Source organism: Antedon bifida, chromosome 1, assembly GCF_963402885.1.
Source record: "Antedon bifida chromosome 1, ecAntBifi1.1, whole genome shotgun sequence".
Taxonomy (NCBI): domain Eukaryota; kingdom Metazoa; phylum Echinodermata; class Crinoidea; order Comatulida; family Antedonidae; genus Antedon; species Antedon bifida.
Window position 1 is genome coordinate 9,703,394 of NC_136226.1, and position 205,771 is coordinate 9,909,164.

Genomic DNA, 205,771 nt, shown 5'->3' on the forward strand with positions numbered 1-205,771 from the left:
AAAAGTGTGATGTACCCAAATATGGTAGTGATATCATCGTGTCCATATATGGGCACATCACAGTTTTTGTCACATAAAGTTTGATAGTGTAGACAGAGCTTTACGTCAAACAACAAAGTAACAAAAAAAGAGAGTCGAGAGTGATGTTGTTTTCCCTTATATATTAGATCTAGACATTCTTAGGTTACATACACATCAGTGAGTTAAAACCATTACAAAAACAAAATCAATATAATATTAGCAATACTCTATAACTTGCTATAGCAAAATTAATAAAAAATAAACTAAATAATATCATATGTCGTGTCATTGAATACCTTATTAAATCCCAACACTGTGCTCTTTCATTAAATACGTACATTCTCAGCAAGAAAAGGGAAGGCATACAATCATTATAAAACAACATACATTGTATCTGCGTAAAAACAGAAGGTCAAAGGTTAATCAAAAGAATATCTTGATTGTAAAAAATCGCTTAAAAAAATCAAAATATATTTTTTTTGAATTACCAAAGTTGATCTTTAGCTCATAGAGATATATTTACAAATAATCGAATGTGCATTGTTTGTGTTTGAACAAATCAACTCTCATAACAAATCATAAATGATAAAAAGGTATGTGTATTTGAAGCGTTTTTTTTCTATAACGATATGTATTTTGTAATGTTGATAAAAATGCTCACATTAGCTTAACAATTTAATAACACCCACCATGCATTTGTATAGTTAAAAGACAAAACAAATAAATACATCTTATTTCTTATTTTAAACTAATATTTCGGAATACTGTAAAATCGCGACTTATATTTTGTCACTTACCATACTACAAGTTAAAAACCATTATCAACTATTTTAAAATGAAAAGGAGAAAACTGATTAAAATGTACAATATTATTAATCTAAAATTACGGTTGAAATGGTCAATGACGAATACGACTACGATTTAGCGCGACTCAACAATGTATTACTTTATATTATATTGTGCGCGTGTTACTGTATATAACCATACAAATACATTATTGTACTATAATACAATACATAGGTATGTATGAATCATGAGCGTATATAATAATCGATAACACACACATATATTATATAATATTACACATTATTTCTTTTTGAGTCTTAATTTTTATAATGCCAAAAGAACAATCCCAAAAATTGCACTCTTAGTTACGATGTAAATTTAAAGCTAGAGAGGGCGCCCTGGGCATTACTATAATTCATCCATGTAAAGTTACTAGAGGGCATACATTATTAACCCATTATTTTAAACATGAATACTACGAACATCTACATGGACCTATATTAGGTTATAACACCCTATCACAACAACAGGTAAAAATCAATCACTCGACAATTTATGAATATCTCCCTCTACAATTACTTTACTAAATGAATTACAATACATTCAAGTTTTAAATAGAAAAATACGAAAATCATCTACCAACAGGACATGTGTAATTTTTAGATTAATATTTTGATTGAATACAGCAGGAACATCATTAAAAAATATTTAAAAAAAAAAATATTTTATGAGGTGAATTTTTCCCAACCTAAAAAGTATACTGATGAAGTGAAAAACAAGAATACTTTTAAAAATGTCACTTCTTCAATGATATTTAAACCAAAGACCACAAGACCAGTATCTGCAACTACCTCGAGACCATGTGAGAACAAGTCTTTTGGGTTAAAGCGGTCTTAAAGGTCTAAAATAATGACCTTTTTTTCAAGCAACCTCACGGATTGTTTTTATGAAATATTTAGCCCCTACCCCTAATCTATAATACTGGATCCGCCCCTGACTGAGTATAGAGTACATTTTTCAAATAAGGTTGGGCAAAATTCACCGCATATATGATATTCCTGAAACAAAATTCCACCTATTAATATAAAGATATGTTTACATTGACGAATAATCAATAATGTCTTATGTTAACGACGTGAATTGTACATGACATTGTGTGGTTATGTAAAACATGACATCTTGTGACCATATCAATATTATATTTCCTAATAACATCTAATCACAAATCAAACATATATTTTACAAATTTTAATATGTAAATGTAAGTGCAAAAATGTGTTTATTTATGAATAAATTAATTCTAATTAATAATCTTGGTTAATTAAATAATTTGGTTATTGCTAACATGAAAGGAAAAATCATTATTGGAACAGCAAGAGTATTCTTTCTAGCACTATTTAGAAAATCTACAAAAATTAATAATTTAATAATAAACATAAATGCTTATAACATATTATTAATTATATAAATTAATAATTTAATGTTATGTGGATTTTATATATATTTTAAATCCTATTTAGAAACACACAGAATACAACTTACATGTTTGCCAAAAGTGTAAATGTTAAATCTTGTTTATAATTTAAGAATTTATTAAAAATGAATTTGCTGCAAGCAATAACAATTTAATTCACTCTGTCTACACTTTCAAACTTTATGTTACAAAAAAGTGATGTGCCCATATATGGATATGATGATGTCATATCACTACTATATTTGGGCATATCACACTTTGATAGTGTAGACAGAGCTTAAGATACATAATCAAATTTAATGTCAATGTTTTATTCACAGACAGTATAATTTTAGATTTGTTCAACAAAAACACTAAAATAACTACTTAATTTATAATCATATATTACTCTATAGAAAAACCATACCTCATTTATATAATTTATATAAATCTTTGATTTGGCATTTACCAGTTTTATCTATTGTTTACTGGATCTAGCATTCTTTTTAAAATTTGTACAACTGTATAGTCACACCCAGTGCGATGTTCACAAGGGTATGCAACAAAATGCATCTAGCCTCTTTTTTTAAATATATATATTTAGTATTTAGCCTCAATTTAAAATCTACTATTTAAGGTTAAAAATGTACAACTTTTTAACAACACAAAAGTGTAATGTATGTTTAAATATATAGAGGTAAGAGATGGTTGTAAATACATTTAACAATAACAACTTTTAAGAAAATAAAAACTGGGTAATCTTTATATTAAAACAGTGATGTGATATTAACTTAAAATTAACTTAGATGTATTAGTCGTATATTACATATAGAACAAAGCATATCTCACATTATGTGAGTTATTGTATTTTATACATTTTATACATAATTGTGTATAAAACATACAAGCTTGAAACCCCCCATATACAGTATATATATATATATAGTGACCTGTTTAATACACTTGTATATATTTATGAATATACTGTATATCCTTTTTAAAAATTGTAAAATGATATGCAAAATATTAAAACTGCCAAATTCATAATCCCACTTATGGTGTTAATTGCCTTAAAATATGTAAAAATAAACAGAAAATGTAAACAACGTTCGTATAACAACTATTTAAGAAACATAAAGTTTGTCCATAAGATATCTATACTAGAAAAATATATAAGATTTAGTAAGTAGCCAAAATATTAGATAATGTTTAATGCAAAAGAAACATTAGTCTAAAAGCAATACAAGCTGATAGGCCTCATCTATAAATTAATTTAGAAAAAATAAATATTTAAAAAAAAACCATAACCATAACCTGTCTAATAAAAATTTCCCAAAAACCTCTATTTTAAATTTTTTTACAACTAAGATATAAGAGTTTGTTTTATTATTAATAATCAGTTTGATAAGGATTTATATTTTATTTAACAATTTGGTAAAAGATGAAAAAAAAAACCAACTTTAATACAATATATCAAATGTCTTGCATCATTCAGTAATTTTTCTAAAAAAAATGTTGGTGATTCTAAAGAAATTCTATAATCACAGAAAAATAAGTAATTGTAACTTATTTCTCCATGATATATAACCAAGATACGATTTGACACTTGTAGGCTGGAGTATTCCATTGACTACAGAGATATTTGGTAATTCAAGGGGCTGATCCACACTAGGAAATAAAGCCATGTCCGCACGATAACAATAAACAACACTTTTAAATTCTATTTTCCCAAGGTTCTGTGCCTGTATTCAGTATTTACACTTAGGCCGAGAAAAAAAACTCTTAACATTTAAAAATTCTTTTAAGTGAGTACCACTTTTAAAAGAAATCCTTACATTATTGACTTATAGTGAAATACTTTAACAGAAATATCTCACTTAAGTGTGATTGGTAAATACAGCCACTGATCCTAAATATTATAACTTAAGTAAGTGTTAAAATACTGTTTTAAAATCATCTCATTTGTATAAATAACCAAGATAAAATAAAGAGAAAAAAAACCATATTGGATACATTATTAAGATATAAAAAACTACAGTAAAGGAAAAGCAAGCAAATAGACATACAAATGTTGAACACGAGTTTCAATGAATCTAGCTATTTAAAGGTTTTTATTTAAAATGTTGAGAAAGATAATAGACTGACGATAAACACCATACAAATAAACTTACAATAGAAACACCACTTAAGTGTTCTCGCCCAATTATACTATTCATCGTGAATGCCTATTGATTAAAATACATATACCTAATTTACATATTTAATTAACTCATTTTCTTCTAGTACACAATTTGGTCAAATGAAATCAACACCACCATATATTCATTTTTTTCTTTTTAATTTTCCCCACGTTATTCTAGTCGATTTTCACAGCATGGCATCTTCGGTAATATCGGCATTTGAACGGCCAAACGATAGAATTTTACGCAGGCCTTGGAAGCCCTTTTTGGGAGGTGGTCCAACCAGCATGGGTGAGCTGTTTTTGTGGGTAATAGCAATCTGGAAAATAAAACAATATTATCAATAAGGATATTGAGTTTTGATTGTAGTACGGTATACTGTTATATGAATCTGAAATCTGAAAATGATAATCATTCGACTACAGTTACTGCATTACTTACTTTAATTTACAGACTCTGACATGAAAGACAATTAAGTAAAATTCAATAAAATAATAATATAGTCAGTCAGAGTTTGAAGGCAGATGTCCTAAAAGATGATAACATCATGTGTTGGGCAAGCCATAACAAAAAAATAAATTTATAATGAATAGGACATTTAAAAAAGAATAAATAAATAAATTAAAAAAAAAAAACTGTATGGAAAAGACAAGTAAGAAAAGATATAATTTTTAATTTAAAAAAAAATATATTATAAGAGGCAGAGTCTAAAATGGTGGGTGGTAGATTATTCCACAGTGTGGGTTCGGAGTATCTTATACTGTGTTGGAATGAGTTGGTTTTACACATTTTGTTTTGAGATTAATGTGTGGTGGTGATGCAGAGACGAATTAATATATATGATTGTTATTTTTTACAATCATATAATTATGATTTATATTAAATATATTAATATGATTAAAGAGCAGACAAAATGAATTACTCCAGTAACTGCAGTAGATTAATTTTGACACTTGTTACTCCTCAACTTCAGTTAAGATTTTTGTGAAAAGCTTTGTGGTGTATGTTAACACATTTCTGTTTGTTAACACATTTCTACAAAAATTATTATTATTTCTACAAAATAGAAGCTTGTATGTGCATCTGAAGTTAAAATTGGAATAGATCAATCACCTTTTGATCAAAAGAAATATAAACACTAATTATGTTTTACATTGTTTAGAAAAGGAAGCAGTCTTTTAACACATTTTAACTGCCTCCACAGACAGAAAACAAATAAATTGTGTAAAAACAATGTTTTCTATACTAAATATAACAGCAATGATAAACGTTAATGTCATATACTGTTTATGTAAAGACAAATACATTATATTCAATGTGTCATTTTGTTAAATTAATAACTTTATCGTGACACAGAAAAATAAAATTTTTAACAAAGATGTCATAAACAAATACATTTCCTTTGTCAATATATCTTAATTTAAAAGAAAAATATGAACATGAAATGTAATTTCAACAATATATCTTTATAAAAATATATTTATCTTAAAACTCTGTCTTCTTTACTTCATTTGTCAAAGCCTTGTCAAAACTTTGAATATATTTTGTTCAATATCTTGATAACAAAGTCATTAAGCACTATTTTTACATTTCATTCATCAATTCTATTGATTATATTATAAATACATAGGAACAGCAACAAAATAAGATCTTTGACAACTGAAATTTGAATAAATACAACTGAAAAAATGAATGTAAAAATACATTTGAATCAACCAAAATGTCATCATTAGCTATTAATGTGTCTTGTGTATTTATTATTATTTTTCTTTTACTTTAAAGATGTATTGTCCCTTGAAACACAAAAAAATTAAATTGGCCATATCAAAGTAATATTAAAGTTATTCACTTTAAGTCGAAAATTCAAGCCAAAAGCAACAAGTTTACGTAATTAACAGGTAAATTAGTTTGATTACATTTCGTCTGGAAAATCTTCGCGAGCGAAAGTAAACAAAGATTTCAAACCACGAGTACGCATTATGCATATGCTAATTAGGATTGTTTACAACTGGTAAAGGTGAGAAGGTGTTCTCACACAGATCGTGATAGTTAATAACTATTATGATACTTCAAAATGAACCACTTTTTTCGAAATCTGTTATTTTTTATTTTTTTGGAATTAGTCATAGGGACAATACATCTTTAAGATTATTTTTCATTTTGTTAACTTTGTAGATATACTGTAGATGTATTGTGTTTTTACTTTTTTAAATTTTAATTATACTCTTGTAAACCTTTTCACAGAAAATCAGTACTACATTACTGAAAATGCAATCCGTCAAAATAAAGAGTAAATATTAATAATTGTATTGTATTACTATTTTGAGTTCCCTTTTCCATAACCTTTGATGACGTTCTGTACATTTAAGTTTATGGAATAAAAATTGATTTGATTTATCAATTTACTTGTACTTATTTATTACTTTATACTTGTTTAAAACAATTTATCTTTCTTTCTTAGTTTATTGTTATCTTTTATTATTAATGGCCAAATTGTAAATTAGGCTATATCATAATATTATTTCTATTATTATGTTAAAAAAAAATCATTGTACTATATAATAACCTTATGTTTAGGTTTATGGAATAAAAATTTATTTGATTTATCAATTTACTTGTACTTATTTATTACTTTATAATTGTTTAAAACAATTTATCTTTCTTAATTTATTGTTATCTTTTATTATTAATGGCCAAAAATTGTAAATTAGGCTATATCATAATATTATTTCTATTATTATTTTAAAAAAAATCATTGTACTATATAATATTACTATGGTCGTTATTATGTTTAATTGATTGATTAAATAAAGAACGAATTAAGAGAAAAAACAAATTATTCAAAAATGTAGTAGCATTAGAAGAAAAACTCATGACTAAACAAGATAACAAAAAAACTAATGTACTGCAATGATAATATTATCCCATTAATCTTGAAGTTTCCGATCAAAAGATAATAAACGATGGTAATAATGTTATTCATATCAAAGAATTTCAACAATGGTAAACGTATGTACAATGTAGAATAATCTAAAGCCATTAACTAACGTCATTTCACTGCCTGAGATATTCAACTTTATTTATCAATGTCCAACTATTAATTACTTTTTTCTCCACTTTGTTCCATTGCCTCAATTGTATATGGCTTTCTTAAAGTCCATGCTAAAATAAATCTTACTCATTTTTGAACGGCGCTCTATCTGTCACGAGTGAGCCACAGGGTGCGTAGACTTACGCCGACGACTTTATGTTTTAAGTCACATGATATTTTAGCCTAGTGCACATTGTACAGCTGTGAAGAGATTAAGATTGATGCCTTTTGCTATATTTGATCAAAAATTGAAATTTTATTTCTTTTGAAATTGTTATTGATGACTTTAAAGATTCTTTGTTTTAAAAATCAACTTAAACTTTATAATGATGAAAATAAACGACAGATAAATTATATTTTAAAAACGAGACTTGATTCACCAAAAATACTATTGCAATATAAACTAAAGTCAATAAATATTATAATATCAATTATGTTAATTGTAAGGAAATCATTTTTATAAATATGCATTTGTAAGTTTATAAAACAGAAAAGTTGACGTAGAAATTTTACAACAATTTAACTTGTTTCTAATCGTACCTATGTGTATACTTAAAGCCTTCACTAATTATCCCATACACAACTAATGTGCATTTTGCGTTAGCGTACTTGGGTGACGAGTTCTTCTCGTACGTGAAATTGTGCAAGCAATTAGGTTTACTTTGTCCAAAGGAATTAGTGCCTTAATGAGCAAGAAAGTGTGGCCTGGACACCAATCTATATGGTATTTACACGTTAAGTGTTAGAATATTATTGTGTTAGCAGACAATTTGCACATTAACATGTTTGATTGCAGTCTTACTGCGTCCAAGTCTAGCTCTAGGGATCTGCACGTTATTAAACTATAAATGTAGACAACACATCACGTCTATTTATCATCTGTTATTCTAACGCACATTTTACAATTTCTAACACAAAGGATAATTTATTGCCACAGGATTGGTTGGAAAAACATTTCAGGTTTTTTGAAAAAAAAAAATAAATAAATAAATAAAAGCTGCAACAGGCTAAAAGTAATAATGAAATTAAGTAATCAGAATCTAACAACTAACAAGAAATTAATATCTAACAAGAAACTGACTTCTAACAAACAAAGTAAACAACCTCAACTGATTGAATGGAATTGGTGTTCTTTCAGACTATACCCACCATGGGGCTATTCTGTGCATCTCATATGTTTCCAAACATGCACAGAATTACTTTACAACTCGACAGCTACACAGTCTCATGAAAACTAAAAGTCACTATAAGATATCTGAAAATCCAAATCAGGGTTGAGTTTCATTTTTCATGAATCGAAAAACTATCCAACAAACCTAAGATTGAACTAGAATTTAATTCGTCACTTTGACGAATTATAGGTGATCATTTTTATCATTTTACTGAAATTAATTTTTTTTAAACATGCACGTACGTTAACATACGATCGGAAAATGTTGATGTATGCCATCCTATTATATGCTTATAGTGCTGAGTTGTGCCTATATGCCATATACAATATGTACAGTATATACTGTATATCTATATACAGTGTAGCATAGGTGAAATTACGGGACACACATGTTCTAATTTTTTGGCATGATGACGTTATCAAACTAAACTTTAAGATGACAATTTCGAAAGATAATTAATTGAGCAAAAAAATATAAGATTTGGAAAAAAATTTGGCACGTAGAAGCGCTGTGCGCGCTCTTTGAATTGTGTATAACTTTGACGAAAAATATGAAAAAACTACTTTTTCACTTCAACTGGCCATATGTTAACGTCACAACATCCGATAGGCTTAATTTTTATTTGAATTAATATCTACATTTCGTCAGCTTTCATAATAAATTATAATCATCAAGGTAACCTTCAATTCTGAAGAGCTGTAAGATATTCAAATTTACTGCGAAGGTGAAATTACACGGCCTACGTTATTCAAGTTTTTACGCGTGATGACGTCATTAAAATGAAGATAGTGTCAACTCATGATAAAGAATATTAATTAAGCAAGCACATACTGAAAGTTGTGCGAAATTCGAGCACACATAACCAAGATGCGCTCTGTTGAATGTCATAATCTACACAAAAAGATAACAAATCCTAATTTTTTAATTCAAGTGGCCATTTGATGACGTCAAAACATTTTGTACGTAAAATGTGTACATGAATTCATATCTACAACTCAATGGCTTCCAGAATAAGTTAAAAAAATCGGGGGTCATCTTGCATTCTGAAGAATTATTTTCATTCTAAAAAAGACCTATTTTTCACCATTTTCAGAACTTTTGTAAAATTAATGTGCGCATTTTGTCATTTTTAACGTGCTCGTATAGCGTTATTTTAAGTCGGAACTGACTCAAATTTGGTGAATGTACTAAGGATGGTGAGTAGAATGAGATTTGTAAAAAAAATTCATATTTTTTACGCTTTTTAAGTATCGCGCGCGCAAAAACGCATTTTTGCGCAGTAATTTTTTGAAACACGCAAATGGCCTAATTCATGCTCTAAATTGATCAAAACCTAATTTTGAGCGTTTTAAATTTTTAACGCGCGATATCACGCGCATGAACCTACGTGCGCGTGCGTTTTTATTTGCTAATATTTTTACCCTTGATCTGAAGTTTACGTGTAGTGAATTTCATTAATATGTGATAATGAATTATGGAGATATGATTGATAATGTGATTTCGCAAAATGGCGTATAAATGTCGTCACGGATGAGTGACCACTCTGGAAAGCTTATTAGGATTAAGTTATATTATTTGAAAGATATTCTGAAATTTTTGTAATCATTGACATTAAACTTTTTGAGATAATTGTTACACAAAATAGTGTACAGAAACAATAAAAAGAAAAAAAAAAAAAAAAAAAAAATAATAATAAAGATTTTATACAATAACAATAGGTGATCATTTTATTCTAAATGATCACCTAATAAAAAGAGTATTCCAGGTACCCTTTGATGGAATAAAGGTGAAAGAGAAAATGTTATAGCAGAAGGAAAATGAACGAAACGAACCATCATTTTACTTGTTCCCCAAGAATGATGAGGTGTAACTTTAAATAAGAGCTTGTCTCAAAAATTGCATGCAGCAAATGTACAGAACTTGGTAAACTAAATGATGTACACAACTGCATAGCTATGCCCCAGATTAAATGAAGTTCATGGGTGTTCTGTGAAACAACAAGACAAGTGCTACATGCACTCCCTCTTGTGTTCCACGAGGCAACATACACTCAATCTCTCATCGTTCAATTTGCAATCGTCCATCATTTTGAGAATTCTAAATCTGGGCAAAAGTGCAAAACTGAAACATTTTAAGACAGGGATATGAAATGTAGAACTCAATACAAATTATTCATGCGTTTCTTTTTCTAGTAAGCAAGCGCTAACTTCCATCAGCCACATATTCTAACATCTCAATGGCAGACCTAGATGGGGGCTCATTCTCCTCATGTCCCCCCCCCCACCCCCTATCAAACGATACTGTACAATTATTAGATGTTCTGAAGTGTATATATTGTTTAGTTATTATTAGGTGATCATTTAGAATAAAATGATCACCTATTGTTATTGTATCAAATCTTTATTGTTATTATTGTTTCTGGGCACTATTTTGTGTAACAAATATCTAAAAAAGTTTAATGTCAATGATTACCAAAATTTCACAATGTCTTTCAAATACTTTAACTTAGTCCTAATAAGCTTTTCAGCGTGATCACTCATCCGTGACGTTATTTATACGCCATTTTGTGAAATCACATTATCAATCATATCTCCATAATTCATTATCACATATTAATGAAATTTATTACACGTAAACTTCAGGTCAAGGGTAAAAATATTAGCAAGTAAAAACGCACGCGCACGTAGGGTCATGCGCGTAAAATCGCGCGTTCAAAATTTAAAAAGCTCAAAATTAAGTTTTAATCAATTTAGAGCATGAATTAGGCCATTTGCGTGTTTCAAAAAATTACTGCGCAAAAATGCGTTTTTGAGCGCGCGATTCTTAAAAAGCATAAAAATACGATTTTTTGTAGAAATCGCATTCTACTCACCATCCTTAGTACATTCACCGAATTTGAGTTCGTTCCGACTTAAAATAACGCTATACGAGCATGTTAAAAATGACAAAATGCGCACATTAATTTCACAAAAGTTCTGAAAATGGTGAAAAATATGTCTTTTTTAAAATGAAAATAACTCTTCAGAATGGACGATGACCCCTAAATTTTTTAACTTATTCGGGAAGCCATTGAGTTGTAGATATAAATGTATATACACATTAGACGTACAAAATGGTATTACGTCATCACATGGCCACTTGAATTTAAAAATTAGGTTTTTTTCTCTTTTGTCATAGATTATCACATTCAACTGAGCGCATCTCGGTTATTTTGCGCCCGATTTTCGCTCAATTTTTTGTATATGATTGCTCATATAATTATCTTTCTCATGAGTTGTCAACATTTTCATTTTGATGACGTCATCACGCGTAAAACCTTGAATAACGTAGGTCGTGTAATTTCACCTACACCATACATTTGAATATCTTACAGCTCTTCCGAATTAAATGTGACCTTGATGATTATAATTTACTATGAAAGCTGATGAAATGTAGATTTGAATTCACATTCATACGGATGTTGTGATGTTATCATATGGCTAGTTGAAGTTAAAACGTTGTTTTTAAATTTCTTTAGTCGAAGTTATACAAATTTCAAAGAGCGCGCATTGCGCTTCTACGTGTCAAATTCTCTTCCAATCCTTATATTTATTTGCTCAATTAATTATCTTTCGAAATTGTCATCTTCAAGTTTATTTTGATAATTCCATCATACCAAAAAATTAGAACATGATGTGTGTCCCGTAATTTCACCTATGCTACACTGTATATAGATATACAGTATATACTGTACATATGGCATATAGACACAACTCAGCACTATAAGCGTATATAATAGGATGGCATACATCAACATTTTCCGATCGTATGTTAACGTACGTGCATGTTTAAAAAAAAATAATTTCAGTAAAATGATCACCTATAATTCGTCAAAGTGACGAATTAAATTCTAGTTAATGTTATTATTATTATTATATAAATACATTATAGTTTGAAACGAGAGAATGAGTCACCCCATTAAAGTCACCCCAACCGAGATTCGAACCCGGAACCTTCTGCTTGATATGCAGATGTCCTAACCATTAGACCACTGGGGCTGTAATGGTTTTGTTCAAATCCTATTGGATAGCGACTCTTTAACATTCTTGGCGTGGTACGTGGAAACAGCACTAGTCCCTCAATTGTACGCACACACACCAGAAATGAAATTGATATGCCCACATCTTTCAGTATATTAATTCACGAAGCGGGATCTCCAAAGAAATACTTTTTTTACATATATAAACACATCAGGCACAGAACATTAATTATTTCTGTTTTTATACCCACAAAATGTGAAATTTCTGAATATCTTACATGATGCTACCTAGTAAATTCATGTGTTGGAATTTGAAAAAAACAAAAAACAAAACACACACACTTTCACAATAAAAAATGAACTAAAATGTTATGTTATTAATGTTAATCTTATTAAATACACATTTTAAAAAATGGTGATTTCTAAAATCAACTTTCAAATAAATGTTGATTAAATGTTGCTGTACACATACCCATTGTAACCTTAAACTTCTTAAATTGCAAAAACAAGCAAAACCCTAAAATGTAGTTTGCAAAACACACATCGTGGTGTGTCAAGCCACAATGACAATGATTAATGCCTTATAAAAAAACTAAATATACCCTTTTTTCATGATGTATGCATTCATACATGTTGGTGATATATCCTACATTTTACATGTCTCCTCCTTCCGCAGGATATTTTTCATCATTTTCTGGTAAAGGGATCATTTCTCATGGATTATAGTTCAAAATAAAGGTTTCTAGCAAAAATTTAATATCATAACATGCAATATTAATAAAAGGATTAAACTTGATTCAATATTGTTGCTTAGTATTGTAGTTTATCAACACATAAATTCTTTAAAAAAAAAAAGTATTTCATACAAATCTATAACAGCAAGTAACGTGATAGGATGGATAAACTATATCATGTTAATTCTCATTTGAGGCTTAGGGAGTCGAGTAGTAAAATTCATGAGTTACAACCCTGGCAGTAGATCATTACTATTATTTATTCATTTTTAATTTTAACAGATAATCAACAGAACATCTAATACTTGACAAAAACTTTGAGGCATGTCACTGGATTTGAACCAAAGACCACAGTAGACATTTTAACCCACTGCTAATTATATTTAAAACGTTGTAATACAGTAATTGTGTTTTTCTTTTGTGCATAATATTAATCAGGCTTTAAGTAAAAAAACATTTTTCAAGTTGAACAACGTTTCACAACAAGAAACCTATAGATCAATAGAAAAAGGCAAATAAACTATTTCTGATGGTTGTATAACAAAATCTAACAGGAAAATAGATAAGGGGAAAAAAGAGGAAAAGGCTTAAACGTAACTGATCATCTTAATCTTCATAGCTATACATCTCAGTCTACAAGGATTATTTCAAAAGGACAATTTACAAATGAGTATACATCGTCTTTTAAAGGGGTGAAGGACGGGGGGTTTTAAATCGTAGTTTGTTGACATTCTCATTTCTCTGTTAAAGTTCACAGATGGTACAAAAGGTCGAAGAATAAATGAAAAACAAGCGAGGCAACATACTAGAGAGATTCGAGTAAAATTACTCGGGCAATCAGTCTGTAAATTAACTACTTTGAGACAGAAAGAGCGGCGATAGTAAAGACACATCCTTCAATTGTATTATTTGATTGAATAAATGAGTAAATGAGCTAGTATGTCTATTTTGCTTGTAAACTATTCGACTATAGTCTTTCAAATATATTACATAACAATGTAATGTAAATCTATCAAAAGACAGCGAAATGTCTTTAAAATTGATACATACTTTTTCCTAATGACTTCCAGATAGTAAATACTCCTGATGGACAATGTACAATAAAAAACCATTTTGATAAATTTGATACGTCAATATCTGACTAATCGGAGATAAATAATTGATTAAGTAATTGATCATTTTGAGTAGCACTAAATTAAAAGTATTCAATGCAAGAAGTTAGTGGCCATCGACATGAAAATTCTTTTTGTCCAATCAAAGCAGTAAAATAAGTATGGCAAATAAATAAAATTTGTAGCGGAAAGCAATCATAACAAATTAAAGAGACTAGTTTCCAAACTTTAAAGATGAAAAAACAAAAACATGAAAAATGAAGATTAATTAAATCAGACTTTTAATAATAAAGTTAATCACTTTAGTAGAAAAAAACGAAAACAAAAAAAAATGTTTTCCCTTATAAAATGACAAAATAAATGGTTAAATTCAACCAAAAATACATTGGCTGGCAGCCAATTTGACCATTTTTTGCTTTAAATTACAGTTTTTCAGGTAAATAATTTTTTTTTGATCCAATTTTTGGTAAAAGTGGATAACTATTATGTTACATTAAAATGGCATATTCAACAAAAATGTTAAGAATTATTTTTTCAGGGGGACAATAAATCTTTAAGTTAAAAGATAATAATGCTGGTTTAAATAGTAAATCTTTATGACTACTTTTTTAAATAGATAATTTTCAAGGCAAACTTAGAATGTAGAACCATTTGACCATTTCAATGTAAATTTTTTTTGTAATGCTTTTGTGACCCATAATGACTTCCAAAATTATTTATTACTAAATTAGTATATTATTTCCTAACAATTCATAATCAAGAACATCTTATCTAGAAAAAAAGTTTAATACAATTTGATGTAAACATTTTATAAAGGGGAAAACAATTTAATACAGTTAAATGTCAAAATGTTTTGGTGAACAAGCATTTAATAGATTTCAATAATAAGCTAAGATTACTTTTATTGCAACTTTTAAGTCAGTTGAATTATAAAATATCATATTAAAATATCAAAGTTTGCTTGAAAACAATAGAAGATTATATGGGAAATCTTAGTTTGGAGAAAATAATTGATTGAGATGTTAAGCTCTATCTACTCTATCAAACTTTATGTGACAAACAAATGTGCCCATTATATGGACATGATGATGTCATATCACTACTATATTTGAGAATATCACTACTATTTAGGCACATCACACTTTTTTGTCAAACTAGTTTGATAGTGTAGACAGAGCTTTATATGTTTAAAGAATTGGATTGAAGTGATGGATACAGGGGATAAAAAAAGAGGAAGAGGAAGAATCATAATTAGGAGATATGGAGTGATATCCGGTAAATTCAACAAAATTGACTTAGCAATAATGATGAAACTTGTGTTATTATGTTTTAATTCCTTAAGAATTAATTTTAAAAAGTTGAATATCCAACCAGGACACAAACAACATGACTTTCAACAATACTCTATAACTTGTAAATCCCTTAGATGTGCCATTTTTTTTGTGTCAACTAATTTATTTATGATCTAAATGACAGCGATTATTCTGATTAATTTTAAAAACCAAATTTATAAGCAAATTTGATTGAGTTGCATGGAAAACTATTAATAATCAAAATAATTTTAGCTCTTTTTAGTTTTCAGATCAGTGACTTTACCACAATGTTTGGAAAATTTATCATGTTTTGAATGATATAGATTTAATCATAGCTAACTAGTAGCACATTCATTTTTAATATTTTAAGTAAGAAAATATACAGTAATCCATTTACACTCAGTTATTAAATGGTGGGCATGCATGTTTTTCAACACCAAGAATTAAATGAACCGAAAACAAAGTTGTTTATTCATTATGTATACTACATGTAAATTAAACCAAATCAATTTTTTATATTCTATCAAACGCACTAAATAATATTAATACACAGTAATTAAGTTATCATCATTAAACACAAACGATTAAAACATATTAAATATTTAAAGCAGTAACTGGCTGTAACTTACTGTGCACGGTGGTTGAAGCCACGGTTCACCATCAATTTGCATAGGTAACCGTTTCCGTGTACGTATAGTGACTGTGGAGCATTGGGCAAGCCGTCGCCCAGAAGAACGAATCCCTGCTTTCACTTGCCCAACATGAAGTGAACTATCTAATCCTACAACCTCGATCTTCTTATCTCCAATTGCTATTGAAAATGAAAGTCAATTTATAGTATTCAAAATGTGGAAATAAAAATGTTAAAAGTTTATTAATATTCCTAGAACACAATTCTAAAATAATGATGATATCAAATTGAGATTTTACAATTTTTTTAGTACATATAAGACTGTTGATATATTTAAGATGAAATTCATTTAGTATTTATTTTGAAAATTTCACAATGTGTGAATAAGGGCTCAATTCAATTTGTTGTTCTTACATATTGTGTTGGGGTAACACTGAGTATGTGTTAAATGAGTTAAGTTTGTGTTTTTTTTCTTTCTCCCCCACTTTATTTGGTGGTATATAGGTCACGGTAATGACCGACGACATACGTAGGTCCTATGCCGTCAATTATCCCAAAATTACAAGCTCCCTATTGGGCACCTGCCTACATCGAGCCTAGTTGTAAACTTACATTGTTCAGCAGATAGCAGATCTACATTTGACTGTGTAGCTGCAACATTAGTGTGGCCCGAATCTTTCTGTTTCTGCGCCCTCTTTGCAATCCTGGCACGCTTCTTTGTGCTAGGGTTCTCGCCCCAAAGGTTCGATCCGCCATAGATGCTCGGGATATTCAAGATCGCAATTCCCTCAAGTGAAGGCCCGTTTGCGAGGTCTAGTGATACACCATCGCACTATTTGATAAAATAAAACCAAATGGTAAACAATTCAGTTAATTAATATGTGTAATTGAATGGAAAGTGTTGAAATATGGGAAAATTCTAAATACAAATTAATACAACTCCATTTTGGTCGCAGCTTTGAAATGTTCTAATATTTTTGCAATAAAAATGTCAAATGGTGACCTTGAAAATGAATGACAGTGCTCGTGAAAAACTGAAAGTAACGTAAAAGCACAAGTATCAAGTGGATTGTACGAAAAGCCTGCATTAAAAACATGATATCTTCAGAAATAACCGAGATCAAAAGTTTAGCATCCGATACATAGTAACGATCATGAAATTAAATCTATGAAACATTCAGACTTACACATTTGTTTAGGAAGCTTCTCGCGAAATGATTTCGGACTTGCAATTGCTCTTAGTGTAAGCATTAATTAATTTGTCCCTTTCAAATAAATTAAACGCACATCATTCAAATCACTGCTTACCTTAATTCCACAATCGAAAATATCACGGAATGCGCCATTTATCAAATGGCAATGATGCGAAATGAGAATTGTATTTGTCTTAGGATAATTTGCAGTACCACTCATGTTGACAAGAAGGACATTTGCCAATTTCTAGAGGACTAGAATTTTAATTTTAAAGACGAAATAAAGGTCGGACATTCAGGAATTATGCTTTGTGAATTACCTGTAAACATTAGCGCAGTGCAATGAATCTTTACGTTGCTTAAAAGATTAACTAGTGGACTGAATCCGAAATGTCCATGTAGTTTAAGTGGATTCAAGCAAACTAACGAGCAATTGACTGAAACTTTTAACGAAGAAATTGTAAGAGTAAGAGAAACATGTTTTGCCTTGACTAGGAGGTTAAGGAGATTAGCTCGTAAAGTGGGAATTCTCACAATCTAAAGATGTTGTAAAGCACATTGTTTTTGAAATGTTAAAACTAATAAAACTCATAAAACTCCTAAACACAGACGGATTATTTTTTAGATGACAGTATTTTACGCTAGAGTAAGCAGAACAAAAACAACAACAACGATCAATATAAAGCAATATGCATTTATAGTGGATTTAGTATGATAGAATTCAAGAGAACTTTTGTTTGCTGTGGTGTGAGGGGGAAGGGGAGGAAGGAACGGATAGGAATGAAGGGACAGGGAGGAATGGATAGGAAGGAATGGATAGGAAGGAATAGATAGGGAGGAAGGGACAGGGAGGAATGGATAGGAAGGAACAGATATGAAGGAAGGGAGAGGGAGGAATGGATAGCGAGGGAAGAAGGGATCAGGAGGGAGAAAGGGATGAAGTTGGGAGGAAGGGATGGACAGGGAGGGATGGATAGGGAGGGAAGAAGGGACGAGGAGGGAGAAAGGGATGAGGTTGGGAGGAAGGGATGGAGAGGAATGATGGAATGAAGAGGGAGGAAGGGAAGGGAAGGGAAGGGAAGAACGGATGGGGGAAGAAGAAAGGAATGGGGTAGAAAGAAGAAAAGAATGGGGTGGGAAGAAGGGATGGGGAGTGGAGGAAGGAAGGAAGGAAAGGTGCAGCTTTCAAAGGTGGATTTGTCATTTTCCTTCCCAGTTTTAGAAACAAATTGAAGTATTGTAGATTGGTAACAATTCTTACCATAATGTCAATATCTTCATGTAAATTTTTACAAGTTGATGAAAAGGTTTCTGAAGTTCCAAATTCAAAATACCAAAGTTTATTTTTCATTCGACTGTTAAACTTCTCTGGGTGGCGCTCTCTCATTTGATGGAATCTGTTTGCGATGGCCGCATCCTATTAAAGACAAATATTAATAATTTGTACATTTGATAGGATAATATTCAACATGGGTATTAAATCAAATAACCTGTTTTAATCTAAAGTTGAATGTTTTAGTAAGTTCAATGATTTCAGTTAATGCCTTCCACCTCAAACCAATACCGAAGTAGATATTAATTATGTATGTTGTAATCTTAATTATGCTGAGGTGATTATATAAATAATCTCAACAAATCCACTATTAATTCTCTCCTGTGACATAACTTACCACACCGATAGAGAAGTAGTTATTTATGATGTTGTAAGGTACGGGATCACCTTGTTCTTCTGTGTTAGTCGTACTGAATTCAATATGCCACCTGTCAAGGTATACCATTCTTGAATTCTCTAAATCCTTCATTGTTTTCGTTAGACTAGCTCCAACATAACCTATCAAGAAAAAAAAAAAAGAATATAATCAAACTTGCTTTTCAGTCATGTATCATGTATCTAAAACACTTAACTGAATAAAAGAAAAAAATAAGAAAAAAATGTTTTACTTTCTCTATAGGTTCTTTAGTATAACATGTGTTTAACTGACATTGCTATTTAAGATTATACATTGAAACGTATCTGCAATTCATTATGATCATTATTACGATTTCTTTAGGTACGCCTCAATACTTGTTATTAGTTGTAGTGTCTAATAAGGGTCAAAGGTCAATCATGTTTTTCTTAACTTAACCTTTTCAATGTTAAGTTCACATTTGTTGGTATTGAGGCACTTAGCTAAACAACAAAGTACACAGGACAATTAGTTAATGACTGTTTAATTCCTCCAATTTTAATGTGTTTGTTTCTATTCTAACTGTCAGTACACGTTTTAGTTTTACTGAACAGCTATAACATTTTCTTTTAAATTTTACGATTATAAATTTGAGGGTATTAATTAAAAACATTGAATAATTTTCAATGATACTTTGGTTTACTTTATCTTTCTTACAATTTGTACAATAAAAGAAAATGTGTGCATGATAGCAATTTTGTATTAAACATTTGGAAATAAAATATGTTTATAATTATTGATCAAGAGAAATTATAATGTATATATCATAATAGGAAATAATTATTTTACTTTTAATGACATTTATATACAGATATTTTTGAATAAATTAATTAAATTTCAGTATATCACTGGGGCGGTTTAGAATTCATGTTTTGTGCCTGTTGTGTTTATATATAAATATATAAATAGACATATCACATATTCAAAATCTTAAACAATATTTGAATTACTCTACACAAAACTGGAAAAATGTATTTTATTCAATGTCAGTTATACTAAACAAATGTTTTTAGGAAATATACACATGTAACAGACCAGTTTTAATTGATTATTAAAAGAAAGAGGTCAAACAAATCTCACCTCCACCCCAGTTTAAGCAGCGTGCTAAATCATTGCCTGTACCTAAGGGCAACACAGCCACTGGCGGACGATTCGGTAAGTTCAACTTATCTGTAAAAGAAATAATCATCATCGAAACAAGACCCTGAACCTGCCAAGCATTGGATACATTTGATTAAACTAAAGATCACATAGTGATTGTATTTATGTGTATATTACTTATATTATTTTATTTATCTCTATCTTATATGTGACAACAATTTCGGTATCACAGTACTGATTTTCAATGTCTTTATCTTCTAACTAAAAGCAGAATTAAGCTCTGTCTACACTATCAAACTTTATATGACAACAAAATGTGATTAGCCCATATATGGACACGATGATGTCATATCACAACCATATTTGGGCATATCACTACCATATTTGGGCACATCACACTTTTTTTTGTCAAACTAGTTTGATAGTGTAGACAGAGCTTAATACAACTAACAATTTTCCCAAACCTATACTCCCCGAAAACTTTTCCAAAACAAGAATTGATTCAAAATAATCCCAAATGATTTTGTACTACAGTATTTAAAACCTGCCTTCAGAAAATAAGATTTTTTTGTGTGTGTAAATTGTTAAAATATTTTACTTAATTGTCTTAATTGGGAGAACACTGAAATATGTTACTGTATGTAAAATATAGTATCATTACATTTAGTAATCACAAGTGGACTTTATCAATGTTCTAACATCGCATAACATGATAAACAAGATTTCATAAAGGTTAAAGTTCATCAAAGAAATCCCCAAGGGCCCAAAGTTAAAAAGAGAATTCTACTTCTGATACAGTTGTCAATTTCAAAACTATAAACAGAATCCGAAGTAAAAACACCTCTTTTCATTCGCCGAAGAAATTCTTAAGATTATCATGAATTGGGATGAGCTGTTTTTTTCAGTTAGTTTAGCAGTTAATGGTGAGTGAAATGAGTCAAGGGAACGCAATTAACTTACTTAAGTAATGCATTTTAACAGTACACATAACATTCTCACATTTATGACAGATATTGTATACCATTATCCTTTACTAATAGATCAAACACTCATAATAATATATGTATTACAAATAGCAAGACAGAATTGAGATCTTTACAACAAAATTATCAAATGCTGTGGAAGATCATTATTTTTGGAAAAATTATATTATCAATTTATATCAATAAAATTGCTTTAATAATGCTATAGCAAAATGATTGCACACAAGCACATATACAGACCAAATGAATGAAGACCAATATGTTTTGACACTACAACAAACCTTTATTCAGGAGACAGCCCTATTAAGGAACCATTTTGTTGAGGTCCTGACATTGTCCCTTTAATAGGCATTCTACTGTATCAAGATATCAATATATAAACCAAGAATATGCTGAATATGGAAAGCATTTTTCAATGTTTTCTGTACCATAATATATTACAAACTCCTTAGCACTGTGCATGGATGTTGTAATTTGAAGGCTGATACAAAAATAACAACTTACCCATGCAGTCTAAAACCCAGCCTACAGTTCCATCACCTCCGCAACACAATATTCTGGCATTGTTTACCTCCCAGAAAAATTTGAGGCTAGAAAATTAATAAAAATAACATTCATAAATTATAATTGAATTACCTAAAATAGAAAATGTCTGATTTATGATGACCTACTGTACGATCTAGTTACGTAATGCTAATTTATTGTGGGGACATCGGGACACGCTTGCTTGCTCGATTCCTTGAAATAGCTTTGGCGGATCCTAGGTCCGTGCAACATAATATTTGCGTATGTCATCCGAAATTGAAAGCATTCATACGTCAGCATGGAGTAATTAAATATTACATTTTTATACCACCACCTCCAATCTGCATTTAAAATGGTAATCACCACCAACAAGTTATTATATTTTTTTATTGAAACAATGGTTTGTTAGAAATTGGGGATAAAAGTCAACAGTGCAGTGACATTCCTCCGGTGGGCATGCATATTCATGTTTAAAAATTGTTTTATTTTTCTTGTGTCAACAGCATTTCAAAATGCAAGTTGATGTTAACTTTCATTTCATTATTATTCGGTCAATTTCAATATATACATAACAAAAAAAAATGAAATTGGGGAAACCATGGCCAACCTAAGTGAACTTAATCACTGTAGCAGAATCTATAATGGTACCAACAGTATTATAACTTCATATTATATTATTATAATTGTAATTTTGAATGGAATAATTGAATGTAATATGCCAATAAACTTGTAGTAATTAAATGTATTAATGTTACATATGTACTAGATTTTTTCTTTGTAAGGATAGCTAATATTTGTTTATGTAGAATTAAAAAAAATCTTTCCATTTAAATTAACAGCCATAAATAAACGTATTTCAATGACTTGGGATAAATTGTTATGTTCCCGTAGCTTTGTATACTTCTAATGTTACCCTCTCACATTACGTAACCCAAATTACCCTATAAATTTCTCACTTGCGTGTGTATCACCGATATTAACAATTTGTTCATTGACGTCAGTATGCAAAACCTTGGCCTTCTACAAGACGGATCTTAGACAAAAACGGTTCTTGTTAGAATGGCTACTAATGCGTCCCTACGCTGACAGATTGCTTAATTGTTATACTATAGGATTTAGATAATTCAAAGAAAGGAATTGTACCCTGCATGGTAATTAAAGTCCTCATAAGGTAATCCAATTGTAAAAATGTCTACAGTAATATATCTGTGTTGTCGGTAATGACGGATGATGGGCAATAAACTATGATACATTTTTAATGCAGAAATTCATTCAAAGATAACAGTAAAATTTAATAAATAAAAGTTTAAAGATGTATTGAAAAAACATGAAAAATGAAGACTTTGAATAGACTATTTTGTAGTTTTAATAAAGTTAATTACTTCCGTACAAAAGAAACAATCAAAAATAACAAATAAACAAATTAAATTTTAAAAAACAAAATCTAAAATGTTATATTTAAATTAGTCACTTATTTATGCACAGTTCTCATTCAATCAAATTTTAAGGTAACATAGCATAAGCAGAAGGATAAAAACTTATATTTACTTTTAATGTTTGAGTCTCGCTAAGTTTAATTTGTACATTTAAAATGTAGACTGTACTATTGTAATTTGATTATAAATACATGTACAAGACAATATATTTAATATTTATTTATTTTACTCACATTTATAGTAAAATAATTGCACTCACTAACATTTTAAATTAAATTACACTCAGTTAAAACTTTGAAAATAAAAACCTTAGCTCTACTATAAACTGTATACATATTGGTTTCTGAAGTTAGCTGTGAGGGCAGTATTAATATTTGTTTCACATGATATATGAGAGTATCTGTTAATGACATTGAAAATTGAGATATTCTCAGAAGGTGTTGATTATATGCATTTGATACCTTCATATAATGCTCTCTAATATATCAACATTCTTTACTATAATTCCATGTTTTATGTCATCATTATCAACTATGGCCTTATTCGCACTTGACTTTTTTTGGTCAAATTGAGCAGTTAAGTTTAGTCAAATCTTTTATGTTCACACTTGGATTATTTATATCTGTTTTACCATGATGCTGGGCAAAGCAGGGAAGAATGAACTTATTGTAATTTCACTCTTTACTGGGTAAACCTCTGACACTCACAGACTTGTGGTGCCACTTACGAAAACTAAAACCTCAATATTGGAACGATCTGCCCCTTGAAATTCGTAAGTCACTTTCACTTTTTAAAAGGAAACTTAAGATCCATTTACAGTGTGGGATGATTAGGTGACTCGCCCGATGACGCCAGTATCCATGGCAGGCCTGATTACCTTTTCTTTTGTGTATCTTATATTTTTTATTTAAGGTTTTTGATGTTGTGTATCTTGTGTTTTTTGCAATTTTTATTTTAGATTTTTGATGTTTGTTTTGTAGTGTCAGGCCCTTTGTAAAAAGCGCCATATAAATTAAATAAAAACAAAAATAAAATAAACTATTGATAGCACCTCTATATGGTGACGTCATGTGGCGTAAATCATGTGACAAGTTGTTTACTTACCCTGGCATTGGTCCTCCTTTTGATAGGTCATACACTTGTCTTGGGTTCAACAAATACTGAAACTTTCGTTCTATTTTTTCTCCTTGACGACCTCCACTCTTAGGATTCACAAATACTAGAAGAGGGTGGGTACCAGGTGGGGGTGTAACCTGTCAAAAAAGAAAACTTTTACTTAAATAAATATCTAAGCTAAAATATCTCCAGTGAAACCCCTCCTTTGGAACCCCTCCAAAGAAGACACTTTCTTGTGAAATAAACAAGGGACAATATATGTTTTAACACTGTGGCCAATTCCTATTCAGGGTATATTCTAAATAAGGGACAGTATTCCATGAAATAAACAAGGGACAATATATGTTTTAACACTGTGGCCAATTCCTATTCAGGGTATATTCTAAATAAGGGACAGTATTCCATGAAATAAACAAGGGACAATATATGTTTTAACACTGTGGCCAATTCCTATTCAGGGTATATTCTAAATAAGGGACACTATCCCATGAAATAAACAAGAGACAATATATGTTTTAACACTGTGGCCAATTCCTATTCAGGGTATATTCTAAATAAGGGACAGTATTCCATGAAATAAACAAGGGACAATATATGTTTTAACACTGTGGCCAATTCCTATTCAGGGTATATTCTAAATAAGGGACACTATCCCATGAAATAAACAAGAGACAATATATGTTTTAACACTGTGGCCAATTCCTATTCAGGGTATATTCTAAATAAGGGACAGTATTCCATGAAATAAACAAGGGACAATATATGTTTAACACTGTGGCCAATTCCTATTCAGGGTATATTCTAAATAAGGGACAGTATTCCATGAAATAAACAAGGGACAATATATGTTTTAACACTGTGGCCAATTCCTATTCAGGGTATATTCTAAATAAGGGACACTATCCCATGAAATAAACAAGGGACAATATATGTTTTAACACTGTGGCCAATTCCTATTCAGGGTATATTCTAAATAAGGGACACTATCCCATGACATAAACAAGGGACAATATATGTTTTAACACTGTGGCCAATTCCTATTCAGGGTATATTCTAAATAAGGGACAGTATTCCATGAAATAAACAAGGGACAATATATGTTTTAACACTGTGGCCAATTCCTATTCAGGGTATATTCTAAATAAGGGACACTATCCCATGACATAAACAAGGGACAATATATGTTTTAACACTGTGGCCAATTCCTATTCAGGGTATATTCTAAATAAGGGACACTATCCCATGACATAAACAAGGGACAATATATGTTTTAACACTGTGGCCAATTCCTATTCAGGGTATATTCTAAATAAGGGACACTATCCCATGAAATAAACAAGAGACAATATATGTTTTAACACTGTGGCCAATTCCTATTCAGGGGATAACCCTATCATGGAGAAAGTTGTTGCCTCAATATCCGTTGGCTACATTGTTGTCCATACTGTAAAAAACTAAATTATGGAAAACGCACAGACCAAGTAATCTATATTTTTGGAAGACAAAATTATCTTGAAAGATATTTAACCAAGAAAAATATATCTATACGTATATTGTTACTCTACTTGAAAAAACATAAATCGGATGCATATCTGAAATATTTCTTCTTTAATATTTGTAATCAAAATCCAAATTGAGACCAGTCTAGTCTTTGTATTATATAACATTTTTCAAAAATGAACTTTTCAACCTTTCCTGTATTCTAACCTTTTCAAAAACATATTTCAATATTCTTAAATTTTCTACTTTAAAATTATTGAAAATTGGTGAATAATTTATATCAGCAATGTATGCAAATATTATAATACTAATCAATTTAATAGTTAGGTTATAAGAGAAAACTGAAAACTATTTAGATACCAATATTTTCTGAGAAAAACCCATGCACACCCCAATTTTAGTCAATAATTTTTAAAAGTGTAAAAACAGAATAAATAACAAATTGAATGTAGTGACATGACTCACTGATTATGGAAAATATGGTAAAAATAATGATTGTCAGTTAATCAAATAATTAAAAAATGAATGGAGGGGGGTTTGGGGTGGCATAGTTTAATTTGGATTTAAAGTCTATCCTCATCACAATGCAACAATTAGAAAATTGTTTATTTATGTATTTAATTTATTTATTAATTTATTCTTAGTAGTGGGAATCCTTGCTGTTACATATGTGAATTAATATTAAATATTTTTTTTAATTATTTCATTTCCAAAAACACAATCAATAGGCCACCAGCTGTGGCAACAATACAAAAAAAGATTCTCAAAATGTATCATTGCTCGAAAAAAAATAAATAAATAAAATATAAAATAAATGTATTAGTTTAATTTGGGTTCTTTTCAGCCTCTGGTTACCAACCTCCTATTGGTCTACTTACCTGTAATCCTTGTCCATCTACAGACATTGAATCTGTCCGTGATACTGTACGACGAGAGGTTTCACTATCTTCGGATGCTGAACTATCTTTGTTTGTAGCCATCTTTCTTTCCTGTAAAAGAAAATTAAAATAATACTTATTTTATATAGTGGTAGTCTATGAGCGCTGCTTACCAGGGTAAACAAATAATAGCCTTCTCTCTCTCCGAAGAGAGAATCATTTACGAAAAGAAGAAATTCAATCACCCCTATAATGTATTGGAAATGTCTGAGAACCACACTTTATAGTGGGCAACCACCCACATATTTTTTATATTAAAGTGTTTTCAAAGCGGGAATTGTTAAGCATTTCATAGAAAATACATGTTAGAATTGATAATCTGAAGTAGTTTGATAACAAAAATGCATACAGCAAATTCTCTCTCAATATCATGCTTGCTGAGAAAACAAATTTTCAAAAGCACCTTAATACAATAGCTAGATTACAATGGTTCATTGTAACATATACAGTAAATAAAAACATCCTGAGAAAGCTACTAGTTTTTGAAGCAAAAATGAAATTAAATATTACTGCCAGAACAAAGTAATAATAAATGAACTAAAAAGAATGTTGTATGTATAGCCTATTAAAAGATGACCTGTCTCATAAAAATGGGTCACATGTCCAACCTGATCATATAGAAATATCTATATTAATTTAAAAGAATATTTTGTGAGGCTTGTGAAATATCTTTGAGATTACTATTTTATTCAGTTTGTTACAGCTTATTAAAAGACCGCATCAAGTTAAACAGAAACCATAATGTACCTAAGCCTTTTAATAAGTGCTTATGCAGTTAAATAGTCATACTATTAACTCTTGGTAATAATCTAAGACATCATGAAAAATAAATCACCTTTAAAATATAAAAAAAAATATAGCATTTTATTTCTACGTAATAAGACTATAGATTTTTAAGCCAGATCAGTTAAATCTGACTTGTCCATGAATGCAATACTTAAACGAGGGTCAAATATATCTGGGTACCATAAAATAGTAAGCTGGTTCATTTAGTTCATTTAAAAATAATTCAATAGTCTTAGAATAATTCACAAAATGACAGCTTTAAAGTTCACAGTATTTGGTTGAATGGTGTATGCAGAGAGCTATCTTATTTTTATACCTCCCTGGTGTATGATGGCGTAGAGCAATTTACTTTTAAGGATAAACTATGAACAATTTTTCTTTTACTTGTTAATTTAATATTAATTAAATGCTTTTGGTGACAATACATCTTTAAATTATACTATAACCCATGATAAATAGGCAGAACAGAAACCATCCTTATATTTCTAAATAGTGGACTGAGAATTCCATTACAGTACTAAATTTATTTTTAAACTATTCTTGAATATTATTTATAGTTAAATATTTAATTGTTGCTATTTTTAAAAAAATGTGTAAATCTAAAAAAATTACCTCTATACAACTTGTTTGTTTGTTTAGGCCACCACTTTTTTTCAGTGAATTAACACGTCCCTGTGGAAATAGACAGATAAGATAAAATAAGATAATAAGGTTTATAAAGCGCACATATCCACAAAGTGCTCAAGGCGCTAGACCATTATTTCATGTCATTTATTATTGTTATTCAAGTCAAACATATAACATGGTTTGAAATTAGTTAGTCAACAGTATAAATTACAAATCTTAAAAATATAATGATGAAGCTACTGATTTTTAAGGATGTGCTCAATATCCAGTTCTGAGGGCAATTAGCTCACGTTGTATAATAAAAAGCCAAGTCTACACTATCAAAACTAGTTTGACAAAAAAAGTGTGATGTGTCCAAATATGGTAGTGATATGCCCATATATGGTATTGATATGACATCATCATGTCCATATATGGGCACATCACATTTTTTTTTCAAATAAAATTTGATAGTGTAATAAAAAATAATGTGATAATAATGATATCATATATGCTGCCCTCTATATGTTTTCAATAATTATATTAACTGCTAAAAATATATTATAGTCAACTCTCCGAATTCTGAAGTCAGTGAAGACAGGAAACTGTCCTCTTCCAAAATTATTAAAAATAAAAACTGCATTAAAAAATCCCTACGTCACAGGACTGTAACCACCACTTTTTCACAGAGGCCTTTGACAACCCAGTGGCTTGAACAGAGATTGTTCCCTTTCTTGCGAAAACTGGCTACATCACTGCGTCAAAATAATTATAAATAGCTAAGGTTTAATAGTCAGATGCTGTAATTTAAATAAAGGTGACCATGCTTACTAGTACTGCTGGGCAGATAGCTGTAGGTGGTAAAATATGATCTTTGAATTCACCCATATTGCATTCTGTTTTCACATGAGATTTACACTTATCGTGTAGCTGAAAGTAAACAAATTCAACAACAATTAGATAGGCAGTAAAGTGCAAGTACATGATATAGGACTATTGTTGCAAGGGGTGTAGCAACAAATGTCTATAAGGGGTGGGGTTTTAAGGATGTGGGTGTGGTTTAAAAAAAAAAAGTACATACAGTGCTTTTAGGAATCAAGATGGTTTTAAGTTGTTTACTGTGTCACTTCCCTATGAAATTAATTTGTGGAATACCTCCAGATTAGGTGGAAATTTACCCATCCATGAAATGATACCTATTAAAGGGACACTTTCTCATGAAATAAACGGGAGAAAGCATACCGATTATAGGGACACATTACCATCAAATGAACGGTAGAAAACATACCTATTAAAGAAACACTTCCCCATGAAATGAATTTCGTGCAATCACCACTATTAAGGGGACATTTACCCATGAAATGAACGGGAGAAAAAAGCATACATATTAAAGAACAATTTTCCATGAAATAAACAGGATAAAGCATCCTGATTAAGGGGACACTTCCCCATGAAATGAATTTGGGGCAATCACTCCTATTAAAGGGACACTTATCCATGAAATGAATTTCGTGCAATCACCTCTATTAAAGGGACACTTCCTCATGAAGAAAGTACACCTATTAAGAGGACACTTTCCCATTAAATGAATTAAGGCCAACCCCTATTCAGGAGACACTCTTATTAACACTGAAGGTGTCCACTCCTACTTACCCTGATCTTGCACCATCTACAATGTACTCCAGTAATGCCATTGTAACTCTTGATTGACTTTTTACAGCGGCTGCATTTACCTGGGCAATTTCCTTCCACCCAATGATGGGTCATTACCTCCTGATAAAATAAAATGCATTATAAATTATTATATTAATTAAAACTTTAAATAATTATTCATATGATTCATGTAACCAATTATATCACCGACAAGTATGTTATGTTATGTTCTAAATAATATTCAAATAAAATAAAACAATGTTGATATCAGGATGAAAATTAAAATTATTAATTCTGTTGACGCATTCCTCGCTTCCTTGAGCACAAATCTAACCCTATTGCAAGCTCTAGAGATATGATCTGGAAGTTGTATGATCTGGAAGTTGTAGGCTTGAGTCTCATACAAACTTATTAAGTACAATTGCTATTACTATATACACTTAAGTTGCAGATGTATAACTAATTTATTCTTCAACAATTTATGAAGAAAAAAATATTTCTAAAAATAATAAAATCACTATTATGGTTTTTAAAGATAGACAAAATTTCAGGCATTCCAATTTTGTAAAAGTTAAAACTTAAAATTGATAAGGGAAAAACAATAAAACTTTAATCATAATGGATCATGCAACTCAGTCATACACTGCAACTATCCAGATATAAAAACATGCTAAAATATGGCACAATAAACCCCATTAAACTGTACTTAATGATATACAAGCCAGCAAGTTGTGAATCAAGATTATGATAATTAGGGGCAGATCCAGGGGGTGCTCAAAATAATGGATATTTTTTTCTTCAGGAAAATAATATCATAACAAATAATTATAGTTCAATTTAAAAACAATGGCTTGTCCATCTATATTATTGTTTCATAGTTTTACAAAAACATTGTTACTATAGTATAATATTTCATTATTAATTTATTAAAGGATTAAATACAGTTTATCTGTATCTGTTTTAAATTCCAGAATAACATTGGATCAATGCTAAAATGATCAGCAAGACACCTACTGTATCAATAAATTACCTTTTTACACATAATAATTAATCATAAAATGGTATGTATACACATTTAGAAATAAAAGCACCAGAACTAAATGCTTTATTTTTAAATGTAGGAAAAATCAAACAAACAACCAAGGGTTTACAACATTGCGAATGTCTACTAAGGCGTGGTTCCCACTAGTGATGCAACGCAATGACGTACACGCAACGCAAGCGAGTTGACCAATAAAATGAATAATCCATCGTTTGTGATTGGTCAAATCACTTACGTTGCGTTTTGTCTTTGCGTTGCGTCGCTAGTGGGAACCAAGCTTTGATGTGATTAACTGAGCATGCCACACCCCAGTGTATAATTTAGAAAAGGAGGGAAAGAAAGTAAGATAAAAAAAGATGAAATACAGAATTTAAATGTAGGAGAAAAGAAAAAGAAAGAGGAAAAGAAGTATGTGGAGAAGAAAATAACTTGTTTTTAGTTGATACAACTGGGAAAGAAGATACTTTGCTTTAAATCTTAGCAAATGTCAAGTTTTATTGACATGGCACAATTGTCTAAAAGGCAGAAATGTGCAAGAAGAAAAGTAGGTCCCTGGATAATAATCAAATAGACCACATAGGTCCCTGGATATTAATAGAAAAGAACCATGAATGTGTTTACAGTATTCCAGTTTAACCAATACTCCTCCTATAACATGAAACACCAACTCTATTTAAGTTGACACCATTCCCCACAGAGCATGTGCAAACAAAGCCATGGAACCTTAATGACCTGAAACCTGTTGCCCAGATGGTTCACCTACGTTAATTATATTACACCATATTTGCATTATGAATGTTTCTTTTGTTTACGAGTGTATTAATCAAATGTGTTTGTGAAATTCAATATCTGTTTCCAATATTAATTACCATTTCTAATTAATAGTGCAGATATATAAAATATTTGTCATTTTGGTTATTATTCTACCACCAAAAGGTTAACAAACTAATGCATACTACAAAAATACTGTCACAACAAAATATAGACTATATAAATAAATAATAAGTAAGAAAGAATAAAGTACACCAATTAAAATCACAAGTAAAATATTCTAAATTAACTGTAAAAGATTTTCTTTTAAATAACATGACGCATGCAATGATGAACATAAATCTAACATAAAGATGACAATTAAAATGATAAATACTATGTCAATTTACACAATTGGAAAAATATATATATATAGTTAGAAAAACACAAGTGTCTAATATTTAACAGTAACGGCCAGAAGAATAACACCTACCGAAGTTTCCTGGCCACTGAGGCTGTTGGATGACTGCTAAGGGTACAAGTAACAATAGAGTAAAGTACACATTACCATCATAGAATTGTATATAACGTACTAGAGTCAAAATCTGTATTAATGCTGGTATAAGCCCACCCCGGGGTAAAATCCCTTTGCAAGATTGGTATATTTTCTGAAGAACTATACTCGTAGTCAGATCTTACATTTAGTATTTTTTGTATTGTATTATAAATCCAATTCATAATAAATTAGATTGTTTCATATTAAAAAAACTATGGTATACATGTGTCTACAGTTTGTAGATATTATATTATTTCTCTAGAGCCCTTTGAATGGATTACTTTAATGTTATTAGTAACACCATTTGTATTGATTATGAGGTATTTGGAAGGGGAAATCCCTAGGACAACGAGAATAAAGAAAAGGTTGCTTTTAATGGGTTTTTGGAATAACAAGGGCAGTCAGAAATAAGGATGTTTTTTAATTGAAATTAATCAACAGAACTTTACAAACATAAGAATTAAGGTTCAAAAGTTCTTTCCTACTACAATCGAAAATAGTATTATGACAATTTTTCCGGAAACCCAGCCATTTTAAATTTTGGGTGATTGGGAGAGTGTCTAGTGTTTTTAATACAACTCTATGGCAGCAACATAGAAACATTTGCAACAGAGAAATATTTACAATTGAAGGATAAACAAACAATTTAAAAAATCAGTACAGCATATTAAGAATAATTTAAAAGCAAATATTATTATTTTAAAAAAGAATTGAATTTAATAACCTATTTGTATGTAGAGTTATCAATGAGTGAATTACTGAATAATATCGTCAATAAATACATGAAATGTATGAAATATAAATGATAAATACATGTGTAGAATAAATAAATATATGTGAAGGTGACAAGTATGTATGTATGTTAAGTACCACACACTGTTAAAATAAGTATGTACTTTTGAGTCGATGTGTATAATGTTGATATAATGCCCAAGATTAAAATAAAGGTGAAAGTGATGGTATAAATAAATATTAAAATAAATATCTTGACATTCATGTGCCAAAAGAACGGTCATACTTGTTAGCTATTTTCACGAAATTCTAAAATAACTGTAACTAGTATAATCCTTATAAAAAAATCACAAATAAGTGCAAATTAATTTAAATAATTTAAATGTCTAATTCAAATGTTGCTAAAATATAAAAATAAACTAAACAGTTTATTTTGGATTTGAATAAAATGTATACTTTTAATAAAATAAAACACACCTACATTAATAGAGGGCCCACTACATAATGTTAAATATGCCAGTATGCATTGGAGGACATATTATCATTAAATTAGCATCTTCACCCCAAAATTTGAACAAATTTTGATGAAAAATTGGTCAATTCACTATGTTTAAACTGTACAATTTTTTATATTTAATTTCTATGAAACTTTTAACAAAGCGTCTTATCTCGTCTCAAAAACTAAGTCATCAAAAGAGCTTAATCATTAGCAGAAAAGAGGTAATTATTTCACAAAATTAAAATTAGTACTTAAATATATATATTATTAATATTAATATGATCAATAATACAGGTATAATTTGTAATATATTACACTGATGAAGGGCTAGTGTTGCCTGAAAGCTCTGCTAATTTTTCTGGCTGTTTTACTTTATCGTTTTGATTTGGTTAGTTGCTTTTTTTTTGTATCCCCATTGAGATCCAGCCACTGATATGGCAATTAATATGAACAATCATGCAGGTATAATTTGTAATATATTATATTGCCCGAAAGCTCTGCTAATTTTTATGGCTGTTTTACTTTATCGTTTTGATTTAGTTTTTTGTATCTCCATTGAGATCCAGTCACTGATACCCACAGCATTGTCATTTTTTCAGTAATTTACCTTTGGATTAATATATTAATTACAGTTATACATTGTCAGTATGGAAAGGTGGACATTTGTTGTAGGTACCTGCTGTGTGAGCGGAGGACACAAAAGGTAACAGATGATTGTATGTTATAATGTCCATGCTGCTGTACAAATGAATTTAATTAAATTTGATAAATACAACTTAATGTACATTATACTGTATGTGAATATGTAAAAAAATATACATATGTTGTTAATTAGATAGAACAGAAATTTTGCAGACATTGATTCTTTGAAAAACATTAAAATTTTGAAAAAAAATTACAATTAAGAAACTGTAGTGAATTAAGTGTGAAAGCATGTATTAATAGCTTTTGTTAAATACATTTATATGCATAATATAACTCTGTTTTAATACGCTAACTTACAACTGCTCCTGCCTTCTTGGACTTCATGTACGTGTTGATACACGTTGCTGGCGCGTGCTTTACGCATCGTTCATGCACGGTGTATTTACAAACTGAAAAATTAAAAAAAATCATGAATATTCAAATAATTTAATACAATTTGCTATAGTTTCAATTTCAAATTTCCACAAAAATACATAACAACATTGTGTGTAATATTATAAAATATGATAATACTGTATAAAGCAAAAGAGGATGCAGACACAAACTAAAAGTTCAATCTTTTGTTTGGAGGAGGATGAGAGTCATGTAAAGTCAGAATTTAAAATGACACTAACAGAGGAAACCACACCACAAGAAAGCTAAAAACGGAAAAAAATGTATTCTTTACTCCTGCCAATATTGAGCTGACATTTTAAATGTCAATGACCTTATCTGGAACCCGAACATTTCATTATTTTAATTAATTAATCAGAGAGCACTCTATATTATTGACAGTGTGATTACATATAACTGAATGTACTAATGCAAATATTTGATTAGCCATTTAAGTTGTTTCATTTTAATGTTATATTAACATTCTGACTGGTTAATAGGTCAAACCTGATTAAGAACATTCATGTGACACATACTACATCAGAAATAATGTCCTTTTTAAAAAAATAAATAATTTTAAAGACTCAAATTACTGTATAGGATGGCTATTTGGTATTGATAACAATCTTGGGACTGTAACAGGATTCGAACCAAGTATCCTTGAATTAACATTACAAACGTTTTATTATTGTATTTATCAATTTTTATTTATTTGTTTTCTGTATTTATTTTATTACAGTATACGTACAATAAAAAAACAGTGACAAATACTAAGTACAGTTAGTAATATTGAAGCTATTGTATAGTGTTTTTGATAGAAATTAATTAAATTTATTTATAGGAATCACAATTGACAACTAATAGTGTTGTAATGCGAGCTTTATATTTAGATGTTTGATTTTTGTCATCGCCCTTTTCAAAATATTTTGATATAGACGAACTGAATAAACACATTGTTTCTTTTATATCCCACGCAATGTAATGCATTTATATCATGAATCTCCAGATGTTAGTAGAAGACACTGTTACCATATGGTTCTAATTAATGTTAATTGACTTAGCAAAGAAATCAGCATCTTTAGCAAAAGACATTAATTTGATGACGTTAATCGGCTTGTCCAGCTAAGGTCATGTAGTGAATAGTCATTATCTAATCATTTTTAAAGTGATTGTGTTTACATAATGCATCATGAGTTATGAAAGTAGGGTTTTAAACATAACCTTTTCAAATAAGATAATAAAAAAATGATTATCATCATTTTTATCTATGAAGAGTGATAATTATTTGTTTGCTCACATGACAGTGAACAAAAATAGATTTAGTGCAGTGCAGTGTGGTGATGTGGAAAATATGAGATGATAAGAAAAAATGGTGACATCTTTAAAGGTAAGATGAAATATTACTACCTTTCTTTTCTAGGGAAAAGGAGCTTACGCTTTGCGAGGACCAGCCTAGGTCAGGTCAATCGATGTGTCCTAGAAACCATCAAACCTGTGTCGAGGTGATGAACGAGGACACACACCCACATGGGACAGCCTTATTCAGAGGACCCACCTATTAAGGGGACACTTTTCTGTGAAACAAACACTACATCCAACAGCAATTCGTTGTACACTGCTATGTTGGGTCCGAATGTATCCCCTTAATAGGGATTCTACTGAATTAATAGGTTTTCTTTATTAAAGCAACTAATTTAAACTATTATGATAACTCACAGGTACAACTGAGGCCTTGTTTGCCTAGACCAACCAACAAGTTTAAACAGTAATTACAGTAGGCTGGCTTGCTAAAATGTTTCAACTTCCAAATGTGATTGCCATCATCTTTCACATTCTAGAAATAGAGAAATTGGAGAAAAAACAAACAAGAAATTATAAGGCTGATATTTGCATAACCAAGTAAAATGAAAACACACTTATGTAACAAAAAACTGTGGTAAATGGATTGGACAACTATGAAACATGAGTTGAAATAATTTGTATGCACATTAGCCTAAATCAAATAATATAAATTATTGTATATGACGTGTGGTAAAGTAAATAAAACATCTTTAGATAAGTTTAGAAATCAATTTTGCCAAATCTTAGATGCTTGTGTGACTGCTATAGTAACTAAAATATATTTCCAAAACATGTTTCATGTGCTTTTTTATTATCTATGTTTACAGTATATTAAAAATGAATAATTTCTGCCATTAATTAACTACTCTTAAAATAGTTTTTTTAAAAACAAATTTTACTGTTCAGACATTGTAATCTTTTAAGCTGTTGTTGGAGTCCAATGGAATTTGAAGGCTTGTCAGTGAATGCATAGGCATGTCTTTTCAAATACAGCATTACTATTAACAACCTCAACAATAGGCATGAAAACAATATTTGTATGTAAAACATTACTCTATAGTCAGGTATTAGGAAGCTTTTGATACTATCATAGTATCATATTGAGGTATTATTTGCATATTTTGCGTTTTCTTTTCAATTTCTATCAAGTTTTTAGTATAATTTACAAATCCAAAGCTCCCTATTGTAAAGTATGGCACCAAAACTTACTGTATCTAAGCCAAGTAAAACCAATAAAGGTATTGTAGATGTACCCCCTCGAATCCATTCTTCTAGTGATACATACCCGTCTGAATCAAAATCAATTTCAATCATCATATCCTGTAAAATCTGTAACAAAAAATGTCGTGTGTGTGAAACATCATTAAACTGAATGAAACTAAGGTAGACTAGAAATATCTATATATTAACCTTTGGTATTATTCAATGGTTCTAGTTATGTGTTTTGAAATAGTGATCTAAATATCAAAGAAGAAATTCAAATGTCATAATTGTTATATATTTGTATTGGAAAGTTGTTGGTACAGTATGACAATGTGGGGGTGGTTACTGTGGTATATATAGTGTAGTATAGGCTGTCTGTTCTAGTTGCCATCTCTAGATAATTATTATCTCTGAGTATGGCTATTATTTAGGTGTGGTCACTCCTTGTAGCACAAGTGGGCGTAACACATTTTTTTATTATGCTTTGAGTATTACTGATCATGAGATAAATAACTCATTTATTCCTACTGCAGTTTGAGCCTACAATAATAATGCTGTGCAATATGAACCTGATTTTAATTATTGTGTGCTATTTGTTCCTTTCTGTGTTTTTAAAACATATTTTAGATTTTTATTATGATTGTTGTGCTTGCCTTTTTGTGTACTTTTTAAAAGATTTTTATGAATCTTTGTATACCACAACCACATGAATTTCCCCAGAGTTTAGGATAATAAAGTTTTATTGAATTGAATGCTACAGTTTTTGGTTTTCCTTAAGTCACTATTATCTTATTAACATGGCTATATTTTAAATGTGTTCGTATTTTGGGTGTGGCTATTGCTCTTATCATACCGGTCTCAGTTCAGTAACGTCCCATCCTAAGTATTCTGCAACATGCATCATTTGATTTACAATACAATCCAGTTCCTGATGAAGAAACAAAAAAATGGGTCATTTTATAAGCAAAATATTCATTGTGCTATGAGAAGAGATGTCCATTAACTGAGTAATGACTTAAAGATGATAAAAAGTGTACAATTCTGAGAATGAAAAGTAAAGTGTCTTACAGTGCTATCTAGAATTCCATTACCATCCGTATCATACAGACGAAACATAACTGAAAAACACAAACAAGATTAGAACATTAAAATGTCATTCAGCTAAAAGTAAAAAACTACTGAATAGAATGATGATATTGAAGCCTATATCAATCGTTTTACATAGCATTGTTCGACTTTAGATGTATTTGAGAATAATAAATGTAATCATTGAGTTAATGTTAATCTGCACACAAAACAACATACAGATAAATATACGCAAAGTGTTTGGGAGTGATACAGGATTTGAACCCAGGAATTTAGATAGGCAAGCACGTTCCGTATACAACTTTATCTCGTTGTCGGAATGCTTATTAAATCAAACATTTGTTATGTTCAACATGACATTACCAAAACATTCATCAAGATTCCTACAACATAACTCCGCTTTGCAAATCATACACCGCAACGTGGTAATGATTACCACGCATAATTGCACGCGACCATTAAAGCTAGTCGTTAATAAGAACATGGATGAGTGCCCTAATGTTATTTGAGTACACATGCTAAAATGTTTGCCTTAATGACACAAGTACAACCTGCTAATAATGTGCCAACTCATTCAAAATATGCCATATTCATTAAATGATAAAGGGATTATTACCATAGTAACAACGAAAAGTGAGAAACCTGCCAAAATATCAAAGGTATCAATGATAAAAATATAGGTAACTAAATATTTATTCTAGAAACACTTGCATTCACTCAAACTTCTATAATTTATTGTAGACAATTTTCTTATATTAAATATTGTTTTACTATTTACATAAACCAAAGTTATAGTATAGTTACTAATTATTGAATATTTATGAATGTTAATGAAAAAAATCTAGTAACAATAATGTAAAATAAAAGATGGTGTGATAAATACGATACTATGATGGTTTTTGAATTATTGTCACCTAATCAACCGCCATAACACACTAAAAAAAACCCTAAAGATTTCACTTCCTTAAATTTTGAGATACCTATATAATAATTTAATATAGCATATAAACAAAAATAAAATTGTAAATAATCTCACATGCAATAATATGCAATTTGAGATTAGAAAACATCTAAAAATAGTTAGATAAATTTGGAAAAATGAAGATTTTCTCTTGACAAATTTTCTAATAAATCAAGCTAAATTTGTATATTTTGTTGTTATTCTAAGACTATACACAGTAGAGTATTACAAAGAGAATTCTAATCAGAGAATATGACCTTTTCAATGTTCACCTTTCTAAGAAATCAAGGCAAGTTGTAAAGTCATAGGATATGCCCCAACATCACCTTTCACCTAATGTGATTATATTTCCTATTTTATTTGTCACACATCACCAACAGATAAACAACTACTAAGGTGACACCATACCATGACATGGGACAATATGTTTTAAGAACATGGCCAACCTCTATTCAGCGTATATCCTAAATAAGAGACACATTCCATGAAATAAACAAGGGACAATATATGTAGTAACACTAAGGCCAACTCCTATTCAGCGTATATCCCAAATAAGGGACACATTCCATGAAATAAACAAGGGACAATATATGTAGTAACACTAAGGCCAACTCCTATTCAGCGTATATCCCAAATAAGGGACACATTCCATGAAATAAACAAGGGACAATATATGTAGTAACACTAAGGCCAACTCCTATTCAGCGTATATCCCAAATAAGGGACACATTCCATGAAATAAACAAGGGACAATATATGTAGTAACACTAAGGCCAACTCCTATTCAGGGTATATCCTAAATAAGGGACACTATCCCATGAAATAAACAAGGGACAATACATGTTGTAACACTATGGCCAACTCCTATTCAGGGTATATCCTAAATAAGGGACAGTATCCCATGAAATAAACAAGAGAGAATATATGTAGTAACACTATGGCCAACCCCTATTCAGGGTATATCCTAAATAAGGGACACTATCCTATGACATAAACAAGGGACAATATATGTTTTAACACTATGGCCAACCCTTATTTATATCCTAAATAAGGGACACTATCCCATGAAACAAACAAGGGACATGTATATTTTAAGACTATGATTAAATTCACGCAGACGGGAGAAAATTATTATTATTGGAAGGGCATTTTTGTGTAGGTTGCATTACATTGCATCGCTAGTGGGAACCAAACTTAACCTATTATTGTTATAATCACATTGTGAGATGGATGTGCTTATGTGCTCGTACGGGTATAATTGACATCATGATTGCCGTCATATTATGGGTTATTTTTGGACCAGCCGATGTCTGGTTTTGGAAAATACCAATTGAGTTCCTACAATTTCGAGCACATCTGTCGTGAGTTCGGTAGAAGTGGTGGCGTTGCTGCCTATATCCATAGTTCAGTTAAGTATAGACGTCTTGATATAAATATTTGTAACTCTGAATCATTGTGGTTTGAAGTATGTGATGGGGGTAAAATGTACGTGATAGGGGTAATTTATCGAAATGTTAATTCCAACATAAATGAATTTAGAGAAGACCTCTTAGATACCTTAAAACAAATGAAAGTCAACAAAAAACAATGTATACTAATGGGCGATTTCAATATAAATCTTTTTAATGTTAATAACACTGATATAAACTCATATTTAACGGCTATTGAATGTTTAAATATGACTCAGTTAATAGAATCGACAACCCGTCCTGCATCTAACACCCTAATTGACCACATATATAGTAACATTATTTGTAATAGTATAATATCTGGGACGATGTCGTGTGACATATCCGATCATCTACCAATATTTGCAATTTTTGAAAATAACATTGACATTACTTCTAATGATAAGTATTATTATAAATCAAGATGTTATAAGCATTTTAACAAAAATGATTTTTTAAATGATTTATCTAACATGTCATGGGAATCGGTTTATTTATGCAATGATACAAACTTGGCCTACGATAGATTTAATACTAAATTCAAAAATATTTGTGACAAGCATGCGCCAATAAGAACGATGTCAATAAATCATGTAAATAAGAAAAAACCATGGATCACCCGAAATATTAAAAAAATCTATTAACAAAAAAAACAAGATGTACCAGAAACTAATTAAAAGTAAACTTGATAATTCTGATTTTATGAAATATAAAAAATACCGAAATACCCTTACAAAGGTGTTAAGAACTGCAAAAAGAAATTATTATTCACATATGTTTTCAGCTAACGCAACAAATTCAGTAAAAACGTGGAAGATAATAAATGATGTACTTGGTAAAAATAAATTAAAATCTGTTAATGCTATTCCTGAAAAACTAATTCGTAATAATAATGATGGGACAACATCACTAGTAGATAATCCGGACGAAATTGCTAATGTATTTAATGATTATTTTGTTGGCGTAGCCGATCAACTTGCAAACGAAATTCCCCCCTCACAAAAATGTTTTTCTCAGTATCTGGCCAATCCCTTACCAAATTCTTTTTTTCTTGAACCTATCACTGTTAATGAGGTATTTAATTTAATTTGTAAAATCGACCAAAATAAAGCAACTGGATCAGATGATCTACCAGCAAAATTAATTTCAATTGCAGCATTACATATTTCAAATCCCTTGTGTTATATATTTAATTTATCATTTAATAATTGTATATTCCCAAATCTGTTAAAGTGTGCTCGAGTTCAACCAGTCTTTAAAAAGGGGTCAAAAGAAATACCTGGAAATTTCCGTCCTATCTCAATTTTACCAGTTCTCAGCAAAATACTTGAAAGGTTGTTTTGTGACAGGTTAACAAGATTTTTTGAGAAATTTAATTTATTTTATTTTCATCAATATGGGTTTCGAAAACGTCATAGTACTAAGTTATCATTAATCAATTTAGTTAACACTTTGCTTTCTGATATTGATAAGGGTAACGTGTCACTTGGTATTTTCGTAGACTTCAGCAAAGCGTTTGATACTATTAATCACAAAATTTTAATTTCAAAATTATTTAATTATGGTATTCGAGGAAAAGCATTGTCATGGATAACCGATTATTTAAAGAATAGATCTCAATATGTATCATTTCATAATAGCCATTCTCGAACTAGGGAAATACCTCATGGAGTCCCACAAGGCTCAGTGCTAGGACCTATACTTTTTTTAATTTATATTAATGATATGCCAAATTCAACAGATTATTTTGATTTTCGTTTATTTGCCGATGACTCCAACCTATTTCATTCATTTTCACCAGATAAAATAGACCTTAATATAGCAAATGAACATTTATATAAAGTATGTGAATGGTGTATTGTAAATAAATTAACAATCAACTATAACAAAACTAATTATATTTTATTTCACAATAAGGGCAAAATTATTAATAAGATAGGCTCACTTTTTGTTAACGATAAAGTAATTAATGAGGCTGAGACTGTGTCGTTTGTTGGAGTATCACTTGATAAGAATCTTACATGGAAAACTCATCTCAACAATTTATGTAAAACATTACGTACAAAAATAGGTATTTTTTATAAGTTAAGGTATTTTCTTCCTCAAAGTATATTAATGTTAATTTATAAGTCATTTATTTTACCACTAATTACCTATGGTATTGAAGTATGGGGAAGTACACATTTAAGTTACTTAAACCAAGTTCTACTTATTCAAAAGATGTTCGTTCGCTGTGTTACGTTTTCTGATTTTAGAGCACATTCTATACCTTTGTTTAAGCAATTGTTGATTTTAGATGTGTTTAAATTGTATGAGTTGCATGTGCTTAAATTTATTTCCGATTTATTTTATTCTAGATTACCTCATCATATTATACTATACTTTAACTATGTAAACCATCCATTTAACACCCGATTTAATGACCCGTTTAATCTCTCGATCCCCTTCTGCCGTACGACTCTATCTCAAACCAATATAACATACCAAGGTCCCAAACTCTGGAATAAACTCCCAGTAAATATTAAGTCAATTTCATTTAGAACACAATTTGCCATCAAAGTCAAAGAACATTTGATAACATTATATGATGTTTAGTTTATTTCTAGTTTTTTCTATTTAAAAAACAAACAAAAAAATGTGTATAATATTCTTCTATTACTTATTTCATATTCATATTGATAATGCCAGTGAGTTTTTAATTTTCATTTATGTAATTAATTTTCTTCAGATTCTTCTTTCTTAGAAATGATATTCGTTCTAGTTTAAGTTTTATTTATTTTAAAAGGCCAAAACTCGATAAGCGAAAGCTTTTTTTTTGGTCTTTTGTCTTTAGTTTTGATTTTATGTATATGAAAATGAACAAACAAGAAAGAAAGACAATAAAGATTATATACAAAAGTTAATTTAACAACCTACATTCAAGTTTGTCTTCTGGTTTACCACGTTCAAGGAGTGAAAGATAACAAACAATGTCTTTCATAAAGACCACTTGATTCTCTACATCAGGCATTGGTTCACCAGGCTGCGATCGATGCGGCCGTGGTGCTATCTGTTCTGCCGTGTCTGAAGTTGTTAAATTCTTTTTCTTGTGCCGTTTCACTCGGACTGAGCTAAATAAACCTTTCTTCTGTTTACCTAAAGCAAAAAAATACAATCAACTTTTCTGATGCCCTTAACCAACATTTTTATGATCAGTGCTTCTTTGTAAATGAAATATTCTTTATTTTCTAAAAAACTGAACATTTTAAGCAAGTGAAAAGGGTGTCCTTTTTTGTTGGGACAAAACAAATTTAGATGACTGAGCAATTTTGAGCACAGACATGATTATTTGCATTTATTTTGAAACACATGACAGGAAAGAATTTTTGTAGCATCATTAACAGGAAAAAAAACATAAATGGATCAATTGACAAGGATGGATTAAGTAATAGAGGAAGAGGAATAGATAACTCACTTTAAAATAAGTTATTAATAGATTCTTGTAAATTACAATATTAACATTTAAAATGGATTCAACTTGTTTTATATCACTGTCCATTTCTCTCTTTAAAAGAATAGGACACATTAATTATAATTTAAGAAGAGGGAACACCCCATAAAGGAGACACTTTTCTGTAAAACAAATGAAAAGCAATACATTTGTTAACACTATACAGGCAAAGATACACCTATTAAGGGGACACTTTGGTGGGTCCCGAAAGTGTCCTCTTAATAGGTGTTCTCATGTATTAAGTTTTGATTGAAATCAGATGCTTACTTTTCTTGTCCGTGTCGGCACTCTTACTATCTGGTCCTTGTAAGGTATGTTCATGGTGTACTGATGTTGTTCCATTTGATGCGTTCGATTTCTTTGATGAACTTCTCGAATGTGAAACAGGCGGGTCAGCGATATTTGATCCTTTAAGAGATGAGAACAAGATGTTTGATTAACTTTTATCAACATAACTTAAATTAATCCACAATAATTTGAATATTGCGATAACAATTATGATGATAAATTCCTTACAAAGTCCCAATAAATTGAATAAAAAAATACATTTGTGCGCTTATATACAGTACTTGCCATATACAGATAATATGTACACAAGGTAAACAAACAGTTCTATACCACTCTACCAAGTTATGGAATAACCTACAATATTACAACAATCAACTTTTAATAATGTTTCCATCTTAAAAAAAAAAATCTCTTAATTTAGTATTACTTTTATTTTACTTTTTATATTGATTTGTATTCTTTGCAAACTTTTCAATGTAACTGTAACACATACCATGTACAGTAAGTGTACAGCCCAGTGTAAAGTATAAGAATAAATAAATAGAGTTTTAATATACAGTAACAGAAGCTTTTTCTCGTAATCATGGTCTGATGATGAGATAATAGCAATTGTGTTGACAATAAAAACAATGGCATTAACAAAGATTTTGATGACGTCAATGACAAAATATATCACCTCATAAACTGTGATTTATTAATCATTGATTACGAAGGCACATTGAAATTTGCTTCAACTTAAGAAAATAATATCTAAAATATATTTTAAAGCTTCAGTACAATTAAAATTTACAAATTATCACTTATTCAAAATAGGTAAGTTTTACAACTCATAAAATGTGTTTATAATGAATAATTATCTGATTGTGTACGCAAAATACACTGATGACTTTCCCAATCTACTATAATGCACTGTTATCAAACAAGTTGCGCCCTAAAGGCTTTTAAACCGTGAGATGAATTGAAATGAGTTTACACACATACTTAATATTGTGTTATCCATTTGCCATTCTGAAAATGTTATTCCTTTACCTTCCATCCTTCCATACCTAATGTCCATGGGGTGCAATTGGTGCCACAATGGTTCAAGTATGACAATATTGTGATTGAAAAGCAGTAGTCATTGACAGCAACATAACCCATAATTATTTTAATTAACTAAACCAGTATGTGTGAATAAAAGAACCACTGTTTCATCTTTAATTCAAGCCTATTTTCTACCACTAGTTATTAGCATACATACACATGACACTAAGCTTATAAATCAACCTTTTAGTTTTACGGTTTTGATTTAATCTTTATTCAGAACAGGAACTAAAGATTCTACTTGCTTTAAAAGCAGTTAATATATTTCATATTCAAGTGATATGGTTGGTCCAATTGGGCACTTTTCAGTTGTAAATGAAGCCGGATTTACTATGATTGAATATGTCCATAATGTAGCACTCCTGCAATATACTTGCCCCAGTCTCTAGTTTTTTAAAATTTTTATGTTGATAGTATTTCTTTCATTTTTGTCTTTAAACTAGATGAGTCGCTTAATCATATGTATGACACGCCATGCGTGCCAAAATGATTAAGCCGAACGCTGTCTAGAACCTTGCTTAAAAAAATGCAATTGCATGGACAGATTCAAGAGAGACAAAAGAACCTCACTATCTTGATGGGTTTGATCTCAATATAATACTTGGGAAAAATAGTGTTTGTTTGTTTTTATCATAATGGCTATTTGTTTTCTAAATTAAGGATCACTTTAATTTGTAATAATTGAGACAATTTAATTAGGTCCACCTCTTTTGACTTTATGATTGATAGATACAGATATGGCTTCAGTTAATGCTTAATAACTAAAATATTAATAGACTGAAAAGTCTGAAGTGAATGGCCAATGTGTTCGAATATGTCACTTTGACTTCTTTCTTTAAATGGAAATTTCGATTAATCTAAGAGATAGAATCGTTACAATTACATTGATAATAATGGCCCTTGTTAATTTGGATTCTTTTGCTTATCTATCAAAATGCAGGTTGGTGACATAAGAGGTGATTCACACTAATCAACAGACTGCATGTTGTTGTACTTAATTATAGGTCTGAACATACTTGTAAAAGACATAGAAGGAATTCCAATTTAAATACCACTACTATACATATGAAAGAGACAAAACTTGGTCTACACACGTTTTTACCAAACCTGGGGATTTTCCAATCCGATACTAATACAGAAATATATGATGTACAGGACTACTGTATTTTTAATTTTACTATAAAAACCATCTCACTAAAGAATTAAAAATAACATTTAAGGTGCAATTTAACTTTATTATGTCACCGGATTTCACATTCATACGTCACGAAATTGGAATTCGTAAAGAGTGGACAAACTAAAATTGATTGCGTTAAAATCACAGTGTTCTTAGAAAACACGATTATTAATAATTGTCAAAGGAAAATAAACTTTCCAAATTGTCAACTAATTACAGGAACTTGATAAAAAAGAATCTGTTGATTCAGAAATGACGTACATTAGGTGACCAGCTGTAAAATCAACGACTGTTTTTCAGTTCAACTCCTACACAACACCCACTACCAGGGTGTGACATTCAGCCTACAGTAGCTTTCACTTTCATATTTTATAAACTAATCTTTGTTTTTATGTTACTCTACTCTACTAACCATGTGTTATAATAATGTCATCTATGGCACAAACAAATGTATACCAATTACAGAAACAGTATAATAATACATTTTGAAGATGCTATACAAACAGAACAATTAATTAATTAGTTATAGAACTATTGCTTTCTTTATCTTCACAAGCTACACAATAACCAAATTGGAATAGAGTTTTGAAGCCGAAATATATATATTTTTTTAATTAAAAAGTAACAATTTTAAAGAAATGTGTTATGATGTGTAATAATACATAGCTTAATCATTTTATAAAGTCGTCCTTTCTAACCATATAAGTTTGTACCTGGTACACCTAATATAATGGACATTTTATTGATAAGCAAGCAATAAAAAAATATATTTTCGACTCTACCATCACATACAACTGATAGCATACAATACAAATTTTGATGGACATCTAACAAATGATTCTATTTTGATTTTATCAACAATAAATGCAATTCATTATTTCAGTTTTATTTTGAAAGCATGACTATGCTACATATTGGTTTACGAATGATCTAAAATAAAATAATCATGAATAAACAAAATGTTTTTTTTATATATTTAACATTCACTAAAGCTGACCTGACAACCCTGCCAAAGAAACATTTGAAGAATAACAACAAATTTGGGACTGTCTGCAGCCCACGCACAATTTCAAAGGACTTTAATATACTCTAGAGTGTAACGCAACCAGGTCAGCTGCAGCCCACCTATCTTTATCATTATCAGGGCGAAGCTATATACCATATGCTTTTAATTTCGCTCACCCTTAATTTTCACAAAAATAAATAATTTAAACTAATAATTAAGAATGAAAATGTATGGTTATTAAACTGGACAATTTACTTATATTTACACAAAATTTAAAGTCTGCAAATAATTAAAAGGCTTCATAATTAAAGGGCTACCAATTTAAAGGCAGCAAATAATAAAAGACTGCCAATAAATATGGCTGCAAATATTAAAGGTGTAATAATTAAAGGCCGCTAATGATTAAATAACAGTAATTTTTAATACTTTTTTACTCTATTGTTCAAATGATTGATATTAATAATATACTTGTTTACTAAATTCTTGTAAGATAATTTGTTTTTGACAGATGTCGCTAGTCAATACTATTTCTCATTATGGTAGCTAACCTATATTTATATCCTCAAAAATGCATTATCTTTTATCCGGTATGAGTCCTTGATACAGAAATCAATAGTGTTATTAGTTTAATAAAGAATTATCTATTTTCAATGAAAAAAAGTCATCTGTCGATCTAGTAGTAAATTTATGTTTATCCCTTATCATTATTGTACATATGCATTAAAGTACAAAATATAGCGCTTCGCTGTATAAACTTATTGATATATTATTACAAAACGTTTTTTTTTAAAACTATTTTATACAAAAATTCATTCCTTCTTCATACATAAATACAGTATGATATATTCATTAATAATTTTATCATCTTTACAGTAAAACTGAATTTCGATACACTTTTTACATTGATTTTTTAAGTAGATAGTATAACCAGAGGGATTTGGAAAAATAAATTGTATGACGTCTCTATTGCCAAAACAAAAATGATTTCTCAGAACTGTAATTATCCAGGGTTTCATTTATTACAATTTACACCTTGGTGGGTAGTGGTCGCACACATCAGTGATCACACTCTATCATATAAAAAGAATGTCTATGTTCTAAAGCTTTCTTTGCACTGGACTTATTTAACTTAGCTAGTTTTACCGAGACGAAGTTCTACTGCCTTTGTGTAAACAGGCAGTGGTCAGTAAAAGTAATCATTGGACTTTGTTAATTTTTAACCATTAGCGAATGGTAGCCAGTGTTCGTATTTGGACTTTTCTTGGTCAGTTTAGCTGGCGACTCGGTTAATTTGACCAAAATAAATATACAACTGTATAGGGCATTGAAAACAACAATAACTGGTATATAAAGTTAGGTTTGTGGTATCCGATGTGTGATACCAAAAGGAAATAAAGTGTGTTGGTTGACAATGTTTGGCTTGTTTATGTTACAACTAGCTTCTGAAAAAGGAAATAATACTGTACTTATATATTAAAAATGGCCTGTGAAAGCATTTATATCAACCGATATGACCAGAACTTTGCATATGTAGTAAATATTTCACAGCCTTATTGCACATGACAAGAATTTATTTGCAAATGCTATACTTCAATAGCATATGAAACACCAAATTTGCATTAATTTGAATAAAATTAAAGTGAGGAATAATTTTAAAAAAAAGTTTTCTTCAAATCGCAGACTAATGTTAGTTTATCTTCACTTGTCATGTATAATTAAGGAAGAAAGTTAACGAAGAGCAGTTCCATTTCAATCAATCACTTATTATGCTCAAGATATTAGGATGAGAAAGCCTTGCTAATTAGTCGAGAAGATTACTTGCATAAGAATAAGGCAACGTTTATAGCATATAATATATTGTAAGAAGGATTGTTTATAGAATTTAAAATTAGATAATAGTATAATAGAACATATTTTAATGAGATACATAAATGTTAATAGTCAAATTGCATGATTTATGTGAATAAGTCTACTATAACATAAGATAAAGCCCACTCTTTGATATTAAGGAATATTGAAATAATTAACCACTGCATTTTGGGTAAAAGCCTCTGGCTTACACTTGCATTTTTTTTTTTTTTTGGGGGGGGGGGGGGGGGGGAGTACCCCTGGTATCAAGAATATTGTGACTTCAATTACTTTACTTCTAGTTAATATGCTAAATTTATCTATACAGTAGTTATTACTAATGCCAATTTTGTGATTAGACAACCATCAATAAGCCCATCTTAAAATGGAGGTCACCTTGAAAAGACGACCAACTTAAAAAGAAACCCATTCAAAGTTGTAGAATAGGCTTTAACCATAATGCGGCAACTTAAAAGAATAGTTTCTTTTACTAATGTAATTCTATTTGAAAGCGCTCGTTACATAAATCACATGATTATTTATGTAGTAAGGTCTTTTTACGGGGATATGGCATGTTATATGCCATCCAAATAGTGGATGCAGACATTTTAAATATAATAGATGATACAATCACTAATGGTCTTTATGGGTTGTATTCGGTATTACTAATGTGAATAGTTGGCTTTTATCTCCCTAGTAAATTGTATGTAATTCAAATTACAGACTACTATATGTATTTAGCGTGGGTGTGATTGAAACAGGTATATGTTGCACAGAATAAATAAGAATAATTTAAAGAGGTTGTAGACAATTATCAAATATATATTGATTCTAAACAAATCTCGCAATTTTTTCTATATATTTTTCTAATAGTAATTCAGTAGATTTTTTAGGTCTAAAATATAGGACTAAATATAATGTTTAATCAGATGTTTTTCAATTTCAATTATTCTGTAATTAATGTTGAAGGTTTAAATTTCAAAATGATTAAATTAATGATGGCCTCTATATGTTGGTTAATAATTTCAAAGGTTTATAGCTCCAGGTATAATTTTCAATTATAAACTTTTGCAACAACATTGTCATTGATAATAACCCCACTTATTCTTCGACAGAGGTGAATCATACCGCTTATCATAAAATAAGTCTGTACTTGTAAATGATAAGATAGGAATTCTACTGATTTTTAATGACTTACAACTACTTGTAATAAAAATAGATTTTTTTATTTTATTTTTTTATTTTCCTATATAAAATTGATTGATCGATTTACCTTCTTTCTCATATTTACATAAAATGAGAGTCAATTTTTTTTTAAATTTTCTAATACGTTTTTCACAATTGCTTGTTTTGCTTCACCTCTGTTTGGTTATAATAAATGTTGTTGCAAATGTTTATATTTTATAATAAACAATATAATTTTTAAACCAGCAAAATTATTATTGTAAATGTATAAAATAATAAAAGCTGAAGACAATGTGAAAAGTTAGGAAGTAAATAGGTGCATAATTAGTAACCATGGATAAGATAAGAACATTCAATGTGCAACATGCAAAAGGTTTAGAAATACGAGTTCCAATGTGCTATTTATTAAAAACGACTTTCATTCGATGACAATCTAAATACCACTTTTAATTTAGCAGACATAAACCAGACGCAAATCTAGACTTCGTCTTGGAACCAAATTGCCTGTTTGCGAGATTGTGCCACAATATTCGTTATTTTTTAATAATTAGATTTCAATAGCATTTCAGGATTTTAAATTAGATTTCTTTTACTAATAGCACACTGGAAAGAATACCATTACAAGAGGAAAAAAGTATTAAAAGAAGCAAAGCAATTGTTTAGTACTTGTCAATTGTAGACTGGACATTAACCTGGGTATATTAGAGTACTAGCAATAACCATTTGTTAGACTTGTCCTGGGCAGGGGACACAGTAATCTTCAGTTAACCTAACTCTCTGCCACACAACATACTGTATATAGGACTTTACCTAGCCCTTCTAAATTAAGAGCCAGGGATTTTGTAATTAGCAGACACACTCTTTTGCTATCCACACTTATTGGCATACCCTTCAAACTGGACCTGGATAAAATATTGTTTATTATTATAGGTACATTGCCCCAGCCAACTGAATTGACAAGTACGAAACACCTGGTCTTTATAAGTTTGCCTTCACCTGGTATGGGGGTTGCACTGGTAGCTGTAATCGGGGCACACATCGTCTGGGCGGTCATTGCAATGACACGACCCATCGTGTCCATCTCCTTACCCTTAGTTTCTGTTGGAGCAGCCACGGTAGGCGTTGATGGCGCTTTCTTGACAAAGGATAAGAATAGATGTCTACACAGGTCTTCTGGCATGTCCACATCAAGGTATGTTTCCATAAAAAGCTTGAACCCTTGATAATCAATGGGCTAAAATAAATAAATAAACAAATATTATTAGCTTGTAGGTGAGGAAGGTCCCATAAGCTGTCTATAAAGCCCTGTGCTGTTCCATGGTATTCACTTAATAGTGTTGGAATTCTGATCCGAATTGAAATGATATGAGTAGTGTGAATGGGAGATCTGGGAATGAAGATGACTTTCTTAAAGATCTATAAATAAACTAGAAAAGGGTCCCTTTTCTTTTTATGAACATGGAAATGTTGCTTAATGCCTCTTCCAAAGGATGAGGCATTAGATATCTTGTAGGGGATCTGGGAATGAAGACAAATCCCCCAAAGATAATTAATAAACTGGAAGAGGATCCTCTCTTTTTTTGTATTGAATGCTATTTATGAACATGGAACCGATGGCTTAATGCCTCTTTCAAAGGATTAGGCAATCTATCTTCTAGAAGATTGCCTCTTTCAAAGGATGAGGCAATCTTCTAGGACATCTTGGACTGGAGATAAATCGCCCAGAGATGATTAATAAACTGGAAGAAGATCCCATTTTCTTTGTATTGAATGCTTTTTATGAACATGGAACCAATGGCTTAATGCCTCTTCCAAAGGATGAGGACAATAAATTAAACTATCTTTTCTAAATGATACAACACGATGGTGCAACTCCCTTGCAGCCATCTTGCACTCTGAGTCTCATGTTACACAGATTTATGGAAACAGAAAATCCCATAACCTTTCATCTATAAGAAACGTCAGACAAGTTGATAAAACATGACAAATGTAAATCGTAACTAGAATTTAATTCGTCACTTTGACGAATTATAGGTGATCATTTTTATCATTTTACTGAAATTAATTTTTTTTAAACATGCACGTACGTTAACATACGATCGGAAAATGTTGATGTATGCCATCCTATTATATGCTTATAGTGCTGAGTTGTGCCTATATGCCATATACAATATGTACAGTATATACTGTATATCTATATACAGTGTAGCATAGGTGAAATTACGGGACACACATGTTCTAATTTTTTGGCATGATGACGTTATCAAACTAAACTTTAAGATGACAATTTCGAAAGATAATTAATTGAGCAAAAAAACATAAGATTTGGAAAAAAAATTGGCACGTAGAAGCGCTGTGCGCGCTCTTTGAATTGTGTATAACTTTGACGAAAAATATGAAAAAACTACTTTTTCACTTCAACTGGCCATATGTTAACGTCACAACATCCGATAGGCTTAATTTTTATATGAATTAATATCTACATTTCATCAGCTTTCATAATAAATTATAATCATCAAGGTAACCTTCAATTCTGAAGAGCTGTAAGATATTCAAATTTACTGCGAAGGTGAAATTACACGGCCTACGTTATTCAAGTTTTTACGCGTGATGACGTCATTAAAATGAAGATAGTGTCAACTCATGATAAAGATAATTAATTAAGCAAGCACATACTGAAAGTTGTGCGAAATTCGAGCACACATAACCAAGATGCGCTCTGTTGAATGTGATAATCTACACAAAAAGATAACAAATCCTAATTTTTAAATTCAAGTGGCCATTTGATGACGTCAAAACATTTTGTACGTAAAATGTGTACATGAATTCATATCTACAACTCAATGGCTTCCAGAATAAGTTAAAAAAATCGGGGGTCATCTTGCATTCTGAAGAATTATTTTCATTTTAAAAAAGACCTATTTTTCACCATTTTCAGAACTTTTGTAAAATTAATGTGCGCATTTTGTCATTTTTAACGTGCTCGTATAGCGTTATTTTAAGTCGGAACTGACTCAAATTTGGTGAATGTACTAAGGATGGTGAGTAGAATGAGATTTGTAAAAAAAATTCATGTTTTTTACGCTTTTTAAGTATCGCGCGCGCAAAAACGCATTTTTGCGCAGTAATTTTTTGAAACACGCAAATGGCCTAATTCATGCTCTAAATTGATCAAAACTTAATTTTGAGCGTTTTAAATTTTTAACGCGCGATATCACGCGCATGAACCTACGTGCGCGTGTGTTTTTATTTGCTAATATTTTTACCCTTGATCTGAAGTTTACGTGTAGTGAATTTCATTAATATGTGATAATGAATTATGGAGATATGATTGATAATGTGATTTCGCAAAATGGCGTATAAATGTCGTCACGGATGAGTGATCACGCTGGAAAGCTTATTAGGATTAAGTTATATTATTTGAAAGATATTCTGAAATTTTTGTAATCATTGACATTAAACTTTTTGAGATAATTGTTACACAAAATAGTGTACAGAAACAATAAAAAGAAAAAAAAAAAAAATAATAAAAATAATAATAAAGATTTTATACAATAACAATAGGTGATCATTTTATTCTAAATGATCACCTAAAAAGGTTTGTTTTTCGTTACCAAAGGTCAATATTTTAGTAGCATACCATAAAATCAAAAAGAAATGCTAATGACATAAAGATATACCAATTCTTAAGACATACTGTAATGAGTCACCAAGTGTTTTCCTGATTTTACAATTACATAAGTACACAAATATTAATGACTTGTGTATATATTGTGCACTTAATTTTTGGGTGGAAAATGTCAAATATCCATCATACTGGTTGTCATTAAGAAGTGGAAGAATTGTTGTCAATGATGGATGCTATTCCAATCAGACTTTCTCTAAATAGTTTATTTTTAAAATACAAATATAACAATTTGATATATAATAAATGACCTTTATTATTAAGCATTGTCCGCCACTGCTTTTCAAGGTTGGATTTTATTAAGTTTCATTAGTTTCACTGAATATATATTCTTTGTGAGCCATTTTAGCTTTCAATTGAAGGCCATTATGTATTGTGTTGAAAGTAAAATTAAATTGTTTTACTTAAATGATATATTATGGTAAGCCTACACTAATAATCTATTATATTCTCATTGTCACTCCTTGTATAGTTTAACTGGTTAAAGCTAGATATGGTCAGCTTGCTTTAATATAGCTTCTTATCCTGTATCCCCTTTAATACATTCTCTATAATTACCTCTTCAAAAATTTGTAGCAAAACATATGTTAGATGTACATGACTTGATGCTACATTACATTACATTTTCCCCATTTGAATAATTAGCAATAGATAAATAGCCTGAAAGGGAATCTCTTGGAAATTTATTTTCTTGAACTAGTCCGTTTCCCACAAAATTATATTAGGTAGTACATAGTATTTATTTTGTCCATAAAACACCTGAACAAGGGTCTATGTTTTATGTTTATATAAAAGACATTTTCATGCACCATTGAAATATAATTAATGTTAAAAAAATAACTTAAATCTTAATTAATTTTAAAGATGTATTGTTAATAAAAAGACAAAATAAACTTTTAAATTTTCATTTAGACTTCCAATTGACTATTTAGGGCTAGTACAAAATCAAGCAATTTGCATATAACTTTTACTATTTTACTTAGTAACTAACCTGTTCTGGGTTGTACTTCGACAATGCCCCATCCCCGTTGAATTCTTCCAGTACATCTTTTAGAGTCTTATGAGAATCTAAAAAGATAAAACAAAATTATTTAAAATATTTAAATGGATACTTTTTAACAAAGAGAGGAATCACACACTGGACTCTTGAATGCAACCTGATCTTGTAATAATAGTAACTTCTTTCCAAAATTAAAACAATATTACAGTTGAATCTCCCGTAAGCGGCCACTTTAGGGACCGGGAAAACATATGAAGAACAAACAGGCTTTTAAAATGCAGCCAGGGAGGTGGCTTCTTACGGGAGGTGGCCGCTCACGGAGGTTCAACTGTAATGTATTGTACATGATAAAAAATGCATGTTATGAATTAAACTACTATTACTGGGTCCCAGACTTATTTATGTATTTATTGCTTTATTATTTACATGCTTATTGTATTACATATGTTTTCACAGACCAGATACTGTATCCCTTAATCTGTATCGTTAACACATAAAATGGACTACTATGTTGTGTAAACGAGAAACTTCTGGGTCACAGGCTATGTGAATAAAAATTAATATAAAAAAATAAAAGAGAATGAACCAAGAGTGTGTACTAAAAGCAATGTACTTTAAAGTGTACTGTATGGTTAAGTACAATTACCACATAGCATATCTATTCTAACTTGATGTCGTTACATCGCTTTCAAAGCATCTTTGATATTAAATCATTTTTATGACTCTACTCAAAAGAAAGAAATTATCCCTACAAGGTATTCTATAATTGTTTATGGTTTAGTATCTCTCGTTTGATTTGATAAAAACATGTTTAATACATTGGATAAAATGACAAATGACATCTTTGTTTTACAGGAAAAGCCCTTCATTTTCCAAGCCCTAATATAAATTTTTGTGAATTCTAACCTTCCATATTTTAACTATTTTGATAAAACGAATACATCAATCATTAATTGTGAATGCTTTTTGTTTTTGCATTCCTTAATATTACCAAAAACTTACACAGTACAGATAAACAGAAGCGTAGTTTAGTTTAAACTGAATTGGATCACAAAATTTGTTATAAAATGAACTATAAAATAGTAGGCTGTTGAAACAAGATAATAAGGTGCAATAGATAACGATAAAATGCGATATAAAATGTATTCTATTTATGGCATTAATAACAATATTGTACACATTTTGTGTATCATTACTAATGACATAGGATTCTTTATACTGAATTATGTCATAAAAATAGCAGTAAAGAATGAGGATAAAGTTTCAAATGTAACTTTATTTTATGACTAACATCATCATTATTATATAATATAACGATGATGTGATTATGTCATACAGTTTGATGAACCTATCATCAATACTGACTTCAAGCTTGCCTTTTTTTTTCAAAATAGAACATTTTCTATCTACGGTATCTTAAAATAAATATTTCACAGTTTAAATTCAGTGAAGCAAGTTACTTTACTAGGAAAGACACGTTCCAGTAAGGACTTACTGGAGTGAAATTGATAAATGATCTACACGTAATTCACAACTGGCATGGTAGAACATTACTAAAACATTTATATGTGACAGGTACCATGCGCACACTGTCAGTAACACACATCAGGTGATGTCATTGTAGGTCAAATGTCATTGTACAGTAGGTGTCAAATGTGATGACATAAATTCTCAGCTTCTGTTTTTTTTATTTCCTTCTCTAGTCATATCACACCTATTCCTAATTTGCTGTAGCTTTACTTAATTTAGTAATCATTTATGGATAATTTTACATATCTAGTCTTTATTCACTGTTAATATCTATGATTATTTACTCATGATGGTACAGGTACAATGAGGAGCATTGGGGTTAGGAAACTACAGAAACATGATTCAAAGTTTTCTAGGATAGCTACCAATAAAATAAAAATGAAAATAGTCAGCATAAAAGCAGTATTAATTTCACAGTTTGCAGTAAAGCTTTGTCTACACTATCAAACTAGTTTGCCAAAAAGTGTGATGTGCCCAAAAAGTGTGATGTGCCCAAATATGGTAGTGATATGCCCAAATATGGTAGTGGTATGACATCATCATGCCCATGTATGGGCACATCACATTTTTTTTGTCACATAAAGTTTGATAGTGTAGACAGAGCATAAAAGTAACCATCAAGAATGTGAACTTGCAAAAGCTCCAATTATTTTGAGATCATGTGAAGGATTCTAAATCTACCATTAAGCTTTAGGGATAAAAACCACATTTTTTTTTTGTATCACGTTTACACGCGGCATGACAGCTAGCATTGTACATCCTGGTAAATCAGATCATCTGTAATACTGCAAACACTTACTGCAGGTACAGTATTTATGCATTTAACTGACAATATACATATTAGTTATGACTACTATACAAAACATGAATTAAGGAATCAACACTATGAAATAATCTGTATGAACAATAAAAGGCTAAATGAAAAAAATGTCACGTACAGGGTTCGCATATTTTTTTTATTTATGCAGGGCTAATATTTACTGTGATGATGACTAGATTAGGAAAAGTGTTCAAAACAGCCTTTAGGTTCATTGGTTAAAAGATAAACATGTAAATTATGTATAATACTTGAGCTGGAAATGTAGTTTACAGAAAATCAAAACGCTGACTGAAAAAACAAGACAAAACTAGAGACTTGGTGCAAGTCTAACCGACCCCTACTCAGGGGACATGTGACCCATATTAGTTAATAGAGGTTCTACTGTATATTTTAAGACAAACCACTAAAAGTGCTTTCAAACCAAATAATAGAAGGCTCTAGAATATATTTTAATGGAGATCTTCCTTGATTCATGCATATAGCGATAAAGCATGTTCACAGATTTCTGTTATGATAGCTTTTGAAACTACCCAACTCAGAACCTGGCATAGTTGCAATATGCAATATAGTTTGTGTGTAATGTACATACAGACTCTATTATATTAAAACTATTTTCATGATATCTATTTATAGTTTTCAACATCCTACAATAACATATTTTCCAAAGTACTTTACGAAAGTGCAAGATTAAAAAGCATAACATAAAAGCTATGTAAATTCATAACAATGAATTAATATCCTTTATTTGAATGTGGGACAATTATTCATCCTATTTGGCATGTTGAAATCTCGCCTCCAATGTCATTAGGCCTTCAATAAGTTTTAACACCAATCTAATAGTCATTATAATCTTATATAGATTTTTAAATTGTACAGATGTTTATCAACTCCTCATTAGGTCTACTTCAAACAAATATTCATTTATTTCTCATTAAACGTCCTAAAGAACTTTATCAATTTTTCATTAAGGATTTAAGGAGACATTTTAATTTAAAGTAACAAGTACTGTAATGAATAATCAAACATTAGTAAAAATGGACAGTTTTTTTTTGTTTTTTTGGCAGTTAAAAGAACAACAATTGTGGAAAAATATATCTATTTGTTTTATTTATCTTTTCTTTACACTGCAAAAACGTATGCATGTTTATGTACTGTATGTAGCACGTGCAGAATACCAAGTTACAATGGTTTTGATATATTGAAAGGATGAAGGAGGATAACTTGATTAAGAGTAGAAGAATGGAATGAGGAGAGAGATACAGCGCACAAAATGACCAATGAGAAGACCTAAAACACTAAGGTTGGAGATATGCCATCAAAATGTAGAAAAGTCTAAACAACACATACTTTAGCATGAAAAACCTTATAAATGTAGTACTGTATTAATAGTATAGTAGTAGTAGTGTGTTGGATGAATGGTAGGAGAGGGTAATTCATTCTATTAATTACTATTATTACTACTACTATTATTAATTACTTCTACTGTACCCAGCCTGAAGTATTATTTCAAAGACTTCATGTACAGTGCAATACACAACACCTTGATAACATTCTAATAATCCTAAAGTTTATTTGATTGAAAAAATACTTATCTACAGTTTATGAAAAAGCTGATTTCTACAGTAGGCTTTAATTAGACATGGAATATTGTTGGTTTCACATATTTATAAAGGTTTTACCTTGTGTTTATTAGTAGAGGTATTTTGCACATACTTACTGTACGTGCAGGGCAACCCAAGGTTCTCTTTTGATAGAAAGTTATTCTGACGTAATTCCAGTGTAGCGTGTCATTGTACAATACCTCCAGTCTGTCATCATTTACAAAATGCAATAATACAAACAAATCGTTGCACTGTGGAATTTGTTTCAGTTGAAATCACACTTATCTACATCCCCAACATAAGAAAACATCATTCCAACTCAACATCAGATTCAGTGGTCCCAAAATTTGGAACAATTTATCCATCAACATCAAGAATTCACGAAGAAAAGCTTTTCATATAATTTTAAACGCCATATTATTTCAACTTACGTTCAATAATAAAAGGAAAAGAAAAAAAATACCTCTACTTATAACAGTTGATCAGCTGCCTTTGTTTTGACCCTTTCTGTTTTCGTCGTGTGTTCTGTTTGTGTGTGTATGTCTTGTTTGTTTATGTTGTGTAACCGAATATTAAAAATATTAGTAACTTTACTTATGGCCTTCCCTACACAAGTTTCTTTTGGTTTTACCATTTGATTTTACTTTTTAGGACTTTGCCACTTTCATAACTTAAAGAAATTTATTAGCATTTTTGATAGACACTTCTTTCTTTTAAATGTTTTAATCTCATAATTTATTTGTAAATTGAAAGGAATGTTTCTTATCGTTATTTTAATTTTGAAAGAAATAAATGTTTACTTGATTGATTGATCTAAATTTCGAGTGAAAATATAAGTTAAACTTTGTACAGGGAGATTTATAAATTTATCAAGAAATAATATTATAAAATCTATGATAATCATAAATCTCGTTCTTTTTTACATACGTTTTAAATAAATGTTCGTTTATATCGTATTCAATAATTTACAGTACTTGAAGAAGTTGCAAGAATAACTCCTTATTAAGTATAATTTTGTGCTAATTAGACATACAAATAATATTAAGTTTTGACATGCACATCGTATCTCCAAATGAAACATAACAATTGTTAATAAGCAACTTGAATAAATCAAATAATTGATTATTTTATACTAACCAAAATGAACAGTCTTTACAACATCGCTGACCTGACTGCCTAAGGTCATGACAAGTGCGCTCATGCATGGCACAAACAGTGGTTTCACTATAGAACCATCCTTCTCCATCATTTCTGCTAGTTTTGACATTTTAACAGGCAATACTAAAGATATCGTTGAAGATACCACTAATGTATATACGTATATATGCGTCTATAAATTATGCAATCACTAGCATAATATTTACAGAATTTGATGACGATATTTTACCAGCTGTCAAAAAATGAATTTCCTGTAGAAATATGAACATCAATCTTCTTTAACTTTTAAATTAACAATTTTTTAAGCGTTTTTATATAAGTCAAAATACAGATGTCTTTATTCGGAAATATAATTCATCCTCAGATAGAAAAGATGCAAACCGTAGTGTATGATAATCCTTAGGAATGTTGCCAGTTTCGAGATAACTGCAAACAGATCGATTACGTCAGCTCTTTGTGGGTATATCCTACATAATCTCTATTCTCGAGTGATATGAATGCCTTTTTTTTGCTGTGTACGCTACAAATTATTAATTAGTTTACACCTTCATAAAGCTGAACGTTCAATTAGTTTTCTTAATTAAACCGCATGATATGCTTTCTTGAAGATGCAATGCGTTAAACATTCCACAATAAATGACTTCAACGTGTGAATGAAACGAAACTTCTTATGGTTGCCCTTGTTTTCGGTTTAATAGTTTTGATAGCTCAATCCGTGCTCTAGTAATGTTACTGTAGAAGTGTTTATATTCCCAGTAACCGTTCTATATAGACATAAGTTTCAGATTTGTATGCTTCTTTGGAACTGATCCACCTCCAGCCAACTTTCAAAATCAATCATATGCTACATCCGCAAGTATAATATCCCAATGAAACAATGTTAATATTGTTTACAATTTCACCTTGATATACTTCCTATTTCCAGGTGAGGCTTTGGTGGAAGCTGTCGTCTACCTGCAAATGTCTCTGCTACTATGAAATAGGATTATTCAATAGTAAAATTCTGTTATCTGTTTAAGGTCATTTGTTGTATTAATTTAAATACTATCAAATAGTGTGCAATGTGTTTACCTCAACGCTCCAATTGTATCTACCTTTCGCTACTCTCTTTACAACTGGACAGCAAAATACACACACAAAAACACAAGTCCAGGACAGCTTAGGAGAACAGAAATACCTTCAAAGTAGAGACTGTCTATGCAAATGACTTACGCAGGCAATTTATACTCTGATAAATAGCTCATTAAGATCTATTCAAAATGATTGAAGTATCAGCCAACAGTCAGCCAACACCTAGCACAGACAAAAAAATGCTGAATCAATGTAGGATATCCAAGGCCTGTTGTGGTATGACAATTGAGGCTAAGTCCAATACAATAGGCAGCATTTATTAACACCCACACAAACAAGTGCTCTATCCAAACAGTGATCAAATTATAAAAGTCAACCAACAAAAAAAAAACAACAGTGACGGACTAAATGCTTCACTGGATTCTGGATAAATAGTTTTTTTAAAATACCCGGTCTTTAAATAGAATTTGCTTGAATATATATCTGCAACAAATTGCTGTCAAAATATATCTAATAGTTGAATGTAGGGCGTGTACAATATTATTAAATCAATCCAATGAAGTATGTTCAAACTTTTGAGCTGATGACGTTCCAAACATCCGATACATAGATGTAATACAAGATCTGGTCAACAAAATCAAATTATCTGTCAAACCTTTGCAATATATAATCAAATCATAAAGATGGTGTGGCAAACTTTCTAATAACAGGGGTTATTTTCCTGAAATCCTCCTAGAAATCCTCTTGCCCGTCTAACAGCGTCCTGACAAGAATTGTAAGCTTAAAATATGTTGATTTTTAATACTCAAGCCTGTCATATAGTAGATGTGATTGCTATTTACAAGTACAGTACTTCAGGCTAATCCTCATTGAATCTTTGAATTGGTAGGTACAGTACTGCACTCTGCAGACTGCCTCCCACAGGAACAAGATACAATCCTTGCAATGAATTACTTGATAATATCATTCTTGGACTCAACCATTTTCAAGAAGGGATTCCATCCCATTAACTGTACACAGTTTGTTTTGGAAAATAGTAAAAATGTTATGAATTCTACACATACATTTCAACAATACAGTTTATCAAACTTGTTAACAATTCTATTAACTAGTAGCAATAATTATTCTTCATTTTATTTTATCTTGCATACAATAATGCATACATTAATAATGTTAGTTGTGAATGATGGGACCGTGTGGTAAGGGTTTATGCTATTTAAACATCTGTTCTCTACAAATACAAAATCTGTATTGTTTACATACATAGAATGATACCATCAGATCTACACTTCAAACTGGTCAAGCTGATCACAGTGGACATAACTTATGTATATTTCCTAAAATATAGCATCTTATTATAATAAATATAGGCCTACCTATACAGTATAGGTATACTTTATTATTATATTATTCTGCCTAAGGACATATGTTTTACCCTATCTATACAGTATGCTTGTTATCAATAAAATGCATAACTGTTATTCATATATTAGTTATTATATATTTCTGGACTTAAATAAAGTCTTTTGGAAATGTAAGTTTGTGATGATGAAGATTTCATTATAGCATCAATCACTACCCTTGATTGAGATATATGAATTATTCATGAGAATATAAAGGTCAAAGGCAGTTCGTTTCTCATCGATTCTAATCATGATGACAAGTAATCATAACATATAAGAAGGTGCTAACAATAGTGTATAATTAATAGTGACCTGGTCATTAGAATTAGTTCACGTTAATTGACATCAGTATAATGGAATACATAGTACTACTCACCCAGGAATTCTTGTATAAAGATGCTATTAATATTCATATTTACCGTAGTTTACTACTAAATCTACCCATCCTCGGGCAGTTTGACATACAAACGATGATAATGAATATGATAATATTATGTGTAAGTACACACAAAGTGCTCAAGCCACTAAGTGTATCAATTTGCCTTAAATATTAAATGCTTCTAAAATTGTAAATTGTCACTGATTTACATTAACATCAAGGGCGGGGCTATTTTTTTTCATAAAATGGTACTGGCCATCCTAAACCATTTTCACCGACCATTACTGTGAATTTCTAATCTAAGCCTCATTTTGCAATGAATGCGCCTCTTCCACCCCCACCTTTTCAGGATTCCCTAAATCTGTCAGATCACTCAGATTTGATCAAATGTCCCGCCTAAGCATTCTACACTATTTAAATATTTCCACTCAAACTGTTCTACAAGTACTCAGTACACACAATGATGTACTTAATGATGCATTAATCTTCAACTTTTTTCTTCTTCACTAATAAATGTTATAATCTATTCTTGCCTTCTAATGGAATATAGAATATAAAATCTCCATTAAATGTTCTTCTATAAGGTCACATTTATTTATTTGAATGATATGACTCAGTTTTACTGATCAAATTTCAATATCAGGTTTCAAAGTAATAAGGATTTTATTAATCAGTCAATAAACTAATTAACAAAAAAGTTTTTTTTTAATATATTACTGAAACAATTTGTAAAAGTATGCACATGATTTGTGTCGGTGTTTCAAATTCAAGATTTATGTGGAAAATGTTTATATGTACATGTATGTATTTCTACTGCATAATGTCAACAAAAAAATCTTTTTCATAATCAGTTTCTAGTAATCTAAGCATTGACACCAACGATAAAACAGAGACCCAATAATGCAATATTGAGAAGTTTTAGTGGGGGAATTCTTGAGAAACAGAGATCCTGAGTCTCAGGTCTCTGTTTTCGAAACACCCCGGTAAACAACACCACTTTAATAGGTTTATGTTAAATTCAACCAAAACACTTTCCAGTGAACAAACGAGAGGAAATATATAACACCCCTAATTTAAAGTCTGGATTACAAAGATACTCTATTCTATGTTCTACTGTATTTCCTTATTTATGTTGCCTAGAATCATAAGTACAGTAGCACTATTATCAATGTGGTCGTAAATTAACAATGGTTTTTAACAATAGAACTTTTGAATCTGGAATTTACCTTTAACATCATTATTTACAAGCTATTAAATAACAACACAGAATGTTGGGCTAGACTTAAGATAGCGTATGATCAATTATTCTAGCCGTTTATATTATTTACAACTAATATATATACATATCTAACAAACAATAAGCCAGTTAATAACAACAGATACATAATTACAACTTTATGCCATTGTTTAGGCTACTAGGAATTTCTGTTTTTGACCCCAAAAACGAATAAAACGAAAAACTACAATTTCTGAAACCAGACATATTAGTTTACTGTATTATTCATCTTAATCATGTTTATTTATTTTATTGTTAATTTGCAGTTGGATGTAAATAAAAAATACTTTAAAATATGTTACCTATTTCAAAGAGAATATAAAACATAAATAGCTGTAACTATCATATGAATGTAATAATAATATAATGACGATGCAACATTAATTACCTATATAACAACTCTTCAATCACTAAAACATTCATCTGGTATACCTGTTAACATAACATACTGTAAAATAAAATCCCCTTATGAAATCTATGATGGCAAGCAAAAGCAAACAATAATATTAATATGAATATAGAGACAAACAAAAGAATTATAGTTCTATTAAGGTACAAATTGAAGAGACTTGATGTCTACAGATTTATCTACCAAGATCTATTCCTACTACATCTTCTATTAAAGATTATTATGTTGTATTTATTGTAATAATGGGTAAATAGCCAGCAGTACAGAAAGATTTCAAATGTCTGAGAAGAATGAGGAGCAAACCTATTAATTATAGATCAGATCTGTACAATAAGATCAAGTCTGGGATAGTGTTAAAGAACTACGAATATAGGCAAATAATGATTCTATTTTCAAATTTAAACTATAGCCTAAATTAAAACAAGTTGGTTTATACAGGTAAGCTAGGCACGATATAGACATATACTTTCAACTTGTTGAGACAGAAACAGGCACCCTAAATCTCTGTCTACACTATCAAACTAGTTTGACAAAAAAGTGTGATGTGCCCAATTATGGTAGTGGTATGATTAAATAAGGTAGTGATATGACATCATCATTTTCCATATATGGGCACATCACATTTTTTTGTCACATAACCTTTGATAGTGTAGACAGAGCCTTATAAAATAATGGGTTTTCATTGAAGCTGTAATGGTAAAACATATACTGTTCCTCATTCATTTCATGGAAAAACATCCCCTTAATAGGGGTGTCCCCTGAATAGTGTCCCAAAGGAGGGGTTCTACTGTACTTATAAAACAAGATTGTTAAGCTACCCAATCTAACTTCCCTTTCATGATTTACAGTAGTTACTGTAATTGCCATTTACAACAAAAGATTTAGTATTTCTTATAAATCAAAGTACATTATTTCAGTTTCGTTGATATTTTAAGATTTCTTTTTCTTTAACTTGAAGTAATTAATCATAACAAATATATTACTTTTGCTTCCTGTATAAAATATTATATATCACTTCCTAAACGTGTTCATAAATTTGGAAAAAATTGCAAAGTACAGATGAAAGAATCAACTACAATACAAGTTTAATTATTAATAATAAAATTATATCTTTAATTGAAGCATTTTTTGAAAATTTCAAGATGTATTGTCCCCCTGAAAATAATTTTGACCAAAAATTGGATCAAAAAAAAATTTATTTACCTGAAAAAACTGGAATTTAAAGCAAAAAATGATCAAATTGGCTGCCAATATATGGTAGTGATATGCCTAAATATGGTAGTGATATGACATCATCATGTCAATATATGGGCACATAATATTTTGTTGTCATGTAAAGTTTGATAGTGTAGACAGAGCTCTTAGCATGTTTTCACACACTGTACACTTATATTCTACTCAACTGATAGCATTATAATTTAATTTAAATCACAAATACAGATGTTAATATAAACCTTAGCAGTTTATCTTTTGGTTATTTATGGCTCATAAATCTGTCATGCTAAAAAACAACATAGTAATAAAAATATAGATCTTGTGAGGAATTTTTAAAGAATAAATCATGAAATATCATATTCAACTACTGTATATCATTTAGTTGAGAGATTTTTTTCAAGGGACATCCGTTGAAAATTAAAAGATGCTAAATCGCATACTTTAGTATCTATTTTTAGAATTCATGCAAGTGAATGTATGAGCCTGCTGCAAAAAAAATTGACCGATTATTAAATTAAGAGGTGGGTCAATGTTTTGTTCTGATACCAAGACAAATTGGAAGATTTTTATCAAATGCCTATTAATAATATAATTATTTTCACTGATTTTCATTCAATGTTTGTGAAAAGTTTAAGACAGATCGGATATGTTACGTATACAAGACAAGTTTTACATTGTGTATATCCTTCCCGAAAAATAAGCATAATTTATATGCAGACAGAAAATATAGATGGCAGCAGACTAGAATTTACCTATATGAAGTTCAAGGAATATTAAATAAATTATTAACGTCATGATATAACATTTTAATATGTAATTCATTATTATTAGGAATAAAGTTTAATACTAAAGTTTCACGTGTATACTCAATATTTGATTGGTTGATTTTGTGTCATGCATCATTCTTTTACATTTCAATGACACTTATGTAGACTTAATACACACAGTTAGATTTTTGTAAATACTGTATTTTGATAATTAACATGATTAATGTACAAAAAAATAGTATTATGTGGATGTTATCTACATTATGTTAATTTATTGTTTAATAATAAATAAAGCAATAAAGGTATCATATGATTCAATTAATGTTGTTTTTTTCCATCAAAATTGAACAAATTAAAAAATTTAGTATTTACTGCCCTCTATAGTTGCAACTATTACAAATCAGATGAATGCATACTAATGTACATAAACAAACAATACATTTGTAGTAAATGATATGAACTAATAAATACTTATTAGAAAAAAACAAGTATAATAGATGAATATATAGTTATAATTAAATGATAGATGAATATATAGAGTTATATAATCATAAATACTTGCATAAAGTATCATAAACTGAATTACATTTTTTAATTATGAAGTATAAACATGATTTTATTAATATTATTCATAAGTCTAGAAAGAGTAAATTTGTAAATCTTAAATATGAATCAGTTACATTTAAGAAATTTGTTCCTCAGTGAATCGATCTGACTCTTCTGCTTGATATGCAGGCACTTTTCCATTAGACCATCAGTGTTTCAAGAACAATGACTTATAGAAACATCTCAAATTGAATTGATGTCTACAAATCAAGTCTACATGGTATTAATACAGAAAAGTGAGAAATAATGTACTATTGAATATTAGAGACAGAGCCCTCAACACTACAAGGTCCCTAAAATTCCATTAGTCTAAATGCTCCAGAGGCTTGATGTTAAAACAGTCTGTCGGTAGACAACATTTATACTATATCATTCTGTAGCATAATTTATCAATTTAACCCTATGTGAATATAATTTTTTTAGGGATTTTTGGTGACCTACAGAAACCAGTATATTTGTTAAAATTAATATTTAATTAACTAATCTAGTCAAACAATGGTTCATGTATTTAAATATTTGTAATTAATTGATTACTTTATTATTAATTTTTATAAGTTGTTAAATGTGAGATTGTACTAAAGTATTATAAATGTTCATTAATATAATAGCAAAGTTTGTCGTGATAGGCCAAAATACGTCATTAATAATGTTGGATATAAAGTCAATAAAGATAATTTAAATATAACATACAGTAGCCAAGCTTAAAATAACATGGCTTAGCTTACATTCCCTTTGGAACTACAAGTACTACACCCACGAGTCCATTCAAAATCTCACAAATTAAACTCAATGTGTTAGCTTGGCTTACTCCCTTTATCATGTCCATTAACTTTCAGTTCAACGAATTAATAAATTGGATTGATATTTAAAACTTAAATTCCTCTTGTTCTTTAGTTGCTAATTACACAGATTTGAAATAATTGTGAAAAATAATTATAAATCGTTTATTGTACAGTTGGAATATCCGGGGAAAAGAGAGACATATGTTATATGAATAGAAGTGAAATTCATATGGATTATGGTTAGTTTCAACAGAAGTCTTTGTGGTCTACAATAAAGTACTATACAATAAACAAAACGATTTTAATTTACCTGGATATCCTGATTTTGATCTATAATTATACAGTTACTATTTAGTTTCATAACACTTAAGATTCACATCACAAAGTGATTTAAAATCATTTGATGTGTCCTGGTTGTCTTCTGATCTTAACTTTAACTACAGAAGAAAGTCTCCTTTGGGACAATCATTAATTCTATTAAGGGCGACACAAACAGGTCAATAAAATACTCTTCACATTTCCACATAAAGGTCAATAAAATACTCTTCACATTTCCACATAAAGGTCAATAAAATACTCTTCACATTTCCACATAAAGGTCAATAAAATACTCTTCACATTTCCACATAAAGGTCAATAAAATACTCTTCACATTTCCACATAAAGGTCAATAAAATATGCTTCATATTTCCACATAAATTTCAATAAAATATGCTTCACATTTCCACGTAAAGGTCAATAAAATATGCTTCACATTTTCCCAAAAAGGTCAATAAAATATGCTTCACATTTCCACATAAAGATCAATAAAATATGCTTCACATTTTCCCAAAAAGGTCAATAAAATATGCTTCACATTTCCACATAAAGGTCAATAAAATGTGCTACACTTCACATTTCCACATAAAGGTCAATAAAATATGCTTCACATGTTCACATAAAGGACAATAAAATAGTACACCTCACATTTCCACATAAAGGTCAATAAATATGCTTCACATGTTCACATAAAGGTCAATAAAATAGTACACTTCACATTTCCACATAAAGGTCAATAAATATGCTTCACATGTTCACATAAAGGACAATAAAATAGTACACCTCACATTTCCACATAAAGGTCAATAAATATGCTTCACATGTTCACATAAAGGTCAATAAAATAGTACACTTCACATTTCCACATAAAGGTCAATAAAATATGTTACACTTCACATTTCCACATAAAGGTCAATAAAATATGCTACACTACACATGTTCATATAAAGGTCAATAAAATGCTTCACATGTTCACATAAAGGTCAATAAAATATGCTTCACATGTTCACATAAAGGTCAACAAAATAGTACACTTCACATTTCCACATAAAGGTCAATAAAAAATACTTCACGTATTCACATAAAGGTCAATAATATCGGGAAAGGTCATCAACATCTCCTTCACAAAATGTTTTTACAATAATCAACATGATTATGGTAAATGTGTATAGTTTTTCATCTATGGAGATTCAAATCCTTCATCGTAACATCTATTAAAATATGGTGCATAATAAATACGCATAATTATCATATCATTCCACATTATCAGAATATTATAACCTAGAGAAGTTAAACGTGAACACATTTTTATAGGATCGTTGATCGAAAGATTATTACATATCAATTCCATTAGGAATAAATGAACCCATGAAATCCATTGGGAAACTTCATCTTGTCAAACTATATGATTTAAATGTCAGCCAACGTAAATCAAGCTAAATTATTTAAACTAAATCAAGCTTTCAAATTAGGTTAAAGTGACAAATTAATGAATTGTATCTTTACCATAACATCAATTTAATAATTATTTCTATTGTCAATGCTAAAGGGGGCACTTTTCTATGAAAAGAACAAGGGCTAATGTACAGTATGTTTTAACATTACGGCCAAACTCCTCATAATAATATAATGTTGAAACGGTCCCACAACTATTCTGTTCACGTAGACAAAGGGTGCGCTGTAACATTTCCATGACAAAATGAATGGTTTCTACCCAAATAATAAAGAGAGAGCACTATATAAATGTTTACAATATTTCCTATTTCTGATTGTACTCAGTGACACATAATGTGGTGATTTTCATAGCATTTATTTATTAGTTATTATATTTATAAAGGAATATGTGACATTTTTCCAATTTATTAAGCATTTACAAGCACAAAACACACAAAAAAAACGTCCTATAAAATTATGTTTTGTGGAGATACAATGTTTGGATAGAATAGCGACGTTATGTCTTTTTCTACATTTGACATTAAAACTTGAATATTGAAATTCAGAATGACTTTACATAAGGACAATGTTGTAATTGAGAAAAAGAATGCATTTAATCACTATTTGTGAATTATTCACATTTATAATAATGATAATTACATAAAAACTGTTTAAACACATTAAAATATGTTTATTGATCATAAATGAGATTTGGATGGAATATAACAGTGTTCTCTTTGTTAAAGATCTATAAATCGCTGTATAAATTCATTTAAAACCGGTGAGAGATCTGATCAAAGAAACATCAGTGACAGTTGTTGTTAATTTACATCTAACTAATTGATGTGTCATTAATTAACATCAAACATCAGATATTGATGCAGCCAATATAGCTTCACTATTAGATATTTGATGTTATATTGATGTAGCCAAGCCTAGACCAGTAAAATTACCTGATTGCAAATAGATGTATGCTATTTATAGAACACTGTGACGTCAAACGGGATCGCTTGCTCGTCGTCTTTATGAAAGGATGAATTAGCAGAGCCATTTACTTCTCTGTTCAATTTAAGTGCAATACTCAAAATCTAAAAAGAAACCTTATGCCAACTCTATTGATAAATAAATAAATATAAAAAACCAGTTTGGACAGATAATAAATTTAAAATAGTTTGTCGTTCAAAAAATGTATACTTCAATTTCTTGGAAATACAGTGAAATATAACAATTTTGAGGTCAAAGGTCGTATATTAATTAGCCAATACAGATTAAAGTAATTGCACAAATATTTGCATAATGTATATGTACCTGTACTACAATTTGACCAATCAATTTAATAATTTGAATATAGTAGTAAATTTACTATTATTAGTTTTACTCTCTAAGCTAGGACTTGTGGGAAGGGTGGAATCAAATAATAAAAAGGTATGCCTGCTAAAGCCAGTATTGATTATTAGTAAAATTTCATCCTTGGGCCTACCACTTCCATACACCTCTAATTTATACATCAACAAAAATTATTATACTACTAAATATAACACCCACTACCATACAGCATATCGCTACTCTTCAACACAATTTATACCTACTTTATGTATATTTGACCTAGCTGAAACGTGCAGTACCATTTCTACCAATCCATTCAGATGGAAACATATACAGTAATATATTTTTGATTATTATATAAGTAATAAGTTTAAGTAAAATGTAACAAAATACCAACAATTGCTTGGCGAATACGTCACAAGCCAGCCAGCCTCAGTTCAATTTGTAATTTATTTGATTTGGATAATTTTGTCAGCTGCCTTGAATAATACCATACTATTTAACATATTATTTCAAAGCTAATTTGAATGAAATATAATTGCTATATAGCAAATAAATTGAAAATAGCTATATTTAATTAATTATTCCACATTATTTCTACTTCAGGAATTGTAAACATTATAAACCCAACCATTCAAATGATCCTAATAAATTATCCAAATAAAAATATATTTTCATTAAGAAACTGTATACATTAATATAAAGAATTCCAAAATAGGAAATTTAAACATTCAGTTGAAATAGTGTAAAACAGAAAGATTTAAATAAGAGAAAAAATGTGTCTTGCTCTGAAAATTATCCAATAAAAATATATTTTCATTAAGAAACTGTATATATTAATATAAATAAATAGGAAATTTAAACATCCAGTTGAAATAGTGTAAAACAGAAAGATTAAAATAACTTGGACTCTTATGACGCATGTCTCGTCACTGGTTTAATTCTAGATAAAATTGCAAAATATACAATTGTATTCTATTTCAATAACCAAAGGAATTTAATTATGACTGGTTTAAACCAAAAAAACTAAACTGTAACAAACAACACTATTGCAAACTATAGTCTATATTATTAAGTAATTCTAGTATAAGGCAGCCAGATATATGCATATTATACAATGCTTGGCAAATAGGGTCCACAGCGGGTGTCTAGAAAACTCAGATCTCAGATATATCTGAGTTTTCTAGACACCCGGTCCACAGCATATTTAGGGAGCCTTGATTTGAGATGTAAATAATAATTAGTTACGTAATTTTTCCAATCGTCATGGCCCTCAGAAAATAAACCAAATTAGATCCGGCAAAAAAATTGCCAAACAAAACTCAATGTAAGCGAATATTACCTTAATATCGTAATTAATGTCATACAGTAAATTCACAAAATCGAAAGCTTCCTACTTTATTTCAAAATGTGCATTAAGATCACATTTACCCTAAAATATTCATACTATCTTTATGCACTACTATGTTTATACTACTGAAGTAATAAAGTTCTGTTATATTATTATTATTTTAATAAAGTCTAACGATAATATTACAGATTCAACAGTGATACAGTAATATTTCTAATATCGTTGATCGAAAAATACACAATTTGATTGCCTTTATAAGGTAATTGTACTAACGCTGTCATTTGCAGAGGATAATGAATGGTTAAACCAAGGTCATAAACATCTTGCATAATGCAAATTAATATTGCATAATAATAGTTCTGTACATAATGTCAATGTACGATAAAATAGAAGGTAAAAACCAACATTACGTTATCGCAGAAAATGATCTCTGGTAGTCCCTGAAGACAAGTGGAACATGTCGTGTCAAAACTGCACATATGTCGATGTACGATAAAAGAGCAGATAAAATCAACATTATGTTATATCACAGAAACGATCTCTGGTAGTCCCTCAAGACATTGCTGGTCCTGATGTACATATTTTAAAGTAAATATGTTTATAGAAAAGGCATGATCTTTCGTTGTTTGTGAAAACCTGTAACTATATAAATTATGTTTGTCATGTCAGAAATACATTTTAATACTAACATTAAATTATATTTGGTAAGAATAAAAAAAATGCATCATTTACCAGGAGCAAGTAAAGGCATGGGCCTAAAATAAACATTGCTTTACAATAGAACAGCTGCTTCCATATTCTAAGAAATATAACATAGTTAACATTGATAACATAGCAAATAAAATGTAATAATATGTTTTATGCACAATATCACTAAACAGAATATAACAGATCCAACAAGTTACAATTAGTAGGTTGAATTTATGATGTGCTGATAAATTATTAGAAAAAGTGATCTAGTGGTTCATGAAGATATCCAATAAATTATGGTTTATCTTGATTGAAATACATCTACAGTTTGAATTTCATAAACTCAGACATTGTCTTCTCATAGAGAGTTTGGGCCTTTTAGCTATTCAATCCTGTATATTGTATTTTGATGATCGAATAAATAATCATAATATTATTATGCGCAAAATTTTACATGAAATGAATATAATAACAAGAGAAATGTATGAAGGGTTTTGTGATTATGATTAATAGAGACAATCATTTAACAATGACAGCAATGACTAAATTAATATATTCAAATAAAGGATATGCCATTGATTTCATCCGTATATTATTTCATTAAAAATGATCATCATGTTAATAAAATGCGAGATTATGTAGAAACAGTAAATCATGTATATACATAGTATAATAGCAATCAATGCAGAATAGGTGGTTCACAAAGGTCAAAGGTCAATGGATTGTCTTAAATTACATATAGCCGACTCTTAGTTATAGATTATTTTTCACTAATATTTACTTTATTGATTAAGTAGTAAAAATCAAAATTGAAAAGTGGTTTAAAATAAAATCTCATGGGTATATACAGGACTTATGGAAGTATATATGTCGGAAGATGGTCAAAATGTCATCATGATAAAATCGGGGTTAGTAACAAAAAATATTAGACAAATATTTACTGGGTTGTGGGACAACGTGATTGGATGCTGTACTATATTCAGATGAAGCCGAGGATGTAATATTATTTTAAGATCACTGAGCAGGCCACTATTTTTTTGCAACATTGACACGCACCCTCTATAAAAAGACAATCCAGGATAGTTCAAATGGGAGAACGCTATTAAACATTTAATATTAATAGAAAAATAATGTCAAAAAGTACTTTATTTTAGATGTTACATGCCTCAAACACAACCCCCTGGAGATCTGCCCCTGAGAATAATAATAATAATTAATAATATCACAAATAGACATATTCCATGCATTATGGAAAGATTATGGTAACATAACATAATCACATCATGATTTCTTCACACCACAATATTCACTTTTTTTTGTAATCATATTGTCTATAAAAAAAACCTTTTTTTTGAGGATAGAAATAATGAATCTTTCAAAAGTCTAAAAAATTGTGACATGCATGAATAGTGAGATGAGTGAGAGTATCAATTGAACTACAAATTAACTATTATAGATTATAATCGTTCATGTCAATCAAAATACAGAGATAAAAACTATATATAATACAATAAGAAAACTACAAAAATAAATGCCACATTATGATTGTGGTTAAGCTTTAATAATCAAACTTTATTTAACCACAGAAACACTAGTTCTTCTGAATGTTTGTTTTCAAATGGCTACAGTAGCCAGATACATATATGTTTCCTAGTAAATTAAATGTTTGTTCATGTACATTTATTAGTTTATTTCAACTATTGCAAAAATTACAATTTAACTTATCATTGCAAATGTTGTGTAAATGTCTAATTAATTGTCAGCAATATTAGGATTCTGTAATTGTACACTTCTCTATTCCAATCTATCAATCTGTCTAATCATGGAAATGGCATCCCATAATAGGGTGGCGAAATGTTTGGCAAGACTCGTACTAAGCCTACTGTGTTTCGTTGTCATGTGAATGCACATAAATGCAATACCTTCATATTCCTAAATTACTTTCTCTCCAGCTGACTATACTTTTGATTACCACTGATAATGTTTTTGTTTTTTTAAGGTGCATTAATCGTCCAAGTGATTGGAAACAAAGTTAATTAGTTACATAATTATTATTATTATATTCAAATTATGAACAATTTAAATAATCTTTTATTTTAATGATTGCAACAAAATATATTTTAAATTCAGTAATTACGGAAAAATTTAAATGACCTGAAAACAATATACTCTGGAAACAGCCTATTAGCAACAAATAAAAAAAATGGTTTATTTATTTAATTTATTTATTCATTTATTTAAAATGAACAAAATGAGAGCACACAGCTAAGATGTTTGCATTACAATAAAAATAATAATTAAAAGTCTATAAAAATTGAATTGGTTAATATTTTGGGAAAAAATAATAAATAATGCATTCACAATCACTTTTACTTGATAAATATTTAATATTTATCTTAAATATAGGAATATGCCCTACATTATAATATATTTATTTATCTTAATAAATAATGTGTAAATAAAATACTTCATATAGAATTATTGACTATTATGGTATTAATCAAAAAAATAATACGAAAAAGACAATTCAATTATATAATTTACAGAAATTCAGAACTTAAAATTTGAAAGTTCAAGAAATAATTTGATTTTTATATAAAGCAGTATTTGATGATTTTTCTTCTTTCTATAATGATTAGATATGGCACTGTCATCATTTCTAATGCGAGTGGTCTGATCAAATTAGAAGTTTTCTAATTTCTCCAGATCCCTTAAGCAATAAGATGAGAACGTAATACCCAGTAGTCAATTAGACTACATTACCTATGCGATAATATTCTCCCCAAAATCACGCCTGCCTGGATAGTATTCTTTTACTTATTAATTTATTAAAGAATTATAAACACCTAACAAGAAACTCCCCAATTATGCAATGTTTGAAAAAAGTAATATAACATAGTAAAATACAGTGTAATTCATTTAGTTCAATTTTGTTGTGTTTTTTAAAGTTACTTCTTCGTTCTACGTTATGGCTACTAAGCATCAAGAAAAAAAAAAAGCATTGAAAGATCTTTAACAGAGTAATGAATCAGAGATTTAGGGTATGTTTAGATCCATGTAGTTATGATTTCTTATCGCAAGCCATGTCATATTATAATTAGCGTCGTAACAACAAAGTGTTCAGATTTGCTTAACTAACGCTTTCGTTTCGAGTAAATTTGATTGGTTAGGTCAATATCGATGATGCATGACCTTCGTATCATAAGCGTTGTTCACTAATCTTGTACCTTGAGCTGTGGTAACGAACGAAAGATCAGTGTCGTATGAGGTGGTTTCCACTAATCTTTTCCTGGTTCAGACCTATGGAGTTGTACGCAGTGTACGATACGAAAGCATAACTCTGCAGGTCTGAACAGGCCCTTAATGGAAGAGTGTCCATGACAGATGGGAAAATGATTTATTAATTATGTTATTTAAATGCCTACAGGGTTTAGCCCATCTTATTTAGCAAATCTATTCAAATTTATGTACACTTTTCACACAAAAAATACAAGAAGTCAATCAACTAAAACTCTAAATGTTCCAGCATGGAACAATATTTATGGAAAGAGAATGTTTAATTATAGAGCATCAACCTAATGGAATAATCTTCCTGTACATATCCGTAAAAATTATGAGACACTTAGTCAAGTTGAATTTAAACATCTTGTATAACTTCTATTGTACATAGTTTTAATATAGCTTTTACTTTTATTTTTCTTGTATTTTTTTTCCAAATCTGGACCTCTTGGGAGACCAGTACTTGTGTATTGAAAGAGCTATTCCAGAATAAAGAAAGATTTGTATTGTATTGTATTGTAATCAAAAGTCAGTTACATTACCAAATACATTCACTTCCCTCACCTCCTTTACCTTTACTGAAAAATCCTAAAAGAAGATCAATTTAAATCATTCATGCTACTCAGGACACATCCAATGGGAAAACACCAGCAAAAACCTGACATAGGAACAATTGGTGGCGCTAGACAACACTAAGACACGATGAGTGATTCTAGGTGAGCATGTCACTTGTGTTACAGTAATAATAGCCGAAACATAGCACAAAAAGTAGGTCTACTCGTTCAACAAAAAAAACCAACATAAAATCATAAAAAAAAAAATTAATATATTATTATTATAAATAAAAATATCAATCACTTTCTAATGAAATAGGTGCAACAAGTTTTAAGAGTGTAAACTGCGATAGCTTAAAATGTCACAACTAAAATAGTATTACCATTTTACCATCAGTTTTACCAGGCAACATTATAATAAAAGTATGCTATTAAAAATTATATTAAATTTATACATATCAACATTGATGCTTTAAAGCAAGGGAACAGCACAGCATAGCAAAATAAATGGATTTTCTACGAAATCTGAAATTGAAAGTAAATGAAGGGGAACAAAATGATAGATAATTAAGGAAACATGATGTTGAAATTGCATCAAGAAAAATGAAGAATAACTTAAGACTAAATAACAAATCAGTATACTGTACATCTTGCGTTAACATTATTGATGGCTTAGCTGTGTTCCCAGCTGAGAATAACTAAGTCCCCAGCTCTTTGATAACAAAACTAAATTATCAAGTTACCCTAGAGTCTAGTCATTACAAATCAGACATTACAAGCCTATCTATTCATTTCATAATAAGGTGTTGTAAATACATAGATTACTGAATTCCCTCGATAGTTATAGCGCCCCCACTCATAACGTTGAATACTACCTATCAAGATCAAGCCAAATGTATTCAGTGAGTTGAGCCAGAACATCTTTATTACATTTTAATGATTTTATCAGGTAAAGCTATGAATAATTTGTATCATTATAAATAACTTGACAATTTGAGACAAATGTATCTTGGTTGACACCTTACCTTCACTATAAAACCTTCCATTTATTTTCGTAATTTGAATAAAGCAGAAATACTAGTCTATAATTACATGATCAACATTTTTCCAAGGTATGTAATCAAAATGTCAAATTATAAAGTCATTAAAAATCATTATTCTAATTATAATTTATAATTATATGAAACGTTGTTGAAATAAGCTGTAAGTAAGTATGTTTTGGTCATTTTATAATAACACTAATAAGATACAATACAATGTTATGATTTTATATGTAAATTAAAATATAATGAGACAAAATCAAACTATTGTGACAAAAGTAACAGTAGTTTAAGGCACAGCTGTTTAAGAGTGTGCAGCGAAAAAGGGACTAAAACGAAAGCATTTTGTAACTTAAAAATGCAAAGAACTAAAAAAGATATTGATACTACCAAAACAGTTTTAACAATTCAGTAACGGCTAATTTTATTCATTTAGTCGTAGTCTTCAACTATTATCAATTTTTCCAATTGGTTGGGGTGGGGTTATTATCAGTGTTGTTGCTAAATTTTTATTTTATGATAAGGCAATAACAATTTTAAACCCACAAGATTCGAATAAGAATTTTTCCTCAACAGTGTAAATAAGCCTAATTTGGCTTGATGCTACATCATATGTAATGTTAAAACACAGAGTAACTTAGATTAGGTTACAGCCTAATTGCTAATCAATTTTAAATATACTTTTTTTATATAGATATAAAATTGTATCATTCTGGTTTAAAAGTCAGCGAGATCATTATTTAAATCACAAGTAATTTAGATTTACAATCAGGATATTAATATATTTCACTATGAAAATTATTCAAATTAATTTATGAAATGATATTATCACATTTTATTTTCTCATCAAAATCCATGTATAGTCATAATGGATTACGTATTTATGCTAACAATCTACAGTTTCACATGCACACCTACAGAGAAAACCTCATCAACATGACCTATGACCTTATTTTAAGGCTTTAATCCCTATTGCACTATCTTAAATACGATGTCTAAACGGTGGTGAAAAACGCTGGCAATGTTCAAAACGCTGGCTGTGCTGTGGCGAATACCCTGCTTTCAATATGTTAAATTGGATTCAGGAGCAATGTGTGTCAGTGTAAACAGCTGCTAAAGAAGCTTATGAATATTCATTAACACTACCTGTAAGCTAGATTGCTTGCTTGTATCCTTATACACTACTGTACACTTTGTACACAATCTTACAGGCAAAATAATACACCCGGTTTTATGGCGTTGTTCATTCCTCTGTTTGCATTTAATCCATAATGAAACATGATATCTTTGTTTACTATTCTGGCTATACAACACAGCTTACAGAGAAATACAGTAGTTAATTAAATGTTCTTAATGATGTACATGAACTAATAGTAATAAGAGTATGTTTGTTAACCATGTTGTAATGAAATCCACAATCAATCAATCTGGAATTTATAGACCGATACAAGTTTTTTTGTATGACAATAATACTACAGAATACAATGTGAATTATGGATAATTATACTATTAATATATTAATGATGTACTGTACAAAGAATAGGATGATCCTGACATACTATTCTTTGTTGTACAATTTTAATTTAAGAGTTTAAAACTCTTCAATTCCTATTATTACTGATATCATTAATATAGCTAAAATAGGTATAATTTGAATATGGAGTATTTTAATGATTTTTTTTTTTCTATGAAAAGATTATTTGTTAAAATTTGAATTTCTAAAAGTAAACCATAATACTATATTCTATAATTATTAAAGAAATATTATAATTAGTTTCTAGCTTGTAATTAAAGATGCACATTCAATAAATCAGCGGAATAATAATTTAAAAAAATAAATAAAAAAATAATGAACACAGTAAGGATAATAAAATAATTCTTGATTAATAAAACAGTTTTGTAACAATCAGATCTGTTATTTTAGAACATAGATTACATTGTACATGTTATTTATGCACCCCTCCCGCACTTCTATCCAAACAACTTTTAAGGTGTATTTTATTGATTCCTAAACATTGAAATATGCAGCTCATTTATTATTAAAAGCTAGTTAGTTAGAGAAGAATTGGTATCTAATTGAATGCTTTAGTATACCTCATCAGCTTTATTGAATTCGAGGATAAGATGTACATATGAATAAACATCCTTGGAATAAATAATCTTATGTCACTACCCTAGTATTAAAGACACATTCCCTACAATTATGTGACGTTTTGTAAAAATAATGCATATATATTACTTTAAAAACATTAAACCAGGTCATTCCTTGTCTTAAATGTACGTTTTATGGTAAATTATGATAAAAAGAGAGAAACAATTCACTACCTATAGCAGCTTGTGGTGAATGTCCTCTCGTGGACGGTCTTTATGCCTAGCATAGCTAAGCTTAGTTTTGTAGGGCTAGCTGGTAAACATCGGTAACGTACAACCATCGAACGCTAGTTGTAGGCCTAGCCAGACGTTGTATAGTAGCTGCATTAATTGTCTTTCTGTTTTTGACCGATTCTGTTTATACAAATTTGGGGAAACCTGGTATTTTCGCTGAAAAGTCAGGAGTCTTTTATTTGTTTTGGCCTCACGATTGATTGAAAAGTGGGTGAATTACAGAAGAAAAACAAATATATCAATTCGCGTGCAATGCATGTTGGGATTCATAGCTGTTTAATTATTAGAATCGACTTATTTTTCACATTTTTAACAGTTTAAAGACGAAAAATGTTTTTAAATAGGATCTATTTAGTATTTATTTTTACATTAAATGTAGTTTGTGACCTTAAATTAGACCTAAAAAACGTAGGGAGTGGGACTTTACCAATAATAAGCATCAGCTACCCACAAAACAAGTGCAACTGTTGCATATGGCACTCTTTCATGGTTTATCAAAAGAAAACACTAACATAAAACAATAAAAAAAACTATAAACAAGGCGAAATATACAAGTTTTAAGAGTGTAAACTGGGATACAGTAGCTTACAATGTCACAACTAAAATAGTATTACTATTACCAACAGTTTTACCAGGCAACATTATGACGAAAGTATGCTAGTAAAAATGATATTAAATTCAGACATATCAACATTGATGCTTTAAAGCAAGGGAACAGCACCTGGATGAAAATAAATGGATTTTCTACGAAATCTGTAATTGAAAGTAAATGAAGGGAAACAAAATGATAGATAATTAAGGCAACATGATGTTGAAACAAGTGCGACTGTCGTACATGTAAAATGTAATTGTGGTGGACAGAGGTGAATACCCAGATAGTATTCCTCTCAGGCTAACGCTTACTTTTAAGATCTTCCACCAAGTCTAATTTCAACGTAGCATCCATCCAAGAAACATCTAGTATACCCTTACTATTTGACATCCATCCCTACTTCTCTAGCTACAAACCCTGGACACAAGTTCAACAACTATAGAATATAAAAACAGAACTGTAAAAAATGTAGTATGTCAGTATTTATCAGCGTTATTGAAATACAGTTCCTGTATCATATTGAAGACGTTTGAATGTTTCAACTTAAATCCCCCAGGATAATACAAAAAAAAATACAAACTACACTTTGATATGAAACTTCATATTTTAAAGAGAATATGATACCTTCACCTATCAATAATTCAATGAAGTCTTACTTTTAATAAAAAACTTCATTAATATGCTTCAAAAAAAAATATCACGGCCTACTTTATTATTTGCCTGATAATTTCAACTTCCTTTCGCAATATTGGATATCCAGGTATTCAATTTGTGTACCTAGTTACAACTGAAATGGTATTGCTGTGTTATGTTCATCGTATATAAGAGACTTGTGTAGACAGGCTTAAAATGTGTTCTGAAATAACATCACCATTACTTTACGTTAGATAAATATTTAAAAGTGCACCAAGACTATCCTACAAAACAAAGTTAATAGCTCACTGTCTGTGAGTTTGATACGATTATGTCAAGTAAAATACACAAGTATAGATTGATAAGCTGAATCTCACACAGAGTCCTATACACATCGTACATCATGCCAAATCTCATGCACTATAAACGGCGTCTCTCACATAAAGTGTCCTCACGCAATCTTTTACATATCTACAAACACTAAACCTATAAATTTAATATTAAATTTTTGGTTTTATAATGTGCTGGTGAATAGTTTTTGTTGTCAACAAGCGATAGAAACATACCAAGAAGTTTATGTATCTTTTGTCAACATTCTGTCTAGGCTATATGACCAAACAATAGAGGATGCTATGAATACAAAATAAATTTTATGCATCAGCCTTTAAAAAGTTGGAAGTATAGAAATATAAGTAAAAATGTTATTATGAAAAGTCATCAATGCAACCTGAAATGAGATAATTTTTTATAAACCACCCTAGTACAATTTGCCGCATGCATGCATGCTATGTACTTAAATATCAGTTTTCAGACAAAAGGATTGAAATAAAGTAAATTAAATTCACAAATTATGAGTCAGAAATGGACTGGTGAAAATTAAGATGGACATGCAATAAAACATTAACGAATCGTAAAAGTGGATTGGTCAAATTACTTTTCGCTTGAGATCATAGCATTAGTGTCCGTTTAAATAATATTTTAATTGAATCTAATTAATTATTCAGAATCGTCAGAATTATAGACACATGATAGTCACCTGTTTCAACACCTAAGTACATGTTATTGTTTTTACCCGACATCAATAATATCATAATTGAATTTAACTTGCCATGCCTCAATTTATAAAATTAGTAAGAAAGGTTGTTCAGGGTTATTTGTATCAACTACCGTAAATCAACAAATTATGTTCCTCACTTCTAAGAAATGAACTACCAAGGGTTTTGTTAGTAGCATCTCAAAAAGTAAGCAAAAATAGCAATGACATGATCCACATTAAAATAGGAGAAAACTTAAATTTGAACATTATCCACCATCTTAGATCTTATAGTAGCCAAAATGGTGTCTGGGGCAGGTATCGTTGCTTTAACACAATGCTATTCAAAGTATTACTACATGAAAGTCCTGTATGTAAATAATCGTTATCTTGTCTTGATATTTCTAAATTTTATCTGGTCAATAAATACTTTTAAAACTATTATTTTCATAAAAAAATTAATATTTTAATATTCTTTTTGAGCATTATATATTACACTAGTTTTAAGATACTAAATGGTTTTAATAACCAAAGTACTTGAGTACAGTTTACAAATTTATAACTACATATTACTAATCCCCACTAATCTCACTATATCCACAAATCGTACGATGATCTTCTTAGTTGTTAAAATAAAATCATAGTGTGGTATTTATTACATCACATGTTAGTTGTGTATAATCCTAGGATAGCTTGGTTTCATTTAAAGATGGGCCTTGAATTTCAAACTACATCATATGCCACTATCTATACATGACATTTTCTGTGCTTCATTCTACTATAAAAAGGTTACTAGTTATTTATTTAGTAAATCTATATAAGAATGCTTATATAATAAGCTGGATTTTAATCTTTTATTATAAATACCAACATTATCTTAATAAATGTAAATTTCTTTTAAATAATCTTTCATTTATTAATAATTAACTGTAACAATTGTGGTTATCTGATCCTACAATCTAACAGTAATTGATATAAAAGTGAAAACTAAACTCATGCTTTTGAAACAAAGTTTAGTTATTAGGTATTTTATAATTATCATTGTTCACATCAATATAATCTTTGTACAGATCTAGTGTCAGAATAGAACACAAGGCCCTGTAATCAGGCTTTGGAAACTTCAGTCATTCCTGGCCACTTCTATTTTTCCTTAACCCTCATCTTCCTTTGAAATTCTTTGCCTATTTCACCAATGTCGGTAAATTAAAGGCTGCATAAAGAACTGACATTTTTTAACATAAAATTTTCTTAATAATAATTTTAAAAACTTTATTAGCCTTTATGCGCTACTGTAAGCCTAAATTATAAATATTATTTTTAAAATATTTAACAACTGATGAATGGTAATACAAGATAAAATCACAGATTTGTGATATATTCAAATCAATTGACAATTAAATGCATTAATGAACCTTCAAGAGTGGCACAATCACCATTGACCTAAATAATTTTCTCCTCTATTAGGCATGTTTTCCATCTTGCTAAGCAAAGTCAATGGCGTCTATTGGTTTCGGTGACCATACTTCCTTAGCATAACAAGTCTACCGTGTGTAAAATGACAAGTCACAATCAGAATTCTGTACAACTGAGTATTGTAGTCGTACTGTAGTTGTAGCTTTCAAGAAGGTAATATAAATGTTCTTTTACAAAGTAGCCCAGGTTTTTGTTCCATCAATTTAACATTCTGTCGAAAAATGACTACAGCATGTTCTGTCATTTATTAATACTTATATTAATAAAATGATTCTGGATTTTGTAATATTTGTAATTATTGTATTAGATTCGTTAATACTTTATGTGGTTTTTCTTTAATCGTCATTTATGATAACATTGTCCCTTTAAACAGCTTCATTAAAACACTTTAAAAAACGGTAAAAAAATATTATTGATGACCTTTCGAAAATTAAAAAAAATATATAATATAAAGTGGATATTATAACTGTTTATGATATAAACTTTAATGAGAATGTAATATTGTTTCATAAAATTGTAACATCATACCAGTTAGTCTTTCACAAATTATATAATAAATGATAAACAGTAGTTGAATGAATGTAGGTCAGAGTGACCTGTTGATTACATCTCGTCTATTGTTAACTTCCTTTTCAAACATAATTAACGCCCACACATTTTTAATAATTGTCTAGTAGTTAAATATATAAAGACAATGAAAACAACACCTTTGTTATTACTGTCATGTGTGTTGTGACTGGTAGTAGGATACGCGATTTATACAGTGGCAACTCAGCCTTTTCCTCACAGGTGGCATAGATGCATCACTGACCGCACAAGAAGTCCAAGAAAGGGTGGATGTAATGGCATTTGTTGTCATAGAATGCCCATCTCACATTGTAGGGAATATTCCAAGTTGATCTTGTTAAGCAGATCTAGTTGATGCAGCCATGCTGCATGACCAGTTCTGACAGAGAACAATATCAGCATTGTAATATTATTCCTCATATATTCCTGGCACCGTTTGGTTAAAAAAGGGCTTTAGAACAGAGGAAATCCTTTTCCTTTATCTAAATTTTGTAGGAAACATTTTTCCTCTTCATGACCTACACACAACTGCCATGTTACTATCCCAAGATATTGCTATTATGAAATAGTAAATTATTACATGTATCATCAGAAACATAGGGCTAATAAAACACAAAATTAATTCAAATATAGGCCTTACTGTTTACGGGCTGTGCTGCCGTCCGATTCAGTTGGGAGCAGGGACTCACCAATTTAGCATTTTTAGTAATACTTTTCCATATTTCACATACTGTAGTCTGTACTAGGTCTATTCAGTCGAGACGCAGAGTTACGTGACCTCAAAATTATCACAATCTCAAAATTTGAATCACCGCCATTACTACTGATGATCGAGATAAATGTTCTGAATTTCCGTGTAAAATTATGAGATTTTAATAACGATTTACAGGGTATTTTGTATTTATAAATGATAGTTAAGCGATTTTACCTGTATAGAATTCGAAAATTCAATCATATTTAGCCTAGCCAAGTGAAAATCGTGTAGGCTAGCGGCGACTGGCGTAGTACTTTACTATCCGGCATTTTATTTGGAAATTCAGCTATTTTTAAGGGCCGACTTATACTCGGGTTATAACAATTGTAACAATAATCTGGGGCAAAGTTTGGGGGTCGATTCATCTTTAGGGTCAACCTATACTCCGAGAAATATGGTAATAAACTTGGCAAATAAACAGACAATATTTGCAAGCATTTTGCCAAGTAATAAAACATTAATGAGGTCAGTCATGTTGTAAAAGAGGTTTTTCAATATTAAAGGCCTCACAAATTGATTACTAGTTGTGTTTATGTAATTGTAATAACGCACTTGTACACCTACTGTAATGTCCTATCTAAAAGATGAGGCTAGAAACATGTTGTACATAAAAGACAAATGTACTAGTATTTTATTTCACTATATCATTACCAGAATTAACCTTTAGAAAGACATTTAATTAAAACTATCTGCTATAAAAATTAACAATAAAGGTAAGGTTTTATTCTGTATCTGTATCCGTAACGTACAAACACCATCTCTGGTTATCACGTACGTTGGTTCTCTGGTTATCGCATACTGGTTATTTATAGCAAAAGCAAAAAGAAATATGCGATATATTAATGGACCATTGAGGAAGTTATACTTCATGAATGGACATTATCTCATGTGGGAATACAATATCTGTATAATATAAAAATCAGGAATATAGATAAGATTTGTATATTTATAATGCACAAATACAGTACCGTCTCAAATCATATATGTACAATATTGTACCAGCTACTAATTAGTACACCTGGGTTCTGAAAAATGCACTGGGTACTTTAAGGTGCACACAAGCTTCTCCAAGAAGATCCATACAGTACTATTGTACAGTACTATTACTGTACAAGGTACCAATTCTATTGATTGTGCTTGCATCGCCCCTACCCGCCGCCTCGACCAGACTTAAAAAGCTTGAGTATTGGTACTTACAAGATTGGTAATCTTGAATCATCTGAAATTGAGCCGGACTAATCTTATCCCATAGTAACATACTCATCTTTACTGTAAAATGTGTTAAAAACTTGAGTGAGTCCCTTCAATCGCTGCCCTTTATATATGAATATCCCGTGAAGTATTTGCAAGATTTGTGTTAATTGAAGGCAGGCACTAACCTCCAGATTTGATCTGTAAAGAACACATAAATACCTATGAAATATCAAGCACAGATTATCTATTTAAAAAAAAAATAAATGAAAAAACGTCTATAAAAATAAGGAAACAGCATGTAATTACCAGTGTGTAGGCGGTCTGTAATGACGTAAAACTAGTGAAAATATCTGTATGTTTTATCGCCCACTTATATATCTTATTCAGTGGAGTACGGAAGGGAAGTTATAGAATATTAGCATACACTTATGTTTAATAAAAGCCAGTTGATTTTATTGGTAAAGTTACAAGTGTATTGTCCAGGGAGATGCTAAGCCCTGGGGAATATGTTGGAATCTAAACCTAGGCTTAACACATAAATATATCTGTCACAATGCAATATGTTTGACAGAAATTACATACAAAACATATGATTTGGAATTATAAAAAAACTGATAAAGTAAACAGCCATTGACAATGATAGTTACAACTTATTAAATGAGATGTATTATAACATTAATTTGGGAAAATAAAAACTAAAATATGATAAATGTTTTTATTGAACATTTAGAGGGAATTGTGTATAATTTTGCCAAAGTAAGTATTTTAAACATTATACTAAAAAATAATCAAATACAATCATATAATTCAATTTTCAACATTTGTTTTCTTTCAAGGCATCCATAAACACTAATGTAGCTAAGTTAAGCTGAATCGAATCCTGCTCAAGTTAGAACTGGGTTCCAAAATTTTGTACAACTGCTAATTTTAACTCCGATACTGTATATTTTAGAATGTAATAGAAAAGCGATAAAAATACATTCGCACCTGATTACAACAGGGGTACAGTGGCATGTAATTGTTACATTTGAACCATCGAGATATTAAGCCGAAGGCTAGAGGGCGCACTCCAGACTGAAAAGTGATTCCAACAGGAGGGGAACCAACAAGATTGCGGCTGTAAATGTGTTCAAAAACATTATTTAATATAAAAAATAATACTCTAATATACATTAAGACCACATAAATTACAACACATATTCTTGTCAAAGCACAGTGAAGTTTTTATAAAATTAAATATAATTATTGTTAATCGTAATAGAATGAATAATTTCTTGGTAATATAGCATTTTTTGTATATCATATAGAATGCGTTCGTGTTTATACGCTTAACGCTCTGCGTTGCGTATCGTCCTCACGCAGATAGGCTCAACACAGGCGTAGTAGTGCGTACTGCGTAGGGCATATCTGATTGGTCGATTGCAGTCGCCATCTTGTTAGTTCCCTCTCCATGGAGAATCACTTTTGAACTGCGATAACATTAAAAGATTGCCATCCAGCCTTCGGCTATTACATCCATGATTTGAACGCTACTAAAGCTAAACTGCAATAACCCGGACACTAGTAAGTTAGTAACCACAATTTAACTGGAATAGAGAAAAGAGCTTGTAAAGATTGCTTAGGTTCATGTACCATCAAAATGTGAATGTACATGTTTGCATTAAATGTCAATAGTTTCTTCTCTGATTACACTGTCCAATCTATATTTTATTCAATAGCAATATTATTTACATTCACATCCTATTAAGACTGGTTAACGTTTTGATGGTTCATGAACTTACAGAAAATATTCACGCTTATGGGTGAAACAGCCATCAAAATTATAGGACCTATTTCTGATTGCTGAGAGAAATAATAACGAAAAGGAACCAATTTCCAATAAAATGGCATTCACAATAGTTACCAACAAACTATATGAGGCCTGGCATCACAAAAGTGGCGCAGAGTCGCAACCCGCACTTTTGAGATATTTAGCCTTGAAGTTCAGAATGTAAAAAACGGCCTAACCTAGCCATTTTAAAATGTCAATAAAAAACGATACTATAAACACTTATCTTTTACATATCAAACTCTTGTACATGAAAAAATATCAGAAGTATGTGTATTTTGCAATTATTTAAGTCGTTTCCATTGAAAATCTATTAGGAAATTGTACTTTTGTTCACTGAAAAATCAACTTTCTTTACGGCGCTTTTGTAAACAAACCGCTAACCTGAATGACGTCATTCATTTGGTACCTATCTGTTCGAAAATATATCAGCTACCATAATTTTTTTAACAACCTAAAGAATCTTTTTTAAATCTAGCCAATGGAAATTGCTTTTATTAAAGCCCCCTTCCCTACGTTTTTTTAGATCTAATTTAAGATCACAAACTATATGTAATGTAAAAATAATACTATATGGTCCTATTGCGATAACTTTTTTCGTCTTTAAACGGTTAAAAATGTGAAAAATAAGTCGATTCTAATAATTATAGCGGCCCGCTATAAATCCCAAAATGCATTGCGCGCGGATTGATATTTTTGTTTTTCACCTGTAATTCGCCCACTTTTCGATCGATCGTGAGGCCAAAACAAATGGAAGACTCCTAACTTTTCAGCGAAAATACCAGGTTTTCCCCAATTTGTATTAACGGAGTCTGGCAAAAATAGAAAGACAATTAATGCAGCAACTATACAACGTCAGGCTAGGTATATAGCTTGCGTACGATGTTCGTACGTTACCGATGTTTACCAGCTAGGCCTACAAAACTAAGCCTAGCTAGGCTAGGCCTAAGACCGTCCACGAGAGGTCGATCGCCGCGAGCTACTTAGGTAGTGCATTGTTTCTCACTTTTTATCATAATTTACCATAAAACGTACATTTAAGACAAGGAATGACATGGTTTAATGTTTTTAAAGTGATATATATGTATTATTTTCCAAAAAACGTCCAAAATTGCAGGTAAGGGGTCTTTAAGGTATTTAGGTTGCTAAAAAAATTTTAAAAAATAAGAATTTGTGAATCCTTGACTGTGATTGGCTATAGAGATAAATTACACTCTCTGATTGGCTGACGCTTTTGTTTACCATGAAACAGCATGGCTTCCACCGCAGTTTTTCGAATGAACGTTGCAACATTTTTGCAAATCATTATTTTTATCCATATATTTTTTAAAAATAATAAAAAATATAATATAATGTACCACACAGTGATATATTTTCAACTAGTTAGCCGTTATTGAGGAGATAATAGCGAGTTTTGACAGAGAGTCTTGTCGCTTTGATCGGCGGGCTAGGCCAGGCCCAGCTAATCGGCCTTGCTACTTCATTGTTGATTTTCTCAAAATGAAGATTTCCTAAACTAAAAAGTGACTCGTATATTTTCATTAATAACTCTTCATATAATAAACCAATTTTAATAAACAACGCCTCATTTTAAAGCTTATTAAATATAGATTATAAAAATCTAAAAATCTTTTATTTCCGACACTACGCCGATTTTGTGATGCCATGCCTCACATACTGTATATGTACAGGTATCATATTAATAATAATACTAAAAAATAGTTCATAATTTCAATTTAGGAGAGAGCTTACACCCCTGCTCTCACTCCTTTGTCTCATTCCAATCCTTAAAATAAAGTAAATTTTAATTTAGGCCTAAAACTCCACATGCAGATTGTATCCATTCAAGTGGATACAGTATATATTTATACACGCTACTGTAACCAGCATTTACAGCGATCTTCCACACAATTCACACACAATAGCATTGAGTGCATAATCAGTGTAAACTCAACATTAAATGTTGTGTGGGTTGTAATCGTGTGTCATTAATTTCTTTAAAATGAAATGTACCATGAAATACTATAGCAAGAGCTAACTTCGATTTAACACAACTTTAATATTCCATCTGGCAGACAAATTATCATTTGTCTCTATTTGATATTTATAGAAGCGTTTATTATAGACACTAAAAAATGACATTCATAAACAAAAAAGAGAATTTGAACTACGACATTAAGGTGGATGTTGCGATTGTGACCTCATTCACAAGGAATCAATGAGGCATAAAGGAATACCCATTTACCTAATCTATGTTTGTCAGACTTTCATTTTAAATTTAGCATATTAAAGAAGATTCAAGGACTATAAAGTGCATCATTATATCAGGACTACAACATCATGTGCTTAAATTACATACTTTGCAACATATGTTTCTTAACTTGATAGTAATTATCAAATAAAATGTGAAATTTAAATTTAACAAAAACAAATGTCATTCATTGATTTCCATAAATTAAAACTCTGACGCCATTTTATTTAGTATTTACCAGTTGGAATTACAGACATTTACAAAATATATAGTACAGGTACATAAAAAGCAACCTCCTCTTTACAAAAAATCAATGATGATAGTGGTACTGTAAGTTGCAATGCTCCCACTAAATAGTGTGATTTACAGACTATATCATTATCCAATAGAGGTATAAGTATCCTCTTTTCGGAGGATGGACCATTGTTATTTTATCCAGGTAAGTGACACTCGAAACTACAGTATTCTGTTTACAGTATGTACCCACACATAATGTACTTTCTACTACAGTACATTCCTACTACAGATGTACATGAGAGATGGAAGGAGACATTCCACGCAAACTGATAATTTATCATTTAAAATTCATTCATTCAGATTTCAATATGGATTTTTTTAGACAAATTTTTGTCTGAATTACAATTTGAATATTGAAATAATCATTTTGTTGTGCAACACATAAATAGTTGACAAGCAGAGAACATTAATGTCCTCTTGCATACATAAAGGGATATCAACCTACAATATCACATAATTACATCTCCATCATATTCTCATACTCATCATAATAGATAATGCCATTCTGTTTCTATTAATATAAGACATTCATTAAAGTATACACTTCAAGGGAAATGATAAAAATGAGTCCGCATTGAAACCAAATGTCCAACTCACACATAGCAAATGTTACGCAAAGTACTTAATATTCTCTTTCACTCAATTAACACAAATGATAGATGGGTTTTAAAGTTACTTACAAACTTACTTACGTCACTGTAGAAATATGCATTAGATGTTTATTAATTGGCATACAAGTAGTACTACTTTTACAATAAAGGTCGAACATTTTAATTAATACATATTTGCAATTTTTTTTTTAAATCTTAGCATAGATTCAACATTTATTATGCATAGGTTCTGAGGTAATGCTTGCATTGTTGAAACTAACCACAGCCAGAATCGAACCAATAACCATGGCCAAGACATTCTACCATTTATTATACATTTGTTTATAAATCTAATTAATGCTCAACAATTATTATTTACTTATAAAACTGTAGGCTTCTCAAATTAATTTTATTCAGCCTAATTACAGACGTATGAAAATGCATACAAACTACGCAAAATTATGATTTGCCTAAAATTATTGGAAATCCACAGCAAACCATGGTACACATCAATGGCCAAAACTTTTTGTTTTCTTCAGTACAGTAGCAACATGTGTGCTTGCGCAAAAAGACTGATGCAACGCATAATACTGAAATTGATTTTTATCAAGTTAAGAACTCTGCTTATAAATTGATAACAAAATAATGAATACTTTTTTAATATCAATTTTACTAACAATAACCTACAAAAACATTAATTTTGTTCAGTTACAATTTGTAAAGCAAATTCTTACGCTTGGCAAATACGATAAGCATTACAAATATGACTACAATGTCAAGAATTAAGCCTAGCTAATACAAAATCCATCTCACTCAAATTACAGCAATATTTCTTAATGATAAAATGGTTACACCAACTGTGAAAAAATCATATTAAAAACTGCAATTATCATATGAAAACAACCCTATCTCAACATACCGAATCCGTCAGAGGCTAGCATCACTGTGTAATAACAAGCATTATGTGAAACAACGCTCGCCTAAGACCCTTCACATGATAATATCCGAGACTTTCCACAACATAAACAATTCTAATTAAATTCTGAACATTGTGGCTGTCTGCTTCTAGGCCATTTACAATTTGAGGAAGGTAGTATGATGATGATACAAGCATAGACGTGAAGCATACAGCTGATTTAGGCAATACTCTACAGCTTAATAATGCAACGAAGACCTTTTTATATTCTATTAGGCAAAACATAATTGCATTACCTCAAACAGAACTTCCTGCTGTGGGTAGTAAGTCCTGCATAATCCCAATTATAAGTAGCCAGAAGAGCGCAATAGCTTTCAAGGTATACTCGTTTCTATGTCACATTCATAATAATAGAAGAAAACCAGTGAAAACCTGCTTGCTGAACATTGCCAATCTGTTTTCAGTCAACCGATAAGATAATGTGATAATGTAAATATAAATGAATACTTCTGCTTTAAAACTATGCATACAATTTGGTTCATATTTAAAATATGGTTGATTAATGATTTTATACACATTGTGCTTTTAGCTATAAATATATTAATGCTAAATTTTAAAAATATAAATATGAATATGACACATTTTATAAAGTGGCTTCATCATATAAAAAAAAGATCTTATATGAAACAAATTGCTGTTTCAGAGCTCAGCTACAATAATTAAGAGTTATAGTACCTCTCTACGAGAATAAATTAAATACCAAAGATCGTAATAATCTGCTTAGATATTAACCAAGGTCTAATCTAATTAGTTGTAATTAACTATAGTTCATATTAAAGTACAATTATAATGTATTAACTGATTTACATATATCAATAAGAAAGATAATTGCTAAACTTTTTAATTATTTAATTGTAGAAACCACCTTCAGCCCATTTTTTTTTAATTATTAAGAAACTAAACAATTCAATAATGATATTGTTATACACATGAGTAACCTATGCCAAAATTCATATTTGTCATAGAAAAAAAAATGCTATAAAATATTCTCAAACATAATTACAGCACATATCCTGGCCACCAGGTTTTATTTTATAATGAGAATGATCGTAATCGCTGTTGCGCTGTAGATATTTATCCAACATGATGTAATACATAAAGATGGCTTAACCTTTAACCTTTAAACTTAGTTTCTTTGGTCTATGGTCGCAATATATGAGGTCAAAATGTACAATGTTTTTTTATATGCCCTGTTATACTGTAGTGGGATCATAGAAAGGATGGATTGATACACAGAGTTTCATTTTCCCACCAAGGGGAAATACCGATTGAAATACGATTATTAAACAATAACTGGAGACTTGGGGGAAGAAGCTATGATGTGCATGATGGACAAACCTGATGTATTAGATAATATATAAATGATGCGTCATAGAATTGTATGTATTTTAGCACTTCCTCAACTTGTGTGAAGAAACAAAAGATAATAGTTTGTGTTACTGTTTAACTTTATTATTTGTAGTAATACACTTGATGTATGACTATATGTAATGAGATTTCAAGTATTATCAATAATAATATGATGATTGACGTTAACAAAGACAATTAGAGAATCACTCTGGCACAACAGAATTTACTGCACCACAACATCATGATGTTATATTATGGACTTGTGGATTAGGGCCTACAGTACTCTACCTATCAATAGCAAAATGCTTTGAAGTGTGTAGATTCAAAAGTTCATATCACAATATATTCATAATGAGATTTAAAACACCTGGTTTTCAAAATATATTGCATTGCTACGAACAGACATAGTTTGTAATAAAATTATCTCCATTTTCTTAAAAACACATCAGTACTGCAGCCATGAGAATTAAAGTGGTGCGATTGCTGCAACAAGATGGAACAATCCCCTGTGCGGTCCACAGGATTCTCAAAGGCTTCTGCCAAAAAGTGGTCAGGTTGAAACTAAATGACTATCGCTGCGTTTGATGGAGGTAAACGTCGGTGGTGCAACTTCTTTTGTAGATTATACTGACAAAGACAATAAGGTAGGCCTAACTAGTGAGCTCATCATGATTTGTCCCCTTTTGTGGAAAAAAAAGAACCCCCTATAAAAATACTCGGTATGGGCCTTCCAATACTACAGAAATCTACCAAGAAAAGCTATAGTACATTCAATAATTTCAATAAAAATAGTTTTCTTAAACTTAACAATTTAAAATTATATGTTAATCAAACAATAATATTAAAATGAACATAAATAGAATATGATTGGCATGTTTTCATCATTTGGTGTCATCAAATAAAACCACAGTAGGCAATACACTGTTCAATTAATTATAGAAAGCGATGAATCCTACGATGGTATGTGTTTACACATCAGACACCCACGCACTTTATTTAATTATAATCAGACGAAGAAGATTTGATAAATCAATCAATCAAAATTTATTCTTCAATAATACGATTAAAAATTACATGGAACAAACTCTACATTGCCTGGAAAGCCAATAATACAAATAGTAAACTATTATTAATATCAAACAATTTTATTAGAAAATTGTAAATACTTTTAATACTGCCCTGGATATAGATATTTATTAAAATTACCCTGGACATAATGGTTGTCATTTATACTGCCCTGGATGTAAACAGTTATCCTTTAAGGCTATCCTGGAGATAAATGTTAATCTTTTTTAAGAATAACCTGGACATAAAATACAGTACTAATCATTTATCCCTACCCTGGATGTTTGTTTGTTCCGAATAAATAAATTAATAAAAGAGGAATTACAATGTTTGTATTGTATGCAATTTTCAAATACGAAACAGGAATTATAACCATAAAAGGGTTATTTTTTTAATGATTTCATTAGGGGTTTTTTCAAAATTTGTTAACACTCAATTTATGTGCCTGGGTATTTTTTTTTATAAAGGATTAGCAACAAGTGATGTAGCGCCCTATTAATATTTTATAATCATATTAAAGTGACATTCTATCAATTGTTAGAACTACATATAAAACTTTATATTAATTAGTCCAGCTTACGTTGATTCAACATTCATTCATCATATCATTATGAATAATGTTTACTACACAAACTATAACAAATGCATTACATATTCATTGAAAGTGTATCAGTTTGGGATTATATTGTCCAAAACTAATTTTACGTGCTGGAAAATAAATTAGCTTTGAAATTATGTTTCAGGGGGATGTATTAGCTATTGCAATACAAACTGAACGAAGCCGATTAGTGGTATAGCAAAGAATGTTTTTAATAGTAGATTGGTTGAAATTAATGAGTTAACTTTAGTCATCATTTCTTCATATTCAAATAGTTACACATTACAATATAATGTAGCAGAATTACCATATAGATTAAATAATCCAAATTTGGAAAACAAATCTATTAAAAAAAATAATAATGTCGACTTCACTTAGGTATAAATACATGTTACATAATATCAGAGATGAGATAATTTACTTAAAAATATTAAATTCATTTCCATCTCAATGTGGTAACAATAATTGGACCAAGTGGTAACCTAATTTGTTAATTTGAAATCCAATGAACATTTTTAAATGAATAATATTGTTTGATATGTATTAAATTGTAATTATCAGTAATTATATTAGCCAGATAAACTTTACTGTAATGTGACGTCTGTTAAATACTGTACATAATACACGACTGCCGTAAGAACCATACCAAAAACCAATTTTATCATAAAAATAACTTTCTAATGTCTTGTTTTTGTTTTATCATCCTGTTTACTACATTTAACAAGTTAAAATTAATTTAAAAACAACCACATTAATCAAGTTCTAATGTGAAGTTTATTATCAATGGATGATGTAGAAAAACCCACATTATCTAATAAAGAAAATGTTGGTTTTACATAAAACAACATTAATGATTACCTAAAAGAAACAATGACGTTTCATGCAGTCACCTATGAAATAACCTTAACTATATCTTACTGCGCGAATCTATGGTTGAGGGTAAATTAATGTATTTTCTCCTAAGGTGTCGTTTCTTAAAATAGACAAGACAAACCAAGACTGTGTGCATCTTTAATTGGGGTCGTAACTAGGTCTTATTATGCACTGGTATGCGGTGTAATTACTGATGCAGGTTTTTTCATTGAGCATAAATACCAACAGAATTTGTATACTATATCTCTCTTGTTTTCATAGACAAACTGGGCAACTACTGTATTTCACATGGAGAATAAACATTAACAGATTTTTTCCACTATTATTATTTAACTTAATTACCGACAAGAAGGCCACTATTTGCAAATTATATACTGTAGTTGTCACTGTGCAATACACTACTGTACATCCAGGTTAAAATGAGATTCATGTCTCTCAGTACATAAAGGCCACTATTCAAGAATATATTTGATTTATATTGAAGATGTGTAAATCATACTTAATTTGTCCTTTTGTTTGGAATGGTAGACAGTGAAGATGGTAATTTACTAGTATTTCAGGAAATTATAAGTGCTCACAAGTGCATGCCTAACTACTGTTTTAGCTTGAGAACACATCAGTCAAAATGCTTGAAATTTTATATAGTGGTCTTACTTGCATATACAACCGGATGATGGCACATTTTCTATTGGCTAAACTAAATATAAGCCTACAATAGGCCTAAAGTAGGCCTATATTTAGTTTAGTCAGTGGAAAATGTGCCACCATTACAACAGTATACTAGTAGAACCCAGTATTAGGAGGAAACCTTCAGGACCATCCAAAGTGTCCCCTGAGTAGAGGTTGGCCATAGTGGCAAAACATATATTGTCCTCCAAATAGTGGTGCTTCTTAGGGTGTACAGTATGCTACTGTATATGATGAAGATGGAATATTAATTTAATATAAATTTGGGCCTGGACAATTTTTTTTTTTTAAATTGGGGTTTATTTATTTTTTTGTCTATGAAAGCTACTGTACACTGAATTAATTTCAAATACCATATGCCAGCTGCATTTCGAAATTCATGTACAATATATCTAAATAAATGTAACATTTTCTAGCTTTTCGTTTTAGTGTCCATCATGGGCTTTAACATTAGTCTGAACTTACAATCTATTATTCAAAAAAAGCTTCTTCAGATTGATATAGTAATGTTATTCAAACACATATCTAAGGGTACTTAAACTAAGAATGTAAACTATATATACGTTGTATTTGGAAACATTCTGTAATCAATAAGGAGACATTTGGTTGAGGGTCAGTGAAATGTTAAGTGCATTGAAATCACCAGTAATGTTTGATGCTGATGGATATCATATTTACATAGCAACTGATGGTATAAAGTCAATGTTACAGCTAAGTGGCGTCTTCCAATTCACTCAATAAACTCAATTTCTTTTCTTTACAATTTCATTTCCTTTCTTGTAATGTAAGCCTAAGTGATTTAGGTTTAGGGCAAAAAAAAAAAAATGTTTGAACTGCATACATTTTTTACTGCTGTAGAGTATTTTAATTTTTTTATTTAAATGATCAATTTTGGTCTGTCAATTCGGATCTGTCAAACCGAATTTGAAACGGATCTCCCTGATTGATGTTGGAAGCAAAAACATGTCTGTCAAACCGATTTTGGCAACCACAACAGGTTTTGGATACCAAAACGGGTGGTAAGACCGACGAGGCAATGATGTTCAATGTGTATATCATATTATTGACCATTTTTTTTTTGGCTTTACGTATTATATTTTGTTTATAATTTGAACATGACATTTTAGAAGCACACTGAGCTCCATACTGTACTCGAAGTTTACTAGACCCCATGCAATTTTGTATAAACTAACGTTACAATAATAAATTTACACTGGCACTTAGTAATAATCTTGTAACTATAGCATAAAATAAATTAGGAATCAGTAGGTTCCTCTTAGTGGTGGACATTACTTTAAATATGCTGTACTAGGGTCATACGCCTTGACCGAAATGTTCTATACTGTACGCCAAAGATAGGACATTATTGTACAGTAGGTTCAGCATGCCATTTTACAATTTTTAGGTTTCCCTATTTCAAAATCATGGATCCATGACCACTGGTTCATAGCACTGAGTATACAGATAATTGGAATAATAATAATAAAGTCAGTCAATTAAAATATCAAAATTACACAAACCAATAGTGGTGTTGGTAGTCTATTACTATGGTCAAAATAATTCTATTAACAATTTACTATCTTTCTTAGTATGTATTTTGCGTACTATTATAAAAAGCATGTCACCATAAAGTAAGGCCTGATACAGTAGGGACCTATAAACAAATTAGCCATGTAATACACATCTTAGCCATTATCTTTATTCCGTTCAACTACATTAACATAATTGTATACTTTGACGGAACGCAATGTGCTGGCTTCTACTGTAACAACTAATGAACTTATTTGACCAGAAGCCAATTATTATATAAATTTGTGTTTTTTTTTTAAATGATATTTTTGTGAATAAATCTTGATATCTAATAAAAATTTAGATGTAGGATCGCAACAGCCTCATTTGTTTAATAAATAAATAAAAGTGACAAATTAATTGTATTAGATTGACTAGATATCTTTACTTCCTTTTCATATTGTATTTTCTTGCTGATTAATTTGTTTATTACTTTTAACAATGAACAAAAAAAATACTATACACCACAGAATTATGATACAACGGAAATTATTATTTTATACATGTAGCAATAATTATTATATATCACACGAATATGAAATTTAATACAAAAGTACATTGGCAGGTCATGTGAGGAAATGTCAATTTTCTTATACTTAGCATATTATGGATTTATAATAAATTGTTATCAGTATAGCATGCTAGAAATGGATGTGATAATTGATGATGTATATATACAGTATTTATTAATTTACCTGAATTTGTATTCTAAATTGTTAATATTTAATTAAAACATTTTAAATTTTATAATAGTTTAAAATGTTATTTTAAATATTATTAGTTTGTTTTCGCTGTAATCAATAAACTTAATAATTTTTAATTATAAAATATGAAATATATTCTTACTATAATTTCTAAAATGTACTACTCTAAATACTGTATTATGTTAATGTAGACATGTATTATCTCTTATTTGCTAACATACAACAATACTCATTTCATGATTGTATAGTATGACTGTGGTTTATTGTTGAGTACCTCTTGTAAAGGGTCTGAACATAGGATATTTCCAGCCAGTTTCCCTAATAAATAATAGACAAAACATACTTTTACAATACTTATTTGTTTTTCCTTCCATATGTCTTTTACATGTTTGTTTTTCTTGGTTTCATTTAACAAATATACAAAAAAAAAGTCAAGATTTCCCTATGACGTTAGAATTTGTTTGTTTACTAGGAATTATGGAAAAAACTTCCTCAATGAAATGAAAGTAGTAAACAAGCTATGTTATTCTAGGTTTGTACATACGCGTGACAAATACCACAGATATAAAGTGCGTCCAAGATGTTCACAGTATGGTGAAGTATTCTACCTCATTCCTTCACATTCAGCCCACGGAAAAAAGCTTCGTCTTGTTGTTGACATAAACATGCACTTTTGATGCAGGTGTCTGATCGTATCATGTAGGCATATGAAAAATGGGGTAACCCGTGGATAATCTGGGGTTACCTCCTACTCTCTTTTTTTATTCAGGTCATTAAAGTACACTACATTGTATACCTACAGCAATAGATTAAAGTATTTTGTTATCATTTATTACTGTATATTGTTTTCATTGTATTATTCTTTACATTGTTTCAAACTCCTATAATTATCCCAAATTAATATGAAAGTAACATGACTCGTAAAAAGAGGACACAATCACAAGTCCTGTTCGAAACAGGAAGAAAAAAAATCAATTTAATGTTACAAGAAAAAAAAAAGGAAAAGAGTTTGTCATAAATATAGGTCAACTCAGAAATACAATGCAATCTGGTCAATCATCACTTACTATACACCAGCTTATGAAACATCCAGTTGTCAGGGGCTAAAGCTTTGTCTACACTATCAAACTAGTGCGATGTGCCCAAAAATGGTAGTGATATGCCCAAATATGGTAGTGATATGACATCATCATGTCCATATATGGGCACATCACATTTTTTTTGTCACATGAAGTTTGACAGTGTAGACAGGGCTTAAGAAAACTGACGCAAACCATCAAAATGCAAACGTACAGTATTGATAGTAGTGAATGTGGCGATAATTAATGATATGTACATGCACAGTGTCAACATGTACACAATATTCAGTGTTGGAATTTATTAATTAAAGTAAAGCATAATTGATGTGGACAAGTTGGGGAATGAATTAAGAATACCACTCACAAATAATTACACTCATGTCTTTTTAGCATGCTACTTATCACTGCAGTTTAGAATGGTTTTTAAGCTGTTTTTCTATCCTATTCTAATAACCAATACTGTATATGGCGGAGAAAAAAACAAATATTTTACAGCAAAAGATGTAATGCCGAAATCATAACAAATGATGTGAACTGCCGTTGAAAATTATGACAATATTAATTTCAATGAAATTTTTGTAATCATTGTCATTCAACTTTTTGAGATAATTGAAAAGTGTACAGAAAGAAGAATAACATTAAAGATTTCATACAATAACAATAGGTGATCATTTTATTGTAAATGATCACCTAATTATTTGTGTTGATAAGAAACTTTCAAAACTGTATTTATTTGGGTAGCTGTTGTAAATTAAAATTCTATGTTCACAATCACATGGTTTGAAATAACATCACTAAAACATCATGCTATGGCCATCTATAGTATTAGAGTCACAAATATGTCTGTTGTCTTATAGCTTGGTGGTTAACCTACAGTATGAAGGAATCCCAGTGTACAGTTAGTGGGTTCAAATAATTTAATTGGATTTAAAACATTGTTTGACGTGTTGTACAGTATGTTTATAAAAAAGAAACTGTACATAAGAAATTATCCTATCTAGTCCATTTTCTAAGAGTGTAAAAAAATGATTTTAATGAATGAAGCCATTTTAATGAAAACTTTTATATTCTCTTGTATTCATTTTTCGTCATATTTTTCGTACAGTATGTACAAAGTAGCAATGAATTCCCTAGCATAGGCATAAAGCCTGGTGAGACTTTAGCCAGAACTCAGCATGGAACCACTGACCTGGCATACGGGTCAAGCCAGGTTAAACCAAATCTAAAGACTTTGTGGTTTAATATAAATATTTTCATTATTACCTCTTCACACATCTCAATAACCTATTTTTTGTACTTTAATAGTTAATTTTTTTAATGAATATAGTATAGATAGTTTAATATGATCTACGAGCACATGAGAATTTTAATTAAAAAATAACTCAAGAGGTAACAAAGGCAAATTACATTCAAGTTAGCAAACAGATGTCACCATATGTCCTAGAGAACAAACAACATCACCATGGAAATAAGCAAAGGAGGGTTATTAGTTAGGATAAACTATAATTACTTTAAATATATATCATCCAATATATTTTCTTTTTATTTATTTCAAGGTTATATATTTTATTGGAACTTTAGGATTTACTTCAAAAACAATAATGGAAAATTATTTTTTGATATTGTAAAAGAAAATGTGTACTGTAATATTTAATGTAAGATGAGATGAAAAAATATTTTTTTTAAAAACACCTAAACACTTGATTTGCGGAAAAGCTAGCCTATCATATCAAGACGAGTTTTCATGTTCTTGGGAAAAATCCCATCAAATGTTTACTAGACTACCACCATGCATAAAATCATTTATAGCCTTCAGAAACTTTCATCGTTCGCTTCGCGAAGAAATGTGTTGGGAGTTGTACACACGTGTGTCTCCACATCATCTAAACGTAACACAGCGCATGCGCATCATCTTAGTTGTTGAATCTTTGAAATTTCAAAAAATGCATATTAAAATATTTTAGAGTGAGTAGGTAATCGCATGTGGTTGAAACTAGTCAACCAGATAATCGTATGCACCATAAATTCTTGGTGTCAAAACATGTGACATGCGCGTCTTTCCCTAGTCCGTAATTGTGAGTATTATATTATACGTATGAAACGCCATATGTGCCAAAATATTTATGTTTACTAAAACCTGGTCTACACAGTACCATTTTTGTTATCATCATCATTTTATTGTTATTTATTCATTTTTAAATATTAAAAATAATAGTGAGAAAGTGTAAATCAAATTTCAAAACATAATTTTCTTTAGAATGATTAAATCAATAGAGACGAAAGATATATTTTATATTGAAGCATAATTACAAAGTAGTAATATTGACAACTGTGCGTATGACTACTCAATTGATTAAATTAAAGTGAATGCAGCAATAACTGCCAATATTGTAGTTGGGTAATAATATTTAAATACAGTTTAATTTGCAAATTGCACCTTGCACATATTATAACATACATGTTGATAGGCTAATAGCAGCTGGATAGAATACTGTATTACATTAATGTTTATACATTACTACTGTATGTGATATTTCTTCAATAATTGCAATTGGCAACACATAAAAAATTCAGATTTTTGTTTTTCGTAATTAAAGACAGGCCAAACAGGATTGTAGATATGTTTTGAAATATATTTTATTGTTTCAATTATACAAACTAACAGAGATTTTGGTACAGTAGTCTATGAGTGGTGCTTACCTGGATAAACCGACATTAGACCTCTTCGAAGAGAGGATATAGTACAATTACGAAAGAAGACATTCATTTTAGCACCCCTATCAAATTATGATATCCATGAACCAATCCCTCAAGTGGGAGCCATAATCCGACAGAAGTGCTCAAAGGAATTTCTTTTTCTTTAATAATATATTGTATCCTCCTCTTCAGATAGAGATGGCTATTGTTGGTTTATCCAGATAAGATAGGCACGAGATAGACATAAAGAGTAATTTTATATTAAAATCTAGAAAAGACTTACTATTATTAAATTAAAGTCAATTAAGAATATAATAATAGTCATTCATAATAGTCAGTCATACAGTAATCCAGCTGCATTTAGTGACTGAAAATTATTCCATATAATATATTATTTTATATTAAATTAACTGCATAAAAATAATAGAAATAATAAAAACCAAATATGACAAAATATGTAGAAATAATGTAGAATGACTGTATTGAGATTATTTCATAAAATTCATTTATAATACAAGGTAATTGGAAAGTGTTAATTTGTAAAGAAGACTGTTACAATATGAAAGCTTATGTCAATAATTTTAACATTTTATGTAATTGAAATGTCTGTAAAAGAGAAGGCTACTGTATGTAGCTATGTTTAAACAGCTGCACCATCGCTTCTGGTTCACATTTACTGTTAGAAGCGTCGTCACGATTCCTTTCTAATATCTAACAATGCCTTTTTCTATGTTGTTCTGTACATAGATGATGGTTTACCATTATACAAGCCCCATCTGGAATCTGTATAGCTGCCCCCCACTCCTCTCCCCCTCTCATGTGAAACAAACAGCTGCACCATCGCTTCTGGTTCACATTTACTGTTAGAAGCGGCGTCGCTATTCCTTTCTAATATCTAACAATGCCTTTTTCTATGTTGTTCTGTACATAGATGATGGTTTACTATTCTACAAGCCCCATCTGGAATCTGTATAGCTGCCCCCCAACCCTCTCTCCCTCTCATGTGAAACAAACAGCTGCACCATCGCTTCTGGTTCACATTTACTTTTAGAAGCGGCGTTGTTGCGATTCCTTTCTAATATCTAACGATGCCTTTTACTATGTTGTACTGTACAGTAGATTATGGTTTACCATTCTACAAGCCCCATCTGGAATATCTGTATACAATAGTTAAATAAACCTATTCTTGGATATCCAGGTCTATTAAAGTGGAACTCTTAATCTGTGGACATACAGTATTATACCTATTAAGGGGACACTCCTCAGTAATCTGGGGACACTCCTACTGTAGGATGCAATATGTTTTAACACCTGGGAATATAGTAGTTTGTTGGTACAGTATGTTTCCATCACCGTACTTTTAGCTACATTGGTATAGCATGATACTGTATTTTTCAATTGAATGTCTTCTTTTATATATAATTATTTAATTTTAATTTAATTGTTAACATTTACATACCAGGTATACCCTGTATAAACTATATGCTTAATATAATTAAGCATTTTTTTAATTATAACTTTAAGTCATTTATCATCTACTGTATGCTATTTACTGTATATATAATAGAGGTACTGTACTGTACATACTTATTTGGTGACTGTAGTGTACACTTAGGCTGCCTTTGTGCTTTCCTGGCAGCTAGTGACTATGATTTCTTCTTTACGTCATGTTTGTTTAATTTGTTGATCTGTATTACTGTATATTTTGTAAAATGTATCTTTTGCCTGAATAAATATTAATAAATAATAATCTTCCATAATATTGGCCTTTTCAACAATTTTTAAATATTATAAATAAACAAACATTTACTACACTACTACACTACACTGCTGTAGTGTAATCATTCTTCCACTGTGATAAACCCAACATTTTAAATGTACAATATGAATATTCTAAAACAAAAATGATGATTAATTTATTCAAAATAAATTTGATATTAAAGCTTTGAATAATAAGAAATCAATCATAAAAAAAAGATTAATTATTATAAATATGAATACATGGTAAGTAGATAAGAATAACAGGAACATATAATGATAATGAGTTTAGCTAAAAAATAAATGAATAATATATATTTTCAAAAAATATAATAAATCGTTGTATTGAACTAATGTACTGATAGTTTCTTAAGTATTGAATCAAAATGTAAACATTAATTGAATTAAAAAAAAATTTTATAAATCTAAATTTCAAATTAAAATAAGGTAAATCTTCTACAGTTTGGTTTTTAAGACAAAATTTTAAAACAAATTTTTATTCCAGTTTCTTGCAATATAATGTACTTTTCTGTGTCAAAATGATCAAACCTTAAATTGAAATTAATCACATTTTTAAACCCTTCCAAACAAGGTAGTAATATTACTACCAACACAATTTAATTTATGTTATATATACACAATCTTGGTACAGTATATGATTATTAGCTAGTCAGTTTTTGTAAGATTATTCAATACATACATTTCAATGTTATAGCATCGCACAACATTTAGATGAATGCAACCTTTCTATCATATATTAAGCTGACAGAAACCCACAATCCACGGTAATATGAAATACGTCCGGAAGTATCCTTATCCGCATCATATTATACAAACGCTTCGGGATATAACTTTAAAAACCATTGCATAGTCACATAAATTTATCGGTTTTATGCAGAATGGTTCACCCGCTGACGATAATTATGAAAAGATTTCTTTCTTTGATGTTCGATGTTGATATCTGTAGAGCAGTCGCTTTGTTATACTCAATGACGTCAACATGATTCCCTTTTTAATGGATGATAAGCCAAATATCTATGCAATTTCATTTACAATCCATTCAAGATAATAATACAATTTTAATTACACTTATTTAAATTGAATTATTTACTTTTTTTTAAAATAAATCATATAAAATTAAATTTATTATGAAATATTCAATCTTAAAATTTGCTTGAACATTAAATTAATGTTTTGTTCATTTTACTAATGTGCTGATGTACCAGATATTGCATACAGATTAAGACATTCAAAATATTGTCTAGTATCATAAGCAAATTCTATATATAGTGTCACATACTGTATGTATCACATGTTAAGGTTAGGTTTACATTACTGTATGAAAGAGGCATCACATGTGATAGATATGTTACACTGTATACATAATTTGCCTGATACTGTACTATAGGTCTATTGAAGATATTTGATACTTTACAGTACCTGCTTATTTTTTTCAAATACAGTAATTTTAAATTACAAATTTAAAATTAAAACACTTAAAAAAAGATATACTATATCGATAAAAAAGACCTAAAACTCCCTGAGAATTTTATTTTTGTTTAGCGGTATTACAATGTGAGAATTGTGTAATACATTTTCAGACATAAAATAAAAAACATAAGCAAAAAGATAGCTAGTACATTTTATAGCTCATTACAATTCCTGTATGAGGAAGAATACATAAAAAGGTTGCCCATAATGAGTTTTACAAGGCTACATTGCCTGAAATAGCTACTGTACCCAACTCTAATAATTATCACCTTCGTAAGAAGGAAATCCAGCAGAAACAAACATACTGTACTGTTCAGTAGTACAACAGAATTAATAACTTGAATATCATGAAAAGTTTTACTGTAATCAATAATAAACAAATGTACAAAAAGAATGATATAAAATGAATAATACAAATTTATTACTCTAAGAACCATACTAATAATCAGTCAGCGTTATTTGGTTTTAAGTGCATATATTTGACTTAAAATATCCATATCTTCATAATTCATGATAATTCCAATAACGACTTGATATTTTCAATCAGGACATGTAGTTAGTAGATATAATGTATCGCCATTGAGAGGTGATGCCGCTATTGGAAATAAAAGCTTACATTACCGATCTTAATAAAAAATATATACAAGTTCTAGTGAAAGTTCAAAGGAGAGTTTGAAGTATATTGCCGGTAAAGTAATTCTTATCAAGTACCGTAGGCGTAAAACTGATAAAAAAAAATACATTAACTTGCAAATGTTGTTAATATATTTCCTTTACATGTACAACTGATGGAATACATATATTATGGTTAAACAGTATGATACTTGCACTGAATGTGAAATTTACATGTTCAAATCTCAAATCTCTCAATAAAATTATTAAACGAAACTGAACACTCTTTGTTATAAATCTACATTTTCAGTGTTATTATTTTTTAATATTTTTTTTACTTTAAACATTTTCAAATTATGTTTTAACTATCAGTTATTGCTGAATAATTCTCAATTACTGTAAATGTATCTTTTATTCAGTAAATGCATACACAAAACAACTTTACAATAAATTCCATAACAATTGGTTAATACAATCTTAATGCATTTGTTTATTATAAAGTATTATTATAAAATAATATTTTAAAATTGTTCAATAGGATATATTTAAGTAGGTATAAATATTAGGAATATATATTTTGTTATTTCCTACTGTGAGTAGCTTTTTACTGTGTAGTATTAAGGCTGTTTCTGCTAGGTTTTTTTTAAAGACAATTTTTGTTTCAATTAGACCACAAAAGCAAATTTGTGAAATTTAACCACAAAAAATACTTCAATCAATCAATCAATCAATCAAAATAACATTTATTTTCTTCAAATTATAAGAGTATACAAAATGGTGTAAAGAATTCATTGAAAAGCCAAAGTTTATTTTAGTGAAAATAATTAAATTATAATTAATACATTATACATTATAATGTATTGTAATATAATATGAAAATGTTTACTCAGGAAGTTGGATCTTTAAAAAAAAAAAGAAGCCAATAAACAGCATTTTAACCAATTTTAGTTGAAGTTGGTTTTAAATATTACTGTATTACTACAGTATAATGTTTTTTCCCTTTTTATCAATACTGTAGGCCTATAATACAGTCCAGTAGAACCCTGGAGGAAACCTTAATAATGGACAGTTCTCGAGATCAAAGCAAGAAGCAAACAGTTCCTATTCAGGAGATACCTCTACCAATGGGACACATGGTTGGGTCCTATAGTTTTCTTTGTACTGGTAATAATAGATTTCTACATAAATTTGACATTTGACATCAATTGTTTGATAATTTAGGTACATTTTTGTAATTGTTTTGTAGGCCTACACTTACAGTATTTTATGTCAGTAGATTTATACTAAAACATTCCTTCAGTGATTATACAGTAAATTATCAGTGATAAATTTATAATTATATAACACTGAATATTCCCCAACCCTTAAGGCGTTTAACAACAGACGACAACATAAAATTTACACAATAAATAGTAAAAATACTGTACATGTATACAGAAAAGCATCATCAGACAAATAAATTACTTTTAAACATATATCTGTTTTATATGACCCAGAGCTCTGTGTGATTGCATGATATGTGTAAAGTTGTGTCTTGAGGCAATATGCAAGTGTTTGCATTATAATGCCTTCAAATTAGTGTAACATGGCAGTTGGAAATGAATACATTAGAATTTTGTTTAATATTGAGGTAGAAATAGAGTAGTTATAAGTCGGTATTACTGAGATAAATGGAAGATGATGAGACGACGATACGATTGGAAATGAGATGATGTCTTGAATGTAACATATGAGATGAGCAAATAATTTTGTCTGCAAATATTTGCAATGAAATACCTTCTTCAATAAGATACCTTGCAATCAACAATTAAAATTGAGAGTGTGGTGATGTTTGCAAATAGTTTTAAAAACATAATTAAATTTGATTTGATTAAAAGTTTGATCTTATCACCTTTATATATCAAGATAAATTCATTCATAAATAAATGAGGTGTTGAATGAGTCCCTTCATACTGTAGGGGTTCTACTGTTAGTTAACTTACAGTAGTTATTATATTTGTATATCTGTGTATTAAGCAACCAAGAATTCAATACGAATAATATGTTTAATCCATAGTAAGATTTACAGTATTAGTATTATTATTAACATTAAAAATAAATTACAAAAGATCATTACTTTGAGAGAAAAGAATAAAACAATTCAACAACACACTTTACTAGTTTGAACAAATACTGTACAGTATATGTATGTTGTTCTTGTTCTACAACTGTATCTGTAACAGTTTCAATAATGTATTAAGTACAATAGTGTGACGTACCTGTTAAATATTCCATAATTCATTATCAGTATTAATTGGTCCGTGCCTCATTATTAATTATTTTGATAGCATTTAATTGAAAAAGATTTACAGTGAAGCGGGAGACGCATGTAACCGCATGGAAATGAAAACAACTTAACTCATCCAGCGATGATAATATGATCAATAATTAACTTTAACATGCATTTAAACCAAGACTATACATTGTTTAATACCATGCTAATTTTAATATACATTATCACTTTTGGCAGAAGTATAAGTGTACAGTTACCGGTATAGAAATACAGTACTACTGTATGTTGTTATTATAGTGTAGTACATTGTCTGCTATTTTACTTTTAAATCAAATCAGAGTTAATTATATTATTATTATGAATCCAAAATGTATCCTACAGTAATGATTGGTTGAAAAAGTATTTATATTAAATTTATTATCTAATTCAGAATGTTTTGTTTTCAAAACTAATCAATTGAAAATAATGTCACAACTACAAAATCTTCTCCAAAATAAAATTCAATGATCGTGGTGCAAGCTTACTTTAAAACATAATTATGTTTAAACAAATTCAGTATCCACTCGGTACAAAGATGGCGGTCTACAGTGACTAATAGGCAATTTGGTCAGTGTGAATGTTTTGATCTGTAATTTATAAAAAAAATCTTTTGCCTAAAATTTTGAATTTCTATCTGGGATGCCCTTTTTCTATCCATAAAGTAGTTGTACCTCTTAAGTTTGTATATTACTGTTAATTAATGTTTAACATTAATTGAATAAATATAGAGTAGGAAGCAGTATTTTCTGCAAAATGTACAATTTTACTTGATTGATTGTTTGAAAACTAAGAATTTGATGTCTTCATCTATTTTTAAACTACAGTACTTAATTAAAGATATCTATATTATTATGGCAGCCAAACTGAACTGCAGATAGTCCTTCCATATTGGCAAATTAGCGTACATCAGTCACACTGTATACCAAAGGATTTTGCAACCTTATAAAGTACACTGTTGGTGTATGAGCAAAAAGAATGTGGGTAATGTTTAGAGGTCTATTCAGAGGACCAAAATGACAATGTAGTGCGTTGCCTAACATAATTCGGAGGAAGGTTAGGCTTTTTACAGTATTGCAGAAAATGCTTCAAATGAAACAGTTAGGGCTAGGGATTTTTTTGTACATATTCAAACAAACTAATGTTTTTAAATACAGTTTGCTTTCTCAGAATATTAGAAATACATTTTTATTATAAATTATAAATATGTGATAAATAGTGAGAGTTAGAGATCAATAATTTGAAAGCTGCGACTTTAAAAAATAATGTATGTTATAGATTACAGTTATGTAGTATAACGCAGAAGGTGTAAATATGGGATATTGATGTGACGTTTGGGATAACCAAAGCAAAATTTACTAAAGCATAACCAATATATTTCTACGTTAATCTACATACAGTAGTATTTTGAAATGTTTACTTTTATAGATATATTATTGTTATTTTTATTTGGCTTTTACAAAAAAAAAAATAGGAATCAAAATATTTATAGCAAAATAACTTAAATACAATAAATAAAACCTATTGAATATTAGATTTGTTTTATTAGAAAATATTGCATGTTATACAGTTAACAAAAATATATATATATACAGTACAGCACTTGCACTGATGAAGGGCTAGTGTTGCCCGAAAGCTCTGCTAACTTTTCTGGCTGTTTTACTTATCGTTTTGATTTAGCTTTTCGCTTTTTTTTTGTATCTTCATTGAGATCCAGCCACTGATACCCATAGCATTGTCATTTTTTCAGTAATTTGCCTTTGGATTTATATACAGTACAGCATATATTCTGTTTTCAAGGTCAGTTAACACAATTTAATGAGTAAACAAATGGTTTCAAATATTAAAGAATAAAACTTATATATACACTGTACACCTTTAATAACATTATATTAAGATTAATATAATTGTTACTGTTTTATACATTACTATGTACTGTATGTATTAATTGGCTACAGTTTACAATTTCCCAAACTGCTACAACAGAGGTTCTGAATCCACACTGACGATTAATATGACACTTTACACCACCTGAGATTCAGATGGGGCATAGGCTGATTTGATTTCTAAATGTAAGTATTAACACTATCCGCAATATCTACTACTAATAAGATTTTTACTGTAAATTACAGTACTGTAGGCCAATTGACGGTGCTTGCTATGAATGACAGATTATTGGTTCAATTTAAAAATGTGCAATTTGATCACTGTAGTGTTAATCTCAGCCAAATAATATTTCGATTGAAGAGTGGATTTTCTTTTTTATCAATTTGTAATATTTAGCGGTATTATGGTAATCAAGATTAACACAATGTAATTGGCAATGGCTACCAGTATTAAACTCAAGAATTACATTTTATGCTAGATAATGCCTAATGGAAATATAAATCTATCATCATCAATCAATCATTAATCAAGGCCTAATGAAACACGTCAGTCTAAAAGATGCTAATTACAATCTTATTATGACGTTTAATGTAAAAATTACGATGATACAGAAAAGAAGAAACAACAATTGAAAATCATAGTCTGCTCGCGTACTCCGATCTTGCCTTCTTCAAGTACTTGCTAATAAAATCTGACTCAGTGACAGCCTGGCATAGTTAAGTATGTAAGGTCGAATTATGTCAAGGATACATTGGTAAAACATCCACAAAAACGATCTTTTAAACGCTAAATACAACAGTTACTTACCGTTTCACTGGCTAAATTCATTGACGACCAAGTTCTCTACATTCGGTACCGAGTTTTTATCATCTTTTTTATAACATTCATTCCAACCATCGAGAGCTAACTTTCAAAGCTCGTTTATCTGGCGCGGTGTCAAAGAGCGGTAGGTTGACATCTAAAAATGATAATTACCAATAAACGGCTGCAAAAACACTACACCAAGTTTGTAGGAAATTGATTTGGTAGATGGCGCTATTTATCATTTCCAAACAATAGATTATCATAATTAATATTATTATCAAAGATAGTGTATCTTTGATATTATGAACTAATTCGGTGGTAAATAAGATAATAATATGTATAATGGTTAAATATGTTCAGTTAATCGAACATTAAATAACAGTTTTACAGAATATTTTTCCGTTCGCTTAAGAGTTCACAATAATCTGTATTAAATACAACAAGTGAATGCAGAATTCATCAATGAAATATATTTAAAAGATAGTATGTAGAAATATTTACTGAAAATACTATCAAACAAAGCGTTCTAAAATATAGTTAATTACTGTATCTATATTGTTTTGCCTTTATCTTACACTTATTTACAATTAATATACTCTTTATATTATATTTGTTAAGCACGATTAAAGTACAGATAGCAATTATATAAAATAAAATATTTATTTTTCCGAGACACACAATTACGAACAACAAGCAGCTAATCGTCATCAAAACTTAAAAATTAAGTTTAGAAATACTTTGTATTATTCTCTGTAGGCCTACTATATTTTCAAATAAAACCTTTAATTAATTACAAAAAAATTATCTTTCAAAATAAAACTGCATTGTGTACCACTCTTAAAATTATAGATACCTAGTATAATGGGTGCAAATATGTCTTAATATCTACAATAATACACCCGGTAAAAACAATCTTTTTTGCATAATAATAACCATTTCAATTGAATACATACGAAATATTCTTATAATATAACATTATATTATAATATTACAATATAATATAGGTCTAAATAGCAAAAATAATAATTTTATGGCGACTTAAATCCATACTTCATTTTCTATTATCAAATTGAAAGTAACGTCACAAAGTACAAAAGTCGTGAAATATTTTTATATAAATAGCGTTTTTGAAGCGTTGAAACGATGCAGAAGGAACATTTTTACTAAAAGAACAAACAGTGACGTCACGGTCCGTGAAGAAACAAAACTTAACGCTTGCATATAGACGTTGAATTTTACACATTATTTAACATAAATACGAATTACAAACAAATGCAAGCAGCACTTTTGGTGACTCCTTCTTCTCCATCGACTGTAGGCCTACTTGTCTTTCTCTGCAAGGATTGGCGGCTGCCCATGTCCTCCATGGAAACGTCTTCTACAGGGCTATCATTCACCTTTTTGGTGTTTCCTGACATGCTACTGTCTGTTCGAAACTGCAATGATAATAAAATAAATGATAAGCATAAAATTGGTTTAAAAAAAACACAGTGTTAGCATTAGTTTGTGATTTAAATCACACAGTTGGCCTACAGTTTCTATTAATAAATTGATGTAAATTTATGTAGTAAATTGATGTAAGGAGGCAATAAAACATTTCACTTTTAAGCTAAAAAGGCATCTATTATCCACATATAATCACTGATTCCTAAATAATATTAATTCAAATTTCATTGATATTTTCAATCGGTTATTTTTGTTTACTTTGGTTTTTTTATGATTTTTTGATATTTTTTATTTTTTGGCAGCCCATCACAAGTTTACACTTTCTGGGGTTCGCCTCTCTTATTTAAAATTGTTTTTTTACAAACACTGTTAATAGAAAAGAGAAGAGAAATAAATGTTCTGAATAATAATAATAATTATATATTATAATCTAATTTCATATATATAGGTAAACATTTTTTCAATTGCTTATGAAGAGAATATGTACTGCAAAAACGAAAAAAAAATTGTGTTGTTTGGACTGATGTATTATTAGCATAAAAAAACTTCACGACTACGGTACAGATGACGTCACTAGTACGTGACCTCAATAAAAATGATGACGTAAATAGCTGAAAATACACCGTTAATGACCAGACTTTTCCAACGAAATCGAATCTTACGATGTAATTGCTCCTTTAATGGCTTATGGTGAGCTAATTTTAGCATCAGACACTTAATAAGACAGAAGAAAATAGAAGTAAACGTCATCAATCAATTTAGCATAGTTCCGATAGTGAATGTATCTTTAACTATTCTATTAAAATAAAGTTGTCTACGCCAGTTACGTATTTCGTGATGACGTCAAACAAAGCTATTGTTTTGAACGATTTTGATTATATTGTTGACAAAACTCTACTTTTACTATTTCTACTTATGTTTTTTTTATACAATTTAGCATTACACAAAATATTTGTTGTCAAGATTTCATTTTATTTCGGTAGCAATTAATACTCGTTAAAATTAATAATACACTTGTCTTTTCAACCTACCGTGGCTCCACTAGATGGTTCTACTATACGCGGTTGTTTTCCCTGAAAAAAAAAACACCACATAATTAAGTTACTGTATTAATTTAAGAAAACTAACATCAACATTGATGTCACTATTGTTTTTTTAAATATAATTACTGAAGAAAGGTTGATGAATTAGAAGACGGTAATTTTATGAAAAATATCATTCTGCGCATTCGTATAAGTCTTCTCGGATAAAGACTATAAACCGTAGGTCCAGTGTACACAATTATAACCTGTGTGCACTTTAAAGAACCCAGTTCATTATTCGAGAAGAGTAGGGGGTTACCCCGGTGAACTGGTTCACAAAATAGCATCTGTATCAGAGGGATTACCACCTATCTGATAGGACAGGGATTCATTTACTATTGGTAATCGTTGGCCACATTGCCTAAAGACAGAATAAAATAAATAAATATACACCATCCCGTCTATATTAACGTCACGAAACGAACGCCTGAAATACGACGTAACCGTCGTCGTTGTTTGCACTAGGCAAATGTCGTAGTTATTTGTCGTTTCTGTTGTTTTTTTGGTCACATCCTTTGATGAACAAATCTTACCATTCTTTTCATCAATTCATTACTAATGAGTTCCACTAATTGTTCTATTGTTTGTGTTTGTTCTTTGGCCATACATTCCCGTGCAGTCTGTAACGCAGTTATTTCGTAAATTTGATTGTCCGAGTCACAGTTCTGTTAAGAAATAATATACACAAATTAAGAACGTAAATAACATTAGTAAATGCAAGGAAGAGTAAATCCACATTATCATGACATAAAAACGGCTGTTTGATTTTAGTTGTTATCAACAAGATGCAGACTTTACGATGGTAATATTATTTTATTCCGCATGGGTTAACCACCTCTCGGTGGCTCAAATCCAAACAGAGATTTAAGAGGATATATTTATTTATATTTTGTTTTTGTTTTATTAGTTATCTATGTGTTATATCACTATACTGTAACGTACGATGAGAGTCAATAAACTGAACAAAACTATATAAGCGACAATCTAAACCTAATATTCACAATTACAACTTTTCTCACAAGATTGTTAGCCTATTATAGAAAGACAATTTTTACAATAAGTGTAAAAATCAAGCGAATTATTGAAGGGGAATATAACAAATTCACTTTATGGATAAATCAAAATAATAGTATATGGGCATGAGATATAGGCCCTACACCATACAATTATGTATGAATTTACATATGAGCCAGGTGATTATAGACGAAGTGATTAAAAATGGTTAATTAAAGCTGAGATTAACATTAAAATGTTATATATTGTTTTTTTTTTATTTAGGGAACCTCATCGGATCTGCCCATTAAGACAATACAAAAAATACTACATTATTACTTGAAATATTGTATCTAGTTCTGCCCCTTTTTCGATTAACATTCTAGCTGTTTCCAGTTGATTTACAAATATAGCAAATATTAACACCGATTGCTGCTTGTTCGTGTTATCCTGCAAAGAAATTAAGAAATTACAAAAATATATATAATATTGTATCTGAATTAAAATCAAGTAAAAAATTAAAACCAATTAAAACTTAAAAGATGCTTTTTCTAAATATAAGTGATCGTAAAATTCTTTCAATAATAACATTTTGAATTGTGTAATGACACGATAGTCTGCCATTGCCAATCTGATCAAATTTATTCCCGATCCCTCAAATCGGCTAATCGGCCGATGCCCAGTCGTTCATGATCGGCACTCCGAGTAGTTCCCGAACGGTATGCCGAGTCGTTCCCGATCGCTATGCCGAATTTATCAGATCAGAAGTTGGAATGCAATGGATATGTAAATTTACTCTACATACACATACATACCATATGACATACATAAAGACGATACTCATCATGGACATACACAAACATACGATATGTTTGGTAGGACACTCTATGCAGGTAGAATTCGGTCATCATGGAAAGGAATTTTCAGACAACGGGTAACATTCTTTATTTATCTAAAATGTGAACGTTTTATTATAGAACGCCGACTAACCTTATATACAATATTGATATCCATCCCATAATCCAACAGTAAGTTTATACATTCTGTGTCTCCTTCACTTACTGCATCAATTAAAACCTAAAAGTTTAAAAAAAGTCTTAATTATACACATATCTTAACCGACAAATATGCAAGGTATTGAAATATTAGGTATATTTGGCATTCATCTAATTGTTTTGCTTTGGTATTAATACAGTATTAACTTTTTGATTTCCTGCATTTAGATTTCGAATTCCACAACTTTAAAATTTGGATAGGACGCCCTCTCTATCGTCACACAAATTTGTTCGTATTATTTCTATATAAATACTGTATAATACAGCAGTAGTAACTTCTCCATCAATATCAAATACAATAATTGTTTTTTTTTATAATAAAGGTAGTTGAATTATTAACTGTTTTAATTTCCGACAATTCCACACGTAGAAAGTAGACATAACTAAATTATTATTGAATAAATGGTTTTATTATTTAATTGTTGTTATTATTTCATGTTCTTACAAATGCACTGTAGAAAATAAGTATACAATAATGATATAATTGATATAAGATCGAACCCAGATTTACCACAACTCGGGGTTGACCCTTGGAAAAATAGGTACGTGACGTGCGCCCTCTTTATCGTCACACATTTTAGGTTCCATCGAAATATAACATTTCCGCAATGTTGTAATGGTGAGAAGAATCGCAGTTCAAGCCACAGACAGAATCGTACAGTCTTCGATCGTATGTTAAAAAATATTGTATAGGTAAATAAACTTACCTGCGTCGGAAGTAGATTAGCTGCTGGCAAGTTAGCGGGCATAATTCGTTTTTCTTTTCCCTATGAAATTGAAATTTAAAAAAAATAGATTTATAATGACAACAGTGATTTCATTAGAAATCTGTAGTACTTATCTTGGATCTATATTCGAATAATAAGTAGCACATCCGATTGGTATTGTATCTCCACATATAGCATTATAATGTTTCAGTATCATAGGCAAATTCCGCGATACAGTGTCACATGTGGGTGAGTGGCCGAGCGGTTAAGACAGTGTAACCGTAATCCAGCCATACCATCGGCAAAGGTGCGATGGTTCTGGTGGTAGAGCAAGTCTTCTCGGATGCTCGTGTGAGAACCTAGTACATATTTCGGTGTACTAGTTCACACTCAGCCACTATCGTGGACAGATGAGAGAGCGCCAACTTTTTACCAAATGAATTTTGTATAATACAAAATAGCATTTCAATTAATTAATGTTAATTGGGCCAATTTTTCATACCTTTGTTTTGATGAGCTCATCTTCAATAAGTTTTAGTATTTCTCCTACCGTTGAATCTAAGCTTTCATCATAAATAATTGTGGCAGCTTTGTGCGCCGATATTCGATAAATACACTCATGCATAGCATCATAATTCTGAATAAATGAAAAAATACATATATATTGTATGTATTGTTAATAACCAAAACTTATGTGAATACTGTTTTGATGTATTTTATTGAAAACAAAATGGAGTAAAGAATATATAGGGCCTACGTGAATGAGGGTTGTTGAGTATTTTTAAATCATAGTAACATCAAAAGAGCGCCATAGCGGCAAGAAACCATGTTCGCATGCCGCCAGTGACAACATTGAGTTAGTTTAGAAACTAATTCCTCTATGGTGACAACACCGTCAGAGATGCAACGGTTACGTGCATGTACAAAAAAAGTTTCACCTGTCACAGAGTTTGAATGCGCGCGTAAAAATGTTTCGTGTTTCTGACGATGACTATACCTTATTTGGTCATAAATATTTACCATATATACAGTAGATACGTCAGCACCTCTTTCGATTAACTGTTTTGCAACTTGAAACTGATGTTGACAAATTGCAAGTATCAGTAATGAGTGTTGACTTCCATCTGCATCATCCTTCGATATGAAATTATAAAATACATTTTAAAACTTCGTTGTTAACCGTCGATTGTGTATTTCTCACAATAGCCTCATCAAGCGTCGTCATCTTAATCATACATTACATCATTATCCTATATCAGAACAGTCTCTTACACAGGTGCCCTCTGATTAGGTGTCTGTAGTGTTAAAACATATTGCTCCTCATACGTTTCATAGGAAAGTGTCTCATATGGTGTCCCTGAATTGGAGCATGGAACCATAGGTCCATGATTGGAGTGTCTCAATGAATGGATTTAATCGTCATCGTCATCGTATTCATCATTATCGACTATTTATTGTCATTGACATCATGATTTCGATGAATAAATATCTTTTTTAATGAAAAGCAATTAAATTGGACCGTAATTTATAAGCAGACAAGACAGGAAATAAGGCGCCTTTGTTTGCACATTACCTCTGTATCATCGTTTTAATGGTCATGTTATGTATCATAGTTTACATAATAGAGAACAATGCCAAGTATTGTGTCCTCAAATATATTACTATCTATACTAGTAGAGAATCATCTTTTTAAATGTTAAGATTATTCTTGTTGTTAAGGTAATAAACAACCATAGTGATGCCGTTTGTATTGATTGACCCTGTACATCATAGCCTACGTCAACTGTATGGTTCATCAAACTGCTTAATAGGCCTGACTGAACGTTTCCATTGCTCTATGCTCCGGGTATAAACTGTAATAACCTATTCATGTAATTCGCGCAATAGGACCAGTTAACTTTCATATGAAAAAGTCTTAAACTAATTTCACTCGAAAATACACCGTTGTTTAATTATAAAAGATGTTTTGACACATAATACATATAATATTAATAATCTATCCATATTCTAAATTCACATTTTCATTTATTAAGTTTTACATAAGCTATACATTAAAGCATGTACTGTTTTATTTGCATTGTGGTACATATCAATTACAGGTATATGATCTAGGCCAGGCATATTACCTTATCGGTAGCGTTCACGTCACCACCGTTGTCAAGGTGCTTGCACACTGCTCTTGTATCCCCGATCTCAATTGCATCTATTAAGGCCTAGAATAGGACAAAGACAATCAATTTATTGAACATCTATAAAGGTAATGAATGCAAACGAGATAGATAAGTAAATACTACGGTTCACCGGATTAAAAGAAGGAAAACGACGGAAATAATGAATATATTATTATAAAACAATATTAATCGGACAATGCACCAAATAATAATATTTAAAATACCAATGTAATATAAACAATTATACAAAATAAATAACGCATAATTTCGAATAGATTCGGTTAACCCAAATTCATCGCAGCAAGTAAGAGTAAAAATGTATAAAAAGTGTGATGTGCCCAAATATGGTGATGATATGGGCATATCACATTTTGTTGTCTCATAAAGTTTGATAGTGTAGAGAGAGATTTAGTAATGGTATCGGTGACATTTCTTCCGACTGACGTGCTATTTGTTTCAAATTTGTGTGCAAGTATCTATGGGTTCAAAGGGGATAGTGTGGGTATTCCAACCGCTTCTAATTCACTACCTATTACTTACTCAACTACCAATTATTTCTCTAATTACAATATTACAAAAAAAATAACATTAATATTAGGGATGTGTAATATTCCATCTAGGCTAATTTTGAATTTTGAGTCATGATTAAACGTCAAAATAGTTTGACCAAAAAAGTGTGATGTGGACAAATATGGTAGTGATATACCCAAATATGGTAGTGATATGACATCGTCATGTCTATATATGAGCACCTCAATTTTTAGTCACTAAAAGTAAAGTTTGATAGTGTAGACAAAGCTTTAGTTAGTGAGAAATATATTATAGTCATTCGATTTTAAAAGTAGGTCTGTGTAAATAATCTAGGCCTACAGTTTCTTCAACAGAGTAGAGTTATGTTATTGATCAACTGTACTTATAGTGCACTCAACTTAATAAAATATAAAAATATTAATGTTATAGTTATTTCTGGAGCGGTGTCTTTTAATGTTTAAGTAATGATGTGGTTGGCATTTGTTAGATCGTTTCAGCTATAAACTAGCAGAAGAAAAGAATAATTTAAAGGTGGAAAATGTGAGCGCGTTATTTTTCAATATTATGGATTTTTTTTATTATTATTATTTTATAAATCATTTGATTATATCAATTCCTGTATTAATCGATTCACCATTTTAGTCATAAAGACGGAAAGAGTTAATAGTTTAGTTAATTGTTCAGTCTCAGACTGAAGTTTCAGTTAACCAAACGTTTAAATATTTCTTACAAATTAATATTTCAGTCTCTGTTCTACTGTGTTTTAGTAGCCAGTATACCAGTCTAGCCAAATGATTGATGCTGCATAATTTTCTCTGCAATGTGTTAATCAGTTTTAGAATAACATAATTGGTTGAATTGTGTATCACTCATATCACATATTTATTCAATTTTTTTTCGACTGTTAATCAGTCTACCTTTTCAACCATCTATAACCAAACGGGATAATTGAATTTACTTTCCTGAGCTAATAATTAGTAAAATCCATCGTCGTTTTGATTGCATTTGATCTATTATTTCAGTTTACTGTAAGATCAGGGAAGAGTGACATTTTTATTTCATTGAAATTTCACTCTTCCCTGGTAAAATTGACTTGACAATTGTTCGACTTGACAATTGTTCGACTTGACGAAACAACAATTTTTGCCTAAATTGCTCTGACTATCTTGTGAATAATCAGTCTTTAAGGTCTAACCAAACGATTTATGTCACGTCCTATTTTAGTACTTTACTGTTTATCAGTCGTTTTTAGTCTAAACCAAACGATTGATCTACCCCATTTAATTGTCTTGACGATTAACCAGTGTACCATTTTAGTCTAACCAAGTAATGTCAATCCTGTGTTAATGAGTCTAACTTGTTATAGTCTAAATGAACGATTAATATGCTCATATTGCACTGGAAATCCCGTGTTAATCAGTCTACCATTTTAGTCTAACCAAGCCATGTCAATCCTGTGTTAATCAGATTTTTATAGTGTAACTGAACGGTTAATATGCTCATATTGCACTGGAAATCCCGTTTTAATCAGTCTACCATTTTAGTCTAACCAAGCCATGTCAATCCTGTGTTAATCAGACTTTTTATAGTGTAACTGAACGGTTAATATGCTCATATTGCACTGGAAATCCCGTGTTAATCAGTCTACCATTTTAGTCTAACCAAGCCATGTCAATCCTGTGTTAATCAGACTTTTTATAGTGTAACTGAACGGTTAATATGCTCATATTGCACTGGAAATCCCGTTTTAATCAGTCTACCATTTTAGTCTAACCAAGCCATGTCAATCCTGTGTTAATCAGACTTTTTATAGTGTAACTGAACGGTTAATATGCTCATATTGCACTGGAAATCCCGTGTTAATCAGTCTACCATTTTAGTCTAACCCAGCCATGTCAATCCTGTGTTAATCAGACTTTTTATAGTGTAACTGAACGGTTAATATGCTCATATTGCACTGGAAATCCCGTGTTAATCAGTCTACCATTTTAGTCTAACCAAGCCATGTCAATCCTGTGTTAATCAGACTTTTTATAGTGTAACTGAACGGTTAATATGCTCATATTGCACTGGAAATCCCGTGTTAATCAGTCTACCATTTTAGTCTAACCAAGCCATGTCAATCCTGTGTTAATCAGACTTTTTATAGTGTAACTGAACGGTTAATATGCTCAAATTGCACTGGATATCCCTATTAATCAGTCTACTATTTTAGTCTAACCGAGCCATGTCAATCCTGTGTTAATCAGTCTTTTTATAGTGTAACTGAACGGTTAATATGCTCAAATTGCACTGGATATCCCTATTAATCAGTCTACTATTTTAGTCTAACCGAGCCATGTCAATCCTGTGTTAATCAGTCTTTTTATAGTGTAACTGAACGGTTAATATGCTCAAATTGCACTGGATATCCCGTGTTAATCAGTCTACCATTTTAGTCTAACCGAGCCATGGCAATCCTGTGTTAATCAGTCTAACTTGTTATAGTCTAAATGAACGATTGATATGGTCAAATTGCACTGGATATCCCGTGTTAATCAGTCTACCATTTTAGTCTAACCAAGCCATGTCAATCATGTGTTAATCAGTCTAACTTGTTATAGTCTAAATGAACGATTGATATGGTCAAATTGCACTGGATATCCCGTGTTAATCAGTCTAACATTGTAGTCTAACCAAGCCATGTCAATCATGACTGTGTTAATGAGTCTAACTTGTTATAGTCTAACTGAACGATTGATATGGTCAAATTGCACTGGATATCCCGTTTTAATCAGTCTACCATTGTAGTCTAACCGAGCCATGTCAATCCTGTGTTAATCAGTCTACCATTGTAGTCTAACCGAGCCATGTCAATCCTGTGTTAATCAATCTAACTTGTTATAGTCTAACTGTCACTGAAAGATTGATATGGTCAAATTGCACTGGATATCCCGTGTTAATCAGTCCAAACCTTACTTTAACCAAAATATTGCGACCCTAATTGCTGGCTATCTCGTGTTAATCAGTCTACCTTTTTAGTTTAACGAACGATTGATACGGCCCTGATTGTTTTCACTTACCCTTTTGGCTGCAATTTCCTTTCGAGTAACTACCATATTTCATCTTATGACGATTGAGCCATTACAAGCCATGTGCATATTGACTTCATTTCAGAATAAATTACACTAAGTTCTACTAACCGTCTCAATAAACAAATTGAAACGTACAATGATAAAACAAATAAAACACACGGTATAGACGTGATATTCCGTTTCCATGGTGATGCATTCGTGGTTCGATATTGATAGGCAATCTATGATGCGAGTGTGCTAGTCGAGGCTTCTTCGGTTTGTGCTTTCGTTATTTTTAGAGTTATAATCGTTAAACAATAATGATTAGATATTCCTTTCAATCGATTTTAAAGAAGAATCAATTTATAATATAGAGATTAGACCTTGGCATTATTATATAAGCAATGTAGTTACAGTGTGCTTATTATACAGGCGTACCGTACCGTCGGGCGTACCGTATATATAGTATGTATCATTATTTTGTGGGTCCTCCAAAATCATCTAAGACCCATTTAAGTATAAAACAACACTTTATTTACAATTGTTTGCTCTGTAAAATAGTGTATCATAGTATAGATATGCTTATATTGAACACTATTATATTTTCTTTCCAAATAAACAAATTAACATTTTTTTTCTGGTTAACATTGAATGTTTTTTGTACCATAAAAATGATATGCCGTAAAGTTAAAATAAATAAGGTTTAATCAGTGGCACGTATGGCAGGTCTTTTATCGACTGTTTCTAACATAAATATATCACCAATTAGTATTGTATTGTACACAATAATAGAATAAAGAAACCTATTTGTTATGTGAATTTGATTTATTGCAATCTGAATCAATTTCACTCCTGTCAACATCGATGTTACAGTATTTCCATAATTATGCATTGTAACCATGTCTACTAGCATCCCTTAGTTAAGTTATTCAGAGGACACCAGATGCAGGGGACACCCCTATTACAAGATCACTTTCCCGCGCGAAATGAACATGGAGAAATATATGACCGGATACCCCTACTATTAATAATATAAAGCTCTGTCTGCACTATCAAACTTTATGTGACAAAAAAATGTGATGTGCCCATATATGGACACGATGACGTCATATCACTACCATATTTTAAGCATATCACTACCATATTTGGGCACATCACACTTTTTTGTTAAACTAGTTTGATAGTGTAGACAGAGTTTAAGGGACACTTTGGTGGTTATATCAGCGCTTTGGTGACTGATACTATAAATCAAATTGATTATAAATTTGTATTTTATTTATTTTGTTGGGAATAACAATGATTATTGTCATTTCTAAAATACAAAATATAAGAGCTGCCCAGAACACGAACATACTTTAATACTTCGACAACAGCAACGATGCAAATGTATTTGTTAATACTGTAGGCCTATAATAACAATAATACATATGTTTGTGGACATTGGAAAAAATAATCAGCCACGAATCGATATCAATGATATAAATTTTTGAATAATGAATTGGAATAAAACTCCTAAATATAGCCTAGATTGACTTATAACTATGTTTGTTTCATATAATAATGATAAGAAATGATGTTGTACAACACCATTATATATCATTAGCTCAATCTGTAATTGCACGGTATGCTATTACAATAAAACAATCTACATCTTTACAAAGAGCGGCACTTGTCATAAAAGAAGCACATTGAGACTTTTCTATATTTATATTAGGAGAGTTGTATTTAAGTTGTGCTAAATAACATCGTTGAATGAAAGCGTACATGTGTCGCCAACCAATAAACAGCTCAATATGAGTTCGCATTTTTTTAATTTTAGAGGTGGAGTTTTTTGTCATGAGGAATAATGTTTACACAGAAAATTAAATGTGAATGTATATAAATCGTAACACATAATTATGACGTATTACGAGCGTGGTGTTTGCGTACAAATGGAATGTAATATGTTCGTTCGACGCGTGCGATGTTGAAAAGCGGTTTTTTTTGGTGAACGAATTTACTGAAATTAAACATTTTCTTTTTAACAGTTTACTGTGAGGCGAACAATAAATAAATTATGTCTGCAATACACATGCACAAAATTGATGACGTAGTTGAGGATGATTTCTTTAACCACGACAAAGCTCATTACATAACTGCTCCACCGGTAAGTATAATTATAACTGGTATAGGCCTACCTACTCAATTATAAACTTACCCCTACAGGCCTGGCCTAGGTTGAGGCTATAGCCTACCTTAGGTTAGACCTGATAGGCCCATGGTTAACTTTTATATGATATATTGTTAGCTATAATTATCATGTTATGAACGTCATATAACGACCGTCTTCCCTTTGAATTTCATCACATATTCCACGTATTTTTGTCGTTACTTTCCAGTTTTATAACTTGTTTTCAGAGTGGAGTTTTGAGTGTTCATATGAAAAAGTTACGAGACATTAATGAACAGTGTATCCTTTGCTATATTACAGTGATTTGCTGACATTATACTACATCATAGCATGCAATGAGAATGAGTGGTAGGCCTATATTAACTTTATATAGGTAAATAAGTGGAAATAAACTAATAATAATAATAATAATAAGTTGTTGTAGTTAGCTCATTTATCTTATTTTTATTATAAAATCAACGACTCATAACAGTGATATCATACTGTGTTTATAAATAACAACACGTTTTAATTAATTATGTACAAGGCACGTTTAAGGATTAAAATGTCTGTAATGCATATAAATAAGTTATAAATTGGATCTCCATAGTTTATCTCCTCATTTTGTCTCCGAAAATGTTCTTAACACTGAACAGTAATTGGTGCGGTAGATCCAGAGTTGTACATTCGTTTTCGTGTAGGAAATTTCATCAAGACAAGTGGCAGATATACTCCTGAGGATGGAACGATCGTCTTTGACGATACCAAACATTTCTCAATAACGGTATCAAAAAATGTTTCTTTTAAATGACTTTTAATCTTTTCTATTTAAAGCTCTGACTACGCTATAAAACTTTATGTGACAACAAAATGTGATGTACCAATATGGACATGATGATGTCATATCACCACCATATTTAGTCATATCACTACCATATTTGAGTTTGATATTTTTGTCTAGTCAAACTAGTTTAATAGTGTAGACAGAGGTTTATACATTTACAAGTTGATAATTTTCAATGTCCAGTACAATAATTCAGCTAATGTTCACAAGAACGCCGTTCAACTTTCTCTGATGAATAAGCGTATACTGAATGTCCTTTGTGATAAAGATCACGTGCTATTTTGGTTACTGCTCCTGTCATTATTCTCGAACTAGGTCTCTAGAAAAATGAATGATGTACTTAACGAAGTTCGAGTTGATCTGGTATTAGTTGAAAACTCACATACGCATCGTATTGTTGGTCATACTGATATACACATGTTTGATATTATTAAGGTAAATATTAACTGTACTAATGAAGTAAATTGAGGTTTTCATTATGTACAAAACATACGCACTATTAATATTATTTTCTCATATTTAAAATTTTTAAAATATCGCCCTCTTACCCAATTCATTACAAAACGTTTTGATGTTGTAATAATTAGTGTTCGATCCACCAACTATATGTGCTATTATTATTGCTTAATAACGAGAGATACATTATAAGCAAAATAATTGTATTGTGCCGTCAGTTTTAATGATTTTCTTTAATATAAGATCAGTTGCTGTAGGCCTATTATTCCTCATTATTCCTAATTGTACTAACTACTCCTTATTATACTCTTATTATACTCTTTACTAATGTTTATAATGCATCACGACAACAATTTGTAGCCACTATCCATTATGGATATTACGCTACACCATTTACCTTACATGATTAGATAGGCCTACATAGATGCTTAATCGATTCGTCTGATAGCTCTGTATTGATTCTATAGTTTTTTTTCCAATATTTATAGAGCTTATATTTGGCGAATACATATGACATCCGATACAAGCATCAGGTAACTAAAGCCCTCGGAAAGTGATTTCTAGATTTTTAGTTTGTTATATTAAAGATAGTTATAATGTTTTAGAACATTTTAGGCCTATACGTAAAACTCATAAAATCAATAAAATTAGATTAACATATGTTTCTTTTAATTAAAATTAACACATTATTTCTTTTTGTGTGTGTAAATCTATACAAAATACAAATCATAATTACGTTATAGATTAAATTATAAGAAATAAAAAAAAGTAAAACTTGAATTTGTGTTTCTTGGAAGACAATATTTATCTTTATAGGCATTAGGCCTGGCGAGTCATGATTTTTAAAAGCTTCAATTGAATACTATTAGATAGTTGGCAGGTTTGAGATGGAACTTTGTTTTGCTTATGGGATATTTGGTTTTGGATATTCTCATCAACTTGAAAATCGGCAGAAAAAAATCAGCGATATCGTCAGTCATTCCTTATTTGTTAGGGTCGAACCTCCGGAATACCGGAAGCAATCTAAAAGGTACGTTACATCATAAAGGTATACATTATATTCCAATCCTCAAAATTACAATTTTATATCTAAGTCAATTAGGCCTATAGGCTGTACACACCAAAACGTGTTCATATCTTCATCATCCATATCGTTCATTAAACGTTTTAAAACTCCGTTAGAATTTAAAACCTTCAAATAAACGATCTTGTATAACGGCTATAGTCTTGTTTACATCTATCAAACTTTACGTGCCAAAATAATGTGATGTGCCCATATATGTCATATCACTACGATATGTAGGAATATCACTACCATATTTGGGCACATCATACGTTTTTCAAACTAGTTTCATAGTGTAGTTGTGTTAGTTATGCTACATTTATGCAACACTTATTTAATAGTCTTCCACAAATTCGTATTCTGCTTTTTTTCTGTAAAATTTGTATTAAAGTAACGTTATTACAGCGATGCCCGTGAAACATCCTGAGATAATACATTTTAAAGAGAAGGCCGATATGGGAAGCTTTCATCTTGATCAAGGTACGAGAAATTCATTGTTTTAATTAGGCCAGGTACTGTAGGTGAATTGTGTGAACCAATATGCAGTTGCTCTTCAATTTAGCATTATTGAATGTTTGTTGTAAGAATTAAATACCTATAATTAAACATTGTGTAATTTGGTCCTGTCTATTACCTCAAGAAATCTTGATAGAGCAATTATTTCATATTTTCATCTGACAGATCCAGTTATATCTTCAGTGCAGTTGTTCAATGACGCTGATATTATTGGGGAATCGAGTTTATTGCACAGAATGTCTAAGAGAAGGTTTGTGGCATACTTAACGATGATGATAATTACAGGTCTAAGTCGATAAGAAAGATGATGAAATCTATGATATCACTTTAAATGTATAGTATATGTTATACAGGTAACTATAAGTTGTAGTGAACATACTTATTTAGAGCAGCAAAATACTTTTACTTGATTACTTAGAATGAATCGTCTGCAAAACACTTTCTCACAACTCCATGGACGTCAGCAACGCAAGAAATTCCTTGAGAAACTTGTACTTAGCCACATAGATGACCACGGAGCCGTAGATGTAAGTTCATGATAAAACTCAAAAACAAGTAGAGTTCCCATTCAAGATGAGATTGAGAACCTAAACCAAATAGTTTAGCAGCAGCGGTGGGTTGCCTTACATCACTTGCCATCATCGAACCGGCTAACTATCATTATTAAAATTGTAATGGGCAATCTATGTTATTATAGTTTCAGAAACCTATAATTTATATGTACCAAATCATACTTTAAAGTCAACCTACAACTATAAACGAAAATAACTTTGGTGCCGTTATAATCTTTATTAAGGATCAAGATATCATTCCGGATAAACCTGGAGTTGGAAATCGCGATGGAGAAAATAGTCCAGGGGTTGTTCCTGGGAATTTAAGTTCTAGCGAGGAAGACGACGAAAGTGTTGACACATTAGCTCCAATGCTCATTATGGCACCAGGTATTTTATTACTTATACCTATAAAATAATTAATGTAATATTGGCTTATGATGGTCAATGTGTAATTAATAATGTACACACACACACACATGTTTAACCGATAATTTAACAGCCAAATATACAAATAATCTACTTATTAGGTTTAACAACAAGAGGTCGTGGAGTTGCTGATTTACCGACAGTTTCAGAGGTACGGTTTGCTATTCTTTCTTCTACCTTGTTAAAAGGTATACTAATTTAAATAAAACATTGGTTCTTGGTTGTCAAAACTCCGTGTTAAGATTAATTTATATAAACACTTAGGCTTATAAGCAATTAATCTAAATGGAATATACTTCATTATGTGTAGGAAGAAAGGTCGAACTCGGCAGACAGTACCACTAGAGCAGACGAGGCAGCATCGAGCAAGGAACCTCAAGACAACCAGCAAGCAGCCGAACAACCTGGCGGCGGAGCATCAACGGCACTTGCCCGTGGTCTTGCAAGGTTCATTAACCTACGACCATGGAGAAAGACAGCAACGGAATAAATACAAGATCTTACTAGAAGATTACATGACAACCAAAAAGTATGCCAAGAGATTTAATAAGACATATGAGTCAACCAAACTGTACAATTGCCGACTCCTATCGCCAATTGAAAAATGTAATAATTGACGCTTCAGACAACAGAACAATGATATATTATATATATACGTTTACTACTATATGCAATTTGAGAAATATTTAACAATTTCATAACTACTAATTTTAAGTGTAGTTTTAAATCAGCCAGGGAAGAGTGAAATTACAAGAGTGTAATTTCACTCTTCCCTGCCTTTACAAAGTACTGTAGAGCCTAAAATGAAAGTATAGGTATCTAATTTGTTTATACTCGAACTATACATTCAGTTGTCCCCCGCTTTCTTAGATTTTTTCATCCATATCCTAGACAAGAGAATTTAGGGCACTGTAGTGACAATTTAGATAATCTTGTTTTATAGGTTTGTTTACTAAGACCAGATTAAGAATTAACATTCCCTTTTAGATGATTACTTTGCAAATAGATCAATATTAACTATTATAAATAATAATTCAGTGTGCTGTGTATTACAGACTCGGTGATTCATCTCGAGCGTATACTACATAACCATTTCATCCGATTTCTTGTAGCTTCTCTAAACTCACAGATCCTCCATCCATACACAATAGGGTTGATCATAGAGTATGCTACTGCCAAGTCAAAAAAGATGGCGTACACTATATCCAAATGATTGTTTTCCATGCATCCGAAATCTTTAAACACGATTTCCAAAATGCGAAAAATATCAATCGGCAGCCAACATAAAGTACTAGATCCAACGGTAATAGCGAATGTGTGGAGCAGCCTCTTTGATATTTGTAAATCTTGCGATCTAGACGGGCCTATTTTCTTTTCATGTTTTAAAACAGTTTTATATATCATAATGTAAACCACATTAACCTGAACAAGAAGCGCAAAATTGATCAATGCTAATGCATTATCCAGTTCAATCTGAAGTTCAGAGTAGATTACAGAAATTGCGAATGTAAATGACAATATCCACGTAATAAATACACCTAAAAATAGCCTGTAAGGTGAATTAATATCTTTATTAAAAGGATATAACACTACAAGAAGTCTTTCGATGGATATGGCTAGCAATGACTGTAATGAAGCGATCACAAATGCTGTGCTAAGGGCTGTCATAGCTACCGTAGTATCTTGGTCAAAACCATCTCCAACAATAACTGTAATAAGAATTGTTAAAGCAAATAACCCGTCTGCCAGAGCCAAAGAAGATGTGAAAATGTATTGACGTTTTCGTAGAGGTTTTTCAAATATTATTGGCAAAAATACATTGACATTGAACAGTAGTGATAACGAGCACAGTATGTACAATATTGTTACGTTAATACTATCTGTTGAGAGTTGATGGAAAAATATCTTAACCAGACTGTATTCGCAATAAACTGACGTCTCTGTTAGATTGCTATCGGTGCTGTTGTTGTCCATTGTTGATACCATTTTCTCCAATTAATTGTTAAGTGTTACTTCGGACCGTATTCAACAAGGACACCATTAGGCCTAATTGTTCAAATTGTATACCTTGAGTATAATAATCCAATTTGTAAACTAGTCCATAATTATTACATCATAATCGACGTTATTTTGTTGTATGTATGTTGTAAGAGCTTCCATGATAAAATTACAAAAACGTGGACTGGAAATCAGGTTTCGAGTATGCGCAGTAAACAGATGAAGTTTCCAAGCCAATTCTTCAAATACATCTTCATGTTATGCAATGGTTGTATACCTATTGCCCAGTGGGCTTCCAATATCCAAGTGATCTTCAGTTTTGGCAATTGGGACAAGGTTACTAGTATTGTTACTGTGCATGACTCGTCGTACATAGGAACGTTATTAAATTCTTAAATTCAATAGCTACAAGCATGACTAGTCTCATTTGTTTGGTTGAAGATTTAAAATTTAATTCTAGTTGACAATAAGTGTAGTGTATACTCAACGTTGCAATTGTTGGTTGGCCATGAAACTGTTTACAGTGGGTTCCGGTCAAAGTTACCGAGTCTTCAATAGATAGTTATTAATTCCATAGATTGATCAAAATATAATTAAAACGTACAAAACCTGTATTACCTTTAATAGTTAAAGAACCACGTTTGATATCAAATATTGATAAACCTTCAAGGTATTCAATACAACAATAGGGAAATTGAATAAGTAACTGGAGGATGTGCCTGATCAACAAAGCTGGAGGAGAGACCACTGTCATAGCAAGAACATATGATGAGAATAATTGACTATTTTTATAACCACCTATGTCATACATGGAAAATGTCATTACTAGTTTATACATACGATTAACGATTGTCGTTTATTTTAAGTACCAATTGTAAATTTGAAAACAAATTTATAAACGCTGTTGCCTTAGATGTAAATACTATTTTCAAAATCTGTGTACGTGTGACATCACTTCTAACCCAGGATTAAAGGAATACCACAAAGCCTGGTTACCTGCGTCACTAAGCTGTATTTTAACAATGTGGAGATTATTCTATGATTGTATTATGTTGTGTTATTGACACAAACGAATAAAAAAAATGTCTGAAACATACACGCTTAATAAAATTTTAATAAATGAAATAATATCAACAATACATATATATATTTGACATGCCTTGTTTAGTGGTCAGTGTTCCGACGTTATGCCGGTGTTTCAGTTCATTTCAGGCTACCGATAGTTATCAAATAAAACCAATTCCACAACTATATCCAACTACGAGTACAGTCATTCTTTTAATATACACATATTTTCTATAGTAAACTACACTATTTGCCGGTATAAAGATAAGATTACTTTATTGTATCCACAAAACAAGTATAATATTTAAAGTAAGATCTACAAACATTAATTATTATTTTATATTACATAGCCTATGTAAATACGTGAACGTGATTGGTTGAAACTGCGTCACATGACTGTCGCTTCGAGGATCGTAAATCGTATATATCCTCGAGAACGATGATATTGACTGAGTAATTTTCGCGTAATTATCGTGTCCCCTGTCATTAATCCTATACATTCTCGAGTTCGATGATATTGACTGTGTAATTTTCGTGTGGCAACACTCGCGTTCGCCGATAAATAAACAAAAGTCATCTACTGGATTTGAACTCGGGTGGGAATTGTCACTCCATCGCAAGACAACGCTTCCGCCGTTGCGCCACGGAAGTTGCTTCAAGAAATTATTCATCTAAACTATTTAAACTATGCATACATAGCGCCCTCATTTGTTATTAGTCCTCCCTAAATGTGATGAAACACCGTTTGTGATTGGTCAATACTCACGGTAGTAACCTAGTAACTAGTACGCGCTGAACATCCGGTGATTCGGCTTCTCGAAGAGAAGACGATGAATTGTTTATTCGGCCTACCTGATTATAATATTATTATTAATAGGCTTATTGATGGAAATTCTTCTGTTAATTTAAACGACCTAGGCCTAAGTGAATATTTTATTGCCAAGGAATCATTAATTAGTAATTATCTGTATATTATTCTTCGCAAGGTAAGGTGTCTAGGCAGGAGGCTTGTTTACATACAATACAAATACTATAGAATAGGAGGCCTAGCCTAGCTTCACCAGCAGACTTGTTCTTGGCTATATAATATAACAGATATTGCCTTTTATATCGGTTAAATATAAGATTTGACATCCCCTTGGGAATGATATTATGTTCTCGGGGAATATATATTTCCCTCAGCTGGCGCTTCGGGAAATATATATTCCCTCGAACATAATATCATTCCCTCGGGGATGTCAAATCTTATATTTAACCTCTAAGCAGTCAATATCTGTATAATATTTTACGCCTATGCTTTACGAGAAGAACAGTATAATAATATACTATGTTATGTGTTATTATTTAATTGTAAAACCTAATACAATCAATAAACTTTAATTTTTGTATTTTCTTACACATCGAAATCTATGCGCTACACTACAGATACCAATATAATTGCAAAATGAAAATCAAAGAATTGATAAAGCAGTCAGGGATTTTATGAAAAGTATAGCCTTTTCTTTAGAGTGTTTATGTTTCTGATCAATAGCAATATTTTCTTTCTATTCCTGCCCAGTATGTAACTATAGACCATCTTGTTTCACATTTCCGCTGTTTCTGCCCATAAAGTAGTAATCTTTATTTACACTGCTTTCTGGCTAACATCAACATTTCCTTCTATTTTTATCCAGTTATAAAATAACCGTTTCTGATTTAGGCATATACACAGCATGATTTTCTTTATATTCCTGGCCAGTAGTAACCTTATTCTAGACTGTCGCACACGTTGTTTTCTGTTCCTACTTACTCGGTAATAACCTTTAGGCCTACTGTTACTGTTTTCTGAGCAGTATCAATCGTTCTTTTCTGTACCTGCCCATTAGTAACCCTTTCTTTAGACGGTTTCTGTTTGTCGCAAATAAATAACCGTTTCTTTACGCTTTTTCTAATATCTGTATATCGCCATCCGTACACTAATGGGTTAATCACGGCATATAATGCTGCGAAGTTGAAAGCAATAGCGTAAACGTCAATATAGATTTCTGACGTGCAACTAATGTTAAGAAATATGTCTAAAAGTGTAGTTACGTTTATTGGCAACCAACATAGTGCGTATGACGATATGATTATTGAAAATGTTTTTAGAAGTTTCCGAGTTGTACTGACATTTTTATTTGATTGCAGGGTTCCTCTGAATCTATGCGCCTCCATTTTCTTATCTTGTTTAGCAACATATCTATATACCATAAAGTAGATGGAATGAAGAATGTGAATCAGACAGAATTTGAAAATAGTTAGGAATGTTTCCATTTCATATAAGTGTCCAAATGGAAACAATAAACCAATGAACATAAACGAAAATAACCATATTACTGCTAAAATAAAAAATAGTTTTCGAGCAGAATTCACATTTGGATTAAATGGAAACAAAACGATAACCACGAGTCTTTCAACTGCTATAGCTAGCAATGTGAGAAGTGACACAAGCGAAGCTGATATTCCAACAGTTGCAACTATTATACTGGATGTAGTTGAAGCGTTTTGAATATTAACTGAAATAAAAAAGAAAACAGCAAACAGTCCATCTGAGAGAGCCAAAGAACAAGTAAATATGTGACTTCGCTTACGTAGTTCCTTTTCAACAATAAACTGTAGAATCACAAACACATTTAATAACAATGCGATGACACAAGTTATTTGAAACAGTACTTTGTTAACGTAGTATTCATCTGCTCCTAATATTTGGTAGTATATTCTTGATAAAGAATAATTGCACAAACACGATCCTGTTTCGTTACATTCCATCATGTCACTGAGACTGCCTTTCGTATGAGCTTTGAAGTACTGATTAGAATTTCAAATCGTCTGAACGTATTGTTATTATGTTATTATTATTTCCTATATTCTCATGGTCAAACCAATAATTACTGGTATTAATAAACGAGTATCTGTTACAGCAAATCTGTTTCAGATATCATAATCTATTTCATGAACACGTTCATATCAATTTTCTAATTTTCTTTAATCAATAATAATCAGAGCTATACATAAAGGAGTTGAGCAAACAATTAAATGAAAAGGAAAAAAAAACTATGATAAATCGTGTTCACATAAAGTAGGCTGACAAAACGATGAAAGAATAACAAGGAACATCTTAATCACAGTCCAATCTAATACAACAAGGCCAACAGCCATTAAGTCGCGTGCTACAATGCATAGTGATACCGGACCGACAGACAGACCGACAGACAGACCGACCGACCGACATAGTGAACTATACTGACCGAAATTACTGAACATGTTTAAAAATGTTGAAATGTTTAAAAACATTTATATTTTTTTAATTTACACGTGCGTAGCCTGTCACTTTTGACGTGCTCGTATAACGTAATTTCGAGTTGAAAAGTAAGTCAAGAAAACAGAAATCGGAAAAAAAGAGTGCGCAATAACATTTAACGCGCAGTGCGCGCGCAAAAATCTGCGCACTCATGGCAATTTTGTAAACGCTTAAAATTGCCTGAAACGTACTCTTATTTCATCGAAAATAAATTTTGAAAATTTTAAGCGCGCGTACGCATGCGGTACATGCGCTACGCACGTAATTGTATTGCCATATGATGATTTATGCCCTGAAATTTATGAGTACCAAATTTTATTTAATTGTGATTCATGGTTGTGAAGATATGATTACAAACGTGATTTCATTAAATCGTGCGTAGACCGCGTAATTTTTTATTGCGCACCGTGAAAACATAACCACATCGATTCCTGGCCATAAGGAATATTCTGTGAAAAATTGACTTAGCTAGATTAAACTGATATCAAGATAAGGTCAGAAAGCGATAAAACGCATAGTGATACCGGACCGACAGACAGACAGACCAACCGACCGACATAGTGAACTATAGAGTCGCTTTCACGCGACTAAAAAGCTGTAACGCGTAGCTTAGTTACAACTCATTTATAATTATTTTTGTGCTTTAACAGATTTCAGATCATAACGACATACGAGACTGGGACAAAACATCAGAGAAACAGGGTCAAACTGACAAAAAAACTTCCAATAATTATGCTTTAGAAGTGGATTTAGGTCCTAGTACATTATGCCACAAAAGTTCGGTTTCGTTTCTCGAATATCAAGCTTTGAAGAACCTGCATTTAAAAACACTTATACAAAAAAAAAACATGTCAACATTGAACAAAATTTATTGTTTCCAAATAAGATAAGCATTTATTAATAATTGATAGTATGCTAATCAACAACAAAATACAACCTTTTGATTGTCAAAACTACTGCACATAATACATAATAAAGCATAATGTATCGGAAAAGGTAGATTAGTTAGATGCTGCTCCCAAAAGTTGCTGGTATTTGTCCTTGAATATCCTTAATATAATATTTACAAAAGACTATTTTTGTTGTAGCATACCTCCAGAGATTCTCAAAAAATTTCATCTGGTTTCAAATATATATTAAATAAATCAATGTTAACTTTTTGGTTAAACCAGTTGACAAGTACTTACTTACCTCCAGAGATTTAATAGTTTTTACAGTGTGGTTACACCATAACATAAAACAGTACAGATTTTTTAAAATTACATTTAACATTCTCATTACATCTACTAAAACGTCTACTAATAGTATTACCTCGAATGCAAAGCGCTCGATACTGGCGATTAATGTCATTATAATCATCTAAATCATTACGTAAAATAATGTCCTAGGTAAGTCACGTAAGATAATAATCATTATTTAGCCTAATATTTGATACCACTTCTATTGTTCTTCTGATATATATGATATTCTATGATATTCTGATTCTACTTCGAGAAATAACCATACAGACATCATGTTCTAGACCATACTGCTCACATATTTTAGCTATATTTTTAACCCATAAAAAGATGAAGCCATAATAGTCATGTCATCATAACCAATCATAACTTAAATTATTTAGACAATATTTGAAGTTCTACACTGGTAACCACATCTACTAAGTGCTACATTCAGATCATCTAGGTAAACATTATACAGTTCAGTACTATGAATTACATTGTCTTTAATCGGGCCTATTGGAATCTTCGAACTATCTCTTTTTATGACAGTTTTTCATATTTAATACTGTAGGCCTATACACAGCTGGTATTCGATGTGTGCTATTTATTTTGTTTTGTCTAATTTTTAGTTTATGTGAATAAAATAATATATTCAATCAATCAGATTTATTTTAATAATTATTTAAAATTACATTTAGATGATAATTTCATTTTACCTGGTGTGCTATTGTCTGTATACAGGTAGTATATATAAAACTTAAAGAATTAAAATTGCTGCCAATGCTTTGATGAAAATGAAAATTGTTGTTGTAAATAACAGTTTTCTGTTTTCTGCATAAGAACCGTCTCTAATCGAATTAATTTTGTATTTTCTGTACATAATTCACGGTGATTGTAATCGTTCGTTGATTTCGATTTTACCGTACAGTATAACGACAACAATAACAATTTTATTGGACCGTTTCTGTTGTTTTCTGACAAGTAGTAGTAGTAGTACCGCGGGTAACCGTTTCTTTCGAATCTTTCAGTTTCTTGCACATAAGCAACCGTTTCTTTGCACATTTTCTAATATCTTTATTTCTCCATCCGTATACCAATGGGTTAATGACGGCATATAGTGCTGTGAAGTTAAATGCAATAGCGTAAACGTCAAGATACATTTCTGTCGTGCAACTAAATTTAAACAATATGTCCAAAAGTGTAATTACGTTTATTGGCAACCAACATAGTGCGTATGACGATATGATTATTGAAAATGTTTTTAGAAGTTTCCGAGTTGTACTGAAATTGTTATTTGATTGGGATCCTCTGAATCTATGAGCCTCCATTTTCTTATCTTGTTTAGCAACATATCTATATATCATAAAGTAGATGGAATGAAGAATGTGAATCAGACAGAATTTGAATATAACGAAAATAATTTCCAATATATATAACTGTTCAAATGTAAACAATGATCCAGCGAATGAAAAGGAAAATAACCATATAACTGCTGAAGTAGCAAATAGTCTTCGAGCAGAATTCACATTTGGATTAAATGGAAATAAAACGATAACCACAAGTCTTTCAACTGCTATAGCTAGCAGTGTGCACAGGGACACAAGCGAAGCTGATATTCCAATAGAGGACATTATTAATATGGATGCATTCGATGCGTTTTTAACAGTGACTGAAACAAAAAAGAAAAGAGCAAACAGTCCATCTGAGAGAGCCAAAGAACAAGTAAATATATGACTTCGCTTATGTAGTTCCTTTTCAACAATAAACTGTAGAATCACAAATACATTTAATAACAATGCGATGACACAAGTTATTTGAAAAAGAAGTTTGTTAACGTAGTATTCATCTGTTCCTATAACGTAGAAGTGTATTTCAAATATTGAATAATTACACAAAAACGACTCTGTTTCGTTATTTTCCATTGTGTACTGTTTTTCCAACTGCCGTTTATAGATAAGTGATTAGAATTTCCAATCAACAAAATCTGCAGTAATATAACATTAACACGAGATGTTGCAGCAACCGACTGGGTTTATACTTTGAGATCCTTTTCAAAATCAATAGCTCTAGCCCGATTCAATTTAAGATACAGAAAGTATATTTCTGAAACAGCATATTTATGTTCCAGTAGTCGAAGTCGAACACTATTGGCTAGAGAACACTGATTGGTTTTTAAAACTGTATCGTAGGTCAAACAGATTTTTTCTGGCCTTGTAATATTAAAATACGTAGTGTCTTGACGTATAGGCCTATGTCTGCTATTGCAAATAGGATATACGTAAATACCGGTACTACACAACACAATTCTTTTTTGTTAATAACAATAATCTGCTCTTCACCACGCATGAGAAAATTGTTCAATTGTACTGCTGGGATCTGTGAAAGTGAATAGAGAAAACAAAACAGCCTATAATAGTATCTCAAAAAATACTTGACAAATTGTAAGATAATTCCATAATCTGTTTTTGTGCAAGTTTGAAAAGTATATTCTGTGTTGCTTTAATTATTATTATTTTTTCTTTTTGATTTCGCAACGAAGATAAATCCTGGTAAAGCTAATATTAAAAGAAAAATAACAATAAACAAAAACTGTCAGCTATACTAAATGTAACAACACAGTAGTATATATATTTAATTCAATATTATCTGTTATATAACCATATAAGCTTTGAAGAATTGTGCAAAAGAGTGAAAACTGTATTATTCCAATATCGATAATGTATATACACGATTATATCTTTAAATTTAATCATGGAAACGTACGAACTATAGGCCTAAATCGGAGACTGTTTAAAAGTTGTTTTGTATACAACTGTAACCTTACTTTAGATTGTTTTCGGAGCAGCAGCGAGATTGTCTTTCTATTCCTGTCCAGTAATAGTAACCGTTTCTTTAGATTCCTTCTCTTCCTGCCAAGTGGTAACAGTTTATTTACCTTCACCAAGGAGGTATATGTAATCGGTCGTGTTTGTTTGTTTGTTTGTTAGCAGAATTACTCAAAAAGTAATTACAAGATCTTTACCAAAATGAATATACAGATAGATATGTGTTCAAGGACAATTCCATTAAATTGGTCCAGATTTGGGACCATGGTCTTTTTAGAATACTTTTCAGACCTGCTAGTGTTAAAAGATAGGACCGAGTTTTTCAAAAGCCGGCGAGCAGTCTTAAAGTAACAAGTAAACTGAAATTGCATTTTCACGAGAACTACTTGTCCAAAAAACTTCATTTTTGTACAAGAGGCAAGAGTTATAATTTGTGATTTGTAATTTTAAAACATAATTTGATTTAATGTGCACCTTTTGTGATGCGAGTAGTTTAAAATCCTATTTCTTTTCAAATTCACTCGTTTGATTTTCGCGTTGCTGTTCTATTGAAGCTATTGTTAATTGAAAGGCTTGTTACATAACCATTACACCAAACTCGCATACACATGCTTGTAGTGAAATTAGCCTAAATCACAAACAGCATTAAGACACACACACTATTATATATTTTTTCCCGGAGAAATCTTGTGTAGGAGAATTTTACAGTAGGCGGAGGTATGCACTCTCGGAGTGGCTTTCTAGTTTAGACTGTATCTGCGAGCAGTAGCAAAATGTTTCTTCCTATCCTGCTCTGATAGTAATCGTTTCTTTAGATTGCTTCAATCTGTTCCTGCCAAGTGGAAACTGTTTCTTGGACTGTTTTTGTTCCTGTCAAATAGTAATTACGTTTATTTACAGTAGACTTTTTTTTGTTCCTGTCCAGTAAGTAACCGTTTATTCAGACTGTTTTTGTTCCTGTCCAGTAGTAACTGTTTCTTTAGACTGTATAAGTTTTTTGCACATAAGCAACCGTTTCTTTGCACATTTTCTAAGATCTGTAAATCGCCATCCGTACACCAATGGGTTAATCACGGCATACAGCGCTGTCAAATTAAATCCGATGGCGTATATGTCAACATAATATTCTTTTGTGCAACTAAATTGATAATGTAAGTCTAACAATGTAGTTATATTGATTGGTACCCAACACAATGCGTATGAAACGATAATAATTGCGAACGTTTTTAGAAGTTTCGTAGATGCATTTCTTTCATTTGTATTAGATCCTCTGGATCTATGTCCTTCCATCTTCTTCTCATGTCTTTTGACACTTCTATATATCATAAAGTATATAATATGAAGAATATATATTAAAACCACGTTGTATATAGTGAGTATAATTTCCAATGTATACGACCGATTGAAGATATACACTGATATTGTTGTCAAAAACGAAAAAACCCAAATAACTGCTGAAATAGCAAAGAGTCTTTTAGCAGAATTCACATTTGGATTAAATGGAAACAAAACGATAACCACGAGTCTTTCAACTGCTATAGCTAGCAGTGTGAGAAGTGACACAATTGCAGATGATATTCCTATAGATGCAATTAATTTCCCGGATGTAGTTGCAGCGTTTTGAATAGTAACTGAAATAAAAAAGAAAACAGCAAACAGTCCATCTGAGAGAGCCAAAGAACAAGTAAATATGTGACTACGTTTATGTAGTTCCTTTTCAACAATAAACTGAAGAATCACAAACACATTTAACAATAATGCGATCATGCACGTTATTTGGAAAAGCACTTTGTTGATGTGATATCTATCTGTTTCAATTATTTCGTAGTAATATATTTGGAATACCGACAGATTACACACAAATTGTTCTGGGTCTGTTTCGTTGCTTTCCATTGTTTGTATGAATTCTTCAGTTCAAAATGTCGATTTGAATAAAGTCTTTTAAATCTACTTGACCAGTATAGTATAAATCAGTATTAGACAATCTAATTCCATTCAAAATAGGTTTAGGTAGGTTGATCCAGGTTTGACTACTGTACGTTTAGTCCAGGTCCGACTACCACTGTGATACGTTAAGGTTGAATTGGCAGTTGGTATTATAATGGAAATTGTTGTTAATATAATGGAAGGTTTATCGCAACACATCCTGTTTTGCTGTTGACAAGGTCATGTTTTTAATCATTGACGTAGGCATGATATTTGATCAACGTAATGAAAAAAAACCACGACTCTTATATTGAAAATCTTCATGAAAAAAATGATGGTATCCAACTATGTTGTTAATTAATAAGTACATTGTTATTGTTTTCTTCTAATTTATTTTACATTTTACAGATAGTGTTTGTTTCTTCAATAAATCTACAATAAATGCTATCAACATATATACGGAATTTATCACAAAAAAAAATCTATAAAAAATCTATAATAAAAGTTATAATATTTTGTAAAAAAAGAGAGAGATATTTGTTATTACGAGTTTACATTTAGATGATTGTACTTGAAGGTTGGCACATGACATTCATTTTTTTGCACAGTAACCGTTTCTTCACACTTTTTCTAATATCTGTATATCGCCATCCGTACACCAAAGGGTTAATCACGGCATATAACACTGTTAAGTTCAATATTATGGCGTATGCATCTACATAATGTTCTTTTGTACAACTAAATTGATAATGGAAGTCTAACAGTGTAGTTACATTAAGTGGTACCCAACAAAATGCGTATGAAAAGAGGATAATTGTGAACGTTTTTAGAAGTTTTGTAGATGCATTTCTTTCACTTGTATTAGATCCTCTGGATCTATGTCCTTCCATCTTCTTCTCATGTCTATTGACACTTCTATATATCATAAAGTATATAATATGAAGAATATATATTAAAACCACGTTGAATATATTGATTGTAATTTCCAATGCATACACCCGATCAAAGGTATACATTAATATTGTAAATAAAAACGAAAAGAACCAAATAATTGCTGAAATAGTAAATAGTCTTCGAGCAGAATTCACATTTGGATTAAATGGAAACAAAACGATAACGACGAGTCTTTCAACTGCTATAGCTAGCAGTGTGAGAAGTGATACAAGCGAAGCTGATATTGCAATACATGCAAGTATTACTGTTGATTTCAGTGAAACTGTTTTAAGAATAACTGAAATCAACAAAAACACAGCAAACAGTCCATCTGAAAAAGCCAACGAGAAAGTAAATATATGACTCCGTTTACGTAGTTCCTTTTCAACAATAAACTGTAGAATTACAAACATATTTAATATTATTGCGATCACACAAAATATTTTAAGAATTACTTTGTTGATTTCATATCTATCTGTTTCTGTTATTTGGTAGATATACATTTCAAATACTGGATAATTACAAATAAATTGTCCTGTTCCATTGGTTTCCATTGTAGTTCTATTATCGATTATATCTATCTATCCAAGACCCAAATCTTGACCAGTGTAAATAAACGACTGTTACTGATCGAACGAACAGACACGATATTTCCAACGTTTAATTGCGAATTACACAATAGTGTGGTAAACTGTTACTCTGTACACTAGATTCGTTGGCATGTAGACAATTATGATATGGATGGTCATGCAATTCATTGGCTTATCGTAATATCCCCTTTTGTCTGTTTATAAGGTCAACTTTTCAAACCATTGACATGGAAATAATTATAAATGCAGGAAATGATAAAATATTTTCGTTATGAATTTCTTTCCATTTATAATATATCAGAGTATCCCACGGAGTAAATTTAAAAAAAAAGTGTCAATCCAATTACTGTACCATAATATTATAAGTCTATACTTACAATCAACTTTAAAAGTTTTATCAGCTCTCGCATTGGATTGGATAATGACTGTGAGAGTAGTGGGTCAAAGGTTTCCCATCCCTGGCTGTGTGCGGTGATGCGGAACACAACTCAGACAACAAAACAAAAAAGAAGGAAGAATGTTTGGAGGAGGGGATGAATTATTTTTAGGTTTTGATTTCAGCACTCAGCAGGTAAGCAAATTAGAGCTAATATTTAGTATGATAAATAATTTAATTTCCGTGCACGAAAGACCGAATGAATGTTTTTGTTGAGGCTAGCTAAGCTAGGCACAGGCTAGGCCTAGGCCTAGGCCTACCTAGCCTAGCCTAGGCTATTCCTAGCTAGGACCAGGTAGGCTAGGTAGCCTAATGCTAGCTAGCTAACCCATCCGGCCAGCCCAGGTTGTGAGTTGTGGAATGGTTTGTAGGGTACTATCCTCATATCTAGGCCTACTAGGCCTAAGCCGCCTACTCTACTACTAGACCTAGGCCTACTGCCCACAGGCTGCATATGACCAGATACCATTGCAATCACCACTACTGCTAGCTAGGCCTAGCTAGGCTAGGCTATAATCATTTATTGCACTTTATAATCTCCAGATTAAAGTTGTTGCTGTTAATTCAAGTCTAAAGGTTGTTCATGAATCCACTGTGAACTTTGACAGAGACTTACCAGAATTCAGGTACTTTTAGTACTTATGTATGATTTTGTCCAATCAACAAAACAAAAGCTGTATTGCCAGTTATCATTATTTTATAAACTTTCTGATACATCTTTAAAATCTGTCCATGTTCTCCATGATCAAAACTGATTACCAAAACATATAAATGTATACTATTATTTGTATATTATTATTAAAAGGTTAATTATAAAATTGATTTAATTTAAATAATCATTCATAGAATGTTGAATAGCTTACTGCATAATTTATATTTTTTAATATCTTTGTGATTGGTATTGTCCATTGTTTAGAATATATTTTACCTTTTTTTTTGCTCAGGCTATAAGACATTTTATTTATAAATTCTAGAACTGAAGGTGGTGTGCATATCCATGATGACCAGTTGACCGTCACTTCACCCACAATCATGTGGGTCAAAGCCTTAGACCTTTTGCTTACACGAATGAAAGATTCTGGTTTTAACTTTTCTGCTGTGGCTGCATTATCCGGAGCTGGTCAGCAACATGGTAGTGTCTTTTGGAAAGATGGAGCTGCAAAAGTCTTGGATAATCTGCAATCAGATACCCTATTGCATGTCCAGCTAAAGGTCCGCCAAAGTTTATAGTTCAAAGTTTGTAGTTCAAAGTTTATAGTTTTCAAACAACAATGAAAAGGAATTCGTTTTTGCCAGTGGCTATTCGACTCTTAAATTCTTGAACCTTGACTCTTTTTTTTTTGTACTGTGTATTGTGATATTTTGTATATTTTGTAAGATCATTTTAATCCAGACCTTTTTATTTGAATTGCCCCGTGTGGGATGATTAAAGAATTTTGAATTGAATTGAATTGAATAAATGTATTTTGTTATTTTCAGAACTACTTTAGTATACCTGATTCACCAATTTGGATGGATTCTAGCACCACTGAACAGTGTGAGAACTTAGAGAAGATACTAGGGGGGCCTCAAAAACTGGCAGACATCACAGGGTCAAGGGCATATGAGGTACAGTAACATCTTCATTTCAATATTCCCTAGTTGTCAAATCAGCTGTCACACATTTGTACAATTGACGGTTGTTTAGATCTGGGTAATTGAGGTTGTTACAGTACATACTTAGACTCACAGAATCAGCATGAGATTACAGTGGTGCATTTAAGGCATCTCTCACACTCAACATTATATTGGTTCAATATTTTGTACAATATTTGCAAAAGAAAGTAAAATAGAACCCCTCTCCTTTTGGACACTCCTATTCAGGGGGCACTCCTATTCAGGGGGCACTCCTATTCAGGGGGCACTCCTATTCAGGGGAAACCTCTATTCAGGGGAAACCTCTATTCAAGGGACACCTATTCAGGGGAAACCTCTAAAAGGCCAGTTTACACAGACGAGCAGGTAAGCAGAAAACCATGTGCTTGTCCCACGTAGAATCTGTAACTATCCTGAGGGGGTTTTCACTCAACCACCTCTATATTTTTCTTTTCCGCTTACCGTTTTTTAGTTCCTCTTATAGGGTTTTACTGTAATAATATAGTGTATTGTAACATTAATTATATCAAAATATATAACAACCACATTGTATCATTTTTTTTTCGTGTCATTCTCCAGAGATTTACAGGTAACCAAATTGCAAAGATCTTTCAATCACGACCTGCTGATTATCAACGAACAGAGGTACAAAATAAAATTTGACATTATATTTGTCTCTTCTATTCTATACATGAAATGGTTAAAAATGTAAATATCTAAAATAGGTTTGTGTTATATTTATTTATAGTTTTGTTTTTTTTTGTAATTCCTCTTTTCTTTTATTTTAGCATATTTCTCTTGTTAGTAGCTTTGCTGCTTCTCTCTTCCATGGAGCCTATGTACCAATTGATATCAGTGATGGTTCGTTATTAAATTTTTTAATTTCATCATTTAAAACAAATACAAACTCACAAGTCACAAGTCGATTTATTTGATCAAAAAAAAAAAAAAAATCATAACATTACTGTCATAGTAAACAATGTAAGACCAGGGAGACTTTCATTAAGGTCAAAGGCCGCATGCATGAAAGAAAAAAATTAAATAATATATATTTTTGTAGACAGTGATATTGAAATGTTGACCTTTCCATAAATAAATATACATAATTCTTGATATGTACATATGCATTGTTACATGTATCTACAATCTATTAAATAAGAAATAAAAATGTATTCAGATTATCTCAAAACAGCATTATAGGTTGCATAATACAAGGTATAGCCTTATCTAATAAATACTACTATATAGGCATTTTAATCATTGAATTATGAATTAGCCACCAGTACTGTTAGTAATACCATTTTTCCCTTGTTTTTCTTTCTTCTTACTGATACCTTAAGATATTTCATACATTTTTTTAAGCTAGGGTCTGGAATGAACATGATGGATATACACACTCACCAATGGTGTCAACAAGCAGTAGATGCCTGTGCCCCAAACCTGTGTGATAAGCTAGGACCACTTGTTCCATCATATCACAAAGCAGTAAGTTACTATATTTGTTACCTTTCACTTGTGCAAAAGCATAACAAAAATAACTTATTACCGTCCACTCTCCTGACTCTCCCATTAATATTTGTATCCTATTCTTTTTCTAGGGATCGATATCTTCATATTTTGTAGATCGTTACGGATTTTCTCCTGAATGTGCTGTGATAGCATTTACTGGGGACAATCCAGGTCAGATAAAAAATACTCTTATAGTTCAATGATTTAATTTTACTTATTGTTCTTAACAATATCTTACTCACTATTAAGGATCTTTCACACCTGTTCCGGCAAATCAAATAGAACAATGTTTTGTTTTCACACGGTCACGTGCATTTCGATTGGCGCATAGCTGAGTGAAAATGAAACATTGATGTTCGATTTGATTTGGCTCGGATCAGAACCGTCCTGGAACAGGTGTGAAAGACTCTTTAGTCATGTTTCACATTGTTATTATTATCTTTATTTGTGTAAATTTTTGTAAATCGGATAACAATTTGTTTTCAACTTTAGCATCACTGGCTGGAATGTGCCTACAAAAAGGAGATGTTGCAGTGAGTATGCTTTTAACGTTTATATACTAATAATACAGTTTTTGTGTACCTAATCAAATGCATTTATATTTGTTTTGACGATTGAACTATTTTTTCAATGTACTGTTTCACACAAAATGTTGTAAATGAAACATTGAATGGGTTCATACAGGAGATTTTTTAGAACATTAATGATGACGTAATATGAATATTATTTTATTTTTTAATAATGTTTTGTTTGTTTCAAAGGTTAGTGTAGGTACAAGTGACACACTTTTTCTCTGGTTGGAAACACCTCAACCAGCTCTTGAGGGTCATGTTTTTGCTAATCCAGTAGACGCATCAGCTTACATGGCATTACTCTGGTATGCTTAATAATAATAATAATATTCCACATTTTTATAGCGCACTTTTCATGAAAAAAACATGCTCAAAGGCGCTTTACATAGATACATAAAAAACAGACAAAAAGTTACATAGATATATAAAAGTATGGATACAGTTTAAAAATAAATCTATTTAAAAAGGTAGTTAAATTTATATTCACTTTCATTATTAAAAATTTGGCTTATTATATACCGTTATTATAAAATCATTAAAACATCATTTGTTCATCTTAATATTTTTCCAGAAAAATTATAAAATGCACAGTTATTCCATAAATTTTTTTTTTTAGATAGATAAGAATGAGAAATTTGTTTGATAAAAATCATTTTGTATTCACGTGTTTCTCATTTTTATAGTTTTAAAAATGGATCATTGACCCGAGAAAGGGTTCGCAATTCAGTTGCTGATGGATCATGGGAAAATTTTAGTCATCTACTTGAAGCAACAAATCCTGGGAATGATGGAAATATTGGTAAGATGTTTTATGAGGAAATTGCTATTGTTTTCATAGAGTTACATGTTTTTAGTCATGAAAATCTGTAATAGAGTAGATTTGATTTTGATTAAAAAGCCCCAGTCATGTATCCATACTACACTCATTCCTCCCAAGCGATTCTGAATATCTTCTGAAAACTTAATAAAATACTGTTGTAAATCCAACAAAGTGGCAGTAGTAGCTTGGTGGTTAATGTGCTTGCCTTCCACTCCCAAGGTCCAGGGTTCAATCCTGACCTAGTGCCAGGGTTGTAACTCTTTCAATTCCACTACCTAAGCCTCAAATAAGACTTTCTAAGCATGATAAACTATAAAATATTTGATCCATCCAATTGGCGAGTTTGTGCTGGCTGTTAGATAAGTATGAAATTAAGAAAAAAAACACATTTTATCACTAACAAAAAAACATAATGTATAAACTTCAATGAAATATGCTTTTCTTTAATAGGTATTTACTTTAATGTACAAGAAATTACTCCATCTGCAGTTGGGACATACCGGTGGAATAGCAATGGGAAAACGGTGCTATCATTCCCTCCTGGTACTGAAGTGAGAGCTGTAGTTGAAAGTCAATTCCTAGCAAAAAGATTACATGCTGAAAACTTAGGGTACAATATTGGTAAGATCATATCGTTAACATCATTCATTTAAGTATTAAATTTCATTATTAGACATTACAGTTGATTTGGAGACCAACACATTATATTTGATAGTCATCAAACCGCTTTGTAAACCAGTACATTTGCATTGAAAGTGTATCCGGTTAAAGAAAGAACAAAGAAAGAAATTATATATGGAATTTAATTATAGATGTAGTGTCCAAAAACATGAAAAATAAATTAAGTTAGTTAATCACTTCTGCAGAAAAAAACCTGAAAAAAAATGTTTTCACTTATAAAAAGACTGGCAGCCAATTTGACTATTTTTTGCATTAAATTACAGTTTATTTCATGTAATTTTTTTTTTCCCGATCTAAGTGAATAACTAATGGAACATAAAACAAATGTTTTTTTTTATACATCTTTAGTCTTATAATGTAATCTTATTATATTATTATTCCTTCAGTAATAAAGTTGTTTTATTTGTTGAAGGATGTAATTCAAGGGTGATAGCAACTGGTGGAGCTTCTAGTAACACACCCATCCTACAAGTTCTTTCTGATATCTTCAATGCACCTGTTTATACTCTTGATACCACTAACTCAGCTTGCCTTGGTTCTGCTTATAGAGCAAAGCATGGTTAGTATTTTTAATTTGATGAATAATCTTGATTTTTACATTGATTGATTGATTGATCAATTTATTTCAGAATAAATATTCCATATACAACAAACAGAAAATCACACTAAAAGAGGATTTTCTCCCATTTAGTGAAGAGATTTGAAGATCGTAACATATAGTTTGTAGTACACCTAACAAGATCATTTTTACTATTCAGAACTCTTTTCTAAAAGCCATTGACGCACTTGCGTTGATGTTATAAAATATAGTAATCAAAAATATATTATATTAAAAAGTTGTTATTATGAAATGTTTATACTAGTGTTAGTTATTCAACTCTTTGTTAAAGTCCAGTGTTTTTTGTTTTTTGCGTAGGCCGTGAAGGAGGGGACAAAGTAGCATTTACTGAAGTTGTTAAGTGTGCCCCGGCTTATCAACTAGCAGTCTCACCAAGACTTGAGGCACACAATGTAAGTTGATTTGTAGATTGGAAGTATATATTAAGAAAACCTACAAATGTTATTGGAATAATTTCTCTTTAAATATTCCACAATGCAAGTTGATTTGTAGATTAGAAGTGTATAGAAAGAAAACCTACAAATGTTATTGGAATAATTTCTCTTTAAATCTCCTAACATTGAACGCTGTTTTGTTTTATCAAAAGAAGAGTGGTAACCACAACTAGTTTCAATCAGTTCCAGAGTCAACATAAGCGCTCACACAACACTGGTTCCTTTTAGTTCTGTTTAGTTCCGTTCAGTTGCTCAAAATGTCGACATAAGTGTTCTCGCGCAACTAGTTCCTTTCAGTTAAGTTGAGTTCCATGTCGACATGATCTAGGGGAGATGGAAGTTATTGTATGTGTAACATCTAGAAACCAGTAGTATACTTTTTAGATTATTTTAGGTACAAAAACATTATTATGATCATTTATAATTTCAGATTTATAGCAAAATGCTTGAAAGATATAAAGAATATGAACAGAAGATTGTGTAGCTAAGAATTCTTATTGGATCCAGTGAACAATCATTAAGGTACAAACTAGCTGATTCTAATTTATACAGTTTTCTTAATCTGTGCATTATAAAGATCATCATAACTGTTTCATGATTTCTGTTGTTTTTAAACTGCACTTGTTTGTTTTTCCTGTTGTTTAATTTTTAGTATTGCTAAACAACTCGTATTAATTTGTTTTTCCTGTTTTAAAATGTTGATAACTAATTGCATACAACCTATTATTTAAATTTTAAAATGTATTCAGTATAAAAAAGTAACTTAATATTTGTTTGGAAAAGGTTAATTGTTAGCATAATATAATATACTTTATTTAGCACAAAAAATACTTAAAAATACTAAAATAAAAGTAAATAATAAAGTAATAATAATAAATTAAAAATATAAAATGAATTGCATCTACCACCAACGTTTTATGAATATTTTATTATTCTGCAGCCTCGTATTTAAGCAGATGTATTGATTAGTTGGTTATTTCATTGCTATTCTCAATACTGATCAATATTAGCACCATTAAATTTGACGATAAAGATATATATTTTTTAGCATAATGACATTTTTTATTGCTTAATTAAAGTGTAAGAATACATGCCTATCTATCTATTTTATTAAAACATACAGAATTTTAATTAAAAATAAAGAGTGGTTAATTTAAATTACAGGGTTATCTAAGTTTAGAAAGTATATTGAACCGTTAAGACCTGATTGACACAGGTGAGAGAAACGGTAATGTTGTCTTCCACCTAATTAATTATGATAATGATATGCTCCTTATTAGCTTACTTATATAGGTCGTGACAATGTTTTATCATTTTAAAAGGTAGTTAATACAGTATATGACAAAGATATAATAATGTATATAAATAAATTTATTCAGGAAAAAGCAATATATGTACATACAAATTCTTAATAGATAGAGAAGAACTAATAGAACTAAATTAAAAGATTACAAAAAGTGAATTTAGTATTGTGTTTATACACTCGTTCCCAAACAACTACTAACTAGAAAAAAAAAAATATTATAGGGGGCAGTATTGCTGTAAAACATAACTTTGGAGAATATTCATTAAAATACAGTAATAAAATGAACAAAGCTGAATTTTATTGTATTTTTAGTCAGTAATTTTTATTATTCATATTTCAATTGTGGAATGATTTTTAATAAAATCGAAACGATGCAATATTCTTTTTGTTGTGGTACATACTGATATACAATTTGTTTAAGAAAATAACATTGAAAAGCATCTACCAATATTACAATGCATGTAGTCTTTGCTCACAGAAATAACTTTCCCTGGACATAGTTTCGCTTTAAATTGAATATCCTATAGCTGAAATCTATACTGGGGTATTTGTGTAATTATTTTATGGTTTTATGATACTTATAAAAAGCCCCATTAAGAACAAGTGCATAATAAACAGTGCTTAAAATGATTGCAAATATCATGATGGTCGATTAAGTAGATACTCAATCAAGAAGATCATCATTTTATATATTTTCAAGAAAGATATTCACGATAACATAATATTTGCTTTATTTTATAAGTAATTGATCATGTATTGTTGTAGTCAATAATACGAGTTCAAATCTAGTTTATTTATGTTTATTCATGTTTAAGTTTGTTCACCATTATTGTTTTTATTTTTACTGAGCACCTCCCCTGTGGTCACTAGTTTTATATTGAAATTAGGAAAGACCAATGCATTGTTAATATCACTGGTGGTACAGTTGGTAAAACAACAATACACCCATTAGTTTCAAGTTTTCCCTATGGAAATAGGCACTAAAAGACTAACCTAAGTGATTCCCCATCAGTCTACTTTGTTCTTTTCTTTATTATTTCCATTTGTCCATTATTGCCATCCTTTCATCTCTTTTATGTTTTGTTTACATATGTAAGCAAATTGCCAAAAATAACCATTAATTAATTCACTATCCTTCTTAAAAGTTAGGAATCTAGTTCCAACGAACATGCACAATATACTCTCATATAAAGAAAGTTTTTGAGAGTGGAATTGCTTTTTGGTCATGGGAAAAAATTTTGACATCTATTGGGATTTGAATCAAGATCCTGGTATCTTCACTGCAATTCTACTACTGCGGGTCTGAACTTCTCAGCCTCCTAGGTTTCTTTAATTTATTTGATTTCCTCTCTGCCATATCCCATAGCAGAAAGAAAATAATGTTTACTATAGCAACCATATTGAAGTAATTGTGGGATTAATTTATAGTTTTCAACTTCCTCTTTGTACTTTATTAGTATGAATGTTAATGATTTGAAGGAACTACATAATTGGTTTTTGCGAAAATGATTAATGAGGTTGTTGACATATTAGTGTACCCAAGTGTAAGTTTGGTGTCAACTTGATGGTATAAATTCTAAACAGCGGCAATTGTTTTATTTCTTTGTTATATGTTTTTTATTTTATAAATGGAAAAAGATGGCTGGATTTCACTACATAATACCAAATTAAATGTTATTTTCTTTTTTATATACATATCCACTTAATGATTCTTTTGCAAATTAATTAATTTGGTATGTATTAATACTGTATCAATCAATCAATCAACCAGTGGAACCCCTTTAGAGACTCCCATCCAGGGGATATCCCCATGTTTACACTTCCTGTAAAATAAACAATAATAATATGTAATAACACTATGACAAACCCTTATTCAGAGGACACCCCCAGCTAATAATGGGACACTTTGTTGGGTCCTAAAGATTTCCCTGTAGGAATTTGACTGTAGGGCATATTTTTATGATTTAAACTTTTGTAGGAATTAAGTTGAATTTTGGTCCGTAATTGTTTGCTTCTATTCAATTATGTTATTATTAACCCAATTTCCAAAGAAGTAAAACTGCACTTCACCCTATCGGTAATTCTTCACTAACTTTGCATTCCAATGTGTACACAATATGAAAAGTCATAAAAATGACAAATATGATGAGTCAATATAAGTTCATTGATTACATTAGATGTCATTTAGGCCTTAAAAAGATTTTTAAAAAGGTCAAATTGGGTTATTGAGGGTCATTGAGTTGTGATAGGAATGCACCTCCCAGGAACTCCGAGAAAGTGATCTCCACTGGGCTGTAATTGGTTGCCTTAGTAACAATAATGGCTGATGCCTGAGAGCAATATTGTTGCTTATTACGTTACTTATCAGTTTGAAGTGAGCTCATCCTTCCATGGACAAACAAAGTCTGTCTCCTCTAATAGTGGTAAGTTCTTTGTTAATATTTTATCATTTTAATAGTATATCTTGCCTTTTTAGGCCTAATTTACCGCATATGTTAGCCTCATCACATGACATTGTCGGTGAAAATAGTGACATGATTCATACCTGTGGTAAACATTACTACAATATACACCTTGTATGCCTAGTATAGTAGTTTATTTGCAGTAAACAAGTTTATCTTAAAAAATAATGAAATCATACAGTTTTTAATTTTATCCACATTTTTTGTTTTGTTTGAGATATACTTATTATGCTTAGTTGTATTAATTTTATTTTAAGAATCTTTATTGTGTTTTAATCTCTTTTTGTATTGTTTGCTATTTCATTTGTTTTTCAATTCTACACATTTCTGTAACATTTTGAAACATTACCTGTATTTAAAAAAATACTATGTTTTTTTCAACATTTCAATTTTCTTTTCCTGTAAAGTGTAAACAGAACAATGAAATGCAACTATGCCTGTGAATTTATATACTATATATTATGTAATAGTATTATGCAACAGATAGCCAATAGAAATACCAGTTTGTCTCTTCTTTCTTTCAAACTAAATCAATGTAACCACCTTAATCTCTAAAAATGGATACACAGAATACTGTATGTATATATTTAAACACAAAATCTACTTAGGAAAGACATTTTTGTAAAACTACTTTGTTAAAATGTATTACAATTCCCTACAACTTAATGATTAAGAGACCAACTCACCTGTATACCTGTAACTACAGGGGGTCCAGTGGGGGCCTGTTTTTTTACCTCCTGGGCTCGTGGATTCGGGGCTAATCATATCATGTATCTGAATGTATCAACAATATTGTGTTTAGAAAATAAATATTGCACACACTAAGCAATATAAGGTGTAAGTATCAGTTGCAGGGTAAGTACTGTTCCTACTAGATGGTTTAAGGGCCCGTTTATATGACCAATAAAACCGTATTTTAACAAAATAAGTCCTAAAATACTAAAAAAGAAAACCTTATTCGCACTGGATTCAAAATGGTAAATATAGTAACTTTACCCATCGTTAAATTTGACTATTCTTCGCACTTGGATAATTCAATGTGGTAGATTTTTACCAAGGTTTTACCAAAATGTAACCATGACATTAAAGACCATAAGGTCATGAACTTCTGGGTCAAGTCATACTGTACATTTGGAAGACCATAGTAAGTTCTACTGGTTATATTGGTTGGTAAAAATGAACCTGTTGGTCTTAGTCTAATTCAACAACCAGCATTCGGATTGGACTTAATTATCTTAGGGTTCAGACTCACGGAGTTACGGTGGAGTTATCTACGCAAGGCGTACGGTAATCCGTGGCGTTAAAAGCCAAGGTGTTCAGACACAACGATCAACATTCCAATGCCTTGCGTTTAAAACACTCTGATCAGGTCAAAGCAGATAGAAATATATGTATACATTCATAACAATGCATGAAAGTTTACATCGTAAAATTGTTTTTTTGTTATTTTTATTTACATAATGTTACCTTCAAAATTATACTGATTTGGTCTTACTATTGTAATTTAATTAAAAATAATTTAAAACGTAATTATTACACGGTAAATTATCCGATTAATTGATTTAATTTATGAAAATATCATATCACTGACGCCAACTTTACTGTTTTTTAAAATTGAAAACCTGAAAATACATTTGACATAGCTATTTCACTGTCGTATACTGGTACAGGTATGAAGTTGCTGTCTGTTAATCGTGGTCGTGTCTTTTCATTGGTTAAGGTTAAAATCACTGATGCATCACTGGATTAGCGTTATTAAATCTACCCTCTCCCGTTAGTTATTAACGCCACTGGCGCGGAGTAACAGCTCCCTAACGCTAATCCGCGGCTTGGTTCAGACACAAAAATATGTACGCCGCTTACATAACTCCACCGTAACTCTGTGAGTCTGAACATACCCTTAATCAATTTAGCTTACAACTCGGTTACTTTGACCACGATCAAGGCTTTATAGGTTTAATAGTGTTCACCTCCAATTGTTTTATTTACAAATTTGTTATGTAATACACATTTATAAAAATAATACAATTTGATATATCTAATTATTTTAACATTATGTAAAAGATTATTAAGTTTCTGTGTATCTACAGTATCTGCAGTATTTACCAACACCCATTAAATTTACAATATAATTTGTAATTTAAATTATCTACCCACTAATTAACTTTTGGTATCCAATAAAGAATAAATATTTATATTATAATTATGTTATTACAATCAATGGATTGACATTAAACAATGTTAAAGTAAAACTACCAAGCTAGCAGTATAATTATTTTTATCGACATACTGTGCCATTTATATCTATAAGACTCAACTCAACTCATTGTGCGTTAAAATAAAAATATCAATGGTAAAACATTATGTAATAACTACTAACAAGAATATTTCTATAAAGTCTCATTATATTTTGTTATATTGTAGAACAACTGTATTATAAACTTTTTTTTTTGCATAATATAAATTCATGTTTTTTTTTTAAAACCATAATTTTCACAAATATATGTATTCTTTAATGTTTATATATATAATATTTAATTTTTTAATTGCAATTTAATTATCTTTCAATTTATTTTTCAGATTTTTGAGTGAATCGGTCGGTGCATCTTTATAAATTAAAGTTGGTTGTGTTGTATCATTGATATGGTTGTATTTTATCCCTAAAGGCTTTATGAAACACAAATTTATCGTGTCACAGACTCTTTGTTACCTGATCACAAGAAGTATTGGCTTTCAAACGTCTCTGTTTACCCTCTTATTGGTTTCATTGATTTTACTTTGGTCACGCTCTAACGATCTAGAAGTAATAAGCACATATCCTTCGACGTGAGTATTAGCAATAATACAGGTTGTCTATATGCAAGGCTGCTGGAGTGTGTACCCATGTTAAAAGACAACTACAAGGCTACAAGTGTGTTTGCTCATGCTTATGAGAAGACTTCAACGCAATCTTGAATATAACGAAGTAGAACACATATCTACCATGGCAACGTAAAGCTGATGTTTGTGAAAAGCTTGAAATTTTACCTTTGCTTGGAAATGTTTACCAGGTAAGTAGAAACTATCTATTTGTCTTTGTAATTTTTCTTGATTCCTGATAATATTTGATCATGGATAATCTCATAAAAAAAACAATATACAAATTATAGGAATTCAGTTATTTTTGTATGGAAGTATTAATCTGTTGTATTTCAAAAATAAAAAGAATATTGAAAATGTTTATACATTTTTATTGACTAATCTAAAAAAATATGCAATTACAATTTTTTGTTTGTGTTTATTGACAAAGGGAAATTTATATTTTATGAAATAAAGTTATAAAGTTGATCAATCAAAACAAATGAGATAGTAAATTCTGTAGTTATATAATAAACTAATACTATTCAAATTTAAAATGAAATATTAGAATAACAAATTTATAAATATTATGGTACTGTAGTTTGTATTTTTCAGTGTTTTTGGATCATAATTATGGTATAATAACATTGTTAGCTCCTGAAACTTGTTGATGTTATTTAATATTTTATTTTATTATTGTAAATTTTTTTTTTTAAACCTACTTTTTTAAATGGTTAATTGAGGTTACAGTTCAACCAAGCTTAGTTTTTGTTTTCTTAATTTCTCTTGAAAGATCAATGCTTAATGTTAAAGACAATACCTTTAGTTTCTTTTAAGTACTGTAGTTATTGTATTCCTGGAATTATCTTCAAGTAAAACTAATTAGCATTAGGATTAGAATTATTTTATGGATTTGTAATGATTTCAAACCATGTTTTGAGTTTATTTTGTCACCATAAATTATATCCTGTTGCTTTATTATTGCACTGCTAAAGAGATCACTATAAAAAAATACTGTATGCTCCTACTAAACATGTACTACACACTACCATACATAACACAATACTATTCAGCACCAACCAAACCCACTCCCTCTCCACCTCCCAACTCCCAACTGGGTAAGGGCACTAATGTGCTAGTACTCTTAGAGGGAAATATTTACTGTAGAGGGTCAGGTTCAGGAGCGAGGTTGATTGTTTAGGGGTTGATAACAAACGTGCATATAACATGATTTGGCGCATCTATGTTATTATGATGTATAGGCTTAGAATTAGTGTAGTGTGTGTTGTGTTTAGTAGGACCCCCATAACATACTTTAATAAATTATTTTATATAATGTTATCTATTTGGCAAACAAAAACATTAGTTGTAGTGGTGTGTGTTATTTAGTAGAACCCAATATTAAATTTTCTAATATTAATTAATTATTTTGTATACTGTATATTGAACTTTCTTTGTAAACAAAAACATTATTTTATATATTATTAAACAAATATGTTTAATATTAATTAAAGCCAGATAAATATAGTTACAGTTATGATATTTTAATATAATCCTTGTTTATATTAGTAAAATGTCAATAAAATAGAACATTTGTTGTCATGAAAACAGTCCCAGTTGGTCAAAATGGCATGTGTTAGATTCAAAGGTCAGAATTTTAGTACCTATAATATCAAATTAAGAAAAGCTTGCTAATTGCTTTACTTCCTCTGTAGCCAGTTAATTGTGAGCAAAGTACAGACTTATAGTCCATTATAGTTTTCTGTTGATGATGTATAGATACTAAATTAATGAAAATACACTTTATTGCTCAAATTGAGCATTTTCGGATGGTGTGTCTTAGGAGCCAGAAGTTTTCTTACTTCGATTTCTTGATAAATTTGAGAAGATTTAGGAATTATAAATTAATACTGTTGGATATTAGAGATTTTTAACAAAATGTATTACAGTACAGCAAAGATTTATGTAGACAAGAATCAGGCAAGTTGATAGCATTTTACTTTGTAATAAAGAAAAGTAGTCAGATTAATTATCAAACATTAGCAACAAATCAACTTTATTTTAAGTCAATGATATTGATTTAAGTTAGTTTTAAAAAAACTTAAGCATATGTATTTTGTTCTTAGACCCTTAGATGATGAAATTCATTCTTTAGATTAAAAAAACTTGTTTGATAAAATAATATAGCCTTGCTATTACTACTATTAAAAGAGAAAAAGAATATCTTTTTTTAAAACTTATTTTGCGCTCCAGCTAAATACAAGTTTTAACTCCATTCCATAGCAAACATTTGTATTGCGCAAGTTCCAAAAAGAAGAAAAAATGTTTAATCTACCCTGAATGTTACTAAACAAATTTGTCTTTAAATGTTATATTACTCGATATTTTGTACATTGTATCTAACTTTCCTTGTAAACAAAGCATTTTATATATACACTATTATTCATTGTCAATTAAGATTTGTTATTTTCATTTTATTAGTTATGGGATGACATTGATCCAGTTGTCATAAGGAAAATGGAAAGTTACAAACGTGCTCCCTCCTCTACTAGCCTTTTAAGTAAGTTGATCAATATTTTAACTGTTAAGCTCTGTCTACACTATCAAACTAGTTTGACAAAAAAAGTGTGATGTTCCCAAATATGGTAGTGATATGTTTAAATTTGGTAGTGATATGACATCATCATGTCCATATATGGGCACATCACACTTTTTTTGTCACAAAAAGTTTGATAGTGTAGACAGGATATTCTTTATCCCCTGATTTAAAAAATTATAGTGACAGCCATGCAGATTTATATTTTGATGATCTTGTTTTAAAATCATTTTCATTTTTAGAAAGTACAGTGAGTACAGACTTATAGTCATTATTATAGTTTTATGTTGTGGATGTATAGAAACTAATGAATATACACTTTATTGCTCAATTTGAGCATTTTCGATAATCTTGTTAAAAATGGTTTTAATTTTTAGAAAGTAGAGTGAGCGGGATCCTTGAGGTGCACCCAATGACACCATTAGAGCAAGAGGAGGAACTTAAGGAAGCAATGAAGATGCCGCTAGCTGCCATCAGTCGCCAACGCCTGCGCGCGATGCAGATCAACTTTCGACGTTGTGGTTCCGTGGATAACTGTATATCTAGCAGGGAGTTGATGAACGTTTTTAATGAGCATAATTTGGGAATACCAAATAGAACATTCCAGATGTTGATAAGTCAATTTAACGAAGGAACAGGAATCAACCATGAGAAACTGTGGAAGTTTTTGGTAGAAGCACAATCAAAAACAGGTAAGAATTAGACTTACATCAGTCATCATGCATATCGGCTGCTGTCCATTTCAGCCTCCATTCTTGTAGGCCTACTACCATAACAAAATATTTTGTTAGGCAGTTGTGATTGGTAATTAAAGCTGGTCTAACCTTTGTACAAAATAAAGACCATTATTTCCATAACCGGCCAAAGTGATCAGACATTATTCAATAAGAAAATACAAGACACAGCAAACAAATTGATTTGTAATAAAGTTATTGCTGTAAAGATCAATATAACATAGGTTTTTTACTTCCGTGAAATAATATGTAAACAAATCTTAAAAATTGCTGCAACTGAATTGAGGAGTGAACTTGGAGTGAAATTGATGCTTTTGCCCACTGCAATCAAATGTTTATTTATTCTGTTATATTTATAAGGAAAATAAATTCTGTTGTTCTGGTACAGTGACAATAAAAATTTCTCACTTTCTCAAACCAATATTTTATTAACTAACATTTGATTGTTCAATTAGGTCGAGACAGTGTCCAGGCTATTCACAAGACACATAATCATTATATGGGACATAGATTCAACGAAGAACTGTCATCCGCAGACAGAGCCTTACTAGAGAAAGTACACAAGGCATTGATGTCCAGCAAGGAATATGATCTAATTGAATTAAGGACATCATGCGAAGACAAGGACCCAAGTCGAAATGGACAAATCCCAAAGAAAAAGGTATGTTCTACCCAGACCTTCTTTTGGAACTGTAACAGACTTTCATCCCATACATATTAGGAAAACCGAAAAGTGTCTGTTTTTGGCAGAGTTGACTGTATAATAAGTATGATTTAACATTCATTAACATGTTGGTAAAACAATAACAGTAAATTGACTCCTACAAATAAATGTTTTGAGAATATTATATTTTAATATATAAATACAAAATTAGTCAAACATAACATGTTTGCCTGTGTTAAAAAAAAGTATGAAGATAAAGACTGCTTATTCAATGCTATTTTCTGTTACATAAGCCAACTAATAAACTGTATGATAAAATTCTTTTTTGCACAGTCACTTAGCAAATCTAGGGTGATTATAAATGTCATTTATTTTAGCTTCAAATAACGCAGAACTCTTTAGTTAGTAATTCTCATTTAATACAATTTGGTATTTAGTTGAAATACATTCAATGTATTGATTCTGTTTGAAGGTTCGTTTACGGTCATATTATATTGGGTTGTCATGGTTACATGATGCAGTTATTAAGTGCAAACTTAAGTGCCAGTATAATGTGGCGTGACATGCAGTATAAAGCGTGTGGGCTGTATAAAGAAATTTTATTAATACATATTGCAAAGTTGATTAACGTTGTCATTTTAAAGTATTTAATTTGGAAATGCATGGTAAACGATAAATGTTAATTTATATAATTCTTGTATAATTCTTATCTACTTTCCAAAAATATAAGCATTAAGCATATTATTAGATTATATTAATTACGTTTTTTTATAAATATTATATTCAATTCAATTCAATTCAACTTAACATTTATTTCTTCCTTCAAGAAAATGAGGTAATCGTAACAAATTAAGATATTCAGATTTTCATTCTCTTTTTAAACAGTTGAGTTTTAAAAATTATCTTTAAAAAACCTAAGAATTTCAAATAAATATACCCACAGCATTTTTCTTACTAATTTGCCTTCGGATTTATAAATTAGAATCAATATAGAAATGACATTGTTCAATAATAGGAAAATTAATATCAAAAAAATAAGTGATTTATTTATTGTATCATAAATATATATTAGATTTTGATAGAAATGATTAACAATATGGTAATATCAAGCCATAAATCAAATTTATGTCCTAATTTATATTCAAATTGAAAAGAATATTTTTAAATATGTACATTGTTACTTATTGATTAGTTTCTATGAAGTATTATAGTTACCATAGTAACTGTCTTTGTCAACAAAGATGTCTGTTATTGAAACTATTTGTTGTAACTAGTTGTTAGTCAAATTGGAATGGGCACAGTTCATTATTTATAATTGCCTTCTTTCAAATTTTCAATTAAAAAAAAGTTTGGGTTTGTTACATATAATGTATGTCTGTCGACAGTAAAAATTAATATTAGCGATATAGGTCAAAGTTGACCCTCTAATAAGTCTATACTTAGATTAACAATGATATTTGAGTAAATTGTTGATCATGGCAGTCAATCATATTTTGCTTTATTGTTTTTTTAACACAGTTTAATGTATTATTGATATAAAAGAATAGAATGGGACAAATGAAGTAAGAAACTTGCAATCTGCCACAGTCAAACTATGATGTTTAAAATGGTCTTCCAATTATCTATACATCGTCAACAAACAGTGGTTACACTGAGGAGTTAGGAGTTATTAATAGTCCTTTAAACACAACGTTGTATCATCCCTATTTTATAACCATTTTAATTATTCTACAGTTTAAGCGAATCGTTGAAGAACAGCATCTCCCATTATCTGGTGCTTTGTTGAATAATGTGTTAAAGAAGTGTGATGAAGAAGGAAACGGGATGGTCAAGTAAGTATTTTACACCAATAAAAAATAAATAAAGCTCTGTCTACACTATCAAGCTTTATGTGACAAAAAAATGTGATGTGCCCATATATGGACATGATGATGTTATATTTTCTCGTCGGTCCTTGGTTGTCTTAGATCGAAATCTCCCTATTCTTTAATGATGTACTTACTGTAGTTATTATATTACTATACAAAATTGTACCAGAAGATCCAATGAAATTTCATATAAACCAAAAGTAACTCAAGACAGAAGATATGTTGAGAAGCACATCAGATTCTTGAAAATGATTTAAGAGATCACAAGATCTAACAATAACATCTCTTTATTTAGAATTACCTTTGTTTATTCTATCAAACACAGTCATTTGATAATCTGTCAACACTATAGATTTATTTTTTATTTTATTCAATCGAAACCAACAGCGATAATTACCACCACTAACAGGTTTCATACAAACAAAGCCAGGACTGTTTAAAGCACCTTGATTGGTCCTAACATTGATCAAAGGCTTCTCTCGTCCAGTGCCCACCTTGACCAGAGGAAAGGCATAAGCAAATACGTGTGAGGCAGATACTAGATGCAGGGGCTGCCATAAGAGTCAACAGTGCTGATTTCAAATGCCTAACGGGACCCCAGCTCCATATACAGCACCCGATATTCCCAGATGGTCTCCCATCCAAGCTCTAACCAGGCCCAACGTTGCTTAACTTCGGTGATCTGACGAGAACCGGTGTTTCAACGTGGTAAAGCCTACCACAAAAAACAGTACATTGAAGGAAAATTGAAATAATGTATCATTTTTGTTTTAGCTGGTTTGAGTTTATGGTCCTCATGGAGAAAGCTGAACATCTAAGTATTACGCACACAAAAACACAAGAGCCAACAAACCAAACTAATCAAGTCTCAAAATCAAATGCACTCAAAAAAGCAGCTAATAATTCAGGTCCACCAGGTATGTTCGATATTTAAGCCATGTTCACACTGAGTGGCTAGATAAATGATCATGTAAAACAGGTGTAATGTTTAAAGCTCTGTCTACACTATCAAATGTTATGTGACAAAAAACTGTGATGTGCCCATATATGGAGCATATCACTTCCATATTTGGGCACATCACACTTTTTTTTGTCAAACTAGTTTGATCGTTTAGTCGGAGCTTAAGAATAGAACTGTTCACAATAAACTCTGATGAGAGATTAAAAAATGTAACATCACTATAGCTACTGGACCAAATTCGGGCGTAATGTGAATGTACCTTAAGCATTCATTCATGTCATTAGTAGTTTTTGATTGAAAATGAGTGGCTAGTGGTTGGTTAACAAATGGCAGATCTTAAATAAATATATTGATTGGCATTAATTTGTTTATTTTCAGGAAAGAAATCAAATGAAAAAGTTGCAGGACCTGTTAAAACAAAAGGTAACATTTTGTTTGTAACATTTTTGACTAGTGTTAATTTTGAAAAAAATATTTAAAATGGTTGATTCAGATTATTCAGATTTTGACCAAATATGGTTTTAAAACTGATTATATTTAGATACAACATAAATCAAACTGTTATACAAAGTACAAACTTAATAACACACTTGTTACATAGGTACAACACTTAGCGCTGCTTCTAATCTAGTACGGGCATCTGTTTCCGCCAGAAAAAATCACATTACACTGAAAGGTATAATTTGGAAAAAGTTGATAAAATAATCATTATTTTGTAATATCATAAATATCATATATTTTTCATATTTTCAATTTTTAGCAACTTTATAAACATTGGTGTTTCAAAGTATTTTCTTGTTCATATCCAATATTTTGTGAATTTTCATATTCGTTCATATTTTCTTGCAAAACATTACTCTTACACCAGTTACTGTTTTCTTCCAGGTTTACTTATAATTATACAAACATGTTTTAAATTAAAAAACAATATTATTATGAATTTCTATTATTTTCTTTCAAAATACTTTTTTTATGATTCTAAATAATATGGAACATTATTTTAATTTCAAATTTTTGAGGCATGCATTTGTTGGGTCATATTTCATTAAATTACTATACTTTTTCATATTTTTTGTTCAATATTCACATGTTTTAACACTATAAGGTACTTTTATTAAACATTAGTTGTAAAACATATTTGTATTTTATAATTTTTTACCATTTTGATGTTTATAAAATTGTATTCATGTCTAATAATAATTCGTTTTATAATCATCATATAATCATATGACCAAAGTTCTACTAAATAAAATATGTAGAGGATTCTTGAATATGACCAGATAGCAATGTTAATTTTTTTGTTAATTAACAAAATATATAAATAACCTCGTTTATTTTTCTAGGAAAACAGACAAATAATAATAACAACAGTATAAAGAAACCAATCATTGAAGAAAAAGGTACACTTTACATATTGTATTTACAAAGAAAAAAAAAACTCAGCAATTAATAATTGTGAACAATTCAGAATTCTCCACTAATCATAAATCTTAAGTTGTATGTGTCTTTACCAGAACATAATGACACATTTCTGATTAATTTCAGAATATATATTTATTTACTTTAAATTATGTACTGTATTATAGAAAAGGCAACAGCGTCAGAACAGAGTGGAAAGGGACGAAGTAGCGTTTTGTCAAATGAATCTGGAAAAGAATCAGGTCGCAAAGGTTGGTATTAAATATCTCTACATTACTAATTGTGGTATAATAAATAATAAACTATTTAAAATGTTTTTCATATATTGTATCAAAAATTGGCGACAGCGAAAAGTATTATATGTAACATCCATAAACAGTGCCACATTTTATATATTTTTGTTTATAGCATGATACCTTTTAGATATTTTTATTGTTTATAAGTGTTATTATTTTAAAAGTTTATAAATATTTAGTATGTAATATTCTTGATCTTCATATTTTCATTAATATTTGACATATTATTTGTTTAACAAATTAAAAGTCAACAAAAGTTTTTCAGCATATTGGATCTATATTTTTAGTACTGTTTATGTACACCATAAATCCTATATTTATATGAGTATTTTAAAAAAATTCTATGATAAAAATCCAATAATACTGTTTTCTATTGTTTTCCAATTGATATTTACTTTAAAATCAATAAAAACACAACAATCTTATTGCATACTCTTTATTTTATTTATTATTTATTTTTATTAAAACATATTTAGGCAGGATAACATAATTCAGAAAAGATCGCAAAATTTCTGTTTTTCAATATGGTCCTGCAATGAAACAACTTTAAAAAAAAACACAAGAAAAATTGAAAAAAAATATAACAATCAGTGAATATAGAACGTTAATTACTCTCTCTGAAATATGATATATATATAAGATCATGCCATGTAATAATTGGAAATATGAAGATAGTGATTTCTTACTAGCATGCCATGATTATGATTTATTTTGTCAAACCAATATTTTGAAAGGGAAACGTTAATTGTAAAAAAAAGTTTTGTTGTTCTTTTCATGAACAGCTTCTTTTGAAAATATGACATTGACAACAAGGCTTACTGAACTCTAGAAGGCATATTATAGCATGTTTAACCTTAATCATATGTTCATTATATATTCCTTTCGTTTTGTTTTCTTATGGTAATATTTTGCATGTGTATTCAATTGTGTCGTAGTGACATTTAGAACAGGGGATACTTCTCCCTCGTCCAGTTGTAACTCAAGTAGAAGGGGGTCACTTTCATCAGTGGCCGGAGAATCTGATTTATTGAAAGGTAAGAACAGCCATCAACCTTTTTAACATAGTTTGCAAAATGGTGAAATGTTGAATCCTGGCTCGTTCAATTTGGTGTCCTTGTTTTATATACTTTTGGCTTACTCTAATACATAATGAATATATCTGAATATGTGATGTTTCCTTACATATGATTATTTGGAGGATATATATATTTCTTGATTTAAATATTCTATGTTCTATTTTGTTAAGCTCTGTCTACACTATCAAACTAGTTTGACAAAAAGAGTGTGATGTACCCAAATATGATAGTGATATGCCAAAATATGGTAATGATATAACATCATCATGTCCATATTTAAGCACATCATATTTTTTTTGTCACAAATGTGTAGACAGAGCTTTACTCTCTATAATTGTTTAGGAGCTGGACAGCAATCTCCTCGAATTGGCAGTGCAAAGTCGAAGGCATCAAGGCCTGGAAGCTCGACCCCAGGACAATCTAGGCCTGGTAGTGTTGGTCCTGGTCAGACTAGGCCCGGGAGTTCAACTACTGGGCAATCTAGACCAGGAAGCTCAACACCAGGCCAACCTAGGACTAATCCAGGGCAAGATCAAAGTCCCCGTCCAGGCAGTCGAAACACTCCCAACTCATCAAGAAGAGCATCACTCACTAGTCAAGGTAAATTTCTTGTTCCATATGCTTTCATACAAAATTTCTTTCAGGTATAAGTACACAAAATGATATTTTGTGCTCCAGCATGTGCCAAATGTGTATATGTGGTTATTTAATCAATATAGATTGGAATATGTAAACAGAATGTATATGTTTTATATAATAATGTATTTATTTAATGATTAATTAAAAACATTTCCCAGCAAGCTTACTTGAAATAATAGAAAAGGTTGGTCAATCAAAGGCAACTAAACTACCAAGTCTGAGTGCCTCTCTACCACAACTTTCTCGGTATTCTGAAGATGAAGATCGTTTGAACTTTAGCACTCTCTCATTGAAGACACTATCTGAAGTTGACATTACCCAGAGAGCTAACCAGCTGCCAGGACTGACAATGCCACTACATCAGCTGTTAGTTAAAAAAGCAACTTCAGATGTTCCTCCTTCGAAGAATGGTGACCTTAAGACGATTTCAGAAATGAACTCTGATGTGGATAAAGTAGATTTGATGGCAGAAGATGATAAGATTGATTCTGGTGTTGATGAGCCAATGTATTCAGAGAAGACTGATAAAACTGAAACACCAGGAATGGAAACAGAGCCAGGTCTTGAAACAATCATTGAAAGTGATCAGCAGCCGTCACCAGTGGAACACCTTGACATTCTGACAAAGAGTTCCGATATTGCTGACAAATCATCAAAGACTGATAAATCTAAACCAGTTAAAAAAGTTGAGTCAAGTAAAACAATTGTGAAGAAGCTTCCAAAACTCACTAGACCAACACCGAGTACCACAGCTAAATCTGGTAAAGCAAAAGGAACCAAGGATGATAAAGGTACACCATGATAGTCATCAGGCGGCATGCATCTTTGACGTTTTGACAATTTTTTCAGTAGTTAATCATTGTGTTCATTGTGTTCTTATCCATTCTCAACATTGTAGTATACTGTATCTTGTGAAATTAACACGTTGCACTCATTTGTATTCTAAAGCACTACTATTACTTGACAAATTAATTGTCGAGTTATAAATGCAGTTTATGCAATGTAATCTTTATTTATATTATCAATTTTGATATTAGCATACTGGAGTTCTGAAAAAAAAACAAAGGTTTTTGATTGTCAGTTGTCCTTCGAGACTTCAGTAATTTGGAGTGTTATAGATTAAGGACCATCACTTAAAAACATCTATGTCTATGTTTTACAGAGACTATGTGATGATCTTACATTTTCGAGGTTTAGAGATATAATGTTGAATGCAAGTATTGAGGTTTTATTGCTAAACCCAGCGGCAAACGTGTTAATAAACAAGGATAGTCTATAGTCAACTATTGTAGTTTAGTGAAACTAATACTTAGTAGATGATATTAAAAATGTAGAATTTTTAAGTTTACCTCAACATTTCCATACAGTTCATTTACCTAGTGTATTGTTATGTTACCATGGAGACAAAGCATGTTTAACAAATGGAATGTAAAATCTAAATTAGTTTGTTGTAGCATTCATTTGTGTTCATATGATTAGCATCCTTAAATTGTAGTGGATTTCTAAGAAATTATGTATATTGTTGCAACATTTTTTTAATGATTTTGTATGAAATAAAACATTTAATTAATTATGGTATAATATGGTATGGCTGAGGTAGATTATACAGATCAAGCATTTAGACAGAGGGTTCAAAAGAATCCCCCCCCCCCCCCCAACCACACGTTTTTTTTCAAACTAGAGACCACATTTGTTTTTGTTAATCCTACAGAGCCAGCAAGCAAACTCATCTACTAGACTAGGACTAGGTCTAAATCAATCTTTTCTTTAGGCGCTTTACGTAAAATTCCTGACTATAGCAAATCTTCTTCAACAAACATGAGCCACTGTGTACCGTGGCGTGAAACCTCAAATTGCATCTACCTCTACACATCACTCTTTCACCAATACATACCAACAGAAAATTATTATCTATGTACTGGTTATTCACAGATGATAAGGTCTGTTAATAATAATCTTAATTATGAGATATAAAATTTACTTCTAGGTGGAAAACGTGCGAAGAAACCACCTCCACTTGTGAAACGAACTGTCAAGCAAAAAGGTAAACATATTTGTTTAACTTTTTATAAACTATGAAAATAAATAAATAATATAATGGTATCATGTTTGTAGGCCTCCATGCCTGAGCCTTATTTGAAGGGTTATTAAAATTGTGAATTTTTACTAAATTCTCGATTCAATTTGTTTTCCAGATCCTAAGCTTCCACACAGTATGTCAATGCAGAACATGTCATCTATTTCTGAAGTGACAACAGAAAGAGGTTAGTCATTGGTTTATTGTCTTCATTTTTTCTCAAATCATTCAGGTGTATCAGTAATACTACTAATAATACATTTCATATGATTTTTGACAATATTTTGTTTTAGATATGCCTCATAGTGAATCAAGTCCAAATTTGATTGGCGTGATACCAAGCAACGAACTCGAAGATGAGACAGGTATAAATACATTATCAAATGTTATTAACTCTTATTTTATATATTTTACTTTGACCCAACCTTGGGTATACTGTAGGCCATCAACATGCTATCCAAAGTTTTGGTCTTTTTTGGTGTCAATATGTAGATGTCGTCGGTAGGTGTTCTTTGGAGAGTCCTCTATTTTAAGTCCTTAGCTCTTGTGGATTCCATGTCAGTGCCTGCCCTGTGATACTTGGCGGTTTCCTTTAGTGTTTTGATACTGGAATCTCTTTATACACCAATACACTAACAAAATCAATCATTCCTTAAGGTTCCAAAGGCCCCAATAAATGCAACACACTTTCCAATAATAGAAAAGAAACATCATTTGGCCCAAGGGTGTTTTTTGAGAGAGTTGACTGTATGTATGTATATTTACATACATATTCTTGACTTGTATGTTTACATTGTCTTATTGCATTATAATAGTTTTATTAGTTATGATGATCAATATTGTGATATCATAAATAATGTTGAATATATATTCATAGCAGTAGACTGGCGTCTATTTGGTTATTTAATATACTTTTTATAGTCTTGTTATTCATATACTGCTGAGAATTGAATATCATTGTTTGTACAGAGTAAACAAATCAGTTTTTGATTTATAAGTTGAAAATAAACTTTTAAAAAAAATTATACATATTGAGACTGAAATGTTCTTCCTGCAATAAGTCTATTAGAAAACCATTGAGTAATCATATTGTGGCTAATATTTTACCATTTAAATGTATTTGTGCATGTCAGTCTAAAGTTCTGTCTACACTATCATACTAGTTTGACAAAAAGGTGTGATGTGCCCAATTGATAGTGACATGACGTCATCGTGTCCATATATGGGCACATCACATTTTTTTGTTACAGAAAGTTTGATAATTTAGACATAGCTTTACACTTTTAGTAGTTTCTATACTGCATACAGCTGTAGTAGAATATAAAGTAGCATAAAACAATGCTGTTTTATGTTTTGTTTTCGTTTATTTAGACCTTTCTGAGAGCCCTCTAAATCAGAGCATATCATCCCAGAACTCAATAGCAACAGCAACACAAGCACAAAAAGGTAAACACAGTAACTGAATATCAATGTTAACATTTTTATTTTGGATTAATTGTTTAAAGATGTATTGTCCCCCACCCCGCAAAAAAATAATGAAGATTAATTGAATCAGACTTAAATAGGTTATTTTGTAGTTTTAATTAGGTTAATCACTTCCGCAGAAACAAAAATGAAACAAATAATGTTTTCACTTATAAAATGACAAAATAAATGATTAAATTCAACCAAAACCAAAAACCCATTGGCTGGCAGCCAATTTGACTTTGTTTTGCTTTAAATTACAGTTTTTTCAAGTAAATAAATTTATTTTTGATCTAAGTGGATAACTATTATGTGACATTAAAATGACATATTCAACAAAAACTTTTTAAAGAATTATTTTTTCGGGGGGACAAAACATAATAATAATAAATAAAGGCCTGAAACAGTATACCTTTATTAATAAATAGTATTTTAATTTATTTAAATTTATTTAAATTAATAAACTTTATATTGTGATATCAGATACTGTTGAAAGTCAGCTGAACCAGAGTGTATCATCTGAAAATTCTGTAGTCATGACAACCCAAGGACAGAAAGGTAATATTAATAAATCACTCATACCAACCATTAAATTGACCAAACACAATCAATAATGTCATCAGATGATATATCAGTCATTTAGTCTGATAACAAAACAATAGTTATTCAACAAATTAAGAAACAATACTCAAATCAATACCTATTGTTAGTTTTCCTGTAAATTGGGATTATAAGTATATTTATCAATAAATTTTGAAACAATTTTGTCAATAGTTAATTCCGTTAAAATCCTTTTTTACAAAATAGAGAAATAGGAATTATTATTGACCAATTTTTTTTCAAAATTTAATTCAATATGTAATAAAACATACAGAATAAGAACATATTATCCAATACTTGTAATATCTTGTGATATAACCTGTTAAAAGCTCCAAAACATGCATACATATTGATTACAAATGTGTAGGTAGGCCTTTTCTTTATACTCGCGGGCAAATACGTTTTTCATTAAAACAATGTTTTCTTTTTTGTTTATAATAATCTTGCTTACATTAGTTGTGGCCATGGAGGCCAAATCCGGAACAAGTTCCCCTGGGTCTATCAACCTTTCGCTGGATAGTGGCTCGGTATCAAGCCAAGGTCTTTTAATTTTTGTTTATATTTAAATACTGTCTTGTATGTCACTTTTTGCTATTTCGTGTGCATCAGTATTTGCCACTACAATTTATTATTGTTTTCATCCACTGAATATCATCATGGTTGACAATAATATTTTTGAGTTGGGTTATTAAATTGCCAAGTTTAACCAGATAGTGTTCTGAATAAAGAAATAACTAAATGCCATGGGATTAGGATTATTTTGCATAAAGTTGTATTGTTTTTGCTTGTGTGTTGTAACAGCCATGTATATGTTTTATTAAAACAATTCACTCTCTACTACTGGGGTGGTAATTCTGTGAATCAATGCTTCTATCCACTGCTGCCAGATATTTACAGTACAGTAGTATAATAATTAATCTGAAAATAATGTTGCATTGAAATTGATTAGACTATTACTATATCACTATACAAACAGATTTTTTATTTTTGTTATTTTCGGACGGACATATGTTTCAAATGATTTGTGTTCAATTTTGAAGCATACTGTACTTTTTTTTTTTGGCTAAAAACAAATCTTGTATAAGAAATAATTCTTAATTTGTACAATTATTTGTTAAAATAGTTTGAAGTTTTAAAATGTTGTAAGTGTTTTTTTGTGTTAAAAACAAAACTGAATAGGAGTTGTTGTTGCTTTTAATATTGAAAAATATAATGTAGTTTATTAGTGTAGGATTCCCATGTCTTTTTTATTTTTGGAGTTGTGCTGTAATCTAGAGTACCAGAATACGTTCATTAAGGTGCAATATTATAGAACATGCATTAGTAACTCATGGAGGTACCATACACTATATAAACCAAGCTTAGCCCTTGTAATATACAGGAATGAGCACTAACAGGTTTTTTTTAAAATTCAACAATGACTTGTTTTATTTTTTTTTAGAGCAAAAGGCGTTGTCTCGTATTGAATCTAGCCACAGTTTGAACTCAATCAGTAGTCACAGCTCAGCAGACTCACATGGTTTGTAAATGTTTTCTTTTCAATAAATTTTAAAATAGTGAAAAATGATTTATATTCTTATTTCAAATCACAATAATTAATAATAACATTTGTTTCAGCAATATAAATGCTATACAAAAAAACAAGAGGAAGAATATAACAGCACAACAACAAAGTATTAAGATATAGAAAATGCAATATCTGAATATATAGAGAGGAGCCACACTGTTTTAAGTGACTGTGGTACTGATAGAAATTTTAACTAGTATATGTGAACTAGTGTTTAACTACAGTAGTTTGAACTGTGAATGTAGTACTAAATGATGATTTCTTTTTTTCCCCTCTTTCTTTTTTTTTTATGCCATCATTATTAAAACTAGCCCCAGACACAGCTCCCTTGTTACAAGGGGCATCAGGGGCTTTTGGGTCTAAAAACTGGGGAAAACCTGTCAAACTTATGAATTCATTCAAAGGATTCTTATCACGGCACAAGAGTACAGACAAGTTGGCAGGTATAACTATGAAAAGTGCTTTCAAACCCAAATGTTGGTTTATGTTATGAAAAGTGTTGATCATGGCTTGTATGCTTGCTTATGGCTGATGCTCTATATACAAAACTGCATTGAAACATTCATTGTATACAAAAATCGGGGACAAAAGGGTTACAAAACCTTCTGTTTTTTTTGTGTTTGATTGTATTTTGAATAAGAATGTATTCTTCATCATCGTTATCATCATCTACATCAGTGTAATAATCATTAACATCTGCAGCATTATCATAATCATCATCATTGGCATTATCATAATCATTTATATTAACAATATGTCCTTTAATTGTCTGTCTAGAGAATTATGTTTCAATGTTCTTCCTATCATTGTTGCTCTTCAGTGTTTAATGTCAAAAAAGAGTTGTGCTTTATTTCAGTTATACTTCTCAACAATTCATTGTCAATTTCTGTTTATGCATTCCAATAATCCTTGAGTTATGTATGTCTGTGCAAAATGTATATGAAAGGCTTGTACACTATGTTGTTCATTATTTCAATGTAAAATTATCAAATTGATAAAATAGCAAAATTACCATATATTTATGTTCATTATATAACATAATAATAATCTGAAACTTTTGGCTCATATTGTTAGGGTCAAAGGTTAAAATACCCCAAGAGCCAGTGAAGATGGAAGTTGTTGTTAGGGAACAACCAATGACAGTTCACATTCCTGATACTTTTGCTGACAAGAAACTAAAGTTTGATGAACCCAAGGATAATTTAACATTAAATTGGATGTAAGCAATATTAAATTTAGATTGTACCATTTTACAATGGAATAGTTTTATCTATTTTTACTTGAGAGATTTTCATTTTGCGCTATGAAACTTCCTTAAGCTCTGTCTACACTCTTTTCAAACTTTATGAAAAAAAAAATGTGATGTGCCCATATGTAGACATGATGATGTTCAATACCATATTTGGGCATATCTCTACAATATTTGAGCACATCACTAGTTTGATTGTATAGACAAAGTTTTGAGCTCTGTCTACATTCTATCTATAACTTTATATGATGTCATATCACTACCATATTTGGGTACATCAAACTTTTTTGTCAAACTTGTTTGATAGAATGTAGACAGAGCTTTACTGTTTTTTGAAGGTTTGCATGGAAGGATATTTCAACAAATATTATTTATTTTTCTAGTTATGGGTATCGTGGCAATGATTGTAGAAATAACTTGCATCGTATATCAAGTGGTGAGATTGTATACTTCATCTCATTTATAGCTATTATTTACAATCACAAACAACAGAAACAACGTTATTACAAGGATCATACAGGTGATATTAGAAGGTATGTCACTCATTCTATCAGATGCTAGGTTAAAAATTGGGACTTATTAAATTAAAAACAGTGGTTTGGATTGGCCTACTTTTCTCAGCATAGATTTAGACTAATTTCAAAACCATTTGATACAAACTTGGGAGCCTAGACATTTTTTCCATTCACAGATATTAGATATTGAAAAAGTCAATTATAATTTTTATTTATAGATTTAATTGATTTGTGTTTATTCATTTTAGTATGGCTGTCCATGAAGATCAGGTAACCATAGCAACTGGACAATCCGATTTAGATGGTACTAAAAAACAAGTTAAGGTGAACAATTACATTTTTAACTTAATAATAAATCAATTGTATATTGTTTGCTGTAGTATGATAATATTCATCCTCAAATTGAGGAAAATTCGGATTATGTTTTCTACGGACCTACAGCAGCCATGAATGACGATGATTGTAATTAATTTCATGTTAAAGAAAAAAATATATATAGTATATTTATACATTTTCATATTTAAGTCAAAATTAAATGCATTATTTTATTTCTTTTTCAGACTTGTATTCGAATATGGAATAGTACAAACTTAAAAACGTTGCATGTTATTGAAGATGATGGATTTCAACAGGCTATTATATGTTTGTCTTTTTCTCAGGTTAGTGAGCAATTTTTACATTAAATTTTTACAAGATTTACTTCACTTAAAATGTGTACAATTTAAAAAATGTTCAAGATTTTCAAGATAAGCAATCTATCCCCATCTAAAGATCTGTCTACACTATCAACCTTTTTGTGACAAAAAAATGTGTGATGTGCCCATATAAAGACATGATGTCATATCACTACCATATTTGGGCATATCACTACCATATTTGGGCACATGACACTTGGCAAACTAGTTTGATATTGTAGAAATAGCATAAGCTTTATAATTTTCTCAGTTTTCATTCATAAATCAATAATTGTGATATTGATTGATTTTCTTTTTAAAGTAGGATATATTTTATTAATTTTTTTTGCAGAATTTACTTGCAGCTGTCGATAATTATGAAAGTCACACACTATCATTATGGGATGCGAAGACATATAAAAAAGTGTCTGAAACTAAGGTTTGTCTACAAGGAAAGATATTATATATATTCTCCAGTAAGCATGGTTGGATTTTAGATATTGGCTTCCTTTTTAGAAAAAATATTGTACAATAATTAGGCAGAGTAATAATTCATGTTCAGTATATGTTTCATAAAAACATTAAAACAACATGGTATGTTATCTTTGATTTCATTATAACCATTTCAGTGCAATACAGATATTGTTTGTTTCCTTTGAGACAATTTATTGCACAATAATTAGGTAGAATAACAATACATGTTCTGTAGACCATGTACAAATGTTCATAAAACAACATGATATTCTATCTTTGTTTCATTATAACCATTTCAGTGCAATACAGATATTGTTTGTCAGATCGGTTTTCACCCAAAGAAAACAACACGCATTGTGTCGATTGGCAAAGATCATCTGGTTTTCTGGGATCTCAAGGGAAGTGCCATCGAACAGACGATGGAAGCTGATTATGGGGTAAGACTGAAGAACAAATTTATTTTTTATTGTTTTTTTAAATAACTAAATATTTGATTGGTAAAACTTCTTATTCTTATTTCCAATTATTTATCTGGTTGTTCATGTTACCATTTGTTTGTATTACTTAAATGTATTTTTGTATAATTTATTTTAGGAGAATGAAAAACCTAAATTCATAATATGTATGCTGTTTCGAGCGAATGGTGACATAGTGACAGGAGACTCAAATGGGACAATCATGATTTGGTTAAGTGGACAAAACACTCCAAGTCAGGTGATACGCAAAGCACATCAGGTGAGGAAGAATAATTGTGTTCTAAAGTTCTGTCGACACTATCAAACTATATGTGACATAAAATGTGATGTGTCCATATATAGACACGATGATGAAATATCACTACCAAACTAGTTTGATAGTGTAGACAGAGCTTTAGATTTAAAATCGAAGAACACACATGAGTAAGAAAGATTTGTCATACAATTCAGAGAAACTAAACCAGTACGGTAATAACATAATTCAAGATAATTTTAAGGTCAAGTATGTTTGCCGACGTCCACTTATCTTTTTGAAAGTACATTCTAAGGATCATCCCAATTCATCAATTCATCGTACTTTTAAAAAGCCCTTTCACTTCTCAAGAACAGAAAAACCAACAAGATGGAGGAGCTTATATGCACATATATAAACATGATGACATCATAACAATTAAGTTGAATCTGAATAATAGGTACAATACAAATGCACACATGGCTTTCCATATCTCAATTATTCTACTGTTACATTTTATAATGTTGATCTATATTTTTTGTAGTGTCCAATATTTGCTTTAATTGAACACAAGAAATCACTACTAAGTGGAGGACGTGATGGTAGTATATATGCTTGGGATGTCAAGGATTCAAAATGTTATAAATCAAGTGAATTGCTCGTAAGATGATTTTACTTATTATGTTATAACTAATACACATCAAATTAAAAACCATAGGCCAAAATTACATACTATCACACAGCACAGTGTATGAAGCTTTCTCACGAAATATATTCTATAGTACTGTATACTATAAGAGGTTGTGTGTTTGTTATGGGACGCATCCAAAACATTGGTATCAAAATAACAGTGGACTTGTACTGGAAAGGTTTTTAACTATTTTCTAGTCATATTTTGTTTATATATATATATATTATATAACTTGCACTAATGAATGCCCGAAAGCTAGTCTTTATGGTTTTGATTTAGCTTTTTGCTTATTTTATTTCTGAGATCCAGCCACTGATACCCACAGCATTGTAATTTTTTCAGTAATTTATATATATATATATGTTGTATATACAATCTGCAGACAGTACTGTTTCGATCTTATTAGATCTCGTCAGTGCAGATCAGGTTTCGAAATGATATGTACTGCACAACTGGCACAATATATAGGCTGAGTTCTGCGGGACATGGTACACTGATTATGAACATAAAAAGTGCACAAACTAAATGATTTTTGTTGTTGCAGATTCCCGCTTCTGCTGGGGGTGTTCGTACCATACTTGTAGATGACTTGTTTACTTATGTTGGAACGACACTCAATTGTATACTGAGGTCAGAGTTGCAGGACACTGGACCATTGTTATCAGGGGCAATCATTGAAAAAAACCTCATAACACAGGTAATAACAAAATACTATTTTTAACTTGTTTTATTGTTCATTCAACATATATACTTAAACATATAAATTTATATTACCAAGTAAGAATGATTAAATTTAAAGGATAAGTCAGTAAACTCTCCTGATAGTGGAACACCTGGTCAATCCTTTGTCAGATATTTGCCCAACTTTGACGTAATTATTCTATATACTGAGTACATTATGAGAATACCTGATAACTAGCCTGGCATTCATACCTAGTAGACCACCAAGCCTGCTCAAGTAAAGTAGTGCAAACATCTGACTAATAATTTAGTTCCCAGATGTAAAGCTACTTTGAAATAGTTATTAAATCATCCTGGTAATTTTAAAATTTTGGAGTCCCCAAATTCTTTCCTTCAAAATTCTTTCTGGTAAACTAGACATTGTTTGCCAGCCCACAGCAGTGGATTGTATTTATTTAAATGTCTACACTATCAAACTTTATGTGACAAAAAAATGTGATGTGCCCATATATAGACATGATTTTGTCACATCACCACCATATTTGGGCACATCACACTTTTTTTGTCAAACAAGTTTGATAGTGTAGACAGAGCTTAAAACAATGGATAAAGCTTATAACAAATATCAAAATTCCCAACTGTTTCTGCTGTCACCAATTTTTCTCTTATTTCCATTTAGGGACACTATGATGAAGTACATGGCTTGAAGGTGTACCCAGCACAGACGGCTGTTGCACCTTCATTACAACAACATGCACAGGGTGTGTTCCTAACATGTGGATACGATGGTATGGTCTGTTGCTATGATTCCAATACACATCAAGCATTGTGGAAGCATTGGGTAAAAGATTGCAATATTCAGTGTGTAGATATTCATCCAAATGGCACCATCCTAGTGATGGGTGGTAAGAGTGCAGAGTAAGTATTTCATTACATGGTCAGTTTACTTGTTACTTTAAGAAGACTACTCACCGACTTTTGAAAATTCTGTCCTATATTTTAACACTAGCAGGTCTGAAAATAATACTAAAAAGTGGTCCAGAATTAGGACCGTGGTCCGGATTGCCTCCAAAATTTAATGGAGTGGTCCTTGACCACATATCTATCTGTATTTTTATTTTGTTACATATATTGCAATAACTTTTTGAGTAATCCTGCTAACAAACAAACAAACAGACACACGATTTATTACATAAACCTCCTTGGCAGTGGTAAATAAAAGGATATTGAAATTAAGAAGTAGAGAAAGAATGAGTTTCGATCATAGATGCTTATGGCATTCATGTTTTTAAATCAAAAAATGTATATTTGAAAATACTTTGCATTGAAATGACATACAATCTCTGCGTAAGCACGTGTTCCGTTCCGGCTCCAGCAAATCAAATCAGATCTCAATGTTCGTTTTCATGATGCTCCATACAGCTATGATATACATGTAGCCGCGTAATTACCAGGAAGAGTCTAATGCTGTACTCGTAAATGTGAACTGGAGCCATGAGCTGGACTGGAACAGGTGTGAAAGATCCTTTAAACAAATACAATTTATGGAATAATTTTAAATAAATTCCTGTCCATAGTTTATAGTGAGTAGGTAAAATAATGAAACGATCATTTGATGAGAAATTTAGTGTGTCCATTACCATAATTGTTTTTTTCTCTCTTTCGTTTTTATTCTAAAACACCAGTATTGGCAGCAGGTTAGTGCCTTGAAAAAGTTAATTGCGTTTATATTATAGCCTTCATATATAGCATTTTGATTTTTCTTACTATTTTGAAAGAAATTTGTGTTAGATATTTCCTAACTTTGCTTTTGTGTGTTGTTGGCTTCAATATTCTTTATTTTTCAGTACATGTTTCTATATTCTTCAATAATTAATATTACTTAATGTTACTTTAGCTTAATTACACATAGTAATTGTAGTAACAGTATATAATAATGTTGTGACATGTTTGGCATGCCATACTTGAGGCAGTAATGACAACAAATGGGTTACTTTATTTAGTTAGAAACTATGGCAACTTGTTAAATAATAAGTAGTTATGAAGATATTATAACAAACAAGTTTTTTTCTACTTTTTTAAACGATCACATTATTTAAAAAATCTATGTACGAGTTGTTCTTTTTGATGTCTCTATTTGCAGTGAAAAACACATTTTTTATGGATCTTTTATTCTGGATTTATTTTTATGTCTGCTGCATGTTGCTTACTGTTTTTGTGTTTTGTTGCAAGTTGTTCAAAAGTTACATGAAACTAGTCTTACTTTAACACTAAACGTATATTTGTAATAAAACTATTTGCAAAATTAGTTATTTATTTTAGTATTTTATAATGATAGACCTGTGTTACAGATTCTCTCTATTAAGTATGATACATATACCCAGGCCTGCATATACCTGCATTTTTGTAATAATTAGGTGATCATTTAGAATAAAATGATCACCTATTGTTATTGTATAAAATCTTTATTATTATTTTTTTTCTTTTTATTATTTTTTTTCTTTTTATTGTTTCTGTACACTATTTTGTGTAACAATTATCTCAAAAAGTTTAATGTCAATGATTACAAAAATTTCAGAATATCTTTCAAATAATATAACTTAATCCTAATAAGCTTTCCAGCGTGATCACTCATCCGTGACGACATTTATACGCCATTTTGCGAAATCACATTATCAATCATATCTCCAAAATTCATTATCACATATTAATGAAATTCACTACACGTAAACTTCAGATCAAGGGTAAAAATATTAGCAAATAAAAAGTTGCGCGTTTCAAGGTCATGCATGTGAAATCACGCGCTAAAAATTTAAAACGCGCAAAATTAGGTTTTGATCAATTTAGAGCATGAATTAGGCCATTTGCGTGTTTCCAAAAATTACTGCGCAAAAAAAAATTTTGCGCGCGCGATACTTAAAAAGCGTAAAAAATATGAATTTTTTTTACAAACCTCATTCTACTCACCATCCTTAGTACATTCACCAAATTTGAGTCAGTTCCGACTTAAAATAACGCTATACGAGCACGTTAAAAATGACAAAATGCGCACATTAATTTTACAAAAGTTCTGAAAATGGTGAAAAATAGGTCTTTTTTAAAATGAAAATAATTCTTCAGAATGCAAGATGACCCCCGATTTTTTTAACTTATTCTGGAAGCCATTGAGTTGTAGATATGAATTCATGTACACATTTGACGTACAAAATGTTTTGACGTCATCAAATGGCCACTTGAATTTAAATATTAGGATTTGTTATCTTTTTGTGTAGATTATCACATTCAACAGAGCGCATCTTGGTTATGTGTGCTCGAATTTCGCACAAATTTCAGTATGTGCTTGCTTAATTAATTATCTTTATCATGAGTTGACACTATTTTCATTTTATTGACGTCATCACGCGTAAAAACTTGAATAACGTAGGCCGTGTAATTTCACCTTCGCAGTAAATTTGAATATCTTACAGCTCTTCAGAATTGAAGGTTACCTTGATGATTATAATTTATTATGAAAGCTGATGAAATGTAGATATTAATTCATATAAAAATTAAGCCTATCGGATGTTGTGACGTTAACATATGGCCAGTTGAAGTGAAAAAGTAGTTTTTTCATATTTTTCGTCAAAGTTATACACATTTCAAAGAGCGCGCACAGCGCTTCTACGTGCCAAATTTTTTTCCAAATCTTATATTTTTTTGCTCAATTAATTATCTTTCGAAATTGTCATCTTAAAGTTTAGTTTGATAACGTCATCATGCCAAAAAATTAGAACATGTGTGTCCCGTAATTTCACCTATGCTACACTGTATATAGATATACACTATATACTGACATATGGCATATAGGCACAACTCAGCACTATAAGCGTATATAATAGGATGGCATACATCAACATTTTCCGATCGTATGTTAACGTACGTGCATGTTTAAAAAAAAATAATTTCAGTAAAATGATCACCTATAATTCGTCAAAGTGACGAATTAAATTCTAGTTAGCATTACATTTGCATAATTAGTTTTAGTATAATCTGCTTAATTCTTCATGTTCAATCTTAATACATTATCTAATTTTAAATTACATAATGTTAAATTAATACATATTCTGTTTTTCAGTCTCTGCTTTTTTAGTATTAATCTTGAAGGTAGTTTGTTTGAGTTGAATCGGTCAAAGGTCAGCAAGAGTATGATAACAACAGTTAAATTCTCTCCTGGTAAGTTTTGAGAATCCATATGTTTATTCAATTTGCATTGGTTGTTAGTACAGTGATGTTTATACAATATCTCTCTCCTCGTTGAGGTCTATTTTCAACTCTTTAGAAGTGTGTAGGCCTACATTGTTGATGTATTTCTATCTATAAATCCAAAACAATGATGTGGACATCAGTGGCTGAATCTTAATAGAGATGAAAATCAAATAAATCTATATCAATTTTGTAAGATTAGCCATATCAGAGAGTTGCATTAGGATGGGATGTTGGAAAGAGGGAAGAGCGAACAGTGATTTAGTATAGAGCACTCCCCTTTTTTACTTTTTTTGCCTTTCAAAAGAGTACAGTGTTTCAAAATTAAACATTAATTTGCCTCATTGAAAATATTGGTTTTGCTAATGCTAATTTACATAATGTACATTGTTTCCTTATGAATATTCATAAAGATGGACAAACACTAGCAGCTGGTTGCTATGATGGTAGAATCACAACAGTGAGATTGATTGATGATGGCAGGAGGACAGAGATCGTTGGCAAGTGTAACATTCATCAAAGTTCAATAACAGGTCTTGATTGGTCGAAAGATAAATGTTATAATGAAGATTACATTCTTCAGAGCAGTTCAAGTACATTTGAGTATTTTAATTGTAAGTAATTAACATAATTGATTACTTTGTTTAATATTTTAATTACAATATTTACTAAGATGGTCAAATTTGGAGTGAGTGCAGAATCTCTTTGAGCTTTGGCATATTCTCACTCCTGCTTATAAATATTATTATAATTACTAAAATATAAATGTGTCTTACATTATTTAAAGAAAGAAATTGACACTTTATATGAACATATTAATTTTCTAGTAATGTGTTTCCTATCTTTTTCATTTTCAGTTACGCCTTCATGCGAGTTGATCAACAATTTGGTAGAAACTAGGAATGCAGAATGGATGACAAACAATTGTATGGTTGGTTTCCATACAAATGGTTAGTAAAAAAGTTTTTTTATTACGGTTTATTTGGAAAATTGCCTAAAATACAAAGTTAAGTAGTTTTGTGCTGTCCAGAATAACTTTATATAAGCTTAGAAGATTATGTCCGTTGGGGTCCTTTTATAATGTAAAATAAATAATTGTATTGTTTAATAGAATATAAAATAAATAGAGTTAATTAACTACTTAATTTAAATGATACCCTAATTATTTGGTTTGAAAATCAACTTTTTGTTATAAAGCTCTGTCTACACCATCAAACTTTATGTGACAAGAAAAATGTGATGTGCCCATATGGACACGATGATGTCATATTACTGCCATATTTGGCCACATCACACTTTTTTTTGTCACATAAATTTGATAGTGTAGACATTGCGTGGGGGCTACATACCGCACCACTGCACTCAAATAGGTATGTGAAAAGTAATTTACATAAGTTATATAAGCTATCATGCATCCTCCGCTCAGCCCGACCCCATCTTCTCTAATCTGACATTTTTGTATCTTACCATATATATACACACAATTTATGATCTAATTCTGCAAAAGTGTTGTTTATTATAAATATATATACTATTGATTTGTAGGAATTTGGGGTGGTGAAATGGCTTGCACTGAGTTTACTACCGTTGATAGATCACATGATCAAAATCTGTTGGCAGCTGGTGATGAAGATGGTGATATTAAATTGTACACGCACCCTTGTAGTAACCAAGAGGTATTTTATTTTATTTTTAAAACCAGAAACAACAGCAGAAACAAATCCGCCACCTACAGCTTTGTTTAACAGATACAAAGACAATTACAACAACTCAGAAACACTTAAATTACAACGAAACAGATAAAGATTGGAAATAAAAATGTCGATATGGGGATGGGCCTGGACTAAACTATTATAAGATAAACTTAATCTACTGATTAAAAATTATAATTTAAGAGATTTGAATCCATAATATTTATGATATTTCTATGATACATACATTTTTTTTTTCAGGCAAAATTTAAGAATTTTCACGGTCATGCTTTCGGAGTTAAATCAGTGGCGTTTGGAGAAACCGATAAATTTCTTATATCTATTGGTAATAGGGACTGTGCAATTATTCAGTGGAACTTGAACAAATAACTTTTTTGTATACTCTGTGTATTAAGAGTAATCCCTAAAAGTTGATATGTGACTCACTCCCTCAGATCATAAATACGGGACTGCATTTGTATGCAGTACCAATGGTAGGCCTACTCCTTATTTCCCCAAAAACCTGCATATCCAGTGAACAATGCCTATTCTATTAAACCCTACACAGCTGTTGGACTTATTATGATAGCATCTACCAATATGTAGAATAAGTAACATTATTGTCTATAACAAAATATAATTCTGTGTTTTTCTGCCATATTAATTTTCATAAATATTTCATTTTTTTAAATAGATGAGTTACCTTTAAAATGCGAGGAAAAACAAAATTTCAAAACAATGTTCTGGTTTTTTTTAAAAATGATATCAAGAATATGAATAGTTTGAATGAAATCAGTTTTACCAGTAAGTTTTTAAATATTGTTAATGCAGCTTTTTTTATATATAAATTTGGAAAAAGTATACATTTTAAATTATAGTTTTTGTTCTTGTCTAAATTAATTATTTTTATTAGGAAAAAGTTGTGCAAATAAAGTAATTTTTAATTATTTATAATTGAGATATAAGAATTATAATGTATGTGAAAATGATAGGAAAATAAATATTGCTATAAAGTTATTAGAATACTCTAAATTTCTCATTTCTAAGTTCGTACAAGCTTTATAGCACACATGCGTTATCGTATGTGCAATCAGAAACAACATTCATCATCGTCATCACCACCACCACCACCACCAACCGCGGGCGCTTAAACCATCACGTGAACTACGGACGATATCGATAAATAATTTAAAACATTAATTTAGCTATGACGTTATGGTTCTTACTGTGTTTCAGTCAACGGTTCGTGTTGTCAATAATATTTTGAAGTATGTTTCAGTATTTATTTTCACTTCCCTGGTAATGCAATCTTCAAAATTCCATTGCGTTTTGTTCCCAAATATTAGGAATGCTTAAAAATGTACATTCAAATCCAATGGTTCCGTTAACACAATTATTGATGTCTGACCTTGTTAATAATCCTACCAATTTGTCTCAAACCAGATGAGAATGTCTTTAGAGACGTCAGTCCACTGCACGCGTGTTTACAAGGTACAGCACTAATCCACATAATTATATGTCGACTTATTTTTCTTTATTGACCATGCTTACAATTGAATCTAAATATAGACATTATTTTATTTAATATATTCCATTTTACTTCAATGGTTATATTCCGTTATAACAACCGTATTACAACTGCCGTTTAAATTAGGCTTACATGACGAAAAATTAACTTAAGGTAGGTTTGGAACTAGTTTTAGCTCAATAGCTAGTGTAACACTCTGACCATCAGGTCAACAACCCTTTTTCACTATTTCTCCCTACTCCAGCTATTAACATTCCTAGTGGTTTCTTCCTATCCCTAGGTACTCTTTGTTCAATATCCTATAACCCACATCCTTAATCAATTACTGTTTCCTCATCATCATGGAATGTTCCCTTTACTAAATAGTCCCCTCCCAGTACATGCATATTAATTAGGACCGTTCCTTAAAATATGGATGTACTGGTAAGAAGAGGAGAGAAGAGAAGGAAAAGAGCTTGGTAGAATAAAACATAGAATAGAGAGAAGAAAACGTATGTAATATAGCCAGAACAGACTGTATTACATTGCATATTTAAATAAAACTGTATCTGACCATAAACCATATTTGCTGTTGGTACATTTTGTGACTGTGTGAAATCCTGCCGCTGAGACTATATGACATAGTAACGGATACACTAAAATACCACCGTTACAACTGATTCCCACACCAATTTGGACCCACAGAAGCCAATAAAACAAACAGAAAAAAGAAGAAAAAAAAAAAGAAGATAAAACATGGATCAGATTTGGAGTTAATTTGCAGAGTTTGTGGAGCAGCAGATGCTGATGGATGAATGAACACAGACAAAGAAGAGCAAAAGAAGAAGAAAAGAAGATTATTGGTTGAAACAATTGCAGGACCAACCCCAGAAATAGAAAACGGAAGACAGAAGAGAAAACACCGAGGCCAAAAGACGAAGAAAGAAGACCGAAAAGAAGATGGATTTTTACTATTGATCATTAACTGTTTTTGCGACCTTTTGTTTAACTTTCTTTTGACATTTTTTTATTTTGAACGCTTTATACGAACTTTGATACGTATAAAAAATTTTTTTTGAGTCGCAGATGGAACTTTTTATAAACATTTTGTTTGTGGATGGCTTGGCTGATTTATTTTTGAACATTATTTTGGACGTTAGCCCATAGTATATTCAACTTGATTTGAACACAATATTAACGAAGTGGTAAGTGATCCATCATTTCTAGTTCTTTTCTATGACCTCCTCTTTCTTCGGGTGATATATTATAGATATAGATATAATAATATTGTAACATGTTTTTACGTTCGGGAAATACGGCTGTTAATACTCCAATTTCAACACACAGTCTTATACCTGGTAAAGATACCAGCCCGATTACCCCATCACCCACCTCAATAACACAACTGGATTTAGCCCTTTTGTTCTAGTTCATAGACGAAATGTCCGCTTACACTAAAATATCCCCTTAGATGGTGAAACCCCTATAGCTCATCACTCGCAGTTTATGTTGACGATCTCGCTAAGCGAATACAAGATGCACACCAAATGGCCCTAGACAATACTTTACGACAAAAGGAAAGGCAGAAATTTACATATGATTTAGCCGCACGTTTTACCCCTTACAATGTTGGCGACAAAGTTTGGCTAGATGACCCAGCAAATTCTAGAAAGAAGTTAACACCGAATTGGATTGGACCCTACCTCATAACTAAAGTAGATGAGGGAGGCAGAACGTATCTACTTCAAAATTCCAACACCCTTAAACCCCTATCCCGACGCATACATCACGACCGACTGAAACCCTTTGTCGAACAATCCGTCAGAACAAGGTATGGCCGAAAAATTAATCCTCCTGCTAGATATGACAATTAATTCAATGTGATCGATTTGTCATTCCGTTGTTTTTAAAGTTTTTACTTTAATTTGCATTTTCCTTAATAGGCTTAGAATTTAACTTTGTGAAGAAGTTTGTTTTCAAATATTTTTTTTGGTTAAATTGATTTTTATTTAAATCTCATTGTAAATATCATAATATAGTACATTTAGTTTTTTAGATTGTAGGCCTATAACCTTGTTTACCAGATTTACTCACTGCCGAGAACAGAGTAAATGTGAGAGGTTTACTTGTTCAATGCCGATCATTAATTCTATTCTTTTTTTTATTTACTCCGACTACGGTATGTGTTAAGCAATCACTTTTTCTTGAGTTTAATATTATTTTGTCTTTTACTTTGTGATTTATGTTATGGTGTCTTGATTAGATTATACACTTCATTGTGTTCTGATGATCATGCCGACTATTGGCACTCGATTAAGTTCCATTTAGTGTCGTTCCTGAACATGATATATATTTATCTAGGGATTAAATGACCTGCGACCAGGCAAATTCGAATAGCCACATCGATAGTCAAAATTTGTCATTGTTCTTGTGACGTTAGATTTATTATCCATAGAACTGTTTATTCCGACATTAGATCGTACCTGATCTTAACTTTCGCGTTTATGGGTTTTAAACAACCGGCGACGAATGGAAATAAACGTTTTGGATTTTATTAATTACATGTATGTTTTGTTCTATATTTGGTAATTTTTTCCTCTTGTTAAAATTTGTTTGCTTAATTATTACCTTGTGTACTAACTCCGCCGTACTTGCCGACAACGTTATACAAATATTTGAAAACATGTTACGATGTATACTATATCACCATTCTTTATACTCTCCTTCACTTGTGTTTTTCAATCTATACTTTCTATTTCTCAATGATGGTTCACTTTTGCATAAACTTATTTTAATTAATTGCATGTTTTAAAACTTATAATATTTTATATTTTGTTATATATATATATGTGATGACGAATTTTCATTACTTGTTTATTTTTAATTACTAGTAGAAATAGTAATGTATTATCATCATTATATTTTGATTTTGGAATGATAGTTCATTCCCTTTACTTGATATTACTTGATTTTGTTTTTAAATTTATTAAGCTTACAGTTTTAATAATTTTCACATTTACTTAATTACTTAATTTCTTTTATATTACAATTGTTTTATTTTAAATATACGAAGTGGGACACTTCTTTGGTAGAGAGGGAATAATGTAACACTCTGACCATCCTATAACCCACATCCTTAATCAATTACTGTTTCCTCATCATCATGGAATGTTCCCTTTACTAAATAGTCCCCTCCCAGTACATGCATATTAATTAGGACCGTTCCTTAAAATATGGATGTACTGGTAAGAGGAGAGAAGAGAAGGAAAAGAGCTTGGTAGAATAAAACATAGAATAGAGAGAAGAAAACGTATGTAATATAGCCAGAACAGACTGTATTACATTGCATATTTAAATAAAACTGTATCTGACCATAAACCATATTTGCTGTTGGTACATTTTGTGACTGTGTGAAATCCTGCCGCTGAGACTATATGACATAGTAACGGATACACTAAAATACCACCGTTACACTAGCTTAAACGAATAAACACATGGAACAGATGGGATAGATATACAAAAATCGGATCCCATCGGATAACTTCTTCGCCTTAAACCATGAGCAAGAACCCCTGCAAACAAATGCTAACGAGTCCCTTAAAAAACTGTAATTGACGTAGGCTTGTTTATGACATTCACATTAAATTCGCAGTTTTCGACAATTAGAGTTCTAATTTTGCCACTGATTTGCCCTGGGCTTTTTCTCCCAATAAATTTATGTTAAACAAATCATGGAGGTCTAAACATCCTCTTAAGGGACGATGACACTTTACTTTATTCTAGGTAGACTAGAAATACGCTCACGGTAGAAAATGTAGGCCTACTGTAAGAGATAACTATAAATGAACAATTCATTTCGTAGAAACCGGTAGGCCTTTTATTTGAATTAATAAAAATAGGCCTATGGTTTTGTAATAATTACAACCCCAAAACAGAAATGTAGAACTCGGTTTGTATGATCGCCCTTTAAGCTTGGATCATCTCTCACCACAGGTGCATAACCTTCAAAGACGGACACCTGTCGTCCATAAAGGACGCCACCATTAGTTAATCAAAGTCGACACTACTTACAGAAGTTGTAAAAACCACTAATCGAATCACTGTCTCTCTGAAATTGTTGAAGAAGAGTCGCTATGGCTTCTTCTAAACTGTTGTGCCTTATTTTGGGCCTAGTTTATCTAAATGTTGTAAATGCTGTGGGATCTAATACTAATGAAACGGAGGCGATTCAGTTTCTTAGCGACTATAACATAAAAGGGATGGAAGAAAGTTACATAACAACAGAATACGCTTGGACGTACAACACAAATATAACCGAATTTAACCAACAAGCTATGGTAAGTACGTCTACTTTTGTTACAATGTACGAATTATAATAAATAGCACAATAGGCATACATGCTGAGGCCTATATAGTTTCATGAAGCTTGTTAATTTTAACCGTAAACTGAAAGTTCGTATGTGAAAGGTAAACAAGTTTTTTTCATAATACGTTTTACAATAATCAGCTAGAATGTGTAACCTATATTATAGGCCTACAGGTCGGTTATAAGAGATTATTTTAATTTCTGATTGACCTTTTTATGTATTATGAATTATGAAATCACTGAAAATTCCATTTATATGTTTAACAATGGGTCTTCATATAACCATAGGCCTACTATTATATCAAGCTATTAACTGACGTGAATTATATCAAGCTATCAACGCAGCGTGGGTTTAGTCGAATGACGACGTATCGCGGCGTTCAAACTTTGATTTACAAAATGTGTTCAAAGTTTCGTTGATTAGATTGTTTGTTACTTATTGTTATTAAGCAGACAAATATGTATATACTGATTTTGAACAATGACAGTTGATACAAAATTGATTTTGTATGCCAGTTTCGAACGAAAGTTTATCAACCAACTAATTGATGCATCTACAACTCATAAACTAAATTGGTCATATAGACGACACTTCAGTCAACTTCCTATATTTGTTGTAGTAGACTGTGGTAATACTGAGTTACTATACTATACGGGGAAAAATCATTCTCACTAAACCATTACAGAAGCAGTTTTAAGATCGACAGAACCATATGGATCATTGAATATCTTTTTACTAGAAGGCGATGTACCTCTCGGTGAACTGTATATTGATTTTTAATTATATGTAGTTAAGTTCTTTTGGGCCTCAGATATTTCATGTTATCATAAACCCATGGAGTATACTCCATGCATAAACGTAACCGAATCGAATAGTTTACCATATAACAAAGTTTTATCACGGACACAGGACGGAAAAACCTCTGAGTGATCGGGATCGTTTCAGATATAGGCCTGATGAATCATCAAATTCCAATAATCTTGTTAGACGCCGAGATCACACACATTGAATATGCGGGTTTAGGGATCTTTAATAAGAATAGATGATTAACTTGGCTTTTGGTTTTATTAGATTTTTCTTTGAACAGGAAATAGTAATACATTAGAAATTAAGAAGTAACATATTGATCTCGTCTATGTTAATTCATACTTCCCTTTCAATGATAAAGGGATAGACATCAGTAAAAACGAGATTCAATTATTAAAAGTAAAAACCGTATGTTTTCTGGTTACGAGATTTCTTAGTGATAAGAATGTAAATAATACATGTGACGCAAATCGACATCTATAGATTTTTCATTTTTGAATAGGAAGATACTAATAGTAGATGCTACACTTATATTATATTGTAGGACTTTGCTACACATGAATCCCAGATAAGATCTAATTGTTAATTCATTGTTTTATAATAGGGCCTAGGTAGATTAAACTTGACCTAACGCATTATGATTATTGCCCCGTATGGAAACTTATCTTAAGTATATCATTATCAGATTAGTAAATATTAAAGCTAAAATACTATAATCGGAGCGTGAGGAATGGTCATGGGGGTAGTTGCCAAATTGGAGTAGAAAAATACGATTTTACTGTCCTTTTTGATATCCGATTGATTCCGAGGATTGTCTGCGGTCTAGAGTATTAGTATGTGTAGTATGTATAGTAGCGCCGTTGTATCTTGTTTAAAATGTTTTATGGCAATGTGCAATACCCTTTAGGCCCACATTACTATAATAATGTGAAAGATCAGGCCTGTACTTTCGTTGAAAAGAGTTACGATCGTTTTATATTACAGTATATTTATTCGGCCTATGACATCCAATGTTCTAAGGTGACTGGTTATAGGCTTCACATGGTACCGATATGCGTAATATTTACAATTGTTTGCTAGGTATCTGCAGCAGCCCTGGATTGATCAGAGAGATACACGGTGATTTACTAGTAATATTCCCCACCCATTCCTATATTATGTCTTTGTTGAACCGAAAGACGCGTTATTAACCAATAAAAGTCAAGTGTCTTTTTTATGGTGTTTGTAAATCTAATAGGCCTAGATAACACGTATTATGTAGCAAGATTTTTAACTTTCAACCCTAGTGGATAAATACCATAAGCAGTTACTAATTTGTCTAAGGGTTTGTGTTATGCTTTGCCAAATATTTGGACTCTACTAGAACCAACCGATTTTGTTTGAACAAAGCGGATAGGGTTGACTAAAGTCACAAGCTCGAAATTGTTACATAGTCATATGAGTTGTTATGGAGCTTATGAAATATGTTTACCATACCTTTGATGTTATATCAAGGATATACTTCAGAGTTTGTCCATCGGTTGAAATTCCATGTTAGGCCTACCAGGGAAGAGTTGTAATTTAACTCTTCCCTGGGCCTACGTGTCAAAAGAGAAAGAATATGAAACATTTGACATATTTGGGCACATCACAGTCAGTTAGTGTAGACAGATCTTTATATTTAAAATTGAAGAACACACATGAGTAAGAAAGATTTGTCATACAATTCAAGTTCAGAGAAACTAAACCAGTACGGTAATAACATAATTCAAGATAATATTTTAAGGTCAAGTATGTCTGCCGTCGTCCACTTACCATTATGAAAGTACATTCTAAGGATCATCACAATTCATCGTACTTTTAAAAAGCCCTTTCACTTCTCAAAACAAACCAAAAACAGCAAGATGAAGGGGTTTAATTAAAAGAGATCGCCTCCTGGTATTCGTGATCTCGAGGAATCTCGAGTTATGACGAGTGTACTCAAATTAAAAAATTAAAAATCAAATAAATTTTAGGGCGATAATTGTTAATGTAATACCATTGTATTTTTAGATTAATAGAAACTTGGTACAAGCTGCATTTAATCAAGAAGCAAGAGCGAATGCTAGTGAATTTGATTCCACTAACTTTTCGCCGGATACAATCCGTCAATTGGGAGTGTTACTCTACATTGGAGACTCTGCTCTACCCAATGACAAATATGAAGAGGTTAGTGTAGTGTGTAAACCTGCTATGCTGGTTCCCGGAGTGCATTTGATATTGAATACACATTTTAACGTTATACATTGTCTCTAGATAGGAACCTAATGACAGAGATATCGTGTATTAAAAGTACTTAATACAGTTAGATAGGCATCTGGTAGACTGGCAACAGTCTTCCACAGAGAGTCTACTGACAGCCACAGAATCGGGTGAGATTTTGTGCGCTAATTATTCAGGGTTGTTTTGGGCTAGCTGGTAATTGTGCGTGCGTTAGAAGATAACTTCAGATTGCGCTAACCGTACTGTAACAAAACATGTATTCAAACACAACTAAGTTTATTTGAAGAAATATTTGCAGTGGTTCAAATTACCCATTATAACGATATAGCGATAATAATGTTGAGCATAATTATTTTTATCAATGTGATTAAGATATGCACTAAGTATGTGTCATCACATTTGGCTGGTTGTAAATAGTATAACCATTTTATATACTACTTCTATCTGTATAAAACGAATGGATTGAAAACTCAAAACTCAAATAGTTCCTGTATTATTTTATTTTTTGCCAAAGCTAAATGGAGTAACGGCATCTATGGAGACGAGGTACTCAACTGGCAAAGTGTGCGACGAGGAAGGGAAAAATTGTCAATCGCTTGAACCAGGTACCTACTTATGTTCGGCACTTTGTTGTTGGACTTTATAATCGCTCAAAACGTGTTACATTAGGCCTAATGGTATGGCTATTTATGTATCAGCTGAACAAACTTTATAATCAGCATTGTATGTTATTGTTATTTTTTCCAGACGTTATTCTAATCAATACAGTAGAACCCCTATTAAAGGGACACCTTCCGGACCCGTGTCTCCTGAAAATGAGTTGACGTACTGTTAAAAGATATTCATCTCGCTCCTCTCACAAGAAAGCTCCCCCTTAATAGGGGTGTGTCCCTGAGGTGTCCCAAAGAAGGGGTTCATATTATACCGTAGTTTCAATGGTAATACAATAAATGGATGTTGATAATTACGTACGATATAAAGACGAGATTAAAATGAATATTTCTCTTTTTACTGTTTCACCGTAATGATTTAGACTTGACCCGAACTATGGCAACATCCCGAGACTATCTGGAACTGTTCAACGCCTGGGATGGCTGGAGAGCGGCAGTGGGAGCTCCGGCTCGTGAGGATTACATCAGATATATAGGATTAAAGAACGAAGCGGCAGTAGCTAATGGTAAATTACAATTCAACAATACAACAGTTTGTGGTGTTTACTCTCGTCCAAAGGGTTAATACGGTATTTTCGTGGGAGAATCGACTAATATATTATTCCATTGCACTCAGAACTCTCTATTCTTGTTGGCTATACAACTTAGAGTACAATCGATGTGGACTCTTTCAATTTTATAAGTCAGAAATATAATATTTAGTTGGGTTTTGTTTTCAGATCAGCCGGATTGCGGTGCGTGGTGGCGCTCCTGGTACGAAGTCGATGATCTTCAGGGAGATGTGCAGAAGTTGTTTGCTCAACTAGATCCACTGTATAAAAATCTTCATGCATATGTAAGAAGAAAGTTATACAAAGTTTACGGTGAAAAATATATTAATCTAAGAGGGCCGATTCCTGCTCATTTACTTGGTAAGTGCATCTAAGGCTCTGTCTACACTATCAAAATTTATGTGACAAAAAATGTGATGTGCCAATATTGACATGATGGTGTCATATCACTACCATATATGGGTATATCACTACCATATTTGGGCACGTCAACTCTAACCCTTTTTGTTAAACTAGTTTGATAGTGTAGACAAAGCTTTAGACACTAAAACGTCACGAAAAGAGGTACACAGAAGTCTCTTCGTGCTGTCACTAATTGGCTAGATGTTTGCTAGACTAATTATTAATTTATTTAAACCTTTAAAATGTAAGGGGAAAATACTATTACAACAATGTGATATGTAGAACCGGGATCATCAATTTACGTCACATATTTCAAATAATTTATTCTATTGTAGGTAACATGTGGGCTCAAACCTGGAGTAACCTACAAGATCTTACCCAACCATTCCAAAATAAACCGTCTGTTGATATTACACCTGTGCTCGTTGAAAAGGTAGGATTTGGCAGGAAACAACCCAAGGGCTCCTCTGTCTAGAGTGACTATCAAGTAGTGCCCAAAATACGGTAGTAATATACATCATCGTATTCCTATGGGCACATCCCATTTTGTTTGTCACAAAGTTTGATAGTGTCGACAGAGCTTAAAAGCTAACATTAAGAACAGCAACAAGCCAATATCAGCCTTAACCTTATATTACTATATAAAAATACACAATCATTGATAGTATTATGTAAATGTAGGCCTACTAGGCGACGCATTTATTGGCAGAGGTCAGGTATATAAATCCACCCTTGTTTTGCAGTTATTTTAAAACGTTTATTTATTCAAGGATTACAATGCTTTGCGAATGTTTGAAACATCGGATGAATTCTTCACATCTCTGGGACTTATACCGATGCCGCAACCATTTTGGGATAAATCCATGATTGAAAAACCGACTGATGGTAGAGAGGTCGTGTGCCATGCTTCAGCGTGGGATTTCTCAAACCAAATCGACTTTAGGTATGTAGGAATGAAAAAACATACCGTATGTATTAGCAGTTAAGAGTAGAATTGTAATTTCCCTGGTATTGGACATAATTAAATTAATTGTAAATATTGCTTGAGACGATTTCTAAAAATCGTTCGTAACTGCCTAATATTAGGGAGGTTTCGCAACCTTACGAATACGATAACGAAAACGGTTACGTGTGTGTGTGACGTATCCGTTTTCGTTATCGTATTCGTAGCGTTGCGAAACGTCTCTAGTCTATTTATATTTTTCTGTTTTATTGTTCACTGTTGGTGATAACTGTATTGACAAATTTAATAGAATTAAGCAGTGTACTGATATTACTATGGATGATTTTATTACGGTCCACCATGAGATGGGACACATTGAGTATGATCTCCAGTACAAGGACCAGCCATTGGTATACAGAGGAGGCGCCAACCCTGGATTCCACGAAGCTGTCGGCGATGTGTTGGCACTTTCTGTCGCTACACCAAAACATCTTAAGGCTGTTGGTTTATTAGATGAAGTTGTAGACGACCTAGGTAAGTACGCGTTTAAGCGCGACATTTGACATACACGTTTAAAGCTGCGTTCACACACTGAGCCCAGAACCCGCCCTCAGTGTGAACATAACGTACCGCCAATGATAATGATGGTGGCAATGATCCACACGTACACGAACACGTACACGAACTGACATTGACAAACTTCACGAGAAGAATTATACGATACTAACTGAATCCGGACCATATCACCTTAAAACTGCATATAAAGCGCTGTGAACATTACACAATGGCACCCAATTAACTGACGGCCGGAAGGAAATCCCGCGTGACCGTCTCCCGTGAGTGCAATACATTGTGGCAAATCTTATATTTCTTAAGGAGTCAATAGTACGATTAAAATAACAAAAAAATCATTTTACACAAGGATTTAAAAAACGATATTGCTTTTTTTTATATATAATCTTTCGTGAAAATCTTTTTTTTTGTAATGTCTTATCATTTTCCTTAACATGACATAACAGGATTTATGAAAGTGTTCTATTATGTAATCAATTATCATTTCATATTGCTTGTTTTAAAAATAGAGGCCGATTTGAATTTCCTAATGAGTATGGCTTTAGACAAAATTGCGTTTCTACCATTTGGATACTTAATGGATGAGTACAGATGGAGTTTGTTTGACGGAAGTACACCGCAAGATAAAATGAACGAAAAGTGGTGGGAACTTAGGTAAGAATCACTTGAAGCTCGATCCTCTCTCCATTACCGAATCTTTGCAAGATTTCAGCAAATCATTTTTAATGTTATTTTAATTTCAGAACCAAATATCAAGGTATTACACCACCAGTGAAACGGACAGAGGCGGACTTTGATCCAGCTGCCAAATATCATATTCCAGCAGATGTGCCCTATATCAGGTAGGTAATATACACTGCTCACACAATACCAGAGTGGGTGTACATAGTGGCAATATAAACAAGGAATATTATATTGTTTTATTCTTAATTATGGGAAGTGATGTATCCCCACATACTATCTATTTTCGATGTATTATAGGAATATTTGGTAATACAGCATCTAATTTATATCACATGTGGTGTCTGTACCATGTAAGGTTAGGTTAAGAATTAGGTTACTACTAGATACTTGTGAAACACATGTTATGTTGTAGTACCAAATAGTCCTATGAAACTTTGGAAATAGATAGGCCTTCAGTATCGAGAATCGGATGCTCAACTATAAGTGTGAAGTAGCTCTAACTATAAGTATGAAGTAGACTTAAGTTTCAAGAACTGAATATTTGTATAAAACGATTGATCGAATTAAAAGCGTTGGTCTTTACTAATTTCGTCAACCGTACGTTTTCCAGATATTTTGTAAGCTTTGTGATTCAGTTTCAATTCCATGAAGCTTTATGCAAAGCGGCTAACCAGACAAATGAACCGCTTTACAAGTGTGATATCTACCAATCTAAAGAAGCCGGAACACTATTATCGTAAGTGTACTCAACATTGATCTTGGATAAGAACTTGAAACTGGAGGTCAAGTGCACACATCTCGCTCGTGTGCACTTTAAAAGACCCAGTAGGCCTACATCTTTTGGAAAAGTAGGGGGTTACCCCGATGTACTGGTCCATGCATCCCCTCTCATTGGGGACGAACGGGCGCCGTTTGGTGGCAGCACTCAACACGAAGGGACCCTTAGGAGTAGAAAGTTGTGGTATGTGTGGTCCACACCTGTGCGCAATTTAGCCCGGGTTTAGTCGCAGGTTATTCCCCATTTACACTTTACATTACAATATGGACAGATTCTTTGTTCGCCGCTTGCAAAGTTTCTTTTCGATAAACTTCTCCATCTTTGCCTTTACAATTTAATATCATATCAAATATGTTTTGTTTAGCAACATGTTGAGTCTCGGATCTAGTAAACCGTGGCCAGAAGCGATGGAACAAATCACAGGGCAACGAGAAATGGACGCAGGTCCTCTTGTCGAGTACTTTAAGCCGTTGACAGACTGGTTGATAGAACAAAACACAAAAAATAACGAAGAGCTGGGTTGGCCCGAGTCAACATGGATGCCAGATGGTAAATACGTATTATATATGTTTATGTCTATTGCACTACATCATATTGCAACACAATATCCTATAATATCCTGGATTTATATAGCGCCTAGCCTAATGTTGTGAAGCCTCGAAGCGCTGAACATTATTACCCCAGTCATTTTTTGCATCACACGTATGGAAACATACTCCCATAATGCAGCTAATAATCAGCGCAAAGTTGTGTCTTGATCTAACCGAGTACCCACCTGGTTGGAAAGAGGCAAAAAATACCTAAGCATACAAGCAATGCGACGAGAGTTGGATTCGAACCGCGATCTCACGATCAGTAGTCGAACGTTTAACACACTGCCTCATATACAACGTAGTAACTGCGCCTCAATTATAGTTAGGGTACCATACATTCAAGGGAGGATCCATAAGAGGGATGGGATTTGGGTGTAGGGAGGGAGGACATAATGTATGTTAGTGCTCCATTTAACAAAAATTATTGGATCCGCCACTGACATTCTATAAAACACTATATTAGTGTTATTATAATCGATCGAATAAAATAAATAATATCATTACTTTCTCTTTAAATTCAACAGCTCCACCATCCGGAGGCAGTACTATGGTCTTCTCTAACACTCTTCTCATTGCCGTGATGTCATTGGTGACGTTTCTTTTTGTCACAAAGCTATAAAGTAACTACCAAATGTCAACATATACAGCAGTCGACGAGATTAGATGTGCTATTACATCAATAATGACTTGACTGTTTCAACTGATTTAACACATTAATAACTCATACCACGAATCGTAGACCAGTTTCTCTGATAGCAATATTAAAAGCTTAAATCATGGTTTATTTACATGCACTTGTTGTGCATACGGGATCTGTTTTTAACAATTTCCAGTACTGTTATTAAATATTTTACCGTATTTTGACGGTACAATCAACATAACTTTTCACACAATGCCCTTGTAATTCGTACCATGTGAGGATACGTAGACCAGCAATATTAAAATCTTAAATCATGATTTATTTACATGCACTTGTGCATACGGGATCTGTTGTTTTAACAATTTCCAGTACTGTTTTTTGACGGTACAATCAACATAACTTTTTACACAATGCCCTTCTAATTCGTACCATGTGAGGATACGTTTTTGATAATAATCGATCAACATCTATCAGAATGAAATAATGCAAATGATTTTAATATTATTATATTCTTATTATAATTAGGCTTGTGGTTCGAATGAAATGTTTCCGATCTTTTCATGTCTTCATTCTCATTAATTTGATCTCGACGGTGTCGATTGTGATTAAATTTTGTTATGAAATTATATAATTTATAAGCATCTTTTAAAATTATGATGTAAAATATCTGTCAGATTTTGTAATAAATATGTTAGAATAATATTAAAAAACAGCCTTTTTGTAGCTTCTTTCCGTGCATGTGCGCTCTCTAAAGTTGGGCTGAAGTATCAATATTGAATACATTGATGACTTATCGTTTACTTGCATTTAATTCGTACGTCACCGTAGTATGCGCTTGCGTAATATTATTCATAAAAATAGCTGTCGTCATGGGATTTCGAAACTACTGACCAATCAGAAACAACAGGCATCATCTATCATCATCAACACCACACGCCATGGAGTAAAGCAAAATAAAATGGTAAATGAATATTGTAAGTTTAATTTACTAAATTATATGAGGATTTTAAAATTGTGTTTGAATCACATCATCTGGATCATGCTGATCTATCATGAACTAAAAACGATCACTCTACCTTGAACTTAACCCCGGATCTGCCAAACAGACCTAGGCTTAGCCCTAGAGCCTAGACAACAGTCTATATCAGCAGGAAGGATTGAATCAGGCTAAGTATCTTACATCTCGCGGGTCGTCCAAGAGACCTTGATATTTAATGGGTAAAACGTATGTAATAATGTAGGCCTATGTATCCTACAGTTAGTTCTATAAGAGAGAGGAGGATCCTTTTATAGGCGAAGGCCACCAGATGATCTAAGTTCAACATAATTATCGTCTATTCCTCCTCTCTGTGAGTGTGTAAGAAGACCATGTGATATGCCTACATGTGGTAATGTTAATACTATTAAATGGACCAAGTTTTTCATGCTATACGTTCGTAATCGGTAAACACACTTTGTTAGTCAAAAGATCAAAAGAAAGAAGAGTTGCAAAAACAGCGCTGTAACCATTGAGCATGGAGTATGGCAAATGCCTCCATCTAATCTGTAACAAAACACCGCTTCAAGAACATAGGTGATTGTATAGAGGGCGCTTGTAATTTGTTGACAAAACAAGTCAAATAAGAGCTATATTGTGTAGTCGTTTTTTGATAACTGAGAGCTATCAGTGTGTATCATCCTCGTATATAATTGTTTCTTAGTTGTAATAAAGATCACATTATTATAACATCTAGCATATTATTATAATATATAAATTTATAGGTACCAAAACTAATATTTTTATTTAAAAAAAAATGCGATAAGTATTTTAATAACACTGAAACAACATTCTTAATATAACAAATGATATGTAGTACTACTAAATCAATGTCTAATTGCATAGGACTATGTGTACAGTATTATGATCAGTGTAGTCAGAATTTGATAACTGAGCACGCATCTTTTAATATCTACCTCATCAATAATTAGCATTGATATCATATATCACATTGTTGGATATGATCAGTGTAGTCATAATTTGATAACTGAGCACGCATCTTTTAATATCTACCTCATCAATAATTATTATTAATAATCTATATCACATTGTTCGATATGATCAGTGTAGTCAGAATTTGATAACTGAGCACGCATCTTTTAATATCTACCTCATCAATAATTATTATTAATAATCTATATCACATTGTTCGATATGATCAGTGTAGTCAGAATTTGATAACTGAGCACGCATCTTTTAATATCTACCTCATCAATAATTATTATTAATAATCTATATCACATTGTTCGATATGATCAGTGTAGTCAGAATTTGATAACTGAGCACGCATCTTTTAATATCTACCTCATCAATAATTATTATTAATAATCTATATCACATTGTTCAATATGATCAGTGTAGTCAGAATTTGATAACTGAGCACGCATCTTTTAATATCTACATCATCAATAATTATTATTAATAATCTATATCACATTGTTGGATATGATCAGTGTAGTCAGAATTTGATAACTGAGCACGCATCTTTTAATATCTACCTCATCAATAATTATTATTAATAATCTATATCCCATTGTTGGATATGATCAGTGTAGTCAGAATTTGATAACTGAGCACGCATCTTTTAATATCTACCTCATCAATAATTATTATTGATAATCTATATCACATTGTTGGATATGATCAGTGTAGTCAGAATTTGATAACTGAGCACGCATCTTTTAATATCTACCTCATCAATAATTAATATTAATAATCTATATCACATTGTTCGATATGATCAGTGTAGTCAGAATTAGATAACTGAGCACGCATCTTTTAATATCTACCTCATCAATAATTATTATTAATAATCTATATCACATTGTTCAATATGATCAGTGTAGTCAGAATTTGATAACTGAGCACGCATCTTTTAATATCTACATCATCAATAATTATTATTAATAATCTATATCACATTGTTGGATATGATCAGTGTAGTCAGAATTTGATAACTGAGCACGCATCTTTTAATATCTACCTCATCAATAATTATTATTAATAATCTATATCCCATTGTTGGATATGATCAGTGTAGTCAGAATTTGATAACTGAGCACGCATCTTTTAATATCTACCTCATCAATAATTATTATTGATAATCTATATCACATTGTTGGATATGATCAGTGTAGTCAGAATTTGATAACTGAGCACGCATCTTTTAATATCTACCTCATCAATAATTATTATTAATAATCTATATCACATTGTTCGATATGATCAGTGTAGTCATAATTTGATAACTGAGCACGCATCTTTTAATATCTACCTCATCAATAATTAATATTAATAATTTATATCACATTGTTCGATATGATCAGTGTAGTCAGAATTTGATAACTGAGCACGCATCTTTTAATATCTACATCATCAATAATTATTAATAATAATCTATATCACATTGTTCGATATGATCAGTGTAGTCAGAATTTGATAACTGAGCACGCATCTTTTAATATCTACCTCATCAATAATTAATATTAATAATCTATATCACATTGTTCGATATGATCAGTGTAGTCAGAATTTGATAACTGAGCACGCATCTTTTAATATCTACATCATCAATAATTATTATTAATAATCTATATCACATTGTTCGATATGATCAGTGTAGTCAGAATTTGATAACTGAGCACGCATCTTTTAATATCTACCTCATCAATAATTATTATTAATAATCTATATCACATTGTTCGATATGATCAGTGTAGTCAGAATTTGATAACTGAGCACGCATCTTTTAATATCTACCTCATCAATAATTAATATTATTAATTTATATCACATTGTTCGATATGATCAGTGTAGTCAGAATTAGATAACTGAGCACGCATCTTTTAATATCTACATCATCAATAATTATTATTAATAATCTATATCACATTGTTCGATATGATCAGTGTAGTCAGAATTTGATAACTGAGCACGCATCTTTTAATATCTACCTCATCAATAATTAATATTAATAATCTATATCACATTGTTCGATATGATCAGTGTAGTCATAATTTGATAACTGAGCACGCATCTTTTAATATCTACCTCATCAATAATTATTATTAATAATCTATATCACATTGTTCGATATGATCAGTGTAGTCAGAATTTGATAACTGAGCACGCATTTTTTAATATCTACCTCATCAATAATTATTATTAATAATCTATATCACATTGTTCGATATGATCAGTGTAGTCAGAATTTGATAACTGAGCACGCATCTTTTAATATCTACATCATCAATAATTATTATTAATAATCTATATCACATTGTTGGATATGATCAGTGTAGTCAGAATTTGATAACTGAGCACGCATCTTTTAATATCTACCTCATCATTAATTAATATTAATAATCTATATCACACTGTTGGATATGATCTGTTTAGTTTTTTAATATATACCTTATCAATAATTATTATTAATAATCTATGTCACATTGTTCGATATGATCAGTGTAGTCAGAATTTGATAACTGAGCACGCATCTTTTAATATCTACCTCATCAATAATTATTATTGATAATCTATATCACATTGTTGGATATGATCAGTGTAGTCAGAATTTGATAACTGAGCACGCATCTTTTAATATCTACCTCATCAATAATTATTATTAATAATCTATATCACATTGTTCGATATGATCAGTGTAGTCAGAATTTGATAACTGAGCACGCTTCTTTTAATATCTACCTCATCAATAATTAATATTAATAATTTATATTACATTGTTCGATATGATCAGTGTAGTCAGAATTTGATAACTGAGCACGCATCTTTTAATATCTACATCATCAATAATTATCATTAATAATCTATATCACATTGTTGGATATGATCAGTGTAGTCAGAATTTGATAACTGAGCACGCGTCTTTTAATATCTACCTCATCAATAATTAATATTAATAATCTATATCACATTGTTGGATATGATCAGTGTAGTCAGAATTTGATAACTGAGCACGCATCTTTTAATATCTACCTCATCAATAATTAGCATTGATATCATATATCACATTGTTGGATATGATCAGTGTAGTCATAATTTGATAACTGAGCACGCATCTTTTAATATCTACCTCATCAATAATTATTATTAATAATCTATATCACATTGTTGGATATGATCAGTGTAGTCATAATTTGATAACTGAGCACGCATCTTTTAATATCTACCTCATCAATAATTATTATTAATAATCTATATCTCATTGTTCGATATGATCAGTGTAGTCAGAATTTGATAACTGAGCACGCATCTTTTAATATCTACCTCATCAATAATTATTATTAATAATCTATATCACATTGTTCGATATGATCAGTGTAGTCAGAATTTGATAACTGAGCACGCATTTTTTAATATCTACCTCATCAATAATTATTATTAATAATCTATATCACATTGTTCGATATGATCAGTGTAGTCAGAATTTGATAACTGAGCACGCATCTTTTAATATCTACATCATCAATAATTATTATTAATAATCTATATCACATTGTTGGATATGATCAGTGTAGTCAGAATTTGATAACTGAGCACGCATCTTTTCATATCTACCTCATCAATAATTATTATTAATAATCTATATCTCGTTGTTCGATATGATCAGTGTAGTCAGAATTTGATAACTGAGCACGCATCTTTAAATATCTACCTCATCATTAATTATTATTAATAATCTATATCACATTGTTGGATATAATCAGTGTAGTCATAATTTGATAACTGAGCACGCATCTTTAAATATCTGCCTCATCAATAATTATTATTAATAATCTATATCACATTGTTGGATATGATCAGTGTATTCAGAATTTGATAACTGAGTACGCATCTTTCAATATCTACATCATCAATAATTATTATTAATACTCTACATCACATTGTTCGATATGATCAGTGTAGTCATAATTTGATAACTGAGCACGCATCTTTTAATATCTACTTCATCAATAATTAATATTAATATCATATATCACATTGTTAGATGTGATCAGTGTAGTCAGAATTTGATAACTGAGCACGCATCTTTTAATATCTACCTCATCAATAATTATTATTAATATCTTATATCACATTGTTGGATATGATCAGTGTAGTCATAATTTGATAACTGAGCACGCATCTTTAAATATCTACCTCATCAATACTTATTATTAACAATCTCTATCACATTGTTGGATATAATCAGTGTAGTCATAATTTGATAACTAAGCACGCATCTTTAAATATCTACTTCATCAATAATTATTATTAATAATATATATCACATTGTTGGATATGATCTGTGTATTCATAATTTGATATAACGCATCTTTTAATATCTATCTAATCAATAATAATTATTAATACTTAATGTTGGATATGATCAGTGTGGTTTTGTTAAATTTACTGTATACGAGAGATCGAGTCGATGGGTTTTGAAAATGTGTTATTCTTTTGTTCCTAATCACCCTATTGATTTGTATCCGTTTGTTGTTTAAATTTATACTTTTAAGAACGCATCGTTTATGATGAACGTGTGCCGTTGTAAAAATAAAAATATTCCATATCTTTTTATGTTTCATATGTATTGGCTTCTATTGAGGGTCCCAGTTCTTCTTAACAGAATAAATTTGCAGTGAATGAATAATTTGATAAATGAGGACGTGTGTTTTAACATCGATCTATACAGACCGTATTAATACTCTTCCAGAAATGATATGTTGCTATAATAGGCCTATGACGAATTTCCATTACATTAATAATTCAATTAAAAAGGAAATGTGTCAGAAATACTAAAGAATCCAGTAATCTTGTTGATTAATAATTAGTTGTACCATTTCTGATGAACGAACAGAAAACTAAACTTGCAGCCAATCAAAAAGCTGCTGTACTGTATAAGTAGGGAATTTTAAGTAGGAGTTGTTTTAAATGTCATTGGTCTCGGCTTTTACAAGCTTCTGACCTAGTTTGTGTTTTAAAATGTCAATTTTGGATAGATTGACAGATTTTACCATGTAAACTGTGCAAACTTAATGCAAACTTTAATAAAAACACCCCACAAACATCATTCAAACCACTTAATATTGATTATACCACTGCTAGAACTATAAAAGAGGACAATTTATTAAATAATTTTATTGAAATAGCTCTAGGTTTGATTTTTTAGGGTGAAAAATGTCAATTTTGGATAAACTTACAGATTTTACCATGTAAACTGTGCAAACTTTAAAAAAACACCCACAAACATCATCCAAAC

The 205,771-nt window shown here is 30.7% G+C and overlaps 7 protein-coding genes and 1 pseudogene across 11 annotated transcripts; 4 read left to right on the forward strand and 4 right to left on the reverse strand.

Annotated features, from left to right (window-relative positions):
• Positions 1-3,766: 3,766 nt before the first annotated feature.
• On the reverse strand, positions 3,767-112,761 carry LOC144841477 (diacylglycerol kinase beta-like). 4 transcript variants are annotated; one of them, XM_078697835.1, is made up of 24 exons: positions 112,600-112,761; positions 87,176-87,370; positions 55,524-55,600; positions 51,844-52,081; positions 44,528-44,668; positions 43,687-43,905; positions 38,344-38,393; positions 38,129-38,203; positions 37,282-37,401; positions 36,448-36,565; positions 34,657-34,748; positions 32,361-32,396; positions 30,076-30,195; positions 29,254-29,352; positions 28,429-28,488; positions 26,971-27,081; positions 24,581-24,729; positions 22,020-22,105; positions 20,512-20,601; positions 19,375-19,535; positions 18,966-19,121; positions 17,124-17,343; positions 16,510-16,691; positions 3,767-4,759 (listed from the first exon to the last, which is right to left on the reverse strand). In XM_078697835.1, exons 2-24 carry the CDS (start codon positions 87,240-87,242, stop codon positions 4,628-4,630), a joined length of 2,799 nt encoding a protein of 932 aa, XP_078553961.1. In that variant the 5' UTR covers positions 87,243-87,370; positions 112,600-112,761; the 3' UTR covers positions 3,767-4,627. The 4 variants fall into 4 exon arrangements, with proteins under 4 accessions (XP_078553961.1, XP_078553942.1, XP_078553968.1 ...); XM_078697816.1 differs by lacking the exons at positions 87,176-87,370; positions 112,600-112,761 and adding an exon at positions 60,621-62,637; XM_078697842.1 differs by lacking the exons at positions 87,176-87,370; positions 112,600-112,761 and adding an exon at positions 60,621-62,636 and having other exon boundaries at positions 51,937-52,081.
• Positions 112,762-113,044: 283 nt separating this feature from the next.
• LOC144841578 (uncharacterized) lies at positions 113,045-123,771 on the reverse strand. The gene is made up of 10 exons (XM_078697996.1): positions 123,644-123,771; positions 120,006-120,092; positions 118,900-119,013; positions 118,382-118,516; positions 117,880-117,939; positions 117,108-117,194; positions 116,457-116,567; positions 115,658-115,789; positions 115,074-115,115; positions 113,045-114,032 (listed from the first exon to the last, which is right to left on the reverse strand). Exons 1-10 carry the CDS (start codon positions 123,677-123,679, stop codon positions 113,859-113,861), a joined length of 978 nt encoding a protein of 325 aa, XP_078554122.1. The 5' UTR covers positions 123,680-123,771; the 3' UTR covers positions 113,045-113,858.
• A 1,890-nt stretch (positions 123,772-125,661) lies between these two features.
• LOC144841545 (cation channel sperm-associated targeting subunit tau-like) lies at positions 125,662-131,651 on the forward strand. Its single transcript, XM_078697942.1, has 12 exons — positions 125,662-125,780; positions 126,032-126,083; positions 126,440-126,567; positions 126,943-127,062; positions 127,572-127,616; positions 127,953-128,113; positions 128,538-128,626; positions 128,828-128,912; positions 129,081-129,189; positions 129,459-129,603; positions 129,744-129,793; positions 129,953-131,651. The coding sequence occupies exons 1-12, from the start codon at positions 125,691-125,693 to the stop codon at positions 130,130-130,132; spliced, it is 1,254 nt and encodes a 417-aa protein (XP_078554068.1). The 5' UTR covers positions 125,662-125,690; the 3' UTR covers positions 130,133-131,651.
• Positions 131,652-142,552: 10,901 nt separating this feature from the next.
• Positions 142,553-143,482, reverse strand: LOC144834505 (sphingosine 1-phosphate receptor 1-like). The gene has a single exon (XM_078689333.1). It carries the CDS (start codon positions 143,480-143,482, stop codon positions 142,553-142,555), a length of 930 nt encoding a protein of 309 aa, XP_078545459.1.
• A 518-nt stretch (positions 143,483-144,000) lies between these two features.
• Positions 144,001-151,909, forward strand: LOC144839552 (xylulose kinase-like). Its single transcript, XM_078695363.1, has 15 exons — positions 144,001-144,089; positions 144,498-144,580; positions 144,929-145,166; positions 145,434-145,562; positions 146,169-146,234; positions 146,378-146,450; positions 146,956-147,074; positions 147,188-147,269; positions 147,591-147,631; positions 147,860-147,975; positions 148,354-148,469; positions 148,941-149,111; positions 149,584-149,730; positions 150,088-150,182; positions 150,655-151,909. The coding sequence occupies exons 1-15, from the start codon at positions 144,036-144,038 to the stop codon at positions 150,706-150,708; spliced, it is 1,584 nt and encodes a 527-aa protein (XP_078551489.1). The 5' UTR covers positions 144,001-144,035; the 3' UTR covers positions 150,709-151,909.
• A 7,402-nt stretch (positions 151,910-159,311) lies between these two features.
• Positions 159,312-184,500, forward strand: LOC144841462 (uncharacterized). 2 transcript variants are annotated; one of them, XM_078697797.1, is made up of 32 exons: positions 159,312-159,390; positions 159,804-160,118; positions 160,616-160,821; positions 162,559-162,656; positions 163,467-163,609; positions 164,032-164,076; positions 164,997-165,053; positions 165,240-165,323; positions 166,304-166,402; positions 166,787-167,044; positions 169,071-169,127; positions 169,279-169,347; positions 169,454-169,525; positions 170,532-170,606; positions 171,108-171,182; positions 172,666-172,743; positions 173,103-173,234; positions 173,866-174,010; positions 174,424-174,573; positions 174,804-174,879; positions 175,116-175,214; positions 175,582-175,668; positions 176,003-176,140; positions 176,298-176,438; positions 176,956-177,072; positions 177,647-177,799; positions 178,463-178,701; positions 181,898-181,995; positions 182,439-182,639; positions 182,883-182,975; positions 183,571-183,701; positions 183,978-184,500. In XM_078697797.1, the coding sequence occupies exons 1-32, from the start codon at positions 159,348-159,350 to the stop codon at positions 184,104-184,106; spliced, it is 3,903 nt and encodes a 1,300-aa protein (XP_078553923.1). In that variant the 5' UTR covers positions 159,312-159,347; the 3' UTR covers positions 184,107-184,500. The 2 variants fall into 2 exon arrangements, with proteins under 2 accessions (XP_078553923.1, XP_078553930.1); XM_078697804.1 differs by lacking the exon at positions 173,103-173,234 and having other exon boundaries at positions 183,978-184,496.
• Positions 163,297-163,414, reverse strand: LOC144853903 (5S ribosomal RNA; annotated as a pseudogene).
• A 4,819-nt stretch (positions 184,501-189,319) lies between the features above and the next one.
• Positions 189,320-199,151, forward strand: LOC144841495 (angiotensin-converting enzyme-like). Its single transcript, XM_078697854.1, has 13 exons — positions 189,320-189,560; positions 192,429-192,584; positions 193,153-193,243; positions 193,672-193,815; positions 194,029-194,220; positions 194,598-194,695; positions 195,033-195,205; positions 195,516-195,739; positions 196,288-196,432; positions 196,522-196,620; positions 197,073-197,198; positions 197,605-197,789; positions 198,358-199,151. Exons 1-13 carry the CDS (start codon positions 189,357-189,359, stop codon positions 198,450-198,452), a joined length of 1,932 nt encoding a protein of 643 aa, XP_078553980.1. The 5' UTR covers positions 189,320-189,356; the 3' UTR covers positions 198,453-199,151.
• The last annotated feature ends 6,620 nt before the right edge of the window (positions 199,152-205,771 follow it).

What these genes read in the sequence shown, in the direction of transcription:
- LOC144841477 (XM_078697816.1), bottom strand. Translation starts at nt 60,750, where the DNA reads ATGTCAAAACTAGCAGAAATGATGGAGAAGGATGGTTCTATAGTGAAA. An exon ending in CAGTGCAACCCCCATACCAG is followed by an intron (nt 44,669 to 51,843) that starts GTGAAGGCAAAC and finishes CATCTCTTAAAG; the next exon opens with GATCAAATATCGCTGACCCG. An exon ending in ATGGAATTCTAGATAGCACT is followed by an intron (nt 38,204 to 38,343) that starts GTAAGACACTTT and finishes TTTCTTCATCAG; the next exon opens with GAACTGGATTGTATTGTAAA.
- LOC144841578 (XM_078697996.1), bottom strand. Translation starts at nt 123,679, where the DNA reads ATGGTAGTTACTCGAAAGGAAATTGCAGCCAAAAGG. An exon ending in AACTAGATACAATATTTCAA is followed by an intron (nt 115,790 to 116,456) that starts GTAATAATGTAG and finishes ATTTCTTAACAG; the next exon opens with AACTGTGACTCGGACAATCA. An exon ending in AACCATCTAGTGGAGCCACG is followed by an intron (nt 114,033 to 115,073) that starts GTAGGTTGAAAA and finishes TTATCATTGCAG; the next exon opens with TTTCGAACAGACAGTAGCAT.
- LOC144841545 (XM_078697942.1), top strand. Translation starts at nt 125,691, where the DNA reads ATGTCTGCAATACACATGCACAAAATTGATGACGTAGTTGAGGATGAT. An exon ending in CCAAACATTTCTCAATAACG is followed by an intron (nt 126,568 to 126,942) that starts GTATCAAAAAAT and finishes TTCTCGAACTAG; the next exon opens with GTCTCTAGAAAAATGAATGA. An exon ending in CACAGAATGTCTAAGAGAAG is followed by an intron (nt 128,913 to 129,080) that starts GTTTGTGGCATA and finishes TTGATTACTTAG; the next exon opens with AATGAATCGTCTGCAAAACA.
- LOC144834505 (XM_078689333.1), bottom strand. Translation starts at nt 143,482, where the DNA reads ATGGAAACCAATGGAACAGGACAATTTATTTGTAATTATCCAGTATTT.
- LOC144839552 (XM_078695363.1), top strand. Translation starts at nt 144,036, where the DNA reads ATGTTTGGAGGAGGGGATGAATTATTTTTAGGTTTTGATTTCAGCACT. An exon ending in CTGATTATCAACGAACAGAG is followed by an intron (nt 146,235 to 146,377) that starts GTACAAAATAAA and finishes CTTTTATTTTAG; the next exon opens with CATATTTCTCTTGTTAGTAG. An exon ending in ACCAATTGATATCAGTGATG is followed by an intron (nt 146,451 to 146,955) that starts GTTCGTTATTAA and finishes TTTTTAAGCTAG; the next exon opens with GGTCTGGAATGAACATGATG.
- LOC144841462 (XM_078697797.1), top strand. Translation starts at nt 159,348, where the DNA reads ATGGAAAGTTACAAACGTGCTCCCTCCTCTACTAGCCTTTTAA. An exon ending in AAAAGAATCAGGTCGCAAAG is followed by an intron (nt 165,324 to 166,303) that starts GTTGGTATTAAA and finishes ATTGTGTCGTAG; the next exon opens with TGACATTTAGAACAGGGGAT. An exon ending in GTACTAAAAAACAAGTTAAG is followed by an intron (nt 174,880 to 175,115) that starts GTGAACAATTAC and finishes TTTCTTTTTCAG; the next exon opens with ACTTGTATTCGAATATGGAA.
- LOC144841495 (XM_078697854.1), top strand. Translation starts at nt 189,357, where the DNA reads ATGGCTTCTTCTAAACTGTTGTGCCTTATTTTGGGCCTAGTTTATCTA. An exon ending in TCAAACCAAATCGACTTTAG is followed by an intron (nt 195,206 to 195,515) that starts GTATGTAGGAAT and finishes CAAATTTAATAG; the next exon opens with AATTAAGCAGTGTACTGATA. An exon ending in GCAGATGTGCCCTATATCAG is followed by an intron (nt 196,621 to 197,072) that starts GTAGGTAATATA and finishes TACGTTTTCCAG; the next exon opens with ATATTTTGTAAGCTTTGTGA.